We start from the raw sequence: 288,358 nt of genomic DNA on the forward strand, positions 1-288,358 counted from the left end.
CAGCTTGAAGTCTGAGGCATGAGAGAAAGCCTTGCTTGTCTTGAGGCTCTCATCACTGTAATTGTTGAAACTATAAATTTCTATGAAACTACATAATTTCATATGGACAAAAACCCTAGGAATTTCAAGCTGGAAATTTTCCTATCTGAGAAATGCTATTGAAGATTGTTGCCTTAAGACAATTGCTGCATAGAGTCATCTCATCATGCTAACTCCTATTGTTTTAACATTTTTGGATGGGGATTAAAAAAATAATAATTTTCACAGAGAGGCTCTCAAAGGAAGCTTATACTGTTGATAGTTGATGTGACTACATAGTCCCTTGGTTGGACCATTGTTAGGAGTCCAGCCTAGTGGTGGCTTAGCAGTAGTGACGAATAACTGTCTCTGTTTTTCCCAAACTAGCTGACTCTGGACCTGTCCAGGTATCCAGAGGCAGCTTGCCTACTGCTGTCTGGACATACATGCTCTCCCAATAAATTAGAATAATGGCACAAAGGGAACGAGGCAGTGACCCAGCTCTTCCCTTTCTACTTGCTGTTGTGTCCTGGGAGAACAGGGAATAACCAGGTTTCTTTCTTGCACTTTTCTAGTTCTAAATACCCCTTTCCAGATGCTATAGAAACATAGAATCATGGAATTGTTTGCACTGGAAGGGACCTTTAACATCATTTAGTCCAGCCCCCCTGTAGAGTGCAGGGACAGGATTAGCTAGATCAGGTGGCTCAGAGACCTGCCTAACCTGACCTTGAATGTTTCCAGTGATGGGGTTCTACCACCTCTCCAGGAAACCTGTTCCAGTGTTTCACCATCCTCATCATAAAAAACTTCTTTGTTATATCTAGTCTAAATCTGCCCTCTTTTAGTTTAAAACCATTACTAACTGTCCTATCACAACAGGCCCTGCTAAAAAGATTGCCCCCATCTTTCTTATAGGTCCCTTTTACTGTAATGCTGCAATAAGGTCTTCCTGAAGCCTTCTCTTCTCCAGGCTGAACAGTACCAACTCACTCAGCCTGTTCTCACAGGAGAGGTGTTCCAGCCTCCTGATCGTTGTTGTGGCCTTCATCTGGACCAGCTCTAACAGGTCCATATCTGTCTTCTGCTGAGGACTCCAGAGCTGGATGCAGCACTGCAGGTGGGGTCTCACCAGAGCAAGGTAGAGGGGGAGGATCCCCTCCCTCGACCTGCTGGCCACATTTCTTTTGATGCAGCCCAGGATACAGTCAACCTTCTGGGCTGTAAGCGCACATTGCCTTTCATCCACCAGCACCCTCAAGTCCTTCTCTGCAGGGCTGCTCTCAATCCCTTCATCCGCCAGCCTGTACTGATGCGAAGACCATCTGTTTTCACAGAATTATGACAGAAGCCCTAAGATAACACATGATGCACTGAAGTATTGTCAAAACTGAGGTTTTGTTTTGTGGTTTTTAATGGCATTAAAACAGGTACAGTGATTAGCTTTCACCAGGTCTCTTGTGAATATTGCAGTTCTCCTCCACAATTCCTACACTATCTTGAAGAAGGAATTTGCTATGCAGCTAAGTTCCTATTCCACAATGTTTTAGACTTTGGCACATTTACCTGTTTACTAACTCCCGGTTGAGTCAATTTCAGATATTGCTGGAGAGGGTCCCTTCTGTCTTCCACGACCAACATGCCTGTGTTTGTTTTGGTTTTCTTGAAAATATATTTGCTGAATCAAAATTGTTAAGCAAAATTGCCAGTTCAGTTTTTTATTGGAAACCAGTGTTTCCGTATGGTTGCAAAATTTGCCTTTTGACATAAAAAATAATATTTTTTGCAAAAAATGAATTCTTCAAATATCTTATTGAAACTAATTTCAGTAATCTAAACAAAACATAGGTAACTTCTCTGGTTTCTTTTCTGAATTAATGAATGTTGATGTCAAGGAGCACTTTGAAGATTTTTTTAACGTCTCCCACCAATTTAAGATGAGAATAATTTTCAGAATTTTCTTTCCTCCTTTTTTTTACACTCCATTAAAAATCAGTGCCAAGTTCTGTCTTTGGAATAAATCCTGTGAAATTATGAAAACTAAACCAAACATGCTAAGATAACTACTTTGTATCAAAATTATCCTTTTAAATTAATTGTTTGTTTAGATTCATGTTCTGTAAATGTGTAAGTCATGCATGCTGAGTGTACATTTTTCTCTCTCCAGGTTTGCTGAATTTCTTGCTGTGATCTTCTTCGTTATTCAGCACCTTTTCAAGTGGAGTTGACCAGGTTATTGCTGGGACAAGCTGATTAATCCCTGAAGGAACACAGTGCATCCCAGCAGTCAGCTCAATAACTGCAGACTGAAGGTTAGCTGGTAGATGGGATTAGGTCTTCTGATATGGGGCTGTAGATCTACACACCTCTAAGATGTTAGTTTTCTCAGCATCTTTCCCTTAGAAAGCCTACTCATACTAGCAGAGTAAATGAGTCCTGCTTCTTCTGTAAAGAATAATTGATAGCTACATTCTTCAGATTAAGTACATGACCCTGGGATATTAGTTAAGCAAACATCTAATTATGTTCGTCTAAAGTGTTAGTAGTAAAATGAATAATGATTGGTTTAAATGGCAACTAGAACTGAATGAAAGCTTTCTTTGCGGATACAAGCTTCAATCTACAGAAGGCAAATACCAATATTTTTATCTTCTACTTTTTCAAATTACTATAGATCTTGCTTAAGATCTATTCTTTTAAATAATAGGATAGTTTACCTGGAACTATGTTTGAAAAACAATAACAGGAATCTGGGGACAAGGGAGAAAAATTCCTGTTGTTCTTCAAGCTTACTTTCACGTGGCACAGTCACTATTATAAATTTTAGAACACCCCCAAAGGCAAGCTTTATCATCCACCAGATAGCTCCACAGGCTCTACAAACATATTGGTGAAATGTGGGAGAGAAATTCCTACGTATTCTTTACTGAAATTACAGTCCCCAAACACACACTGGGGAAAGACAGGGCATTGCTTTGTAAAACTCAAGAAAAACATCATTAAGAATAGAAGAACTTCAAAAGATTGTCCTGAATGTAGGCTGGCAGCTGGCTCAAACGAAAAGTGGCATGAAGAATGATGCTAGAAAGTAATACATTTAAAAAATGTGTTGGCTTAATTTGTCTGTAATTCTCAAATAAGCAAATCATAAAGCATATGTTAATCATGGTGGGAACACCCCAAATGCATATTTCTTTCTTCAGTAACGTTTAAAAAAAAAAAAAAAAGTGTTTAGCAATAGTACTACTTTAAGACCTTTATAAGATTTTTCCAAGTGGCTGAGGGACAGAGTAAGCAAATCACTAGACGACTCTTCTACACCCAAAGATTCCAGGCTTGCTGATTTTTGCTGTTATTTTGATTATGATGGTTATTTCATGACATCAGCAGTTAATATTGCTAGTGCTATCTACATGCCATACAACGATACTTGTTGGAGAAATTACTTTAACCCCTTTTGATGTTTCATAGCTGTGTGTTAGCTAAGGATGTGATCATGTTTCCACGTAGCATCTTGTTGAACTGTAACTATCAGACTGCTATTTGCTAGAAACTTATTAATTCTCAGCACAAACCTTAGGTACTGTGATTTCCAAATAAGTATTTCATAGTGATTAGTGACCACAAGTAGTGGACATATTTATCTCTGCTGCTTTTGAAACCTGACATGCCGAGAGGAAGAGGAACTGTTTAAAACAGAACAAAACCATCCAGAAAATTTCTTCACGCATGAATCTGCCTATAGGCGATTATTTGTGTTGCGCTCATAAGCCACATCAGCCTTCTCATGGAGCTCTGATACAGGGATGTATACAGTATCTCCTCCTCAACATGCTGTCTAGCCAACTTCTTCAGTTTGCCTTTTAGGAAAGCACCGCATAATATCATAACAACCACCCACCACCACCCCCCCAAAAAAAACCCCACAAACAAACAACAACAAAAAAGCCTGAGAAACAACCAGCCCAGACAGAGTGAAGTCTAACTATGCTGTGGGTAGAGCGGGTTTACACTCTGAAGACTGTGTCGTTGCATCTATAACATGTACGTAACAGTAATGGTGACTGGGGAAGAAGAGAACTAATAAATATATACCTGTTTAATAAGCTGGTAGGTGTATTGATGCAATTTCTTGAATTAAATGAGAATTTACAATCCTGCCTTATAAAGATACACTGTTAAAAAATTACAACACATGATGCTTTGTTTAAGACCTGCTATCATCAAGATCAGAAAGTAAAATACAGGATGGGGTTTTAAATCACCATATAAGACTTTAGGGACCTAATGTGGCAATATTAACATTTTCTGAAGTGTTCTTTCTTAATGCCTACCTAACTGAGGCCTGCATGATCAGTGAGGTTTGGAAGCATTATTACAACTTTGACATTATTACTCATTTTTTTTCTGTTAGCCAAATGGAAAAAGAAATGATCCTCTGCAACCATTGAGGAAGAAACAACTCCTTAAATAATGATGCAATTCTGACATACTGAATCACAGAGAATCACAGAAGGTTAGGGGTTGGAAGGGACCTCAAATGATCATCTAGTCCAACCCCCCTGCCAGAGCAGGACCACCTAGGTTTGGTCACACGGGAATGCGTCCAGGCGGGCAGCCTGTTCCAGTGCTCTGTCACACTTTTGGTGAAAAAACTTTTCCTTATATGGAAAATATTTCCTTAATGTGGAACCGCCTATGCTCCAGCTTGCACCTTTTGACCCTTGTATGGATTTCATATAAAATAAATCATGTCAAACCATGCTTTAAATGAAGACAGTTCATATGCATGTGAGAACAGAACATGACCCACAATTTTAAATGTGATAGCTTCCTCTAACTTAAAAAAAATAAAAATAGTCATTGTAATAGATGTCTATGTACCTCTGGGCATTTTTAATAAATACTTCTGTCTGATTGTTCCTTTCGTGTTTGAAAGAACTTACTATGGTGATTTAGGTCTGATTCCACAGAACATGGTACCTTCTTAAGACTGCTGGAATTAGTTTTGCTAAATGGGAAATCAGGTTAAGCAAAAAAAAAAAAAAAAAAAAATTGATATTTACTGAATTGTCTGTTTATTTTCATAGCAATTTAATAATGGATTTTCATTTTAATATTCATAGTGGTAGTTCAGTACATCTAAAGTTGTGCTACTCCATGGGACATGATTACCCCAACTGCACCCATAAATACTATTTGTCATGTGTGCAAATTTTCAAGTATAAAACTAGCTAATGAAAATTAAGACAGAGTGGCTCTTTCAAAGTGTATAATAGTTTCTTGTTGAATTTCTGTTAGTATTGAACATAAACCAGGAACAGTTCATAAGGAAGTACTATATCTTTTGGCAACTTAAGCCTGATATAATAAACTATAGCAAAATGGTTAAAGTATGAGAATATAGGTGTGAGATCGGGGAAAAAGAAATAACCAGTGTATAGAAGCTGAATATTGTAGTGGGACTTGGCATTAAGACTAGACCAAGCCTCCTAAAGAAGAGTTATAGAAGAGATGAGATATTGTATTTGACACTTAACCACTTTTATAAATAACAGTATAATAGTAAGATAATACAATACCAATAGCATACAAGAGTATAATAGTGACAGAATGGTGAAGGAAGACTGAAAGTGATGCAAGGTATAAGGAAAGTTAAGTGAGAAGAGCATCATAAAAGCTTGAGTAATTAAGATACCTAAGACATGGGACTGGCTACTTTTTCTCTGAAGCTGATTATTTTCCAGTGAACATATCTTATTAACTATGAAAATTTTCTGGAAAGGGAAAATTTTAAGTAAATGTCTATCCACTTTTTTTTTTTTTTCTAACTCACAAACAGACAGTGTTGTTGTAGTTGATTTTTTGTGTCCCCTCATCAGCCCACTCCATCCCAATCCTGCTGCTGGTTACATACTTTTTTAAAAGCTTTTGGGTTGTGTTTGTCAAAATAGAAGAAATCCTTAATGATCCTAATAGATAAATTGACAAAGGGACAAAAAAAGAACATTTTTCACTAGAACTATTTTTCATGTAGCTAGAGGGAACCAGAACTAAACCAAAACGGAGCACGAGTGTATTGCCTTTAATTAGTTTGGTGAATACATCTATCAGTGTTGAGTAAGAGAGATAGGAAAGCAGTATGAGAAAAAGCAGATGTGAATGTTAACAGCAAAGTGTACTACTCAGAAGAGGAAATACTACTAAAGCAGTGCACCAAAGGAAAACTTTCCATATTCTGCATCTTATGAATAAAGGAGAAGAGTTTGGGGGTTTAGCCCGTGATTCATTTCCTCTTATCCACAGCTTGGAGAAAACAGGCTTTACCAATCTGGTTTGGGACTGCAAATCGGTGTTGGAAATGCCTATTGAAAGCCATTTAACCTTATTCATGGCAAGAGAGTCCCATCAAGCACATACCATCAAGGGTTTATCCAGTTATTTCTAAAAGAATGCAGTGTTGGACTTTCTATCGTCACTGGCAGGACCGTTCTAAAATTTAGCTGGGAATAGAAAAAATGAAGTGGAAAAATCAAAAAGCCACTCTGACATGGTCAGTTTTGTCAGTGGCTCCCGCAACCCTCTCTTGGAGTTTGGATCTTTGCTGCCCTCATGTGGCTTGTAGATTTTATAGTCCTCTCAAGCTAGGAAAGGGACCTTGGTGTGCTCAAACGCTGGACAGGTATACTTTTGTTACAGTACACTCAAATTTTGCAGTATCCGACGGGGTTTAATTACACTTAGAAACAGTAAGCACTCCTTAAGAAACAAATAATAACAGGTAGTATTAGGGATTTCTATCTGACTTATTTCTGGTTTTAAAGATAAGTATTTCCTTGATATAATATGCATGCTTGCTAATTGTTTCATGGCTGTAGGAGATGTTGTGCCTGGCTTGTGTGGAAAAAACTTGGTGATAGATTTCTTTGTAGTTCTAATAGAGGCTTTAAACCAGCAGAAGCTTTGAAGCCTTTCCAAATTCCTTCCTATTAACTTTCACCTGATTTTCAAAGGGGAGCATAGTTATATTTTGAGCAGAGGTTGTGTCCATTACAAAAACATTGATTTTGCACCATTTTAGCAAAGCAAGCAAACTCAATCTGAGTCTTATACTGGAATGGTTCAGCCTAATAAAATCACCAGATTAATAATGAAATAATTTCCTTAAGTTCCTTCAGATGCTTAGAAATCTATGTATTTAAATGTATTGATCATTTTAAAAAAATCACTTCAGTCAATTTTCAATATTTATTAAAATACTCAGCATTTGGTTTTAAAACTTAATAATTAAAGAAGAAAATGTTACCTAATTTGATTAAATACATGTTTAAGATAACTTTTTGATGACTGGGAGAAAGAAAAATAAACAAACTGTTTAAATACAATGTGATAAAGCAAATTAGATGCCACCACATCCAAATTAGTAAAATTATTTTCTATGTAGTCCTAAATGTACCTGACTGCAAAGTGGAAAAAAAAAAAGCCCATAGTTTTAATATACGAAACCTTCGGTTAGAAAAAGGATTTTTATTGTCTAGATAGGCAATGTTCTTTATAATTTGCATTAGCTTTATCTTTTTTTAAATGGAATTCAATTTGAAAAATGTTGACTGGTACTTAAAAAAAAAAAAAATGCTGTTAATTTTTTCTAACATGCTGTACCTAATTTATTTTGGTGGCTTCTCTTTACTTCTGTTTGTCCTCTGAATCATACTAAAACTTTCTGAAATGCTTTAAAGCCACGCTAAAGTTCATGTATTTGTTTTAAACACATTTTGTGTTGAAAGTGTATTTCCTGTTCCAGTGCTTAGAGATGCCAAAGTAGACTGCTGTATTTGTGCATAATTTTAAAATAAAATCTCATAAATAATAATTAACATAATAAAATATATGTTTTTCAATGAAAAATTGTGTGGAAAAGAAAAAAAAGAACAGACTTTATAACTCAAAATAACTACTATTAACATATACAATGCTTGTGTCAGTGTAAACCAGGAGTGTCTCTAGTAGAGTTCATGGTGTTACATTATGTAAAATATGTATGACATGCAGAGTTAAGCATTCAAAAAACATCATATGATAAAACTATGCAAGTAAAAAAAAAAAGATTGTTCAGTTTTATTAAAAAAATATTTGTATCTCTTAAGTAATTGACTAGCGTATCTAGATGCCCTATCATACACAGGGAAAACTGTGTTCTGGTATCTCATTAGAAACTGGTTACTGTTTTCCCATGGATTTTTCGTAAAGACATGGGTTTTTTTCTCCCAAATTTTACTTCTCAAGATCTTAGTGTCTAAGCATAGCAGCACAAAGGCAGAAAACAGTTTCCTTTGTGTATTTTTAAAAACAGTTAACTGCAGTAGGTTCTTTTACAAGTGCTTCTCATGCTATAAATAGAACAAAATTCTTCAGTTGTATTAAATATTGCTGATTCATCATGTACAACCATGGAAAAAACTAGCAGCTATTGAGCACTTAGAAAAAAGTTACTTTCTTTTGATTTCTTTTATTGGATGGCTACAGAAAGTAACTTTAGGCCAGAAAAAAATCAAAATTGTACTTCAAGGTTAGCTGTAGGACTAGGTATCTAGGTTTTCTGTATGCTTCAGAAAGGTGAGTCAGAGCAGTGAATTTATTAGCCAAACACTGAGATGGAATCACTATGTATCTGACTAGATCTAGTTAGAGCATCTTCAGTCCCTGTCCCAAGAAGCATTTAAAGACCTTCCTGTATTTGTGCTTGGTTAAGCAAGCACAATCTTCTTGTAAAGTATATATTTCGGTCTTCCTATCGAAAGAAAGAAGTTCCTGGAAGGGATACATGAATTAAGGTTTGTTCTTTCTTGGAGCAAGGAAGAGGAGTTTACCAGGGACTTTTTAGAGCCTGTAAAAGGCGCAGGAGAGAAGAACCCAGACAGCAGAGTGCCTTGCTTGTGAGCCTAACCTTTCTGATGGAGCGTGTTTACATAGCTTCAGCATGTGGTGTAAGGAACACAATAGCGGCCTCTATGCTCTTGGGAAAAGCTAGATGCTTATTTGCTGTAACTTTTGGTGAGCATTAAAAGTAGGGCTCTTAAATTTTGTGTGCGTGCTTTAACTGCTGAGCTATTGCATAGGAAGGAGTGAGTTTCTTGCCATTTGGCAAGGTTGTTTTTTCTTTTGTTTTGATTGATTTCTGCAAGTGACTTTTGCAGCCTGTGTGACATGCTAGGCTGTTATAGATGGGATAGCTTTTGACGATTTAGAAGAGGGAGGACTTCCTTTGGCATTCCAGCAGGACATACATGTGTTACTGAGCACTGTCAAGGCTAAGGCCGTTTGGCAAATGTAAACAGGAAGAGGCATGAAGTGAGAGAGGATTTTCAGGACCACACTAATTCCTGATTTGTTCTGCTGCTGGTTTTCTACCTTAACCAAAAATTCTCCATATAAATGTTATCTTGGTTAGTAAAGAAAACTTATGGACAACTTCTCCAAGAATCTGGCACACTGTATTGGGAGGAAAAGTACTCTTCAGAGCACGTTTTCAATTGTGCACATATGAGGCCATTTGTGGTATATAGGTGTCTGTGAGAACGTTTCAGTTTACTTGTTCTTCATCACACCTTTGGAAGCTGTACTGGGTCTCACTGGCTGGGATGGAGTTAGCTTTTTTTGATAGCAACTCTTTGTATCTTTGATAACGCCAACATTGATAACACACCAACGTTTTTTCTATTGCTGAGCATCAAGGCTTTATTTTTTCCCACTCTGACAATCCAGCGAGTATGCGGGAGGTACAAAAGACATTGGGAGGGGGCGCAGCCAGGAGAGCTGACTCCAGATGACCAAAGAGATATGCCACACCATATGATTTCATGCTCAGTGATAAAACTGGGGGGAAGATTTTTCTTGGGTGGTACTCATTGCTTGGAGACTGGCTGAGCATTGGTCTACTTGTAGGAGGTGGTAAGTCCATCATTTGGTTTTTGTTTTTTTTTCCCTTCCACTTTCTGTCACTTATTAAACTGTCTTTATCTTCACCCATGAGTTACCTGACTTTCACTCTTCCTATTCTGTCCCCATCCCCCTTCCCGTTGGGGTGGGGAGTAAGCAAGTAGCTGTATGGTGCTTAGCTGCTGTCTCTGGCCAACCCACCACAGAGGCTGTCACATGCAAAAAATAAGGCATATTTCTGAATTCCTGAAGACAGAGAAAATAATAAGCATGATGGAGCCTGGTTCAGCTCAGAGGCTTCTTACAAAATGAGAACAGTCATGTCTCACAAAATTTTTTCTGTTTCATATTATGCTGTATCATTTAATCCTGCAATCCTTTAGTACAAATGCATAAATGGTCTCTGAATTACAGATCAGAAGTGGTGTGCTATTTCTAGGGAGGCCATTGTGCCCTACGGTCCTTTACAGACCATTTCAATGGCAAGAATGGTTCCATGTAGCTTTTCCCATGTATTTAAGTTTCCTCTGCTGCTACATGTTGGAAATAGGGGGTTTACTCTACTCATGACAACAGCTTTCTAGAGCTATTACCTTGGTGACTAGTCAAATTAATATGCTGTTTCATAAAATCTGAGCCCTGGCAGGGAACTTGCCTCTCCACAACCATCAAGAGAGAACTCAAGCACCTCTGTCAGCTTGGGCTGAAGAGCACTGTCTTCCAGATAGGCAAAAATTAAGACAAATCCCTGTGCTCAGCATCTGTATTTGAATATCTCTAGTCAGAAGATAGTTTCATTAAATCACTTCTTGAGTTTGCTTTCCAGGCTTTCTTGATGACATATGATATTAGGTAATTTCAGTCATATCGTCTCAACCAAGCTCAACAACGAAAGTGTGTGATCTAAAATAATTTAAGTCACTACAATTGCAATTATAAAAATTAGTCCTAAAAAGTAAAATAAAACACTTACCTGTTGTGGAACAGCATTACTAAGAGCATTGGTGAGGTAAATTCAGCAAACCTGGAAAAGATAAACTGAATTTCTGTCATCAAATTTCTCATTTTAAGATTTTAAGAGTAATATATTGCTGTACTGCATTTGAAACATTTGTATGTCTTTCATTTCTCACTGCCACATCTCCTTTCATTTCTCATTGCCTTCCTTTCACAGAAAGCAGGTGAGTTACATACTGTAGAAGAAGGAAAGAAAATATACGAAAAGTTTTGGGATTGTGGTTATTTTTTCCCTTGTTGAATTCATAGCCTGGTTTCTGATGATGTCAGTTTGCTGAATGTTAAGTTGATGTTTGTTAATTCTGATATATCTTCTGTAAAACCAAAGTACAATTCTGTGCCTGTACTGCTGTGTCATCTATATTTGGTCCAACATTTCTACAATGAAAGTTCAGCTCTAATCAGATATGCAATAAGACACATAAGTGGAAGAGTAATGAACGCACAGGGGGATAAAGATCAAACTTCAAAGTAACCCAGAGACGCTAAAGCGGCAGGAGTTGAAGGCAACAGGAGCATTTATAATACTATTAAATGTACTGCCCTGACTTCACTGACTACAGAGACAATGTAACTACTTACTGCAGGCACGTGTCCAAATAATGTAAGACACACTGTTAAGGCTTTTTTTTTATTATTATTCCTAATACGACTCCATTTCCTCCCAATACACCTTGATAGCTTCAGAGAAAGAAGGGGATTAATTTATTTTTCTTGAATTATCCTTTCTGACAGAGGCATATAATAGAAAAGTATGCATTTAACTAGCGAATGCATAATATTCAACATGTGAGAACAACAAATCACATCTAACATTACAACACAGGCAGCACTCCTGAATAGTGGACTAATATTGGCCACTTGTCTAGATAGACAGTGAGTACATTCTCCCTTCTCTTTCTTCATGTGTTCTCAGGCACAGGACAGGACAGCTAATGAAGAGGACTGCACTCAAAAGATGAAGTGTGTTGTAGAAGTTATCACTTTTAAGCGGTAATGATGTATTTTTTTTTTTTTTAATACAGTAAGCCAAACTGTGTCATCATCACTGGCAGCAGTGTTAGTGTCTCAATATGTAAGCACTATATAAAGATGTGCAGAATTGAAGGAAATACGACAATTACAATAATTAAAAATATGAGGAAAATCATAAAGTATGCATGCATATATGCATGTTGTATGTAATAAAAAAAGAAGGAACTCATTTTATGCAATTTGGAAAATTAGATCTGAGGGAATGGTGATTTGAGGATCAATTAAATTTACCGTAAAATAATAACAATAAGATAATATTGGTCAAATTGCGGTAGTAACCTTTTCCAGAAGTGGCATAAGCTGATATCCCAGTAAAATATCTAGGAACAGACCAGGTTATGTGACTCCCTCAGATGCCAATTAAGCAAAATTCAAGGACTACATGAGCCAGACATTTCTCTGTATTAACAAATCCACAAATTATTAGTTTTTTTCATTAATTTATCCAGCCTCTTTTTCAACCCATGTAAACTCTGAGCATCCATGACTCTCTCAGCTAGTCATTGTTTAAAGAATCACATCCATTTTTTAATCTTCATTCTGACTCCTGCTAGTTTCACCTGATGCCCCTTACTTCTTATACTGGAGTAATAACATCTTATTGGATGGTAAATAATTTATCCCTCTCCAAACTATGCAAATTGCTACTCATTTTATAGATTGCTGTCCCATTCCTCCATTCCTACCTGAGCTGTGTCTTTAAAACAAGTCAGTTACTATGCATATATAGTTAGGTCCCTAACGCCATTCAGTTTACTAAAGGTTAGGAGCCCAGAGTTGTTTTAGCATAAGTCACAGAATAGCTAAGGTTGGAAAGCACCTCTGGAGATAATCTAGTCCAACTTCCCTGCTTACAGCAGGGTCAGTTAAAGCAGGTTGCTCAGGGACAAATCCAGTTGTGTTTTGAATATCTCCAAGGGTGGATACTCCACAAATTCTCCAGCCGACTTGATCCAATGCTGATAGTAAAGAAGCTTTTTTCTTACTCTTTAATGGAATTTCCTGCATTTCAATTTGTGCCCATTGCCTCTTGTCCACTTACAGCAGCACTAAGAAAAGTCTTGTCTGCATCATCTTTACTTACATCCATCATGTATTTACACACATTGATAAGATCCCACTGAGTCCTGAGAAGTAATTTGACTGGGACCACAGAAATGAAAGTAAGATAGAAAAAAATATCTTGGGATTTTAGTTGCAAAGTAAAGTTGGATAAAGGAAGTTTATCTATTAAATTAGAATATTAAAAAAAAAAAGACAAACCGAAACCCACAGGAACTTATCTTAGTTTTGCGCAAAATAACAGCTGTTGCTCGTGTTCTGACAATTTGTCAGGTCCTTCATTTAAATAAGAAGAGAAATAAAGAGATTTGCCATTAAGAGAAGGTTGTGAACGAGTGTAATATAAACTTGATTTTCATTCACTCTTAAATATCGCGTCAGCAGAATTCTTATTGCGGTCATTTCATTATTTGTTTTCATGAAGTTCTGTAAAGATCAAAAATATTTCTATACACACAGGATTTGAATGTCTATGTTAATAATAAAAATAAAAGCAATAAAATAACTGCAAAGAATTTACAAATTCAAATCTCAGCAATTAAAATCCAGTCACTAATGTGATATGGAATGCCTCTAAGCCAGTGGATTTTTATTTTTTCTTCCTCTATTCATTTAATAGAGTTTTGTTATTCCGTAACAACAGTCTTAAGAACTCTTTCTTAAAAATAATAGAGGTAAATCTAAAATGGATATAACATATGCAGAACCAAATTTTTTACTAGTGTGAATGATCATTTGTGTTTATGTGGATATGGACATGTTATTCTTAAGACAAGGACATTTTCCAGGTAGTCTCTAAAATAATATTGTCAGTAATCTGTTGTTTTGAGTCATTTATTGCTCTCTACTCCGTAATGAACTCTGCTTCCATAACCTAGAGTAAATATCAGTAACTGTGATTTTATTTTGAACAGCAAAATTTAGAGCAAATTTATAAAATAAGTAAAAATCCTGAAAGTATAAAATATTCGCACATATCTTTGTGCAAGAGATATCATATACTGTCACCGTTGTTAAATACTTGCTGTTCGACTCACCGACAATATTACAAATCTACATTTCAAGAATAGCAGCAATTTCAGATTTGTGTGGTAGCATTCTTAAATCCAAATATTAGCAATTTTTTCTGTTCTTAACCCACAAGAGAAATTGTCTAAAATTTCCTAAGTAGTGGCATTTTTGGCTTTCTTCGAAGTGCAGGGAAGACTTTTGTCTTCTTCCCTGAAATTCCTTTCAAATATTCTATTACAAATTTATCTTTAGTTCTGTAAGTTCCCAATGTAAGCTTATTAGGTAGATTTCCTTAGATACTTTCTTTCTTAGCCAGATGCTTTACATTTAGACTTCTATTTCAACACAACTAGTGCATGTCATAACTATGTAACTTAAAACATGGATCTGTTTGTGCCAGTGAAGTGTCTCAAAGCCTTCATGTGCAGAAAGTGTTTTACAGAGTGTCTTGTGATTTGCTGGGGGTGGGTTGCTGTTGAGACATTTAAGACGATGATAGATGTTTGTGCACCAGTATCTTACACTTGGATATTTAAACAGAAGTATTTCTCTCAATTCAATCCCTTCAGTGCCTTTTATGCATTGTCTTATCTTCCTGTCACTCTGATAGAATTTGAAGTTTATGGTACTTTCCACAGTCGTGAGAAAGACACATATCTACTTTAAAATCTTGATGGTATAAGGGTTTGTAGAGCCTCTTTGAAGATGCAGTGCTTAAAAACTGAAGTAGTTATCTGATACAATTTACAAATGCACTGGGGTTCCTTAATCACATTGACTTCATGTCATCTCAGATGCCTTGACACATTTTTCATCTTGTAAACTTTATATTTTTCTAATTAATTGTTTAAAAACAAGGTGTTAAAACCTGAAACGTGTCCTTTAGAAAGAGAATGGGACAACATGGAATTGAACACAAGTTTCCTGGATCCCAGGTCATGCATAAATGAAAACAGATTCTTTTCCTTAGTTCTATAGAGCTGTTTACAAAAAACACCCCTGATAAATTAAAATTGTTTGATCATTCTTTAAAAAAAAGTCTTAAAGATTTTATTTCTGATTTTATAGGACAATTGCATTAGTAATTACATACGAAATTTTTTTTTTTTAAATCTTCATGGATGTTTATTAATTATGTGATAGAAACATTTCAGTTACAAACTGCTTAAATGTCGAAAATATGCATTTGATATTCAGTTTTATATTGATTTAACATACAACAACTCACTCTCAAATATGGATTGGGTGTAGCAGCATGTTTAAGACCACATTTTCAGTCTATTCATTTTGGAAGTCAGGCTCCCATACAGACTGGCCTGCCTAAAGCAAATGCAAACCTATTCAAGCCACCTAATGTTCACCCAGTATCTGCTACAAATACAAATTTCTCAGGAGCAAGCATGCCACTTGATGTCAAAATGTCAAACACTGCTCTCATTTATGTTGACTTTAATCGTGAAATACATATAAAGGACTAACACGTTACTAAGAGCAGAGTTTGGCTGTAGGATTGCAAGTCTGTAAATGAACAATGTTAGATGCTTATTTTAGCTGTGCAAGCACGGTAGGAAGCATTGCAATGCGTGTGTTACTTGAGGAAGCATTGCTAAATCCTTCCATAAATGTGAATTTTGAATGAATCATATGTGTGTTGTTACTAGTAGGTTTTTTTCTTTTCCGATCCCTGTTTCAGCACACTCTGCAGTATCAAGTTGCCTTTGCTGTATTGTCATGATGTGCAAAAATTAAAAACATCAGCTTCCACATGAAAATTGCTATGTTGGCAAATGGGGGCCCACCACTCCATCTACTTTCCTGTCCTGTGAGAACAGAGCTTTTTTTGGCTTAGTCTATCTTTCAGGGAACATAGGATGACTTTGCTGATAATGAAAAAACCACAAAGCTTTCTTGTTACCATATGCTCTGTCTCTTCCTCAGAACTCTGCTGGAAGAAGCTGTAACAATCATGTTTTTAATGCAGCCCTGTCCAATTGTAATGAACAATATAGATCTTATTTAAACAAAACACCTTTTAAAGTCTCATTGTGAGATTAATCTACACAACTTCAAAATACCATTAAGTTTCCCCAAGAGAGTAAAGGGAACTTTGTGTATGTTAATATCATAGTTGTGAACTAACTACATCTGATAGTTATTAATTCTTCTGTAATACAAAAGTAAGCTGTAGACCTGAGGTGAATAAAAGACTTCCGATTTATGAAAGACTCAGGCTGACCTTGCCAATGCCATTAACCGTGAGTAGTGCTCAAGCAGATTTTATAGCATTGAGGGGATTTTAGAAGGAGAATATAAGGATATATATGCACTTCGAGGGGCATAAACCATTATCTTACAAAATGTCTAGGCCTTAGATCATCAGAATAAGTCACATGAAACAGTTTTACAAGAGATCCTCTATGGCATAATGCCTTGCGCATATCTGTACTTCTATTACGTGCATAGCTACATTTATGCATGGGTATGTACATATAGTGTGGACCAATGTACTGTTTTATATTCTTATTCTGCCTCTGTTAGTATTTTGGCAAGAAGAAAAATAAGTTTTCCATCCTCAAAAGACTTTCTAAAATGTTTGACGTGGGTCTGACAGTGAAATACAATATGCTGAACTATAGTAGATGGTCAGTTGAAAAATAGCTATATCTATAACATGTATACCTATCATACCTACCGAGTAACAATCTAATTGCAAAGAAAAGTGATAAGGAGTTCTTTATATGTGCTTTAGTGATACTTACAAGGGAAAAAATGTCTTGATACTAAAACCACAATAATACTCTTAAAATACCCTCTTCATTTTACATTCTAATAACATTCTCATTTTAAAAGAAGAGGGGGAGCCAAGGGAAATTTCCTTCACATAAAGGAATAGCTGCTTTCTTCTTTTTTATTATATTGGAAAAATGTAATTGTTGCATGAATATTTTAGCATTGCTGTGTGCAAGGCTCTTTTCCTTTTTAATTTGGGCTTTACATCTTCGAAGTGAGCAATAGCAATTTAAATTTAAAATTTCAATGAAATTTTAGAAAAAGAAATATGATGTCTTGACATACTGTTTTCTTCTTTTGAAAAAACATACATAATCCCCAAACGCAATGTACCCCCCCCTTAGTATTAATCTTTAAATATACCCCAGGAAGTGATCTGCATTTTTGTTCTAAAAGAAGTCAGCATGTTGCTATTGCTTCTTGTCTTAAAGTTCTCGTCCAATTTACTGTTCAGTTTTGTAACACCATCACAGCAGACTCTTTACCACTTAAATGATAAAAGTTTCAAATAGGCACTTTAGTGGAATTACGAAAAAGCTACCACTCTTCCACTGTGATGCCAGAAAGCAATCTTCTTTCTAAGTCAGGTCAGTAAACTGTACCTTGTAGGCCTGAACTTGTCTCAGTGTAATTCAGGACTAACAAAATAAAAACAACAAAAACCTGTGTATATTACAGGATTTATCTTTTCTTCGCAGATCAGCCAAACCTGACAGTATGATAAATGTAGTAACTTGCTGGAAACAGTTACTCTCTTTTATAATCAAAGGAATCCTGTCCTGTATAAAGCTTGGGTTTATCTTCTAAATTTGTTATTGGTTTACTTTTCTTTTTATTTCACTGTCGTAGTTTTACTTAAGTGACTTTGTCAGGGTTATAACTTTCTTCTTCTCCAAACATGTCTGCCAAGATCTTAAAGCGAGGTCCCCAGTCACTCAGATAGTCATAGTCCTGGTCTGCCTCTGTAGTAAAAGAGTCTATAGAGCTGAGAGACTCTGCAACAGATCCAATTCCTTCGTAAGCATACGTTGCCAAGGAGTCATAAGGGGGCGCAGTTGGATCTACATCATTTTCCTGCAGCCTTTGATTAATGAAATCTCTTATGTCTGTGTTATCTTCCACTGGTGGTCTCTGATGCGGAAAACGCAATGTGTCTGGTTTTATGTCCCTGCGAATTTTGGTATTTTCAATCACTTTGGGATTCCTCAGGGCACCTATGTCAAAAGCCTGGGTGTCCTCTTCTCCACCTCCTTCATCATCATAATGGATAACATTATCTCTGATGTCTTCTTTAGAGGTCATCAGGGTGTCCTTTTTCTTCTGCCTCCGTAGTGCTACATACAGTACCACAATGACTGTAACGAGAGAAAACTGAAGTTAAGACATGCACAGAAATAATTTGGTACTCTGATGACATATCGTTATATCTTCCTTCGAAAGCTGCAAGCAATCAAAGGGACTTTTTTCCTTAGTAGATATGCTTTTACTATTCTTTTAAAAATGGCAATGCTCCAGCCAATGAAAAGTCATCCATTGTTTAATATATGAGTCTAACTTTCCTCAGTGTTTGCTGAGCTGCTGAAGGAAGTAGCAAATAATTTTCCTACTGACATGTTTTGCAAATAGAATTGGACAGGACTTCGAATTTTTAGTTCAGAGAGACAGAGGGATGGAGTTCATTTTTAAATGTCTCCATAGCAAAATAGAGAAAAATTCCCAAATTTCCACAATGCAAAAAAAAAAAAAAACAAACCAACCCTCTGTTCAGACCTGGTCAGACACGCTTGGACTTCTGGGTCCAATTCTGGGTTCCTCAGTACAAGACAGACATGGACTTCCTGGAGTGAGTCCAGTAAAGAGCCACAAAGATAATTAAGGGATTGGAACGTCTGCCGTACAAGGAGAGGCTGAAGGAGGTGGTTCTGTTAAGTCTGGAGAAGGGAAGTCTCAGGGGGATATTATCAATGTGTGTAAATACTGATGGCTGGAAACAAAGAAGATGCAACAAGACTTTTCTTAGTGCCATGACTGGACAAGAGGCAATGGGCACAAATTGAAATGCAGGAAATTCCATTAAAGAGTAAGAAGAAAGCTTCTTTACTATCAGGATGTCAAGCATTGGATCAAGTTGCCTGCAGAAGTTGTGGTGTATCCACCCTTGGAGATATTCAAAACACAACTGGATTTGTCCCTGAGCAACCTGCTTTAACGTATCCTGCTGTAAGCAGGGAGGTTGGACTACATGATCTCCAGACATGCTTTCCAACTGTGATTTTTATGATTCTGTATAATATAAAATGTTACAAATTGGGTTTATTCCAAATGGCAACCACCTTGTGGGTTTTTTGCCAATAGTTTGGTTTTGGAGATATATTTCTTTGAGTGCAAAATCTGCTTGTAGCAAACTGGCCTTTGATATTTTTAGTTCTCTAACTGCCTTTGGTAACACAACAATGAATACAGGCGTTGCAATGATTCTTGGTCAGGGTTGTGTGGTGTGAAATAACTCCTGATTCTGGTTATATGTTGACTGTCTTTTGTTTAGAAATGAGTTTGACAATAATGACTTCAACTACAATTTTAATGACTCTGTGTCAGGCCAGGTTCACAGCAAGAAATGAAAATCCACAAGTTTTTTTTACACGTCATTCTCTTAGGTTGCATACAGCACAGGAGATCTCATTATTTATACATTAGTTTTTCTGGGTAATTTTGCCAGGCTGACTAGAATGAACGGCGTTATTAAAGGACCAAAACCTCTTTTCCAAACATAAGCTCACTAATTGAGTCTGGCATTCTATGCAAAGCGGTAACTAAAATATCTTCATTAGTTTTGTATATACCAAGTGCATTAATCAGCAACAGAGCTGGTATAGAGTTCTTAGATATATTTATTTTGATTGAATATAGTAATTTTTTAAAATAAAAATTTTATTTATTTGAACAAATTGGGGAAGCATAAATACAGTTCTGTTGAAGGCCTCCATGATCACCTAGAAAATTTAAGGGAAATCCAGACTTCAGGTATTCCTGCTTCCCCAGATTTTCTGCTATAGTAAATGATCTCTGTATGAAGAGTACCACACTCTCTGCTGTGTAGTTCACACTGTCTAGATCATGGGACACAAAAGCGGCAACTTGAAAAGCTTTGCTACAGCTATATGTATAGGGCTTCTAGCACTTTGCTCTGTAACAGAGACGTTAGGTATCCTGGGAGTCATGCCTTAAGACAGAGCTCTGATTGACTTCATGTGAAAATAAGTTAAAGGTTTTTTTTCATAATGGAATTTCTTTGATGCTGAGGCTCACCCCTGACACCCTGGCTGCTTTTACCCAGGAAAAAACCCTAAAAGTTACAAAATAGTCCCAAGGAATTACGATAGAGGAGACAGCATTCTTCTTGCTTCCTAGAAAAACTCACCTAAGGCTGTTTTGTTTTCATTGCTTTTTAAATTCTTCAGAATGAGTGTATTGTGATTAATTCCTGTTCCATGGGAAATACGAGAGTTTGCGATTCTTGTTTTGATTTGAAACAACATTTTTCTTACAATTTTTTCACAGAACAGAAATTTTGAAAGTCTGCACCTATTTTTTTTCCAATGGATTAGACCTACATTAGGAGTAGCATGAGATCTAGGAAGCCCCCTAGTATCAAGAAAAGGCATACACTAGCATCTATAGGAATCAGTCTGCTTTCTGAAGCCCACATTGTGCTGTGTAAGCTACAAAGTTGGGTTTATTTTGTTATCAGTTCATTAACGCCGTATTATAAATAGGATGCACATGAGTATTGACTGCTTTGGACATGCTGTAAATAAGGTAATATTAAGATCAAATGGTAATGCCACCTTATGGAATCCATGCCTGCCTGAAATTAAAATGTTCCTGTGAAGTTTTACATGGATCTAGCCAGTCCCAGTCTACACTATAAGTATTTTCTCCTTTCTCATTTTTTTTTCTTTTGTTCAAGTTGGGACGAAGAATTGAATAAATGCCCTTATTAAGTCCTTACTGCTCTTAGTGCCCGTATGATTTGTCTACTTCGTAATAAACTAAAAATATTAATCCTTCAAGACAGGTATTCAAACAAAACTGTTTCAGAGAAAAAATTATGGTTTAGGTTCCACTGAAAGCTGGTTCTCTTCAAGCAATAGGAAATATTTAGGTGTTAGAAAGTTCATGGTCATGTTCAGTGCTTTGGGATGCTTTTCTAGAAATATAGAAACATAAAAGTTCTCATTAACAGACACACATTTTCAATGGCTTTTGTTAAACAAGACGTGAAGATAATAACAAAAATCAATTCACAGGTGAATATCAGAGTAATGCACTTCTCATGGTTTAGTGAGAACTAACCTAGAAGTATAACAATACACAACAAGATTGCAATCAGAGCTCCTGTGCTGAGGCCTACTGGTAAGAAGATCGCTTCCACGTTGCAGGACAGGATGGTACCATCAGTATCACATCTGCAAACACGGATAGTCATTGTGTTTGTGCTGGTCTGGACAGGGTAACTGCTGTCTTCTATAACTACTGGAAGAAAGTACAGCTCTTGTTGCCTTCTGCTGTAACCATTTCTCCTGGTTTCAATCCCAGCCGTGTTGTCTGTAAAACATGACACAGTCATTACAGGATTTTTATTGTGTACTTCAGTTCACCACTGCAGTTTGTATCACCTTTAGTGACAGGCAGCTATTACATTTTTGAAACTCGATGAATGACGTGATTTCTGTAATTGCCTTGTTTTATCATTAAAGAAGGTATTGTATTCTGACTGGCATTTTTTGCAGAGCATTAAATAATCCTCCATTTCCTGTAAAGTTGTTAACTTGACAGCTGAAATGTCAAAGACGACATGAATAATAATTTAAAAAAGCGTTACAGGTATTAGATAAGGAAGGATTTTCAGTTTTTCTTCTCTCCTTATGTCCTTATATTCCAAGCCTGTGGTCCAACGGGCTTTGATTGCACATAGATTTAGAATGACGTACCTATTCATTAATTAATTTCCCTTGAAAATTGAAAGCAATATAACTGGACACATGCAAAACCCCTTCAATTTTCCTGCCCGATTAAAAAGAAGTACAGAAATTAACTGAGTACTTTAAAATCAGTAGATTTTACATCAGTTACTAATGAATGTGTTCAGAACTCCTGGAAGATATGTTTTGTTCTTTCTTGCTGGTAGATACTCAGTTGCCGGTGCTTTTCTTGAATCAAACAGAGTAGCAAGAAAAAGATGTGCAGACTAAAATACTTAAAATTGAAAGCAAAACCAAAATAAAATTAGCAGGGAATTAATTAGCTGACAGATTTGAATGAAGGTAGCGTGCAGGAGTCATATTTTGCCATCTCAACCATGTGCTTTAATATATATTTAGAAGAAGTGACTTGCAGTCCGTGTTATGACTCCCTTGGAGTTTTTTTTCACTAGGTAGGATTAAGGGCTCTGATTTCCACACTGAAATACTTTGCAGTTCTGATTAACGACAACAAGAAGGAACCCTAAATATCCAACATCAGATAAGTTATGATCAGACACCCTTGAGGAAGCACATGACTGGCAAAATGCTTATTTCAAATTCCACTATTTAGCAAACTCAGACATAGCAAATGGACATATGTTCAGTGGCATTCACTTTTGAAAAAGAAAGATGTCTCAAAATTGTTTGAATCGAACCAACTTCCATCTTCAGCTTGTTCTTTCACTCTACAATTAATCACCTGCACCATATAAAGAGTTTTAGGTCTAACTTGAAGTCATCCAGCTTAATCTTTCTATTTCTATCAATAAAAATATTTCAATTATTTTTGTTTTTTTCTTCTGATTGTAATGTTGAAGATCACTTTTATGCATGTTACAATGCAACCAAATGGCTTTCCAATTCTCCTTTGAGAAGACTCAAACAGATCGAGCTCTTAAGGCTTTGACTTTGTAAAATTTGTTGCTCTTCTACAACCCCGTTCAATTGTTTAAGATCCTTTTGAAAATATTGACACAGGCATGTTTTTTAACTCTACACAGAGCAGTCAGGAGCTGCAGCCTGAAACTGAGACAGCTTCTGGTGCTTCTGTCTGTAAGAAATAAATTCATTTTCAGGATGTATGTGACAGTCTGGAGAGAAGGAAAAGTCTCTTCCGTGAGCAACTGAGTGTGCTCAGCAGGGAAGCGGCTAACTAGAGAGAAGAGTGATACCAGCAAAAGGTGGGCAGTTCGGCTGGAAGCACTCCAGCTCTGCCAGGTCCTCTTCTATTCACAGCTGGTGGCTTGGTCTCAGGACTGTTGAAGGTATAGTCTAGAAATGTAACGTTTCCCTATGTTTGTATTTATTGAGAATCCAAATGGCAACCTTGAGCTTCTGTCTTGCTTCTGGCCTCATTAAGTTATAGTCTGAAGAAGTATGGAACCTAGAAAAGTATGTCCTCTTGGGTGCATTGCAAACATATTACACCTTACCCACGATTTTTTAGCTGTAAAGAATAGCACTGGTTATTTCGCTTCTTGATGTGTTCAAAAATGTTAAACAACGCCTTTACTCGTAAACCCATTAATGGCAACACAGTGAACAAGATTGTTTATTCAGAGAAAATCAAAATAGCTTTTACACTACCTGCTTGGTACTAAAGCAATTGCTAACTCAAAAGATAATGGTATTTATGTTTTTAAATTTTTCAGTATGGAAAATAACATTGCGTTACTATACCTCTAGATTGTTCATAAAGCAGACCTTCCTGCCTTTTGGGAAACAGGCAGAAGATATGGAAAATATTGTACAGAGTTTCTGTGTGGACAGATTCTTCTAATAGCTCGGTAAATCATCAAAAATGAAAAAGTCTTTTATGGCTGGAAAATATTCCTCAAAAACTATTTTCTGTCTTCCTAATATTACAATAAGCAGTGTACTTCTTTTTCAGTAAGTTGTTAAGAAATGCTTTTAAGATTGTGTGTAAGTACGTACACACACAAATATTTATGTGTGAAAAATGTTGTGCCCAGCTGGTTTCTAATTTCATTTTTTAATGGGAATATAATATTTGGTTTTATATAGTAGAGAAAGTTTGTTAACAGACTACTGACATCCAAAGTCATCGCGGTGTCAACACTGCTGGTTTAAACAGGGAAATTTAATTACCTAATAATATTTTAGCAATTTCCTCACCAAACTCATATGCTGAGCACACTTCACAAAAGCTGTAAAGGTCATTGAGTTTAATCACTGTATACTCTTTTTGAGTTTAAAGATTCTTTTGACCTGAGAATAACTTGAAGACTTGTATTTAAAACAGTGGGGTTTAATTATTTGAAAAAATTAAATATTATTGAAATTATTAAGATATTTTAGGAAATGGACAGAAAGAAAGACATTAAAGCTCTTTAAAGGAATCTTGACTGAAAGAGAAAAGGTATTTAGAAATACATAAAACTCATGTTATAAGACTACATAATTATAAAGATACTACCCATATGTGCCTTCAAATGCGTTGGAAAGGTGAAAGCAATTCGTGTAAAATATGAGGAAGCTCTAAAGAAGTATTTTTTCCTTCTTCCGTTAAGATATAGAGAACATTTTTTTTCTTTTTTAATTATGATCATTAGCAAAGTTCATCATGCTGAGTTTTCCAAGGAAATACTACCTACAACTAAGTAGGGGACAGAAAATAACAGAAATTGCAGTGCAGCACTAAGGGGAAGCAAACTTAAGAATTATGCAAAATTCTACGTCCAATGGGCACAGATTTAAAGCATTTAAATCTTGCTTGGCATAATTATAGTTAGATAATGAAAAGCCACAACATTTTAAAATACTAGTAGCTGTTTACAATCAAACTGTTTAAACTAAGCAGATCTGGAGTAATGACCTAGTCTTCCAAAAATAGAAGTAAGCTGACTTGAATCCATTGTAAGGTTGTCTTTCATTTTCATTGAGCTGTCTGTCCCAAGAAAACTATTTGAATGGCCTCTGATAAAGTGATGATCTACATATTTTTGATTTTATAAGGCTCATGTCTGCAATATTATGGATTATTATGGTTTCATTATATGCTGTATTCACAATTCATTAAGTGAAATTCTTTGCCCATCTGTAAAATGTTTTTGGCTATCTATGACATACTAAGGCAAAAGTCACTAAGTTTTGGAATAAACAATTTTTGTTTTGTCAACTTCAGAGAGGAGCTATATAAAAAGTTAAAATAAGGACAGTTTATTCTACTGCTGTTTGAAATTTATTTCTTCCTAAACTTACTTAATGATAAAGGTCTTCATGATTAATAGTTCTGCTTATTTTATTGGCTTTCATTTTGTATCACCTAACATACAGTGATACATTTTGTATCACCTAACATACAGACAAAAGTGCATGGCTTCAAAAATAATGTGGGTCATATATTCACATTATTTTAAAAAAGGATAAACAAGTGGCCTCTGCAATTTTTTTCATTCTGTATTATCCATTTCCAGCCCTTTTTAAGGCTCAGGTTACATAATTCTCAAGAAAGGAACATTTACTTCATAGTCAATATCATCTCAAAATTAAATTAAAAATAATAACAAATTTAATTCATAATTTAAAAAAAATATGAATTATATACTTTTTCTTAACAGTCCTGCTTGCAGCCTACATAGTTAAATCGCCAAAGGAACATTACTGAAGTTTATTGGATGACTTTAGGTGTTCTTTCTTCGCACAGTAACGTAAACCCTTTTTTATGAAAAGATTATCATATCACAGATCTTTACAGATCACTTAATAGCTGATTAAACTCATTAATTTTTTCCCTTATTTGATTAATTAACAGTGAAAATTTACTAGAGTTTATTATGATGTTTTAGCTATGTGTGTTCAAAAGATCAGATGCTCGCAAAAGTTTTCAATAGAAATAAAGATCAATTTTTTTCATTTTGGGTTGTTCTTCGCTATTTATTAAAAGCATTCAATCGAAAGAAGAAAAAAAGATGATCAGTTATGACAAAAAAAAATGAGGGAAAAATCAGAGATGATAGTTATATAAACAAACAAATTATTAAGACTGCTGTGGATGTTACACTGCAGCAGCACTGTCCGTATTTAGAAATAATTCTTCCGCAGGACAACACATCCTCCAGAAAGCACAGTAGCTGGGTACTCTGAAAACAGTTAGCAAAGTAACAGTATTTAAACAAGGCACCAACAGTGCCTTGTTTAAAGTTATACCTGCATTGGCATATGAGTTCTTCCTGAGATATTGACTCATAAAAGGAAGAAAATACAACAGGAAGCAGTTTTGCAGGTTTGTAGGGAAATCTCAGCCTTTGGTGTTCTGACAATTCCTGTCTCCTAAAAATGAGAAAAGTTTCAAGTCCTGAATTTATATTAATATATGTCCTAGATATTCTAACAATTAGAAATGTCAAATTAAAAAGTTAAGCCTGTAGACATGACTGTGTGTCCTAGGTTACAGTGTAAAATGTGCCAAAAGGAAAAAAAAAAGTATTCTATTACCATCTTCAGGAGCTGTTGAGACCAGGTGGGGCGGTGCTCCCTGCCTCCCCCCCCTCTGGACTATCTCCTGTTAATGGGCACAACAATGCCTTATCGCCTGACCCATGGATAACTCGCTCCTGGACCATCTCCTGTTAATGGACCATCAAGGAACTGCCTCACGACTCGCCATCCCATTGTGAGATGCTCCGCCCGGGGGGAAGGAGCCAAGCAGTCCATGCCAAATAAAAACGGAGATTTCGAACACACTAGCAGCCTTCTTCCACTGGATTCCCAGAGGAGTTTTTCCCCCACTGGAGTTCCAGAGGACAAGAGCTACCTACCTACCACTGGACCTTCGGAGGAAGACCAGACTCTTTTACCTGATTGCTGCTTCCACAGAACTACATCCATCGCTTCAGGAGGACTGCAGCCAGCATCTTATCGGACTGCTACTGCCACCCTAACAGGGTGTCAGGTTGTATTTCTGACTCTGTCAGTGTAAACCAGTGGGTTGTTTGTTTTTTCCCTGCCTTGTGTTATATATATATATATTAGTAAAGAACTGTTATTCCTGTTCCCCATATCTTTGCCTGAAGGCCCGTTAATTTCAAAATTATAATAATTTGGAGGGAAGGGGGTTGCACTTTCCATTTCAAGGGAGGCTCCTGCCTTCCTCCACAGACACCTGTCTTTCAAACCAAGACACTGTGATAATCGTATATGTCATTATAATGATAGGCTGCTGCTCTGAAAGAAAGATATGGGTAAGTAACTTACTTCTGTAGTCATGGACTGTGAAATTTGGTTTACTGGAAGCCTCAGGTGACAATCTGAAGGAAAACCTTTGCCCAGCTGTTGACAAATCTTTGTCTGCTGCAGTGACAGTCTGTATCACCTGAAACCAGATTAAAATTAATTCTGAAGTCAATTCACTCTTCTAAAAGAATCAGTTTTGTAGAAGTGCAAAGTGAACATCAAATGAAACAATTAAAGTGAAATCCTGCTGGATTACTTTCATTTCCCTAGTGTACTGGACAGTACAGGTAAGTAGTCTCAATACTATAGCCTGCAGAGAACTCATAATGTCTCAGATTGGCTCGCTTCAACGTATCTGAAGGAAATCAGAAAGAATTAACCTATACTGATATCAGAAGTAGTAAATATTTGTCTTTTGTTTCAAAATATTAGTGATTTCTTTCAGGTGAGTGATCAGTTAAAGACAGTTCACTTTATTTGTTACTATTACTATCACTGTTATGACCAGCACACGTTGTAGTAATTCACAAAGATGCACCCTAATTTTACAACTTGAAATGAAGTAGAGAGTTTTGAAAGGTCTGCACCATTCAGACATGAAGGAGCTTTTGGGTCCCAGAGTCCTATCTAGTAAATTTCAAGTAAGCACAGTGCAGTTAAAACGTTTCATAGTAACATTGACACTGATCTTTTAAAAAGGAACATTTTTATTTTTTTTTATGTAACAAAGGTCTAAATATTTATCATTTTTGACAGGTCAATGCCTCTGTCAGTCTTCCCTGTAAAAGGTTCCCCTTTCTACTGTTAATTCCTGTATATTTTAGTTAGCTGAAACATATTAAAAAAAAAAAAAAAAAAAAGACATGAGATAGGAATATGATATGAAGCCATGGACAAATTATAATAAAGGCAATGAAAATCCCATGGACTGATTACATATTACATATATATGTATAAAGAGAAGTCACTGATTATCCAGTAGGCTGAATATGTTCCTTCCATGGCTGACAGTCTCAAAGTTGAACAGTTGAAGTTACAAGTTTTGTCTTAGAAACAGTATTAACTGTTAATATCTATGCAGCACTGTGTTTAATTTCACAAATTTTGTGCAGAAGGAGCACATACCCACAGCTTCTGGGGTCAGGTCTATTAATACTGACATCACTCATGGTATGAGGTGATACTCTCAGTCTGAAATAGTTTCAGCATGCTATGTATATAGTTGACACCGTTATAAAAACAAGATTTCAGGAGGATTGTCTTTGGGGCTGTGGGTTCTTTTTTTTTAGAATAGGACGCAGAAATATATATAATCCATATGACCCCATTTATTCATTGCACTTTTACCCGTATATGTAAGTGTCTTTAATGAACGGATTCTTTCTCCTGTCATAGATATTAAATGCAGTAAAGGTGGCTCAGGCCCATATAATCAGAGCTAATAGACCATAAAGGTCAACAAACAGAATTCTAAAAGGCATTTCCAACAGACACATTTTATTTGTAACAGAATTCTAATGAATTCTAATGTCATTTTTAAACCCAGAAATTTCCGTTGCTATAAATAATAACAAAAGAATAAGCAAAATTAGAAGCATTACAAATTTGAAATACCTGTCCTGGCTTGGCGTTTTCACATACAGATGTCTCATATGGAACTGAAATTTCAGGAGGAAACTCGTTGACATCCAGGACATTTATTATAACGATGACTTTGCTGGTTAATTGTGGGTTGCCTATAAATGATTTTTAGGAGAAAAGCATTAAGGTATACTGTTTATGTTTGATGTCATCACCAGTGTCTATGAATAGTCATAAAATGTTTTGATCCCAGTACTGTGACTTCTAAAAGCCCTTGACTTCCATTTATTTCTGATTTGTGCTAAGGAGAAAACAGAAGCAATCTTTGATCCATTACTCTTCATGGGGTAAGGAATCAATGCACATGATTATGTTTATCAGAGCATAAATTAAAGAAATTTAAGTTGTACCTGTAACTAAAGATGCAAACTTTTTTCTCAGATAACTTTTCACGGACTCTGTGGAAAATACTTCCAATGATTAAAACTGAATACTGTTTTCCATAATGGAATGTAAAAAAATCAGTATTTATTACTTAGCCATTGTTTACAACGTCAAGATATTAAGGCGGTAAGTTGAGCATACCCAATTAAAAGATGCAGAAAAGTAAGAGAGAAAGATATAAACAAAAATCTTGCTGAAAGCAAGTCAGTGGTAAATTTAACAGTGAAACTTGAGAGCTAGCATTCAACTTGTGGTTAAACCATTAGGGTACGTTGTAACCTATTTAAGTGCAGAAATATTTGCAGCAGCAAATAATTGTGTGCAAAAGAAATGCTAAAAACCAGTATGTATTATGTTTCTTTCCTTTGTCCTAGCACTGCAGATAATCTTCATCAGTCACTAGATGCATTTTATAAACAAGTTCATCTGCAAATGCAATCTGTGATAGAAAGCAGTCCAAAATTTAATACAAAGCAGACAATATTCTCTTTTACTTTATGCTGAGACCTCTCTCAAGATAGCAGATACAGAAAACCTGTTTAGCTGGTGATTCAAATGGATAATTATTTTATCCTTTTACATTTAAGAGTGGCAGCCGCTAGACAGACACAGCTAACTATTCAAGAAGTCTATGCTATGAATCAGGGCAGTGTAGGAGTGACAGCATGGGCTCATGGTTAAGTACAAGAACAGTTTTCTCGAATCTCCAGACGTAAACAGACCCTTCAAATTGTTTGCATTAGCTGCTTTTTTTTTTTTGTAGTTTGTAGAAACCTTTGCACTTCTGTTGTTTATAAATAACACAACAAGGAGCAAAATCTCTTCATGGTGGCACTGTAGAAATTTTACGCGATTTCTTTTTTATTCTTAGGAACTAGTAAATGCAGTGTTTTCAAGAGGCCTCTGTCAATGCCAAAATGTATATCCATAAGATTTCCTAGTTAAGTAGGACCAGCTGCAAGTAGAAGTGTGCTTTACCTCTTTACAAGTAATGGATAAACTGACCATCCTACAAACTGAGCTTAGAATCGAAAAAGAAAAAAAAACACAAAAAACCAACAGAAAAATCCCACGTCCAAATCACACAATATTTGTAGCACCTTCCTATGAACATATCTAACTCATAGTGAACGTATGTATTAACATCTCTTTGAATCCTCATTAATTTCTGTCCTGGTTTGGCTGGGACAGAATCACAGCCCAGCCATGCCAGGCAGGCCGTTAGCAGTTTGGAGTCAGCCAGGGCAGCTGAGCTGAGTGAGCTACAGGTGTAGCTCATCCCATAATGTCATGGGCATTGTAAAAGGGGAAGGTTTGCTGGGCTTCTTGCTGGTGTTCCTTCTGCTCCTTTTCTGGATTTTCCTGAGGTCTGCTCTCTGGTTGATTGTGAGGACTGGGTATTCGTTTGTGTGAGTATAACTGTGTATCTCCGTTCGTATTGGCGGTGTTTCATTAAATCTGTCCTCACTTCCACTCGCAAATCTGCTCTCCTTTTTCCCTGTTCTCCTCCCTGGCTCGTAAGGGGTTCTTGGGTGATAGAGTGACTGTTATAGTTTAGCCCTGAATACAGGTTAAATGTAGGCAATTTCCAATTCAGCACCATCCCTACTTGCAGAATGTCTCTGTGGAGAAAGGCATGGTGCTGTATAAATGAAGACAGTTTGGTCTAGCAGTTAGGGATTAGGCAGTTATTCTTTAGATGCCTAAAGAGCCAGAAGAAGTCTAAATTGCTTGCTCACAGTTGAATTGGTTCATTTATAAAATAGGAAACAAAAAAAGTACAAGAATTTATTTTAGTCAATAGAGGACAGTACCCCAACTCTGAATATATGTGGAGATCAGAAAAGATCTGAGTAGGTCAAGTTCACACAGTTACTTGCAGAAACAACTGAACTTAAAACTTACTATCTAGCAGTACTTGCTGCAAAGAATACAGCAACTCATACGGAGTAACTCAGGTTTTCATTTGGTTTCTGTGTGTTTATTTTAAGGTACAACACTGGACACAAGAGTTTGGGATATATTCTGCAAACACGACAGAGGTTAATGTGTTTCCATGAAAGGACACGGACAGATATTGGCTTGTTTCCATTTAGAAATATGTTAAAAATGCCCTTCTAATAAAAGAATGTATGTAAAATTTATGCATCATTACATGGGAGATATTAGCTAATTTTGATGACGTCTATTTAAACATATCAGTTTCTACGAAAAGGCTATTTAGGCTATATTTTTTGAAGTATCTGACATCATAAACTTTTTCCAGCTTTCTGGAACAGTGTAGATATTAATGCGACTGCATATTTTTAAAATACACAAAGGGATTTGATGTTTTGTTTTCCCTCAAAATCATGATGGGATAGCATGCTTTGGCAATATACATGAACATGAGTGTAATTTTTACATTTATTTCTCACTGATGGGCTGTGACTAATTTTCTATGATTCTTTGAAAGATATATTACAGGTTGAAATATTATCTTCCTAAGTGGTTTACCAAGGTACACTTTTTCCTTGCATAAAAAGTCAGCAAAAATCAAACATGAAAGAAATGGAATTACTACAATGTAAGATCGAACTTCTGGATTTCACTTTATTTATGTGATTTTCGTTCTGGTTTGTGTCTATCAGTTTAACTACTCATGTATGTAAAGGAAGACTGTACACAGAAGACTGTACAGCTTTGAATTCATACATAATTACAAAGACCTGTAATACTTGATATGAATGAGGATGAGGGATTGCATTTCAAATAACACTTTGCAGGCCTGAGTTCTGTTTTTCCTCTTTTCATTTTGTTTGCTGTTTGTCTCACAATCAAATCTTTTTGAGCCCTGTGAGCACAGTACTGATGCGCATGCTGGTGACAGTGAAAACATCCTCTCGTGCCTTTTAAACTCAGATTACACAGATGACAAGACAAGTTGGTTAAATTATATAGCCTAGAAATTAAGAAACAGATTTCAGATTGCAATTCTGCCTGTCAGACACAATCAAATTAATTACTGTTTTCCTGTCTACAAGACTGTGATGACCCTGCTTTCTTCTTTTGCTGAAGTACCATCATCTGTTAACATCTTTATGGTTCAAGTATATTACAGTAGTAGAAATATATGTCAAATAATTTGACTAATGAACACATGAAAAGCCAAGACATCTGAGAAAAGATACTGACATTTGAGGAGAAGTGATGGTTCCTTATTCCCGGATATGGTATGCAGGAGAAGACAAATCCCAATTTGAGATTTAAACTGAGGTTTTCTTAGCACTCACAAAATAGCCTACCTGCTGTAGCACTACATAAACATGATATGTGCCAGGAAGGTGCACAGACAAGTAAACTTGGAGGGTTTAGGTAGCTTTAATTACTCTTGGGGAAAAATAAACAGATTCACATTGGGTTTACAAAAAATGCTCCCTTACTACTGAAAAACTATACAAATCTCAAATATTCTTTGTCCACGAATAAATATAAATAGTTAAGCTTTACTGAAATTTAGACCATTAGAAGATCTCCCCTTTAAATCTACCAGCCTTTCAGCTTCTCTGGAAGCAAGATACAGTTCTGCTGGACTTCATCAATGCATGTATGCACATATATCTCCACGTTTTCCATCATTCATGATAGTTTATTTTCCTCTGTTAGTGTATTCCTTTTCCAAGCTACAGATAAAATTCAAGTGTCCATTTGACTGGTGTCCTTATTATATTTTCAGGTTCCAGGGGGTGATCCTGTGGCTCTTTTTGAGGTAATTACAACTAAGAAATTATTTTTTTCATTTTAAATAATGTATACCTTCCCTGTTTCCAAAATCTTCCTCTTGCTGTTAGTAGCATGTATTACTTTTTGAAGACTCACTGCCAAGCAATACATTGACGAAAATGTGTTCTTTGCTTTAGAAACTTGGATTTCTGGACACATAAATAATAGAGAATAAATAAGAAATGCAGAAGAGATCCCCTTCTACAGCTTGTTGATGTCACCAGAAAGACTTCTATGGCCTTTTACACAAGCACTATGAGACAAAAAGACTTGTTTTCAAAGCACGGTGTATCCCTATGAGACAGTTTGACAGGATTGTGAAAGAGAAATGCTACAGAGAAGGATAACTAGAAGAAGCTGGAGCTACATAACACAGTGGAAGAAAGGAATTTTGTTTAAAAAAATAAAAGCTATGTAGGAGAAGACACAAAGACAAGAAACAAAAAAAAAACCCCACAACAACCACCACAAATCATATTGGAAAAGAAAGCAAGTGGTTAGGCATAAAGCCTTGGGCAGAGAGAAAAACCAAAAGTAGAGATGCAGCACACAGATTAATTTTAATTTGAGGCCTTAAATCTTGACTTGCTTTTATTCGTCTTTTCTGATAATCAAATGAGTATTTAATTTTTTTACTTCAATAAGCAGATTGACAGGCCTGTTATTTTACTAACATAATTTCATATGGAGTGAATTACAAAATCAGAAATAAGAATCAGAAGGCCTCCATACAGATCCTCATGCTCTTGGTGCTGACAAAATATTTTTCAGCTTCCAAGGGAACTGCCTACATGAGGCCTAATAGAAAAGCCTTATCATACAGGGCTGTTTGAACATTACACTTAGCCTCACAGTGAGCCTGGCAAAATGATATTTATTGAGCCTTCTTAAATAATCTCTTGGCAGTAAATACACTCTTCACAGTATATGCACGCCTGAGCACTACAGTCTGACAAAAATGCCACATTAACATATTAACTTAGCTTGTATCATACTTACTAACTTTACTTCCAATTATAGAGAGATTGTACTGAGCTGTGCTTTCTCTGTCCAGTAATTCATTAGTAACAATTGTTCCTTCAGTAGCATCTATTGTAAAGTAGCTGTCCCCATCCTTTGTCCAGTCTATGAAGTATCTGCATGTGAAAAATATTAAACAAAGTAGGTTGAAATGTGCAAAGACTACTTATTTATCATAGCAGCAGTCTATCTAGCTCAAGTTTTGTTACTTTTCTCTTCCCAACTATTACCATCCTCGTAGAAAGAAGACAATAAAGAATATTTGGTTTGGGTTGTTTTTTTTGCAGAGTTGGAATGCTCAAAAGAAAAATGGGATATAGTAAAAGATGTAGCACTTCTGGTGTTCAGATTATTTCAGAACTTTGAGGTCCCAAGAAGTTGATGCACAGCTTCTGTGACACTGATCACTTATACCGGACGGCTTGGAAAGTACTACATAGGCTTAAAGGGAAAACCAGAAAAGATACGTAAAATACTACTTTAAGTATGAATAGCAATGAAAGACGCATCAGATCTGGTCTCTTTACAGCCATTTGTAGCTGCAGTAGGCTGGAAGTAGCCTCACTGAGCTTGCAAAGAGGTGCCGTAGTGGATATACACAGGTTGTCGGCACAGTCTACTGCAAGGTACCTCACCTAAGAGATGTTGGCAGAGTCACAGCGTGGGAGATGGAGAAGAGAATGCTTATTCCCCCCGCATATATAGGAGCGATAAAAGGCTCTTTCCTTTGGGAAGAATAGGCAGCTTTTATTTTCACTGAAGCTGTGAGGAACAGGGCAATAACTTTGTTGGGTTTTCCCCCCCCCCCCCCGAGCCTTTATTTGTCAAGAAGTATGAACACAGATTCAAAAGTCTAAATGTGTACTTACTTATTTTTTTCCCTAGCAAGGAATTAATAGAAAGCAAGATGCACTTGTTAACACAGGTACTTAAAAGCAATCTGATAATTATTCCAAACCCTTTTTCATTAAATGCTAAATAATTTGAAAATCTATTTTCACATTTGATGTTACTGTTTGTAGTCATAACAGAATAATAATTTTTCTGAGGCACTGCTGCCAGGTACTAATTTCCTTTTCATTGTTAGTCTTTTCATACCTTGATGGTTTTTCTCAAAAACTAGGCAGGATGAAATTGAGAAAGCCACTTGTGAGCAACAGGGAATAAGAACAAAACGGCACTCAACAAGAAGTACATTTAGAAGACATAAAGCCCAGAAGACTGTTCCTATGAAACCTCATATATAAAAATAAAAGCTTGTATTTTCTTCTCTCATGATATAATGAAAGAATATATAGGGAATGTGATGATAAACACTGTAGTTACTGCTGTAGAAGGAAGAAATGGTAGAAAGTTGTATACGGCATATGTCCGAAGAAAATACCTCAGATTAGGACTCAAGAATTTAATAGCTTGGGAAAACTTGAATACTAAAAAAAAAATCACAAATAAGGTACCATGCTGCTTTGGAAATATTTTGTTTAATCAAAATCACAAGAAAAGCCTATCTGTAAATTAAATAGGTTATTTCATCAATTGACAGGCGTCGTTACCAGTTCACTGCTTTATTTTAAAAGCCTCATAAATGATTTGCTAAAGGCAGCATGTATCCTTTCACACAGCTGAGTACGTATATTTTCTAGACTATGATAACATTTTCTACCCACATTTGTAATGTCAATCTCATTATTCAAAATTTGGTTGACATAAGAATTATGAAAAATATATAAGCCATTTACTAGAAATGTTGTTACACTGCGATATTCTTTCAGTAACAGTAAAATTACTCTTTCAGGCTTTGCGTGTTTAACAGGTTGTAATTTCTTCCAAAATTAAACGTGCAGCCACACACACCAGATTTAACATAGTATCAAAATTAGGTACACTGGGGTAATATTCCAAAACAGTTTCAAAGCCAGTCACCCTTGCAGGTGTTGAGTACCTGTGGCCCTTTTTCTCCTTGTGCTTAATTTCCTGTTTCTTACTGAATCTGTGCTCTGTGCCCTTTCATTTCACCTGCTCTAACAAATATCATCCTACATATCAAATCTCTTAAAACCCAATTCCAGTAACAGGAGAAAAGAGAAAAAAATAGTATAAACCTCACCATTTTCAATAGCTTCCAGCAAAATATTTTTTTTTTCCTAACAGTTGAATCCAGTCTTCATTCTTAGCTGTTATCTCCCCCTTCCTGATGTGTCTAGGATAAAGTTTTTGTCTGATAACATGGATTTAGTTGCTGTGACTAGGGCTGCTTCCTTTCATGTGAGCTGTTCTAGCCTGCTTTGTTTTCCAGAGTTTTGCGTTCTGTTGTATACAGTGCAGATTGGTTTTTCATCCCAGACCGACTGTTCGGCAGATTGTTGATTTTGTTGTCATTATAATGGACATCTTAATGACCAAACTGCTCTAGGAAAATATTTCAGAGAAAATGAATTAATTTGGAGAGAAACTACCACCCAGAAAATTGTATGGTCTGTACCGTCAAAGAATATGACCTGCTTTTCTGTATTTAAGAGGGTGTATTTCTCAGAAGATCTTGGACTCCTTTTTTTTAAAATATGGTTAAATTGATGGAGCTATTCTTTTCATCTGTGACATGATCTAGATTTTAAACTGCTGTAAGAGCATAATTGGTTAAGATACAGCAAGAAGTAGTAATCACAAACAACTTTCAAACTAATTTATGCTTTTCTTACCTGTTCATGTCCGTTTTTTTTTTTTTTACTTAGAGGATATAAAACTTAGGGACTATCGAACACTGATAAAGCAGTATCAAACAATTGCATAAAATTTCTTTTTCTGCTTGGACTAGCCAGCTTTTGGATAAGGTAGGTTCTTCCAGAGCGTAACAGCATCATCAGATGTCCAATAAAAAAGTAAGAATCTTATAATTAAATTCAAAGAGCTGGAGATCAAGCTGAATACAGAAAATCAAATATATCCCTAAGTAATTGGGAGCCAAAGAAGAGATTTCAGGACTGAAACGTGAGAATTGAAACAAATAAGTGCTCTTACAAAGCCAGAAAAAAGTTGCATGGAGAGGTTTCCAGCTCCATCTTCTTAGAATATCAAGTTTTACTGGAACACATCCCTCTCCTTAAAGCAAAGTATCTTCCTCCAAAGTCCATAGAATTCAATTCATGGCTTACTTCTTGGTCGGAATGGGTCCTTATGAGAAATTGATAATGTTTGGACATAGTTTGTTTTTTTTCCCCCCCTGGCCATAAACCACCAGAATTTGTTCATAAAAAAGTGACCCTGGGAGCACTTCCATAATTTTTCAATGTAAGGGCTCAGTAAGTGGAGCAGTGAAAATAAATATAAGGGCATTATACAATATTCTTGATCTTTTAACTGTAGATGGGCATTTGGACACTGAAGTAATGATTTCAGCATTAAAAAATCTAGACATGGATACCTTAAAATAGCTTACGATTTAATATTACAGTGAGCACAGTGTATGGAGGAAACCACCAAGAGACTGATTGTTCTTGGGCAGTTTCAAAGGTACGATCAGTAGGTAATGGACTTGAGCCTCCTGAGGGGTTTGTGAAATAAAAAACTCTCAGTGAGGAGTGGTTATACATTCAAATGGCTCTGCTGTCATATGAAAAACTGCTTAACAATATGATTAAAGGCTTGTTATCTGCAAGAGAGTATGGTTTTCAACAGAATATTGAGTTAAGTGGGGCTATTTTCACAGGCTACCACCAGGGAAAAAATTCCTACTTCACGCTTTGTTAGTGAAGGTTTTGAAACTCTGTCAGGGAAGGAAAGTGTCACAGATTCATGACCAAATACATTTCTGTATTAGAAAAGAATGAAGCATGTATTTTAAAAAAAAACAGTAGTGAAACAAACAACATTAGGCATAGTTTTAAGCAATAATTAAAAGTGAATTCGTGAAGCAGGTGCTAAACAGTCACTATTACATTTTAATTTTTGCATGATTACAACATATCATCTGGCATATCATTTATTGTACGTTTTGAGAATATAAGTCCAGAGCCAAAATACACAGTTAATAAACATGGACCGAAAACTCCAGGTTAATTTTGTAGTCAAATATGCACAATTGTATATGCACTTGTTAGACACCAGTGGCATATTCCTGTTCCATCGTAGCCCCATTTGATACACATTAATATTTAAAGACTGATAACTTCCATTACGTCTGTAATATTTCTCATGAAATTTTGAGAATAAAAATGTTTGCTGAAGTCAGGCAGTTCCAACATGAATTAGTACTGGAAGTATGTGTAATGACTACCTACATCTTGACCATGTGTGCACAGGAGCTTACTTATTGGCAAATGAGTCTGGTTCATTTCATAGTTTTTAATGTGGCTGGAAATACATCAGCAAAATCAATATATTACATTTGTAAATAGTTCCCCTTTCCCCTATTTCAGGAAAATCAGCTATACCAGTAAATGAAAGGTTTTGCTGGCAGGGGTTCACCCGTGCTGAACAAAGCCCTGTTGGTCAGTAGTCATGTCCCCACAACCTTAACCAAGAGAGATGTAGTAATTAGTTGTTTTTTGCCAGACGTAGAGAGTAAGTGGTTCTTATGAAAGGGGTAGTGCTTATGGTCACCAGTTGAGGTATAACACAGAAGGAGCATGTGCAACCTGCTTTTTCACTACTGTACTTCAGAGACAGTTTTGTAGAAGCCCCAGGCAAAACTATGTTTTTACTTCCTCAGTCTGAGCACACCAGTTATGAAGTCATGTTAGTACGTGGTAACTTACTTACATGATCTGTATAAGAAACTGTCAACACTTAATTTATTTTTTCCAGACAGCCCACCCAAACTAGCATCTCTTTTCAACATTTTTCAGAGCATCAGTTATCTGTTACAGTGACAGACTGGGAATATTTTGTATCTTCTTACTAAGCTCTTTGCCACCAAGTCTTGCTGTCAGCGGCATTTTGTATTGTCTGAGAATTATTGAAGAAGGAAAAGCTTTCTTACCTAACTGAGCTGCTGCCAGCATCGAGGTCTTGTGCTGTCACTGCACCTATAATGGTCCCCACAGGCGTATCCTCATAAACCTCCATTGTGTACACAGGCTTGCTGAAAACTGGAGGTTCATCCATGTCCAACACATTTATCTTCACAGTGGCAGTATCTTTGAATGGACCAACGGAGTGAAATCGATGGTCAAGATGGAGGTTGGAGGCCTCGACTTTAAAGGTGTATGCCTTTTTTGTTTCAAAGTCTAATGGCTGTAGAAAGAACAAAAGCAAAACATCATATTTAACTAAAAATCAATCATTACAAAATCACTTTGGTAGATTAATCTGACATAATTTGAGATGCCTTCAGTGTAAACTTCAGCTCGTCAGCTAATCATCCAAGCATGGCTTGCAGTTTATCTCATGCTAAGGTGGTTTGTGAAATAGGCCAGATAAATCATAGCAGGAAATGGCTGTTTCTCCACATCAAAAAAATTCAGGATGACCGGCATAGATGTAAACAGTTGCACTGTAGATGTCTGAAGTTAAAGGACTGAGATTAATTTCTTGCAAATGTGCTGTGTACAGGTTAGCCAGAGATTTGCATTCACAACTCCCGTGCACAGACAATCAGCTGTGTCTAGGTGATCCCATTCCTTAAACAGAAGATTTCAACTAATTTTAATAGGGTAAGCTTTCAGAGGACCGTGACAATGAATGGAAATGAGCCTAAATGAAAAATCTGATATATACCAATGTATCAAACCAAACTTAAAGTACGGCTTGGAAGATGAATTCAAATTTGATCTCAATCAAGTTTTTCCTGAAAAATGTCTATCTTAGCAGTGAACTCCTATTCATGCTGTGTATTACAGCTGCATGAACTTTGAAAAATGTAGACCTGCCTTATTATCCTAGGTGTAAGCCACAAGGTCTTGAACACAGCATAGTAGCTTTTGTGTACCTATCTATCTGGTACAATTTCCATTTCTGATGGAAATGAACCCGGCAATCAGATTGTTTTGGTGTGGGTTTCTGTCCAAGTACATCAATTTATTGCTTTTAACTTTAGAAAAGTAATTATCTCAAAAGCCTTAATGTAGTCTTATTTAGTCGAAAAGACACAAAAGCTTTATTTTCAGTTAAAGGGTTCAGCTGCATTGGCTTTCGTGTTGTTTTTAATGTTACCGAGTCTTTTCCTGATGTCTGGGTAACACTGACACCTAGTGGTTTTCGCCTGTAGTTGTGAAGTTGGAAGTTTTCTAACAGAAAAGGATATGCTATCTGGAAAAGAGAGAAGGATCGCAAGTGTATGAGCAAGAATATTTCCATGTCTGTTGGGGTTGGTTTGTTTGTTTGTTTGTTTGTTTGTTTTTTCCCCAGCTATCATTACTGCAGTACTTCCACTGACTTGTCACAGCCAGGATAGCTTTAAATTCTGCCATTTTCTGTCCTTATCACAACAGGACATAATCGGCCAGATGACTGGCTGGTGTAAACTGACGAAGCTCCGTTAAAATCAGTCGAGTTACCTTGACTTACATTAGCTGAATAGCTAGCATAATGATTTTAAATCCTTATGAAAGACTTTGTAATTTTAATAGACAAAATGGTCAGTCTTTTCTGAGTTGAGGATTTAAAATTAGCCATCCAAATCTATATATGCCATAGGAAAAAAAAAATCAGGCTTGAAAGCCAAGTACTACTAATCAATCCACTACCGCATGCAAGCATCCTTCTACAGACAAAATTCCAAGCAAAAGCCTGTACGAGTTGAGCCTTCATGAATAGCCTGACAGAAAGAAGAAGAAACTAAGGCTAAGAAGAAACAAAAATCAAGTGTGGAAGACCTTTTGCCCAGTGGTTAAACTCTAACCTGCTGCTTCATTAGCAATATCATTGTCACACTGTCTTTTGAGTTTCTATATTACTCATGTTCACTGTTATGCTTTGCCAAAAATCCCCGCCCCAAACAAACAGGAAAAGCACCAACAAACTCTAGTCCAGATAAGTACATAAATTGTTAACAAGTTTTTTTAAGAAAAAGTATTAAATGGAGAAAACCTGGAGTTTAAAGAAGCAGTCTGGAGTGACGAAAGTCTAAGTATGGGGAGCTTAAGCTAGAGATAAATGATTAAAACGGAGAAAGAAAGAAATCTAAGCTCTCAAGTAGTAATTCTAACTGCTGCCTTGTATGTATCTATCATCGTCTAAAAATTAAAACTGGTCAGACTGGCTCCTGTGATACATGAGAATGTTTGTAGATAGGTGTAGTAATGGAAAGATCCATAATCCACGTGGGCCTTGCAGGCTGTCTTTCAATGAGTTATTCTTCAAGGCAGCAGTTCAGATCATGGTCCTTTGCCGGTGCCCAGTCACAGCTTTCATGATGCAAGGGGAGCAGAGTGCTTGTTTGGAGGATGGACAAAAAGGAGTATGCTCTCAAGCAATTCTGTGTATTGGTGTGCTCATTTTTTTACCGCATAGCTACCCAGATGGTGGATTAAAGTGGCTGCATTACTTCTCCCAGCATTCTGGGGCAACAATAAGGTATATTTCGGAAAATATAGTTTGACCGCAAGAAAGGAAAATGCTTTCCCACTGTAACCTCAAAGAAAGCCATTCTCTCTTTCTGTCTTTCGATGGGTCTGATGATAAACACAGTTTGAGGTTAAACAACATGAGGCCAATGCAAAGCACAGATGGTACTCAGAATAAGAAGAGACAGGCTGAAAGTGCTGAGCCACTGTTGGAGAAAGAAATCAGTGACAAAATCCCACAAAATAGCAGAATTTAGCCTTTTAATATAAGTGAGGCTGAACTGCAACTGAAACGACTGTGGAAAGATGGGAAACACTGCAAATGGTAAACCTAGGATTTACTTTCAAAAATTAAAAGGATTTGTACAACATAAATCATGTAGCAAAACAGTGTGGTTTTAATGAATCCTGTTTATGGGGAGTCAATGCTACAATCTCCTGATCAGTACTAGTCTTCGCAGTTTTGGACAGTTGAGCGATGTAGATAGCTACTGACAGTCTCAAATTTTGGCATTTGTCTGATATGAACGAAGCCTGCCTGAATACAAAAGAATTGAATGTCTGCCTAGCTCTCAGACAAAACGTTTTGGATTTTTAGTTTAAATATGCTAAAACGGCATTTCCTTGTACTCCTATTTTAGTTTTTTAGTAGGTACCACTGAAATCTGTGAAGGAAATGAGTTGTCCACACAATATTTTAACTGCTTTTTTTTTTTTCTTAAAACGTATTTGCTGTTATGTAATAAATGTCTGACAGTTCTCAGTCCTACTTTCACTTAAAATCTGGTACGCTGGTAAGGTTACAAACAGAATGTTTGAATCTTATGGAAAAGACTGTAAGATTATTGAAACATCTTTCGATTAATCAGAATTTAATGGAATGACTTAACAGAGGTGGGCTTTTTTGTAAATAACCAAAAGAAATATATATTGCTCTATAAAAATAATTACATTCAGAAAGATAATTTTGAATAAGGCTTTTATTTGACAAAAGTTATGAGTTTTTCCACAGTAAACAGCATTTTTGCTAATATTAAGGCAATGTCTTATTAACTGTGAACTATTCAACAATTAGAGGAGTAGTTCCAATTGACATTCTAAGTACTAGTGACAGAATAGATGTATTTGCCCCCCCCCCCCCCCCAGTTCTTATCTGCCTTTTTCTATGTTGCGGTTACAAGCTGCTCTATATAGTTGCATAGTAAAGCACTATCAGCATATACACAGCTGTGTGCAGCGAAGGCATTCTACAGATCCCAAAATCAAATAACACATACTGACAAATCACTCTGGAAGTACTATAAGTGGACTTATTTAGTATGACTAGTAAAGAACATATACAGCTCTGTGTTAGAAATAAATATATTTTGAAATATTGCTGTTTCCCATATTCAAGGTGGAATTTAAGAAATGCTATTATATTCCTGTATCTGTGTGTAAATTTATTTATTAGATAGATAAATGGATAACAGCTTAGATGATATATATAGAAAAAAAAATATGCTGAGATATATAATGAATTCTGATGAGAAGCACTGCACGGGTGGCAAAAGAACTATCCTGTCAGTTTGCTATGATTCACAAAGAGGCAGGATTGGATACTCCAGAATTCTTTTTATCCACACATAATCTATACAACAGTATTGTTTGTGATACAGGCTCTCTCAATCCACACCCACAATGATGAAAAGCTGTATTTTGGGATGAGACTGTAAGCCCCACAACATCTGGGTAGTTACAGACAGTAGCACTGGGTTGAGAGGAGGTGCGTATTAACTTAGGCTTGTCTTCATACTAGTATTGTATAATTGTAGAACAACTCTGTGTAATATGTGCCCATCTCAAAAACCTGGTAACACTTTTCCTTTGAAGACAGGTTGAGTTTCTACACATTTTGTGAAATAGTGCCATCAGACTATTCGCTGTGCATAGACACATTTCAGTAACTGCACTTCTGCACTGGATTTTAAATAGCATAAAGAAATAACTGGTATTATAGGGCAGGTCAGTTTTATTAAAGCAAGATCAGTCAACCAGGAACATTCATTAATTAGAGAGATATGAATGCACAGCACAAAATAAGATCTGTAGGCCAAATCTATAGCAAGTGCTGTATATTTGACCAAATCTGGAGTGTTTCAAGATTTGACGGGAAATGGGCAATATATATATATATATATGTTCTGTATCTGGAGAAGGGGAGAAGCTGACCAGTGTCAAGGGTTCAGCTGTTGGCGGCTCTCACGCATCTTACCCGTTTGTGCAGGTGCCTTTCACTGTTCCAGGAACAAACCAACCCAACAGCTTTATCCACAAATTGCAGAGACTGAATATCTCACCTTCCTCTCTGTTCTTGCCATTCTTCTCTGTAGCTGCTGTGGTCTTTATAATTGTGTTTCACCCGGGTCACCACTCCTCTGCCTGCACTGAAGGATTTAATGTTGCCTGCTCTTCCTCCTCAAAATGTAAAACCACTATTCCAGCTCACGCAGACTCGTGAGTTATGATTACAGTCAGACAGTGCCTATGTAGACACTCGCAGAGAGTATTCTCTGCCTCTGGAGAATGTAGGGGTGGAGGTGAGAGGTCTGTACAGTCTTGCTAGTAAAGCAAGTTGTAGCTGTAATGCAGTTCTGGCTGAGGGATGTGGAGTCTGCCTTATGCACGCTGTTGTAGTGTGGAGATGCTATAGGACTGCTTTTACATTATAGTGGTGTCCCAGTACTACATGTATGGGCTGTCCAATAAGCAAGGCAACTCTGCTTAGTCAGCAGTCAAACTTCTACCTGCTGACTCCAATTAAAGGCTTTTTAAAAGTGGTCTCTGAAGTTACAAGGAAGCATACACCCCAAATACCTCCCCGCAGTCTGGGTTTGTTCGTCGTCTCCCCCCAGTTTCTGATATTTTATTATCACTAAAGTTACTGTTTCTCATCATGCAGTGCTATGTCCTCCCTGACATGCTGTGATTTCATGGATACAGCTTTGTCACCTGATCAGTTAGGAGCGGTTCGCAGTTTACAAAAAATAAAATGAAGATGTTCCCTGAGATTCCACTTACCTACATGGAGAAGCTCACCCAGTATAGTGCAGCAGTGTAGGATCAGGCAAGGTGAAGCCTAGAAACATTTTTTTTCCTAGGTTTTAATGACACTCTGCACAAATTAGTAAGGTAATGTCTGAGCCAGACTTAGTGCTTGAACATTTCTTAATTTCTGGATTAGCTCATGCTGAGCCAATTAAGAGGCTTCTGCACACAATGGGCTTTTATCCTATAAAATGATCCTTAGTTTAATAAATTTAGTGCCAATTGTTCAGAGAAGATTGGATCCTTCTGTTTGTCTTTTCTGTCGGATGCGATCATTAAAGATTTCTCATCAGTTTCAATAACATCAGGAGTTTGCCTGGGACTGACACATTTTCCCTCCATACCTGGAACCACTACACCATGCCCTTCCTGAGACTACTACACTCCAGTACAAATGAGATGGACCCTTCTGTCACCCTGCTTCTTGTAGCTTGCACTCACTGTAGTTTGCTGAAGCATTCAGGTAGGATGACAGATACTAGATAAATATAAAACCCAATAAACACTGTATTAAGTGGCACCAGACAAGGGAAGGAATTAGTCATTCTATTTATAATACAGTAATATTTCTTGCGCTTATAAAGAACTGTATTGAGCACTATCCTAAAGCCAGACATTCTCCTCTCTTTTTACTGATACGATTTTCTTTTTTTTTTCTTTTTTTTTTCTTTTTTTTTTTGTGGAAGTTATTACGGTACTTACCACATGGTGTTGCTAAACGGCATTTGAATAATTTCTTTAGCAGAATATAAGAAAAGCTCTTCCATGTTTGATACATGTAAATTACACAAGAATAGTAGTTATCAAGCTTATATTGGATCATTGAAAATAAATTAGCAACCCAAACAGGTGATGTAAGTTGTGCACTTTGTCCATCTGTAGCTTTTTTATGCTCATTTAGTGTCAGAAAAGAAGAGAATGGCCTTTTGCTTCCACCAATCCGCTTAGCATGCTGAAAAGAACAGTTTGGCTTCTTCAGTTTTTTACCATTTAGTGTATTATCCACCAAAAATAAATTTAGTTCAGGAAAGCTTCATTTCTCGTAATTTTGATATAGAAATGTCACCATGTTTTTTTGCATGACAACAGACAAAAAAAAAAATCTATGCAGTGACTGACAGTTTCTGGCTGCAAGAAATTTTCCAGGAAAAACAAAAGAAAACTTTACAAATGGTTTTGAAATAGCTCAGCACTGAATTACCGCAGCACTTACAGCATCAGAATTTACTATGATACAGAAAAAAGTTCAAACCTCTTTTTAAAGCACATGGCAATTTTATTATTGACTTTGACTGTTTATTATTTATAAGTCATAATTGAAAGTGTTGGTCCTGATTTAAAGAAGGACTTAAACGCACACCTAACTTAAATATTTGCATAATCCAACAAGGTCACATCAATATTTTGATCACCATGCAATGTGAACTTGCTTCCATGCAGGTAAATAAATAGTGCTGTTGCAGGCTTGTACAGAACGGGTAGCATATATTTTAATAGGTGTCTACAGAATTGTGAATGTCCAGCATTTCTGAAAATCTGAAAACTGCAACCCATGAAAAAACATTTTTATTATTAAAAACAGAGGATATGAAAGGCAACTGAGTAGACATTGTCTTTAAAAATCTGGATTGCTCTTATTTAACCTGGGATCCAGCACGGAACTTAAGTGGATGGATTTTAGATGATTCCAAAATATCTTAAAACACTTGGATCATTTAAAGCTTAGTGAATGGGACCTTTTCTCTGAGAAAAGTTTTGTGAAGGTCAATGTGGAGGTTTCGTGTAACGGCATTCTTTGCTGGAGGACCTGGGTGTTTGGTTTATCTTCTTTCCACACTTCTGCTGGTATTCCCTGACTTTCACAGCCTGTCACTGTCCCCAGGCTTACTATGATGAAGATTAAGAAGGGATTAGGATTATATTTTTTCCCTCCTATTCAGTGAGAGAGATCTATCATTTACATTAGGCAACATTGCCAGATGTTCTGCTATTGTGAAAGTGCTCTAAACTTCCAGATATGCCCTGTCTTGTTACTGAAAAGATTGAATAAATGCAGAGAAATACAATGACCAACTGTAAAGTATATGGCTATAGAATTAATTGTGTTGAATTTTAATTTATTTATTTTAAATAGTGGTTCTATTAGATATTATGTAATTCCCCACACAACAGTCAGGCATTTTGCCTATCCTGGTCCCAAGGTAACTGTATCTGACAAACTCATATGTGAACGCTCTTCATCTGTAAGAAGTATTATATGCATGTTTTTTGAATGTACATTTCCAATTTAAATATTTTGCCTATACATTCTAATGTATATACTTAACCATAATTATGGAAATATTCTGTTGCTGTGTATAAAAACAAGCTGAGGCTTAGGACTAATTCAGGGAGAGCTGAATCCTTTTAAAAAATCTGCTCCTGATGCTCAAACATTCATTTTTCAATGGTTTCCACTCATTGCTGTTTCCGACTGGCAGTGCATATGGAGGGGCACGCAGCTGCTCAGCCTGACAGTTCCAGATGGAGCTGTTTTTGAGTCTCCTGCATAGAGGGATGTCCTAGGTTACAGTGTAAAATGTGCCAAAAAGTAAAAAAAGTATTCTATTATCATCTTCAGGAGCTGTTGAGACCAGGTGGGGCGGTGCTCCCTGCCTCCCCCTCTGGACTATCTCCTGTTAATGGGCACAACAATGCCTTATCGCCTGACCCATGGATAACTCGCTCCTGGACCATCTCCTGTTAATGGACCATCTCCTGTTAATGGCCCATCAAGGAACTGCCTCACGACTCGCCATCCCATTGTGAGATGCTCCGCCCGGGGGGAAGGAGCCAAGCAGTCCATGCCAAATAAAAACGGAGATTTCGAACACACTAGCAGCCTTCTTCCACTGGATTCCCAGAGGAGTTTTTCCCCCACTGGAGTTCCAGAGGACAAGAGCTACCTACCTACCACTGGACCTTCGGAGGAAGACCAGACTCTTTTACCTGATCGCTGCTTCAACAGAACTACATCCATCGCTTCAGGAGGACTGCAGCCAGCATCTTATCGGACTGCTACTGCCACCCTAACAGGGTGTCAGGTTGTATTTCTGACTCTGTCAGTGTAAACCAGTGGGTTGTTTGTTTTTCCCTGCCTTGAGTTATATATATATATATATATATTAGTAAAGAACTGTTATTCCTATTCCCCATATCTTTGTCTGAAGGCCTGTTAATTTCAAAATTATAATAATTTGGAGGGAAGGGGGTTGCACTTTCCATTTCAAGGGAGGCTCCTGCCTTCCTTCACAGACACCTGTCTTTCAAACCAAGACAAGGGAAAAAGGTGATCAGAACAAATTTTAAAAAATGAAGCAAAGTTTACAAATTCACATAAGGAGGAAGAAATATGTTCAAACTTTCAGTCAGAAAAGAAAGGGGTGTGTGAAGAGGGCAAAGAGTTTGTGTCTTCCTGTGAGATTCGTAGCTTCCATTTTATGTCACTAAAACTAGCAGAAGAGTAAGTGACTTGACATCATCCTTTAATGCACTATGGATAATTTACTATTTCTTATGTCAAGAGGCTGAAGCTAGGACTTTAACTGTTGGAATGAGTAAAATGCATATATGGATCCATGTTAGAGCTGGGGAAAATTTAAGTACCTAAACTCTAAATTCACTTGGAACTAGAAGTTTTATTTTCCTAAAGCTTGTCTTAATACACATATCCAGAATTCTTCCCAGACCTTTGTGAAATATTCAGCTCATGGCTGTGTTTTCAAAAATTACATGTACAAGCATGAGCTGTCTGTAAAACATAACCTAGCCTTTCAAAATGAGCTGCTGCTTCAGATTTCTTTCATGTACATGCCCAGACTCAGACGATGACCATTGGTTAAAACGTGACAGTCCCTAGTTTGGAACTCTCCTATGGAGAGATTCAATCACTAAATTCCAAATAACACTTATCCTTTCCATGTTCAAAATTCATGAATTCAGTAATCTTGAACTTATTCTAATATACTAAAGCAATATCAACAGCTGAGATGCAGTGTGCTCTCTTGCATAAATATCTGATAACCAGTTATTTGGAGGTTATTTAGCTCCTATTATTAGGAGACTGGAAGTAGGACATATCAATTTGCAATCATTTGGGACTCCTCTACGCTGAGTAAAAACTCTGTTCACCACAGTACTGTACAACTACTTCATTACTTAAAATTACAAACCTTAAGTCAAAATTTTCAAAATAAAATGCTTGTAAGTGAAAATGAAATACATTATCTCAGTCCTAAAGTATAGCTCTTTCATTCGATGTTCTGACCTGGAGCATTTTTCATATGGTTTTATGTGGAAAACTTCCCATACAAGAGAACTTATACTTTCTAGACAAAGAATTACTTCTCTGCCATTAAAACTGACATTATGTATGAAAAGTCATACCTGAGAGTAAAAGAAATGAGCCACTAAACTCCAGTTTCTAAGATAGCAACTAAAGATTTTAGTAAAGATACAAACTACTGTGAGTTACTTATGAGGTATAATAGCACAACATTTAATTATCTGACCTAGTTTCTCAACTAAGCCACAGCTACGTAGACCCCATCAGTGCCACATACCTTTTTCAGTTTGATGACTCCTTCCTGGGTGTTCTCATCTGTTGTGATGTCAAACAAGTTTCCTCCATCTCCTGGAACTATGTTGTACTCAATTTCTGCATTTTTCCCAGAGTCAGGGTCCACAGCTCTGATCCTTCCGATAGCAGAACCAACGTGAGAGGATTCAGGTACTTTTAAATGGAAGATACCTGCGACAAAGTGGTAGACAGTCATTCTTGGGATTTCTTGGTAATTAACATACTATATCTGATAAAAACCATGGAGCCTGTGAAAAACAAACAACCTTAGATCATCCAATTAAAATTATGGGTTCAAAACAACAAAGGGTTAGAAAAAGATATGCATCTTTTACCCACTCATTTTCCCTAGTTTCTAGATTTGGTCCAGTGCAGCTGTAATAGTTTCTTTATCTCTTGAGATATCTATCTATATTTCTATCTTGAATTTTACCCATATGGTTGACTCTTTCAAATTAAATTCTACTTGTAGACAGTACACATTCCTCAGCCCTTTCCTCCTTCTCTGTTTAACAGTTTTTAGTATATGAATTTTCATTTTATTTGAGAAAAGACATCTGTGCATTTCACAGTAGATAAAGGAAAAAGAAAAATCAGTGGAAAAAAGGATTTCCCCCCATTTCTGTATTATGATTACATGTACAACTCCTCCGGGGCAGCGGCGGGGGGGGGGGGGGGGGGAGATGCTAAGAATATTGCTTACACATACGCCACCAGAGGGTGCTCTTACTAACCGTTCAGCGCTAAACAATTTTTAGCTCTGCGTGCATTTTTTTTTATTTACTGTTACTGGTAGTAAAAGTTAAAAAAAAAAAAACCTCTCAAAAAATACACACTTTTAAAACAAGCATTTTCTACTGATGCGTGAGGACAAAATGATTTCATTGGGGGAAGAGCTTGTTGTTGAAAAAAATGCTAGACGTAACAGTTAAAATAGCTAGAAGAAAAACTCCAAAGTACTTTGATTCAGCCTTGAGTTTAATGTCAGCAGTAGCAGCAGGCCTCGGTTTTTAACACCGTGCCCTGCCTTGTCACACTGCTGCTGAAGCACCTGCCTTTCCTCTTCAGCTGCACTCTCGTTGGAGCTGTGACTTCACACAGCTGCCAGTGAACAACACCATGACCAGTGGTGGTGGGCAGGTAGTGCTTGCCTTTCTTCATGCAGCAGCCCTTGATGTCAAAACTGCCAGCAGCTTTTGGAGCTGATTTCAGCAGGCCTGGGATGTTTGATTTGCTTCATCCTGGTTCTCCAAAAAGCTAGCATGTCCTTGTCCCATCATTTTGTTTTCCTGGGTCATCCTCCAACAGCTCTTGCAGAGCAGCCCCTTCCATGCAGAAAAACACGTGCAAGGGCCTTCTTTTTTCCTCTACATGTGAACACTTAGTTTACATTTACATTTACACCTTTTTTCCAGTAGTATAGCACGACAGGCATTTGTAACTAGTGGGAGGCATATTAGGGGGGTGTCTCAGAGATTTCTGCCTTGTAGTGTTTCACTCACACTTCACAAAAATAGGGCTCTAAAAAGTTGTATATCACGTAGCAGCAGGATAAATGTCTTTCGCATCCAGCTGCAGAATTAAACAGCAGACACCCTTCCCTGTCATTATCTCCTTATAATGCATATGGTGTCAGCTTTTTCACCTTTACAATATTTCCAGGTGAGGAAAAAAAACGACATTCACACTGCTGGATTAGGACCAAACCTACTCTTTTGCGAGCTAGTAGTTTTGGCTATGGTACCTATATAATTGTGTTTGATTGCCTCTGAAAAAAATGTGTTTTTTCTGCTTTCTCCCTCTGACCATCAGCATGCACAGTATACTGAAGGCAAAAATTTGCTTTGTTTGAGAAAAAGTCTGCTTGTGTCAGCATTCACATGTGGACATTACCATGCATAGCTTTGTAATCCTCAGTGACTGAGCTACTAAAAGTTGTACAATTGTGATTTAACTTTCTTTTTAAAGTTTTTTTAAAACAAAGGAAACACACTAAAGGACCCTTCCTTCTTTTTCCAAGGGAATGTACTCAAGGAATTTTTACCTTTTCTTCTTGTTTTAACAGCTGCAAAGGAGCAATGTGATGCAAAAGTATTATCAAGACAAAAGTAGCCTCAGCTATTTCTTTGTTGTATTTCAATGGCTCTGAGTAAAGAATAAAATTATAGCATGAAATGCAGGAGACAATCACAAATCCTATTATCTAATGTCTCTTACAAATAACTGTATTACTGAGTTTCTGCTATGCAAATTATTCAGAAGAGGTATAAGAAAAGGGATCTAAAAGAGGGCTTTGCCTGCACTTGAATGTTTCCACAACATGGTTCTAGCCCTGATACCCAGGTCTTTTACAGGCACTTACTTACACTGAATGACAGAAATAATTTCTGCAGTGTTTGCTCTTTACAGCCACAATTTTGGTGAACATAAAATGTAAAAGTGTGTGCTAATGTATTTTTCCTTCTTTGCCTGGTTGATCTATTCTTAGAGAACTAAAGAGCACTCAGATTCATTAAAACAAACATTTCTCTATAAAATATTTTACCTGGCTATAAAACCTATGAGACTTAAATGAAGTCAAAGAAACACTCCATTACTCATTTCAGATTGTTTAGGCTTTTTCAGTTATTGTCAATGACGTGGCATTTCATCACTTCAGAAATTCAACAGCAATAAAGATGAGATCATTCAGATTAATTTGAAACACTGAAGTAATCTTCAACTCTGCCAGAGTTAGATCTCTGAAGATGTAGTATGTAATTACACTGCCATCATTCTCCTGTAATATTATCTACACAGCATATGGAAGCTGTTAATGGTGCTACTGTGACAGCATACTTTCAGAATAAAATAGATGAAAACAAATAATATATATTGTTGCCAGCTCAGATAAAAACTTCAAGAGAATATAAAGTATAGCATGAAAACCTTTGTAATGGGTAACTACTGATAGTTTGTTGATCAAAGACAGTTGAGCAAGAAGAATAAACTCTTTGTATGTAGAGGAAGATACCGTGAAACGTTAAACCTCAATGTTATGTCCCTATGTTATCGTAAGAGTATAGCTAACTGCAAGTTTGAACAAGCCTGGAGGGGTCACGTAGACAGAAGAAGCTGGAGGTTTCGATAAGCCTGGAGAATCAGCCGCCACGAAGATAAAAGGGGCCACTCAGCTCGAATGAATTGGCGAGCCGTAGGTGAAGCTGCGACATCCCTCGGCCGCCCAGCGCTGCTTTGCTTTCCTACCTTAATAAATTGGAAATGAATAAATTATTCCTGTATCGATTGACTCTTAATTTGACTATAACAAATTTGGTGCTGTGACTCGGATCCAGACTGCTAACTTGGAACTCAACTCTGGGAAGGCGCCCCATCCCATTTTCGGATGGTCCCAGGGGGAGATCCGACTTATCTCACCTGGATTTTCTGAACTGAGATAGGAAAGTAAGAGAAAAAGAAAACTGCAGTTCCCCGCCCCTTAACCCCGTAATTTTTGTGCACAAAGAGCCGGGCGAAGACCCCAGGAGAGGGTAAGTATATTGTGGATTCCATTCGGTCGGGGATTTTGTGTACCCGGGGTGCGAGTGATTGAGACGTCCTTCGGATGAAGCGAGTGTGGACCTCCTAGTAGTGCGGTTCTCATTGTCTGCGAGGGCGTGAGCCACGAACGGAGGGAGTGACTGAATTTGTGAGAAAGAAGGCACCTTCGGAAGATGGGGCAGAAGAAGAGTAAGGCTTCTGCTACCATGCAGGGTAGTAAGGGTGGGCTAGCCTGGATACCTCCAGACAGTCCCCTAGGATCAATGATCAGGTATTGGGATGATTTCCCTTTCCGAAAAGGGAAATCCAGAGAAAAGATGGTCCACTATTGCATGGAAGTCTGGGGAGGAAAACAAATTAGAAAGGATCTATATTGGCCCATTTATGGATCCTCTGAGGATTGGATATGTCAGCAATTAAACATATATGTAAACAATAAGCAACCATTCAATAAGGGAGAGAGTGAGTACGCCTTTTTGTGGATCCTAATGACCACTCAGGCAGCTAATTTATACCCTTTGAAAGAAAAGAAGAAGGATAAGAGGATTAAAGGAGGATCGGAGGAACCTCCTGTGTCCCCTCCACCTTATGTCCCACTCCCGCAACCACAGAACCCTGTACCATATCAAGTCCCTCCTCCCTCTGCTCCAACAGAGCCCGAGAACAACAAGCCCCCTGAGACTCATGTCCCTGGTAGGAGGGTAACCAGGAGCCAGACTAGGGAAAAAAGGGAGGAAGGCCTATTATACCCGCGAAGGGAAATTGCAATGGGGGGGCCACAACCCGGAGTTGGATTCGTAGCGGTCCTTCTCAGCACTGGGGATGTGAGAGAATTTAAAAAAGAAATGGGACACTTGCTAGAAGATCCCCTTGGAGTGGCTGAATGTTTTGACCAGTTCCTCGGCCCCAATATTTACACCTGGGACGAGATGGACTCCATTCTTCAAATTTTGTTTACGGCCGAGGAACGGGGCATGATAAGGACTGCGGGGATGAGACATTGGGACCAGAGGCACCAACAAGGCCCCGCAGGGGACATGAAATGGCCTCTACAGAGGCCCAATTGAGATAATCAGAATCCTGCCCATTGGAATAATATGATTGATCTTCAAGATATAATAGTGCAGGGTATTAGAGACTCTGTATCCCGAGGGCAGAATATTAATAAAGCATTTAACTAACATCAGAAAAAGAATGAAACCCCCACTGAATGGTTAGAGAGGTTACGAAAAAGTTTACAACTATATTCAGGATTAGATCCTGACAGTCAAGTGGGACAGACATTGTTAAAAACACAATTCGTGGCCAAGTCATGGGTGGATATAAGGAAGAAACTGGAAAAAATAGAGGATTGGCAAGAGAGAGGATTGGATTAGTTATTGCGGGAAGCACAGAAGGTATATGTAAGACGGGAAGAATAGAATCAGAAGAAACAAGCCAAAATCTTTGTAGCTGCCATTTGGGAGGGACAAAATGAAGGAAGGAGGAAAGAGAACCCCAGGAGGGGTCCGATGGGCCTGAGGAAAAGGAGGGATAGCCCATCGGGAATAGAGTGTTTCTATTGTCATAAGAAAGGCCACATGCAGAGAAACTGTCGAAAACGGATGCAAGATGAAGGGATTTTTAAGGAAGATTAGGGGGGTCAGGGGCTCTATTTGCTGGGGACCCCTAAAATTGCCGAGCTCTTGATAAGATTGAAACTGGGTCCTCAGCATGAGGTGTTACAATTCCTTGTGGATTTGGGTGCTGAAAGATCAACCATCTGAAAGTTACCATAGGGATGTGTTGAATCAAGTGATAAACTCCAAGTAATTGGTGCAAAAGGGGAGCCTTTCAAGGTGCCTCTGATAAAAGATGTAATAATAGAAACTCCAAACAAATATGGATTAGGAACATTCTTATTGTTACCAGAAGCCAAGTATAACCTTTTGGGGAGGGATCTGATGGTGAAATTAGGGATTAGTTTGGGGATAGAACAAGAAAAACTGCAAGTGAAATTATGCCTATTAACTGCAGAGGATGAGGCTGAAATTAATCCAGAGATACGGTATAGCCCAGAGTCAGTGGGGAGATTGAATATCAAGCCCATCACAATTTCCATAAAAAATACGGACCGACCAATTAGAATTAAACAATACCCTATATCCAGAGAAGGGAAAGAAGGATTGCAACCGATAGTGGAGAGACTTCTAACCCAGGGACTTTTAGAACCTTGTATGTCCCCTCATAATACTCCCATATTACCTGTGAAGAAATCAGATGGATCATACCGATTAGTACAAGATTTGAGAGCAGTAAATGAATGCACTATTACCCGGTTCCCTGTGGTGGCTAACCCACACACTATACTTAACCGATTGAGCCCAGATTACAAGTGCTATAGTGTTATAGATTTAAAAGATGCCTTTTGGGCCTGTCCTTTGGAGGAGGGGTGCAGGGACTATTTCGCTTTTGAGTGGGAAGACCCCCGTACCCATAGGAAACAACAATTGCGATGGACTGTGTTGCCTCAGGGATTCACTGAGTCCCCAAATTTGTTCGGAGAGGCTTTGGAGCAATTGCTGGAATCTTATGAATTGGACCCAGGATTAATTTTTATACAATATGTAGATGATTTGTTGATTGCTGGAAAAACCCAGGAAGAAGTTAGGAAAGAGAGCATCAAATTACTCAACTTTCTGGGCCTCAAGGGATTAAAAGTTTCTAAGTCCAAATTGCAATTCACGGAGGAGGAGGTAAAGTATTTAGGTCATTGGCTCACGAAAGGACACAAGAAATTAGACCCAGAAAGGGTGAAGGGAATCTTGTCTCTAACAGCACCCACCAATAAAAGACAGATAAGGCAACTATTTGGATTATTAGGACATTGTTGGCAATGGATAGAAAATTATAGTAGCAAAGTAAAATTTTTATATGAGAAATTAACCAAAAATGGATTGGCAAAATGGACCCCTGAGGATGAAAAACATTGGGAGGAATTGAAAAGAAATTTGACAGAAGAACCTGTCCTCAGTTTACCTGATATCCGCAAACCCTTTCAACTTTTTGTTAATGTGGATAATGGAACAGCTTATGGGGTTCTGATTCAAGGGTGGGCAGGGCAGAGAAAGCCTGTAGGATATCATTCTAAAATACTGGACCCTGTAAGCCGCGGATGGCCCACTTGCCTGCAGGCGATAGTGGCCACTGCGTTACTAGCAGAAGAAGTTGAGAAAGTCACCTTGGGAGGGGAGCTAAAGGTGTACACCCCCCATAACATTCGAGGGGTGTTGCAACAACGAGCTGATAAGTGGCTTACAGCTAGTCGATTACTAAAATATGAGGGAATTCTAGTTAACTCCCCGAGATTAGAAATGAAAACTACGTCAATTCAGAATCCTGCTCAACTTTTATATGGGGAACCTAAAGAGGACCTAACACATGATTGCCTCCAGTTAATAAACTTACAAACTAAATTAAGAGAGGATTTAGAAGAGGAGGAATTGGACGAAGGGGAAAGATTATTTGTGGATGGTTCCTCACGGGTTGTGGAGGGACAACAGAAATCGGGGTATGCTGTCGTGAATGGACATACCTTCCAGATAAGAGAATCAGGACTGCTAAATAAAGCCTGGTCCGCACAAGCATGTGAATTATATGCCATGTTGAGGGCATTAACACTTCTAGAAGACAGAATTGGAACTATTTATACAGATTCAAAATACGCCTTTGGGGTGGTGCATACATTTGGAAAAATCTGGGAAGAAAGGGGTCTAATCAACACCCAGGGGAAGGGACTAGTCCATGAAAAATTAATTCAGGAAGTTTTAAAGGCTTTAAGGGGTCCTAAAAGGATAGCTATAGTCCGTGTGAAAGGACATCAAAAGGTTCTAATTCCTGCAGTAAGGGGAAATAATTTAGCTGATGCAGAGGCAAAACCGAGCTGCACTATTGATGGTCCAAACTTTGGAGGAAGAGCCAGGGAGACTCAAAATAGACAAAACTTTTACTCTCCAGGAACTAGAGAAGCTCAGGTGGATTGGAGCGAGAAGAGAAGGTAATAGGTGGCTGTTACCCGATGGCAGGGAAATCCTTCCAAAAGGATTGGCTAGGGGAATACTGAATAAACTGCACCACACAACTCTTTGGGGAATTCAGGCTTTAGTGGATCAGTTTGAGCTAAAATACACTTGCGTTGGAGTATATGGTTTAGCTAAAAGAATTTTGGAAGGTTGCTTAACCTGTCAAAAGGTAAACAAGCGGCAACTTAGTGAAAAGGTTCGAGGAGGTCGCAAATTGGCCAAGCGACCCTTTGAAAGAATACAGGTGGATTTTACTGAATTACCAGAAGTGGGAGATATCAGTATTTATTAGTCCTGGTTGACCACCTTACACACTTTGTGGAGGCTTTTCCGGTAGTAAGGGCTACTGCAAAAACAGTCATTAAAATTCTCTTGGAAGAAATTATTCCCAGATATGGGGCTATTGCAGTAATAGACTCAGACCGAGGCCCACATTTCACATCTAAAATAACCAAAGGAAAGCTGAGTTATTTGGCACGAAGTGGGAATACCACACTCCCTGGCACCCGCAGAGCTCCGGGAAAGTAGAAAGAATGAATGGGGAAATAAAGAAACATCTAACTAAACTTATGGTAGAGACTAGGATGAATTGGGTTAAGTGTCTACCATTGGCTTTGCTTTACATTAGAACTCAACCACGGACAGATACTGGTATATCCCCCTTTGAAATGTTGTACGGGATGCCGTACAACTTTGGAGTATTAATAGAACATCCAAAGGTTGAAGATAAAATCTTAACAGAATACATTTTAGAACTCACCAAGAGGAGACAAGAGCTAAGGAAAAAGGGCTTGGTGGTACAGAGACCTCCCTTGGATCTTTCTATACACCGAATCCAGCCTGGAGACCAGGTACTAGTCAAAACCTGGAAGGCAGCCTCCCTGACACCTCATTGGGAAGGACCCTTTGTTGTTTTACTCACCACAGATACTGCTGTACAGACAGCGGAGAAAGGATGGACTCATGCCAGCAGAATTAAGGGACCTATCTTTCCTAAAGAGTGGACTGTGACGTCAGAACCGGGAGACTTACGGATAATGATAAGTAAAACAAGACCAGTAGATGAGTCACTCCAGAAGGGAAGTAAGGAGTAGCCTATATCAATGGTTTGAGATCCCACCTGGGAATACTCTGCGAAAGGTATATTTTGCATCCTGGAAAGAAGAAAGGATACCTGACCAGACTGGGGAAGTGGACTATATAAACTAACTGGGACCCCTCAAGTTTTCCCCTTTTTTGCTGTAAAACAGAGACTGAAATACCGGAAACACCCGGGATAGAACATTTGTGGGGATTTCCTTGTATAAAACACCCTACTTCTGGACATTTAGGATGGGTTGTTTGCCAATGTCTAAATTGTAGCACAGAATGGTCCTGTGTCTCATTTAAGAGACAGCCCTATTGCATGAGATGTCACGATAATTTGGTATATCCTGGGGAATCAAGGGACCAAGTGAAAATTCGCAAATTGTTCTGTGGGTGGGAATTACTAGTACCTGAGACCTGGGAAATATATGAAAAAGATTGGCATAGGGTTCTAAGGCAGTGTGCTGTGAAATTTGCTTGGAAACAGGCCCAACAACAAAATAGGGGGAAACACATGTAACTGCTGGCAATAAGACTCCCCTGAAGACTACCTACTGCTGCTGAGAAGATACCCATATCCCGTTGCTCTCCACAAAAAAGTAGACGTGGAAGGCAGAGAGGTACCAATGGTGGGGAAGAATGAAGGCTGCAGCCCCTTTGATGGCATTATCGACTGACTTATTGATTCCCATAAGCTTGGGGAATCCACATCAACCCTTTAATTGGACACTAACTCATTGGGAGGGCCCAACTCTACTCAAGTTCCATGTAACTGCAGGAGCACCCAGGTTTGTGACATCTCTATGCGAGGTTGTCCCTATAACTCCTTGTCTAAACCAACTAGGCTATTATCTTTGTCCAAATTCCAATCCCGGAAAAGGCTACTGTAACTACCCTGGTCATTACTATTGCGCTTATTTGGGCTGTGAAACCATAGCATCATCATGGCGAGTCCAAATCCCGGATAAGTTTTTAAAATCAACATGGGGTCCTGAGGGTTGCGGACCACCACCTCAACACGATAGGGCGGGGGGGGGTGGGGTGGGTGGTAAGGGGAGGCTTATGTCATAACATAATTTTAGAAGTTCTTCAACCTGAAGACTTGGGGTGGTTCACTGGTAGAACCTGGGGTGTAAGATATTGGGAACCAGGAAAAGACGTGGGAGAACATATACTAATTAAGAAGCAGGAAATAAGACCATCACAAACAATAGGGCCTAACCGAATTATGAAGAACAAAGAGGGGACTAACCAAATTATGAAAAACAGAGAGGGGAAATCAAGACGGCTAAAGCAAAAGAATAATACTACTTCACTCCCTGTTACTTCTGGGGTGTACCCAATGCCGAAAAAGGGGACAGAAGGGTTACAGGAGAAAGGTGAGCCTTTGTGGACAGTAATGCAAGAAGCATACAAGGCCTTGACCAACACAAACCCAAATTTTACTGCCTCTTGCTGGCTATGCTATGATATAAAACCTCCCTTCTATGAGGGCATAGCCTTACCTTCCCCTTTTAATACCTCAAATGAGAGCAGCCCCTCCCAGTGTAACTGGGGTCAACGAAAGACAGGGATAACCCTCCAACAGGTACAGGGACACGGGCAATGTATAGGAAATATCTCAGGACGGAGGAGAGACTTGTGCAGTAATCAGACATGGAAAATCACCGAGAAATGGGTCATACCTAGCCCAGGGGCATGGTGGATATGCGAAAAAACAGGGCTGATACCATGTCTATCTGCCGCTGTTTTGAAAGATGGCTCTGAGTTCTGTGTGCAAGTGTCTGTGGTACCTAGGATTCTTTTACATAAGGAAGAAATTATGTACCTGCATTGGTACAACCAGGAGCATAGCCACAAGAAAAGAGAGCTCCTAACTGCCATTACTCTTGCAACTTTGATGGGTTTGGGGGGTTGCAGGAACGGCAACTGGGGCAGTCTCTCTAGTGAGCCAACAACAGGGCCTGACATCACTCAGGGCAGCGGTGGATGAGGACTTAGAGATGATAGAGAAATCCAGTTCCTACTTAGAAAAATCTTTAGCCTCCCTGTCCGAGGTAGTGTTACAAAACAGAAGAGGATTGGATCTCCTATTTTTACAACAAGGGGGATTATGCGCAGCTTTGGGAGAGGAATGCTGTTTTTATGTGGACAGTACAGGGGTCGTGAGGGACTCTTTGGCCAAAGTCAGGGAGGGATTGGAAAAAAGAAAACGGGAGTGTGAGGCCCAACAGTCATGGTATGAGAACTAGTTTAATCAATCACCCTGGTTAACAACATTAATATCAACACTAGCGGGTCCGCTTGTAATGCTCTTGTTGGCATTGACCATAGGACCTTGTATCATCAATAAATTTGTGGCTTTTGTTAAAAATAGGGTGGAGAAGGTACAACTGATGGTAGTAAGACAACCAGACCTGGAAATGGAAATAATACCTAGAGAACACCCGGATTTGGATGCGGCTCGGGAAGTGTTGACACGCTTTGATCAGCAAACTATCTACGAATAAAAGAAAAGGGGGGAATTGTAATGGGTAACTACTGATAGTTTGTTGATCAAAGACGGTTGAGCGAGAAGAACAAACTCTTTGTATGTAGAGGAAGATATTGTGAAACGTTAAACCTCAATGTTATGTCCCTATGTTATCGTAAGAGTACAGCTAACTGCAAGTTTGAACAAGCCTGGAGGGGTCACGTAGACAGAAGAAGCTGGAGGTTTCGATAAGCCTGGAGAATCAGCCGCCACGAAGATAAAAGGGGCCACTCAGCTCGAATGAATTGGCGAGCCGTAGGTGAAGCTGCGACATCCCTCGGCCGCCCAGCGCTGCTTTGCTTTCCTACCTTAATAAATTGGAAATGAATAAATTATTCCTGTATCGATTGACTCTTAATTTGACTATAACACCTTTGTTTTTATTTTTTTTTCTCCCAGAAAACAGTCATTCTACAGATGACATTTGAAATGAGCAATACATGGCTGCACATGAAATGTAACAGAAAGACACTTTTCTAGATTTTTATTTTTCTGTTTCTATAAGACATTGCTTATAGTTGTGGACTTGCTGTGACAGTTTAGCATTATTCTGTTTTTATTGTCCATTATGCGTATATACACTACTACTTCCATTTGCTACAAAGATATATTAAAACAGGCCTGAGTAATAGCTTTTTACTCCCAAAGGTCCTGAAAACCTTGTTCTCTGCAGCTTCTGAGGAATGATAGAACAAGCAACTGAGACAAACTTATGCAGCAGGTTGTTCCACTGTTAGGAAAACTTTTCTGTCAAATTTTGTAGGTTGTCTGATGTAACTTCTCTGCCTACAAAAATCTTTCTTCTACTTGCATAAATCTCTTTTAAATGTGTTTTCTAGGTGTGATGCTGGCTTTTGTAAAGGATGAGTGGTACGGGATGTACCAAGGAGCAAGCCCTTATTTCCCTCAGACTGCACTGCGAAACTGAATTCTGCAACTAGTTAATCTTTTGAGTATTTCAGTCATGCATATTGCATCCAAGTCAGAATATTTTCACATGTAAGAAAGCTAATAGCAATGCATATTGCCTGGTCAAGAGTTCGCTCTGTTGTAAATGGATTTTCAAGGAAAAAAAAAAGAATTAAACATTATTTTTCAGGCCGAAAGACTTGTGCCAGTTGACATGCTTAACTTATGCAACACTTCACAATTAAATTACACTTAAAACTCGACCCAGAAGCCAAAATGAGAAAAAACTCAGTGATTATGTAGCTTAGCATAAGGATTCAGATGTTCCATTATAAAGCCTGTGTAATCTCTATGTGACTCAAGGTGTGAAACTTGCTTGGAGTTTCAGGTTGAGCAACATCAAGGAGGATGATAAAAATACATGAGTGATGATGCTGTTGGAGGTTTTAGGCTGAAATGACTGATACGACTTATTACTCAGCCCCAAAAGCATTCAGGAAACGGAGGTGGAGGTGAACTAACAACTCACACATGCTGCCTCTGAGTTTCTAAAACAAAGATGATTCCAAAGTGCACAGCAGGAAGAAATCAGAGCTGAGTAAGTGACAGGTAATCAGTTATATTGACTGAAATTCAGCACACATTTACATTTCTTTTGACATGATTAGATTAGTTTTAGTTTTTAAGGCTCAAAAGATGTTCTGGGCTTTGACTTTTATTTACAAAGAGGGTATTTTTTGTTTTGTTTCTCCACACGTGCATTTTATGGGTACACCATCATTTACCAAAATGGTTTTCAGTTCTGATGAGAATAACAAACGAAAACCGTCATTATATCTCATCAGCAAAACAACCATTAAGAAATAATACAGGTTAGCATCTAAAGATCTGAGCTAAATGCATAATGGCCTTCAACCAAACAGCTGTAAATGCTTTTTTTGTAATCTGTCACCATATATGTACTGTATATATGCAAAATTATCCTCTCCTGTTTTTCTTTGTCTATATTTTTTCAGCTGCCGAAGTATTGCATTGGAGTTAGTCATGATAGCATGAATCTTACAGGCAACATCATTGAAATAAAGTAATTTCTCTCTCTATGATGTAAATCTTTAATGTTTTCTCAGGCAAAAAAAACCCAACCCAGATTATATATATATTATAATATGTTTTTTACCTTAAATTATCAAGGCATTTCAATTTTTATCCTGGCAAGCTTATAAGGGCACGGATATCTGTCTGTTTAGGAAGAATCCAAAGACATATTCACTTGCTGGTGTTTTAACAATAGTGTAATAGGCAAAAGAAGGATACTGTAAATAAAAGCAGATACTTGGAATACTAAACCTCTTACATCAGCTACAGCTAATCAGCCTAATAATTAGCATCTGATGTACACGCTTCTAAAACTGGGAAGATGAGGTTTAGCACAGCAGCAAGATATCTTTTTGCTTCCCCTGGCTGCAGCTCTGTGCCCTGCAGAGGTCCGGGATCTTGCATAGGGAAGAGAAAGGCCAGGCTTTGTCACCATGTGTGCCAATACAGGTCATGCACAACCTGGCATAGACTGCTAAATCTTCAGTTATGGCAAGGCTTCTATCCTCAAACCCACTGTTCTAAGATGGGGTCTATGGCCTCATTAGATATAGCATAAACATTCTAAAAATTCCCGGTTCTCTACTGTGTATCCCAAAGAACACACCTAGCAAGAGCTAAAGCAGAGCAGTCTGCAGAGATCCTGCATGTCCAAGTGTTCCCAGTTCTTCCATGGAAAAATGAGCAGAAGGAAAACCCGTTTTGAGTTTGATCCTGCCTAAGTTTAGGGTAATCCACATGATCCCCACAGCTGGCAGCTGCTGAGTCAGGCCTCTATCAGCCCCTCAGGTGAGCTAGCAGACCAAGTTTTTGAGGCCATCCTCCTTCTTCCTTCCCTAAAGAGAACAAAAGTTCATAATACCTGGTATAAATTTTGTACACTGAAAGATTTCAGTTTAACCATTTGCTTTTTTTTCTACTGATAAACTGTTGTCAGAAAGTTTTCTAAAAATAAACCTCCCCATTGCATGTCAGAGAATAATTCCACAAAGCATAATATCACTCTTATTGGACCAAGTGTTCAGGAAATGGGAAATGCCTGTTCATTTCCTCGGCTGAAGATATTCAGACCCACAGTTTCTGTCTCCAAAGAGTGCTCGGTGTAGCAAAGACAATAGAGACTATTCTGTTTAACAGCACAATGTAGAAATCATTCTAGAAGCAGTTGTTTGGAGCCACGGACATTCAGATGAGTGTGTCCTAATACCTAGGCAAGAATAATACTTGGTCTTTGAAGAATCTTAAGCTTTCTTTTTTATGGTGGCACAGCTCTACTAGGAGGGAAGGAAATGCTCATTTCTAGAATTTCCTCAGATTTATAATTAAGATTTCTGCTCCATGATATGGAGTTGAATTCTGACAGGCTGAGGAAACCAAATCAAGTTCCTAAGTAACTGCTTTAATCATGCTGTTATTACTGTATAGGAAAGAACCCTCCATTATTACTTCCCCTTCCATTGGTCTTGCTATATGGAAAAGAGGTAGCTAAAAGGTCATCTGTGCAGTCTGACTTTGTCAATGCGTTCATGTCTTAGGCAACATGTTTCCTGGATCTATGAGGGCTTGTGTGGAAAACCAGTTCTAGATGACCGGCTTCATTATATACCCCAACTAACAAAGACCTGTTCTGTTAATATCCAGTCTATTGATTAAGAACTTATTACCAAACAAAAAAAGTCAGTAAAAAAAAGTCCAAAATTATATGAGAAAAAATAATTTTTGGGCGGGGTATAGTCTAAAAGTTTCAGTCAAATGTTTTTATGTAAGTAATACAATGGTTATAAAGAATTATCAAGGTGTAGCATGCCTTACAGATAGAAAAAGGATAGTTGCAGGGGAAAATATCTTTCCTTTTTCAGAATCTCAGGAAGCATGTAATTGGCATTTATCATGTAGGTCTATTGGTAATATTCTGGTGATCACACCGTCACCATGAAATAAATCAATACACTTATTCCCTCTGTAAAATTTAAATTGCATGATATATGTGAAATGCTAACATGATAAAAAGTGTATTGTCTAGGATGGGACACAGAGTTTGTAACGCTCTGCTAAACATCTCTGCTTCTTAAATATCTTGTTGGAGCTTTTTAATATTATCTTTATTACTCTGGCACAAAATATAATAACACAATTTTACTACAATTCATTCATTCTTAAGAATGTGGTCAAACCATTTACTTTAGGATCTAAGCCAAGTGCTCTAAATCATCTGTGTTGGAAGAATCATTTTTCTCTCCATTGACTAACGATATTAGGTCCCTATCTTTAGTCCTCCGAGTCACACCTAAGATGCATGTCTAAAAATCACCTAAACAAAAGATGCTCAACATCTGTATTACTCAGAACACTTCCAGTGAAGCTTTGATTTTCACATTCTCATTGAGCACATCTTATGTAGTTTTCCTTAAAATATATATTACTTTTCTTCACCATATTGGAAGAGTCTAAAGAAGAAAATTATTATTTTTAAAGATAAAAATGTGAAATCATGAAGTAGAAGATCATAATAGTTTACCGTTTTTTTGTTTCAAGTTTTGGTTTCTGTATGCAGTTTCCTTAAAGTACTTGTGATTTAGTGTGCGATATAGACCAAAAAATAAAGATACAACAGGTTGGTAATTTGCCTCACGTTTATAGTCTCTTATATGTTACTGCAATTATGATCAACTTATCAAAAGTGATGTTTTATGTCTCCCAACTTCAGTGTTTAAAGGTGCAATCTCTATATAAATACGTCTTCTTTTGCAATGAAATCTTTGTGTACTGAATGCTTAATTATAGATCCTTCTCTTGAGAGCATTGGTGATCACATTTATAAGACCAACAAATCTGCTGTCGAAGCCCCTGAGAAAAAAATAATTGTCAGGAATTAGAGAGAAAACTTGAAAGATTTCCTCTAGAATATTTCTGTCCTTTTTATTTTATATCTTGCTTTATGCAAAAAGTCAACTAAACACGTATTTTGGACTCAGAGAAGACAGTTTCAAAACTGCTGGGTATCTGCAGCTCCTATTGCTGTTAGTAGGAACCTTTGGATTGTTGCAAGCACTTTTTGGACACCCCGTTTAATGCTTTTTACGAGGAGTGAAGCACTCCTGAAAATCTGACTACAATCGTGGTTGTTAGGTATTTCTGAAAAATCACAAGCCTAACTATTGTGATTAAAATGAAATAATTATATACAGCCTGTTTCACTTCATGTTGCACTGCAGCCTCTAAATTTTCAGAAAGCAGGCCCACCACGGTTAGAAGCAGAAAGGCTGTGCTGATTTCTTACTGGGACAGAAGGCCTCAGAGAAAAATGGAGATGCTGCCAGAAATTATAGTGACGCAGTAACTGACACTGTAGTCTCTGAGTCACTTTGCAACCAATTCTCACTGCAAGGGAACCCCATGCTGTTAAATCTGTAGTCCTAGCTACTCCTCAGTATCAGAGAGCAGGTGGAGATGCACGGTGCTTTTAAACCTTCCCAAGGTTACCATGGATAATTTCATGCATCTAACCTAAGTTCTCTGTGTTTTGAATGAATAGCTTTTTCACTTCTCCCCACAGAAAACACATTGGGGTGGAATAAATGTCATGATTCCTGTCGAAAGTTGTTGAATTTCCATGAACTGTATTTGTTTAAACCTTCTATACAGAAGGTAGCAAATGTAAAATACAATCATTAATGATAATAATCTACTATGATGATAATGATGTGTATAAAAATAATTGACCTACAAATCTTGCTGTTAATGATCAGCTACCACTTAAACCTGATGATAGGGGGAAAATGTATTGGGTAAGTGCAGACTAAAACCAGAATTTTAGGACCAATAGATAATACTTAACTTCTAACCACTGTTGTGTTCACTTCTATCTCTTGGACTATTGCTTACAGTGCAATCAGGGCATTACATTTTACCTAGTGACAAACTTTTCATTGGTTAAGGAATAGTACCAAGAAATAGCTACATATGTTTTCATGCTCTGCTTTGCAGGTGAGGATTCTCTCAGTTTAGAGATTTAAAGACATATTTGTTCCATTCAATCACTACTCCAAACAGCCCTCTAAGAATAGCCTTTGCTAGTTACGCATTCGTGAGAAAGTTAAAAAAAAAATAGAAGTGTAGCAGACACAAAATTTACTAAATATTTAGTGTTTTGATACTCTATGGTAACCGAATAATTTTCCCTCCAGTTTATTTCTCATGTTTTTTTCAAAACATTGTGCTTTAGTTGGTCTATCTGTTGTTATTCAGTCTGTATCAAAAGTTTATTTTCAAGATGCTGCATGATCAAGATCATACAAGGGTGACAGATACCAAAGAAAAAAAAAGTTTCTAGGGAGCTTCTGCTAAGACTATATCCATTTCTGGGGGTAAATCAGCTCTTACTGAAAGTGCTGGAAGAATTCTGATGTGGAAAGGAATAAGAAAAAAGTAGTAGAAATTTGGTGTAAGTATAAATAGAAATCTGTATAGATGTTGAATTTTCTGTTAACTCCTTTATGTTGCAAACACAGAAACAGTAACAGAAGCCTTGACTGTCAGGTGCTGTGACCCAAGGTGGGCTGCATGGCCTGGATTGCAAAGCACTGGTTGAAAAAAGCTACAGTTGTACAAAGAAATTTCATGTAACAGCTGTACTCTGCAGCCCAGAAGCTAGCCAGTATAGAATGGCCTATTTTCTTGTTATTAAATTCTTTTACCCGCACCAAAATAGGTCAGCTTCATGAACACTGACTGCAGAGAATAGTTCCTGATCTGTACCAATTTTCCCAAACGCCCTGAATTTGTCTGAGAAACTTTCACTTGGAGTTGGTCAAAACTGTGCCCAGTGACTGTGCTAAGGCTAACAGTAGAGATGCTTTAAATGTCCAGGAACTTTCCTTGATGCTCCTGTACCCCTCTTTAACTCTTCGAAGGAAAACAAAATGAGCTGTTGTATACCTTATTTCAATTTACGTTAAAATGTCTATAATTTCACTGATTAAGTGTTGTTGCAGGAAAAAAAGTACAAAGGCTTTTTTTTCTGACTAGCTGTGAAATGTAGCTAATTCAGGTGGGTCAAATATAAACAGCAGGCAAGGCTGACCGAGCTATGTGACAGTGTAGTGGCCAAATCAAGCAAGATGGAGCTGTAAAGAGCTTATCTGGTGTGGTGAAGACTCATGATCTCAGTATGGCAAAATGTGGAGAGACTCAGAGCTGGAAGTAAACCAACGAAGGATGAATTATCTTAGCAGTGTTATTATTAGGGAAAAAAAAAACAACACTTGGGGAGTAGGAGGAGATGGCCACACTGTAGTTACAACGTGAAAAGGAGATTAAGGATAAATTAGTTTCTCTTTTAGAAGGGAGACAAGAGTGCATATTGAATGTAAGGATAGGCAGGCTGAGGAGGAAATAGGCAGTCAGAGGTGGAGGAGACAGAGATGCAGAGAGTACAGAGCTGTGAGACTTGGAAGGAACGCAGATTAAAAAGGAGTTATTCTGAGTCCGCCTCTGATACCTGTAAGAGCACTGTGCAAATTCTAGTCTTCTAGTATTTATTCACATACTGATTTGACTACTGTTTTCCTGCTGTTAAAGCAGTGGTTAAGTGACTCACTGGTATGACAAACCAAAATTATAATGACCTGGCTGCTGGTTTCATGATTGACTTACAATTCCATGGGCCCATTTCTGGAGTCTTTTTATTCCTGTCTTCCACTGCTTCTTGAAATGGTTGGTTAAAATATACATTCAACTCAAAAAAAAAAAAACACCCCAGTTTTAGTTTACCCAAAACTCATATGTAAATGGAAATCAGACTTAAGATTTTCTGACATCAAAAGATTTAAGCTTTGTTTACAAAGTTTTTCCATTTATGTCTTATGGCATAGTGGTTAGAAAATTAACAAAGATGCAGTAGACCAGTATTCAACCTTCCCTCCCTGTTTCAAAGCAAGCTCTAACTTGGTTTCCCACCTAATCACTGCCTGCAGGCTAGTCTGCGATGAATCTGTCCACCTGTACTGTGTAAGCACCTCTCATTTGGTATCAAGTAAGTAATTAGTTGCTGTAACTGAATTAGGGTATGTTGTCTGCCAGGCAAATTATTTAGTCAATGAAGGATAGACTCATTTTCATTCCGAGAGCCAATGAAGATACAAGTGCAGTATACAAAGCACAACTTTTAACAGGGGGACCAAGAGAAGCCATACTTCCCTATTTACTGTCTAAATTGCAGTGGGTAGAATAACTTCCCAGAAAGTTGAACAGATTTGTTAAAATCCTTAATTAGGCAGATTGGAGCTCTGAACTTTAATCCCAAGTAAGATTTCTAGAAAATTGTCCAAACAAGGAGGGACTAAATCTTCCTCTTTCTTTTCCTTTTCTTTTTTTTTTTTTTTTTTAACCAAGCATCTGCTTTCATTATTTTTTTTTTTTTTTAGGTTAGTGAACAGAATAATTTCTTAATCACACAGTCCTTTTCTGTAAATGTCTAATTTACTACTGGGTAGGATCTGTGTTGTATTCTGAAGGAACTTCTCTCTCATAGGTCACTCATCCAAAGAAGTGGGTTAAAAGATTATTTTTCTGTCTCATGTGGACCAGAAGACCTTTTACTTGCACTCCGCATCTGAACCCAATTTTGCAATAAAATCTTAGCAATACTGGTTCAAAGCCACATGAATGAAATCAGCTACATTTAGTTTACTGAGTGCAGAAAATTGACCTGATTTTATACAGTAAAACCTGTGCTAAACAGTATGTGTGCAATTCCTGTGATGTACTAAGCTTCACAGAACATACAAAAAATAACTATGATAAGTTTTCAATCCACAGAGTGTGTATCCATAAGTATGTATAGGCAGGGTATTCCACGTTCAGCACTTGGTGTCTTTTCTTTCAAAATATTTCTACACATTTTTGTACTTGAAAGTAAATCTGTTAAAATATGCTATAAATCAATAAACAATCACTGGAAATAGATGCTATCCAAAGGGTAATAATATGCAAACTCTATTCCTAATATCATAACTTTTGAAATAGATAATAGATCAACATAATAGATCGTCTAGATAATAGCTCATTCAAGTAGCATGCAAACGTTATATACTAAGAGAAAAAATGGCGCTCTCTCTTTTATAAAGGTCTTTTTTACTTGCACTAAAGTTCCTGAAATTGTATCTATGAAAGATATTTTTTTCCAGTTTCTGTATTTTCTGTTTTGTTGACTTTTCTGTTAAAGATTGTTATTTCCTCTGCTGTTTCCAGTGGAGAATTTAATACATCCTGTGAAATGCATTGTAGCGGCCACTCAAAATCCAAATCCAATTAGCTGCAAACTTTTACAGTATGGACAGGCAGATGATGTGCAAGGTCCTAGGAACAATCCTTCAACCTTGCCTTATTTAAGTTGACGTTATCAGAAAGATGAATAGTTGGATTTCTGTTTCCAAGCATGTTAGCATTTCTGGAAATTTGCCATACTTTTTTATGCAAACTAACTTGCTGGATTTCACTGGGATGCTTCCAGAAAGATCAACGACAGCAAAAAAATGGCCCTTGTGATATCTAAGCATTGCTCTATAGCCGTCTGAACATTTTAAATGTGGTTGCAAAACAACCCTGAGATAATGGTTTCTGACCATCAGAGAGCTGTTGTTTGTTTTTTTTTTTTTTTAAAGCAAAGACATGCACAAGTAGACAAAATTCGAGTATTTGGTCCAAACTTAAATTAATTTTTCTTCTATTAAAACCAATTTTCAATCATTCCCCTACAATAGAACTTAAATTAATTTTTCTTCTGTTAAAACCAATTTTCAATCATTCCCCTACAATAGTGACTTCTCCTGTAAGCTGGAAATATGTCAAAACCATAACTTTATCCAAATAGTTCTTTTGAATAAAAAAAGTAAATTCAGGCAGCATCACCTTAAAAATAAACCAAAGTTACTGCTGACTTCATAAGGCACTTGAGAATGGTCTTTTATTTACTAATATCAGAATAAAAACTGTATAAATTTTAAAATTCAATTGCATTTCTCCTATGTCGGGGCCTTACCCTTTAAAAGTGTATTTATGTCATATTAAAATAAAAAGACATACTAGTCCTTTGACTAAAATGATTTGCATGTGCTTTTATTGCTCAGCATATAAGAATTTATTTCTCTAAATTGCTTTCACAGTCACTCTGTCATCAGTGAACAAAAGAAAGAGACAGGAAAACTGAAGCACAATAACCTTACAAAATACAAATCAACCACTTCACTCAATTGGTTTAAGTCCATAAAGTATAATTTATACCAACTAATTATATAGGTTTTGTCATTTAAATGTTGAAGTAAATATAACCCATCCATCCTTTCTTGAAGCTTATTTTAAGAGTTGGAAACAAGCCATAACTGTCCTTGCAGCTAGCTCTGGTCTAATGCCTGATGCATTAAGGCCTAGCCCATTAGTTTCTAGGAAGGCTGTGCTGAACTGTCTTTTTACTTAACCAGCTATTGTGTACGTGAACAGCTGAGAGAGAAAGGCCATCATTTCCCTTCCGGACTAGGATGCATGCCTAGAGATGAACAGCTTTTATCCACTCTTCTCTGTTCAAAGGAATGTCGTGTTATTCTAAATTTTCATTTAATTGCTATGATACAAAAAGTACTTTCCCTTTCAGTCTTTGCCTTGTTTTTTCTAATTTTGGCAAGAATCAAACTTTGGTATGAAACTTTTATTTTAATATTTATGAAAAAAGTTCTATCTTTGATGATGAAACATGCAAAGTAATGCAGAAAGTCAGTGTGTTAATGAAGAGTCAGGAAAGACACATAAAACACTTTTGGAAATAAATTTCTAGTAATACAATCATTCAGATGCATTTTTCCTTCTAGTTATAAAGAAAATATCAGTTTTCTGAAGTGTCAGTTTTCTGAAATATGGGCCAATAGATACCTGCAGGTCAAACAATTCTGACAGAAATATATAATGTTTAGAGGTTTCCCTTTTGTTACACTCCTCATTACTGAGAGACATGCAAGGTGGGAGTTCCCCACTGAATACGTTCAAAAGCACAGGTTCTAAATAAAAAATTCCACATTCAGCAGGATAGTCAGTGGTTTTTCATCACTGGATGCTGATATCCCATCCGAACGTGCCTGTCTCCTTAAAGGACCCTCGATGAGATGAAGGTGTTCTGTGACATTTCTTTTGGAAAGCTTGTAATGTATTATTTAACAATGTAGCTTCTTCCAAGTATTAATAATATATGTTCTCCCATTTCTGCTGTGAAATCTTTTTTCTTTTTTTCAGTTTAACTGAGTTCAGAAAATAAATTTACACTTTATTCTCTGATAATTAATATATTCATATTTGATAAGGTAATCTATAGCATGGCATTTTTGGTATAAGCCCTTTGAAAAACTGTGGTCCTCATCATGTCATGCAGAAACATTTACCCTGCAGCAGCTAAAGTTAAAGGAAAACTTAAAATTAAGTAAAACTTAATGCAATATTTCTGTGTTCAGTGTAGAATAGCTGTGGAACTTTTCTATCCTGGAACCCTTCTTTATGGGGGACTCCTCATGAGAAGGTTAAATTAGTTGTGGAACAAACAGACAAAACAGTAACAAATCATTGGCATTAGCTGTTACATTCCCAAGAGCCTGAAGGATGAAATAAGTGAACTATTATGATATGTAATATTTTGCTTCAAACCAGTGTCACAAGAAGGCTTGGAGGTGCCCATATAACACTGATTCTTTTCCCCCAGAGATTTCCACGGAGTTCAGGGGAGCTAAGGACAGATATGACTGACATGCACAGAGTAAAACAGTAGAAGTAGGATTAATGGCCTCATGGAAACTATCCCATGCTGAAAAAAACCCCTTAAGACAGCTTTTCTAAATAAAGGTCATATTTTGCAATGCTTCCTGAGCTCTTTAAAGAGGTCAACATGCAGGTAAATATGTGGAGGTCAACATGCACAGATGGATTCAAAACAAATGAGAGGACACTGTTTGTTATGCTTTGTTGTGATTAATCTGGGCATCTCACTGACATCGGATGTTGTGGACTCTGAAATATTACAAGCTTTAAAGCAACAGGGCAACTTGCTGTAAGAGAAATCCGTTGAGGGTTATTAACTAGAAAGACACTATCTGGGTTAAAAACCATTAGAAACTGAGGAAATATTCTAGAGTATTTTTTGGCCTGTTCTTATATATACCCTCTAGATGTCAGTGTAAGAGACAGAAGGCAGGGCCTGATGGATCTTTGTCTTAACATGGTCATTCCTACATGCTCACAGAAATGCAATATATTTTCATACTGAGGAAAAGAAGAATGATTTTTATAAAGTGAAAACTGTAAAAGTTTCAGGTGTGGTTTAGTACTTAAGGAGCATTTACAGTAAATAAAGTGGGATTACAATTCATGTGCAATAAGAGATACAAAGTAAAAAGCTGCCACGATGTTACTGAAAATTCACAAGGATGTTCTAATACGAAATTGCCTTTAATAACAACTTTTAGCAGCTAATTGTTTTGGCATAGTTATCAAGGTTTATACTTGATTAGTTTCTGCAATTCAAAGGTACGGAATACAAAAAACTTCAGTAAATTTAAGGAGAGCAGTGACAATCCTGCTAAACATACACAGTCTATGAAACCCTCTAAATTAGCACACTTCTGAAAAGCCTCATTTAAACTATTTGATATGAAAGAGTTATAAATTCTCAATGGATGATCGCTATTTTGAGGCTGTAAGGTTTTTCAAGGATAGGTATCTTCTGGGCCCAGATGTATAAAAGAAAAATCTGTTCTTGATTATCATAACAACAACGCTTCACGTGAGCCAGTTTTGTCTTCGGTTATATCCTTTTGTCATTTGAAGGGGATCATCCAGTTTCCCTTGACAAAACAATATTTCCCAAATAATTTTTGAAGTGTAAAATGACATGAACTCTCAGGCTTATGCTGGTCCTGTAGACTGATGATATATTTCCTATTAAACATTCAAAACTCATACTTTTAAATTAAGCTTTACATTATTTAAAAAAAAAGATTAGTATATTCTAATTTTCTCCATCATGTACTACTCTTCTTCCTGGATCTCTATTCCTTATCTAAAGGATTTTTCACATTAATACTTTTAGTCAATCTTATTTGGAAATTAGTGCATTTGGAATACAACATACTCTTAGGAAATCTGGGTGGGTTGTCATTGACATCCGTGAGAGTAATGTTCACAGTGGTAGTGCCAGCTAGTCCTCCCAGCTGTCCTCCCATGTCCTTGGCTTGGATTAGAACTTGATACTGTTCTTTCACTTCTCTGTCCATATTTGGCAAAGCTGTTCTTATTACACCTATGAGAATAAGTGGGAAAGAGAAAGAACAAGTAAACAATGGGCTGTGATTGTCTACTATTATATTTTAATACTGGATCTCTTGGAAGAGGAATGGAACTCTTCCTAAAGGGTTGGCAAGAGGGGAGTTCACACAGAAACATGCAAATCACCCAGGCATTTCAGAAGTGTGCTCTTCAGCTATTCAACCATTCAAAACGACTGCTGTGTTTTCAAACAGGACATGAATAGCTAAAAGAGAACAGTGCATTTTCATTGGGGATGTGGACAGCATGAGCATAGGTTTGCCACATTGGGACTGAAGAACCATGCATTGTGCAGAGTAGGGCAACGTCAGAAGATGTGGCAATGCATTTCAGAGCCTGCATCTTCAGTTTTTCCAACCAATCACTTGCCATCACCATTAAGCTACTCTAGGCCAAGAGAATACTCCTTCTGTACAAAAGGAGGTCTTTATTATAAGACTCTCCTTTGCTTGAGAAAGTTTTCCTGGTACAGCAGATAGATGCAGTGAAAACTTTCAGAACTTCTTGTCTACATTTAACCTGTACCCAGGGCTAAACTATAACAGCTGCCCTATCACCCAAGAACCCCTCACCAGCCAGGGAGGGAAATCAGGGAAAAGGAGAGCAGACCTAGGGGTGGGAGTGAAACAAAGTTAATGAACCACCAATACCAGCAGAGACATACAGTTATACTCAGCCAAATGAATATCCAGTCATCACAACTGGAAGAAGACAGAGGAGCAGTAGGAATTCCAGCAGGAACCCCACAGGAGCTCTCCCTCCTCAGCCAACCTTCCCCCTTTACAATGATCATGACATTTTGGTATGGGCCACACCTGTAGCTAACTCCAGTAAGCTGCCCTGCCTCACTAGACCCTACCTAGCATGGCTGGCCTATGATTCTATCCCATACAAACCAGGACACTTCTTTAAAGCAATGTAATTAAAATACTATGGTAAGACATTACCCAAATGATTCTTAATCTTCAGTGATTTTGGATAGCTGACATCTAAATAGGTATGCCATAATCTCCTATCTGATATGTTAAAAATGTGTATGATAAAAGGAAGACTTGGAGAGATAGAAATACTACTGATTTTAGGATTAGCTGATAAGGTTGTAAAGAGTTTCGGGCAACCAAGCCTCTCTCTTAAAACCTAATGTATAGGAGGAAATGCATTTCTTTGTCAAAATTTCACAAGTGCATAATACATTGCAAAAAGCTATATATTTAGCAATAGTTTTCAAAAAATGCCTAGGTGCAGATTGGTGCAGGTAGCAGGCACAATTGAAAAATAAACCAATTGGAAGCATGTTCCTCCTCTAAGTTGTTATTGTCGCAGAAAATATAATTTTCTAGTATTAAACCTTTTGGGTTTAAAAGCAGCCTTTTTCACCTGGTGTTATAATGGGTTTGGAATAATAAGAAACAAAGTTTAAGGGTCATTCTTATCTTTGTAGCAACCAACTGCTGCTGTGTTAACAAGTAAGAACAGGTACCACTAGCTTATAGTACTTGTTCAGAGTCTAGAAATAACTTTGACCTAAATCTGCTATTTCTGGAACCTATTAATAATTCCCACTGAATTGAATTCCTTTCTCTCTAACACTGACAGTGATAATGACAACAGCAATAACAACCACTATGTTCTATCTCAGCATGGCATATACTATACTGCATAGATCTGGAATATGACTAGCAAATACTTAGGAACATTTAGACACTGCAACACTATCCTTTTGAGCTTTTGAAAACAACCAGTACTGGTCAATGTTTGATTTGTTCCAGGAAGAAATCTTGAACTGTAAAACTGAAAAAAAAAAATTGTTCGTATTCATGTGATGTTCATGAAAAAAAGAAGTATTTTTGTAAATAGGATGAATACCACCATGAGTGATGGCAGATGAAAAGCTGGACATGAGCCAGCAACACGCGCCTGAAAGCAAATCATACCCTGGGCTGCATCAAGAGGACTGTGGCCAGCCAGTCAATGGAGGTGATTCTGTCCCCTCTACTCCACCCTTGTGAGACCCCACCTGGAATACTGCATCCAGCTATGGAGTCCTCAACAAAGTAAAGACATTGAGCTGTTGGAGTGAGTCCAGAGGAGTGCTACCAAGATGGTTAGAGGGTTGGAACACCCTTCCCATGAGGACAGGCTAAGAGTTGGACTTGTTCATCCTGAAGAGAAGGCTCTGGGGGACCTCATAGAGGCCCTCCAGTACCCAAAGGGGGCCTACAAGAAGGCTGGGGAAGGACTTTTTAGAAGGGCTTGCAGTGATAGGATGAGGGGTAATTGTTGGAAACTGGGAGAGGGCAGGTTTAGACTAGATACAAGGAAGAAGTTCTTCACCCTGAGGGTGGTGAGACACTGGAACAGGTTTGCCCAGAGCAGTTGTGGCTGCCCCCCTCCCTGGCAGTGTTCAAGGCCAGGTTGGATGGAGCCTTGAGAAACCTGGTCTGGTGGGAGGTGTCCTTGCCATGGCAGAGGGGTTGGAACTAGATGATCTTTGAGGTCCCTTCCAACCCAAACCATTCTATGATTCTATGATTACTAGGTTTCCTATTCAATCTTTTAAAACGTATTTTTGCATTGTGGTGTGAAGACTATGTTCCACAATATTTTACAATAACCTTGGTATGTTCATTCTAAGGAGAAGAGCAATTAGAATTAAAGACTTCCCTTGTTATACTAGCAAAACAAAATAGCGATAAGCAGGAAGATATGAGCAGATAGTAAGTTGTGAGCAGGAGATTCAATTCATCTGATAGTTACGCCTGCTTTATGTAAAACTGAGTGGCTTTCCCGGTTAGAAATATTCCAGATGGTCTTCAGAAAATGAAGAATTTGCTGTTACTCTAGTAGTAAAGTTCCCAGTCACACATTGTTTATTCCTGTCTGGAAGTATAAGGAAATTCTATACATTTTTCAGAGAAAAACCTTTATGTCCAGCAAAAAAAAAAAAAAAAAATGAGAAAAATTTTCATGTCTAGCAGTTCATAGGCAATTTTCCCTTTTCTACTTGCTCTATTTCAAAAGCATAGAAGAAATCCTGAAAAATGCTATTTCTACCAAAATCATCAGTTCTTATGGACAGGACAAAGACGATTTAAGGTTATTTAACCAGCAACATAGAAAAATAAAATGGAGATTAAAATCCATGGAAAAGGACAGACTACAGATTTTTGTATTCTAGCTTCAGCTTCACACTGAACATCCAAATCTTAATGAAAGTCATATTATAATGTAAAGGGCTTATGTGCATGTATTGTTGTTCTGAGTGTTTTTTAAATCCTTCTAAAGATTTTTTACAATAAAGATTGTTCAGTTCCAGAAGTGAATAACTGATTTTTTTTTTCTTTGCAAATGTCATCAATATGAGATGTGCAGAAAAGTATGGTCACAATGAGGCTGCTGAAAACAGAAAATAGTATGTACAAGACCTGGGCCACAAGATACAGTCTTCAAAGTTAAAGCCATAATTCAATAGGAAATGATCCACTGGTGTGGAAGAGAAAATCCAGGTTTCATGAAAAACGTTCTGAATAAGTATTAACATCAATACTCCTGCTGACACCAGTTTGTATTTCAAGAATATAACTGAGGTCAGAATATGGACTAGAATACTGAGCTTAAGAAAAAATTGGTGACATCTAGCCATAAATAAGAATATTGACCTCAAACACCAGAAATTTGAGTGGAAAGAACTGCTCTATGTTAAAGAAAACTCACATTAAAGTCAGAAGAGCAATTTCATAGCATCAAAAAGTAGACCCCCTAGCATAATATCAAGGCCTATTGCCAGTTCAACAGCTGCTCTCCAGCAGGGACTGTAATGCCTTTAACGTTCTTGCAAGAGCAATAAAGGCTAACTCTCCCACTTTCACATGGTTTGCTTACCTTCAGCAAAGCACTGCAAAAAAATTAGGAGGTCAGTAAAGAAGAGGAGTCAAGGGGCAGCTGTGACATTCAGACTCATAAAGGTTAGAAACTCTTTGAGTGTACTAGATTCATATCAAAGTAAATGTTTATCACCTATCAGGAATAATTTGAGAAAGGACTATGTGTAAAGTCATGTGCATGCCAAAGACAATCCTTATTTCACATATAAAGTTATGGTCAGTGGTTTTGCCATTACTGTTCTGAGATGAGATCTTGAGGTAGTAATAGAAATTTGCACAAACATATCAGCTTTAATGTGGTAGAAGCTAAAAAGTAACAGAATGTTTTAATCTGTTTGGAAAGGAATAAAGAACAAAAATCTTAAGATTAAACCATTTCACTCATCCATATGAGCTGCCTTCTTGAATACTGTGTGCACTTTCTCATCCCAAGAAAGATAAGGATGAGTGCTATGGAATGTCTTCTGTTTAAAGAAGCCTTCAATCTAGAGAAAAGGCAACTGGGGGAGAATATAGGTCTATTAGGTCACAGGGAACTAATGAAAAGGAATTAGCTGTTCAATCTCTTCTGCAATGTAAGTGTGAGGTACAAAATAAAGTTGTAGCTTTTCAAAGCAGCAAGAGGAGCTGGTTTTTCACCCACCCTCCCCAAAAAAAAACTTTTAGTGGGGAATTTCTAGTCACCGGATGTGCTGTTACTGTGCTTCTGGACAAGTCAGCTGTACTGGGAAGTAGACAAGTTACAGAGGAGAAATCCTTTCAGAGTTTTAGTTACATGGACACTGCTAATCATCCAGGAACTTCATAAAAAGTTGTTCAAGAATAGAAAAAAAATCAGGGGATGCATAACTAAACATCTAATCCTTCACTAGATGTGAGCAGGCCATCACTTTTGGAAACATAATACAGGGCAGCATGGGCTGTTGGTCTGACCTAGTATGGACATTCTTAAGTTCTTTAAATAACTATGAGGGAATGTCTCTAAATTGTCACTAGAATGCAAGAGACAGCAAAAAAAAGCCAAGAACAGCAACTCAAAAAATGCTTATCCATCTGCCAGCAGTTCCAAGTTTGTCTGTCATTTTGTACCCAAATGGCTTTCTTTGACTTTCCTGTGAAAAACACTCAAGACAGGTATGTCAGTAAAACACTGCAGTGAAAGACTACTGTATCATTTACACAGTTGTACAATAAAGAACTGGAAATGCCAGAAGATCTGTAGTGTTGCCCAAGACTTTTGGATTTTAGAGCAAATCATTAAGCAGCATCCTGTGCACTATAATTCACAGTTTATTTCTACAGTCATTGTCAGACCCACAGGTAACTCCTATTGTGACCTTTCTTGTGCAAGACAGGTTACAGCATATTGTTGTTGTTCATAGAAGCATGAGTGATTTTTTCTGTTATAGGATTTAAGCAATGCTGGGCTTAGCTTTTTCATCAATCTTCCTTTACAGCTAGTAAGTGTATTTGTAATATAATATATAGTATATAGCTAGTAAGTGTAATTATAATATGTAATTACAGCTAGTGTCCATTCTTTTACCTCCAAGGTCCACCCAAGTAACTCACTAAAGGTATTAACAGACAGATGTAGAGTCACTGGGTTTGTATGATGTTCCAGGACTAGTAGGGTGCAGGCCATCACCTATGGTCCATTCACTACTGAGTAACAGATGACAGCATGATACAGCAATGCAAAGTGCCACAGGAAAAAAAAACACACCACCACCAACAAAAAAAAGAGTTCTTAAAGTACTAATGATTAATTTTTTTTCCTCAAGAAACTTGTACTAGAACTGCAGCTGTGGCTCCAGTAAAGTTTTTTCTTGCTATTGAATTTTACCTCATTCTTTACAAGAATGAAACAAAAAGTAAGTATAAAAGGTAAACATGTTTTTTTTTCCCCTCAGACACTTGAAGTCCCATTTCAGTTTGAAAAGTAAAATTGAAATATGATCTCCTACTAAATGGAGCATGTGACAAAGGAATGTGCCCATTGGAGATAGTCACTAACTGCCTTGTGAGGCTCTCAGCACCAAATTGTTGATTGATCAAGGATAAAGGCTCTTCAACACAATCTGACATTCAAGTACAGCTTCACTGGAAGAAGAAACTATTTGCTGAAAGGGGCATATGGACAAGTAGCCCTATAATACATTCAGGATAACACAATGCATGGCATTCACCATGTAGGTTATTGGCTCCTTAACTGAATGTCACATGTTAGGGCTGGGCCAGCCACTACCAAATAACAGATACTTTCTATTACTAAACATAGAAACAAGAAAGACATTTGGAAATACAGGATAAGCTGCCTAATTAACATGTCTACCAGCTTCTCAAATACTTTAGTCTCTTTAAGCATATTATCCTTTTTTACTGAAACATCCAGTAACCCCAGACAAACACACTATGCCGCAGGAAAAGCGAAGGGCAGGAGATGATTAGCTGTTCCACAGTTTCAAACTAGCTCTATATAGCAAAACAATCATTGGTAGAGAATTTCTGACTAAGTTCAGCAAGTAAAAAACGCTGCAAAAAAAAAAAAAAGTAGTCCTAATATACAAAACAATCATCTGGAAAAAAACCCCAAAAACAGAATACATGTAACAGATAAAGCTTTAGGTACAGAGAAATGGGAAAGCATAAAAAAATTAGTTGCTCAATGTATACGTATTTCAGATATTCCAGGACTGTTTGTAAAAGCATGTTTCTTCTGTTTTTTACAACAGATTGTAATTAATTCAAGAACTAATCAATACTCTAAATTGAATCATGTGCAAAGTTATTCTACTGGCTTTTGGCCACATCAGCCCAGTCTATACTTATTCATTGATACTGCCGACATGAATCAAAATCCAAAGTTTAAATCTTGCACTGTTGCTGATAAACTGTTTACCTGTCTTTGGATCAATGGAGAAATATGGTTGCCCCTGAAGAATGCTGTAAACCACTCTAGCACTGTTTCCATACGTTGGATCATCAGCATCCGTTGCCTTTACTTGAAGCACATATGCCCCTGCAAGGAAACAAAGGTAATCACATGTTCAGTATAGAGCAGTGTTCAGGGATATTTCAGACACAATAGTCCTCTTGCCAGTGAATTCTGTTGTAACTCTCGTTCCACTGGAAATCGGGCAAGAATAAAACAGTCAATTCTTCAGCTCTATGCTAGCAATCATCTAGTTAACAGCTGAGGCATAATGGGAAGGAAAGAGATAGCAGCACACTATCAGAAGATATTCATAAACAATTTATGACATATCCATTATTTACAAAACCTTTTTTACCCACACATAGGATGGCGACCTGGGGAAGTGCAATACTGGATTTTGAAAAAAGGAGAATACCCCACAATATGCACACGAAAACAGAAAACTCACTGAAAATGACACTAGTCTTGCCAAAACAGCTGGTCTATCCTACTGGTTGCTAAGCCATTTACCTGCATTTCCCCACTGCCCCATAATGAAAATAGTGTTCAAACTACAGTCTTCAGCAAAACAAATGGCAACATATTTAGATTTTTCTATTAGCTTTGAGGAATTAATAGTTTCCTCAAGATTTCCTGTGCAAATGAATGTTGGAATATACAATGTTGATTTGGAGTGAGCAAGGGTTAAAGCAACAATGTCTACATTTAGCCTGTACCTAGGGCTAAACTATAACAGTCATTATCACCCAAGAACTCCTCACCAGCCAGGGAAGGGAATCAGAAAAAGGAGAAGAGAGCAGAAAAAAAAAGGAGTGAGAGGGGAGGGCGAGGGGAGGAAGCGAGGGGGGGTGGGGAAGCAAGAGAGTCCCAGCAGAAACCCCTCAGGAGGTCCCCTCCCTCAGTAAACCTTCCCCCGTTATAATGCCCATGACATGATGGGATGGGCTACACCTGTAACTCACCAGGTCAGCTGCCCTGGCTGACTCCAAACTGCTAACGGCCTGTCTGGCATGGCTGGGCTGGGATTCTGTCCCAGCCAAACCAGGGCAAGAACCGACATGAGAAATTGCACAGAGAGGAGGGTTATCCCCACTGTTTTTGTTTTTAGAAATGTTCTGCATTTCAAAGTCATGTGACATTTTTTCAAGTATGAAACATTTGTCCCACAGAGCACTGGCTATCGCCTCAAGAGGGCGAATCACATACTTTACTACTGACTGTTCATGTTGACTAACTTTGGACAGCACATGTAGACAGTTAAAAGGCTCCTAAAGTCAGGCAGTGAGGAAAATGTCATGTTACCTAATCAATACTTCTGCAGTACTTTTGGACTTTAGGATATAACATCTTTATGAATTTTGCTTCACTGCATCTCACTTGCAAATTGAAAACAACATGTAAGTCTATATGCTAGGCCTTTTATAAAAGAAGAATTCTTAAACCTAATATTGTACTGATCTTGAGATTTGAGATCGATATGAACTGATATATTGAAGCTGCAATGACACACAATAAATCATGATGTGATTCAATTTTAAGGAAATTACTTAAGAAAGCATTGTGCCTCATAAGCGCTTAAGCTGTTAGTTAAATAGCAATGCTTATTTTCTATCCATTTCAGTTACAATTCTGCACCTGTATTTATCATTATCAAAGCTTTTATTTTAATCCTTAGAAGCTCACTTCAGGAAAAAAAAATTACAGTGTACTTTGAAAAGGACTGTAAGATGTGCTAGTTTCCTATGCTAGGTCACATAGAGAAGGCACATTTAGTTCTGGTAAAGTTTCTGCATAGATGCTGCAGATTTTTCCTCATGGAAAACTTACATATAGCTCAAGAACTTTTTACCTTTGTATGAACAGTGCGATTTAGTCATTTATTTGTAGAATTATAGATAAAATACCAACTCATTTATTTACTATTTTACTCTATCAAACCAATACCTAAAATAAATCTGGTTTTGACTCCTTACTGTTAAATGACATTTCATTATTTTTGTTATAAAAGACATCAAGAAGGAAAGATGATCTGCATTTAATAAATAAAAAATTATTTATATTTTATATCATTACGCTTATCTTTTTAAGCACAGGGTAGAGTATTTAAGTTCTATTCTGATCTGCAATAAAACATTACCCACAAGAAATAGTCATATGCAATGAATAAGACACATCAGCATGACGCTACCTGCTAGCATAAGTGAAATTCATAATGTATATTTCCTCCAGGGGAAATAAAATAGAAAAACCACACCAAATCCAACAATTGATTATGATACTGTCCCTCAAAACAACCTGATTTCTAAAATGCAGAGACATAGATCTGCTGAGTGGGCCACTCAGTGGATAAGGAATTGGCTGGATGGTTGCACTCAAAGAGTCACGGTTAACAGTTCAATGTCCAAGTGGAGACCAGTGATGAGTGGCGCTGCTCAAGGGTTGGTATTGGGACCAGTGGGGTTTAACAGCTTTGTCAGGGCCATGGACAGTGAGATTGAGTGCACCCTCAGCAAGTTTGTGGATGACACCAAGCTGAGTGGTGTGGTTCATATTCTAGAGGGAAGGGATGCCATCCAGAGGGACCTTGACAGGCTTGAAAGGTGGGCACATGCAAACCTCATGAAGCTCAACAAGGCCAAGTGCAACTTCCTGCACATGGGTCGGGGCAATCCCAAGCACAGATACAGGCTGGGTGATGAGTAGATCGAGAGCAGCTCTGAAGAGAAGGACTTGGGGTATCGGTGGTTGAAAACCTGAATGCGAGCCAGCAGCGTGAACTTGCATCCCAGAAACCAAATTACATCCTGGGCTGCATCAAGAGCAGCGTGGCCAGTAGGTCGAGGGAGGTGATTCTCCCCCTCAACTCCACTTTGGTAAGACACCACCTGCAGTGCTGCATCCAGCTCTGGGGCCCCCAGCACAAGAAAGACAGGGACCTGCTCGAGCTGGTCCAGAGGATGGCCACGAAGATGATCAGGGGGCTGGAGCACCTCCCCTGTGAGGACAGGCTGAGAGAATTTGGGTTATTCATCCTGGACAAGAGAAGGCTCCACGGAGACCTTACAGTAGCTTTCCAGTACTTAAAGGGGCCTGCAGGAAAGGTGGGGAGGGACTCTTTATCAGGGAGTGTTGCAATAGGATGAGGGGTAATGGTTTCAAACTGAATGAGGGGAGATTTAGATTAGCTATTAGGAAGAAATTCAGATTGCCCAGAGAAGCTGTGGCTGCCCCCTCCCTGGCAGTGTTCAAGGCCAGGCTGGATGGGGCTTTGAGCAACCTGGTCTGGTGGGAGGTGTCTCTGCCCATGGCAGGGGGGTTGAACTAGATGGTCTTTAAGGTACATTCCAACCCAAACCATTCTAAGATTCTGTGATTTACGAGTGAATGCATGGATTGGTAACACTTCAGAATAAGAGAAACTTTACAAAGCATATTAAATTAACACAAATCAAGAACTACTGACTCAGTATATTCATCAGCTTCTCTGATGCAGTTCAAACAGATCCAAGTAAGAAATGCTAAATTAAGATATTCAAGCAACTTTACTTTTTCTTGTTGCAATGTAAATATTCACATATATTTAAGACGTTGTCACGTGAAGTATTGAATGTGTTAGTGGGGGGGATTTTTAATTTAAAAAGTTGGTAATTTTTCATAAATGTAACCCATACAGTGTCTCAAGAGACTGAAACAAAAGATACAGCAGTAAATGCCGTTATCTGTTTTTGCATATTGAGAGCAAAGCTACTGTGGCTGGGAATGGATTTTGGAGCTCATCCGCTATTCCATCATTTGTTTCCTAACAACTAGCAACAGCAGCTTAAAACCAATCAATATCCTTTTTACAGAGCAGTGACCAGCTCACCTTCTTTACAGAACCACTATGACTAGGAAGTGGCTTCTGCTACATCATCAGCAGCAGCTTCCTCCAAACCAGAAATTATTTAGCAAAACAAAGGTTTGCTGACAGAGAGCCAGAGTGAGTGCTTTCATGGCGATAGTTACAGTGGAGTTCATGTCACCTATTACTAGCCTTCCACCATGTAGGCATCCACATTCATGGCAGGCACCTGCAGCTTGCTTTGCAGTCAGGGGCTGGGTGTAGGGAGCCTGGTAGCACTGGTCTGCATGTACTGGTGATGCACAGGTAGGCATGTGAAACACTACGGCTGAATCCATACCTATGTCTAAGATCTCACACAAAAACGTGACATTGCAGAGTGAAGGAAGCAGACAGCGACCATCAGCCTGCCTGAACATTCTGCTGCCGACCCTGGTGCCTGATGATCCCTGCACATACTGATTCTTAGTTGCCTAAAAATATTAGTTTACATATTCTTAGGTACATGCTCCAGGTAACTCAACCTTATTACACCAAAGAAGGAAGGAATGCTGAGCAGACATTCAAAATCATGTTTTAGCCTGATAAATAGCAGGCACTGAATATGAAAAATAATCCATATCACAGTGACAGCAGTTTCAACTGTATTAATTAATCTGCCAGATCTTTTACAACAAGCAGATAATACATAAAGCTTATATTTTTACGAGAGGTAGGCACATTTTTTTTAATGTGCCTCCAGTCATTTACTAACTTAAATACATACCTTATGTTCTAAATAGGTTTTCTGAAATTGGTTTCTAATCCTTTCAGTAATATCAAGCATTGCTCTTTGTATCTAACAAGCTTTTTATTTGATTGCAAGAGCATAGAACCAATATATTTTTAAAAGTACACTCTAAAATCTAATTATTTTTTCTAGGCAATAATACAGGGCACTACAGCTGTAAATCTTTAATCCACAAAGGTAGTGATAGAGGATCACATTTACTATCGCTCACGACATTTTAATTAAAATATGTACTTACATTACTACATGGAGTAATCAAATGAACAAAGAAAATAAAATAAGTTTTTTTTTTTTTTTTGGTTTGGAAATACCTTATATGATAGTCAGCATTTAAAAAGATACATTTTTAATTTTTGACGTGCAACCAACAAATATTTGATATAAAACATTACGAGATACAAGATATAAGACATAAATATTTGATATAAAGCAGAATAATTGAATGATGTGCTTAAGTAGTTATTTATGTTTTGAAAGAAAAGAAAAATAATGCTAAACCATTCACCAGCTCAGGAAAATGGTACAGAATTTTAATGAAGATTATGTTTTCTTTAAAATAATACAGCCAATATTGAGGACTAACATATTGTAAATAGTTATTTTAATCACAGCAAGCATACTGGCCTGAATTTTACTCTGGTTGAAGTCCAAAGGTAATCCAGCACTAACTGCAACTAGAAGGGGGCCCAAGATCTCTAACTTGTTGGTCACACTGACTAAAAAAATCACTAAAAAAGCCTCATCGTTCATATTAGAATGACTGGAGGGAACTACAGGAAGCCTGAGTTCATACCATAACATGAATGTTTATGAAATAAGGACTTGACTTCTAGAACTATTACCATCTTTTCTGACAATCTTGCATTAGTAAAAATGCTACTTTGCCAAAATCAAAAGAATCTCTGAAAGAAAAGCAGTATTGATTAAACCTCTTCCCATCCATAGAGTAGTAGAAAGAAATTTCAAAATTTTACACCCAGTTTGATGTTTTCAAATTGCCTATGAATGACCAGTCAAAATTGGTTAAAAAAAAAAAAAAATAACCCTCCAAAATTTAGACCTTCCCCAATTTCACATCAGAACATTTAATTTATTGATTCTTCTGTTACCTTTTTCTTATAAAAGACAAAAATATTGACCTTTTGTACTCTTTCAACCTGGAAATAAGTTTTGCCATCACCAAAATGTAGGTGGGGTATCTTGCTGGCTGTAGAGCAATTGTTAGCTTCCAGAAGAAAACAAGCAGAAAATCTTACTTTCTTATGTTTAGTTAGTTGATCTGAAGGGTGTGACTAAGAATTCACAAACCTCAACCGGAACTGGATAAATTGTTTTGGTTTTTCTTTCACTCTAAAGGAAAATGAGAGGATTCAAGGCTAAGAGAATAAGACAATAGACTTATTTAGTCATGATTCCTGAAAAATAATTATAGTCAATAGAATTGCAAAGATGAAGAAAAAAAGGAGATGGTGTTATGTCAAGACTCTTCTCATTAAGATCAGCTTTCACTAAGCCTGTAAATCCCATTGAGTTTGGTAATAAATCCCAAAATTCATTTAAGTAGTGGCAGTGCATTGTTTTCCATAGAAAATGAAGGGGACCTGCTTTGAGGCTTTGAAGAGGCAAGAGAGGGCTGGATGGGAGCAGTAAGGTTTGGGGGTAAATGAGAAGAGGATGAATACTGCGAGAGCTGGACTTCAGCATGTTATGAGTGTTCCATAGGCTCTGGCTGGAGCCTCTCTCCACTCCTCATAGGTCAGAAGTTCAGTCAGAGCAGGTTGCTCAGGCCCTTGTCCAGTCAAATTGTGAGTATCTCCAGTGACAGAGATCCCATACTCTCTTTGGATGTTCCTATGGGATGCTACCAAGCAGATTCCTGAACAAGCTCAAGTCTCCTCTTCTGAAGTCCAGGGCTGTGATTTTACCATTTATCTTGTTCACCTTTTTTTTCCTGTCTCTTGTTAGTAGGAAATAAGTATGAGACACTGTATGTGAATTTTCATAGAATTTACTTTCTGTAATGGACTTTCAAGGTAGTTGCGCTTACTCATGGTGAGTAAAGATCGAACAGCAGATGTTCTGCCATAAGCTTTCATTTTTGTTTGTATTTTGTTCCTCAACATGGCCATTAGGTAGAGTTAGAAGAGCTGTCATCATCTTACTGTACAACCTCTCCCTATGATTTTGTGGTTTTGTCACTCTGCTGGGAGTTATTGGTGCCTAGTACTTCTGAAAGAAAGCAGATGTTTCTGCAAACATTTTTTATACGGGCAGGAGGAAGGAGGGGCGTAGCTGCTGGCATAGAAACTCACTACTTTGCACAACATTCTTCCTAAACAATTCCAAGAATAGCACCTTGATAATCTGAACGACATCCATCCTCTTTTCAGAATTCAAGTAAAAACCTAATCAACATCTACCTTTCTTGTGTTTTCTTTTAGGGGAGGGGGGGGGGGAAAGACAAGAAAAGTGAATTTATGACTCACTGCAGCACTGCATTGCAATTCAGATCAGGAGATCCCCTGTCTCAATAAATATTCCCCTGACCTGGCACCAGCAGTTTTAGCAAAGCTCCAACACTGGGAGAACATGTGCATCTCAAAAGAGAGATGCTGACATTGCCCTTTTGAGACTTATCTTTTATAGAAGAAATTACCTATGTTTTGGAGATATACTCCTGAAGCTGACTCCCAGAAAAGTAATGCTAGGAAGGCATATTTTACTTGGAAAAGCCAGTTTCCAGTTTATGTATTCATGGCTGTGCAGCCCTGATAATAACACAAACTTGCCAGCTCCATCAGTATCTTGAATACTAGACACAATCAGGGAAGCATCCTTTTCTCCCATTTTGCATTCCAGCCATCACATTGAACATATATATACTTTTCCCTCAGCTGTCAGAAACAGCCATGTCCACAAAAGCAATACTGCCATTCCCTGTTGTAACTGATGAAGAATGGCAGCTTTTTGCTGATACTTCTTCTGTGCTGGTAGCTAAAAGCAGCTGTGGCAAGTCTCAGCATTTAGTGCACAATCAAACATATTTCTAGTATCTCTAGAATAACATTGGATTTACAGCGGCAACAATCCAGGGAGTATGGAAGCTGGCTTTGTTAAGCTGAACCACATACACACTCTGATTTCATCTGGAAAACAGTGCTTTAAGCATTGAGGGTTTTTTTCTGGCAAATTGGAAGACATGGCATCGTGAAGGAGAAAGATCTTTTTGTTTCTTGTTCCTTATGCTGTAAATGCTTTATAAAGTAGAACTAAGGTTTCAGAAAGAGTCAGCACATTTTATTGCCCACAACGGTTTTGTCTCTCAAAGTCTTTCTTGCAAATTAATTAAGAAGTCCCTTTCTCCTGGCCATCCCTGTCTCCCTCATGGATGATGAGGATAAACAGGGGAAACCTACAGCTGTGGGTTTTCTAGATAATTATTTAGCTTGGAAATCAGCAAAGCAATTATTTTCTTTTCCTTTTTTTTTTTTTTATCTTGCCCTCATCTGTCAGGGTTGGCCAGAGTTAAACCACTAAAGGGTATACAATCTGGCTAAGCTAATAATGACTCTGTTAGCACTGAATATTTATTTAATTTACTTCTTTTTATTAATTCAGGCTATTTATTTATTTATAAAGACATCCAGCTGCTTACACAGTCCCAAGGCTGTGATAATGTTTACAGAGGTTGAACTTCTGAAGAAAATGAGGAGCTTGAAATAACAGCTAATAGTCTATACCCAATACGCACATAAAGGAGTAGCCTGGTAAAGTAACTGCTGGAAATAATGCACAAGAGCAGCACAAAAACCAATTAGCAAATATTAAGCTTAACATCCATCTATTTGAGAAATACATCTCTTGAGAGTGATTTTTGCTTTTTTGTTTTCAAGTCTGTGGATCGTTTTCCTCTTACCAATATGACGGAAGTTCCTCTCACATATATGAAATTTAGCAAATAGAAAAACATATTTGGATTTTGCTTTTATCATCTTGACAACCTGATAACTTTTCAGGCCATGACAGGTATTTAATTTTGCCAGTATACCCATCATGTCAGGATGTGGGAGACACAAATAACAAGTACATCCTCTAATCATGATAGCTATGGTGGAAAAAAACCCTACTGTAAATGTCTCTATGCTGATAAAAGCATGTTTTTATTGGTTTAGCTTATGTTTTGCAGAGAGGTGGTAGAAGTTTTAATAGAAGAATGAACCATTCTGATATCAAATGCTATGTCTGGACTAGAGAACTTTGCCGCAAACAGTGTGAAATTACATGTGCCCTGGGAAGTAAATATTTTCTTCAATGTAATTGTGAAACAATAGATGTTAGCCGTACCTGATGCACTGAAATCTTAGGGGTTTGAGGAAAATAGTCAACACTAGAATAAGAGCACAAAGAGTTGCTATTCATTTATTAACCTGTGAAGTGGTTTCAGTGTGATCAACATATTTTTCAGCTGTAAATGTTCAAAGAAATGTCTAAGCATTAAGCTCAGTTTGAGTGAGGAAAGTGATATACTGGAACTGATTCCTAGCTTTTGAATGCTAATGCAACTTGATGGTTGTCATAATGTTTAGCTGTACAGCATTTGTTAATATCAGCTGTGTGCCTTTCAACAACATACCATCCTTCTAGTGCCAGATGAAAGAGTACCAGGAAAAAAAGCATTTTTAGGCAATCCAGGAAACGACATTCACTTTTCTTGTGGAAGAGCTCCTGAAGATTCTTGGGGTGTGGCAAAGGTCGTGAACTTGTGATGCTCCCCCCTCCACCAAAAAAGAAAAAAAAAGTACACCAAAAATGGTGGTCATCACACAAAGAATTCGGGAGAAAGCACGTCATAGTGTACTTCCATTATTTTACTCTCTTAAGTTTTAATGAGCTGGAGTTTCACACATAAATTCTTCCAATGTCAAATGATTTATTCAGAATGTATTAATATGAAAACTTGAGCTTTACACAGGACACAAGAAAAAAATAGTGTGAAATAAATGTCATTCATACTGAAAGTTAAAGAGACTTTGTTTTGAGTCTCAGTAGATGTTCGGATGGTATATGGAGGCTGGTTTATTTCATTTATTTTTACTTTTGTCCAGTTACATTTTAATAGAGTCATGCACTTAGGATTAAATTTTGATAATCAAATTTCATACTAATCTGGTGACGTTTCAAGGAAAAGAGATTTGGAGAGGTTGAAGACTGAGCAGTTTTAAAGTTTGTTTTACCTGCATCACATCTCTCCCTACCTTCTTAAACTGTTGTGGCTAAATCTCTCAAGAAGGATGCAGAGCAGTCTTCATGAACATTTTCTTCCTTCACGGTTTTTTTGTATTTACCTTTAGATCTTTTCTCCTACTTAAAATTTACTAATCTCCTAAGGGCAAACTTGGATTAGGTAGAGACATGATAACATGCAAAAATAACCTCAGAACACAACAATGACTTCTACACAATCTAGTATGCAATGTAATATTCCGTGAAAGGTGCTGATTTTTCTTTAACTATTTAATCAGAATATTGCTTTGAAGACAATCCTGTTACTTCAAGACCAAAGCACTGAAGAATCCATAGAATTTTACTCTATACATTTGCATTAACATTTAAAATGTCATCTGATCCATCCAGTGACTTAATTCATAATGTCTATAGTATTCTACGTAGCCTCCGACATCAACATCCAACTACACTAACCTTCAGCGGTGATAGGGAACAGTAACCCCACATACCCATGATAGGGGGTCTGACCATACGGGCTTTAGACCTTGGAATGGAATGGATGTCCTCAGGCCCAATAAAAGGTTCCCCTTGTGCAAACTCATTTGGAAGAATAAGAAAAATGGTAAAAGAGGCATTGTTACTTCAGGTGACATCAGGCTCAGCCTTCATCGCAAACAGTATTCCAGAAAAAATGTAGGAGAAATCCATCATTTGAAAACACTAGGATAACACGGCCCTGTGTAAGCCCTGGTCTGATCCCTAGCAGCGATTGATTTAAACCCTGAAACACAGGTCATCATAGCCTTTCCAAACATTTCTTACCTTTCACCACAATAGTTGGGCCTACCTAAAACAAAGCTAATGAACTAATTTCCCTTTCTACAGGAACAGGGTAAGGAGTAATGAACTGACAATACAGCAAGGGAGACAGAGGTTTTTGATGGATGAACAGGGATAGCTTGCACAGGGCTGACGGTGGTAACTCTTCCCCTCAGCTGGGTTTTCTGTTCCCTCTCAGAAATCCCACCCCTGTTGCAGAAATGACCCAGCCACTTACAAAGTACAAACTGAGGTCAACTTCAAGATTTCCTTAATAATTCACAGCAGTGGACTTTGCACAAGCAGCTGAATCATCGTTGCAGCAGAAACTCCTGAGAGAGAGCTGGAACAAACAGCTGGTAACAGAAAACAGTGCAGGCATTCAGGTTAAGAGTGGTCAGAATTCAAACAGTGTCCTGATGCTAATGGTAAGCATACAATTGATTTTATTATTTTACTAGAGGGATTGCGGTGCCAACTTTGGAAGTTCTTGAGAACAGGTTAGACATTCATTAGGAATTACATGTATGTGGTTCATCCTTATGGAAATGCATTAAGTGAATTCAAGATCCCTTCTAACCCTAGCTTTGTGATTCTGTATAAACAGCCATCCCTCCGCTTGGAGTATTACTATGTCCTTGCTCTTGTGGCTATGACAGAATTGCCTCTGTGTTAACGCTTTAATTCGGTTCATGACTGCACTTTTGAAACAAGTCTTTCAATTGTCCTCACTTACTATGCTCTGGTTAATCTGTGAAGCACTTTTTAAGAGTTCAAACTGGATTATTTTGTGGTGACACTAAGCTGGAAGGTATGCTGCAGGTGTACACTTCATGCAACACAGCTGTTGAAGAGGTAGGTGTTCAGTCCAAGGGATCAGATGAGAGTTTATCTGAAACCATGAGAGTAGACACACTCTGGATGCTAGGTTCTTAGCACTCACTGTTTCATCACACAGATCTGTTTCTATTGCCTCATGCTTCTGTCTGGTATGACTTAGGGTAGCACTCTTTCTTTGTACAGCATCAGGAGTAATACTTCTCCAATCCTTTTCAGAGCCTTTAGATACTATCATAACGATACATAGGTATTAGTATTATTTCACATAAGGAACAATTGAAAACTAATTAGCAAAAATCTATAAAGTTTCAACTGAAGGCAGGAAATGTTATAGTAATGCTACTATACATATCTAGGCAATTTCATAGCACTGAAGATAGAATATATTAGTGATCAGGGGAGAAGAAATTCAAACCACAAGGTCACATTAAACATATGGAAATTTAAAATATACCCACTTAAAATTAAGTGTAAGCATGACTCTCCTGTCTCAAATATCTTACATTAGTGTGACAACTCCCTTCTTTTCATCTGCCTGCATACAGTTTTTTTTTTTTCTAAAATCATATACAAGCCTCCAGTGTACCAGTCTGATTTGTTATTGATCTGAACAGTAAATCCAATTTTGTATTTACTTCATAATTTGGATCAGTATAATGCTCTGACAATACAATATTATTAAACAAAACCTCAAATGTCCTTCACAGCAGGCACATTTCTCAACTGTGTGCTGCCAGACTAGGGACTTAAAACCAGTTTTCTTAAGAAAAGCCCAGTGAGTCAAAGAAAATGTCAGTGTTTCACTGGAGGAATGCACTTCCCGGGCACAACTAGGAGGATGTTCTTTGCCAAGAGGTCATTGAAACATGCTTTTCACTCTTTTCTGCCTTACTGAGCTCTTCTCTGTTTCAAGACACTGCAGGCAGAGTTTTTCTTAGCATCAGGAAAGAGTGACTGAAGCAGACGACTGGAACAGGGAGATCTTGTCCTGTTCTTACTTTTATACCAGCCTGTAGGTCAACAAAGTATTTCACTATTTCTTAGATTCTCCATGATAAAATGGAAACATGAGTCTTTACACTTACAGTGGTAGATGCTGTTCTAAGACAGTTTAATGTGTGTTGATAATAGAGAGGTCTTCTATTATATCACTGGTCATGACGTAATAATGTACATAATTTGTAAATGTAGCATTGGGCAGAACAACAGAGTATCCAAATCTAAGATACATAAAGCAGTATATATTGCTTAAAGTCATATCTCTGAAAGAATTACAGACTACAGTCAAGAAGCAGTCAAATGACAATATCAACAACTGACAATTACAAAATATTGCGTATTTGGGCCAATACTTTATGATATTTTAGAAGGTGTCTTGTAACTTATGGCTGTGCAAATAGCTGATTTTCTTTTTGTTTGTTTGCTTTGTTAAATACTGAAAGATAAAGTGTGGCTTTTGGAACGAACAAATAAAAACCTCAAGCAAAAAAAAAAAAATTAAGTTAATTTCAAGCATTCCAATACATGCAAAACATTTCAGTTTTAAGCACAGTAAACAGGCAACAACAAGAAAGTCTTTATTTCCAGGATGGCATGAGGAAGAGACACTCACGTATGCTGTGGGAGTTCTCAATTCAGCTGCTTTTTTTTTGGCCTGGTGAAGTTCCAATTTATACTGCCCATTTTCTGGAAAATTTCATATGTGTGACTGCTTATAAAATTTTGTATTTTATTTACCTAATTATCCACAAGGTTATATGCCTGTTTTCCAAGACAGCTTCTTGACTCTCATGCAATGTCACTTTTTCTTTCACTCTTTCTCTCTGCATGAGCACTCCTAATCAATGAAATCTAAGTTTTTTCAGCGACATAGAGCAATAGTAACAATTGAGCCTGAAAGGCAGCCATCTGCCTGCAATACGTGCAGTAAGACCAATACTAGCAGAGAAACAGAAGTTGTATCTTCTATATAAATTGGACTATCGCATTAAAACCTTTTCTAGAACATTTTTGTGTGTATAATCAGCTAACTGGCAAACAGTTTCAAGACATGTAGAATTAAGCTTTTAAATGAACGGACTCTTCACTAACAAAAAAAAAACCAACAAAACAAACCTTTAGTAACACTCTTGTCCTTTGTGACTCAGTTTTAATCTCCTAAGAGAGATTCAAAGCAGTGCTGTGATTCCAGCATGAACTGCTACTGTGGCAAGTAAGAAACGTGATGAAGGATATGGGGAGGAGGGAGGTTTCAAGTGGGGGACAAAACCCCCTCCTCCTCTGCTTGGAGAAGACTATTACTCTAAGATTACTCTATTTTAAAACTAGTATTGTTTTCATCAGTGTGTTCTAATTGTGAGTGCTTAAGTTTTACTATTTAACTTCAGGCACTCACGGTTTCAACCTCAACACTCTAAAAGTTAATGTACCTGCCCACCCGAAAATGCAGGCAGTGTTCATTTATCAATTAAATCTTCATTCATCCTGTATCTAAAAACAAATGCCTGAAACCTCATGGGATAGTCTGCATTATTGACTGTATGGGTTGTGGCTGCAAAACTTCAAACTGGAATTATGTCAGCTCTGGTGACAAGTTAGCTAGCGGTCCCGGGGTTGTTCATTAAAGGTTGTATTCACATATGTGCCACTCTTCCCTATGTGTCAGAGGTAAATCAAAAGCCCAGACACCCACTTTCAAAACTCCTTCTTTTAGCCATGACTGGCAAACAAAACTGTTCTGATAGCTAGTCAAAAAGTCTTATCTTCTGGTAAAATGTAATTACACTCTTTTTCCCAATTCAGCGTATTTCAGTTAATGTTGTTCTGCACTTCCCATTGTAAAGCCTGTTTGGGAAGGATGACACCCTGTTCATCCTAAAATTAGCAACAAATCTCTCATGACCTTGGATAGAGAAGGACCATACATTTAGATATCCCTGTTGTTTTGAAATTTGAAATCCATCTAGCTCTATCACTCTAGATAAATCAGATGTTCCCCATCATGTTGATACTTATCCACAGAAAAGAGATTAAAATTAAAATTTTCAAACCTGATTTCATGAGCTGATAATTGATTTTTAGCAGCTTTTCTGGTGGAAATCCTGACTCAAAACATTGCTTTAATGATTCTGCAAACATTCTTTTCTTCAAATCACAACTATGCAGTCAAGGCATTCTGTATCCAGAATACGTGATTGAACTCTGTGGGAATTCTTAAAATATAAAACCTCCCATCACCTGTCACAGATACATCTCATTATTAATGCATATAAGAAATCCAATTTCAAAATATTTAGGTCCCTTCTGCAAAGTGCTATGCCTTTGAGAAGTAACATTAAACGTCTTTAAAAAAAGATCTCTTTAGATTATAAAGCATTTAAGAAGAGTTTATGTGTTTTCTTTTTACAGGAATCATTTCTCCAACTTATTAGGTCAGCTTGAAGATTTTTAGCACTTTCAAAAACATGGTAGTCAGAGTTCTTTTACTAAATTCAGTTGAAACCGACTCAGACAACTGCCAAAAGTTTTCAGAAATGTACCTCAACCTGTAAGTGTATCACAGATGCCAGAGGGACAAAAAAACACAATCCTTTAATAAATTATTGTTTATGAGCTAAGTCTAAACATTTTGGACATCATTTTCTTCCCCAAGAACCACGGTCACATTTGTCAATTTAACTGATCCCTGAAATAAGATCCAAATTATTCAACAGGGTGATAAAGTTAGTAACAAGCCTCAGGCATAAGACAGAAGTTGTTTTTAGCATTCATTTTTGTTTTATCAACTACTAGAGACCAATAGCAAAAGAGATCTGAATATTACATAGGATGATACCATAGTGTTGAACAGTCCCTTATTCCTACATTCAAAGAATAACTTTGTCTTTTTTTTTTTTTTTTTTTTTTAATGACTCTGGAACCCTTTAGATGAAGTGGAGCATGTGCATTTGCAAGCACACATTGCAGCTGTAGGAAGAGGTCCTAAAACTTGTAGCATCTGAAAGCTTTAAGCTCTCAGTTTTCCTCTCGAACTTATTAAGGCTCCTGGTCATAGGACAAGTTACTGTCTAATAGCAAAACCAAACCCAAAACAATAAAAATGCTGTCTTCCATTCAGCTGCATAAAGTATTCTCTCTCTTTTAGAGAACAGTGATACTTTACCTAGACTGACTGCAGGTCTTCCTGGCTGCTGAGAAGACTCATAACTTTTGTGATTTCCAGAGGCCTAAATCTTTGACTACCATATTCCTACTCCCATGCCCATTCCCATAGGCTCCAGCTGGCGAGCCACACAGAGCTAAGTGGGTTTCTGCTCCAAATTCAGCCAATCATCTGATGCACACTCTCCCATGTTTACTTAATACATTTGCTTATCCTTCTCATTTCTCCTGCCACGTGCCCTATTGTGCTAGTTCTTCTGAAACCATCTCCCTTTTCCACCTGCCTCTTTCTCCTCTGGGACTTCCACTCTCAAACCTTGACCAGATTGATAAAATGTCCCTGAAGCAGCTCTTGCTTTCTCTAGATTTCTCTCTACATACAAAAGAAAAGCTATTTTACGACCCGTCTCCTTCCCAGAAGGCAATGCTTCTGGATGCAGCTGACATTCAGCTGCTTAGTAATTTTTCAGCCTTCAACTCTAACCAGCCTACGTCTCTTGTTTTCATCTTATTTTTAATTTCATTTTATAGTGATATTCAAAATAACTATTCTTGGCACATTTAAATCTTTTTAATCAATTATGGGATGAATAAAACTGAGATTGTATTTTCTGAAAATGTATTACATATCAAATGATTGACACTGCTCCACAACTGCTTTTTTCCTGGCCCCATTGCATCTAGTGCCAACAAAAGGCTTCATGTCAAGAGGCTGGCAAAAATGAGCATATGTCACAAGCAGCTAAACAATATGGAATTTTAATGAGAAATCTAAGCAGTGTCAGGCCACTTCTAATTGTCTGGGTTTTAATTTACTCATTTCACTTTCTCTATGGGCTTCTATGCTTTTTTGTCATTGAAAGTAAACAAAGAGAAAGGAAATTAATAATAATTCATGTGAATGGGGGCTAGTTGAGAAGAAATTTATAGGAAGACAGTGGAGAAAACAGGCTAATTAATTTCTTTATTATTGCAGCTAAATATAATGCAGAATACAGTCTGATTTTCTTAAAATTCAGTAGGCATGTGAAGGCTGCACTGACTGAGGGAATGCACTCTTTGACCATTATGTAAAAATGTCTAATTAATTTTCCTTTGTTGCTTTCAATATGTTTCTATTACATGCTTGGGACTATTGGGGTTCCCAATGGTAACTGAATTTTGCAGCTGCAAATTACTGTCCTTAAGTAATTCTAATTATTTTCTCACTGAAAAACTCATAAGCACACATCAGTCTCTGGTTGTGGTCACACAAGGAAAAATCCTACTTGGCTATACTTATTTTTTTACATTGCCTTGAATATAATTTGTTTATTTAGGATAAACACAAATTTTTGGAAAAGTCATCTGGAATATTTTCCTCTACAGTATAACGCAAATGCTATGGATGTTAATTTTCACAAAGTAATGGTTCCCAAAATTTCTTCTCATGGACCACCATGCAGTAGCAAGGTAACACAGGGACTGCATGCTGTTTAGGCAGAAATAAGCTCTGGGAGTATACCCAGTTCATCCAGCTACCTGATAAGTTACAGATAGTGCAATGTAGTAGAGCAAGTACGATGGGCAGAAGGTGCCAGAACATGCTGTCTTCAAAGACACCTGTGGATACGGTCACCCGTGTTATCTGCAGGGGAGCTACTGACTGATTAACCAAGACTTCCCTGGCATCGAAAACCTACAGAATGCATTTAGCAATTACTGTCATCATATTTGAAAATCAAAAATTACTACAACAGAAGTCCCCAAATCAACTGAGATGTGCTGTAATGAAAGAGTGAATGAGGGCACTTTTATATAAAACAAAACAAAACAAAACAAACAAATAAAATTTTTGTACCATTTTGAATTCCTGTATTTCATTACTGTGTTCAGAAAACTTTATTTCACAGAATTATAGAAAAATTTCTTTACTTGGTGCTCATAACTCTGAACAGATAGTTCAAATAAACACTTAATAAGCTGGTGTAGTTTCTGAGTAATTTTCTTTTTCTCTTAAATATTCAGAGGGCATTGTGCAAGAAATAATTGTAAGCTTCCATAATGGTCAATCGTGACAATTATGTTAGTCACAATGTTCTCTCCTCGTATTTAATTTTTAGCACTTCTTACAAAATATTCAGTTCTATGATAGAGGAACAGCCTCCAAATTGATTGCAATTTCCATTAGAAAATTTCCGAAGGGAAGAACCACCAGATGGTGCCATTCTTCTAGCAGGACAGAGAATCTGGTCTATGAAAGCTCTCAAATTCTTATTCATAGATACCGTTTAATAATCAATATCTGCTTGTTCACCATTTTATCTACATTCTATGCATTTATTCTGACTTTTAATTAAAGTCCTAAATTTGTCAGGGCATCTATTTCTTAAGGAGGAGTAGATGGGCAGATAACCCAGCATGTTACACAGTAACACAGTTGTCTTTCGTCATCATTTGCTCATAACTTCCTACCTTTTTCCTGCTGAGGAAAACACCCTCATGTTCTAATGTAAAACCTGCATGCAATCAATGAAAAAAAAATAGTAAAAAGAAAAGCAAAACCTCGTACCTTAGTCCCTTACTTCTTCCATCAGTATCATTAGACGTTGTCTTCCATAATTGCTCAGAATGTCTTATCATTGGCTAGTATATTTCTAATTTTTTTAAAAATTTTGATCTTAGATTTGACACAAGCTTGAGCTGGACCTACCCATTAAATAAATTAAAAGAAATCACAGGCTTATTCTGATTTACCTTACATGATCACTTCAAATTAGTTATACTTCTCAGAGAAGAATCATTTTACGTCTACTGTTCCATTATCAGTCCCTTAGGACTGAAATAGCTAATACAAGTCCAGATTCTCATTTGAGCAAGAGCTTTACCCTCTTTTTATCTTCATACTATATCTTGATATGACTTCAAGTATTATCCATGGGTTTGCCTGATCCTTCTTTTGAATACACTATTGCACAGGTGTATTGCACAGGGTACTACACCCTTACCTGGTCTTGGCTTAATGAAAGCACATGATTTCTTTCCTCAGCCTTAATGCAGAATTTGTCAGAGAGGGGGTCTTTGTCTGCCTTCATTCCCCAGAAGTGACTCCCACAACGGGCCACCTGTCCTTACAATTCCCAGTCCAGGAGTGTCAGTAGACCAAACGTACCTGGAGCTGATAGCAAGAAAGTTTGAGGTGCCTGAGGAACAAGGCACATATGTAGGCATAAACACTGCACTTACTGAGAAAGCACAGGCAAAACAGATTAAACAGAAAACACAGACTAAATGGTTTGGTGCTAATTCTGTGCTCTCTCCTATACAGCTATGAGCCAACACAGGGCTAAAAGCCACACAGGCTACCCCCACGAGATACAGGATATGTTAGTCTCTGCACAAATGTGCGCTAATGAGCATCAATAGCCTTTGGGATCAAAGCTGCTTCTCACACTGTGTGAACGGGGGGAGGTGGTGACTTTGCACTACTACTATACACACACAAACTCTGAGTGGATCCAAACCAAACATTTCTCTACTTACCTCAATAAATTTATACATTGAGATGAAAAAACAAGCAACTTTAGATAATGCTTAGTTTCAGTTTCTTCACAACTCTTGGAAATCCCAGTAAGCAGAGTCCTCTTAGGAACTGAAGTGCCCTCTTTCTCAAAATTACTTTCTCATTTAAACTTGGAGTCTCTCACACTTTGCTCAGGACAACGCTAATGGATTTTGGCATGACTCTCATCTTAATAAGTGTGCTCTCTGCCTGATGCATTCTTAGAACACCTTAGCTTTTACTTTCTCGCAACCAGTTCTCAGTTTTATGTTCTATGGATTTTTCCTTAAACTAAATATCCTTTCTACAGACAAATGTAGTCAAACCTGTTTCCAGACTTAGACATCCTACTTTTGCATCTATAAGTGCATACAAATTGGGTTGGTGGCATGAGTATAGCATATGTATATGTGTGTATGTATGTCTTCTGCCACTGACCTGAAAAAGTTAAATCTTGTCACAGTTATAATTTGTAGGATTTTATATTATATCAAGTTTCTTGGGGTTTTGGGGCTTTGCTTTTTTTTAAAAACTGATGATGGTAGTAACAGGTGCCCATATGCAAACGACACAGCATCAAGACTGTACATGGTGAATTACACAATTGTTAGAAAAGTATCCTGTAACCGTTTCTCGGCTTTTTCAGACTAATGATTTCCTAGTCAGAAAAGGGAAGATTGATCATCACTTCAGATTTTAAATTTAAAAAAAGTAAAACTAGCAAGAAAGATAAGTCATGCTAGTTCTTAGGTATATGGGGATTAAGCCAAATCTGCTGAACCTGACTAATTTTTTTCAGCCCAGTGCTGGCTTCTGCAGCGGACTGTATATTGTATTAGCACACTTCTAGAATAATTCTTGTCTTCCGAAATTGAACTAAAATGACAGAAGCCACAATGATGTTGAAAAATTGATACAGGTATCATGGCACTAATCCAAAATTTGACAGAATCTGATGTCTGCCTCCAGCATGCTTGTTCTTACTGACCGTGGTTCTTCATATCTCAGATTGCGGGAAGAATGAATGTATTCAAAGAATATTTTTTCTTTTAGATTTGCCTTCAATGGAATTAAGTGCTGCTTCTAGACCATGATGCAAGGGATGACTTAGGCATTCATTATTCCTCCTTTTCACTGGGGGAATGCATTTAATTAAAGAACAGTGGCAGTGCAAGAAAGGTTAAGCAGGAGCACCCTTGAAGTAAGTCCTTTGGCAACACACAAGGAACAAAAGGTATCCGCAACCTTGGAGTATACTTTGTTTTATTTATACTGATGCCCTTGTGTCAAGAGAACCAACTCTTTATTTAGAGTTCTTTAAATAAGCAAAAGAAAAATTTGTGGTTTAGACCAAAATAAAGCTATTTTTGCTTTTTTTTCGACTGCATAACTGTTATTGGCTATGATTAATGAGTGATATTTATAGGGATTGTGGCACAAACCAAGGAATTCTGACAGCACAGCACACCACATGTAGTAAGGACTCCATATAGGTGTTACTGATGATCTGGGGCAGGACTTACTTAAAGGGATATATCCTTCAACAGCATTGCAAACAGATATCTGAAATTATATGTTTATTTAATCTCTTTTTTTTTCCCCCCAGTATTTGTACATCTTATGTTCTTACCTGGCTTCAGCAATGAGTGACCATTAGAACGATGTCTTTCTATATGATGCCTCATTTTTCCTCCCTTTCACTTCCTGATTATAATGTACTAAAAGAAGCATTTGTATTCCTATCATTATAAGGAAATACTGAAAAAAGTATGGAATAATTTCTCCTTTTTGTTCTCTCATCACCTTGTAATAAGAAATTTGTGCCCTTTTGTATAAGAAGCTATGAAACAGATTTTTTTTTTTTTTTTTTTTTGGTGTACCAAGAAAGAAAGCTGCCCATTTGGCCTGCAGGTTCCACCCTCTGCTGTTTCTGTGTGTGCTTTCTTGGGTGACACCCACACTGGCCTCCCAAGCAATACAGGAATTCAATCTGCAGGGCATTTAAAGCAGCTGGCTACCTGAAAAACAGCTAATTAAATAAACCCCCCTCAGATGTTTTCTAGGAACTAAATGGGCAGGTTTTTTCTGTTTTCCCAGCTCTCTCCAGTCACTAACCAATAAAGAAGGTGCTGTACAACTTAAACATTGCATTAAGAATAGTTATATATTGAATGTGTTTTAAGGTTTAATTCAAAATGAACAAAGCAATTTAGGAGTATGAGTCTAATTTCATACTAAAATTAAACACACTTTGCTTCACTCCTTTCACTTTCTCTTTAATCTGTGCATATCTGAATTTTAACAAATTTAAAGTAAATATGAAAGGACAATCTACCAAAAATTATATGTGCTGTGCCCTTTTCTCTGCTTACTTCATATGCTGAGAAAGGATTTTGTTCCAGAAAGCTTGTTTTCAATTCCTTGGATTTTTAGGTCATTATATTAAAAACCAAACTCCACTTCAGCTTCCTTTTTATTATTACACATTTGATTTTAAAAATTCTTTAGGCAAAATTCTGTTCTCAGTTACACATATGCAACCCCACTGAAGTCACTAATTACCATTTAATCAGATAAACAACTTATTATTAGGGAAAGAAGATAAGAATGAGAGCAAAGGCAGGAAAAGAAAGGACTCAGAGCACAAAATAATAGGCAGACTAGCAGAGATAATTTAATAATATAGACATAACTGAGGCTGAATGTGAATATTCTCTTCTCCTTCCTCTGATTTTGTGAGTTAACATTCGTTCAAGATCAGTGACATGTACATGTTTTGTCAGTTTCATTTAAAAGATAAAGGGAAAATTGTGTTTAGTTATAACTATGTTTATAAAGACCATGCTGGCTTTCAAGTTTTCACTATTGCTATTTGTGGAAGGTACCGAACACTCTCAGAACAGAGGGATGGAAGGTCAGTTAAAACACTAAAAAGGCTAAATCATCAAACTCTAGGACTATAATCCCCACCAACAGTAGAAGTAACAGTGGAAGCAGTGATGCAGATAGATTTTATGATTTGTTACCACAGACTCATCTACATCAAACTAAGCTATCTAAAATTATTTAGTTAGGCTTATACAGCTTAATGTCATGCTGTGTTGAGATGAACGAGAGCTTGGTTAGGTTGTAAAAGCAAAAAAAGCCACAATGTCAACATAAACTACCCCAGGCAGAGAGCACACTGTTTTGTTAAACTACTTTCAATGTCCATACTGGTTTCTTAATGTTGTCTTATACCATGGTCAAACCACCCCTGTGCCACCCTGCAGATGTTCACTAGCAGGGCTAACAGCAGGTACAATGTGAGTGTCACGGGCTGCACAGCTGTTGCACCCTGTAATCAGGAGACATAGAGCCTTTAGCTGCTCCCAGCCATCTACTTCCATATCCGGCATTTATCACCTTCTCTAGGTCAGACCTTGCACAGCCGATTTGCCAGAACATTTCCTGTAAGCTCTCTGCACCTGAACCCAGTGCAATGTTCTCCAGCCTAGCTTGAGCAACCTTCAGCAGATGCTCAAGCCAAGACAGATGATCACCCCTAAAACAGATGAGGAGCATTGATGTCGTTCTTTCTGCTTGCTCAAATGTGAGCACGGCACTACTGAGGCACAGCAACACTTTAAATTACCATAATTATTTCTGCAGCAATTGCCTGATTATGGCCTTTAAAAAACATTTCAAAAAATGCTATTAGAAGCACAACTGCATTGGCTGTCCAGAATACATTAAAACACTGCCAATTTACATAAAATTTACTAAACCATATTTTCAGTGGTTAGCATCATGCACCTGGGTTCAGTGGACATTAAGACTAAAAACTTTAAAAGCTTTTTGTCATACATACTGTAAGTGTACAGTAATACATTTTCACTAGCCATGGGTGAATTTCAAGAATTTCAGAGTTCTGATTTCAATCAGATAAAAGCTTAGGAGTCTGAAAGTTAATTCAAACATTTTTTTTTCTAGATCTGTTGAGTCTGTAAAACTGAATCTGAAAACCTATGAGAAGAGACTATTTCAAGTAGGTTTCTAATACTTTGTGTGCAGTTGGCCAGGAAAAACTGCGAAACACTTTTCCTAATTTCTCAGAATCTTTGACACAATTTTCCATTAGAAAATGAGATGAAGTTACATACGAAAATGACGAAATAATGGAAAATAAAGATTAATGACAGAGCATCTCTGAATTTTCAAACTTGGATTGATTCTAGAAATGTTTTAGAAGAACACTTATTCTTCACTGAATAGGTTTGTTTTTACTTAATTTTAAAGTATATCTAAATACAACGTAGTAACTGATAAAATTGCTTTTAAAGTGGCTGCATATATCTTGTCAGATGGTCTCAACAACTCCATTATGGTCAAATGATGACAAAGTGGAAACAGTTCTCCTCATTTAGCTTATAAAAACTAATACTTGTAAATGATTTTGTGGGTTTGGGTTTTTGTTTGTTTGTTTGTTTGTTTGTTTTTCTTTTTTTTTTTCTTCTTTAAAGCATGAGATAGAAATAGCATTACCCTGCCATAGATCTCTGCTACTTCCTTGCTTTTCAGCTGGCTGCAGCATGACTAAGCAAAAGCTTAGTGGACAACCTACATATTCACCAATTAACAATCACTGTAATTGTCTCTCATACAGGATTTTTAAAGATAACACAGTCTGAAAGACTTCCAAGGAATGCCAAAACAGAGAGCATTGTACAAGAAGGAACACAGTCAGCCTCACACGGATTGTGAAAATCTATTAGCATTCAAGCATCACACAAATAATGACTTAATCATGATTTAGTCATGTTTCTTGATAGTGAGGTTGTAATGATGTATTCAAAACCTCCTCAAGAAACGCATTCTGATTCACAAAGGCTGACTTCAAAGTTTCAAATATATCTTCAGTTACCAAGTTATATGCTTTACAAATTTTTACATCATACACTAAGTCTGGTGCACAGCCATTTTGTGAACACTGTTTTTAAATAAATTAAATCATTGTATTCAAAAACTAAAAATACACTAGAAAGATGAAAACTGAAGATCAACTTTGTTAAATGTCCTTGGAACATAAGTGATTATAGGACACTGTACTGCAAATCCTAGAGGTTTCACATGAGCTTTGATTATATTGGGTTTTTTAATTTTGTGTGAGATCAGGCTTAGAAAGATGGAGGAGTAATACAGGAACTTTTTAATTAAAATTGTCATTGTCTTGAATATTGTGAAAAATACATCACTGAACATGATGGTCGAATTGCTGGGTAAGGAAGTATTCTGCCTCAAAATCTTTTCAGTGTCAGATGTAGCTAAGCATTTAAAGCACAGTTCTACACTGAAAAGGATCTGTCAGAAAATAAGTGTTTCTTACTCTGGAGATCTGCTTCTTGTGTTTACTTATGCGACTGAAAACATCAGACTCTATTCCAGCTAGTTACATTTGTTTGATCTGCAAGGCTGGCTACACAGACATGATTGAATGTGCTTACTTATGTCTCTGGCAGCATGAACATAATTGTTAATTAGTTTCCAAGAACAAAATCTTAATTGCTGATAAAGATTCTGTATCAAAGCACAAGTGAGCAGCTTTATTCCTGACAGAATTTGGGTAACACGAGTTCAATATGTCTAGGCTTTAGACTACACCAAGCACTGTGAACATTTAGTATCTTAGATCACAGCCACAATAAAAATTATAGCGCCCAAGTTTGCTTCATATTTTAGAAATTATGAACAAACATTTAATATGCTCACTGTGAAGAAAAATTGAGAAAAACATTACAAAGACAAACTATGGGGAGCCAAAAGAAAACTTTCTTCCATATCCACCTCAAGCTGGCAGGACATCTGCTCTGTGCCCACCATCTGGGTGTGTCTAATTAGATACTACCTGGAATAGGCTCTCAGAGAGCTTTTACAGAAACAGCTCCACAGCAGATGCAGCTTCAGTCCCTAAGGGCTGAAAGATAAGGCTGCAAGAACAAGGGGACCACTGAGCGATGAGAATATCGTATCATCTCATGTGGTACTTCTGTACAGCGAAACGCTTCCAGAAGAGCTAAATATTGCTTGCACTTGGAATTTACATGAAAACCAACAGGGAGTGATGATTATACAGACCAGCAAGTACAAACACAGTGAAGCAACACACTGGGACATAATAAACACATGCAGTCCCATACTGATACTTCTGATGCATCACTGTTTAGACTGATGTGGTATGGATTTCTTTTCTTCTTTTTATTTTTTCTATTTCCCCCCCCCCTTTCTTTTCTGGAGAGGGCCTTTTTTTTTTTTTTTTTTTTTTTCATTTTTAAACTATTATTTTAAGGTTTTAATATCTCCTCCATTTCAAATCTTATTCAGCTGAAATTTAACACAGAACTTACCTGTTTAGTTTCCCACACTCTGGCCAAAAAACTCTTTTAAAGATAATTTTCAAAGGATAAACAAGTGACAGTACAGCATCAGGGGGAAAAAAAAAGTTATTTTTTTCTTTTTCTGTATTTTCTTTCCTACAAAAGTATCACACTTGCCTAGCAAAGCACATCATGCTTTCCACAGACTGAAACACAACACTCAGCATCTTTAGAGAACTCATACTGCTCAAAACCAGAAGCAACTTCAGTTTTACTAGAGATGCACTCATGTAAAACTGCTCTATGCCAGAAAGGTTGATTCCTTTTTTTATCTTTTGATATTGACACTGATCCTAAAACTCCTTCACTTTGTAGGGCTTGCAATAGCAAAGAGGGTCTGCTGGAGCCCCGTTTGGGCCAGCCATGTACATGGCATGGGTTGGCTCATGGCACAGTGCCAGCCACAGATCTGTCTGGTCACCTTCACTGCTGTGCTCAGAAGCGTCACCATCAGAGCTGCCATCTTGTTAAAATATGGCCATGCTTTTTAAAACACAAACAATAACACATATAACGTGGCAAATTTTATACCTGCTCCCTGAGCTATTTCAGTTATGTTTTCCTTACAAAATACCTGTCATAGCCTGGGTCTTTCAGGCTACGTTGTGTGTCTCAGGCTCCTTACTCTGGCTTGGCTCCCCTTTGCACAGTAGAAGGAACAATGCCTGAAGGGTGGTGACTGCGAGGTCCTTCGCAGCCTGGCTCCCAAACACTGCTGCTTCTTGGCCTCCGGGCCTCCACAACAGCCTGTCTAGTGCCTGGAGCCAGCTGTGAATAGACACTTCCAAATACTCACCTTTTTGGCTGACACCAGATATGGACTGCTGAATAAGGTCTTCTGTAAACACCTGGAGGAGCTGTGGCCAGCTGCAGTTCCTTTGGCCAGAGAATCACTCACTTCGTTGTATTTGAATCTGCATTCAAGCATTATAATTTTCCTGCATAAAAGGTGATCTGAGTACAGTATAATATAATCCATTATGAAATTGTAAATATTAATGATGTTTTTACCTACAGCGATGGCAATATTAACTATATTCTGAGAAAGAAAAATATATTCCTCCTTCAGGTTAGGCTAATTTCAATTAGAATTCAATGCAGCTTCTCAGTATTATCACCTGTCTTTTCCAGGCTCAGTGGGGTTTTCAAGCATAGAAAGGTGATTTGTCAGGTTCTTACTGGTAGCTTAATAAAACTGTGAAGTAGTGAAAGCCACTGTAGTGAGTGCATTTGAAGACAGTTGGAGACCAGTAGCCTCAGCTTTGACCGTACAGTGCATCCCTCCACCGTCATCAGGGAGATCGGAGCTCAGCAGTCTAATGACTAGCACAGGAACGCATTAAGCCAGTGAGAACTGGAGGCACAAAGACAAAATAGTGAGTGGCTCGCAAACCACTTAGTTATGCTCATACTTTTAAAATACTCAGAGTGGAAAAAAGGGTGTAATTTTAAGCCTCTTCTAGAGGAAAAGAAACTCTACTTTCTCCGCTGATATTTGTCATATGAGAGAGGCTAAAAATACTGTGAGATGTCTATGTACACACACCACCCTCCCCAAATCCTAGAAAAATTTACTATTTATGAACATTTTAACTATGTTTACAGATCCGCAATTAGCTACCTCTTGCACACTAACATCTGGGATAAAAGGCAGTTTACTCTTCTGCTGAGAACTCCACTGTTAAAAACATCTTGATACGCACAACAGATATCATGCAGTCCCCAAGCCAATCTCAGATCTAGTTCTTAGCACACAAGAATCTATGCAGAAGCTTGCAATAGCCACTTTACAAAAGAGAAAAGACTTCAGCTAAGATTTTCATTATAAAATGTTCAAATGTTAAAAAGTCTCTACAAGGCTTTGCAATGGTTTTTGACCCTGAAATCACAATTCTGAACACAATTTGAATTTTGGAACGTAGAAAAAACACTGAAAACCTGAAGTTCAGCTTAATCAAAGATATTTCCAAATTTGTGCTGAGCTTCACCACAAAACTCTCTGAAATGATACTTAGAAAAGTGAAAGCATTTTGTTTTGAAACTTTCATGCTTTGATTCCAAAATGAGTAATTTTTTTTCAGGAGACCCTGATCTTCCAGGTCAGAGAACCAAGAAGAAGCAGTAACTTGTCCAGACCTACTTGTATGCCATAACTTTTTATTTGCACAACATACAAAAAAAAATAAAAGAAAGGTAAATAGTTTTCCCATACGACTGTGACTCCCCAATAAGATTAGGTCCTGATGATTTTCCAGGGCAAAGCATAGGTATTTCAAAACATAAGCATAGATTTGTGAAACAAGAAAATACAATATCAGAGTGTGGTCTGCACATGAAAAATGGACAAGAGAGGGAAAAGAAATTTCTGCTCACAAGTTAAAGATCTGCTTTAGGAAAGGCACCAATGGCAAAAGCAAATATATTGTACATTACCAAAGTGTGACATGCCATTTCTTATTGTACAAATGTAACAGAAAGGCACAGTGAATGTCTTCTCAGAAAAACAAGTGTATGAAAAAAAAAGCATCTTTAAAGGTCATCAGCCTTTCATATGGCCTGTGGCAAAAAAAAACCCCAAAGCACTGAATGTTGTATGTCACCATAATGTGTAATTTTAAACTGCATTGTACTAAAATACAGGTGAGAAAATATCCCTTAAGACAAAGAGCTCTGACAGCAGATGCCCAATATGCTTATATTATTTCCCTCTTATCTTAAATGTTACTAGCAGAATTTCAGTCAGTATTCTTAGTTTAATAAGCACACAATCAGTGTGGGTCACCTGCTATTCTACATATAGTATGAATATTTTAGAGAAGCAGTAGTTTAAAATGAAAAGCTGTATGCTTTAAATCTATTTTAAAGAAGTATTTCAATATGCTTGAAATTAACACTAAGATTAAACATTACATTGCTCTGCAGAATTCAGGCATAAGATCTGTAGGAATACTTGGGAATTTGCTGAAATGTAGAAGTAATTTACAAAGTGGAAAAATTGTTCAGAACTCATGAGAACATCTGTAAAAATAAAAATTCGTGGGAATTCATCATCCTAGTGGAATATATGCTCTTGGTAACTATTCCAATTGTATTTTCAGAATATACTGCTACATACAGTACTGCTCTTGGTTTTATAACATCTAGTCTCACAAAATTCTCTGGATTGGAAGAATCCTGTTCCTTTTGAAAATATGATGACCTTTTTCAGAAAATGAGATTTTTGTTTGTTTGTTTGTTTCCCACAGGTAAATAAGAACCAAAAAAAAAGTATATTTACTAATATACACAGATAAGATCATACATCTTACGTGAAATTGCAGAAACAAAATATGGAGCAGCAAAAAAAAATAAGTAAACAAAATTAATATGGGCAGAACTCCATTTCTCCTATTGCAGTACTACTTCATTGTTAGAAAGGAGTCCCTAAATGTGGATGGGAGATTAGGGGGAAAAGTAGCCAAGGAGAAGGATGAGGCTCCAAGTTGCTCAGATTAATAAATCTATCCAAGAGCTTGAGTTCATCTATTTTGACATGTGGGAACACAGTTACAGTTCTGCAAATCTGACACTGTTTTACTTCAAAACTGAAATCCTGTCAGATTCTGTTTTGCTTGAAAAATTTGAAAATTGCCATGGAAAATATTAGTTCATCACAGTAGACTTTCAGTAGGTAATATTTGGTGTTGTGCAAATTGGAATACAGTGTCAGACTGCATGTAGTTCAAGTATCTATGAAAAAACTAAAAAAAAAAATCAAACTACTAGAAGCCCCATTTTTTTTCCCCAGATGTTAGGAAGCAAACACATATCCAGGTATCAAACAGTTAAGATTAAATACTGGTACCAAGAGAAATAATTCAATATGGCCTTTTATTTGTCTAGTTTGGATGAGACAGTACAGTATTGATGAGCATATAGTACAAATCAGATTTTAAAGGCATGCCTACGGTTTATCTTCCTGATGATAAAAATGAAGGTATTTCTAACAGCAAAACCAGTATTTGTTATTCTCTATCAGATAAACTTTATGACAGGGATTAAATATTTGCTAGCACAATGTGTGAAGGGAAAAAGCCAAGTGTGTGTGAGCTATGAAACTTATGCCAGTCACCAAGGAGGGTCCTGTACGTACACCCGCTTGTTACGACTTGAGAGGGCTGAAATGTGCCAAGACAGATGCGCGCACAATATCGGAAATACAGGGGCACATCAGCTCTAGGTTATGTCAAAGAAAACACCCACATTTGTGAATTTCTGACTTATTATCCAAGTTATTTAAATGCTAGTGTTGAAAAACACCTCTCAGAAAGCCTATGCGATATTTTCACTTCACACCTACATGGTCCTCACAAATGTGGCACTCCAGCCATTTTGGTACACAAATAATATATATCCAAAAAAAAAATCTCACTTCCGCAGGTGTTTTGTCAGAAGATGTCTGAACAGTTTCAGCAGGAGCTCTGCACCAAACCTCACCTGCATGAGGGCTTCAGGGTGTCCTTTTCTGGGTCTTCCTTCCTGCCCCGAGTTCCCCCTGCCACCTCCACAGTGGCTCTCCCCCCTCCCTTCCCTGCTGCTTGAGTATTGTCAAAAGCTTACACTGATGAAACAGCAGCAGTAGAAGTTATTCCCTCTTCATGGATAGTTATCCCTAGGTAAAATGATATATAACAGGCCAGGTCAGGATTTCAACTCATGAATCCTGTTATGTTGCTCCATGGCCCAAATATTTTGGGTAAGCACATCCTTGGACCCAACTAAAATATGAATGAAAGTCTGGCTTCAAGTAAAACCTTTAAGAACATAACTATTCAGCAAATCACTTAGGCATATGGTTAATTTAAAGAATCCTTTTAAAAGTTCTGAAGCCAATGAGACAAAAATACATAAAAGAAGGTAATTGGGATTTATTATTGGAGTGACTGAAGGACATATGGTAATACAGTAGGCAGTTTCATTTCCTTCATGCATGGTCTTCATCATCTTCTTCTGTTGCTTATCTGTAACCAAAAATTTAGGGGCATAGCTGGTAGCCAGAAAACTCTGAGGAAAAAAAGAAAGTCTAAGCTGTAACAGTAGCTGTAAAATTTAAGCAGAAAACATTTATTTGCCTTTCCCTGCTGTCACTACACTATGTACAAGCAAATCTTTATTACAATATTTAAAAAAATTCTTCAAGAACAATTTCTCTTATTTGAGAATTCTGTGGCATCACCTCACTTAGCTAACACCAGTGACTACAGCACAGCCTTCTCTTGATGTCAGTCAAGGTATACATATATATGTACACTTGCCAAATATTCACTTACAATCTGGGTTTTTTTTAAAAAAAAAAGAAACGCTGTCTACATTTAGTCTTTACCCAGGGCTAAACTATAACAGTCACTCTATCACCTGACAACCCCCCCACAGCCAGGGAGGAGAATTAGGAAAAAAGAGAGCAGACCTGTAGAAAACAGATTTTAATGAAAACACCAACAATACCAACAGAGTTATACAGAGCCAAATGAATATCCAACCACCACAATCAAACAGAGCACAGCCCTCAGGATGAACCCCAGCAGGAACCCCCCAGGAGGTCGCCTTCCTCAGCAAACCTTCCCCCTTTATAATGCCCATGACATGATGGGATGGGCTACACCTGTAGCTCACTCAGGTCAGTTGCCCTGGCTGACTCCAAACTGCTAACGGCCTGCCTGGGCTGGGATTCTGTCCCAGCCAAACCAGGACAAACATGTTGAATAATTATTTCCTTAATTAAAATACCTGAACCTTGAAAAAAAAAAAAGAGTAAAATCAGGCTCTGACCCCATATTCTTTCTCTAGAAAGGCTGCAGCATTATTTTTTTTTTTATTTTAATCTTTTGGAGCTTATTTGAGGGCTTTTTTAATATCTTGGTTTTATTGCAAAGCATTATGTTGTTTAAACAAGACAAAAGACAAAAAAAGACCAGTGCAACATGCAAATGAATTATGACCATACATACATGCAGACATACAGGTATTTCAGTATTTGTATGGCACAGCTACGATATAGAAAATTCTAGTTCATGATGATATAAAATGACTAACTCTGTACTTCATGCTGTTGAAACAACCAAGGTAGAAACTCCACGATTCTTACCAGATAGGAGTTTGAATCATTTACGCTTTAGAGTTATTCTCAGCCTGCTCTAGGATTTTTTTCCCCTGATTTGCATTTCTCTATTTTGATGATCAAAATAACTTGTCTCTGGAGACCAGATAAAAAGCAAGCCTCAAGTTGGCACCACTGGCCAAAAAGAAAGAAGAAGAAAAAGAAAAAGAAAAATAATAGAACAAAAAGCAGACTAAGGAAAGGCAAAATTCAAATGCTAAAGACAGAACATATTTGTTTGTTATCCAGGCTGAAGTGCAGTTGCACACTTCTTTAACTGTAGTGAGGATTCTTTTCTAGAAATCTGCCTTTCTGTGCCAGCCCCCCCACCCCCCCTTATTTAAGTTTATTTATAAATTCTACAACCTGTGAGATAAGGAAGCCTTGATACATATAAAATTCTGAACTTGTGAAATACCAAAGCTAAAATTAAATGCACCTAAATATGGCCTAGATATCTTGCAACTTATTGCAGTGTTCATAAAATGTGAGTTTTACATTTCTTAGGAAAATATTTGCTTAACATTTGTTGTGTTACTGTTTTACAGATGAATTTATGTCTGTTAAAATCCAAATCCAGGTTTACATATCAACTATCTAAAATCTGGATGCATTCAGTATTCAAGGACTCTTGTCTTCCCCCTGAAATTTCTAAATAATTTACAATCCAAGGTATTGATTTTGCCCAAAGACCAAGAGCGGGAAGATCTGCAAAACCAAATCCTATCCTAATCCCGAACAAAATAAAATACATTAAAAGGTGGAAAAAAAATTAAGCAGCAGCTGTGGGCTATAAATTCATTATCAGACAGCTGGACCTTTATTTTAATCACAGAAATGATCTGGGGTCTTTTTATAGCTAAAGTTGAATCACACCAGTAGAATTCTACCTGTAGTTGCTCAAAATATTCAATCTTCAACCTTATTTCAAAATTAAAATAGAGGAAAATAATGGAACACATTATGTTGCTGACTTTCTATAGCTTGATTGTTTCCTCAGTGGTTGCTCAGGACATAGCTACAGGAAACAAGTACGTCGTTCATCCTGCAAAATGTCAATAAGATGATAATAATAATAATAAAACAACCAGACCCTAAATGCCACCTATTTTGACACACATACACATAATTAACAGTAGGAGGAGATTTTCCACACATCACAGCTCATCAGGCTTTCAGTACTACATCGGTTGGAGACTGGATACAGATCACTATTTACTGGATGACAACGAGGCACTTTCCAGCCATTGTAATCCAGGTCTGAGAGTCAGACAGAGAACAGCCACACAACTACAAAGTTTTGTTAAAAACGCTGTCAAGTGGATTTTAATAATCCACACACAGTCCTTCCCCCACACATGAAGACAGACAACATGGTTATCATCTAAACTCAGTAAAACAATCATGCTCAGATTTTTGTAATGTGCATTAAACTCTTATACTATTATTCACCTATCAGCTGCTTCCTAGCTTTTTAGTCCAGATTTTTTCTATTCCTCAACTTAATTTTTTTCCTGACTCCTTCACAAACATATTAAAAAAAAACATTATTTGCACATACTCTCATCTGTGGTTTGTCAGTTCTGGTAAAATACATGCATTAAGAAACAACCTCTGTAACTAATATTCCTTCTCAGTTTTCACCATCTTCAAGACTACAGCTGTAAATCAGAGAAGTAGCATTACATTGTGCTTTTATACACAACAACTACAGCACAGAGATACTGAGGGCATGAAATCATAAAAAGAGCTGCTGAAAAATGCAAGCAGCCCAGATGCAGCTTTTTTCTACTTGGTGTTATTTAGGTGCCTAACAACAAGATCCATATAAGTGAGCTTATTAGTGAAAAGGTGCTGTGGCCTGGATGAAACACTGATGAGAAAAGTTGTATCCTAGATATACCCTCTTTCTCAGAAATTATTTACCGGGAAAAACCAATTTTGAACTCTTTTCTGTGTTAACAGCTTAAACCAACCTTACTCTGACAAAATGCAGAAACAGATGATGTTCACTCCAGAATGCCCAGTAGATGCATGAGATACAGATTATTTTAAGTCACTCTTCTGTTATATGGTGGTTGAACGCTTATTTCCTACCTCTTAAGTGAATGCTCAGACCATCATCCTCTTGAAAAAGGAGGAAGCTGATCTGTTTTTTATAGGATCACTAAATATTCATCAGTCCAAAAAAAGGGAGAAGAGAGAAAGACTGAGAAAGGCTCTGTGGCCTCTGGTGGTGAAAACTTGAGGACAGAGTATCCAAAAAAGGAAAGGAATAAAGCTGCATCTGCATCATCTTGTGTGAGTTTTCTACCTGCCCCACTGCAAAACTAAAAATACGTAACCTCTCCTCCAGCCACATTTTGCATGGGATGTAACTCTGAACTCTCATAATGTCACTGACTGTCTTCTGAAAAAGAATTAAGTGTATCTACTTTATGATTTCTGACCGTGCTTAGGCATTAATTGGCATCTAGCTGCTCAGCAGTGTAAAGTTCAGATGGTTCTGTGCACAAGCAGATTGGGGACAGGCTTAGGTGACATTTAAGGCACCCATGTAACAATTTTATAGAAATGTGCTTTTTTCCAGGTTCAGGCAGGTACTAAGATACTTCATTTGGTATCAGACAAATAAATCCATGTGGACATCTAAACCTGCATGCCATATCCACGTAGGCAGTCTAGGTAACAGTAGCACTGGAAATGAACCATTAAGGACATCTCTGCAAGGTAGCCATTGAGTTAGTATGCTGAAGTCCCTTGTACAATGCTGCTATAAAACCTATCCTGTTGTCACTGTTACTGTCCCCTTGTGGTACCCAAATTGATAAAGGTGGCTAAAGTATAAAGCATCCATATTGCAGTATAGGTATTCCTGAACTGCCACAACTTCAGCTCTACAGTAAATCTATAGGATGTGCTGATGCAGTTCTTATCCCGTATCTTTCCTTTAAATCAGCAGTTCAGACATCTTACTGCTGTGCAGTGGCCCAAAGAAAGGAGTCCTTCTTTACAACTTGCCAGTTCAATTACCAGCTTCATATAGATTTCGGAATGTAAGGAGCTGATGCCTTGTTGCCATCTTTTGATGCAGGCAGGCAGTCTGACACATTGGCACCATTCAGGTCATTTATGAAAGATTTTTTTCAGAAGGAAAGGCTAGAATTTGGTTTTGTTTATTTGTTACAAAGAAAAGCTGATGTAGGAACTGATAACCCAATGTTTTATGTTGGAGTAGTTCCGAGTACACTAGTGTTTGAATCTGGATTGTGGCAACTAAAAGCAGCAATTTACATATGTTCAGCCACTGTCTCCTCCTCCACAAATGTTAACAGTTCCCTTCTTTATTCCCCCACCAGTATTGCAAATAAAACTACCAAACATAGTTCTTTCATATATCATGATAAAGCTATTTTTGCTACTCAGCCAGGTAAAGATTACACACACACACACAGACACACACACACACCCCCCCGATTAGCAACAGCATGATCTTGCGAAGGCACACAGGAGCATCCACTGTTTGAACAGCAAGGCGCTATGTCTCACTGGATTATGCTCACTGATTAATATTGGTTTAGGACTTAAAATCTGTGAACAGAGGATTCATTCAGAACCACATGCAAGAGCCATGAAAGAATCCCAGGACTATCAAACATCTGCTGAAAAATGTCTGACAGGGTTTGGTTTGTGTTCAGGCATGAGGTGATACGGAGTGAAAACAGCAAGAAAAAGTGGATGAATTTGGAGCTACTGAACCAGAGAAGTAGGAAGTGGGGCTCATAATTTGAGCATCTGTGTCTGTGTAATCTCTTGCAAGACTACAATTTGCAGGCTTGAGCATTTGAATCTGCCCTTCAGGCATCTTTCTCATCTGAATTCTCTCAAGATTGTTGAAAATACTGCTTAGCGTTGCCCTATCACTAAAAGGACAGCAGAAATAAAGTGGGGTCAGAGGCAAGCACAGAAAGTAATTGATACAGGAAAAGTTTGCCACACAGAACTTTAAAGATTTCATGTATTTAATTTATAAATGTGACAAAAAGACATGGTGTGGTAGAGATGCATACAGTAGCCCCTAGTCATCTTTTATCTTCCAGATTGAAAGTCAAAAATATTAAAAATAAGAAAAGGAAATGCCTTGTAGTATGACATGATCAATTTAGGGAATGTACAATCACTAGACCTAACAAAATGGGGATAAGAGAAGTATTTGACATAGGTGACACATCAACCACCTTTTTTAACAGAAAATAAATAAGCAAATTGTGCTTGGATAAAACCTATTCCCAAATAGACTGTGACATGATAATCTGACTAAATGTGTGTTTAACTTTCTCCTAATCTCTATTTCTGTCCATTTACAGAGACAGGAGGATAGATAGGCTTCTAAGGTCATGTTCCCAGAAATATGGGAATCCTAGCTACATAATTATCTTACATTTCTGGAAGTTGCAATACTCCTTTAGATCAGAATAAATGGTGAAACTGTTACTTGCTGTCCTAATAGCAATAAACATAGGTGGAAGATGAAGGATACAATTGAGGATGTACTCTCCAGATGTAGATTTTCTGAGCTGGTTATTATTGGATTGGCTGATGGGATTCATGTTATCCTTTACCAGTTAGAATCTCTATCCCAAAACACCGTGCCAATCTCAGTGGGATAACTAGCAGAGCACAAGTTATTTCCAGTGAAAATCATCAGTTGTGAATGATTGTGTACCAAGATGCAAATGGTTAGTTGAAATTACACCTCTGAGAGTATCTGCAACAACATTCTCTGTCAGTGACTGGTGCAGCTTGGTGCGTCAGGCAGTCCTTGCTGGAGGTCCCCTTGCCTGCTGCATGCTGTTTCCCTGCTCCCTCAAGACTGCTCCACAGGAATACTCATACCTTTAGTGTCATGTATTTATACATTAATATCCTTTAAACTTCTTCTGAAAATAAAAGGATAGTCCTCAGGTTTGTTAACAGAAATGACAGCTGTCTCTTTAGCAGTGCCAATGTGAATCAAGTCCAAGGCAGCATTAAAGTTGTTACATTTCTCTCCAGTAGCTCCTGAAATGAAATCTGAAGAGTCCTCTTCCTCTGCTGTCATTCTTTACTTTCACAAGTGCCTGAAATGAGGACCCCCCTCTATTTCCTGTCATTGCCTCTCTAACCCTCAATGATTTCACTTCTACTGCTGGCTTCTGCACAAAAGATCCTCAGACATTAACTGGCAAGTAACAATATCTGGACAGCGGAATTTTGCTTTACTGGGATATTTCAGATAGTTTTGGCCTTTCACTTCATCCTGCTTTACTCAGAAAAAAAAAAAAAATCTGCATACTCCAGAAAACAATATTGGCACTGCTGAGTTTTTAGCAAAGAGGACAGTTTGTTTTATTTCCATTTGTCCTCTTCCTACCTAGTTATGACCTATTTAGCTTACAGGCTGACTAGCTTCTCTGGGAAGCATGGCAACCTGCCTTGTCATCAACTGCATGGCAGGGAAATCAGGAAACAGACAAACCTGCCAGGTTCCTAGCTCCAGAGAAGACTGCCTGGCCCACAGGTTCCCAGCCAGCCAGTGTTTGGCTTGTCAGGTTGATATAAAGAATGCTTCTCTACTAATTTGGGAACCACCTGTTTAAATTGCCAGTCACCAGCTAACCTGGGGCCGACTCACCAGGCAGCCATCTGGTTTTTCATAAAACATTTTGACAGAATTATACATTTGCAGCTTTCAATTCTACAGAAACTTAGAAAAAATGGCTCTTGTGGAAAGGTTTCAACCAGCTCTGTCGGGACCCTTGTTGATCCAAGACTGGAGGAACGTCAAGCTCATATTCCCCTAAGATCTTTAATGGTTCCTTAGTTAGGAAAAACCTAAGGTGGATGGGTAGACATCGGGCTGGATTGCCCATCTATGCTGATCCTTACTACAAATAAGGAGAAACATTTCTAGGATTCATTAAATACAAGGTTGACAGACAGGTACACTTACTAATTGGCTGCCATGCCATTTAAAGGTACTCTAGTATGTGCTGTTCCTCATTCTGCAGACATTTTTAGACCTCTGTTTTAAGTAGATTTTCTTTTCCTAAGGTATTATTTTTATCTGCAGTGTCTTTGCTGTAGACTTTAAGCCTTACGGAATTCTCTAAACAGAGAATAATTTGTCCTTAACAGAATATTTATGATCAGTGATTTTTTTTCTCTTTGCTCTTGTTAAGCCAGATTCTCACAAACACTTTTCTTATCTCTCCAGGCCTTCCTAGGATTACATCTAATTTGCCACATGGAGTTATTTCTGCACACAGAATTAAAGCCCTTAATCATATTTGGTTTAGTGACTCCCATTTGCTTAGCAATCTTGAGACTGTTTTTCCTTCTGTTTTGTTCTCCTCTAGGGCTGATGATGACTTGATTGATTTGCACAATCCATCAGTGACTGATTTCTTAGACCAGTTAACTTAGTACAGAACATCATTCATGTCTGCTTTTATTATTTTGATTTACTGCAGAGTTATACACAAAAATGAGGGAGAAGAACACCAGAAATGTACACACTGTCGATGCAAAATATCCACAAAAATACATTAAATTTTGGCTTGTTGTCATTACCTGCAGTGTCTTTATGAGAAGATAGCTAGGACACGATTACTTGTCATAAATGAAAAGCTGCCTTGTGCCAGCGAAACCTTGCACTTGTTTCTTCGGTGAAAAATTATAAATAGAATTGAGCTTATATGAAAAAAAAATAGCTCAGTGGCTGGAAAGAACTTTAAAGAAAAATTACGTTCATAGCCATGCAGTCAGTAGCTTGAAATGCAGCTTTTATAAAACATATTTAAAGTTTACAGTCACTCAGAGGCTAAGAACAGTAATACTTTTAAAATTTGTTTAAAATCACTTGGTGGACAAAAAACCAGCTCTTGCTGAAAAGATATTTAATGTTCAGAGTCATTTTGTGGAAAGGAAAAAGCAACTTCTTGTTAATTTTTAACATTTACAGCTGATCAGTGGCTACTAAAACAACCATCAATACAACATGTTTTATGTTTAGAGTCATTACGCGTCTGTATAAAAACAATTCCTACATCTCTCAATACTACATTAAAACATGCCAATACCTTTTCCTCAGCAACAGTATCATTGACAAAACCCCCCCCACATAATCCCAGCAACTCTAATGCAATTACCTCGAAGCTAAAGATGATTATGCAAACAAGACTGTACCAATAATTACAAAGTTTCTTATATACTAAAAGAACTAATATTCAGCATCATTAAAATGATTAACATACACATTTACAGCATAACCAAACAGCTTAATTTTAATAATGAAAGTGTTGGTTGGTTAACCTAACAGAGGGGTGTGCATCAAAGACTTGGGTGTGATGAAATATAAAACGTTATTTGATTTACACTACTGAGCTGGAGTAAAGTCAATGCGTGGATAGGCTTTATCTGCTGGCACATGAGTTTTTAACTTTGTCCACTTCCAGTTAAACACAAATAAAGTAGGCCTGGATATACATGAAGTAAGACTCAAACGCTTTGCATGAATTCGGCACTAATACTGACATTTTGTGACTGTGAAACCAGCTAACAGAAAACATTTATCCAGCATCTCACCTTTTTAATAGCAAAAACTTCTCAGGCATTTTGCTGTGTGCATGTTTGTAGGGTCCTGTCTGTTATAGCTTTCATTTCTGATATATTCTCCCAGCTAACTGTATTTGCCAAATTTCCTTGTTTTGCTGACAATTTCCAACAGCCAAGGCGTATGAAATGAAACTCACAGTATGACAATAGCCACACTCCTTTAGTTGAGCAAGCCTTGATTCTCTGCATTGTTTTCTTCCTCCCTTTTGATCTAAAAGGGTTTTGTCTGTAAGGTTTTTCACAGTAGTTGACGCTGCCTAGGTTGCCTAGTGATCTATCATAATGTCAAGAAGCACTTTTGTTTCAAAAGCTTTTACTGCCTACTTGTACTTTTCTCTCAACAACTCAGTATTAGGCTTTTTTTTTTTTTTTTTTTTTTGTATTTTTGTGCAATGCCCCTTATACATGGAAAAAAACTCTTTGCCAAAAGGCTAAGCAGCCATAACTTGCTTTTCCTTCTGCTCCTTCCTTAAAACTCACCTTTCTCTACAGTTGCTATAAAACTTAGTCTGATGATCAGTGCATTAGCTGTGTCTTTTCACAATTAAAAAAATTAATCAAAAAGACAAGATCTGTAATTAACGAAGCAGTTCTAAGTGAGAAACCACTGAAACACCATCTGTGGTAGATAAACTGCCACCTGACACAGCCCCAGGATGAACTGAAAGACAGCGATGGGACATTAACTTTTCTGAAAAGTGGTCTGTATGACCTAGGGCACAAGGTCCAGCCCAGGTGACAGACAGATTTGTACACTGTGTAATAAAGTACCAAATTAGAGGACATGTGGATACGAACCTGTAAGCGGAGTCAGTACAGTTTTGTGAAAGGAAGCTGTGTTCACAAAACCTGTTAAAACTATTGGGTGATTCAGTGAATACATAGCTCTAGATTACTTGCATAGGTAAACAGTATCTAAATTTCCAAAAAGTTTTCAGCAAGGTTGTTAGGCAAAGACTCTCTCTCTCAAAAAAAAAAAAAAAAAAAAAAAAAGAGAACAGCCTTTTCTAAGACAATATCCAAAGAAAAATAGAAATCTAATCGTAGGAATAAATTGCCAGTCTTTATATGAAAGTGGGGTTGCCACTGGCGTCTCACTTGGATATGAACTCATAGGTTGCTCGTAAAAGAGAATATATAAGCAGGTGACAGCTTGATGAAATGAAAGCTTGACTGCAAAGTGTTATAGAGGAATCTTAACGCACCATGTAATAACAAGTAACTGAGGATAGGGGTTTTCACACAGAGAAATACAAAGTAAGAGGCATGGGAAAAAAATACCTTAACAGTACTTTCACAGAGGTGGGTGGTATCTCAGTTACCTATTAACTCTTTATCTTGGGATTACTGTGGAAAATCCTGCAAAGTTTTCATCTTAATGAGCAACAGCGGACAAAAAAAGGAAAATCATTTGCAGCCCAAAAAGCCAATTGCATCCTCGGCTACATCAAAAGAAGTGTGACCAGTAGGTTGAGGGAGGTGATTCTGCCCCTCTACTCCACTCTGATGAGACCCCACCTGCAGTGCTGTGTTCAGCTTTGGGGCCTCCAGCACAAGAAGGACATGGACTTGTTGGATTGAGTCCAGAGGAGGGCCATGAAGATGATCAGGGGGCTGGAGCACCTCCCCTGTGAGGACAGGCTGAGAGAGTTGGGGTTGTCCAGCCTGGACAAGAGAAGGCTCTAGGGAGACCTTACAGCGGCCTTCCAGTACTTAAAGGGGGCCTACAGGAAAGGTGGGGAGGGACTCTTGATCAGGGAAGGTAGTGATAGGATGAGGGATAATGGTTTCAAACTGAAAGAAGGTACATTGTGATTAGATTCTTCACTGTGAGGGTGGTGAGACACTAGAACAGGTTTGCCCAGAGCAGTTGTGGCTGCCCCCTCCCTGGCAGTGTTCAAGGCCAGGTTGGATGGGTCTTTGAGCAACCTGGTCTAGTGTAAGGTGTCCCTGCCCATGGCAGGGGGGTTGGAACTAGATGGCCTTTAAGGTCCATTCAACCCAAACTATTCTATGATTGATGGGGATTATTAGACAAGAAAAAGAGAACAAACAAAAGAATAAAAAAGAATATTCAAGATATTTGTATTTCAAGTATGACATCCAATTCCCATCATTGTCTCTAAAGAGTTGGTAACACCAGAAAAAAGCATGGAGGCGAGGGTGGAGCTGGAGGAACTGCAGACAGGGGCTGACAGATTATACTATCAGTTATCTCATCACGAGTGTGTGTAATACCATTCAAAAATATCTCTGACCTCTACAGATTACAGTAATACCTTCTGCAACAGCCTGGGTACTCTTTTGGAAGCCCTTAAAAATATATGGCCAGAAGCTAGGCATCTATATCAAAGGGAGGATCACTCAGTATTTGCTCCAGTGCCTTATAGTCCTTCCTTCTCCAGCCTCTGCTCAGTGTAAGCTTCAGGCTAAACTCAGGCACATAGCACTAAGCTATGCCCAACCAGAGTGCAGGTTCCTACCCAGTAGTTCATCAGGTTAGTTTTCCACACATTGTAATCCTTTCAAATGAAACTACATAGATAGATACATTAAGCATATGTTCCATTTGTAAATGTACATACAAACCTTTGCCAATGTTTAAATATAAGCCAGTGTTTAAATACAAGATAATTAAGTACTCACTTCAAAAGGAAAACTACCAGAAAATTTATAGAGACTGTTTTTTAAGCCATCAGTATCATGGGAAGCAAATCCATAACACTCTTCAAGTAGCTGCCTTGCACCACAGAGGATACCCAGTAAAAACAACCTGATATCAACTAATATTTTAGTGTTACAACACAGTGTTATAATTGAGGCAGTTTCAAATAGAATATTCAAGCCTAATCAGTAATACAGCTATTTAATCGGAATGTATTCCATTACTCATTAATTAATAACCAAAAAGGCAGAATAATTGCCACGGTGCTCTGGAGTTTGTAGAGCCCCTCTAAGCCTTAAAGAATTAATCTAGTGGAAAGGTATGAAACGAAATTGCCTAGGAAAGAATGTATGGAATCTATATGTTATGGAATTGATGGGTTTAGTACTTGCCTAGCTGATCCATGTATAAGAACAGAGGAATAAAGGAAAGACTTTAGAAAACAATTAGGAGACTGACTGTAGAAGTTACAAATTTGTCACATGTAATACATACGATCAATTAAAATCAGCATAGGCAGTGAAAGAAATGCATGAGAAATTCAGATGTATTTCTGTGCACAATTTATGTATAAATATATAAACATATATAATAAGATCTTTCCTTGAATGTGTGTTTAACACTGGTATGCCCCTACTCTCAGTCATCTGGACTGATAGTCTTAATAAGGGGATAACGTTGGTTTAAACTCGCTATATATTTGCATGCTTACGTGAGCTATACTGCAAGAGAAGCTGGCACAGCTGCCAGAAGCAACAACACAGTTGATTAAACTGTACTTAAAGACTACATATTTTGCCAATACTAACTTACAAATGGGTAAATTACAGCCCACTTTTCAGTCCTCATACATCAATCTCCATTTCTGGTTTGTTCTACATTTTGGTATTCTTATAAAATCAAGACAATATTTTCAAATAAAGATATTGATAAAACCAATCCAATATCAGTAAAAAAAATATTAGGAGGCCAGCCCTTAAGCTTTAGGACAACAGCATAGCAATCTATTCTTAAAATATTAGTTCTGGGTTGTAATCTGAATCCATCTGCTGAGTTTCTCTGCAGGGAACTTCACATCATTATCCTTTCAAAAATAAATTCTTCACCATAAATTATTCTGCACCTCATTTATTATGTGAGCAACACACTGTCAACTTTGGAGGTACCAATATCCTTCCGCAATGACACAGAAACTCTGCACACTTAGAAAGTATCAGAAATAATAGAAGTCATAGAAGGGTACAGTAGCCTGCATGTTATGACAGTTGGTAACCAACGGGCTTTTCTAGAGTTCTTTTTTGTTTACATCTGTGATTGACTGTCCTCTCCATCATATATGAATGAGCAGATTACAGTGCATGTACTGAAGGAGCGAGGCTACCTGGCCATTCAAGCCTTTGGCATAAAACAGATAGGCATCCTAGTTATTAGTGGGTTTAAATTAAGTGTTTTAGAACACAGTAAACACCCTGCTAACATTTTTTTTTCTCAGTGAAAAGCATATGATGTAATTTGGCTCCCAGTAAGGCGTGCACCACTAAGTAAAAATGGCAATCCTAAAATTAGCTCTTCTTCAGAAAAAACTAAAAATATGCACTATCGTAAAATTTTTTAAGGAGTGGTATTGATTAGAGGGAAAAACAAACACAACCCAGTGTACAGAAACTGTAGAAGAAACTTTAATATGTGAATTTGAAGGTGAAAAGAAATTCTATCAAAAACATGCATGGAAAATAACATAATAAATTTTTTAGAAAAACTTGGATATGGCAGATACGCCTAAAACTTTTATATGTGCAGAAAACCAGATACTGAGGATCCTATGAATTTACATCTTTTTGTACCTTTTCCAGTAAAATATCACCAAGATCCAGGATAAATCTGACGTGCAACTTTATTATAACTCTGCGACTGGACCTCTGAATCTGAGGATGAATGCTACGGCGCTTTTTCAGCAACAAAAGCTTTAGCAACACCAGTTAGTGTGAAGGCCAGAGATGTTACAAAACTGAGAACAGTGCAGCCATGAATATTTCTAAAATGCATGTAAAGGGTCTGAAGGATGCTTTTCTTCCCAAGATTTCCCAGCCCCACACAATCCTCTCCTATGGCTGCAGACTGTGGTACCTCAAGGGCATTTTATATAGTTCGCTTTATTTCACTGTCAAAATGGAATATACACTGTATGTTTACATTGAGTGTTAAGTCTTAAGGATTTTATTAGCTTCTTCTCTGCACCCTCTATTCCCCTTTCAACATGGACTCTGGCATCCATATTTTGCTCCTTATTACCAATTACCTTAGGATAAACTATCAAATGGAGTAAACCTTTGCATGCGAGTGTCATGCAACAATAAAAAACCAGCAATTCACTAGTCACAAAAGCTTGTCAGGGTCATAGAAACGACTAGTAAGGGAGGAAAAAAAGTCATGCTGTAGTGTATTTCCCACAATGGAAACAGCGTGCATAAGTGCAGTTCATAATAAATACTGTTGCAAAATATAGTAAGTGAAGTCTAGGAAATTTGGGAATTGAAAACTGGCAACTAGAAAATGAAAATGACAAAAAATAGATGAGAGGAAGAGTTTATCAGGGTTTTTGCCTAAGCCAAGAAAACCATATGCTGCACCACCTAAAAATCAAAGTGATTTTCAATGTCAGCCTCAGGCAGTGGTAGGTCTAGGCATCTCTATAGGTCCAACTAAATGGTACTGATGATAGGGAGCAGTAGTTTTAGATCCTCTGAGAAATCTCTGCTTGCATAAGGTAGCAAAAGCATAGATAAGAGAGAGCAAGAGAATATAGAGACCTACATCGAAGGAGGCACAATCTCCTGGCACATCGCAGGCAACAGAAAGCATTTCTGGATATTTTTGCTTCAAGACTACCCAGCAGCAAAAATTGTTATCTGCTTTAGTAACCACTAATTGGAGTCTGGGCCTCCATTTAGGGCACTACTTCCTTGCCTTGACTTTTCTGATCAATTTTCATCTATCTTTTATTTTTCTTATAGAGGAAAATAAAAACTCTTATGAATAAATCTTCTAGAGGTAGTGGATGTGACTGAATACAGTGAAGATCAAGAGGATGCTTTTTTCCCATCTAATGCTGTTTTTCTGAAGGAGAATAAATTGAAAAGCAGTTCTTTTAGAATGCTACATGCATGACACAGCATACTCAGTTGCATCTCATTCAGTCATGCAACTCCCATTCAATGCAAAAACCACAATGCATGGCACACCTTGAAGTCAGTTTCTCATGAAATAAAACCACTGTTAGCATTTTGTCTGCTACTGCACACACATATTTAAGAAAGTAAGAAAGGAAGATGGAGGGAGAGCAACAATGAATTCATGCACTGCATTCCACTGTGTAAACAGCATTATTCATTATTATTTTGTTCAATTCTCTCTGATCAAGTCTTAAAAACAATGCAACAACCAACAATACATTCACCAGTGAGAAAATTTTATTCTGAACTTGCCACAGAAATAAACTCAAAACCATATACAAATGATTTCCATTTATATATAATATAACTAAGTAATATTACTAAGCATCTCTGTAGGGGCAATAACAATAGTGCACCTATATAGTGAATCTATAGATGCATCTCTGTGGACGACTATAGTGAACTCATCTCTATACTTGTATGAGATTAACATGACCATCTCTACATGTCAACTCATATCGCATTTTATCACATTCTACCGCTCTTCATCACAAAATTTGAAATACTACCTCAATAATTCCATATAGCAACTTGTGTAGATAGCTAGTTGCCTCCCAGATTGTCTTTCAAAACATCACCATCTGAGCTGAAGGGGCAACAGGAGGCCTGTGCACATTTCAGAGTTAGAAAACTTCCAAAACCACTAGCAACTACAGGGTGCATTAAATGACTAGCACTGGATTGTGAAGTACTGGGAAAAGACAGCTTAGGAGAGAAAATGGTAATAGCACTGGGAAGTTAAAGACCCCCCCAGCCCAGAATGAATTAATTTCTGGTGCCTGCAGGGAAGCCCGAAGTGCCATCTGGTAGCAGGACATGAGCAGCATGCTTGTGTTGCAAACACGCTGCTCAGGACCACTGCAGAATCACTCATCAGGCAGAGACCCGAAGGGCCCATTTAGTCTATTCTCCTGCTCCAATGCAGGACCAGTGATCTTTATGTTTTTCCCAGCAAATGTGTACCGTGTTGTGAAATTTTTTTAAAGAAAAAGCCTATTCCAGTCCTTCAATATCCTTTCTTTGGAGAGAAAATTATTCGCTCCCTTGTACACTAGCTTTTTGAAAACTTACCATGCTTCCAGTCAGTCTTTTTTTTTTTTTTTTTTTGACTTAAGAATCCAATGTGCTCAGTATTTGCTCGAACATTAGCTTTTTAAGACTTTGAGCCAGTCTTGCTGAGCCTCTCTGACACCCATTCTTACATTGTGGAGAGCCAGCTAAAGACAATAGTTACTTTCAGCACAGATAGTGTAGCAGGACTTGGATAAAGATTTGTCCCCTATTTCTTAATTAGGGGATCATGTAAGTGCTGTAGGAGTTTAACAGCCACAAAGACAGGAACAGTAAATGGCAAGATGCTGTTGTACCATCTAATTCTGTACAGCAAACAGTTAACATAAACTAGGAAGATAAGGGAAAGCAGTTCATCATGTGAAATAACAGGTTTGGGGGTACACAGAACATCTGGACTGTAGTATATCTGCCTTGAACACATTTTTTTCCCCCTCCTCCTGTCCTCAGAGACTTATGTCACAGGCACTTATTTTGGAGGATAATAAGTTTCTAAGTAAGCAAATAAAGCTAAAACAGAACTGTAATCGGTATATTTCTATGCACAGAATGAGACATTTCTAGTAAGTTTTAGAATTTATATTTTTATTTCAGCCTTCTCCTTCTTTCCTCAGCAGGATATGCACGTTGAGACAATAAAGTAACATGCAATTAGGTATCAAGTGTTTAAAGCTTCCTACTCACCCACTGGAGACATTTCTGGAACACTGGCAACATAAGGCCCATCCAGGAACTTCGGCTCATTATCATTAATGTCCTGCACTTTGATGATGAACTCTGATTCAGGCTCTAGCGGTTTCTTGGTGTCAACATCCACAGCCTGAGCTCGGAGTGTGTAGAAAGGTTTTTCTTCTCGATCTAGGCTCCTTATAGCATGAATGTCTCCTGTGGTCTCATCAATGGTAAAAACCGTGCCAGCACCATCTCCTGAAAGCGTATACTTAACAGTGCCCACTCCCTTGTCCAAGTCAGAATGAAGCTTGAGAACAAAAAGAAAAAAAAAAAAAGGGGGGGGGGGGGGAGGGAGAACATTAATGGCTTTTTTTCTTTAGGATAGAAAGCACAATTATTATTTTTATTTTATGTAATAAAAGGTATTAGAGGAACAAATTTCATAAGTCCTTAACTGCTTCTAAGTGCATGGAAAAAATGTGTGTAGCATGTTATCTAATATTTTTACCCCCACCTAGTACCAGCACAGACAATTTCAAAACTCTTCCTGCTTTCCCCCATAAATACTGTTCACTGCTAAATCTGCAATGAAGCAAGGCTTCATATTTGTTATAAACTGAAATTTAAGACCAATGATGGAAAACCAACAACATCCTCATCGAAAAAATACAAGATGACATAAAAGAGTATCAAAAGCACTTGCAGGCATTTGGCTTTCAGAGAAGTAGAAGAGAAGTATCCGATTTTTGTTTTACACACAAGAGCTTGACAGAATCCTAAACTTAAACTCAAAGTCAAACCTGGATTAAAAAAGGCAATATACACCTCTTAATTACTATAAATGCTAAACAGAACTAAAAATACTACCTGCCACACAAATATTTGCTTGATTTTTTTCTGTCCTTTATGAGACAGTCACATTGCAGTGTGAAGTTAGAAGTTCTCTTGCTTGTTGCAAGAATACAGTAGTCAGTCATTTCTGCCTAAACTCACTTATTTCTGTCTTAAATATCAATATACACATTTTCCAGGCTATTAGTATGTTAGATACCTAATTTGAAAATAAATACTTGAATACAAGTTCTTGTATGTTTTTCTTCATTTCATCAGTGTCTATACTACTATAACATGGCCTTAAACACTATTTCAAATGCAGGAATTTTTGAAATCAAAATACAGTATGATGAACTTCTTTTTCAGATGCCTTTATCTTTTTCATGCTCATCCTTTAAATACATCTAAAAGTTTTGAATAGATACTCAAGGTTACATCACTGACGCTGAAATAGCTTTTAAAATATTCGCCTGCTTGTCCCATTTAATGAGGACTAAAGAGATCTAATATAATGGACACAGGTTGGAATGGAATTTTCAAGAGTGAATTCCCTTAAGCAGTATAGTAAAGCGATTATGGATATAGGCTTTATTTACATGATGTACTGCCCAAGGTGAAACACAATAGAGGAAACATGGGACATGAAAGGAGATTATGTAGAAAATGAATTACTGAGAAACTAAATGGTTTTGGTAATGGGGCAAGAAGCTAAGCTACAGAGAAACAGGTAAAGGCAATTATTAACATTTATAGCTATTGCCTTGAAATTGAAAATAGGTCCTTGTGACTGTAGAAGAGGTCATGGTTTGTGGGACAGAGCGAACATGAATATAGTCACTTCTTCGTCTATTTTTTCATCTCATCATTCCTGCTCAGTGAATATACTAGATTCTGATGTTTCATCTAGCTGCCCCCTGCATGCAGTTTTAAATTATCTCTCCAGTATGAAGTAAAGTATTTTGCTTCTTGAGCACTGGTTCACTGTGGAAAGATTCAAAGGAAGTTAATTCTTTTCCTCCTGGGGTGTTAAATATTTCCTTGCTTGTGAAATGAAAAGATAATGCAGCCTGAGATAATTAATGTCTATTTCTTCCTCATCAGTTTAATTTAAGTGGCTCACAAGATTCCTGCTGTTCCATTATACCTTGTTCTTTTAAAACTTAGTATTTTCCTTCCTTTATCATATAGAGGCTTACAGACATACATTGAGTGAAAAAAAAAAGTCAAAATGATGATAAGAAATCTCAAAGAAAAAATGTTAGAACTTTACAAAGGGAACAACACCATTTTCTTACCCGTGTCCCTGTATTAAATAAAATATGACTGAACTTTATTGTGAAGTCTACCTTGTTCTATGTTCCTGGAAGTAAGAATATCACAGAGTAAAAGAATGTGGTTTCAAAGCAGGGATTTGTAAATAGGGAAGCATGCCAAGAATATTGTCTCTACTCCCATCGCCTGTCATCAGATCTGGCACTAAAGCTGAGATGGTTGTGTGTCTTTCAAATTGCCAGCTGAAGGGTTTATGTTCAACTAGTAACAAATCAGGCTGCATTGCATGTGTTATCTGAGCACTTGAATTATACCAGAGAAAAATAATTATACTTGCTTTCCCTAGTTGGGGAAAAAGGTAAAAAGTATAACAAGAAAAAAAGCAATGCAAGTGCTCCTAAGAGAAAGACAAGCAGAAGCATAGATTTTTTTTTTCAATTGTATTGGAGAAGAAAGCTTTGTAACTGGCAGCATTAGCGGTTCTACAGTTATAGATGTGTTTACTTTGCTTCACAAATATCACTCAGCTAGTATAACCTAGGAACCATTCCACTAATTTCAGCAGAGTTGTATTGCTTTGCATTAGCTGGGATATGTCATATTGTATTGATTGACCAAATCACGCTAATCTGCTGATTTCAATATAGGCTTCTCAGATGCCACTGCTGGACAATGAGCAAACACATGTAACCCACACTGAGCTATGCAATTCGCGGGGCAATTCAACATTACAAAATGTCTAATTACTGTAGCTGATTGAGTTACTTTAAAATGAATTAAATTTTCCAACAGCAAAGGGCACGCAATACTGACATTCAGATGCAAGGACAGAGAAAAAGGAACTAGCATTGGTTGGACTTGCACACCAGAAATAATCCCGACTTCAACGTCTGAAATTTTCCAGAGAGCAGTTTAGGTTAAAGAATAAGTGCTTGCTAGTGTGTCTCTGATCTATGTGTCACAAGCTGTATTGCACTGGAAGAAAAGACACATGAAAAACATACAGAAGATTTGCGAGAGACTAGTTTTTCTGACACTGTGTCCAGAAGTAGTTTTGGTTTTGTAATCCATTTCTCCTGGCATTTACTTTCTAATTCTTGATCTTCTGTTATTTCAGCAAAACTACAGGGCAAGAGAACAAGTGCTCAAATCTTACCTAACTCTGCTCCACCATGCATTTGTATTTCAGAATTACTTGAATTTACTGCAACAGGGTGTTACAAACAATTGTATTCACATGGATTTTTCTTACTGTTTTTCTCTGTAAATCCTGAACATTAAAAATGCCACAAAGGTCTGGAAATGTGAGTGATTCATTTCTACTTGTGCTCAAATATGTGCTGTTATTCTCACTACCTACGTAACACAGAGTTTAGTGTCAGATCTTTGGGTAAATCTTCCCCAAGTGTAAAATTAATGATTTCTTGCAGTAAACTTAGTTAGTGCAGAAAATCATGAATATTTTTCTGTGATGGCAGATAAAGACATAACATCCCGTAATTCTCGCTAATGTGTGCAAACAATAACATGTATGGCAAAGGAAATGACCGATAAAAAAATGAAGTATGAATAATAAGATGGAGACTATTGTGAAATACATTGCATAATCTATGCAGAAACTATGACAGAGATCTTAAATCATATCCAACACCAGATGCCAGACTGAGTCAGTCTACAAAGCCACATGATCTAGCAATCTGCTTCAGCCTATAACTAGCTAAAAATTCGTTTGCTTCAGAGAGGATGAAAAATTTCATAACAACTTGATACAAGCACATCTGGGACAAATAATTTATTCTGTTCTTCAGGCAGTTATGTCCAACTCTTAACAAGCAGTGTGATTGATTTTATTTTAGCAATAAATTAGGACCTTACCTTACTGCTTCAACAACTCAGTGTTATACACTCTGTGTAACTTCAAAAATATATACACTTGCACAAATTATTTCATATTACATATGAAAACACATGAAAGATTAAGAAAAACATTAGTTAAGGTACTTCAAGAACTGCTGTATCCTCCTGGCTAAATTCAACGTGGCAGTAACATGGATCAGAAGTATTTGTTCCTTGGTGCTGATTTGCTCCTCAGTATCCTACACATCTGATTCTCATCTGTTCATCTTCTCTTTTCTTAAACACTTCAATGACTTCCATCAATAAACTTACAATGATTTGGAAAGTCAAATGTGCAAATTCACAGACATAGGTAAAGAAATCAGAAGTAAAAGAAACATAATGATTTCCAAGATAGTCTAGCCTTAAAAAGAAGTAAAGGTTATGCCCTCACAGAGGATGAAAGAACAAGAGCTATGACATTCACGAAGATTGCTGTGATCTTAATTTCACAGCAGTACAGACATTGAAAAGATGGATTATGAATTGACTGGTTCCCTTTCTGAATTTCCCATCCATATACAATAAAAAAAAAAGTTGATAAAAAAAAGGGGAAGAAGTAAAGTTTTAAATGTCAAGGAATGTTTAGCATCCTGAAATTGATATATTCATCTTGTGACATACGCCGAGATTCTAGGTCTTATTCCACTGCCAATTTCACAGGCTGAGAAAAATTTCACTGTTCAATTTATTTATTGCTAGCAGATCAATTTAAATGCTATATTGCAGAGCATACCTGGATGGAAAACATTGCTAAATGTTCCAAGATATTAACTCTTCCTTGCATGCACAACAGTACTAGTTATCCACCCCACATCTGCATCTTTATATCATTTTTCATTATGCAATATATTTTAGGACCTTAATCCACTATTTCCTCTGCCTGTATCTACTTCCAAGTCTGTTTTGCTGTGTAGTCACCAGCTCCTCCCTCTGCCCTTTCTTGGGTAAGATGAACAATGAATACAGTTTGAGAAGTCAAAATAGTCAGTCAACTCTGGTATTACCTAAGACTGAAAACACAGAATGACATCCTGAACTGAGGAAAGGAAAAAGGTCATTCAGTATGAAAAGCATAGATTCAAACAGGGCTATTTTGGCAATTCTCTACTGTAAAAGTCTGTGGGTTGTAACAGGGATGCCCACTACAGGAGATGAGGGTTGGGAGAGAAACCTTTGATAATAATTGCCTAAGAAGACTTGCTATTTGGAACATTGCCCTTTTAAAAGATACTTATTCTATACGTATTTTCTATTGGCAAGAACTCCATGATCTACACAGATTGCATAGTTCCTTTCAAAAACTGACAATTAGATTCTAATGTACTGCTTTTATACAAACATTTTTTTTTCTTCCCTCTAAAAATATATAAAAGTTGAAAATTTTCCATAGATTAAAAAGGGAGGAGAGGGGGTGTCAGGGACTTTATTTCAGGAAACAGAGTAATAAAAACAACAATGCAATTGCTGCTTATCAAATCAAATCAAATATTTTTTGTTTCCTCCCCTCTCCCATCACACAAACACCCCCCACACATACCCCATCAGAAGACCTTTAAGGGTAAGGCAAAATCTGCCCACAACACACTCAGTGCAAATGTTTCTTGATCTTAAAAATGTGGATTACCTAGGGCATCTTCTGAATAGTCAGTTAACAGGCATTAAGCAGGCAAGACTACAGACTAAAGCTTGTGTGGGGACAAGTTAGGGAACTACTACAAAACGGGTCAGATGAACAACAATCTGCAAAATAGGCATATGGAAAGAATTAGCAACTGAAATCACAGAATCATTTAGGGTGGAAAAGACCTTTAAGACCATCAAGTCCAACTGCAAAATGATGAGGTAAAAGAAAGTTGAACAAAAAAAGAAAAGAATGATTTGTTTTGAGGGTCATTTGGAAAAGATGGTTTGTGTCCTTTTTAAGACTGAAAATTATTTGCAATAGGAAGGGGTGTACTAAATTTGTACGGGGCTTTTACAAGAGACTCCCTTCCCTGACTAGGCTTTGTTAGTGCTACAAGAATTTTAAACAATAATTAAAAATGACAATTAAAGGATTATATAGAGAGAAAAAGAAATACATATATTAAAAAACATGCCAAGGACAAAACAATAATTATTGGAACTAGCAAGAAGTGCATATCTTATCACCATGGCTAATTTTCTTAGGGATGTATTGCTATGGATTCTTTTCCTGTGTTTAGTAAAATATCTCCTTCCGAGAATTGGCATTCTTCTGTCTAATTTTTATAAAAATGTTAATAGACAACATGGTTCTGCATTTTGAAGTATCTTTTGTACACTGTCCAAATTAGATTAGAATACTTTCTTATTCAAGAGGAATAAGAATTTGGCAAATAAAGCTGAGCTTTACTTAAATTAAAACACCGATTATCCAATTAAATAAAACATTATCTTCTTCTGTCATGGGCATTCAGCTTAAGCATACTAAGTCAGACCACACTTTTCCAATAATGAGTGTGGTCGCCAGTTAGTAATATGATGGCAAGTAAGTCATTAGCAAGAAATAAAAACAGTAAATGAACTTGTCAGTTCAAATGCATCCTCATCCCTGTCAACATCACTGACTTGAAGGGTCAGGGATTGTTATTTTGTAATTCTGCTCTACAAGAGCGCTTTTGTTACATTATATGGAATTCAATAATATCACTTGCAAAATCACGTTCCAAAATAAATATATTTTTCTTTCAATGCAATGCAATTGCCTATAGACAGAAAAAATATTGCTAAATGAAAAAAATATGCACTGCTAAAATATTGACAGAATAAAAATCTGTCAATAATATCTCATAACTTGATTATACAAGTAATTATATATAAAGTTACAAGTTGCATATATTTCTGATGATGACTTTTACATCAGCATTTCAGCTGGAGTTGACGCATATAGAAATACAGTGTCCTGGTCCTCTCTCCTAAACTTTAATATAAGAATCGCTATGGGAAGTATTTGTTTTTATCAAATTATTCTCATGGAATTCATAAAACTCCATGTTACAATGTGCTCTACATATGTATGTCGACAAATTTAAGTCCAAAGTCACGTTGAATTCCATCTGAGAAATGTTCTGCAAAATAGTAACAGCTGATGGGACCGTTAATCTGCTGAGGCCTCTAAGTATTAAGACAGTAAAGTAACAACATAATCATATGTTCCAACAACAAATGCCAGTATTGGCCTTTAGACAACAACAGAAGACAAAATTTGAGGAAATTTAGCAACTTCCAATGTCTTCTTTCTCCAATGCAATTTTATACATCCTGCTGAAGTAATATGAGCTACAATGAAGCGTGCAGCTGCTGGAGACAGTTCAATAGAAAATGATTTAACCACTGCATTAATTTTTTATAATTTCAGATTTTTCAAAATATTTAACAGGAGCAGAGCAGGGGATTGAATCTAAATCCCTTGCAGTCCAAAGACCTTAATGCATCAGATGGGAAAGGTGAGGTTGTGCCATGTATCCTCACACACGGCCTTTTCCTTTCTTTTCAGTATTGTGCACTTGAAAACTATGGTAAAATATCTTCTGGTTCAAAGGAGTCTGTGCAAGACATCACCTGTTACAAATGAATGCATTTCAGAAGGCAACAGTGAAGCTGGTTTGATTTACACCTGTGAAAACACTAGTGCTCCCTTTGTACCAGTGCCTGGCTGGAGTCTCAGTCATTGAGGGGGAGCAAAATGTTGATGCCTGAAACTGAGAAAGGAGGGAAAGGAATTTGCCACAAAGAGCGGTCTGGGGAAAAATCATCACAGCTTTCAGCAACAGATACTTCTAGTCCTTTTCAAGGCAAAATTAAATGAAGAAAACACAACATTACAATCAAATTCTACATTCCTGCTACATGCAAGATCTGCAAAACACCTAATAGCATTGCTGTAATTAATTACAATGGTAAGTATAGAGGGGTGGTGATCTTTTTAGGTACTATATACTATTGTAGTATTTCTGTTTTGAAACAGGAATCACTGTAAGAATAGCAAAAAACACCTGCATCTCTCTGCACACCACATGCTGACAGTAATACATTATTTTGCATTATGTTCCCTGCTGTATCCCTTCTACAACATATATAAAAAATCAATGCATGAAAATACGAATTATGCTGTAGTAATAAATATAACAAAAATAGATACTAGACACTTAGGAAGCATTTACATGAAACATGATATATCTACACCAAAATTTGTAAAACACCTATCAGAGGAGTGTTTATAATTTCTAATAACTGCCTAATCACATTTATGAAGATAGTCCCTCTGAAGATCACATGATAACCACTGTTCAAAAAGTTGAGAACAAGTAGGTACTTTATATTGCAAAGTGCCACTGAAATTAAGCTGTTGGCCAGGTTTGGTATTTTCAGTCTAAAATGAGGTGTTTATGCTTGTGAAATGAAAAGACAAAATCTATTTTCTTGAAAGGGTGTGTGAATGTGATCCATTTTCTGTAGAACCACACTCCATAGTTATCTTAAGCTATAAGGTATAAAATCATGGTTTATTTTCCTTATTCCTTATATGTTAATTACTTGGGCTTTACATGGAAAGTACCATTAGCATCAGAGGACACATGCTTGAATACCAAACCCAACTTGATTAATATATAAGATAAGATTCCTCATCTCATCTAATAATGGGTCATGACACTATGGACTTCTTTTTTCTTGAGATTTAATTTCCCATGGAAGCTATAGCTACAGCTGCTTAGTTACATGACTGTTTTTCCTCTCAGAGGAATTGCCCTACTGAGGCCAGTGAGAATGTCTTTGTGTAGGCTGTAGGATTAGCTATGAATATGTCATAGTGAAGACAGTGTACTGTATACCATTCTTCTTCTGAAGTGACAGACAAAAAAGATAGCTGCCTGTTGACAGCCACTACTGTGAAGAGGAACTATGGAATGACATCTACTGCTGGAAGAGATCATGGCTCTGAGCAGCTTACCACTCCCATCCCTTGGTGGCATTCACTTCTCTACCCCAAACATCTGGAGCTAACTGAATTCCCTTGAACTTCTTTATATCATGCTGTACCATCTAATTAAAGCAGTTGTTGAATAAAGTTGAATAGCTGGCTTTTGTAAGCCTGGCTCTTCCGAAGTCAATTATGGAGAACTCAAACTTCCTGCTGGAGTTGCTTTTCTGAGGAGGCAGCAACCTGTATGAAGGATAGTAGCTGTGGAGCAGCATATATTTCCACACCACAACTGTAACTAGGAGAAGAAATACATCTCCACCTATGTAGTCATAAGCATCTAAAGGCATAGTAGTCATGAAGCCAGTTATGTCATCCTGTTAATCAGTCCCTAAAACAGAAAACTGGTTAGGGGTTAGCTGATCTTTGTAGCTGTAGAAATGGTGCACCTGACTACACACAAAGTGAATTTCAAGCCTGACTTTGGCTCCCTGACTCAGCTCTGCAAAATATCAAGATAGCTTCCCCAGAGTCAAAGGCTCAGTGTACTTCTTAGAAGCATACCCTCCATAAGACTCCCTAAATCAGGTTTCCCTACTTTAGGAAGCCACAATTCTCTGACATGCGGAGACATGAAAGGAAGGACACGACCACCATACAGACTCCTGTTGCATTACCCAGTGGTCTACCTATGCTGACATATTTTCTGTGTGTACATCCCAAATATTATAACAATAATAATTTTTAGAAAAAACACTGATAAATACACAACTTTTAAGTACTTTTAATGGGAGCACTGTCATAAATCAGAAAGAACAGGTTCCTGTAGTTAAAACATGAAAAGAAAGACTAGAGCTGTAGGGTCTCCTCATTTAGAGTAAACACATTGTTAGAAAGATAAGCTGAAAGACTATCTGTTTAAATCCATTGCATTTGGAGAGGTCAAAGATTCTAAACTGATTATAAAAGCTTATGCTTAATTTGACATTGATTGGAACTTTAAGTAGCAAGTAAATCTGCTGTTTCATTTTTTATTTATATCAGTATGCTGTTCAATTGCAGTCTGATCTTGGTGGGTTTTAGACCAAAGGCCTATTAAATTCTGTTGGTGCTGATTAAACTTTCTTCATTTTGATCTTTCCCTTAATACATTTTTTTCATTATTTCAGATATATATTCTGACTGTATTGCAAATGAATATAAAAACTGTTTTCCTCATTCCAGTATTTAAATTTAATGTTATGTTAAATACAAAAAACTTGTTCTGTAAATCACACTTGCTGTAAAGCACTGTCAGTTAAGGTGTCTCTTTTTGTTTGATAATGACATACAAGAACAGGTAGGGAATGACAGAGTAGAAAGATTGTGCCTCAACCTGTCTATCACTGTGACAAGACATACTATCATAAACTATTTGACCATTTCTCTTTTCTAAATAGAAAAAAAAAAATTAGTATTCATCGTAGAGGTGAAAGTTTTAACACATATATTAATCTTAAAGCATTTACAGGCACAGAATTTTACAAGTGAAACAGATTATCTTCCGAATTTTTAATCGCTTTGTCTTAAATTGGCTCAAAAAATACAGGCAAACAATCACACCGCAACACAAATAAAATTCAAAATTATCTAGCAGTCATGAATCAATAATGTTTAATGTGTATGAGATACAGAAAGAAGGTACAGCAGAGAAGCTGAAAGGCTTCTGTGCCCAGATGTCTCAATTCCAAGACAGCGCAATCGTGTGAGTCGTGTTCTGGATGCAAGATTTCCTCAGAGAAATATTTTTAAAGGCTGTATTAATGAAATCGCCTTTTCACACAGCAACTGTTGATTTTCCTCAGGTTCCAGAAGAATAATAGGAAAGGTTTGTGTTTTATGTATTTCTTTCATTTTGCTGAAACATTAAAAATTATTTCAGGTTAAATATTCTTTGGGTATGAAACTGTAGCTTGCTTTGCATTTGCTACAGTGTCAAGACAAACTTCCTGCAACACTGATTGAGGTCTAGGTATAATTCAAACAATAATGCAATAAACAGAAGTCTCTCCACTTTTTAAAACTACTTGCTCAAGCTGGTTTCTGCTCTGTTCAACTTTCTTTGTCTCAAGGACCAGTGAGAAACTGGTAAAATACAAGCAGTGATTACTTAACAGCAGAGTAGCAAGTTATGAAATTTTGTGGCTTCAATGTAAGTAGGTTCAACAAATTAAAAAGAGAATAAGATTAATGAAGAGCTACTACAGAAAGAGGAGCAGAAACATGTTTTTGAGGTGGCTGAGTAAATGCAGCCACTCCGGAGGAAGAGGAATGGAAGTGCTTAAGGATCGTATGCTTTGCAGGCCTGCTTGTGCATCACCTCCTGCATCGTGATGTCTGTACCACAACATGACATCATTTCATATTCAGAATAACAACTAAAATCAGTGGTGGAAGCCAGGGCATACTGGTACAGAGCTCCCTTAGAAACACAAAAACTTTATTGATATATCTGGCAGGGAGATGAATTTTATCTCCAATTTCAGAGTTTTAGAAATAATAACAAAGGAACAATATCTACAGTTTTTTACTAAATCAAATACAATTAGAATCTTCAGGCATAGTACCAGTCATTTCAATAGAATGTATATGAAGAGGTATTCATGGTATTAAAACTTTATGAGTCAGAATATAATAAATAAAAAAGTAAACTGGTACAAATGCAGATAAGTGACACACCGCATAGTCTGCATTTTCTTCTAGCTTGACACACACAAAAATTTTTTTTGGAAGTTTTGCAAAAATAAGAAAATTTCTCTTTCAGTGGTTCTTTTAATTAACCAAGCTTTGGATGAGAGAAAAATAGGTTCTTAAGACAAAGGTAAAGTGTCAGATAGAATTTGTTCTCCAGGCTTTGATTATTTAAAACAAGCCGCATTTATATGGCACTATGCAGAACTGAATCAAATCACAGAAATCTTGCACATGGATAGTGCATAAGTCATGGATACATGCATATTTCACATATCATTAAGCTGCACTGTGCAAGAACATTGGTATGCCTTCTTTTTAATAAAAATGTCACACCTATATACTAACAAACAAAATAAAAATATCTTCCACAGCTCAAGCCTAAATAGTTTCTGCTGAAATGGAGCAATTTAAGTACAAACCTGAATGGTGACTGTCTCTGCTGGATTGTCCCAATGCAATTTTTATAAAAATGTGTTGCATTTACATGAAGTTACATTCAAGCTATACCATTTGCTTGCAAGATTTACTCATGTTTTTAATGGATACAGAAAAATGTTCTTAAGAATCAGTGGAGAATACAGTATAATAAATAAATTCAAGAGCTTTATGATTTGGAACAGAAATGATTGTACAGCTGCAGTAAGATCTCAGTTTTCTATAGCTACGGCTGTACTTAAGTTTTACACTGACAAGATGAAAGAACAGCCACCTCTGCTGCAGCTATTGCAGATGGAGAAGGAAGAGAAGAACATAGAGTCATTTTACCCCAGAGACAGAGGGTGGCAAGGTTATTGCTACATAGACCTGGGAAGAAGGAAGAAGCGGAAGCGATGTAGAAGAGCCAAGTCTGGGTGAGTTTATAATCCATCCCATTTCTGATAGAGCTGCTCAATGAAACAACAAAGGTGTTAATTTGTTCCTAATCCTTCTGCATATGGTTTTTCCAGAAGTCCTGGGGAAAATAATTTGTAAGGGCAAAATCTCTCCAGGCTCCAGGGGAGCCTAATTGTGTCCGTAAAGCTTAAATCCTGGTCTCAAGAAAGTCAATGGCAAAACTCCCATTGTCTCCAATTTTATTCAACAATAATTAGGGCCTTGCAAGTATTAGCAGAGTACTCCCCCGCAGTGTGAGAGTAAACATTTTCTTTTGTTTAAATTCACACACTTAGGTAGATTTTCTTTTCACTTTTAAGTTTTAACAAACTGAAGATCTCTAAATGGAAAAAACAAAAGTCTTTTCTTTTCTTGTGTGGAAATAATTCACCATCTCTCTCTCCCTCTCTGATTTTCCAGAACCTAAAAAAATACTGATTGATTCAAGATTCAAGAGATGGGTTAAATTTGATTAAATAACGCTTTTTGCATTTTTAAAAATAAATCTTCAGTTAGACAGAAATTACTCTGAAACCCTTTCGCTTACATGCATGTGTGGTTTTATTTATTTATTAACATTCACAGAAGTAAGGCTTCTTTCACTGACAAATGTTGCAGCTATTGATAGCTAAATTCACCTGGATTTGCAGTAGCTGCTAATTATGATCAAGGAAGTCATAAAGAGAAGAATTTTTCAGCAGTTTTCCTAAAAAAATATTCCTTTATGTTGATAGATGATTTACACATGCACTTTTTCAACATAAGAATAGACTTAGCTATTAAATAATAATAAATTCATTGTCTGGAGACCATCTAAGCATCAAACATCATCTACTTCCTTTGCTGTCTGCCTTTAAGTTTTCATCAATTTGTAATACAATTCTCAAGTTCATCATCTTAAGACACTTGCTCCAAATATAGAAGCCAGATTGAGAAACATGTTTGTTCCCCTCTAAAAAGACAATGTAAATGTAACTTACGATAAAGAACAAATTTCTGCTTTGTTCTGAAAAATATTTTTACTCACTGAATAATAGAGAATCTCTACTGTGAATAAGAAAACATACAATCTAGTGATAGATGAACTTTAACTATACCTGAAGGACGTATGTATAGAAACTACATATTTGTTAAGGAGATCACAGAACTCTGGTACCTATTTAGAATTAGATGAGTTATTCCTAAACTAATTAGCATCTCTTTGTTAATTAAACTCTTACTTTAGCAATATTTGCTCCATAAATTGAACTAAATTTAACAATAAAGGATAACGTAGTCTAATTTACATAGGACAGTAAGTCAATTACTGCAAGAACCCAATTCATTCAGGAAGGTAACATACAAACACACTGCTTTTGCTTAAAGCAAATCAAAGAATGAACAGGTAATTACACTTAATGACTAATTAATTTGTCAAAAATAAGTGAGCCAGAAAACAGTAGCTATTTCTGTTTTCATCTTTGTTGAAGGGGAAATAATCTAGATACAAAAATTACTGAGTCTGTGGAAAGATAGGGTTTCTAATTCTATTAACAAACCAATTATTAAAATGTTTCTTTCCAGTGCAAAGTTATTTGTTAGAAAATCTCATTTCTTTCAAGGATATCTGACAGTGATTTATCTTCTGCAGAATTGTATAGACTCAATGCAGTAAAAACTGCCTTACAAGAGCATTCTCTTGTAAGCACTGCTTACAGTAATCAAAGAGTATTGCTCTCTAGCATAGAGGCAAGCTATATTTTCCTATCTCATTCAGGAGGCAAGACCTAGCTTCTGGACAATGACCATAGTGTGTGACTGTACAAACATAGCAGGTGCAGCTTCTGAAAACAGTGAGCAAGCCACCCATGGAAAGACACGCAAGGCTGTACTCTATAGTGCTGCACTTTATTTATGTATAGGGAATAACACGTACCTGCCAAAACCCATATCCACAGCACGGCACAGGTCTATTTGTACCAGCCATGTGCCCCGTAAAGCTTGTTCTTTTAAATGAACAGTGGGGAGTTTGACTCACTAAGAACCGAAAAAGACTTTATGCATAGAGCTTCCCATTCTTACCCTCACCTTCCACACCTGCATGGGGAAATAGCCATTCTTGTTGAGCTACTATGAGATCAAATTTAGAGCTACATCTTTTACTCTAAAAGTAAGTCTTTTGAGAGGCTGGCTTAGGCATATGAAAAGAATACAGCACTCACTTGTAGTGGGCCTTTTTAAGCTTTCGGAATAGAGTCATCCCTCACTGGCATCCAGCTGGTCTTGTTTTGAGCGCTGCAAAATACGCTCTGAAAAATCATCTAGCACAGACAAAAGAAAATATTTAAGCAAAAACGAGCTTTTGATTTACTATATGTGTGTCTTAAAAGTGCATATTTTTCATTTTAACAACACATTTACAAGAAGCATGAATTGGTGTTGTGGGATGCCAAACACCTGTCACAAGGAAATTACATGCTGTGAAATCATGAATAAACTATGTCCCAGCATACTTATCCCAGCTTTATCAGGATGACATTCTTCTGTAAGAATTCAACTGAATACTAAATTTTCTACAAATATTCTTTTAAAATGGATAAAATTAGTGAGACACCCCTGCTAAAGATTTTGAAATTCATAAATATATCAAGATTTCTTTGCTAATTTGTTCATTAACTTAATGACCTAGTTAGATTGGGTTTAGCCAGCATGATTAACATGCCATTATAACACCAATCTCCCATAAGATGAAAATAATCTTAAAATCAGTTTGTTTTAAACAGTACTTTAAGTAGTGGAGTTTTCATTACTGGAAGAGTTGGTACCTGGAGCAAGAGTAATTTATTTTCTTCCTAATTTGATATACCAGCTGCAGCTAGAAGCAGTGTAGCACTTCTGACTTCCTGAAGCATCTATTTTGTAATCATCTGTGTTAGTACTGCAGACCTCGGCGACAATTCTGGGGCTTGTGTGACTCCTTTATTATCAGCAGCATGGAACTGACCATGAAATATGAGATTCCTCAGGATTTTTCTTTTTCAGTAGAAGCTCCAATCTTTACCCTTGTAGAGATATACCTACAAAAATTCATTCTTAAGTGTGAGATGAATGTGAAATGGAATCTGCATTTTAGATGAGAAAACAATGGAAGAATCTGAAGACCTCTTTTCATTCCACAAATAAAAATATTTTTTTAAAAAATTGTTTTGTTCATACACATGAAAGAACCTCAGAAATGCTGATCAACCTCCTCAAAAAAAAAAATCAGATAACATGCCCTCTCTACTAAAGCAGGTCTGCCCTTGAAGGGCACTGTTTAACAGCAACAAGAAACTTTTTCAGAAGACGTTAAAAAATTATACAGAGTGGCTTTCCTACTTGCCCATGATCTGTGAATGTCTCAGCTTTGATAGAAAGATAAATAGCTGTTTCAGCCAGGCTAGGCTGTACAAAGTACAGCTAGGAAGAGTTACATGCCTATCTATAAAGAGGTTATAAAAGAGCAGTTACATAGGTCAGCTGGAGGATAGTTCTCCCCATGACTGCAGCACAGCGTTCTAACATACATCCCTCCTCAGCACAGCAACACAGATGCACCAGAACCACTAAGGGAGGGTTGTAAGGTGGTTCCAGATGACTTCCCAAAAGTGCAAATAAACCTTTGTTCTCTCAGTATTACTGACCACGTTTTGTGGGCCCATCCTGCTGCTATACCTACCTCTCTTCCACAGAAGTATCTGTGTCGTGCTATGCCAGGGCAGCAGATACCAGCTCTTTCTCTACTTAATCCATAACAAATCTTATGTTTCCTTGCTGAGCAGTGCTGCCTGTTGTGAAAAGGATGGAAAAGCACTTTTCCCTGTGGACAGGTAAAGTAATAAACCAGTCATGGCAACAGCAAATTAGCAGCAGCACTGCAGGGTGTATATAGGATTTGAGTAGGAACACACTGTCAAAGTCCTGGAGGTATTATGGACTTTGATGCAGGAGAGTTAATGATGTTTAGGTTCTACAATGCCACGTTCATGTAAGAGCTATGGCTAACAACTGTACATCAATTTGCAGAGGGCATTATCAACCCTACGTAGAGGAAGGGAAACAGACAAAGAAATAGAAGGGTAAAGTAGCTCAATGGTACAATTTGTAAATAGAATTCAGTGAAAATTTAGTGACTTTAATGTCAGTACTCTATCTTTTAGCTGCCTTCCAGAACAATAGCAGCTGTAGATGAGTATTAAGTTTGCTTTTCTTTCAAGCCCCAGAACCCCAAACAAAGATCAGAGAAGTGAAGCAGAATAATCGTAACTTTATTCAATTTCAGCTGGGAATGCCTAGGAGATGATCAATCTCAGAAACTCCAGCTAATTCTGAAGAGCAGAGATGATCTCAACAGAGAATACCAACTAAAGCAAACTTGCCCTCCTTCCATATGAAACAGGGTCAGTGCAATGATGGTTTAAGGATGAAAACACTAAAGTTAAAGACAGTGGCACCAGAGTGCCTATGAGAAGAAAATTTGGATCATTTATCAGCAGAAAAGTAAATAATCAAATGAAGTTTCTCCAGCTGCTGGTTTTACACACACAAACATACAGCCATATGTTTTCCACATGCTTATTTTAGAGTAATTTTTTCCTGGTGAGACATAGGAGAGAAAAAAGAAAAAAAAAAAAAAGATAAAAAGAAGAAGAAGAAGAAGAAAAAAAAAGCATATGATCAAACATGTAAATCATATGCATTACTAATGGATGTTGCAAAACAGCTAGGAAATATTTCCAAAAGAAAGGCCAAATTAATCTTACATAGCCAAATATTTTAAAAATATGCATTTTGTAAGAATCTTGAAGGAAAAAACAGATGGCATTTTAGACTTCATTCCACATACAAGATTTCTCTATCACAGATTGTGAATAATATATGCATCCTTTCTCATCTCTTTCTTATATAAAAAGTTTTGAAATATTAATTTTTGAAGTTTAGAAAAAATTACAGTGAATATTTTCATGAGCACATATTCAGGAGAAAGTAATGGCCTTCACAGGAATAAATTTACTGTTAAGAGCATAAACCAACATTTGGAAAATTAATTCTGTCCTTCATAACTCTTTTTACCCTTTCTTCACACCAAAATTTTTCTCTTGAAAAATTCAGTGTCGCTTTGGACTATTCTAATCTTCTTTCCATTAAAAAAAATAATTGACTAGACTTCACATTATCCTTCATTATTGCAGTATAGACTATATTTCCTAAACAAAATACATGAGCAAATAATTCTTCCTTTCTCTGTCATGATTCTTATAACTTTGCATTGCCTGTTTCATTCATTCTTTTATCAATTAGGATCAAGTCAAAATTTATTAAAATGGAAAACTGACTTCAACATAAATTTGATCTGTCTTACCATTTCTACTGTTCTTTGTATGTTTTTTTCACATTGAAAAAAGCAATGGCTGAACATACTTTAACACAAATAAGACAGAGAATTAACCAAAAAAGAAGGCATAAATATAACTTTTACTCAGGTTTTATTTTGTACCTGTAGTCCCCCTGTAGACCTCACACGCAGATCATAGACATTTTTGTGAATATATACATGTATACATACATACATACACTTGCATATATACTAGACTCCATGAACATGACTTGGAGGTTGCTTGTTTAAAAAGTGATTCAATAGCACAGCAGGATATACACATGAGCAAGACATGGAAATTTTTGCCCAGGCACTTCTCTTGCCTCTGTAGCTCATTTCTTCTAACTCAAGAGCTTGTCTCTGCTCTGATTTTGTGCAAACCGTGTAGACTTATTTTCTAGTACCTAGACTTTTCAGGGATTGTAGGCTATGAGAGGTGTACATTACAAGCATGAAAGCATGACATATTTATGCATATAAATTGTATAAATGTAAATATCACAAAGAGCTACTCCAAAACTGAGATCATACTCTCCTATTTTCTACTACTGTTCTGCATAATTTCTTCCTCACCTTTGGACACTTAACTGTATAAATCACTTTTGTTCACTAGCTCTTCTTAAAAGGACTGGAAAATTTAACTAAAGATTATGGAAAGAGGGCTGACTAAACATGTCAGCATTCACTTAGCCTTGGGTAGTTTCTTCATATCTATTTTTTGTTAGACATCAGCTGTACCTATGTTAGCAAGTAATGTGAATCAGTAAGAGTGGATCTGTAGAACGAAGCAGCTGATGCTGAATAACAGTGACCACCATAAATGAACCTCAGGGTTCTTTTTTGCTGTGGACGAGATCTCATCTATTTCAATGGTCTAAGTGCCAAATCATGTAGTGCATCCTCTCGACTTATTTTTAGTCAGAAGTAATCTAGTTTGTACTCTCCAAGACCTCTTCTGATGTGAACAAAAGTACAGTAAGTCTGAATGATCAAGACATTTGCCTCAAAAGTTCACTTTAGATCGGAACGAAAGCCCTTATGGTGATTTGCCAGCTGGTAATGCACAAATACCACAATTCTGAAACACTATCAGGACTCCAATATTTATTTTAAGAGAATTGAAAAGAATTTTTTAGGAAAAGTCCAATTTATTTTTTGGACACAGCTCAAAATGGAAGTGGGCTTTAGTTTATGCTCACACTGTAAACAAAGGCAATTTAAGTAAAGATATATAGTTCTCATCATCTGGTTATAATATTAGTGGTGGCATAATGTGAACTGGAATTTAACAGAAAAAAAAAAATGAAAATTTACTTTAAAATCCCTGATCTGAAGATCAATTTTCTGAAAAGGGTTTTTGTTAATAAACCCTGTCAAAATGGGAGTGGTATTGACAGCATTTAGACAAATATCATCATTACCTTTTTAGGCATTGTTTTAGGCCCTTGTTTACCTTGTCCTTTAGTTTATGACACCCGTGAATATAAAGGACTTTCAGTTATTTATATACGTGATACTGATACAATATCAATGGCTTTGCAAACTCCTGTATTTATTTTTGTAACTTACTTTTTTTCCTGCAGTTTGAGCTGGAAAGTAACACTGGAGATAAACTACTGAGGCAAATAACATCTGCCTATTTATCTAACTTATACCATACCAACTGTCCATAATTAACAAACATGGCAATAGAACGCACACAAACACACAGAATGACAGAATCTTTGGTTCCTCTCTTGTGGATATTAGGTAAAGGAGTTGCAGCCTTTTTTTCCCCCCAAACCACACAAAATTATCTGTATAATGCATAAAATGTGATCAAACTCAGTACACATTTCTTACGATCTTGTACAGCCTATAGAAAAAGTAATGCCAATAGGCTAATAGCTTATACCATTATTTTTTACAAGTTTTTAACCACTGATACTTGGAGATAATTAAAGAAAATGAGCAGCCTGTCAGAATTATTTAATACATCGAGGAAGCCATTACTTCAGAATCAGTCTCTGGGGCTGGGCTCCCCAAAGAAACATGTTAATAACGAGCGAAGAAGCATAAAACACAACACAGCTAGATTATTACAAGCACAATATTTTTCATTGCCTGTTTTTTCTGTTATTTTAATAATTTTGTCATCTAGTCTGATGATCCATGAACACAGTGGGCTAGCAAGGAATTGACAGCATTGTCCTCTTCTCCCCTTCCCTCTTTCCCTTAAGCTTACTTCACCTTGCACTTACAAATTTGACATAGTTAATGTCAAGACTAGGAATGGACTTGGAAGCTAACTATTTAATCTAAACAGCATTGCAGTGGCTGGATGTAGAGAAATTTAATCAGCAATCCTTTATTTCATTTCCAGGTAAGCAGATCTGCCCAGCTCTCAGTTACTGTGTTCTTCAGCACAGACAGAACTCCCTACTTATCAATTCAGACAATATCTAACTGTAGACCACTATTTATATTAAAAAAACACATGTAAAAATAATAAAAAAATCAGAAGAATGGACTTTCTAATCTCTAGGGTTTCAATACAATTTTGATTATTACTTTGACAAGTAATTCAGTCTTTCCTGTGCTTCAACGCCCTACTTACAGAAGAGAGCTAATACTTTGTTGCCTCACAGAGCCACTGCAAGGATAATCATTGCAATGTTCAGATGCCTTAGTGACAAGGCCCATAAGAGCACCTCTCTGAATCACAGTACTTTATAGAGATGGTAGTAAGTTTAGAGGACAGAACAATTCATTTTTTTGTAGGTTCAATTACAATTCCTTAAAAAAAAAAAAAGTTCCTACAAAACAAAAGAATAGGTTGCACATTCATTATTTTTTTTTAATTGACAACATATCTAATTTTACTACCCTAGGTAATAAAATTGTGCTATAGTTGCCAACAGGCTCATCTGGCAGAATTTTACACTCAGCTTGCCGAAGAAGGAATGATGCCACTCGTCAGAACCAGGCCTTACAATAGTTTTCAGATGTGACAAATGAAGCATTGCAATGAACATGTCAAAATGGTAATACAGTAAAACAAACTTGTTTGTATTCCACATGAAAGAAGAACTTATTTTTGGTTCTGTGTTTTGCTATACAAAAAAGCCAAAATTATTGTTTCTAACATAGATAACAAGCGCATAATTGCCCTTTAACTTTTCAATAATACTGAACTAGTCTATCAGCATAGAAATTACTCAAAAGCAGTAAGTACTGTACTTTTAAAAAATACCACAGTAAGACATACCTTTACTGAAAAGAAATTCTCAGTAAAACTGGTCAGTGTGTCAAGTTTTCAGCATCTTTATTACAGTTCTTAAACTGTATAAATACTGTCTGCCAGAATTCATCAAGCTTACGTGGGAATCTCCTGATTCCGCAAACACTCATTGATTTTTTTTTTCTTGGACTCTACTACTGGCATCAATTAGGGTTAAACTAGAAGCAGTTACCTGCTGTTGGGCTGATATAGCCGTATTTGACAAGCAGGAGCTATCAACTGGCTTATATGATGGTGCTGAAAAAGTGCTCTCAGATTCTAGAAGATAAACGTTGCACTAACAAGTTCAATAAGGGTTTTTTTTTTCTTGGCTTGCTGCTTGACACTTTATGCTTCAGTTCTCACAACAGAAAAAACATATTGTTAGAGTAAATAGACTGCCCTGCAACACTTAAAAATGTAATCCTTAATTCACATACACCATAATACATAAATATCTATAGGCTGATGTTTTTTGACACAATAACTCTTCTCAACTATCCAAACTTGTATTTTGACACCCTGAAGAAAATGTCTTTGGTTCCTGCATTATGAAACAGTAAAAAAATGTACTCTATTCAACAGAGTAATTCTACATCAACACCAAGAGCTATGATCAACATCTTGCTTGGATATCACTTCTGAAAAGCAATGACACCAGAAAAGTTTGAATAGAACAACCTCTGCTGAATGGCGTCAACAGGCACTATGGTTTGCTCACTGACATAGTCACAGGGAAAAAAGGCTTTACTAATTAAAACACATTTATTGACGTTATCTTCTAAGGTATTGGAACAGAAAATTCTCTCTCATCTTGCTTCACCTTAACCTTCTTTAAAGGGCAAGTGGAACTAAGCACCAGAAGAGCACTTTTGAAGATCCAGAGAAGTAAAGAGAAATCAAAAGGCTGGTGTACACATTCTTGACAGGCCTAAATTCTTATTCAACTGGCACATAAACCATCTACTCTGCTTCAATTTATTTGGTATTTATTTTGCATATAAAGACTGTATGGAAACATATAAAGAACTTTGAAAGTTTTTGAGTTTGCACGACAAACAAGAACTTCCACAGAAGTAAAGCAGAACGTATAACAAAAGCTTCCTTTCTCTTACCTTTTGCTTTTCAGCTTATCAGGCAGTCAGAGTAACATGACATGATTTCAACTCATCCACTTTAAGAGGTTATTTCATTTTCATGAAGCATATTGCAAAGTATGTTTTAAATGATCTACTGCATTTTCTAAGAATGGTGTAAGATTTGTATAAAAAGATAAAAACATCACAGCAAAAAGACATATAGGAAATTTGCACTTTGTATCTGTCTGTCTTTTGCAGCCATGTTTGAGTTTGCACTTGAGTGCAGGTACCACTGCAGTTCAAAGGCTGTCACCTTCGTGCTGCATGTAGATGATGAGCTTGCTTGGGTGGTTTCATTGCAATTGATCGAGTCCCCTACCATTCCCAAGTTGGCCAGAGCACAGATTGCACTGGTTCCCTCTTGCCTGGAGGCAGAGAGAGAATCACCCAGGCATCGTGGAAAACCGAGTGTGCAGGCTGCAGTACAAGCTCAGGAGAGCTAGTATAGCCACAGCCACACATGTAGGTGTTCAGCTCTTAGGCCAACTTTAGAGTTAAGGGATGCTCTGAGAGGGGCTTGTAGGGGGCCTGAGCAGGCTCAGCGCTATTTAAGGAAGATCCTCTGCCAGCTACATGGACTAGAAAACTAAAGAAACAGTGTGAAATAGTAGATAGTACAAGATCTTGAAAGGCACGGAAAATTGCAACAATATCACAAAGTGGATGTTTTTCTCACCATTACATTAGGAAGCTGACCTGCAGTACTGCAAACTTGAATTTAATATTATAGGTGCATTCACTAAACAATTAGTCCATGAAATGCTACAGATGTTCGCATTTTACATATAAGTAGTAATGTTTATAATTTCACTAGGAGAAAAAAAATTTAAGGAGATATTTTTTTCTGTTTAGAACTCAATTGTTTCTTGATCATGTTCCTGCCCATCAAACAGTCCAAACAACTCTCAACAAAGTTAAATGAGTCACTTTTGGGGACAAGACCAATATAAACACTTCTCATTATTCTCTCTTTGGTGGAGGAGAACACCTCTTACAATCAACAGTCCCCACAGAAGAACGGTGTGCTGCATTGTGTAAAAGTGGCCTCCAACCCAGAACTCTGTCTCTGGAAAAGGCCAAAAGTGAGTACCTGGAGAAAAGCACGAGGTTAGAGAAAGCATAGCTCACCACATAATTTCCAAGCCTCCAGTAATTTGTGACTCTAGTTACTAGCCTTCAGTTAAAAGAATCACTTCCTTTCCTTTGCTCTGAATGTGCCACCTGTTGGCTTCATTTGATGGCCCTCATCTTGAATTGGTGAAGGAGGGATTTCTCCCCCTTCAGCCTCACCGATCTGTTCTAGATATTATGGAGACTTACCATATCTCCTCCTATTTGTCTCTTCTCCAGGCTGCAGAAACCCATTTTACTCAGCCATTCCTCACCAAGGAGTCAGTCCAAAGATACTGATTTGCCTTCATATCCTTCTCTGTGTTTTTCCCAGTTCTTTCGGATACAAGTCCTCTTTGAGACCAGAGATAAATAATACACAGCATGGAAGATATAGGCTCACCAGAAATTTAGATACAAAGCTGTGTTAATGACATTTATTTTCTTCTGCTGCTGCTAAGAATTTTTAAAATCCCATTTGCTTTTTTGGCACTCACCGCACACTGAGCAAGTATGTGCACAGCTATTATAAAACAAGATGTCATTTGAGAGAGATTATGCTTTCCTCAGAGCACAACATCCTATTAATGAAGTTAGAATTATTCCCCTCCTCTCCCAGTATGTATCACTTCATATTAAATTTAGTCTCTTACTTTCTGTTTCATAAGGTCCTTTCCCCATTTTTCCCATTCAGCCTTTGTCTTTATGAACTTGAATAGTTTAGTACAAACAGCAAACTGTCACCTGGATATTCACACCCTTTCCCAGATCATTTATGATCATGTTAAACAACATAGGCCCCAGCCTAAACACTTACTGCTACTGAATATAGCACAATAGTGCCCAGGATGCAACATAGTAATATTTTTTTCAGTGATCAGTGAAGTATTTTCATGACACTAGGAGTGAATAATCCATCTGTTACTGACCATCTATTTTATTGGCAAGCAGTAGCAAGGTCATAATGGCACTGGTTCAACGCTATCAATAATAACTCCAGCTTACATGTTTAGGGACTGACAGTTAAAATACAATGTACACAAGGAAATAATCTCTGTAATTAAAGTGGGTGCTAGAAGACAGGAGGTTTTTCCTGGCTTTGTTCTCTACACACACTATTTTCTCTTGTAAATACAACTACTGCACACAGCTGCTTAGATAAAACTCATTGTACTTCTGAAGCATTTTTTACTGTTTAAGCTAACAGTGTTCATGGCTCAATCCATTACATCTGGCTACCATCACCGGAGCCAATAATTTCAGAATACAATGAAGTACAGGTATGTGAACCTAGAGGAAGAAAAATGCCATCGTTTAACAAGCTGATGGAAAATGTTAGTGCAGCATACTGTGATGTCATGCATGACGCATCCTTTGCAATCCTGCTTCCCTGCTGCAGTGGCAGGAGTCTAAAAGGATCAGGATCCTGCCTCCATTACTGTCTAGCTACACCTCTATTGCTACAATTTCTCTCTCTCACCATCTTCTTGAGTATTTATCTAAATTTTATTCCATCTGTTCTATTTTAACCTGTTTTTCTCCTAGCCTTTTTATATTTCATAGTGCAGCAAGAATCAACAGGGTGGGTTTTTTTCTTACAGGTATTTATGAAACAAAACGTTCTCTAGAAGAAAATTAAATTTAAGGTAGTAACTAAAAATTAAAAAATATATTAGGTTTACTTTCAGCCTGTGTCAATGCTCCTGGACATTTTCTTCACTCATTGTTATGTCTTTCAGCTCTTCTCCTCCCTTTTTCACCTTCCATGAGATATTAGCCTCCAGCCTGGGTGGAGGAGGGAAATGCCAACCCCAAGTGTTGACTTAAGTGCCTTCCTCCTTAGTCATCCTCTCTTTCCTGTACAGCACTGTAACATATATATCACTGCCTGCAGTGGCCATAGAACACATGCTTCTGGTACCACAGAGTGAACTAAACCAAGGAATTTATCAGAGTTTAAAAATAATCCTGGAAAGAAAAGGGCAATTTTCAACTAGATTGTTTTTATGCTTCGGATCATCTTCTACCCTTAGAAAAAGCATAATGTCTGGTTTGCAAATGACTCTACAACATGATTGGATTATTTGGGATTTTATGATCTATATTTAGTTTGAATAAATGTTCAGGAACAAATGGCAACAGAGAGAAAACTAGGCTATAGTGTTCCTATAACAAAAATATTTTCCACTATTGGGACACCTGAAAAATATTTGATTTTTGTTATGTAATATTATTTCCTCAGTTTTAGTCTTGTCACATTGCACTTCTCTTTAAGACCTTTTCTGACCTTTCATTCATGTTGGGGTTTTTTCCAGATGGAAAAAATGTAATCTAATCTGTTTTACATACAAACTACTAGTAGCAAATACAACGACCACTTACAAAAAACAGTTCCTTTCATTAGACTTCCACCAATACACGCATAAAATGTAAGAAAGTTTTTGTGTACACAAGGTCTATTTCAAATCAGAAGAGAAGCTGCGGAGTTCAAAGTTAACTCTAAGCTGAGTCCGCTGTTCAGAATTTAATTGGCTATGTAACAAACCCTCTGTAAGGAGCACAGCAGTTGTAGCTTTTGCAGCAGAGTGGATGTCAGTACATTCTTTCCATATCAGATAAGTTACAAATCGTGGTTTGATAGATATATATACTTCAGAAGCACAGTGGGTCTTGCACCTTAAGACATCTGCTGTGAAGAGACTCTCAGGGCCCTGACTCACAAACGCTGCTTGATGTAACTGAAGCAACTAACAAGACTTCATTTCTGTTTATGACTTACATACAAGGATATTAACTGCAGTGGCTGAAAATGGGATAATCTTCTAACTCTTTAGCTTTTCCTATAGGTTGCTGCTGGACACTTGATTGGAAAATTTTCTATCTTTTTCTTGAAGAGCATGCTTAATTAATAGTTGACTGATTCTTGCTAGGAAAATGTTTTTGTTTCAGGATATGTAGTCTTTTATTTGAAAAAAAAATTCAGTTTGAATTTTGTTAACAAAATTTGTTTTATACTCATACATTGTTTTTGAATTTCAGTGGTGATTTTTCCTGTTATGTTTTCATCAACTGTAAATAATTCTGTGCATTTTATTAAAACAATTAATTTAAATGATGTAAATATTCACATTTTAACATCAATTTTTTAAATTTTAAGTGGATTTATGAAACAAATTTTACAAAATTAATTTCTGAAACTTGTTGTCCTAACTTTTTTTTGCAAATAGTGTTTTTATACCAAATCAGCTTCCCTCCAAAATGAGGAAAAGAAACGAAGAAAGTCCAGATTTTGAAAAAAACAACCTGCCTCACAGATATGAAATACTGAGCTTTAAACTAGTCTCCTATAGAGATACTTAGCAATTCTTTCATTAATATTTCTATAACTTGACTTTTCCTACTGAGATTTTATATTTTTGTAGTGTGTTTAAGTGAGGTATTATGCTATCACCTTGTTTTTGAACACTTCACATCTTGCAGCAACCACAACTTTTATTCCATTTCCAAATCTCCTTGTTACTTTGGTTTACACATTGTCACCCAGAAACACGAATGGCTACAGGTATTTAATACTTTTCCACATGTTGCTGTCTGGTGAATTCCATTTAATTTCTTACTTGGCATTCTGATGCTGTTCCGGAAAGGAGATCTCATGATCTCAACTCGTTTCTCCTTCAGTTCAATTGTACAAGATGATCTAATGTTTCACTACGTATAAATTCAGTTTTGAGTTGCTAACATACATAATACATGCATGTGTCTGATCTGAGTATCAGAAATACTATATCCAAGGCTGCCAAGTGAGTCAGCTGTCCTCAGCCAAACTCCAGATTTAGATTAAACAAATTTAAATTCTTCAAATTCACTGGGATTAAAAAAGGAGATTGTTTTGGTTCATCCATCCACTCCAAGTCCTTCAAAACATTTTATAAATCTTTTTTTTTAAACTGTCCTTTCATGTGTGTCCTGATTCAAATTAGTTTCCTGCCCAGGTGAAGCCATTTATACAAAAACATTCCAGATAAAACTACAATAGATATAAGGCTTTTCCTTAGCAGTTTCATTTCTACAAGCTCATTTGTATTTCTCTATCTGTTTTGACAACATAAGCTTCAGACACATGCTAGCACCATCAGCACTATCCACTCAGCTGCGTTCAGAGGTTGTGAGAGCCAGAGACTTCGTGCTAACAGGACCATCTCTACAGGCTTTCAGACTCCTACTCTCACCACTGAATTCTCAGGCAATTCAGCCTGCTGAGTTTTAGAGCTTTAACTGTTTCAATTTGTGATCTCCTTAGCAGCCCAGAACAATGACCACAACTTTTTACACACCCTAAAATGGGGGTTATAGCTCAAGAACCTGACATTTCCTTTTCATTTTGATCTCTCTTCATCCTGAGCTCACTCTTTCTCGTCCCTCATTGAATCAATGAAAATACAGTTCTCACCTTTGTTTCATCTCCAAATACCTCATATAATTTTCATGAATGCAAGGACCACAGGCAAATGGTCTTGCTACTATCAGTATTTTCCTTCTAATTTTTCTGCTATGAGCTACCTAAGTAAATCAATAAACAAGTGAAGCCACTTGATCAATAAGAAACGTTCTGTTCTAAGTTGCTCATCTCTACCACGTGATGATAAAACTTGGTCTTTATACACCTTGTAAAAAGATAAGCTTGCAAAAATAAACATTAAATGCAAGTCTGACTTGCTCACAGGGGTTTTGTGTTTCCATGGTTCCACCTCCTTGACATATTTTCACATGCAGCTGTAAAAATTCCTTTGTGTCTTACATACTTTTTGCAATATACAGGATGCAAAGCTTTTAAAGTCATCACTTTTTTCACCAGCCAGACATAATCAAGAGAGACAAAGGTCCCAGCCTAACAAAGCAAGATAAGAAGTCTGGAGTTCTGCCCCCAGTTCTGATTCCTCTTACACTTTTTTTTACTATTTCATTTCTCCTCATCATTTTCTCATCTGTTATAAATTGTGACAATGCAATGCGCATGGTATAAACTCAGCCAGTCAGTTCAGTAAGCCAGGCTAATGTGATCATGCCTGATCACACTTTAAATTATCGTCTAAGGACCCTAAGCCCCAACAAGAATTTCATTGTGATGTTTGCAGACAGAGGTGGGTATATGAATTCCTGTGTGTTAAAGATTTACTGAACAAGCTCATTCTTGTAAATACTATTTGGAAGATCTTTCATATTAAAACCCTCCAGAAATCAGTAACTGTGATGTCCTGCATCATAGGACTCAATTAACACATTACTAGCAGCGGTCCCTGAAACAACTCTCATCTCCTTGAAGATGGCAGTGTGCAAGTGTCTCATGGAAATATATACAGGTCTCTCTCTAATATTGTTACTTCAGTTGTGGGCATAGAGTTTGAAAAGCTAGGAAAACCCCTTATGACTGTTTTAAATTAAATGCTATTGTGACCCTCTCAGCAGAAATTTAGTAGAAACATAATATTTTTAAAAATTCAGATTACTCAGGGTACAGTTATGAAGAGACTGAAGCTTTTTCTTTTTCTTCAAAGGGCAGTTAGCTTTTTCACCAGCAATTCACTACATGCATTTTTTTTCTTTCAATTTTTTCTTTCAAGTTAACTCAGTTCTTGTTAATAACACCAAAATGATAGCCACAGCACTGTAAGTTTGTTTGTCTGAGAACAGATTCTGCACAAGCGGTGCAAAATTTCCTTCACAGACTGCCCTGTCATCCAGACACTCACCTGAGGGAAAATAACTGTAAAATCTGAGTGTGCATTCAGAAAGAGGTGCTGGTTTAAGCCTGACGGAAGGTGGTCAACATTAATTTCATTATATTAAAAACTATCCACTATCAAATGTATAAATGAATTCTATGCTCATATTTCAGGCACAGAGGATAAATTATGAGGTTTCAGAAAAGCACGCTGTTCTGGCCACAGACACAGAGCTCTGCTTCCTCCAAATCAGCACTGTTTCTGCCTTGATATGTGTAGAAACCTCTGAAGATGATAAGGCTTTCTCAGGACTGAGTCAGATGAAAAATACTATATAGTTCCATGCACCCTGTGCTGCCAATAGGGCAGTTGTTACTATTACATTTTTCAGCTGGTCAAGTTCATAACAAAACATATAGGTAGTAGTTTGCAAGGAGGACCCAAGTAACTACTAACCGGTCAGCCTCACCTCCATCCCTGGAAAAGTGATGGAACAACTTATTCTCGGTGCTGTCTCTGGGCATATCAAGGATAAGAGGGTCATTAGGAGCAGTAAACATGGCTTCACCAAGGGGAAGTCATGTTTGACCAACCTGATATCCTTTTATGAAAACATAACCTGGTGGATAGATGATGGCAGTGCAGTGGATGTGGTTTGTGGTTTATCTCGATTTCAGTAAAGCATTTGACACCGTCTCCCACAGCATCATCACAGCTAAATTGAGGAAGAGTGGTCTAGATAATCGGGTAGTGAGGTGGATTGTGAATTGGTTGAAGGAAAGAAGTCAGAGAGTTGTCAGTGAGACAGAGTCTAGTTGGAGGCCTGTACCCAGTGGAGTCCCTCAGGGGTCAGTACTGGGATCAGTACTATTCAGTATATTCATCAATGACCTGGATGAGGCAACAGAGTGCACTGTCAGCAAGTTTGCTGATAACACAAAACTGGGAGGAGTGGCTGACACACCAGAAGGCTGTGCTGCCATTCAGAGAGGCATGGACAGACTGGAGAGTTGGGCGGGGAGAAATTTAAGGAAAACAAGGGCAAGTGTAGAGTCTTGCATCTGGGAAAGAAAAACCCCATGTACTGGTATAGATTGGGGACTGAGCTGTTAGAGAGTAGCGTAGGGGAAAGGGACCTGGGGGTCCTGGTGGGCAGCAGGATGACCATGAGCCAGCAATGTGCCCTTGTGGCCAAGAAGGCCAATGGCATCCTGGGGTGTATTAGAAGGGGTGTGGTCAGCAGGTCGAGGGAGGTTCTCCTCCGCTTCTACTCTGCCCTGGTGAGACCACATCTGGAATAGTGTGTCCCACTCTGGGCCCCTCAGTTCAAGAAGGACAGGGAACTGCTTGAAAGAGTCCAGCGCAGAGCCACAGAGATGGATCACAGGGGGTGGAACATCTCCCTTATGATGAAAGGCTGAGGGATCTGGGTCTCTTGAGCTTGGAGAAGAGGAGACTGAGGGGTGACCTTATTAATGTTTATAAATACGTAAAGGGCGAGTGTTAGGAGGATGGAGCTGGGCTCTTCTCAGTGATGTCCAATGACAGGACAAGCGGCCACAGGTGCAAGCTGGAGCTTAGGAGGTTCCACATTAACATAAGAAAAAACTTTTTCACTGTGAGAGTGACAGAGCACTGGAACAGGCTGCCCAGAGAGGCTGTGGAGTCTCCTTCTCTGGAGACATTCAAAACCCTCCTGGACACGTTCCTGTGTGTTCTGCTCTAGGTGGTCCTGCTCTGGCAGGGGGGTTGGACTAGATGATCTTTTGAGGTCCCTTCCAAGCCCTAACGTTCTGTGATTCTGTGTGTGTAAGCATGTATAATGTTACAGGGGTTTAAAGAGCAAAATGTTGCAAAACATATAGGTTATTAGCAATATTGTATCTGGCAAGCTGATAATATTATTCTGGAAAACAGCAGAGAAACTGTCGTTACCTCAAAGAGGACTTTGCAATCTTTTTCCATGAACCCAGTCTGTGTTCAGTAAAAGTTGCCACATGCCTGTCTCTGCAAGCTTCAGGACAGCCAGCAGAAACCCTTACACTAAGAGCAACTGTGCAGGCATACAACACAAGAAAGATGTGATGCATTTACAAACCAGCAATGCAAGGATACACATATATATATGGAAGCCTGCTACGCGTATAACAACTAAAGTCTTTTGTTAGTATCAACTTGATAATGAAGAACCTATACTGTTCTCACCTATTTTGTTCTCTCGAACTTTCATTTCATTATGCTGTCTCTGCATGTAACTATTGAAATTCAACGGCAACGAAAGGTTACAGCAAGATTTACCATGTTCTGGAGGGATTGCACCCCTTGAGCTATCCCTGCATAAGGGCAATTATGACCGCTACCTTAGTTAGTGGTTATAAACTGTGCTGGGACATGGCCATGCTTGAGGATCTGATACTCTGATGATTTCTGTCACCATTCAGTGAGGACTGAGCTTTGGCACAAAAAAGAATCATGAACTTTTTTATCTTAATCCACAGACGTACTGTTTTGCCTGACCTTCTGGAGCTTCACAGTATCAGGAAAAAAAACATAAAAGACAGCAAAGTAAGTACATGGGCAAGACTTATTTTACAGCAAGACTTCCAACATCCATTCAATTTTCACAGGTCACATGTCAACACCATATTCCAATTTTGCTTTTTAGCCTGGGTCTGCTTACATATATCTCTACTGAGGGGGGCTGTCTTTTGTTTGGTAATCTGAGGGATTTTTACGGCTTTTCCATATTATGCAAGCAGAGGATTTCCAAACTTTGATTTAATATTCAGATTAAATGCATTTAATGTGTCAACATGAAGCGCTATTTCAAGATCTCTAACTGTGAGCTAGACTTATCCCCATCAGTTTCTAAACTATACTTTGATTTGCAACCTGACACTTCTTGAGATAGTCTTCTAAAAACAGACATAAAAGGAATTAAGTGTGTTGGCCAATAACAGCTGACATTATTGCTGTAAATCTGTGTTATCTTGCAGGTGGATTCCAAAATTAACTAGTCACCCCTAACTATTTTGTGAAATTGTCAGATGATTTAATAGGCACATTAAACTGCTATTTATAAATTACTGTGACATTATTAGTGCAGCAGTTCTATAACAAGTAATATAAATGCCAATGCACACGTCACTGTATTGTGTCTGGCTATCATGGATGGAAGAAGATAAAAAACCCTGTGATTTTAGGTCACACAAAATATTCTGCACTTTATCATATACTTAATATCACTTTAAAATATAGCACAGTAGTAGTATAAAAATAATTACTTTGAAAATATTTGATTTTGGAATAAAGCTAAATTGTGGTAGATATAAATCAGATTTATTTCTGAAATCAATCAATCATTCAATTAATTTCATACCTTAAAAATTTTCTGTGATTTTAAAAAATTACATAAAATTTAAAGTTATTGATTAGCCACTGTTGACTGTATTTCAGTATGTTGACACGGGTCTGAATTTGTATTAAGCACGGCTTTCACTATCTGGACTTAAAAACACAATTTCTCTAAAGAACTTCTCCCATTCAGTGCTCTACCTTCTTTGAGAGCTTTATGGAAAATAAGGGAAAACCACTAACATCTCCTTCCTCCTTCTTGGTTTTTTGTGGGGGTTTTTTGTTGGGTTTTTTTTATTATTATTATTATTATTATTTTTTTAAGAGATTAGGCAAAGAACTTCCCCAAAAACTAGCAGGTTCTTTTTTCAAGTGCTTTGAAGCAAACAGTTAATATAGATAAAGTAAGTTGTAAGAAACATCAAAAGGACACTTAGCAAGTAAGTTGAAAAAACCGATCATTTGGAATGAACTGCATTATTCTGGAAGCAGATTTTTAGATTTCATGTTACTGGTGTACTAATTAAACACTCTAATTTATTTTGTCTTTCACCACCAAGATCATTCCTTGTTTTATTTATTAGGTAACAGTGGTATAGATATCCTACCAAGAAACATCACTATTACGTGTGCTTCACCGCAATTAGATCTTTCATCACTTTTGAAAAGTCTTTTCTGTAACTTGTAACAGTTCAAAAAATTCTTAAGTTAAAAACATACCAGATAAAACTGTGATGTGATAAGTGTTATTCAATGTAAATATCCCAATAGTTCTGAAGTTGCTGACAAGCTCAAACTCAAATGTATTGATAATAGCCATTTTATTGCAAAATTAATATTATTTTGGCAGATTAGTTCTGACTACCCAGACTATCTTACATAAAGGAATAAAGACTAATGATTTACAGTAGTGCAGCAATAACATCTCTGTCTTCTGAAGTAAAAAGCACAACAATCACATTGCCTGTGCTACAGCATCAAATGTGACTAGAGTCCTCATTTGCATCTTTAGTGAGCAGCTAGAATAAAGATATATGTTAGGGAAAGTGTAATTTGTATCAATCGGACATTAAAAAAATGCAATTTTTCATTATGTGACCCCCTTCTCTTCAGAGTGTAAACCAAACTCATTATTTTATCTTTGTGATGTAAACATACCGATTTGTAAATTGTTTTGACTAATATGGTTTAGTGCTTAAAAAAAGTAAAAATGTGGTATTAAAGTAGAAACTGATGCAGGATGTTTCATTTTTATGGTAGGTGAATTCGAACCTCATTGTCTAGGAGAGCTGCATTTGGCGAACTAGGAAATGAATCCCTGACCTATTATTTTCATTGAGTAAGGGCCTTTACTTAAACAGAAAATTATACATAGCATCCAATCATATACTGTGCTACTATTTTTTCAGGTCTCGTTTTCATGTTTTCTTTCTGAAAACGCTATTATCTAAATTCACCCACACAGACACACTCCTCGAACAGTTGGTTATCAAGGTACTTATGCCTTATTACAGAATCAGTGGTCATATAATGAGATAATCACATAAATTCTCTGCATGTGTGAGTGTATATGTCTGCGCATAGAGTATAAAAGCTATAATGCAAGAGTTTGAATTATGAAGCAATTAGAAATACTTGAAAACATTCTGAATAATCACAAATAAAAGAAAATTATATTGAGCCATAAGATAATAGAGCAAAAAACAGGTACCTTTGTTAGATGAAAACTGTCTTGCAGCAACAACCATACTGATCACAGAAATGACTGCATAATCTGGGCTAGAGATTTCTAGTTTAAATCTTTTCTCTGACATGAGTCTGATAGTCATTGCTAAAAATCAAGTATGCTGTTACAGTAGGTTCAATTAAAGTTAGTTGTGCACTTATCTCAGAACTCCCATTTTTTTTTTCATTTTATTCCAAAACCAAGGATAAGGACATAAGACAAACATACAAAATTAGAAAGTAAAAGTTATAAACTTATGCACTAAAAATCATAATGTCAAAAGAGGCTATATGAGAGGCTGAATGGTGAAGAGGGTGAACAGAGAGAACTACTGTCAGTTGAAGAAGATTTGCCCCTCCAGAAACAGGTAAACATTTATGGCATATTTTACTATTTGTCTGTGTCATTTCAACTCCTAAAGAAAGAGTAAAAAATTACCTTTCCCACATACTGAGGTTCAGAGCCCATGTACTCCTCCAGCACAAAAAACTGATTCCACACCCAGCCTCGTCTGACGCGCTGGGCAGATGACCTCCTCCCTGGCCCCGGGACAACATTTTCTCTTGGCTCTGCTTCTAAAGTCTGTTGTGGTTGTGGATGCAGTGGCGTTAGAAGACCTCCATCAAACAGGACCCAGAGAAGCAGGGATAAGCAGTTCCTTGTAAGCATTGGCAATGGCTTCCCTACAGCAAGTAATAAAAACTCCAGCACTTAATGCAGAGCAGAGGAATCCAGGTTTGAGGTGTCTGTGGCCTCCACCACTTAGCTTCTGATTTTATTGCGGAAATGCTAATGCAGGCATTAATCCTTCTGATGACAAGGTTTTTGCCGCATTAAATTCCATCTAAAGGGACCTATAAAAGAGATTTACATGGCAACATCAAATTACACAAAATTACATTGAAGCGTTCATCAAAATTCTCACACCTAGTTAGTTTCTAGAGACAGAGATAAAGATTAGGGATCACAGTGTTAAAACAGATTGCTATTTTGATTGTAGCACTGAGCTGCTCTAGAACATTGTACAGTTATTACAGGAATAGCTCATTCTTGCTCTGCTTAGCATTACCTTTGTGTCTGTCAGAGGACAGGCCCATAGCCTTTGATTTATGACCCAGTTATCAGACAAAACTGCTACCCATCAGTGATGTCAAAAATATTTATTCTGGATTTACACAGAAAATACCAGAGAAGAGAGGACCCACTCTTCCATCTTACTGTCCAAAGCAGGAATCCTTTGCTTATTGTCTCTGCCAGAAGCATCCCCTTCTGTCTGTGGGTGGACTTGGACAAGGTATGAATTCCATAAAAAAAAAAAAAAAAAAAGGAATACATACAGCTAAATACCACAAAGCTGCCAACACACAATATGAAGTCTATGACTGACATTCACTTCTCATGACAAGCCTTGTATCAAAATGATAGCTGTGTTGTTCTTCAGGACTACTGTGAATTACATTAAAAAATGCAGTCCTGATACATGGAGAAAATGGTATAACTCCAGTCAGTGTAGAAAATGAAACACCACCAAAGTCAGTAAGATAAGACAGTGATACTCATTTATACTGACAAATGCCAGGTACACGGATTAAAAATAAATCAGTGCTAACTAACTACAGAGCTGAGACAGAACTATCACATCAAGGTGACAATTAAAACTGTGGTGATCCTTGTAGCAGCCAAATGCCATCAGCAAAGAAAAAAAAAGCCCATCAAAACCCATAATGGATTTGTTATGTTCCCACATTGCTCTGTTTATACCAGCACAGACCATTTTAACAGAAAGACAGATAAGCAAATATACAGCATTTTCTAGCCACAGTATAATTAACAGAGGTGCTTTCTTTTTGTATTTATGATATGTACTGACTCATTGTCTGCACCTAAAAAACTGACATTGCTAAAGGATGTAAATATTTAAAATTAGGGATGTAAATATTTAAATATTATGGAATATGAAGCAAGTTCAATAAAATGTATCTCTAGCTGTTATTTGCAACTTTGCACCAAATTCAGCAGCAATAAAAACTGGTGAAAATGAGTACTCACACCACCTAAAAATGCTGTGACCCAGCCCCTGATATAAAGATAGGGTGAAGACTGCTAAATCTATGGAATCCATACTACAACAAATGGAGCTATCCTAGAATTTAGAACTGGACAATAAACAATAACACCACAACTACATTCATTTTCAGGCGGGCAGCTGGGTAAGTACTGAGGCAACATGAAGACTTTAGTGTTTATTTTTCTCTGCTCTTCCAAGCTATTGATCTTTTTTTAAATAGAGGGAATGGCTTAATGGCTTTCATGAAGCTATTGCCTATGCTAGCCCTGATTCAGGTGTTAAAACTGAACCCTCACGCTTTCATAATGCTCAGGACAGCTGTTTAAGGAATACACTTTCCCTTCCATGGCTCTTCTTCATTAAGGGTGGATGACCGGCAGGCTGCATGTTACACTAACTTGAATAGAAGTGAATCAAAGTTGTTTTCTGACAACTAACATTTCCATAAAACACAGTTCCATGCTAATAAATTTTAAATCCCACTGTGGATTGAAGACTTAAGAATAAATTAATAATCTTGTCTCATTAAGACCTACAATCAAGGAATGAATTGCCAGCCTGCTTTATGGTCTGCTGGTTGCCAGGTACAAGAAATACTGCTTGCAGGATTTAAGATGGATGCATTTCACATTTTAAAAACAAAAATACAATTTATATCACTATGAAATTCACCACTTTGTTAGGGCCATATTGTGTCATTGATTTTTAAGCAGAAGTTTCTACCAAATCAATAAAGAGTTCTGCTTAAAAATCAATGACATGATATGGACCTCAGAAAAGGAGAAACAATAAAGTACCTAACCACATATATTTTTCATTTTCAAACACTGCCAAGGGTTATATTTTTCTTATGAATAATATTATTACTATCCATAACAATAAATAACATAGAAATTCTTATTTGTTAGGTACATGCTCAAGTATCTAAATAGAAAGGATTTATACCTGGGAGCCCAGAAAACCTAACAAGTTTTGAAGAAGGAAAAAAACCCCACTGTATAAAAATAACTACACTTCTTATCCTAAATTTAGGGCAAGATTTTCTGTTCTGATTAGAAAGTCTATGTTTCAGGTCTTAATAATAAAGAAAGTAAAAAAATGTGGTGAAATGGTATCTAGCGTGAGTGTTTTAATTCTACCTTCAGAAAGGATTAAAAATGAGGGAAGAACTACCTGTTCAGGATCCTTTCTAAAATAAAGAAAAAAGTTTTTCTAAGTTGTGCTCAAGACATGTCAATTTTTTTCATCTAAAGCAAAATATTCTTAGGTACAATGGGTACAAACTTTCCACTTGCATCATCATTTGTATTCTATGGATTTTATTCCAGCAAAGAAACTTTAAGACAGGACCCTACCACACTAGAGAACTGCACTCAATACTAATATATTTGGTATGTATTTCTATTAGCAGCTTTTTTTTTTTAACAGTTCAACATGATTTTTTTGTCCTTCTCTCTTCAACGCATTCAATGGTATATAACATCAGGTTCAGACTGTGTTCATCCATAATTCAGTTCCAAGACTTCCAAACTCCTGTGCCTCTCTTGATCCACAAAGTGCACACCTCGTTTTTATGGCAAAATCACAGTAACCATGAAACACAGTAAATCAACCCTGAAAACCAAAGAACTCAAAGTATCCTTTTGAATTGCCCAGCCATAGATGGGAGCTAGAAATAAGCAACATAAAAAAGTGGTGGGATAGTCTGTACTGCTTCATCAACCCCCAAATCACACTGTATTCAATTTAACTGCTATACCACTGCTCTTTGCTGAGGAGGCTCTGTACACTACAGTTCTCCCAGCAGAGCTCTGCCTCCGGCCATGTCTGTCAGTCAGGGTGCTTTTAAAATGTTATACAGCACCAAAAGTAATGCAAAGAGATTGAAGGGCTTCAGTGAAAGGAGAACAACCCCCCTTGGCTGGAAGGTTAGTAGCCAAGCACAAAACACAGAGCACTTTAACCCCTTCTCTGTCAGTCTCCTGTGCTGCCTTCCAGAATGCAGACTGCAGAATCCAGAAAGAGCAATGCCAGTGCTTGCTTCATTCCCTACACCTTCCAAAAGCTGATGAATGGAAGGGTCAGAGATAAATGGGAGGCTAATAGGTGTTGCAGTACAGGAGTGCAGCACAGATACCCTGATCAGCTGCAAAAGAGTTCACCATGAAGGATTTTCTTTTTTTTTTAAATTTAAAGCTCGGCAATTAGAAGGCAAATAGTCCAGTACTTTGGCCCTCAAGGGAACCACTCCAGCTTGCTGCTGTGTAACACCTGAGCACTAGGAAACTGAGGCAGAGGTTCTCTCCTGCCACCTCTTCTTCCTCAGCATTTCAGTGGTGGCTTTGAAGGAAGCCTGGTGGAAGTGGCCTGATAGAATATATTTAATAACACAGCTAGAAGTTCTACAGCAATTCAAAGGCTAAGACTGATATTTCTTTTAGTGTGTGTTTATAGTTTTGCATTTTCGTTTTAAGTTATGTGTTAGTCTTCCAGCCAGGATGTCTAAACCTGTCTTGGTGCTTTTATGCCACATATGCTCATTAGACATTTAAATCTAGCACCCTTATATACCTCTGCCCTGAAAACAGCTATGGTGCTAGGAGATAAGGATTTAGTAAACCAATCAGAACATTCAGCCATAAGGAAAGTACTGCATTTCCTATTTTTTTAAAAGGAATTATTTCCTCTGATGCTCATAAAGAGATACTTTTCTAGCAAGAGTTGTGCACAGACAGGCACCCTCAGTGCATCTCTTCCCCATACTATATGAAAGTACAGAAGGCCAGATTTTTCTTAGATCTTGCTTTTTCAATACTAGCTGTTGCTAGTAATTCCTTTAGAATATCTTGTACGGATTTAAGTACCGTTATGCGTGACTTAATTAACCCATAGAGAGCTACAGAGGGAAAGCCTGGAACTTACACACACACATGCTTTTATACACTGAGATTACATTTATTCATTTCCCCAGTTTGAAAAAAAATTAAGTGACTTAGCAGCAAGCATGGACAATCTGTTAAAACATGATAATTAAGAAATCTTGTTCCTATTTACTCTGTCCCCAAAACTGCAGGTTTAGAAACTCACGAAATGCAAATGAAGAATTAAATATCACTACTAAGATTATTTATTGAGAATAACAAAATACAGTATAAATGGTGCTCCTGCAAGAATTTTGATACTGACCTGGAATATACTGCCATTAATCTAAACAGCCTGAGCAAAGGAATGTTTTTGGGATAGCAAAACTGATGCATGCCATTACTGCAGCTATAACCATTAATCAAAGTGAGCCATGGCACTGTGGACACAAATCTCCTCACCGATCTTAGCAAAGGTTATCCCTTCTGCAGAAGACAGTCATACATCCTCTGAAATCACTAGCATGCACAGAAGGCTTGATTTAGAGAAGTCTTTGAAAAGAAACTCTGATCTTTGATCTTGTTGTTAACTGTAACCCCAGCCTGCAGCTCAGCCCCACCAGCCGCTTGCTCACTCCCCCTGCGGTGGGATGGGGAAGAGAATCAGAAGGGTAAAAGTGAGAAAACTCATGTATTGAGATAAAGACATTTTAATAGGGAAAGCAAAAGCCACGTGCACAAGCAAAGCAAAACAAAGAATTCATTCACCCCTCCCCATCGGCAGGCAGGTGTTCAGCCATCTTCAGGAAAGCAGGGCTCCGTCACACGTAACAGTTAACTTGGGAAGACAAATGCCGTAACTATAAACATTCGCCCTTTCCTCCTTCTCCCTCCCCAGCTTTATACGCTGCACATGACATCATATGGTGTGGGATATCCCTTGGTCAGTTGGGGTCAGCTGTCCTGGCTGTGTCCCCTCCCAACTTCTTGTGCATCCCCAGCCTCCTCGCTGGTGGGGTGAGAAGCAGCAAAAGCCTTGGCTCTGTGTCAGCACTGCTCAGCAATGGCTGAAACATCCTCCTGTTATCGACACCATTTCTATCACAAATAGAAAACACAGCACCATAAAAGCTACTATGAAGAAAATTAACTCTATCCCAGCCAAAACTAGTGCAGATTTGTATGAAGCATCTACTTGGATCAGGCTGCAGATGCGCTATCACATGCAGACAAACAAGAAACACTAAAGCTCCATGAAGCGCTCAAAAGTGTCTTCAGTCTAGCAAAGCTGATAATTGCACCTTTGTGAATGGAGGCAAATTGCTTACTGACAATGTATCCATTATGCACTAATGGTGGGAACATTTCTGCAGCCACTATAATCATAAATCTATCAGCATAGAGAACGCTTTTGCTTATGTAAAACAACAGCTAATGTAGAGCAACCATCTTCCTACCCATAAAGAGGTTTGAAAAAACTTGGCAGTACTGTAAAACGGTTTATCCATGTCAGACGGAAAGACAGCTAAGATCTATAACTGTGGATATGCTGTAATAGCTGACCATCTAAGATTGCTTCTCTGCAGTATCTTGAAATAAGAAAATACAACAGCAGAAAAAAAATGTCTATGCTATCAGTATCTATTCAAATTAACTGCTAAAGCATTTGAGAGAATATATCTTGTGGTTAAAGGAATAGTAAAAGGATATGGAAAACCTCAGTTCATTTCTCACCTTGATATGTTTTCTTTCTCTGACCTTAGGCAAATCAGTTAGGCTGATATTCTCAAAGGTATTTAGTTAAAGAATTACTGTTTGATTAGACTCTAGCTGTCCATATCTCTTGGTGAGTTTGACTTTCTTGAGCTTCACAACCTATCTATACACTCTGGAAATAATTCTTCCTCTTTCCACCTTGTCTTTTTTAGTTAGGGTATGAACTACTTGGTAACATCAAAATACGGGTTAGGAGGGAGTTTACAAGTGAACAGATTAGAAATCTCAAACTACCAAGGAGAGTAATTCTCAATCTCTCCATTCTGCAAGTCAGAAGAGTTTCAGTAGAGTGACTGACCAAGTCCCACCTCTGCAGCCATAAAACCCATTTGGCAAGTGTAACATCTGGAATCCATGCCAGGTAACTTTCATGGGATGGAAAAAAAAATAAAATAAAAAATCAGTGTTTCTGCCTGCTAGGAAAACATCCAACTTACTGGAGTCTTAACATGATCCAAAACAGTTACTCCTTTATCTCCCTTTCTGTGAGATAAAATAAGCTGTAGAAACTGTCACGGTTTAACCCCAGCCGGCAACTAAGCACCACACAGCTGCTTGCTTATTCCCCGCCACTGCCGCACAATGGGGGGAAAAGAATTGGAAGTGTAAAGTGAGAAAACTCACAGGTTGAGATAAGAATGATTTAATAATTAAAATATGATAATAATAATAAATTTGTAATGAAAAGGAAAATAATAAAGAAAGATAAATAAAACCCGAGACAGACAATTGATGCAAATTAAAACAATTGCTCACCCCCAACCAACCAATGCCCAGCCAGCCCCTGAGCAGCGGTTCCCAGCCAACCTTCTGCCTAGCTTACTGCTGAGCATGACATCATATGTTACGGGATATCCTTTCGGTCAGCTGGGGTCAGCTGTCCCGGCTGTGTCCCCTCCCAACTTGTTGTGCACCCCCAGCCCACTCGCTGGTGGGGCTGTGTGAGGAGCAGCAAAGGCCTTGGCTCTGTGTCAGCACTGCTCAGCAATGGCTGAAACATCCCTGTGTTATGCACACCATTTCCATCACAAATCCAAAACGTAGCCCCGTACAACCTGCCATGAAGACAACTAACTCTACACCAGCACAGAAAACTAGAATAGCTCTCTAGCTATACAGATTGACCCCTCATGAGGTTAAACATCTGAATCTCAGTCCCAACTTCAGTGCCTGTTTATATGAAGTTGATGATGAACAGGAGGAACAGAAATCCAATACCCTATGCCAATGCCAAATACTCTGTAGCTTAGTGTTGTGAGCACTCTTACAAAATATGAGAAACATGGGTAGAAAACACAGAAATGGAAGATGAAACTTAGTATTTCTGGAAGCTATTGTCACCAGCTGAAGGAGAACTGTACTGACTGAACTACTAGACAGCAAGCAGATGACGGCCTTTCTCCTGCAATAAGGTGACTTTAGCTCTCCTTTTGTTAAATTCTGTTATTGAATTCTACTACAGAAGCCCTGAAATCCTAATATTTCATGTCAAATATTTTGCTTGATATAAAGTTACTAATTATTCAACTTGGCAAGAAAAATATGAGTTTAATTAAGGCTATGATCTTTGTATTTGACTGTCAAAGACACCCCCTCTCTCTATTCAATGGTTATTTGCAAAGTTGTATGTTCTGCACTGAGTTGGGAGTTCATATATGCCTGTAGATATCAGGAGTGATACTAATATGAACCTGGAATACTCTATTGAGTTTTTACTGGCAAAAAACCAAAGTGAAATGAGAATGATGTCCCTCATCTTTGAGTATGACTGCCATTGTAGCACATTCATAGGAAGGTTGTCACAAAGATGTATCACAGCAGAAAAAGCATGTGATATACTATACCAGTATCCAATAAACATATTTATGAAGTGCCTAAAATTGGAGAGGAGTCTAATTATATTTGGCATTTCTAAGCATTACAGTAATGAAACTATTATAGCTCCACAGACATACTTTAATAATTAGCTTTCTAGCATATAAAAAAGTGATTACTTAAGAGAGTTTGGTAACAACAACATCAAATGATACACACTTCCAAAAAAAGTGTAGCTGTACAATGACGAGGGTTATAGAAAAAGTAATGAAAAAAGCAACATAAAAACAATTTGTGTGAGTGCAAAACAACAAACTGGTTCTATATGTAATTATTTATACATATTGCATCAGCTTTGTCATCATTAGCAATACTTACAGGACATCACTTATGATTTAAATATAAGCCACTGAGACATCATCCTCTACATGGGAAATTACAATGCGTAACTCACATGCATAAGAATAACACGGAGATAACTGTTAAAAACAAAAACCAAAAAACTTTCATTATAGAAATGAAAATATATCAGTCAATGCACAAGGCTCCACAGTTCATTGAACTCTTGAAAGTTAACTCAGGTAAAACGAAATTTTCACTACAATTTAAAAATTAATGTTTATTTCGGTGAGATTCAAATCCAGGTCAGTACTACTCTGTAAATACATAACACAGCTCTACAATTTAATCATCAGTTAAACTTAAGAAAAAAAATAAAATCTCTCAGAATAGCACAAAATTTCCTTTACTTTAGGAGGTTGGTCAGATGGTGAAGTAACATCATCCGTTTTATTTTTATTTTGTCTTGTATCATGTTACGTTGGTCTTGTCTCAGAAAAGTACTATGGTGAACCTATGTCAATGATCAAGAGTCTTTATTTTTGATAAATGTATGGTTTTTCAATTCTGGTAGGAATCTGTCAACGTCAATAATGCTAAACCATTCTTCATTCTACTATCCTATGGTTTTTTGAAAGGATACATGGGATGGGGAAAGGAGAGAAAGGCAAAAAAATCAAAACGTATATTGCTAATGTGTGGAAAGGTAAGGGAGGAATTGACAAATCTCAGACTGCAACTCAAATATATTTCTAGTTTGTAAGTAATATGGGATACTGAAATGAAAGTAAGCACATTTTAATGTGCTCTGTAACATACAATTTTGTTTTACCTTAGGGTATCTCTGTTTTTCCCAACCTGTCAAGAATTATATCAATTACTTCAGACTGCAAACATACATTTAGTTAAGATGGCATTATTAAAAGACTGTCTTTTATTGGTCAGACTCTGATTATAATAAATTTGATACAATCCATTATAGTTTCTTGTGTTAGAAGGAGTACATGAATACACTAAATTATAAAACTAACCCAAGGTTAGATATTTTAAAATGAGTCCTTGCAGGCATTTGTTTGTTTACTGTGTATATAATGGCACAACTGTTGCTTAATACAATTTGGTGTACAACCTTAGACACTTAAAATTGTTATGGGTCTCCTATGGCAAAATATTGGAATTTGCATAAAATAAATTTAAATGTCTCTGTCTCTCTCACCATAGTATTAAGAAGCATCTAATCCTTATTTTTCCTTTCCATAATAGATTATGGAAATCCATAGCTTAACTTGTACTTTCAGCCCAACTCTTACATTTTCAGTTTTCTGAGAGATTAATAGTTAATAGCAGAAATAGATTTATGCTAACAGTATTGAATTATATCATTTCAGAGCATGGTGTCCTCCTCAGGAAAAAATAACAGCCAGCAGTTTGCCCAACAAGTCTCAAGCCATTAATCCTGTGAATATTAACAGGTAGTCCCAGAGACAATAGGAATCAGAGATAACTCAATATTCTTAACTGTAAGAACATTCAGCTCACTCCTCTCAATATTCTGGAATCACCTATTTTACACTGGGATTACTCCAATGCTCAACAATAAACAACTCTTCTGCTTAGTAAGAGCTCTTATGCTTTTTTACAACTTGTTTTGACTTGTTATCACTCTACCTACATATGCTGTTAGGACTGGCAGTTGTAATGAGCCTATGACTCTTTTCTGATCATTGATGAACTAACAAAAAAAATCCTTCATGGGTTTTAAAACATTGGAAATAGCAGCTCTAGGGCTTCTATCTCTATTCTTTAAAACAGCTTTCCTTTGCCCAGCATTACAGCATGGGAATATAAGGTCATCACAGCAACTGAGGTAGGCTCTGGTTAGACTGACAACAGCTATTCTAGAGAGTACAGCCATCTATAAATAACTTCAGCCAAAGTAATCCTCATTTGTTTTTTGTTGTTCAGAACCAGATGTGTTTAATGAAAACTCACCAAGTATCAGAGCTGCCTGTGAGTAGCTAGTCTCTCTCAAGTAACCTTTCACTCAAGTAAAACCTTCCACTCTCCAGTCAATGTTGAAGTGCTCCTAACCTCAGTCAGCGGTTAAACTCTGAGATGTTAAAAGCATCCATGAGGCATTTTGAGTAGTCTCCAAAGAAGAAAAAAAATATATTCTTGCCTGGCTTTCATGTTTATAAATCCTCATGTCTCCTGTGTGCAACTGTTCATTTCCCAAATTCAAGACTAATGAATTAAGTAATTTTATAACAGATGCCTGCTGTGAATTTCAGCAATTATGGGCTAATGCAGACAATAGATGAGGTGGTGCAGGAAGAAATAGAGGGCTCATTTTGGTGATTCTTACTACTGCAGCCTTATCTGTCTTGTCCAGAGAAATAAATGCAAATCTTATTTGTGAAAATAATTTTCCTTTCAGATTCTTTCCTGCCCTTCTAAATTTTAGATTAAAAGGACAAGAAAATAATACATTGGAATAGAGACAGGTCTGGACTTCCGTATAACACTCACACTCAGCAACATAAATTTCTGGAGGCTTCCTCCCACTGACCCCTTTTTTCCCTCCCATATGGTACACAAATGGGCCTCTATTAACTGGTGTGAACATATTTTCATAATTTCAGTAATTTATCTGTTTTAATTTAATTAAGGCAAGTATTCTTTTGTCTGTACTTTGTTGTTCATACACACATTCCCTGTCTCCCACCATCATAAAAAATAGAGGACATGAACAACTTTAAATGTGAAATACAAAACCTCACCAATTTTTGAAATCTTATTTAAAATTTCAAAACCACTTTTTTTTTGGAAATGTCCTGGTTTTGGCTGGGATAGAGTTAATTTTCTTCCTAGTAGCTCGTTCTGGATTTAATGAGAAGAATGTTTATAACACAGGGATGGTTTAGTTGTTGCTAAGTAGTGCTTATCCTAAGGCAAGGACTTTTCAGTTTCCCCTGCTCTGCCAGTAAGCAGGTGCACAAGAAGCTGGGAGGGAACATGGCCAGGACAGCTGACCCGAACTAGCCAAAGGGATATTCCACACCATAGGAGCCATGCTCGGTATATAAACCAGGGGGGAGTTGGCCAGGAGGTTGGACTGCTGCTCAGGCATCAGTCAGTGAGTGGTGAGTAATTGTACTGTGCATCATGTGTCTTTTCTTGGGCTTTATTTCTCTCTCATTTTGCTATGTTCCTTTTCACTGAAATTACTATTGATAGCATTATACTTTATTATTTTTATTATTATATTTCATTGTAGTTATTAAACTGTTCTTATCTCAACCCACAAGTTTTACTTTTTTTTTTCCCCTGCTTCTCCTCCCCATCCCACTGGGAGGAGGAAGAAGTGAGCAAGCAGCTGCCTAGTGCTTAGTAGCCAGCTGGGGTTAAACCACAACAGGGAACAAAAATGTCCATAGAGAGTCATAAACCATTTTCAGTTAGCACTGATTTAACTTAGAATAGAAACCATATCATCTTATGTTTTTCCCATAACATCCTGCTTTAAATTATTTTAAAAGTCAGATAAAACATTATTAATTAAAAATAAAGCATGTATTTTCAAAAACTATTACACCTAATATCCTCAAGTCTTCATAAAAGGCAGTGTTTTGGTTTTCTTTTGTGTTTGCAATTTAAGCAAAGATTTTCCCTTACTTTTGTCTGAGCTCCCTCCATGCTACATTAAAAATGCAACTGTACAGTGGATAGGTGGTTTATGATTTATATAACTTAGTTCAAGACATGTAATGAGCAGCTTGTTTATTGTTTATATTTTTTATAATAAGCATAAATTTGTCTAGTTACTGCAGTTTGCAAAACTGTGGTTTAGGTAGGAAATCAATAATGCCTTTTTAAGGTTAAGCTCAGTGAAACAAAGTGCTGAAATAGTCCCTGATGAAATTGCACCTCAGCTGAACTCACAAAGAACAGCATTATGGAGAGAAGATAATGTCATACCTGCAGTATTATAGATTGCAGTCAATCAGATACGTTATAATTGCTAAGGCCACAGTCCCACTGTACTAAAAAAATACCTTCAGGCCTCAAGGTAGAAAGATCAACACATTTCATCTGGAGCAATCAAATACTTCCCTCAAATGAGTGAATTAGCCTTACTAGAGGACACAGCCCAAAGATATACACACATTTTGTCCAGGTAGAAATGGAGTACTGGGCCAAAGACTAAGATGGAAGGAAGGCTAATACTCTGCACTGAAAAACCACAGAGGGAGCTACTGCTTCTGCGGAAATAAACATGTATTTCCCCCCAGTGTAATTGCTGACATGTGGTCAAGTGTGACCCACTGTGTGGTTCTGCTTGTCACAGAATTACAGAATGTCAAAGTTGGAAGGGACTTCTGGAATCCATCTAGTCCAAACTCCCAGCTCAACCAGGGTCAGCTACAGGACCATGCCCAGGACCATGTCCAGCTGGGTTTTGAATTTCTCCACAGACAAAGACTCTATAACCTCTCTGGGCAATCTGTTCCAGTGGCCTGGCCATTCTGCAATTATTTGACCACTGTCCACTTATCTAATCAATATTTCATCAGCACCTCTATGAGGATGTTTGCTAGACAGTGTGAAAAGACATTTTATATTCAAGGTAAACAACATTCACTACTCTATCCTCATCCACCAAGCTAGTCACTTCATTATAGAAGGCTACCAGGTTGCTTAAGCATGATTTCTCCTTTGTAAATCCATACTGACTACTCTCATCCACAGTCTTGTCCTTCATGTGTTTGGAAATAGTTTCCAGGGCTTCGTTACTTTCCCTGGGACTTAGGTGAGGCTGACTGGCCTATAGTTAGCCAGGTCTTTCTTCTTGCTCTTCTTGAAGATACAGGTGACTTTACCTATGTTCCAGTCCTTAGGAACCTCTCCTGATTTTTATAATCTTGCAAGTGGCTTTGCAATGACATCAGCCAGCTCTAAATGCAACCCATCAAGCCCCATGGACTTGTGTACATCTAGACTGTTAAAGTGCTTCCAACCTCATCCTCCTCCACTGAGGGTACATCTTCCTTGCTCTATGCATTAAGAGCAGGTACTTCCTGGTTTTCTGGAGTTTCAAAGCCACACCCACAAGCACTATGACCAAGTTTCTTCATGAAGGTAGCTTTCATTGTCCACGCCAAGACAGTAGGTGAGCCAAAATAAACTCTCTCACTTGTCAAACCCTCTTCTCTTCCTCCTACAAACGGAATCCTTGAAAGTCCCAAGCAATTTTAGATATGGTTACAGTTCACTTTTCAATCAATTTCCCAATTACTTCTTTATAAATGTATTACCTTCTATTCATTATTACTAGTAATTTGGTTCATTAGCATGGGACCCCAAAATACAGGTGTTTGTTCTGTACTTCTAAATAAAGTAATCTGATTTTTCAGAGTCACTATAGACTTCAAGTGCCTGGTGAAATCCTTAGAAGGCTTTCAAGGAACAAGATATGCTCTGTACTCTAAAGACTTAGAAATTAATGAGAATAAACATGCAGATACTTAATTGATACTAAATGCATTAAATAAATGCCATTTGGAAGACAGCATTTTGATCTAGTGAACAAAAAGATTAGCTCACCTTTTATAATTAAAATATTTATATGAAAAACTTTTTTTTATGTAAAATTCTAAGTTTTAATGCTTTTGGACCATACTTAATCATAAACATAATAAATAAAATTTGTTTGGTGACAATTGTTATCTGGATTATCTTCATATGTAAGTAAATAAAGCTCAGTTTGCACACTGAGCTTTATAAAAGATATCTGTAAATTGATTCATTTATATCTCTAATATTCTTTAAAAAGGTACTCAGCTTCCTACTTTAACAGAGATGGTAAAATTATTTCTCATAATTTTATGACAGATTATTCAGAAATATAAAGTGAAAAATTAATTCACCATAAAATCAAGTATTTGCTTTGCTGGGTGTAGTAAATGTCAAAAGCAATTGATGATATGAAAGACAGTAAAAGCTTATCGCTTAGAGAAATTCTAACTGAACTGCTTTTATGACTTTGCCTCACTTTAGCTAAAATTTTCTCTGATGTTACAGCTTTTGAAATTCCTGGGAGGGTTCTACCCCCAGGAAGAGTCTTACTTACCATTTCAAAAAGAACTAAAACAATTCTTTGCTTTTACCCCTTTTGATACGCATACAGATTTTTATGTTATTTGTGGCATTAAAGAGAATTAAAACTCAAACCTTACAACTTAAAAATTGAGTATAGTTTTACTTTTGAGATTATGTCAACCATTATTGGCTTTATTCTCCTTTGGTTTTGCAGACAAAACATAAGGCAACAAACTCACATGATCAACGAGAATTTTTCACTGATTCAGCATTTACAACCCTGTATACCTCAGCATCCGCTAAACTGTTAGATGTGTTTCCACCTATTTCCCTGCTAGTTTCATTCAGACAGAGACAGAAAGGAATTTCTAGTGACAACCAAAGGAAGAGAGAGACCACACAGGAGACCACCAAAGGAAGAGAGAGACCACACAGGAGACCAGCAGACGCACCCCTTGCCCGACACGTGTGAAACAGAATCCCTTTGAGCAGCAAAAAAACTGGACCAGCACTAAGGTCATCCATTTGAGACCTCTAACTATATTTTGGTAATACTGGGGAGCTATCCCTGTATTTTTCCTTTCTGTTTTGCCAAACATTTGGAAAGTAAGTCCCATTTTCTACCTCGGAATGACTGAAATCTCACATATCTTCATATGAGTATTTATCATGTTTCTGCTATAGTTGTTTGCGTAATGATGAAGATCAGAAACAAATCTATCATCACCAAAGGAAACAAAAAAGAAAAAACAAGGTTTCAAGACTCAGGTTTGCCATTAGCGTGGAGTAAGCAATTCATCCTCCAGGATACATATCCCTCAATTACAGAAAGAACTTCTGAAGGCCCTTCCCAGCTCAGCAAAAAAGGCTCTACTTCTCTGTTACCTGTGGTAGCCATCATTATGGTATTCAAGCATCACTAATGATAATTAAATATTTAAGTAGTTAGCATCTGGGGTAATAGTTGGCAGCCTAGCTGGGCAGTAGCTCCTGTGAGTAGCAGACAATCAGAGCAGAAAGAATTATTGTGATTATTTCTTAATAAGGTGGCTAAAATGTCTTTCAGCTAATCAATGAAAGACACCTACTCAGCCCATGTTCAGAAACAACCTGAATACCGTTATGCAAATAAGAGCTTTCAGCCAGATTACAGACTTTCATATTTTACTATTACTGAGAAATAACCTCACCACAATTATGCAAGTGAACCTGCACACAAGGTACAGGGAACTGCTAATTGCACCATAAATACACAGATGAGTGTCAGCAACTGTACAGCATCCCAGTGGTCTAACTGGCTCAAGTCACATAAATTAAGAACAAAATACAGCACCGGCATTCCAGCTTGTCAACACATTGATCAGCTTGCCACTTTACTGCCCTCTTATCTGCCACAGCAAATTTTAGAACTAGTATTTGGAGGACAGCAAAGAAAAGTGAGAGGAAATGGGTCTTGTTTATTAACAACAGAGATTGTGTGTGCAGAGTACTTTGGAAAATCAGGACAAGTTTTTAGATACATATTAGACAATATATCTTTTCATGATCAGTTTGTATAGGAGGCTGGACTATATGCCATGTTAAAATGTAGGGTTTGTTTACTCGTGTGAGTACTGGAAAATTTTACAGCATCCTCAGTGATGCTTTAGTTCACATGCTTGCTGTCTGAAGGGATCTTTGAAACAGAGACACCAAACTGTGATCAATTTGATTCTGAAGAACCTAGTCTTTTCAAGTATTTGCAGTAAAACTAAGACTTTTATTTTTTTTTAACTAGACTTTTTTTAACTAGACTTTTAGAGTTGATGTCCCTCTCAGCCTAAGGGAGGTAGCAAAGTTTTATGTCCCCAATGTCCCTTTTGTTCTGCAAAGACTAAGCATTCACCCTCCTAAAAAAAAAAAAAAAAAAAAAAGGAAATAAGTCTGGTTTTCTCAGAGCAAAGCCAAAGCCAAGCATTACGAATTCTCCTACAAAGCACTTACTGATTTCCCCTCCTCCCCCTCCTAGGAAATCGCAGCAAAACCCTCAGGTCTCTAATTTTCTTAAATTTATTTCAAAAAATCAAATAATTCTCAGTCATTTGTATGATACAATCTCCTCATTAAGTGGGACAAAGCTTTCACGACAGCTACATTTGCTTTGGTCTTTAGGCCGTAAATTTTATGACAACAAGTTTTCCTTTATTTTGTGTTGTTTCTGTGTGTATATTCACACATAAATACTAACACACACATATATACAAATATTTGTATATATGCTTCATACAAAAAATGAAAGTGTATTCCCTACAAGCATGCCTAAGAGTGGTAAATTGTCAGAAAAAATCCCAAATATATTGACTGCTGAATAACATAAATTAACCTACCCAAAATAGTGCAAAAATCCTTTCCACTTCCAAATTTATATAAAGGGTAAGCATTTCTGAAGGATAACATCAACGATATGACTTCCTCAGATATTTTTCTTTAAGGTGCAAGTTTCCTCTCCCATAACATATACACTTCAAAAAGACATTCAACAACAGAGTTGCTGTTCTCCAATGGAAAAAAAAACACACCCAAAGGAGCCACTTTGTACATCTTCAACTTTCCACAAATCAAACAGCAAGGTCCAGGCCTTGATGCAGAAATAAGAAAATGAAGTGTATTCTTCCACTGAAAGAAATTCTGAATGTAATGCATTATTCCAAAGAGTACAATCTCCCCATACAAAACTCACATGCACTTTCCATTATTTTGACTGTGTGCCAGTAACATTTATTTTGAAATTTAAAGCACTTACTGTAGGACTTTTACATTCCATGCTTTATTTTTTACATTTTTCTCTTGTCAAAATTGAAACAGTACACTTAATTTTAACACGGAAAAGAACAAAATGAATCCTAATGTGGCCCACAACCTTCTTGAGGTTACAGAGGGCAGGAAGAATGATGTAATGAAAACTTAAGATTGTATAGATAAATTGCACACACTCACAATAGATGCTAATACACATTCTGCACTCTTGCAAAGTAAGCTATTAATGGAAGAAATAGTCCTTGCTTATAAAATTCTTACTGCAGTACTCAAAAAGTACAGCACAACTAAGAAGTTCAGAAAACTTTAAAGCTGTGAAAAGTAGAATTGGAAGCTTACTAAGATTTAAAGAAGATGGGAAATTTCAAAAGAAAACCTGACAGAAGTAGAAAAGATGAGTAACAATTTTAAATGACCAATCTTTTCATGCACTCTTCTGTGATATTTTTTCTTTTCTTCTGATACTGCTTTAGTAAGGCTATTATATTACTGCAATGAGAAAGAAAATTTAAAAAAAAAAATCTACCTCTTTTAAAGGCAAGTTTGGTATATCTCCTTCATTGTACAAGAACGAGATGAAATTTGTCTTTTAACACCCAAGTGGTGATGTAGTATTCAGTGGTGACACGGTAGAGAATATTACTTTTTTTAGCCATACGGATGTGTCAGCTGCTGCTGCATGCCACGAGATTCACATCCGCTGTTTGCGCGAACAGTAGCTGGCCAGATAGCCCAAGAGAGCTGTAACAAGCTGACATGCACCCTGGAGTCAGAAAAGAAACCCTCTGCCCATAACAAAAACCTTCAACCCTGAAAACAGCCTACCAGCGGCTATAGTGGTGTCAGCCTGGATTCCAGAAGACGGTTATTCCCAGGGAAATTTTAGCAGAAGAATATCTGCTTTGATTTCTGGTCACAGCAGAGAAGCTTAAGGCTAACCACTGTGGTGGATTCTCAATTAACCCAATGGAAGTCCTCTTACATGTAAAATTTAATCACTAGCATCAGGATTTCAGGGCGGTGGGTAGGGTGGAGAGGCTATGTCCATCTGTGGGATTCTGGGAGTCAATGGAAGAGTTAATCTGGTCAGTCTTCACAGGAAAATCCCCAAATGTAACAAAGTTTTTCTTTTTTAGTTTGCAGAAAATAGAGGCAAAGAAAGAAGAGAGGCATGCATACACTAGTAAAAATAATGCAATTTAATTTACTGTAAAATATACTCTACTAGGATTACAAGCAGTAGGAGACTTCATAAGGTGGAAAGCCCTCTCTTTTAGAACTTCCAGATCTGAAATGTCCTTCAGTTGTTGAAAAGTAAATATGACTGACAATGTACTGCAAAGCTTCCTATGAGAAAGAGCATTATTGGTTAAACTAAACTAAACTAAATAATAATAAATAAAACTAAAGAAAAAATATTTTAGAAAAAAAAAATAGAAACTGAGGAATTATTTTTAAAAACCCTGTTCCCTTTCTGAGTTCAAAATAGATTTTTCTCAGACATAAAATACCTTTTAAAACCAAAACATTCTGAAACGAAAATAGATATATTTTTTCAGTATTGACCTCAAATCTCAAAACTTAAAAAAAAAATTACATTTTCATTTCATATAGCATTTTGAAATGCCATCTTTTCTTTGTAAATTGTGTTTTATTCAAAAAAAAAAAAAAAACAAAACCCCAAAATGGAATATTCCTTCCCTTTTAGCTTTATCAGCTTTTTAGATCAACCCCAAGTTGAAATCAAGAACATCCGTAAAACAAAGTTTGTTTCCATAGGGACTTTTAAACAGAAAAGAGAAAAAAACAAACCACCCCTATTTTTTAGCACAATAGGCATTCTAGGGTAAGGTGTCTCGTAAAAACAGTACAGCACAGTGTCACATAACAATTATTTTCCACTGTCTTTCAGTAGCAGAAACTCTGCAAAACATTATGAAGAAAAACACCACCAAAAAAAAAAAAAAAAGGAAATAAAACCAAGGACACCAGCAGCCCTATATCCTGGAGTCACTGCTATCATAAAACAAATGGAGCACAGTCCAATTGGAGTTATCAGTTGTGGGAGGTAAAAGCAAAAGAGGAAGAAAGATTACAAGATGCCATCCACAAAGCAAAGGCAGAAAATGATAAAAGTAATTTTCAATACAGAACACAAGCTGAAACTCTACCCAGATGGTTTAACATGTCGTATTAGCAGAGATATAAAATCTATGTCCCCATGATGGTCTTATAAGTTAGAGACTCCAGAAATTCAGCTGCTACAAAAGACTCAGCAGCAGAACGAGTTAAGTAAAGGAGGCTACAGCATTCCTGGAACCCATCAGATAGAGTAAGGACTCAGAGGGAAAGATTTTTAAGCCAGCCTGTATTTATGTTCACATGATTGAATACTATAACGCAGCAGCTCTAAATATTTTTCTCCATAAAATGACAGTTTAATTTCATAAAATCAGCATAATTTTCATGTACCAAATGCTGAGTTGTGACATGAAACACTTATTTGCATGAATTTCCATCATGCTGTCAACACAAAGTTTCTTGACAAACCTGTGTGCTTACACCTGCTCTAGCTATTGAGGCTTCCTTCTGCGACCCATAAGCTAGACTTTGCTTTCTTCATCCACTTTCGTCACTTGTATTCTCCTCTCATCTTTCCCCATTACATACAGTAACAGAATGTCCTTGCTTTGAGAAAAAGGCCACTAAGTCAATTCAGACTTCTGTCTTACAAAATCATTGCCATCCAAAATCTGGTGCTTGTGATTTAAGAAATGAAAGCAATAAATATAATTGGGTTAAACAGATTACACTCATTTCATACCGAAAGAACACTAAAAAAATGCCTAACAATTTAATATTTATTGCATTTGACCTTGTTTTTTAAAATAAAGCATATGGGTAAAATATTTTTTTTTTATTATTTGAATTAGGAATATCATTCTGTATTTCATTCTTTACCCACTAAAGTAATCAGCAACTACATTAACTAAAAAATATAAAGACCTGAAAGATGTCAGTTTCTAATGCCAGTTTTGTGATGCAAAAAATCAGTCACGTCATTCTGCATTTAATATAGTCTTAGTGGAGATTAGAATCTGGCTCTATAGTCTTATTCTATATTTTTATTATGTTCTGTAGTCATTCACAAGACTTTTGAAGCCTAAATAATACCTCCACAGTCTCACAGCTACTAACCAACAACTCTGAAGAATAATGAATAAAGGGCCAACTTCACACACCAAAATAATTTAGTTCAATACTTGTGGAGTTGTACAAAATTATTTTTTTTACAATGTTAAATGAATTCTGAATTTGGCCCCAAATGTTTATTTACCAGCTAGCAATTTTATAAAGAACTAGAGTCTTGTGAAGAATACTGTTGACGGTTTTGAAATAAAAAAGGGAAGAAAAGATATTTTGTATTTACATTAGCAACTCAAACAGCTGAAAAGATTTTAAAATCCATTATGCCTATTCGTATAATTTTGTAATTGTTCTTTACAATATGGTGATGCAGTCAAGTTTTAAACATTAACTGTCTTAGCAGATTGCTTTCCACTTCCATCAAGAGACAATTCACAAGTTCACAGATCCCGCTATATCCCTGTATTTTCCTGTTTATTCAATTAAGCATTATCTCTTTGTAGATAATGATACCGCTTAAGGATCTGGGTGCCTAATTCAGACTTAAAAGATTTTACGTTGGAATGGATAAAACTGACTGTTGCAGAACACAGTACATAAACATAGTATAGGGATGATTTTGATCCTAAGCTTTACTTTTTGTTCCTGACAGACTTACATGACCAAATAATTGCGGTGCAGGGTTTTTTCATAGCTTTTTTGATTTTGTTTTGGTTTGTGGTTTTGTGTTTGCCTGTAGGAGTAAGTCAGAGGCCTTTGGAAGCTGTCCAGGCTCTGTTGCATTGAGGAGGAACGAGTAGAAAAGGGATGGAAAGAGTTAATAGGATTCAGGCGGTTTCTGCCCTGAACCTTGAACAAGAGTAAAGAAAGAAAACAGGGAAGAAAACAGGTGCAGACCATTAGATATGAGAGGAACATGGGCCTCCTAAATAGCGGCCAATAGGGTCAGTAGTAGTGGCACGTGGACAATGGTTGTATACCCATCACAGCTTACTTAGTGGCGCGTGTACACTTTAGCAAAACTATATAAATGCAGCTTTCTGATAATTAAGGGTCTTCGATCCATCAGATCGGAGTCCACGCGTCAATCCCCTCGTCATTTGCCTTTTTTTTTTTTTTAAATATAATCGCCAAAGTAGTAACATTCCTTTAAGTATGTTCAGCATTTTAGGGCTGCATAAATTAAATATTCCTTACCAAGGACTGCTCTTGGCCTCATTCAGATTCCACAAACTGAAGTTTGGCAAGATGCTTGCACATTATTGTATTAAGACTAATATTTTTTTTGCTGTCTACATAAACATGCATGAGAATTATAGTACCTATTCATACCTGCAAGAACTCATACATAAATGTTTTACAAATTTAATATAAAATAATTATTGCTCTGTAATACTGTTGGTACACCAAATCATTTAAGTCAGTCAGAAAAGTATTAAAATAAATTTTTCACAATGTGTCATCCATGCCTTATTTAATTCTGAGAGCATCCTTCAGCATCTGTATGCCTACTGGGATTCAGAAATCTTCTGTAAGATCATTTTACTACAAAAAAGACTTGCTTGGATACAAACAGCCTGCCACTAAGCTGACAGCAGACTTTTCATCAGTCACAATTCTCTTGCCTCTCTCCAACTTTTTCAGAAGTGAAAATTTCACTATTTAATGGGTTGTGTGAGAACAATTACTATTTTGAGTGTCCATATGAGATGCCAGCTCTTTGCCTTAGGAGGAGGGGTACCTGTGACTACCATATGTCACTCCAGAGAGCTGGCCTGAAAGGGCTGACCTTGTGCCTCCTTCCAATTCCATGAGCAGAAGCCTGACAGGACACTTACCCATCACCATTAATAATCACAGAAAGCCAGGTTGTTGGAGCACTGGCCTGGATAAAGAATGAGATTAAAGATGGTTACAGAGTTCCACATGAGTTATTAGCAGTTAGCTTGATGTAAACATGACTAACGGATAATGGAATCAGTTTGGCTGAGCAGAAATCACCCAGAGGAGCCTACGTGTCTCTTCCATCATGAAATATTTCATAGAGAAGGAAGAAGGGTAGAAGAAAGTCTTGCATGTCACTTTGAGAGCCTGGGTAGGTTACGACATTGCTGGAAACAGGATCCTCTTGAGGAGGCGGATGTGCTTTTTGTCTTTGCACAGGCACTTTGGGGCTCAGAGGAAAATATAATTTATGTGAGGAATAGGACTCTGTTTCTGATCTCAAATCACTTTCTTACAGTCCTAACTTCTTAAGTAAATATACATCAGCAAATAACTAAGTATTTTTTTCATTATAGAATCAATATAGAATATATGCATTTGTTTTCTTACTAAATTTGTAGGCACTTAGAAGTCAATGATGTGGGTCTTTTTGTTTTGCTGCGTTTTGTGTGGGGTTTATTTTTAATTTTTTTTTTTTTTTTGGTAACACCATTTAACTCAGTAAACAGCAACAGACATGACACTTCATTGTTAAGAGTAGGCACTAAGCAAACTGAAATTGAGATCTAGCAAGCTTGCCTGCAGGAGGCAACAAGCAATTTTCTGCTGAACAATCAGTGATCAGATCTTAAAAACAAAAGATAAAATATTCTGGATTTCAGGTACACAGATAGACATCCAGACAAGCACCAAGGACAAGCAAGGTATTGTTACAGATTTTTATCAATGTAACTGACATAAAAATTTCTTTAGGCTTATTAAAGAGGCTAGAAACATACAGTTGAAAAGTATTACATTCACACAGCCTGCAACAACACCACACACAAAAAAAAGGGGAAAAAAATAGAAAGAATAATAATCATGGGCTAAACTGTAACTCCACCTTCCACCGTCATTTTTTCTCATGAAGAACAAAGAAAGAGGATTAGCAAACATCAGGGAAAAGAAGCATAGGGAGGACTGGGTGCTAGTGAAAAATCTTAATTTCTTCTGCATCCACATAAGTCATGAAGTCAATGGCGTGTCAGTTTGTAATTCATCTCTCTGAGGTCACTAGCTCCCTTTTGTTTTGTCTTGGTTTAGCCTATACCTGGGGCTAAACTATTAACAGTTGCTCTATCAGCCCAATGACCCCTCCCCAGCCAAGAAAAAGAATCAGGAAAAGGAGAGAAGACCCAGAGGTTGAAATGAAAAGAGATTTAATGAAACAGCTGTAGAGAGAGCGCAAAGTTAATCCCAAAGTCTAAGTCACCTACAACATGTAGCTGCACGCCTGGAAGCATGAAATTCAGCACTGAGCGAAGTGGCAAGCACTGGGCAGGGGCAACCATCTCTAGATTGATATCTGGTGTTATGTGGATGCCCAGAGGAGTGTGAGACGGGGCGGAGGCCTCGTGGTCCCATTTGCCCATTCTCTTTGCACTGAACAAAAGGAGCCACTACCTCCATCCCCATGCAGGTGTAAATTGACAGACTTTGTGGCATTAGCATAAGCGATTAAGATTGTCTATAGTCATCCCCACCCACACGTATACCAGGGTGATGTAATGTAAAAATTCGAGTATAAATATCACCCCAATTTCGGCCCAAAATTCGGGACAGGATCAACTCGGAACCATACCGACGACTGGACGGATTGACGAGTTCACTCCTTCTCCATCCCCCCCACTTGGGATGCCGTGTGGGTAATATTATTTACCTCAGCTAACGCTGAGAGATACACTTTTCCTCCCTGGGTGTATTTAACATTTTCTCTTCAGGTGCATTTCTATGCTTCCCTGAGTGTATCCTTGATCCTTGTTTGTCATGACTTTACTGACTCTTGTTCCACTGTATCCCTGTTATACAGGCTTGTCTATTTGCCAAGCAGCCGGGCCTACAGCGGGCAAGTTGTTATTGTTGTTAGTGTGTATGTGTGTGTATGGTGTGTGTTGTTGTTATTATATTAGTGATAAACCTTGTGTTATACCTGTAGCTTTTAATTTATCACCGGCAATCCAAAAGAACCTGTAAATGTTGCTGTAAATAAATGATTACTATTTGTCTCCTGATTTGTGTCTGTGGCATATTTGGTCCTGGCTCCACAAGACCGGATTGACTTCCCTGTTTTCGCAACAACAGCAAAACTAATATTAACACTAATGCAAATATAAGGTATACTAAATTATTCTCAGCCCAGTGAACGTAGAGCAGTCACAATAGACTGGAGAGCTGTCCTTGGGAGCAGAATGAATAATGAACTCTACCAGAGATAGCAACCCACAAGAAGAGGAGAAGCAGAAGGAACGCCCCCTCAGCAAACTTCCCCATTTCATAATGAGCATGAAGTTTATGGTAGGGATAGACCTGTTAGTCTGCTTGAGTCAGCTGCCCTGGTTTTTGCCTCTCCTAGCCGAGCACCCGGCTGGCTTGAAACTGCTAACAGCCTGCATACCACAGCTGGCCTAAGATTCTATCTCAGTGAAACCAGGATATTTGCTAAAGTTGATCAGGAAAAAGGAAAAGGAAAAGTGAAACTTTTGTGAAAACAATGCTGAAAAAAGCCCAACAAAGAATTTACAATAAATAAGCTTTCTTTCCACTGTTGTTGAATGCACTTTAAAGCAATGATACGAACAACAAAACAAACATTTGTGATCACAGGATAAAATGGCATTTCAGAAGAAGAAAAAGTAGCTTGCAGGGAAAAAAAAAAAGAATCGGTATACACCAGCTTCACCTGAAATGAACTCCTCAGGTCCCTAATATCCTGAAAAACTGATACTTGAGCTTTCTCATTCTTATAATAGAAAGACTGAAAAACATTATACTCAGTGCTGCAAATTTCAGTAATTAAATCAAGTACTTGGGACAAATTTGCTTCAAGGATATAGTGCAATTGCAATTCTGTGAATGCTTCTTATAAAGTCCATAAATTTCCTACGGATCCTTTTTATGTATACAGTCACTGTAGATAACATGTTCTAGGACATCTAGTACTTCTATTCAGCTCAGCTGCAAAGCACAGTGGGATGTGAGTATGCAGTACCCTGGGTAGACAGCATGATGTTCCTTTGGTGATTATGGACCATTTTTCCTGATGATCCTCTTGGTTCTGGTCATTTCTCAGCTCAAAAGCATGTGCTCACTCATTCCACAAACTCCTTTCTCAGCTCAGAAGCCACAACACCAGAAACAGTCTTTTCCAAGCACTACATTCAACCAGGGAAAGACAAGCAAAATGGAAAGAGAGGAAAAATGTAAAAATATCCTTTTTTAAAAAAAATCTGTAAATCACAAGGCAACTAAGACTTCATTCTTTTACTTTTATACTTAGTCTTTTCAATCCACCACATACATCAAAGGAGAATTTTTCTGCTATCCTTTCAGTTGAGGAAACAAAAAATGGATAATACTCCATTTGGTTTTGCAGTGGAAGATGATGTATGTAGAATTTTTTCATGTTCCACATATGGAGATTAAATTAAACTTTCTTTTCTGTGTGATATAATGTCCTTTCCTGGACCTCCTCAATACACCGTTCATTAAAAGCAGGTTCATAACATTCACCACATAAGTTTTTGACAGAGCTTCCATTATAAAGGAACGGAGTTTGTGTCCCCTGCACACTTAGTATGCACCTTCTGAAAATACTGACACGAGTGAAATTCTGCTGTAAGCTTTACAGCTACAATGTTGATAGATATCCTACTACTGTTATCCTGAACTCTATTCCCGAGCTTTTCAGGGAAAAAAAACCCCTAACATAGCATGGTAACTGTAAAGGGGCAAACCAATATAATATACATGACAATGAAACAAAAATTGTTTTTCAATTTTTTCTGTCCTCTTTGGGAAGAAAAAACCAAACATTTTTGTGGAACTAATGACTAATATAAAGAAAACACAAATAAAAGATGTTTATAATAGAGCAGTATGGTTATTTACAGCACAGTTTGCTGTATGAAGCATATCAAACTTTTTAAATATTAAAGAAAATATATATTTACTACATTAAAAGTTGCTTTCATAATCTTCCAAAGACAAAAATCTAATCAGAGATACAAATAATACTAAGCAGTGTATGTAGTAGGACTGTTCATTTAGATGCCTATATACACCATATTAATAAATATGCTTCAGTGTGTAGCACATGACTTTCTAAGCATTAATGAATAAAACATCTTGACAGATCCTCACAGAATATGAATAACAGCAACTATATTTCACAAAGAGAGACTTGAAGGTAGACAGAAGTGAACTGAAAAAAACCCCCAGTGCAAGCAACAGAATATACTAGAACTAGGATCTGAACTAAATCCAACCCTGTATCTTCAACATTGACTTAGTCCTTCTTGGCTTTAAGTGAAGGATTAAAAAACCAAAAAGGTTCATATCTAAAAGGTTATGTAATTTTTAAAAGCTGCATCCTGAGAATACAAAATTGGATTAATAGTTGACAATGTTACTTAAAAACTACCTGACTTGGCTCAGCAAGTGGTTTCCTCAGCTTCTGAGATTTCGGTTCTAAGATTGTCTTGTTGATGCCTTCATGCTGCAGGAAGTCACACGCACAGACCATGCAACATGCTTGTGGTTTTATGATCTATCACACACGTAACCTTGAAATGCCCACATTTAATTAAAAAGAAATCAGCCAAAACACCACCATTTTTTTTAACAGTTGAGAAGCTCCATGACAGCACAAACCAATGAGTTTTTTTGGAGAAGAAAAGCCATCCCGGGAAAAAAAGGAAAAGAAAAATAGAAAAAGAAAAAAGCTACATTTCTTTCCAATTTTCCAGGCTGATTGTAACCTATACAAAATGAACTGCAATTTATTTGTTGAGTTATAATTTGTGGCTAGTCTAAATTGTGTGTTGTGTTCAAAGAGAAGTCATTCTGTGTAGAAAAGAATAAGAAGTTTGATTATTCAGGTGCACTGTGTCATGAATATTATTGAACTCTTCTCCCCCCTACAGAGACCAGGCGACTATCCTCCATAAAACCTCTGTTTCTAACAATTATATTTTAATAGCATCGTGTGTAATTTGCTGCTCTTGTTTAATATGTGCTGCTCTTTTGTATCCTACAGAAGCTTGTTGAAATGCACCGTGATTTTCAAGATATATTTTTTTATTATTACTTATTGATGATAGTACAGCATTATCTCCAATTTGATTTCTACACATTGATCAAAAATTGGTTTTCTTATTAAATTCACAATCTACATATTTAAGATGTTTGAGCTGATCTTAAACTCTTCATATTTTAACTACCAATACCATGATAACCTCTAGGAAGTACATACAGCTAAAAGAAAAAAACCAAATCGTTTGTAGGCATCAAAGTAAATTTCTTGTATGAGAAGTTCACACCTGCTCTTCTGATCTTTATGGTGCCTGACCTATGCAGATGAAATGGGGACTTACTCTATTATCTTCTGGATGCCCCAAACACTGCGTTGGAGAGATAAGGCTGAGGTTCATCTTATCCTTATGTTCATAATATCTTAGTGGTAAGCAGTTATGCATTTAAAAGTCACTTTAACTGAATCCAAGTTAAAGTCAAATGCATATTACCCCCCTCCAGCTTTCAAAATAATCCTTTTTTTTCCTCTCTCTTCAACCCTACTACTTACAAATGTGTTCAAGAGACAGATTTGCTCTACTCCGCTAAGGTTAAACCAGAATGTTCTTTTTCCCCCTCTCAAAACCAGGTATACCTGCTATGCTCTTGCAGGGAAGACGGCAGTAGGGCATTCACAATCTTTTCCTTACTTTACACCCCAGACAGCAGTCTTGCAGACAACCTCTGCTTCACCACCTCCATCAAAAATCATTACATTTTGGTAAAATGTTACATTCCTATAGCTGTGCTCCCCCAGCAAGTCTCCCAATGCGCCAAGGCAGAATCAGTCTTATTATTAAAATTAAAATATTACTATATTTGCTACCTATACAGGGAATTAGCTGACTGTGCTTTTCAAATAGAACAGGTACTTTTCTGCTTCCTTAGAAATATGTGGTTTTTATACCTTGTGCTTGACTGACCAATTAACAACTTCTTACTTGATCAGAGAGAAATTTTATCCCCTCTATTCGTCTGGTGAACCACTGATACATTTCATTGTGATATACAATCAATAAAAACTACTCATTTTGTGTCTTTTTTCTTCTATATTAACAAACATACTTGACAAATATTTCAATGTTATACAGATACGAAGCTCACTGTTATTATTAAGATAAAATATGGTAGTAAGGAGTCATTCTAGATGACTGGTCTCTAACATCTTTTTCTAAGCCACTGTCAACTTCTTCTCATGACCCGATCTAGCTTTTACCTGTACAATGGTAGGCAGACCTAGATATTTCGCCTTCATTAGTGCATACTGAAGATCCCTATCACTTTATTTTTTGCGTGAATTATGTGGATTACTGACTCCCACAGAAGCCTACCGTCAATTTCCAGGGTTTTTTTACACAAGACCTCCAGTATTTCCTGCATGAAATCTCAGACTGAAGTGTCAAAATAATTTTTTCATTTCCGTATTACTAAATAAAAAATACCATAGCAATATAGGACTGTGTGCTTGTTTTGGCTGATGTAGAGTTAATTTTCTTCATAGTAAATAGTATGGGGCTATGTTTAGGAATTGTGATGGAAACAGAGTTGAAACACAGGGATGTTTCAGTCATTGCTGAGCAGTGCTGACACAGAGTCAAGGCCTTTGCTGCTCCCCACACTGTTTTGCCAGCGAGTAACTGGGGGTACACAAGAAGTTGGGAGGGGGGACAGCGAGGAGTGCTGACCCCAGCTGACCAAAGGGATATTCCAGACCATATGATGTTATGCACAGCAATAAACTAGGGGGAAGGATGGCCAGGGGCCACTGGCTGACTGGCTGGGCATCATCACCATCAGTTGGTGGTGAGTAATTGTTTTAATTTGCATCATTTGTCTTTCTTGGGTTTTATTTCTCTTTGTTATTTTCCTTTTCATTACAATTATTTTTATTATTATTATTATATTTTATTTCAGTTATTAAACTGTTCTTATCTCAACCCATGAGTTTTCTCACTTTTAGCCTTCCAATTCTCTTTCCCCTATCGTGCTGGGGGCATGTCTGTGAGTGAGTGGCTGTGTGGTCTTTAGTTGCCAACTGGGGTTAAACCACAACAGAGTGTGAGAGTAGTTTTTTCAGATGGAGAAGGTGGTGATTAAAATCCTACTTTTTGAGCATTACTTCTCTTGTCTGCTTCCTATAAGCCTTTCAAAGGACTCAGGTTTGTATAATGTCTTCTTAGCTAACTGGGCATGCCCAGCACAGACACTAAATTAAGGTCATATTATCATGAAATGTAACTTGCTAGTTTTTTTGGTTTTTTTTTGTTTGTTTTTTTTTTTCCTACAACTAGGAGTCAGCTAGCTACACACTTTCCATTACCAGCAGAAGCCATAGCCCAACAAATGGATTACACCTTTCCTCATATCGCTCATGCTGTCCTAGAATGTGATTTTTTCAGTTTTATTGGCAATATGTCATTTTACTAATTCAGTCTATGACAGTACAGGACAGCAGCTGAAATCTCTGCACGACTCTCCTTCCTTGCAGGTTGCTGGATTTCTTTTTACACCTCTGTGATTCTCTGATTGTGAATGCACTAAAGCAAAAAACTGTATCTTGTCTTTTATGAGATCTCATTTCCGAGTGATTCTTCCATACTCTGAATGAAAGTGCAAAGGTTCCTAGGCAGTTTGCAAGAAAAGGTTTTTACAACTTTAAGATAGTCAACATTCCTTTGGAAGCAAGGAGTGTTACAATTGCTGAGTAAGAGGTATTATTTAGTTTACTAACCACCGGTTTAGGCTCTGTAATCTATAGCCTGCACTGTTGACCTATTCAATGGGCTTTCACAGCTTCTTCTATTTACCTGTGCAGCTAAGGTTCCTATAAATAGGTCAAACCTTTTTTTTTTTTTTTTTTTTAATTCAAATAAGCTTCACGCACTGTTATGACAATACATTTTTCTGCAGTGTCACAGAGTCACAAATCTGCTGTCTTTGTTTAAAATCCTAGTTTGTAGTAACAGCGACATATGGGTAACTTTGAAAATGAATATATATAAAGTCCCAGGGTCTAATGACTTAACTACAACCTGCAGTGTCTCATACTTACTTGCTGCTGGACTGCACTGTCCTGAATGATAGGTTTGTAATCAAGTCCCTTTCTTTGCACCATGAGCATCTGAAATGTTTTAAAGAGTGGTCTCTGATTTGTGCAAAATCTCACACTCTGAAACATCTTTTCACCAAGGTACTAGTGGAAAGATCAGTAACAGTCAGCTTCAGCAATCCTTAATATTCTTTTATAAAAATATATATTTATACATTCTCACGGATCATGGCTGAAATCCCTTTCTCATTTTGAAAAAAATTTTTTTCGGCTTTTGTTCTCATTTTAATTACCAAAGCAGAGGCTTCCCTTTGATGTTATTACTGCAAAATGTTATTACCAAACCTGTGCCAAAATTGTACTTGAAAGAATAAGCAGACAACCTGAATGTTTACTTCCTATATAAATATTTTGCGACAAGACCTCTAACAGAAACTCCTTCAATTTCTCAAAATCTGTACTGAAGGTAACATTTTGTGTCCCAAGTATCTTCCAGAATAAAAAACCTGTTTTTTTCCTGTATTTAACAACCCATGGATGTATTGTACCAATATACTGCTAAAGCACGTATTCCAAAGATGGACATAAACATCGTGATATATTTGTACATTTGTTTTATTTACTATTTTCCTTATTACTTTTTTCCTCCACTTCCCCTACTCATTATTTTGGTATTTAGTATTTTCGCTATTTTCTCTGTTTATGTTTCATATGGTGTAAATTTTTAGATCTTCCCAGTGCTGGTCACAATCTCTGGTCATCCTCCTCCATTTGTTTCTTACTCTGAAGTATTTCACATCTCCTAAAATGTAATAAAAACAATCTCTTGACTATTCCAGGTCTTTTACCAAGACATTATTACAAGGTTTTAAAAAATATTTATTATTAATATTTATCATTAAGTAATAATAAATATTATTATTTATTATTACAACTCTTCCTCCAGTTTATTAACTTACACATGTAGTTCGGATACTTTAATAACACGGGTAAAATTACCACTCTATACAATGAATTTTACCTTCCTAATCCCTTGTCACCTGCTTGGGAACTATTTCACTATTAGTGATGTAGAAGTGCCTAATCTGAAATAATTAGTTTTTTGCCTATGCAGATAATCTATTCCTTTTCAGTTGTAATACTCATCATTGCGTCTCAGCAGAATTTTTCTTTTGTGAAAGTATTCCCCTTTTTCCAGCCTCTAAACACCACTGTATCTTGCAAAGCACTAGTCTATTAGAGTGCTTACATCTTTTCCCAGGTAGGCTTGTATTTACTCACAGCTGTAGACTAAATGCTAGGGTTTTATGGTTTCCAGTTCTGAACTGTGTGCGTACTTCTGCCTCAAGTATTTTGTGTAGGGTTGTTGGTAGTATTTTGAATTCTGTTTGCTGGTTTCTTAGCCAGAATTTTCACCTTTTGAGAGAAATATAACTCATGGCGAGGTGCATATAATGTCATTATGTGCAAAATAGCCTGTAGGAACGAGGAAGGAACCAATGATTGGAATGTTTTTGAAATCCAAGCAGAGCACTCTGGCACATGTATTTAATGAGTCTAGATAGCGTCTCTTGCTTATTCTTTTGTATCTCTTCCATATGCTTATGGATTAATTTCATTTGGCATTAATCCATTCCAGCCCCTCGGGGCTTGCAGTCATATATCTGAGGACAGAACTAAGCATGGCATTTTTCAAGTTCTGCAGTAGATCTGGTGACGTCAGACTGACACAAGGACACTGAAAAGCAACTTCTAGTAAAAGTGCTTTTCTAGCTCAGAAACACTCAGGCCATTAATGTTTCTAGCTATCTTTGGTGTACTGAGATGCAGCAATGAAGAACTGATCATAAGTAGTTTCTACTTTTAATTCTGTTTTAAATTTCTAGTTAAAACTACCAGCCCAAAGTCAGATACAGACGGAGTAGATCACAGACTTCCACATGTTCCTTTTTTATCTCATTTCTCTGTTGTAAGATTCTACTTTGTGATTTTTGAGCAGTCAGTACCAAAACGAGGCATCTCTCTATTTTTTCAGTTTTGCACACAATACTATACATACTTAAAAGTGACCCAGGTTTGTATCTGTCCATAAAGTTACAGATCGTAAATGAGATGACTTATTACTAGCTAGACTATGCCTAAAAATGTTTGTGAATGCACCTTGATAGGAAAGTGGCATTAAAACAAAAAGAAGCAGCTCTGGATTTAACTACAGATGGATGAAATAAGAAGGTTCAAATTTCAATTCAACATGTACAATTTCTTTGATATACACTACTGAACTATACAGTCATAAACTGGATTATTCTTTCAGCCATTTTTTTCACGTCTTCTGATGTTATCCCCATCATTCATGTTAGATTCAGCTGCAAAATTTCTATACACAGACCTTCCTATGGCTTGGGAAGCCACACAGCCTCTTATGCTAATATTCAAGGAAATATTTCCTGACCTTTTATTTGACCAGAGGACCAACTTCATGTGACCAAAAATCAGGTTGCCCTGTCCCTCACATGATGGATATACAGATGGTGTATCTGTTTATGTCCCTGTATGCATAGAATTTGCACATTTTTTTTGTAATTGCATCTATATGATGCTGTCGCAGAACCAAATGTGAGCCTGCCACATGACGGACATACTGCTAGTCATATGAGAGGCAAGAGGCAAAAGAAGGCAAAAGATGACATAGGAGAAAAGGCCATAAGGAGCAGACCACCACGACAATGAAATCAACACTGCTTACATCTAAGGGGCCACTGAGTGTTCTTAATCAGTCATCACGGTGCTATGCACCTCCAACCTTGTACACTTTGGACCCTGACTGTGATGGAAACTGATCTCAGAATAGACTTCATAAAAACACCATCCAAATGAAAATCATTGTCTTCCATGATTTTTTGCTTACTCAGCTGTAATTGCCAGAATAACGTCCTATTTCACCTTTTTATTTTTTCATAAAGGAGTACTAGTGGCTTCTGATGTTCTCTCAACACACTCGCTTTGCTGATAAATGAAATGGACAATAGAAAATAACCATCTATGCTATTGAACATTTTAGTGACTAAAAAGGGAATAACAGTTTATACACAATTTGCTTCACCTCTTTTACAAGAAGCCTCAAAAATTTACATTCAGCTCTTGAAACATAGGAAGTTTCCATCAACCTCGCTGCATTTTGGAGAGGCAGGGGGTGGGGGCACATTCAGAGCACTTCAAAGTAGCCTGTATCTGCTGCACTGCAACTGGTCTGCTTCACATATACAGGGTACCTTTGTAATGCTTTCTAGTTCACCAAAATCACAATCTAAACCTCATAGGATATGAAGGTTGTGTACATATTTAATGATGTACACACATATACTACATGTATTGTTACATGATAAAAACACATTCAATAATAACGAAAACGAAATGCACCTAACCTATGTAGCCTAATGGTTAGCTTCACTCATGTGAGACATGTAACTTCAAGAGACAAAGAGAAAATGCTGTGGTGAAGTTGAATTGTTGGCAGCAGTGACTCTAATTAGGTTTCACTTCAGTTCATGTCATCACCACTGCTCTTTCTGGCTGTATACAGCTCTCTCAAAAGAACTATAGAGAACTGTCTAGCCAGTCTTAAAACCTAAAGTCAACTGTCATTCATTCTTCCCAGAGTCATGGATCTCTGGATTGCATTTGACACATATTTCTGTATCGAGGCTGTCATTATTGATAAGAAAAGTGCTGATAACTTCTTTTTCATAAAAAGTGCCCTGGTGGAACACCCATTCTTCAGCATATCATAAAAGAACCTTCTGAGAAAGACAAAAGACTTTGTTATCAGAGACAGAAAAAGACTCAACACAGAAAACAATTCATGCAGCACTAACCAATGGAACAATATGGAAATCAGTATTAAGAATTCAAATTTATCATCAATAAAAATTGGTTTAAACTCATGGGACTGCCTATTCACCTTCAAATCACAATAGTCCCTCCTTGAAAAACTTAAGTGCAAAAGCATCTTAGTAGTTTTCTGGGGTTTTTTTCTGCTTTATGGTGTTTTTTTCCTTTAGAGCTGAGTCTTTGTACATTGTGTCAAACAACACAGTGCCCTTCTGTACCTGACTCAGTCCCTTCTGTAATTATATATTTCATAACTATTGCTAACTTTATATTTTCATGCTATTTTAACTTCCAAGTTTAGTTTTATTGTGTGCATTGGAATAGTCCAACAGTACTATCTAGGGCTAATTAATCACCAATGCTCATTCTAAAAATGATTTACTTTTTCTGTATCAGACTGTACCATTCAAAGACTCTACCTCCCCTTATTACTAAGCTTTGTTGGTGAAACAGACTTTGCTTTTAACCAAAGGTTTGCATGCCTTTTTCTATCGCTTCATTACAAAACAAAACAAAACCCCCCTTCTGTCTTAAACTTCTGAAATATAAACAAATTTTAAAAATCCTACAAAAATCCCCCCTTTTGTAGGGATTAGATTTGTGCTCTTGTATTATGCAACCATTTGACTGCCTGATTGTTGGAACAATCTAACTTGGAATCCTGCTGGAGTATTTGGAGTTGAAAACAGAGACATAAGTCACTGAAAATTTAATTTCCCCTAGATTTACAGTGAAAGCTCAGATTTGATCTGTGACATCTATGTCACACAAACTGGCCATTCTTAATGTTATCATCTTCAGACACATACTTTCATCACTGAAATATAAGGTATAAGGAATATTTGGATCACTGGTACAGGAATACAAAAATGAATTAATAAACCGAAAGTGACAGAGAATGTTTTGAAGAATGCAGGTATGATGAACGGACATCAATCAGCGTGCTAACCTCTGAGTCAGCAATGTGCTTCTGTCCTAGCCCTAACGTCAAACATGCGAGCAGTCCTGCTAATCTGAGCCAGCCTCAGACCTGGCACAGTGGGGTGCACTGTGGGTGCAGAGCATTGCTTCAAAAGCACTAGCCTGCCACAGCTTTGTTCCCATGAGGCACAAGCCAGATCTGTGTGGTGGCAGTGGCAGCAGCAGATGACCAGGGCACAGCTGGCCTGGAGAGTGAAGGTTTGCAGAGAGGTGATGACTGGGTTTCCCGATGCTTTCAAAACCACAGAGGCCTTGCCCTTGTGAACATCCTGTGGAGCTGAATGGTCACTCTCCCTCACCACTCTTCCCTATTCGAATCTCACAGGGTTTTGTTTGGTTGGTTGTTGCGGTTTTTGCTGTGCCCATAAAAGGCAACTTCAGAAATGCACAGGGACATCGATGAGTCCATCACGTGCATAGCTAATAGATCTGCTGCTCAGCTCATAGTTGCTCACGTATTAAATTCTACAAAGTCTATGAAATCTCTGTGTCCTGAACAAGTCACTAGGGTAGCTGTAGTTACAAAACAGAAAACAAAGAAACAAAAGTTTTACAGGGCCATAGCCAATTCTGGGGCACTGAAAGCAAGGCTCCTGTATTTTAGACATACAAAAACTATGAAAGATGCAGCAAAACGAGGAATCAAAATTAAGCCTCAGCACATAAATAAGGGAGCAGGGTATGGGAAAATATATTACAAAAACGGAAAAAAAAAGTGTGAGAAGGAGGGGAAGAAAGAGGAGGAGAGCAAAAGAGAGAGAAAGAAGAGAGGAAGGGAGGGAAGAAATACACATGAACACACACACACCCCCCAAGCAATGCAGCTTGAATCTTCTAACAGAATGGGAAATGCCATTTTGTCTCATGATTGGGAAGACCAGATCTACAAAGAAGACTAAACCTAGAGTTTCTACTGCCCTGACTACAAGCCTGATCTTGGACCAGGAGTTGTGCCAAGACAGGGCTTTTGCCAACTCCAGTCCAAAAGGTGGCATTCAGCTTACCAATGAAACCACTCTCTTCAGGCAAATTCCAGCTGTCCCTCTCAACTAAGGCCTGCAGCAAGACACTGAGAGAATTTTATGTATTTCAAACCCTTCAAAAAAGCCCTATGAATTCTTCGCCAAAATTTCTAGACTTCCACTGCTTTTGACCCATTATTATTTCAGAATAAAGCAGCCTGCTTTAATTTACTTTTCTTTTCAAATGTCTGGTCTCCATCCCTGATATATCTATGACCATAACTCACTGTACTGCTGGGAGATTCCCAACTTCTCATACAGCAAGCAATTTAGCTTAACCTATGAAGAATCATTACCAAAAAAAAAAAAAATCATTCAAGCATCACAGTACTTCAAATAAGTCATACAATCTATTAAATCAAAACAACACTGTCCTGGTTTGGCTGGGATAGGATCATATATAGCTTTGAACTTTGTCTGAAGGCTTCACATTCCCTTTCAAACTTTATATAACATTCTGGTATACAAAACTTGTCTTGTCCACCTTTTTTTCAAATGGCATACCAAAGAATAAAATGATGAAGTACTTCATTTATAAATACTTAAGTACCTAAATGTAGGCAGTCTAAATTATATTACTTAAAAAGAACCGAGTATTAAAAATGACGTTCTCACAATGAAGTGTCTTTCAGACTGAGGAAAAGATATATTGTCTCCTACACTGTGTGCCAATCACAAGCCAAATTATCCTGTTCAGTGTTATTTCTGTAGGATTTTTTTTGTATATAAAGAGCTAAAGGAATAATGCTGAATGAAAAATAACTGTACCATTTGAAAAGCTCACCTTATTGCCACTACTGAAGCAGCAGGAAACTCAGCTGCTAATGAATACCTCTAACCTTAACTACACCTATGAAAAAATCTGCTTTGCTTGACTAAGTATAACTGAGAGGAAGAAGCAGGCTTACAGTGTAAGAAAAATTACATCTTCAAAAATATTATAACCAAATGATCTAATTCCACATAAGACACTTGCAGGAACGTATTTTTATACTATCTAGAAGAAGACTGAAACTTATCTGCTTTGATGTGAGCAGAAGGGATTCATGGATCTGATTGCAGAATGGTAATTAAAGCATTAGTGTAAGATTAGTAAATGACAAAATTTCCATTGAATCTAAACCAGTATATATTACATACTCCAAAAAAAAAAACCCACCAAAACCCAAAAAACAAACTAAAAAAATTCTGAAAACACTCTCTCCTGCCTTTCTAAGGGTTACTCTCAATTTAAAATTATAACTCATTATTAAGCCTGTCACAAGTCTTCATAGTAACATAAATATCCATCTTTATTTTAACACAACCAACCATAAATGTTATATTCTTGAATTTATCATATTCTTCCATGACATCTTACATTACTATGGATGCATAAGAATGACTACAAAACATTCTGTAACTCACCTTGTAAGCAGCATGTTCTTCTTGTACCAGTACAAATACTTAAATGAGCCAGCATTGAACAGAAATGCAACCCTCATGTTCAATCTCAAAAAAAATCAATTTACAATCTCCCACATGAACCTCTCTCATTCTGTTTTTGTTTGCCCTTGTTTTCTCCTTATTAAAGAAAAATTACAAAAGCTACATTTTTGCCTCTGATTTATTTTGGGCAGTTAATGAAGCATGCATGTTAGTTTTAACACATAAGATTAAGAGATGTAGTTTAATAAATTATATGAGTAGGAACTGTGTTTCTCTAGAATCTGTAGCATGTCTGCAGTTTTGTATGACTTAAATTCCTGGAAGAAGACAGGTTTCCACAGTATATAGACAATTGTTTAAGAAGAGAATTAGAATATGAGAAACAGACTACATAATCAAAAGGAAAAATAAAATGTTATACTCTAGATACATGGAAAGAGGTTTTGGCTTGTTTGTTGGTTTTTTTTTGTTTGGTTGTTTGTTTTTTTTTTTTCAGCAAGGCAGCAGAAAAAGGACTTATATATGCCTAACTTCAGTTTAAATCTCTTCTGCCCTGTAATTCCCAGACAAAACCAGCTCCATCATAGCCTTCCTGTAATTATAAATTAAAATTTAAAGTGGCTATGGGCAGCCTTCAGGAATACAATATCTGGGGCAGGAGGTGTCACACCTGGAGGTTCAGCAGCACAGAACAAGTGTCATGCACAAAGCAAATGGAAATACCTCATGTCTCTTTGTCATATTAAATAATTCCTCTTTCTTTTTAATTTCTATGCCTTAATTACTTTGGTAACCTCCTTCCTCTGCCCCAAAAGTCAGTGACCTCCTGACCTTGTACAACAAAACTCTGTCACTCCTCTTTCTCTGTGTCGTTCTAGTTCTTGGTAATCCTGAATTGCTTTAAAGATCTATGCTTTAAGCCACAACCTGGTCTGACACATTCACAGGAAATACACACTACAAAAGCTGCAATTTTAATCAGTGTCTTTTTCTAACTAAAGATAAACTCCTCAACATGGTATTTACATCCCATCATGTGAGCACTTTCCAAAGCACTGAACTTTTTAATGAGCTCCACTCTTCTTCTGGCTGTACATACGGAACTGTCTTCCACTACACCACTAGCAGTAACTGGCTAGAAGATTCTTTATTCATTTTAGTTAGCCACGAAAATATTCTGTTATGTGTGTAAATAAAAATTACTCAAATGAAAAGTAATTTCTATATGGGACATTATTTGTTAAGACTTATTGTTGTATGTACTTGTAAAGTGTGATACCATTTTAACTTTTCTGATGCTTTACAACACAGGTCTGATTTAAAAATAATAATAATTTTTAAAGTACCTGCTTTTAACACACATCTGACTGCTTGTACTTTTAAAAACATAAAGAAAAAGCCCTAGTCATCTTCTATTTTAAGCCTATTTCATACAAGGTTTCCTTTTTTTGTCTTTCCTCTAGCAGAACACATTCTAAACTTCTCTAGAAAAGGAACTGATTCATTTTCGGGTCATGCACTGTCAAAGCAATTATTGTCTATGTTTCAAATTCATATTATTCACCTCTTACTGCACAAAGGTGTTAACTTCAGTTTTTTAAGTGATTAAGATTGACAGTGACCTCCTTGAGTGACCATGAAGCGTTGCACAGAACAGAACTCTGTTTCAAAGGCTCTGTTATTACTTTTGTTAATTTGTGGGAGTTGGTACGTTTGTAGGCTAATGCAAGACAAACAAAATAACTCTGTCCTTAACTTTAATGAAGAACTCAAGACCCCAAACTTTTCAAAAAATGACTAGATGACTCTGGTGATGCTATTTAACAAATTGTATCTTTTCAAGTTACGAGCGGGACTAAGTTAAAGGAAACAGGAAAGCGAAGAGGTATCACTTCATTGTACATCCTTCTAATTCGAAACACACGAAAGACCTCCCTCCCTCATTAGCAAGTTCAGAGTATGTTCCCAAAGTATGGGAATTGCCAAAGGGTAAATCCTACCTGAAAGCATCACTGAAGTAATCGAGACCTTGACTGCATTTGCTCAATGCCCAGCCTGAATTGTTACATGACTCTGGTACGTGCTATGAAAACAAACCAAGCACAGATTGTTATGAAGGGGCTTACCTCAAAGCTCTGGACTACACCTGACCTGCTCTAATGACTAGGTGTGCACAGAAAAAAAAACAGAGAAGCACAGATGACCTCACAACAAATTTTTGCCCGGGTAACATATTTGGATCAGGAAGCTAGGAGGTGATAGTAACCCAAGCATCAATGTCCAGATGGCTTCAGCTATGGAGAAAGTAAAAGAAAGTGACCTGTGATCAATGAAGCCATTGATGGCCTATATGAACCAGCTATGTTAGAAAGCAATAAACAGAGAAAACAACAGCCCCTCATGGAGAACATCCTTGCACAGAGATCTCGTTCTACTTATAAATATATGCCACTAAGCAGTGCAGTCCTGTCCCTCTGGCTACCTCATTCACGACAACTTATCTGAAATATTCAGTTCTGTAAGCCCCCACCATATCCTGTGGTTTAGTTGTCCACTAGGATCCTAGGCTTAGGTGGCAAGCAGCTTACCCAGAGACCCTTCACATTGTGCCTAGGAGAAGAATAAAGACACACATGACCATATTTTGCAGCCATACATCAAGGAATGTCTAGTCCAGAACAGATCCTGAGCTTTCCAAGGTTTTCACTGCACCTAGAGCAGCCTCCTAGGCACCAGCATTGCCAAAAATCTGTGACTGGTGTGTCTCAGTACTCGTGAATCAATCCGTTCTTAGCAATTCTTGCAATTCAAACAATCCAAACCAGCCTCTCCTAGTGGTGCTTGTTTTAAAGACCTTGTACCAGGAGAACAAACTTCCCTTGAGGCATCAGTCCTTGTACTGTGCACCAATCTCCCTATCCCAGTGTAGCTCAGACTGTTAAGAATGCTAATGAAGCTCCTACTGTCTAATAACATACGCATAACACTTTTTCCAGTATTATACAAATATTTAAAATGTTTTGACAGACTGTGTTCTGAGAACAGTTAACTGAATATCAAATGACTAAATCACAGGAGTTCTTTAGATGACATTACAGCTGATATGCTGTATGTAGCAGAGGCACATGCTCAAATGAAGTAAATGGTATTTATAGTTTGTAAAAACGAAAGATGGCATTAAGAGATTCAATATAAATCAACGTTTCACTGTTTTGGGAGAATGAAGCTTTGTAGCAGTATTGCTTTTGGTGTTTTCCTTATTTTTGTCTGAAAACACAGGCATATAAATCTGAATTTGTTAGTAGATACTATAAAAAAAACAGTAGCAGGTAAAAAATACTACTTACCTCCCAGCTTGCCCAAGATAGGATATGCTGTTTTATCTATGTACCACAGTAAGGTACAAGAAAAGGTGCATTATTGACCCTTCTCCCCTTTGATCTTTCTCTAAATTATTGAAACACTTAACACTGAATGGTTTTTTGCCACTGTAGAAAATAAACCAAACTGAAACTGAAGAGTCAGCCTCAGAGGTCTGTTCTCCCATCCATGTATGCACATATCCTCTATTAGCACTAACGAGACTTATCCATGCATATGGATGAGAGATCAGAGCCCTTAATTTGTTTAGATGAGACCAATTTTAATCAGTGTGAGCTAGTGCATAATTTTGTAGCACGCTTGTGTGGTTGGTGAGTCAACATGTTTGAGTTTTTGACTTTACGTTCCAGGATCGCCTGTGTAGGCTGAGAATTTTGAAACAGAAGAATGTCAAAATATTAATCAGGAATATTATTCTCAGGGTACTTGTTCCCTGGTGAGGAGAAGAGGAGCCTGAAGTGACATTGAGTGACCTCGCAAAAGCAAACCAAGACAGAGAGCAACTGTTGAATGCCAGAAGCATGATTTTGCATTGAATCCCTACCACTAAAAAAAAGTCCTACAGCCAGCACTGAGGTCTGCTGTAATAAATCATTCCTCTTGTTTATTAAACGCAGGTCAGTAAACTTATATTCCTATTGAAGCTTCAAAATTTGCATTACCTCCTAACCCCACAGCAACCTCACACTAAGCTTAGTAAACAAGTTTATTCAAACAAAACAAGCATCAAGAAAAATTATTTAAATGCATTACACAAGTAAAACCAAAACACGCCGTACAAGGTGAAACCAAAGACCTGTGCAGGGAAAAGCTTATGATACTCTGACCTCCATTTGAAAACGAGTTTCAGTCTCAAAAACAAAAGCCCTCTTTTATGTCAGATATATTATCTTTCCACTGCTTCGGTTTTTACTGGTAATCATTTTCCTAACTCGTGTCCATCAATCCCGCTCCACGGAGATCACACTTTATTTTGAGATGTATAACTGTGAAGACATTGCCTGTTTTTACAAATAAAAAGAACGTACAGACAAATACACGGGGATTTTTTTTTTTCCAAGAGAAAATACTCAAGACATCTCCCAAAACGGGAGACATATATCTGCAGGTAAAGGACAAGAATTTGCACTTGTAAAAATGTATCTATAAAAGAGACCAGTAGTGCAGACCCATTTGGAAGATGTTGATCCATATCTGTGACTAGGCTTTTTTGTTACTTTCCTTCGAAGTTTCACATTATTGGAGGTTCAAACCATCTGACAGAGTTTTTAAAACAGATTTCAGCTATTCTGTGGTGCTTTCCGAGGTTCTGTGTAAGGTGATGAGTAACTTGTACAGATCATCTTAAATAAAGGTCTGTGTAACCTTGCACTACATCCCACAATTAGCCAGTCTGAAACATACACTGGCAACTAAAAATATATAAAAGGTTTAAAGAGTTCTAAAAATATCCTTGTGCTATGGGTTTTCTGCCTTGTTCCCACAAAGAACAAAGACCTTTTCCTACTGAATTCTGCAGTATCCAACCAGTAACTGACACAGATACACAATGCTTCAGTTTCAAAAGATATTTTTAGTCCATCAAAAAGTGAGCCATCCACCTGGAAAACTGGATTCTTCCATTCCACTATGTTGCATCACTCTCAATAGCTCAGTGGAGAAGGGGAGAGAGAGAGAGATGGTATTAACAGACATGTAGGCATACACTCTATGCTGTCTATGTATAAAACGCCATACGCTTTTGCAATTTAAGATGCAGTCTGAGGAGAATTTATGAAAGGAATCATAAGCATGTGGCAAAAGGCACAGGCATTAACACATGGATTTCACAGGAGGGTGCATTTTCTTCTTATATATACATACTTTTATTCCAAACGTACTATTCCACCAAAACCATAATAAGCAAAATAAGAAAGAGAAGTACAGTATTGAGGTGTCTTTTTCATCCCAGTAAAGACTGAATGTTTTTTAAGGCAGACAACACACTGCACCACTGATTGCTTCATGTGAAAACACTTTTTGTCAATACTGAGATTCATGTTAAAGCTTAAATATAAGTGAAAATCCTCTGAGATACCTGCTTGGACTAACTTATTTAAAAACACATTGCAGAGTGTGGATAGAAAAGAGAACAATTAAATATTAAGGAGTATAAACAATTAAGGAGTTAAGTATTTCCATCAGAGATGATACTTGTTAAATTATTAGCACGTTATTGTTATTGTTACAGATATTTTCCCAAATTTACAAAAGTATTAAAATAAAAGATTATTAAACAAGTTTTCTAAGCAGATTATATTTTACTGCCATGTAAATTCATATAATATTTATGAAATAAGAACTTATTTACATGAGTCTGAGGACAAATGAGCTGCAGTGCGCAGTTACTAAAAGGACTCCATAGCTTATCTTAATTGAGGATAAAGAACTCAAATTGTCAAATCTTAACAAACTGATCCCAGGTGGATAGCATGTTATATATTTGGGAAGACAAATAAACTCTATCTCTGATAATCCTCAAATAAAATCTATGAACAAATAAATTAATCTCATGGTCTCAAAGTAGTCTCTAATATGGTTTTATTCCCTTCCCAAGGCCAGTCTATGTTCCAGATCCAATTCAGCACATCTGCGCAACATCCCAGCAACTTTCTTGAGCTAGAAATATAGTATCCAAGATATACACTGATGTATCCAAGCTCTACTTTTGAATTGCATCTATTTACACAGTACCTCTATAATCAGTGAGAGGACTCACATCATGTTTAGTTCTCTGGACAATTAAAACAGAGCTCCAATAAAACATATCAAGATTAAACTTTTTTGGAGTGAAAGGCTCACTGCCAGCAACAACTCCTAAATTAAATAACCTAATCTTTACAGTACCTCAGTAACTCACAGGACTGGACTCCATTATCTTTCAGTTGCTATTGGAGGATTTAGCACTACTGAAAGGTAAAAACTAAGTTCCTATTCTGTTCTGCAGAAATAGAAGCAGAGAAAAACAGCCAAGAGAACTTTTACTGGCCAGGTTTGTAATCACAGACCCATTAAGCAGAAAATTCCACACACAGAACTGTAGTTTCTTTCCAATGTGCTCCTGTATAATGTAGAACTGTTAAGAGAGAGGTATGTCACTAAAACTCCCTTCTCCAGCATTATATATTTGCTACAGAATAAATCTTAAAAATGGTTCACTATTGTAGAGGGGGCAATTTGAATGAAACCCAACAGTCATTGCTACAAAAAGTAATTTTAAAAAAAGTCACTTTCTGAACAACTTAGTTTGGATTGTGCTCTATTACTTCAAATAAAGTACAATGTATTTTTCCTTTTTATACCCTTAGAAAGTTACCGTCAATAAGGCCTTCATTGGGTCAGTAAATTATTTTTTCTAAATCTTTAAGAACCTTTTTAGGGTGCATTAACTTTTCTGTGAATTCCTATTGTAATAAAGACTTTAAAATATTTTTACAAAAACACACACTGGTAATAATCTATGGAATTTTAATTATAGTTTCATTTCCATCTGTTTTATTTACACTACTCTGTAAATGACTTAGGGTTGTGACCATCCCAGTCTAATTTAATTTAGCTGTAATCGCATAACAATTATTAAGACAGTAAAAGTCGCACCGTTACCTGATGAAAATAAAAATAAAAACTAAAAACAAGCAATCAAAAAAGTGAAAAGGTTACAATCCAAGTGTACAGATATATCTTAAACTTAACAAACAACCCAATGCTGGAAACAATGAGAAAAAACTATTCACTGAACAGAAAACATAAACTACCAAAAAAGTTCATAAACATTGCAGCTTCTCCACAGAGAATTCACATCAGGGCAAAAATAATGATTATATTTTTGCAAATTCCGTGAAGAGACTTACTCCTTTCCCATCAATTTCTATAAATACCTTAATCAACATGGCTTAAGTAGATCAATTAAATATTCTCACACATGGAAGGAATCAACTGAGCAGCTCTCACACTTGATGCTAGGAACCCTGTCCCACACAACTTTATCACCATTTGAAAAACTTTATCTGTACTTGTAAATTAAGTTAAATTAAGGACTTTGCCTTCAAGAAGCTGGATGCACCTCCACAAATCAATTTCTCATGAAGTTTTAAGGAGGGCATGAGGGCCTGGGAAAGACTTCAGAGTCAGAGAGCCACTATCACATGGCACTGAGCCACAACACCACCTGCCAACAGTCATGGGAAAAAAAGAGGTTAAAACCTTCTGGATCTTGGGTCTTTTTCCACCCTCTCCAGAAACCTATTACTGAGTAACTAATATGCTCCTCAGAAATTACAGATATACGAATTCATGCCCCCAGTATACAGTGAAAACCACAATTGCTCACACATCCTGGAAATACAGTTGGGTACATAGATATACAATGGTCTTAAGTAAATTGAGCTAAATTCAGTCAGACTAGCAAAAAATAACTGTCTGAATTCTTAGCCAAAATTTTACCTTGATATTCTGCATATTCATTTTCTTTTCTAGCTACTCCATTCTATGGCAAATAATGTAAAATTTCAAGAAATCAGAGGGCCCTTTAATTTTACAACTTTGGTCATTTTTGTCTTCAATTTTACAGCTGTTTTATACAGGCTAATGTTATACCTTTTGTGAAGAAAAAGACAAAAAACAGCAAATAAAAAAAAAGCACTAATGCAAAGAGGTATTTAGTGCTTAGAGTTATGAAACAGGCTTTAGAGAAAGGTGCAGCTGCTAACAATTGAAGTCGTGCTGTGATGGTACAACACAGAAAAGGAAATCTGTTTAGACCTTTTCTTACTCTTTCAACAGAAAACGTGCTCTTTTGAGTCCTGCTTCAATTCAAAACAGTGAATCAGAAAACTATCCATCTCCATATCCTCCTGTGACTTCTCACCAGCAAATCACTTATGTGAGGCTTTAAATTAAGCATGTCAGACTCATCACCATTAGTCATGCTTAAATATGCTTTTAGAAATTTTTTTGGTTAACATTCCTAACTATCTAACACCAACAGCAGAAGTAGTAGTTTATGAACAATTATATATCTATTAATCATGAAAACTAAACTCATGAATTTGAAATATGAAAATTTCTGCACCAATTTCAGTTAAAGTTATTATGGATAAAATAATGTAATAAAAAAATTCCTGATGTCAATAATTTTCTAAATAACTTTATACATTTACATTTGAACACAGCTTCACATTTAAGCAACCTATTATTTCTCAGTTCTTATGCAGTACTACCTTCTAATCTATACACCAGCAGATCTTCTGAATTGCATTTGCTAATCAAACATATTTACACACAAGCATACACGCACAAAGATCTGTTGATACTAATCAAAAAAAAATCAGAACCTTCGATCACAACTTAATAAAGCTTGGTAGTGAACTGTAACTTAATTGCTACCAATACCTATCATACCTCTGACAGAAACTGCTGATTGCCCAGTAACTTAATTGCTACCAATACCTACCATACCTCTGACAGAAACTGCTGATTGCCCAGTAACTGTTTACCATGGTTCTTGATTATCTGTGTGTGAACACGCATAATTTCTAGGGTTATGAACTCTGAAAAAAGAAGCAGGCAACTCAGGAGGACTACAAAGATGTTGTGAGATTATGCAGGGAAAACATTAGAAAGGCCAAAGCTCAGCTAGGACTTAATCTGTCTACTACTGTAAAAGGCAATAAAAAATGTTTCTATAAATACATTAGAAACAAAAGGAGGGCTCAGGAGAATCTCCATCCTTTACTTACTATATGCAGGGGGAAACACACTGACAAAGGATGAAGAAAAGGCTGAGTACTATCTTCTTTGACTCAGTCTTTAAGAGTAATACCAGTTGTTCTTGGGGTATCCAGCCCCGCTAAGCAGAACAAAGCCCCCATAATCCAAGGGGAAAAGATTAGGGACTTGCTACACCACTTAGACACACACAGGTCTATGGGGCTGGATGGGATTCACCCAAGGGTATACTGAGGGAGCTGGCAGAAGTGCTTACCAAGCCACTTTCCATCATTCACCATCAGTCTTGGATAACCAGGGAGGTCCCAGTTTACTGGAGGTTAGCCAATGCTATGCCCATCTACAAGAAGGGCCAGAAAGAGGATCCAGGGAACTACAGTCTTGTTGGTCTGACCTTGGTGCCAGGGAAGGTTGTAGAGCAGATCATCCTGAGTGCTGTCATGTTGCATGTACTGGACAACTCTGGTGATCAGGTCCAGCCAGCATCAGTTTATGAAAGGCAGGTCCTACTTGACTAACCTGATCTCCTTCTACGACCAGGTGACCCACCTAGTGGATGAGAGAAAGGCTGTGGACATTGTCTACCGTGACTTTGACACAGTTTCTCACAGCATTCTACTGGAGAAACTGGCTGCTCATGGCTTGGATGGGTGTACTCTTCACTTCGTAAAAAACTGTCTGGATGGCCAGGCCCAAAGAGCGGTGGTCAATCCAGCTGGCTGCCGGTCACAAGTGGTGTTCCCCAGGGCTCAGTGTTGAAGCCAACTCTATTCAATATCTTTATCAGTGATCCGGATGAGGGGATTGAGGCACTCTCAGTAACTTTGCAGATGACACCACATTGGGTGGAATTATTGCTCTGCTCAAGGGTAGGAATGCTTTGCAGAGGGATCTGGACAGGCTGGATCAATGGGCTGAGGCCAAGAGTATGAAGTTTAACAAGGCCAAGTGCCGGGTCCTGCACTTGGGTCACAACAACCCCATGCAGTACTACATACTTAGGGATGAGAGACTGGAAAGCTGCCCAACAGAAAAGGACCTGGGGGTGCTGGACCATAGCCGGCTGAACACGAGCCAGCAGTGTGCCCAGGTGGCCAAGAAGGCCAACAGCATCCTGGCCTGCATCAGCAATAGTGTGGCCAGCAGGAGTAGGGAGGTGATCATGACCCTGTACTCGGCCCTGGTGAGGCCGCACCTCAAATACCACATTCAGTTTTGGGCCCCTCATTACAAGACAGACATTAAGGTGCTGGAGTGTGTTCACAGAAGCTGGTGAAGGGTCTAAAGCACAAATGCTGTGGGAAGCGCCTGAGAGAACTGAGGTTGTTTAGCCTAGAGAAAAGAAGGCTGAGGGGAGACCTTATTGTTCTCTACAATTACCTGAAGCGAGGTTGTAGTGAGGTAAGTGTCGGTCTCTTTTCCCAAGTAACAAATGACAGGATGAGAGGTGTAATGGGTTTGCATGTGCGTGGCAAGGTTTTGGCAGCAGGGGGGTTAGAGGGGTGGCTTCTGTACGAAGCTGCTAGAAGTTTCCCCTATGTCAGATACAGCCAATGCCAGCTGGCTTTAAGACAGACCCTTCGCTGGCCAAGGCCGAGCCAATCAGTGACAGTGGTTTCGCCTCTGTGATAACGTATTTAAGAAAGGGAAAAAGTTGTTGCGCAGCAGTAATTGCAGCGAGTGAGAGGAGTGAGAATATGTGAGAGAAACATCCTGCAGACACCAAAGTCACTGAAGAAGGAGGGGGAGGAGATGCTCCAGGCACCAGAGCAGCAATTCCCCTGCGGCCTGTGGTGAAGACCATGGTGAGGCAGGCTGTGCCCCTGCAGCCCATGGGCGGTGGAGCAGATGACTGCCTACACCCCGTGGAGGACCCCATGCCAGAGTGGGTGGATACCTGACGGAAGCTGTGACCCCATGGGAAGACTGCACCAGACCAGGCTCCTGGCAGGACCCGTGGCCCGAGGAGAGAGAGAAGCCCACGCCGGAGCAGGTTTGCTGCTAGTGACACCATGGGGAGGTCCACGCTGGGGCAGTCGGTTCCTGAAGGACTGCACACCATGGAGGAGACCCACGCTGGAGCAGTTCATGAAGAACTGTAGCCCGTGGGAGGACTCATGCTGCAGAAGTCATGGAGGACTTTCTCCCATGAGAGGGACCCCTCATTGGAGCAGGGGAAATGCATGACAAGTCTCCTCCTGAGGGGGAAGAAGAGGCAGGAACAACAGAGTGATGAACTGACCACAACCCCCATTCCTTGTTCCCCCCCTTCACAGCACGGGGGGAGGCGGGGAGGAGGGAGAGAAATTGGGATCAAAGTTAAGCCTGGGAAAGAAGGGAGGGGTGGGGGGGGAGGTGCTTGAAGATTTGGTTTTATTTCTCATTACTTCTCTCTCAGTTAATTGGTAACAAATTACATGTTTCTGAAGTTGAGTCTGTTTTGCCTGTGACGGTAAATGCTGAGTGATCTCCCTGTCCTTATCTCAACCCCACAACCCTCGTTTGTTTGGGGTTTTTTGGATTTTTTGTTTGTTTGTTTGTTTTTTTCTCCTCTCCCCTGTCCAGTTGAGGAGGGAGAGTGATAGAGTGACTTTGGTGGGCACCTGGCCAGGGTCAACTCACCTCAAGAGGAAATGACCTCAAGTTGCACCAGGGGAGGTTTGGATTGCAGATTGGATATTAGGAAAAATTTCGTCACTGAAAGGGTTGTCAACCATTGGAACAGGCTGCCCAGGGAAGTGGTTGAGTCACCATCCCTGGAGGTATTTAAAAGATGCGGTGCTTAGAGATATGGTTTAGTGGTGGACTTGGCAAGTGCAAGGTTATAAAAGATGCGGTGCTTAGAGATATGGTTTAGTGGTGGACTTGGCAAGTGCAAGGTTATAAAAGATGCGGTGCTTAGAGATATGGTTTAGTGGTGGACTTGGCAAGTGCAAGGTTAAGGGTTGGACTTCATGATCTTAGAGGTCTTTTCCAATCTAAATAATTCTATGATTTCCTCTGGCTTCAGTTCTTGATGCTTGCCAGATGATGGATAGCATCAGAGTTCTGCTACTTATTTCCACTAGAGTTTTGGAAAAAAATTTCGTTCGGAGTCTCAATTCTATAGCTTTCACCATGATATTTTAATGTTTTTTTAAAGCCTGAAACACAAATTAAATGCAAAATGAAACTCCAGGAAATATTTCAGGCAAACTGAAATTAAACAATTGTTGGTCTTTTTTATGAATGTTTTCATTAAACATTTTGTCTACTTGATTATATTTTGTCTCTTGACAGAAGTATTTGTTTGGACACAGTACCTTGCACAATCATCATTTTAAAATTAAGTTACAGAGTTGATCTATAGACAATCCATAGATATTCAAAAGCTTACAAAAATGTAACAGCAGCAATCTTTTTGTTGGTTAGTTGTCTCAACTTATTTCAGAAAGCCCTGTATTTTGTGGATTTCCCTGCGCGCTTCAAAGAACAAAAATGAGCTCCATTTAGGGTACATATGTAAATGTTGCTCCTTTTCTTACAAGCTCATGCATTTTGTCTTGCTTTGGAAAGGCATGGATATGTTCTTCACTACCTCTTTCATGCAGCTACACTTCTACACACAAAAAAAAAAATCTTCCAAATTCAGGAATCCAAAAAGTCAAACAAAAAATTCTGAAATATATTGGCCAGCCAAAAAATTTGGCTTCTATTCAGAGCTGGTCTCAGAGAGTCTGCTTGGACTCCAAATGCTTAACATTATCTCCAGGGAGAGACAGCTATGCAGTCTGCACTTTTCACAGCAGCACCTCCTCTCTTGACATCTCAGCTGTCCTGCCTTTCCCGTTTTGAGATACTTTTAACACAAGTTCCCTATAAAAGTCTGGAAAGCTCTAAGTTCCTGAATTTTTAATCCAAGCCAGTTGGAAGAAATGATATGGCATCTCTCACGCAGGACAAACTTTTTCTTTCCTTTCTAGTCTCTTTTTCAGATGAAGTGTTCCAAAACTATACAGGCAATTGGTACAAGAAGTTTCAGAGAGCACCCCAATTTTGTCTCTTAAGTTTTTGCTTCTGAAAACTTACAGTTCTCCAAATAAGTTTTGGGATGTGGGTCTGATCCTCCTTCTGCTTCATTGAGATCATGTGGGAAGTTAATTAATGCATCCAGCTGAGCATAACACTTAACTGAATAAAAGAAAAACAATGATTTCTGGTTTCTTTTGTATATTCCTAGAAGAAAGAAGATATGGGAATACAGTAGATGCCTTGAGTAAAGCCACAGAGGTATTGGGGGGGCGGTTCATAGAACTTTGTCTTTCTAAATCTGAGCTGAATCATTGCCGCTTTCATAGGATAAGATTCAGCTTTCAGTAGTCTCATTTTGGTAATGGCTTTGAAAATGTAAGTGCATTATAAGTAATGAATTCTGTTGCCAGACTAAGTGATTCAGGCTTCCCATGAAAATCCTGTCATATTGCACTTCAAATACATCTCTTTAACATATACAAAGATCATTTAAACTCCATTGCTACTGTCTGAAACAGGCAGCTACTGAACTAGTTGCTTCATAGTCTTTTATATTGCTTAAGGATGGGTGATGCATAGTGGTAACTTAGACTTGAAATTCTAAAGTTAAAATGCACTAAGGAAATTCACATTTGCTTACTGCTAAAAATGACAACCAGCATATTATCCTACTTTTTGTATTTTTTTTCTTTTCAACTACGTATTTCTCACAGCATTCTGCTCTTGTAGTTAAGTGGGAATCATTTTCTGGCTATCTGCAAGAGAGAGTTTGAACAGTATGTGTGGAAGTGACATACACAGCCACTTCATTAAGAACCTTACTCATCTCTTTCCGAGTCTCATCAAGCAAAAAAGAACATCAGTACTGGCAGAAATTATTAGGATGACAGGAAGTTTCTGTTACATCAAAAGAAGGGAACATTGTGGGATTTCAAGTTTAGCAGGTCTAAAATTCAGAAAAATACTTAAAGGTGAGTAGTATAAAGGAGTACGGATTTGTACCTTGATTACTTCTATTATTATGACTGCTATTTTAATTTATAAAATTTCATACACAATTAGTGGAAGAATAAGTCTAGATTATTTGCCAGTTTTATTCATACAGAATTTTTTTCATTTTCATTATGAAAGGGGGAACCATGAGCTGTAATTACTATCTCCTCCCTCTTCAGTGATACATTTGCAGTTACTCCCACTGTGTATTGTTAAAATGGTTAATAACTGAGATATGCTTTAATTCTTCCTAGTTGCTGCACTAGTGGCTAGACAACCAGAGTTAGAAGGACTGCATAAGGGCTCAATCCACCTCACAGGGAAGTCAATAAGGAAAACTCTGATTTAGATCACTGGGACTTGAATTAGTCTTAAATACACAGAAGTAAATCTAGCTGGTAATATAGCTCTTATGTTCAGTTTATTCAAACAGAATCCTTATGAGTATGGACAAATTAGAACTAGCAATAGGAATTTTCTGTAATTTATGCTGAAGTTACTCTAAGCAAGTAGGAGGAGAAGCTAGAAACTGAAGAGATACTATGAATAATGGGGACTTGTATTAGTAACAACGCAGAGAAAGTTATCACCAACTATTACCACAAGCACTATATACAGCGTTTGACTTGTAGTATCAGTAAATTATTTCTTTAGTTTAAGTTAGAAAAATGAATGTTATAGGAACTGTGGAATAAACAGATTTATGTCCAGTATGTTATTTTTATAAGACTCCTTGAAAGAAGGTAAAAAGGTCTGTTGCAATAACAGCTTCACATAATGAAATCAAATCAAGTTATTAAAGTCAGTGCAGGTACGAGGGAAAGTCTTGACTTCATGCATAGAAAATTACAGGAGTATAAAAAGAACCATCAGTGCCCTTCATACTATGTTCAGAACAACTGTTATCCCCGATTTTTGTAAATGCAAGAATAGGGCCTATATTCCAGAAGACATGAGGAAGCAAAGTGTCTCAGAGAGAGTAAGGACCGTACTTCTCTTCCTCTGCAAAACTGAACTGATGGTATCTCATGTCTGACTTGTTCCTGTCCTGAGGAGACTGGAGAAAAAAATTTCAACTCACCAAAACAAAACTCCAAAGAGAATCTTTACTGAGGTATGGCATACTAGGTGACTGGTCTATATTGTTTTTCACCCTAGCCTACTGGCTAAATCTCTACTCGACCTCTGCTTTAAGTTTTCTGTTCACCTCCTATATTTTGATAAAGGTTACATGAGAATTACACGGCTACTGAACTTCAGTACAGGACACCACAAAATCAGTTCATTCTTCGTGATCACACATTGTAGAAGTTGAAGTTAATTGACATAAAAGAGTCTACACTGATCAACATAGCAGCATATTGCTCTGCCATGGTTAGTGTCATTTTGTTTTTCCCTGGAAAATGTTCTTTTACATTAAAAGCTTCATGCTGTCTTTAACTATGCTTTCTGCATCAGTGTGCTTATGACTCAAGGTTATTAGTGGAAAAATTCAACTACAGAGCAATACAACAAGACAATTGTCATAAACAAAAAGTGCATACAGCCTCCTGATACCTTCATATTTTCAAAAATCCACAGCTGTTCTGATTGCTTTTGCTTCAAAGGAATGATTGTGACACTGATGAACATAACATTGAGTGAGATGCTGTCAAGACATATTGCAAAGACAGGTTCTCTGTTCTTTAAGACTTTGTTCTGTTTTCTTTCCCTTTTGAAAAAACAGATTATTGGATCTTGATCCAGTACCACTGAAATCAATATGACAGACGTTTCACAGGATCAAGATTTTTTTTTTTTTTGCGCTATTGTGGAAAATTGAATAGTTGCTCTAAAGTCAGTACAGTTGATAAAACTTATTTAAGGAATTGTCCCAGCAAATGTGTCATTAACCTCAGTGTGAATAGCTTTTAGTAATATACAAAGATATATAAACAACAACATGTCTAGACACCTAGGCATACAACCTGTCATAATTTCTTTCACTTACATGACAATAGCAATTCAACCTGAAATACCAGAAAATGGTGATGTGATTCCAAGACAGATACTGCCAGCATGTGTTCTTATGGAAACTAATAACGTTCTGGAATAACCTCCCTGAAGTCATTTGATTTAGTTGGTGCATTTGAGATATGATATACAATATTTACTTGAGACAACTTTCAAACTGCAACTAATTAATGTGACCTAAGTGGTCTTCATAGAGAAACTCTTGAAAGAAATTACAATTAGAACTTAACAGAGTAAAATCACGAAAGCGCAATCCTTTGGTTTTGAAACAAACAATTTAAAGAAACGCTACGTTACTTGCATGAGGTAGTCAGATTAAATACTCTATCTAGTTTATTTTGGCTCATTAGTTTTAGGTGAACACCAGCCTTTTATTGCTAAGAAAAACATAAAATAGTTGAACCACATTGAACATAAAGTGTTTGATTTTGAGACAAGCTCTAACTTGGCAAAATTTTCACCCACAAATGTGGTAACATTATTTTTTACACATATGTGTCACAGGAAGTTGTACAGGGAGGGGAGTTAGATAAAGAGTTATTCTTGTCTTGTTTACATGTGACTGAGACATCACCAATGCTCTAGCATGTAGGATGGAACAGCAGCAAAGGAAACATTATCTCTTTGTGACCAGAGGAGCACAGGTTTGCTTCTTTCAGGCCTCGAGAGAGAGGTTCAAAATGATGAACTAGCCTTACAGACACTGTACAGGCAGTCACCTGCATGATTATGGATTAGACATTCCAAAAATTTCACAGAATCACAGGTGTTGGAAGGGACCTCAAAAGATCATATAGTCCAACCCCCCTGCCAGAGCAGGACCACCCAGAGTAGATCACACAGGAACGCATTCAGGAGGGTTTTGAATGTCTCCAGAGAAGGAGACTCCACAGCCTCTCTGGGCAGCCTGTTTCAGTGCTCTGCCACCCTACAGAGAAAAAGTTTTTCCTTAGGTTAATGTGGAACCTCCTAAGCTCCAGCTTGCACCTGTTGTCGCTTGTCCTGTCATTGGACATCACTGAGAAGAGCCCAGCTCCATCCTCCTAACACTCGCCCTTTACGTATTTATAAACATTGATGAGGTCACCCCTCAGTTTCCTCTTCTCCAAGCTCAAGAGACCCAGATCCCTCAGCCTTTCATCATAAGGGAGATGTTCCACCCCGTGTTCCATCTCTGTGGCTCTGCGCTGGACTCTTTCAAGCAGTTCCCTGTCCTTCTTGAACTGAGGGGCCCAGAGTGGGACACACTATTCCAGATGTGGTCTCACCAGGGCAGAGTAGAAGGGGAGGAGAACCTCCCTCGACCTGCTGACCACACCCCTTCTAATACACCCCAGGATGCCATTGGCCTTCTTGGCCACAAGGGCACATTGCTGGCTCATGGTCATCCTGCTGCCCACCAGGACCCCCAGGTCCCTTTCCCCTACGCTACTCTCTAACAGCTCAGTCCCCAATCTATACCAGTACATGGGGTTTTTCTTTCCCAGATGCAAGACTCTACACTTGCCCTTGTTTTTCATTAAATTTCTCCTCGCCTAACTCTCCAGTCTGTCCAGGTCTCTCTGAATGGCAGCACAGCCTTCTGGTGTGTCAGCCACTCCTCCCAGTTTTGTGTTATCAGCAAACTTGCTGACGGTGCACTCTGTTGCCTCATCCAGGTCATTGATGAATATACTGAATAGTACTGGTCCCAGTACTGACCCCTGAGGGACTCCATTAGACATAGGCCTCCAACTATTTTTTCTTACCATAGGCAAATATCAAGCCATCTTCAAAAATATCATTGCTACTCAACTGTATTTTGTTCCATGCATTAGCAAAGAACAGGACTGGAAATGAACAAAAAGAATTGTATTATTTCTAGTGCTTATTGCCTGAATACTTCTGCTATTTTAAAGGTGCCTGCAGACCTAATAAAAGAGAATCAGTTCTCAGGCATAACTTATAATCATTATTCTAACATCACAACAACAGCTTCCACTCCCCTTTAATTCCATGCAATCAAAGGAGTTAAAGGAGAGGGAAAGTATTTCCTTTACTTACTGATAGACTGAAGTATTTACTTTCAAAATCATTCATAATGAGCCCCTGGTAAAGATCTGCAGTCTGATCATCTGACATTCAGTCACTGTTTACCTTTATGAGGTGACTGTGAACACCATTTCTCAGGTGCCGTTTCCCTACATGCAGGAGTCCATTTTGACCCCAAAAGCATTAATCCAGCCAGCTTGCATTTCTTCCTGTACTGTCACGTAAGATGTACTCTACACAAAATAAGGAACATCGACCTTGAAAGGAAGGGGGGGGCAGGGGGAATAATAAATTCCACAACAAAACCCATTTAACAGCCCAGACCAAGATCTAAGCTCTGTCAAAATGATTTCTTATTCCATTTTACTGAAGCAGTGCCATGCTTTATCACTCCTGAGTTCATGTCTTACAGCTGAGGCAGCCCACTTGAATTTGTAAGTTGTTTAGTTAAAGTATACATGTGCTATTCATATTGTCAGTATGATTTAAAAGGAAAGAATGTTTTGCAGGTGAAATAACACCACTACTTCAACAGGAAGCTGAAATCCAAAAAACTAAAGCACCTGTAACTAATTGCTACATATTTGACTATGCTCCTTCTCTTCCCCATTTACAGAAATACTATAGTCAGGCTTGTGACTCAGTGGTGGAGGTGGCAACTTTAGATCTTCCAGGAGCTTCTGCTAAAGTCTCACAATCATACACAAAATTGGTTAGGTAATCTTAGCTAAACCTAATGTACTACTACTGTCTGTATCATTGCCCCACTACACGCACATTTATACACAAACTGCAATATAATGTGGAGAAATGCTGAATTTGCCTTGGGATTATGAAATGTGAAGATGTTGAAACATCTAAATAAATTGTGACTATAAAAAAGGTACTTTCCAAGTCACCAAAGTTCTTAGTTTAAACCATTAAAGTTTACACTTCATTACACCTGCTCAGAAGTAGTTGTGTTCATTTATAGATATTTTTATAGAGGTGGGTTGAGTTGCTTAGCTTCTTTGGTCCAGTGAGGGTGCTGCTTTAATAGGATAGATCAAGCATTGCCAGACAATTTTTTTAAAGCAAAAGGCTCTGTATTAAAGTGCAAACCATACTTTACAAAGGGCTATTTGCTCAAACAGTAAAGGAAATCAAAGGCTTTCTCTTCTTGTAATATACAAATAAGGAAACGTGGATCCAGAATGCTAGAAATGCCCTGTAACTCTGTTTAATTTTAATGTAATCGAAAAATCTTGTGAAGGCAGTGTTGAAAGTTGAGTGCATTTTCTATTACACTGCAATATGTACCAAACTCTATGCATTTCATGTAAATTAACAACATTATCAGCCAACAATGAATCTAAACACTCCTTCATCTGTACTTTGTGAAATGTGAATAAACAAAAACTTGAAAGTAATGCAAATGAAGTCACCAACAAAAGATCCATAAAATTCAGAACTAGGTCAAAAAGTGAATGCATTAGTGTTCAATGTAATTCCGTCTCAGATTTTAATGTTCACCTTCTTTTCTTCTTGCTGCCAAATGATTATCTTTCAGTAAAGTTTACACGTTGCCATTAAATGTTAATGCATAAATATTCAACACACCATTGTAAAGTTAGAAACGCTATTAATATCCTCAATCTCCACAGGCCAGATCAGAAATTACTAAGATCAATAACAATAGTCAGAATCATAAAAACCCTATATTTCTGGAATTGAAATGATGGACAAGGTAAAACTGGTATTTAAGACAGCCATCTGTTCCTACAGAACTGTAGAAAATGGGGAAACTGGTTTAGGAAAGAAAAGCCAAGACTTTAAAATATGACATTCCTCTTAATATTTCACTATTTTCTATCCTTTTGTCTGCATGTAATGCTTATAAAATGCTGTAACCACCTTAAGACATTGAATATTCTGAACAACTTCATAATATTTTGTTCTCTGCTGAAAAAAAAACCAAAACAACAAAAACAACCCTCTGCAGCACTGATGGGCAGAAGTGTCTCTGTCAGACTCCCCACTGCAGATCCCTGTCAAGCAGGGCATTGTCAGAAAAGCAGGCAAAAACTTAAATATGCATAGTTGCTCTAGATTTCAGTCCCACTAGCTGACAACAGCTAGCTAAAGTATACATGTGCAATAAGCTTTACACTCCCCCAAGTGTGCTAAATCATTGTGTTGGCTCAAATTTGTTTTTTAAGAGCTTTGTTGACTTCACAGCTGGTGAGTTGACACTTTCCATCATTCCACCACTTGGCAACAGATGCCTCTTACTTATGCACAGATGCTGAGTATCCACCCAACCCTAACATTAGCCTTGTGTTTTGAACTAATTGGGCCAACACAGCTGTAATTAAGATTTGAATAATTAGAAAACTAACATGATTACTTTCACAATTAATCCTTATATTGTACCATTACATTTCTTTTTTTGGACTATCCTGCATAACTCATTTCTTTCGGTCCTATGAATGCATCAGCCTTCTAAACAGTGGAAAACCCCCCATATTTTGCCAACAACATTAATGACAATTTAAAGGGCCGGTTTCACTCATTTTAAAGAGTTACAATGTATGATTGGACTGATATTTCCTTTAATTCCACTTGGCCATTATGTAGATCTCTTTACAACCACCATACAGGAAAAAAACCATACACAAGAATGAAAAAAGATTTTTAAAAACAGTATGTAAATATATGTGGACCCAGTGTAATATAAAAGGTCTTTAAGACAAGCTGATCTAACACATCTTGTTTTATTCCTTTGACTTGGTGTCTGTCTTAAAATTATGGGTGCTGGGGAGTAACTGTCAAGCAACGGAATATAGCCAAGCGGAAAGGAAGAGTCTCTTAAGTGGGGAGCCCGTCCTGAGGAAATGGCAACTGTAGTACCACTGTAGTACCTGCAAACAATAGCAGATAGTCTGACTTTAGAGAAGGTGTAATTAAGAGAAGAAATAGCAGGAAATAAACAATTAAAAATTGAATGTGATTAGGAAATTTCCATTCAAAAAATAAGGGGTGTATGGCTTTCATTATCCAAAGTATGTAAGGACTGGATGAATATGTAAACAGCTCGTGCTTTGGGTATTAATAAAAAATGCTCAGGATTTATTTGCTAGTAATATACAAAATTAAGGTGTTCATATATGTGTATGGTCACTGAAATACCACTTTATTTTTTCTCAGATGCATTTATGATAGGAACTAGATTACACAATAGGAACTCTTATCTGTCAGTAAAAATCACCACTAGTTAAATTTTTATTCTTTGGCATTAGAAAGACTGAGAACAATAGAGAAGAAACATTATAGCTGTACTGGAATATTAATAAGAAGCATAATTTAGGAAATTTATATTTTGTTTATAGAAAGTAAAAGTAAAAGCTTTTTTCTGTGGCATTCTAGATAATCTACACAGTTGCTGGCACAATGCAGGAAGCCTGATATTTTTGAGTTAAAGAGATCACTCTTAAAGGTAAGAATATTGTTTCGTATGACATATTTAAGAAATAGCTGTAATCATGTGTTAGAAAAAAAAGGAAAATATATATATATATTATCTGCAGGTGTAATTAAACTGCATCCAGTTACAAGAAGGAGGGGGAATTTGTTGCAGATAGACTCTCTTGAACTATATTTGCTAGTCTCCTCCGGGTGTTCAAACCATATTATTTGCACAGATATCTAAACTTGCTTTAAAGGGCATTTCAGGAACATGTTTAGCAGGGAAAGTGAAGAAATAGCAACAGGGAAGGAAAAGTAGTTCACGAACAGGTTCAAAGGAGAATAGTAAATGTTAAATGGCAGCAGCCAGTAGCAGCTCAGCCTCCCCCAAGATAGCAGCAGTTCAGTTCCCCTGAGGCAGGAGAATGAGAAAAGGCTGTAATTACTGTCTACCATTGTTAGTGAAAATAAATATACTGCTTCCATATTCAAGAAGAAACATAGCCTCAATCCCTCTTCTCTCACCAATTCCTTAATCCAAACTACAAATGCTTCTGCTTATGGCTATGGTAATCCCCAGGGTTAATACCTGACATTAGGGCAATTTGTGACCATAAGCCAATCTCAGTACAAAAGTTTGAGTTAGATGTTGTTGAGACAGTGACTCATTATTTCCTCAGGCACAGAAAAGGGAACATGATGATCAGAAGCTGTGGAGGGAAACATGACTCCCAGAAAGCAGTTATATTAGCCCACTATCCTTGGTTTGCTAAGTGGGGACAAAATAAAAGAAGGAAACAATCTCTTGACCTTTATGTTGAGCAGATAGAGCCTTTTCCAAATGTTGGGAAGAGAAACCTCTCTGTGGGCAATGTCGGGGGGAAAGGAGACAAACCAAGTCAAATATTAAATAGCAAAGGAATAATGGCAGAAAGCAAAGATAATTTCAGTACTGATAAACTTCAATTTGCCCAGGAGAAAAAGCTGAACAAGTGCTTATAGCATCACACTAGTGATCACATCCTCGCCTAGTGTCAAATGGACAGAGCTGCTGTACTGTCCAGCACATGACACTTCTTTGGCTTAATGAAGGAAAGAAGGAACTTGTCCATTACTCAACAACCTGGCCACTGAACCACACTTTAACCCCAGACATCACAGTACAGTACAAATCAAGATGTAATAGCTCTGAGACTTTGGCTTTGTTAGACAATCCATGAAACTTCAAAGCTCCCATGAGTGCTTATCAAACCTACCTGCTCAGTTAGATTTTCTGATTCTATCAGTCATATCCAGTGTATCTCACAGCCATACACTGATCCAGCTCCTGTTGAAGCCAGAGAAGGTTAAATTGATTCTTCACCTATGTTTTTTTTACTAATCTCAATTATTTTTTGTCTTTTCTGTAAAACACATTTTGGCAGTTACTTCTGTGGCTGTAGATTTTTTAACTGTGAGCAAATATAGTGAGCAGACTCCACAACTTCTTTCCATTGTGTGGCTGGTAAACATGAAATCCATTTTAAAGAAATTAAAGCTAGGTTATATATAGCTTTACTGCAGTAGGACTGCTTTCACAATACCTTCCATAAAACATAGTGTATTGTCTCAAAGAGGGATGAGTGAGATTATCTGATTATAAATTTCTTGTCAATGATTATCAAATAATATTTGGTTTCACAGACAGCTTGAGAATTTTTACAATTTCAAGTACCAACATACATGTGATCATATTCTCATATAGAATTATAAATTCGTACTTCAAATGATTGCTTAGAATTAGTTTTCTTTTCCGCGGCTGTGTTTTGCTTCAGTATCTGAGCTATATTTTTTTGCATAATAAAGAAAATAAGTATTAATATTTTAATTTGTATTCCTAATTATTTTCAGAATAAAAATAAAGATTTAACAATGTTTTAAAAGTAGTTACAGGGAAAGATTTATTATCGGAAAAGCCCAATGCCTCATTAGATACTTGCAAATAAAATGAAAACTAGAACAGTAATTTTGATTACTAATACTTTCTTTTTTTGACAGGAGCTATTTCTCTATTTTCTTGTATTTTGTTTTGCCTTATATCCTACTCACAACATTTATCTTGGTGTTATGGCACACTGCCTTTTCAAATGTTTGCCTTAAGGGGTATTGATGCTACTAAAGAACATTATATTTGGTAGATCTGCATTAAAAATCACTTATTTTTCCTGACAAGCTATTTAAAACATCACAGTTATGCCTTATGAATTGCACTTTTAAAAACACATCTATAGATCTCATGAAACCTAGACCCATCTGACCCTAGTTTGTTTCTTTGCAAGGAGTGCAATTTCTATTTGGGGACATTATTGCTACAGAGGGAGATGTTTTCCAATACAAATACTATTCTTTACATCTACTGGGGAGGGGAAAAAACCCCTTTCAAAAATTTAGAAGAACGACTCCTAAAATGGCTAGTTCAACCACGGACATCAGTAATATCAGACCATTATTCTTCAAAATAGAAATCTGAAAAGAAGAAGGGCAGGAAAACCATACAACACCAACAGATATAATCTTCAGCACTTGTATGTTTCATAATTTTGGATAGGACAAGACCTCTAGTTCTGTTTCCTTAATTAATCATTTTTGCACAAGACATACAGAGACAGAGAGTCAAAGAATGACATATGCTAAAGTATGCTTTGAAATGATAATAAACTATTTCTCCACCATGGTATCTGTCGAAAGAAAACCTAAAGAACAGCTGGTAGAAAGAGAAATCCCTGATGCACCTAAACATTGCTTTCAAAAATTTTTAGTTGGATCAGTTTGTGTTTTGCCTGGTAGAGGCTGCACTGACAGAAACAACTGAAGTAGGCTGCATGGTGACCCATTCCACCTGTTCTTTATCAAATCAGTAAAGTTCTATCAAGTTAGATCTATTAAATCTCAGCTTTTTGTTAAAATCCTCATCTGTCACTAAGTATCCGAACAATATGAACCCAGTTCTTACCTAGACTAGGCAGAAGACATGCATATATTTAAAAATAGTTGTGAGAACTTCAAGAGAAAATTAAAACATAGCACCTTTCCGTTTTTACCTGAACTAGTATCCCTAGGCACGTATCACAAAGAGAGATACATAGCCACCAGGCAATGAGAAATGGATGGTAATTCTGGATGTTCAGCATCTCCCTTTCAACACCTCCACAGAATTGTAACAGCAACATTTAGAAAGATAGTTAAGTGTGTGAGTTTTCTATTTAAAATAGTCATGCTCGTTGATCACAAACAGGACAAAAAATGTCATACAGTTATTACAGAAAAAGCGAGTTGATTGAAAAGAGTGACCTTTAGAAACATTTCCAAAAAATGCCCATTGTTCATTGGAAGATAATGCCTCGTGGAGTTGCAGGCAGAATAATAATAATAATTAAAAACAAACAAACAAACAAAAAAAAAATTGTTACATTCTTGGCTGTTGGAACTCAACTATGTCCTTGACTGACACATTTTGGCTCTCAGGGTGAGAAAGAGTGACAGGTAATTGCTATGTGCTACACCTGACAGGTAATTCAAGAGTGGGATTGAAGTCCATTGATGGACCTGAATTTAGTTGCTTACGCGTTCTGTGCACCAGACAAAGGACATTTCCACTCCAAACATTACTAAGGGGGGTGGGGGGGTGGGGGTGGGGAAGGAGATGAGGAGACACAAGGACAAATGCAGAAGAAAGGGACGACACCTGAAAATTTCAATCGATTTTATATGCAGTGAGGACCGAAAAATGGGATAGAAGTCTTTACACTGAATCACAAAACCACCAAAGAGAAGTGATCCTCTTCAAAAAGCATTTTAATTGGCAAGTTCATTTGAGTATTTTCCTTATCAGCACTCACCTTCTCAACATCACCTCTTAATCTCTGTATTTATTCTGACACACACACTCTTTCAAGACGCAGGCATATCACATTTTATCTCTTAATTTGACATGCATGTTCCTTCAAGTTCAGAGGTAGAAGGGCCAAATTACCAAAATATCTGTTTTACAGAAAACCTGAATCCCACTCTCTAGGAGGTCAGATTAAAAAGAACCTATTTAAAGAATACAAAACACAGCTGTATCCTGAGAGGATTGCTCATCACATAGTGATAGAAAGAAAGGGATCTTCATTGAAAGGCACAGGGCATTTTTTTCTTCTTTTTCTTCTACCAGTGTAAATCAGGACTTCTGTAACATCTGTTTAGAGCTACAGTGGGGTAGATCTACACTAGATAGGTTTACTTATGTGCTAAATAAGTACTATGTACCCAGAAAAAGTATAAGTAGTGTTACTTGTGACAGGGAATGCAATGAATTTATATTCTATTTACCATTTTCAAGAGATATAGTTAAATACTTAAAAAGATGGTAAACAACTACCAATATTACTATTAATATTTTAGGGAGAAATGAAAAGACAGTCAACAAGCAAAGATTCAAGTTTCCTAAATGAAATGGCTTTTCATTTTCTTGTATCATTAAAACTCCAGTTTAATGACTGAAATATTACTTGAACTCAAAGAGCTTTTACAGAAAGCCTATTACAACTAAATTTGAGTGAACTCAGACTTGGCAGAATGGTTTCATCATCAAATCTCTAGCAAAAGTATTGACTAAGTCTTCTCAGACTGCTCAAGATGATGGAAATCTAGTCAAGAAACACCAGTGTTTAGCTTTTCTTCATGCTACAAATATTCTTAGCAAACTGTCATTAAATTTTACTATCTGGTATATTTGTTACATTTAACAATATTGGTTTTATTTGCAGTATTTTCTTAAACAGGAAGAATAAACTATGGAATGAGGCCTTTTTTCCCCCCCTTTTACATTATATATTGAACTAAATATAAAGCAGATATATGAAACTGTGTCACATGCACACACAGAGTCAGTACGCCTGAAGACAGAATGCCAAGGTTATTCTTAATAAATGTAGTTTGTGATCTTCTTATAGGCTTTTAAGAGTTACTTAAACTGCCATCTCAACTCCATATACAGAAACTGTGTCCTATATATGTATGTAAAGGGTCCAAGGGGACTGAAGAACACAAGGGAGTGGTAATGGAACTCAGAACCTAGGTCACCGGTTCAAACAAAGCCCTGTGGGTAGTGGTTGAACTGCATAACAAACCAAAATCTTTGCGAAATGAAAAGACAGCCGCAGACAAGTGTTTAGCAAATGTGTTTGCATTTAAAAATACATTTAGCACTTGCTGGCAGCCTTCAGTGAACAGCAGCCAAGGACCTACCTAATGCTTATAGACTGTAAATGATCTAGGTCAAAAAGCTGGATTTTGGGATCAGTGCTGGAGTACATTGTTGATCAAGAAAGGTCAAAAGTCTCATCTGTTTTCTGGAAAAGGAGTGGGTTTGCATCCTTATCACCTTCACTGGAAAAAAAAAAAAAATCAAATGTTTTTCTAACCAAGTCAGCCACAACCGTATTTTGTAAGTATATTTGGTGTGCTGGACATAGTACTAATGCGGTCAGTGAGTAAATGTGTGCATGAAAAGAATAATAAATCTGATCTAAATTTGGAAACAAAACCTACTCATCCAAGTCATTTAACAGAGTTTATCATCTGCTTTGGAGACTGTTCTGAATATACTGTACTCTGAAAGTTGAAGTGCAACGTAATTTTGGCACCTAAATATACAGCTTTTAAACTCAAGAGGGAGGGAGCACTTTATTGCAATTTAGGTGCTTAGATACTTTCTTATTTTGAATCTCAGACCTACATATTTCTTATGAATGTCTCCATAAAGGTTTCCAGTCTGAGCTGTGATTACAGGTCTGGGTCATTCAGCACAACAGCAGAGAGACTTCAGCACCCACAGACCCAAATCACACTCTGCTGGGACACAGGACAATAAACATAGCTTACATCATACATATGTCAACCAATGCAGACATTGCCTTAAAAAATATTGACAGCTAAGACATCTGCAGCAGACAGATGCCCCTACAGCCCCAGAACAGTCTGCTGTACATTAACAAGTCTGATCTTTACAGGAAGACTCTCTTCACCCTCAAAACTGAAATGATACATTTGACAGAAACTGAACCACAGCTGCTCCTAAAGTAATCTGACCAAGTCTCATGATGCAATATCTTAGCTCCCATCTGGCTGGGAAAAAAAGAAACCTCTTTAAATGATCCATTGCACTATTAGCATTGTAAACATGTGTCTTTGACTTTTGCTAAATACCAAGTCCGGTAATAATCCTGGCAATGTAGGTTTGTATTTTACTTTGATACAGAAATTATCTACATGAAAGAATTTTTTCTCCTTCAAACTAACAGGTTTGAAGGTTCAACAAGAAAGTAGACTGAAGCTTTGTCCCTCTCAAAACACCACTGCAGCTTCAAAGCTTTGTTACAAAATTATTGCCTCAACAAATACCCATCCAGCGACACATGCCAAATCCAATGCCTTCAATGAGGTACATCTCTGCAAAACACGTGGACCTTAGTGAAAGTTTCTATTAATACAAAGAATGGTAAGGTTTGAAACTCATTCTTTAATATGGTGCATCTATGACAGAGCAATAAAAAGAGAAGCCAGGAAAAAGTAGTAGCGAACACTACATTTGCCTCTAAATCAATTAATTATGAGTCTGAGAAGTCATTCAGGAGGTGGAACTTTCACAGTGGCTTGAAAATAACAGCCCCTTAAAATATGCTGAAAACTTACATATTTGCACGCATATATATAAATACCTACACTGCAATACATGTTTCTTTTTAACTGTAAGGTAGGCTGTTGCAAGAACAGTGACATCCTGAGGTATCTGGGTTAAACCTTCAGAGTTTTCTTTCCACGAATCAGTTAAGAGCATGTGACTCCGCAGTGTAGACACACATATAGACTCCAAAGCTGGAAACAGAACTGGCTCTTACTGTGCTAGCTATTTACTGTACACTGAGACACAGCCCTTGACACAGTGTAGAATTGAAAACAATTAAAAATACAAAATAAGAGGATAATGTGATGGTAGAGTGTTGGAGCACATACATCCCATTCATGTGAGCACTGAAGTGTTTTCAGAGAGGTTTTCTCTTCCGATTAAAAAGAAAAATCTACACAGGTGGACCAAGTAGGAAAAGTGATGCCCTCACAGCATCAAAGAAAGGAAGAGAATGGATGTGAAAGTGATGAAGCATTAAATTGTAGTAGATGAATAAAAGGAAAGGAAAGAAAGAGGGAGAATGTTAAGAGAAACAGAATGAAAAGAAACATAAATCATTAGGAAGAAAAAGAAGCTATACAAAGAGGAAGGTGCAACCCAGATGTGCAAGGATAAGTGCCCAGGAAATAGACTATGAAAATAACAGAAAGAGGAGGGATAACAAGAGTCTGGTGAGACACAATGGTCTTGCTAGGAAAGCTGATGTAAGTTCTCCAAAGCATGTTAATAACATGGGGCTTGAAAAGCCTCCCTTCCTGATAAAGCAAATTCCCATACATCTTTGAGAAAGGAAACGGGGGAAACTCACTCCTAAAGCTCATTCTGCTTCACTCTCACCCTATTCTCTTGAAATGACATAATACATCTCTTTACCTTACCTTATCTGGATTATTAGCTATACTCATTAACAGCTGACTTCTTTTTCATATATCTACTAACACTATCACTGTTTTAGCAGGACTGGTCCTTGCTGATCTATGGTTGGTTTTACGCCAGCTTTCAGAGAGCTCCCTTTGCTTTACTTCTTTCCAAACCTCAATTTAATGAATTTCCTTAAAAAACTCCTAAAACATTAAAACATTAGCATCAAATGCTAATTTTCAGTGGAGTTGGGGCAGATAGCAATTGCACTCTTCTGTCAGCAATAAGGAGACCTAGCTTGAGGCAAAAAAATTTAACACTGGCCTTATTCAAAGAACTTGAAATATCTGAAATAAAGCTGAACTCTGCATACAGCTATATATTTAATACTATTGGATATGGTCTTCGAGTAAAAAAAAAAAAAAAAAAGGTCAAAGAGAGGGAGCTAGGCTATACTGACATGTCTTCCACTGCCTTCCTGTGTAACCTATGTTCCTATGTTTACCAACTCTGAAAAGCTTCAGTGAGTTAGATGCTGCAAATTATTTGTTTAATGAGGAATGATATTTCCCGTATTGCTGCAGTCACTTGTAGATCATCACTACATATGAAGAAGCCCACAATCCACCAATGGAAAAGATCAGAAAATAATTATAGCATGTTGTCTATTTTTATCAACACACGAGGAAAACCAGCATTTCCCTGTGTTTGGTCAACTGTCATCTCATACAATCTCTGAGGCTAGCATACTGGAAAGTAAGTGCTCTTCACTTAGAAGCAGATAGAACATCTGATCTTGTAAAATAACAACAGAGATGTCAGTGCATTTGTAAGACGTGTTTAGAAACCCACAGACACACTGCCATGGAAGCATGATTTATTTATTTTTTACTTACAGCAACAGCTTTGTGAGACAAAAGGGGAACAAAGCCATCATGTCAAACAACGTTTGTAGTTAGTCCTTGTGAAAGACTGGAACGGAAGTTCCTGCTGTTTTTATGTAACCTGGATGTCTGCGACTGCATAGGAGTTGTTTACACTAGAAATTTTTTCACGACGTGCGTTATTATTACTATTATTACCACCTTTTGATTTTTTAATGAATAGTCTGATGTATATTAATGAATACTAATTATGCCAGGAAACAATTGATTATTCATGAAAGAAAAAAGTGAAGACAGGTATAATGGAAGATGATTTGTGCATTCAAATATTTCTACCCTGGTCAAGATTTGCATCCCTCAGTGGAAGAAGCACAAAACTCTAAATGAAAAAAGAAGTGAGCTATAAGCTACACCAAAATGAGGATCAGCACCTGTAACTACTTCCAAAACCAATTATCCTTTCCAAGAAAGCAGTTTTGAGTCACCATTATAAAAAGCATTTCTTTCAGAAATCATTTTCAAGAAGGAGAATATACTGACAGACAGCTAAAACTGTCAATATTGTTGGTACATTTCCCCAAAACCTCAGGTCATTTCCCCATATGCTTATTTTTTGTGAGAAAGAGAACTTGGTATTTCTCACTGTAAAAGCTAATGGAACAAGTAACAAACCTGCAGGTAACCAACATGTCCCTGGATTGTTGTTGCTTCTTTTTTTATTTTGGGGGAGCGGTGAGGAAGTGTGGAGGGGAGGAGTGGAGTGGGACAGGGGCTTGGGAGGTATTTTTGGATTAAAAAAAAATATATATATCTCCATATTGAGTAGGTGAACTTTTAATGAAAGATATAGTGCTATGAGTATTACCAACATTGGGTGATAACAAATAATACAGATATTTAATGATAGTAAACAGTATTGGCTGAAAACAACAGTGCAATTAATTCACACTTTTATGAACTGCCTAGAAGTTATACATCTGTTTAAAACAGCAAGATCTGAAATCAGTTAACTTTCCATTGATCTTTTCTCTCTATTATGACAGATTTTTAAACTCAATGTCTTAATTTTTGTGGGCAACAGAAAGAACACGGACATGTTTAATGCAACAGATCTTAATTTGTTCCCTTACAGTATTAAAAAGCCGGGGCTGTTTACTAGCTCCTTAATTACGTTCCCTGACAGCATAGTTATTAAGTATGGACTTGACTGAAACTATCAAATTCAGTTCACTTTAGACATTTTAGGGTGGATGCGCCACAGGAACACTGGGTCACCTAACTAACTCCAGGCTGAGTAAGCATTTCTGACTATTTTTTATTAATCATTTAATCTTTCAAGACAGCCTCCCTCATCTACTCTCTCCTTTTCTTTCCAGATAAAGATCTTCAATCATTAATCTATTTCTTTTGATATGCTACACTTTCTATCACCCCATGAAAAATACATCCTCTCCCACTTTAATCAAACACTACTTCCACCACCCCCCCCCCAGGAACTACCAATTTAAATTTCTGGCCACTCCTATTGAACCAGCACCCCCACTCACCCATTTCCCCCCACAGAACTGCTAATCCTGGGAAAGTAACTATCCAAACCCCACCAGCCTCCGAGTATAATGTGACACATGCCAGTCACAGCCCTCTGTTTGACAGTAACCCGGAAAGCTGCATGCATATTCTTCACTCACATTTCAAAAATCCCTTTCTGTCTCGTTTAAATGCCATGGGACTTCAAAGCCTTGTGTCTACGAGTTCCTGCTTGCAAACAAATGACGCTCCTTATTCAGAATGAAGTTTTACCATAACAGACTTCTGCTTTCCAGCTGCTGTGCTTTCTCAAATAAATGTACTAAGCACAAAGGGGGAAAGTACGCTTGCCTTTCCTCCTCCCTTCTCACACCACTGCACGTTTCCAATTTTTTTTTTTTTTTTTTTTTTTTTTCAAGCTTCAGACAACCACCGAATCAGAAATAACTGCAGCCATTCATAAGAAGCTGCTTAAAAGCTGAATCCCTCCAGAGAGGAGTTCCAGGCTGGGACACTTGCCTCTGCCCCCAGCCCTCTCGTGACAGGCAGCGTGGGCTCCCTTGCTGCAGTGCAGGCTGTCAGTTTACTCAGTTTGGACTTTCAATGCAGAAATTCGGCATGATGCAGTCAGCCAGATAAAGCAGCACTTACCTTAATTGAAATCTTTTCTCTGGTAAAGCTGGAATATCAGTCAAATCAACAGTGATTTGGGGGTAATCTAAGTTTCAATCAACACCCTCAGGGTAGCTACATACTGCTCTGCCTTTTTTTCGTTGATGTTGAACTCTTCACTGTCTAAAGGAGAGAGAGAGAGAAAGATAAGCTGAAATCCTCAGAGGCTCCTAGGGAGTGAGAGAAGAGGCACCAAAGCAATGTTTCTTAACATGAGATTCTCAGCAAGTGTGCTCAGGTCTGGAAGATCGTGTAACTGCTGTGATAGGCTCCTGTCATGTCCCCTGAGCTGTGAGATGATCATTGACCTGATTAGCTCTGAACACTCCCTACATGCAGAGAAAGCACTGAGAGGATTGGTGAGTCGCAAGGGAATTGGGAAAGGCACCAGGGCCGCTTGGGAATCTTCATTCTTCCAGACTAATGGATGTGCCGCAGCTGAGGCTGTAATTTGTGAGGAGGTTATACACAACATTAACCATCTGAGGACTTAAACAAATGTGCTTTTGCATGCTGTTTCTCAAGGTGCACCAGCGTTCAACGCAGGGTAGAGCTGAGTAATTAGAGGCTGATGTAGCCGTTTCATAATACAAGGCTCACTCTATGAGATGTTCTGTAAACTGAGAGATAAAGTGGATTCATACATTTGTCTCTGACCCTGGAGACAGTAGCAGCTAATGGGAAGAAAAAGTGAAATTAGCATGGTGGGTTCGTGTTAGCCCCCAGATGGCAATCAATCACCATAGAAAGAAAAAGAACAACAAAACCCAAACAGACTAGAATTATTTAACAAGTGTACGCAGCAATTTAAATAAAACGTAGAGAAAGAATGCCAAATTCGTACAGTACAGACTCTTCAACAGAGAGATTAAATCAGCAGCAAAGCAAAACAATACAAGTTCTCTTCTATCCTTGCAGTAGAGGGGAAAAAAAACAACAAGGAATGCATTTAAAGGACCTAATTTGCCTTTCACTTATACTAATACAAATAAATCTATTAAAGACAACATTACAAGTTTAGATGGGGAAAAAAAAAAAAAAAGCAGAGTGACAGAAGAATGAGGTGTATTTGTTACCCGGTTTTGGTTCCAGGGTATTACAGAACTAGATTTTTGTGTACCGAGTATTCAGGCTTATGTGGTCAAATGAGTTCAGCCAAAGTATATCAACTTTTATGACTATCCTCATCTGCTGTTTTCCTGCTTCTTGGACAACAATTATGGCACTAGCCAGTTAACTCAATTTTCCATTCAGATTTATTCATGGAAATACAGGTTTGTGACTAAGAGGACCTCACAGAGTAACATATTTAGTAATGGTGGTCTGATGCTCAAATATAAAATGGATAAAATTCTATTTTGATAGCAACTAAAGAAGATTTGGAACCAATAGTAGCAATGTTAGTTCATATGTAGTTATCATTACTCTATGAATGCTGAAACAACAATCATCACAAACACATACTGAAATTCGTAATCACATTTATTTACTTTGGATCTGTTTTTTCAATTTTTCAGGTAAATTAGTATAATTGTATTTTAGTAGGATAAGCAGTCAAGAAAGCAATTTTTAAGTTGTTAAGCGGACGGCAGAGGAAATGGATTACATATTTACTTTCCGAAGGCATTCACATGAGAAATATTATTACAGAAGAAACAGTATCATGTGACGTAGATCACTCAGAAGATACCAGTAAACTTTGAATCTCCAGTTTATTGAGCAAGACACGGAACTCGATTTCTCACCCTAACTGTAATGCCTGAGAAACAGGCAATAAATCTAAGTGCCCCATGTTCCCACTACACAGTCAGTAGGAAGAGACCAACTTTTCTCCCCCAACAGTGGTAGCTATATAATTTTCATGATCTTCCTCTGGAAGTGCCTCTCTCTTCCCACCAATCAAAAGCTGCTCCATGTGCAAAATTTGGATAATAAGATTGTCATTGGCGATATTTCGTACTCAGAGAGCAAATTTTTTAAAGCATAGGTTATCTTTTAATATGATTTACAGAATGCCTATCACCCAGGGATTCCCATTTCACCTGGGACTAAAGGTAATAAAATAATAATTAATCAACTAAGAAGGCTTTTACATGCATTAAGATGAAATATAAACACATTCTTGAGCTTGACTAAATAGGTTTCATTTGTCAAGACGATGGCAATTTGCTGCCACAACCTTCACCAAAAGAGGTTGGTTTCCTTACCCATAAATTTGTACCACAGAAGGGGCAGCAAGTCATCCCAACACTTATGATCTTATCTGTTCTGACATGGCATCCTTCATGAAACAAGTAATCCACAGACACACACTGTATTATTTATGATTTAAAATACAATGAAAGAAATTAAATATGAAAAAGACCTTATTAAGACGATTTCTTTGCCACTCCTGAAAGCTTCCAATTTCAGGTTGCTTTCTGTTTTATTTAGTTGAGTTCTAACTCTCACCAGCCCTGGAATTTTCAACACTTCTCTTAAACTACTGTTCTACAACCATGAGATGTCCATGTCAGGAATACTTTTCCTCTTACTACCCCCCCTTTTCAAATCTCTTTCAGTAGTTTTATAATAAAAATTCCACTCATAATATAAACTGTAATCTTTCTCACTTAATGTTCTGGTTGTCTTTTTAAGGTTTAAAAGTCATCGTTTGTCAGAAGTTCATACTACATAACTGAATTATTTTAACTGTTTCCCATTGTAAGTAAAGGTCTGAAAAAGAAAGCAGCAGGTCCAGACAAGGGACTGAAGCATGAAGGGACAACGTGATTTAACTTTGTGCAGAAACAACTGGGACTAACTGTTGACTTGGACAATTGGGTAAGAAACTGGCATTTTAAATTTAGTGTTAATAAAAAAGAAACAATAAAATGTGAATCACTCGTAAATCTTGCTACAGTCTAAATAACAGAAGTAAAGTCAGTTGTCTTGGGTCCTATTCCCAATCCTAAATATAACTTAAAATTTTGAATTGAGCTCCTATCAGTCATCTAAATAAATAGACAGAAGCTGTTCAGAGCAAAGAGATCAGAAAAGCAATATGTCTTCAACAGGAGATAATATAATCACTGATATAGATAAAAAAAATTATATGCCCTTCTCAGCTCATCATTCTTATATAAAAGGGACAGTATATTAAACCAGTAAAAAATAAAAGGGGGGGAAGGAATAATTTTCTATACAATCCCTAAATAACCTTTTGAATTCACTGCCACTAGTCATGACTGTAGAAAAGAATTAAAAAAATAAATGTGTGAGAATAGGATTTAAAATATATATATTAGAAAAATTTCTGCGTTTCAGGACTGTTCCTCAATGAGAAGTAAAAATATTACTCTATGGGCAAGACAAGACACTAATCATGGGAAAAAGCCGCTAATATAATTTAGTAGTAAAATTTAGAACACCTTTACAGTATCATTGCACAAGCCACGGCATTTTTACCATCAAAGGTCATTAGACGCTCATGTTTCATTAAAAGAATGATTTAGTTGGCTTTGGGTGTATTGTAACAGATGAACAGCATTTTTTTTTTAAAGAGCTGTATTTCCTGAACTGGTCATTTGAATATACTGAATGCCAAAATAAATACGGAAAACCAGACTAGTGTAAGTTTCTTAATATTCACATAAAGATCTTCCATTCAGAGGCATGACCTACTGCAGCAAAATACTTCAGCATGCATCAATGAAAATTCAATACAGAATAAAAGGCCACAGAAAAACAGTAAAAAAAGCAATGGAACCGCCTATATGCTAACATATTCTCAACTTTTCCGCTGGCCCAAATCACACATACAGTTGGTTGCTTCAGCTCTGCTGATGCTCAGGAACTCAATGAACTAGAAGTGAATCATGTCTGTTCCCATAGCTTCAATGTACAGATTTATTATTTTTCTACAGTTAAAGTGATCTATTGGTATGAAAAAGAGCTACTGTACAAGATGTATTAAGAATGTCAATTTTCTCAATAATTTCTTCTTTTTTTAATAAGTAATTAACAAAAAGAGATATTGTCTGATTCATTTTGGCTGGAAAAACAGTAACTAGAAATCAGATGTGGGAATACTCCAGAATAGCAGCAAAACCAGCAGAATAAAAGACCTTGTAGAAGAGATCGAGTAAACCTGTCTTTTTCCTTCATCTCTCCAGAGAAAAACATATAAATAATAAACCATTTAAAGATACTAAAAATGCTTTGATGAAAAAGAAAACCATTTTTTGAATGGTTTGAACCATTTGAACTTTCAAAACCATCAGATTTTCCACATTCTGTCACCCATTTTTTCCCCCATAGCAGCCAGGGACAACCAGACTAGGAAACTCTCAGTAGTACCTGACAATTGCCATGCATTTTAGTAATGAAATTTTACTCTCATGCTCATTAATTTCAAAAGCACAAGTTGATAAGATTCAACTCCAAATTCATCTGACTTACATCAGCATAGCTGCATTGATTTAAGTGGAACTATACAGCAGATTTATAAATCAGTGAGATCTCATGTAAAAGCAATACAATTTATCATCGATGAATATTACAGCAGATTTCAAAGATCAGCCTTCCTGCAACATCATCCAACATTTTTATTTTTGATATGGATAATTTTTTTTCCAAAACTTTCTGGCCACAGTGAGTACAGACAACACAGGAAACTTATTTGCAAAAAGCGTAATCTGAACATTCAGTGCTTTAGTTCAGCACCTTGTTCAATAGCTGCTTGATGATAAGCTAAATATGTGATCAGGATTGAAGGAAATAACTGAATCCTACCCATACTCAGTGGAAAACTGCTCACTTCATCAATCAGGCTTCTCCTTCTGTGTCTAAGGGTTCCTGAGCTGCAGAGGCTCAGACAAATCCAAAGCACTCTTGCTCTTATCTGATCACATTTTTCATTCCCAGTTTCGCAATAATAATCGGTACCATTCCTTTTATTTAGGCCAAATTTCCAAAAATAAGGAAAGTAGTACAGCATTCTGCTTTAAGAAAATTCTCATTGTGTTATGCAATGTACAGTTTGAACTTCATTGTACCCTTTGATTAAGCTAGGGTGGTAGACTGAGACGTTTCAGTGTTAATGCTCTCTATTTCCTTGGAGGCATCCCCACAATTAGGTGGCATAGGTAATCCTGGATTTAAGTAAAGGTCCACAAAATGCATAGAGGAAAAAAAGAAAGTTTTGGAACATCCAAATACCACAGTGGAACAATTCCAAAAGCATAATGATAGTGGGAAGGCTGGTAGTGACTAAATACTCCACAATTCAGTTATTCAGTTGTGGAAGTTACTAAAGAACTCTTCCCAAGAGTAGGGAACTTACAGGTAGAGAAGGTACAGAGCCCTTTAAGTGAAAGGAAACATGGAAAGGATGTATTCAGATCTGGTAAAGATAAAAGGGAAATAAAATAGAAAGAAGATGTGAAATATAAACAAGCCACCACTGTTTTGATTATGCCTCTTCAGTTTTACTACTATCTGAGAAAAACATACTTTGTATCACAGAGGAATATAGTTCACGTTAAAGCACCAGGTGAATTATGTTTGTCCATAATTGTAAAGAAAGAAACAGAATGGACAATTATTTGAATGTGATATGTGCCTGTAATACTATATATTTACAGATATGTATTATAAAGGCAGTTTTGTTAAAACATGGAATCCAAATTCTGTTCAGTCTGTTTGGTATGTCTTTCTGTATGAACTGAGAACTTCTAGACTACTAGAACGTACTCTACAGGGCAGAGGAAATTTTATATCTGAAGTCAGTTTATCTCTGCTGAACAATTCTGTCAGCCAGACCTATACAGTTCAATTGAAAACATGTAACACAGCTGCAACCAAGGGCATGGTGTTGTAGCAAAGTGTGATATGTAATTTTTGGTCTGGGTTTCATTTTTCTGGGGGCTATAGACCTCCTTTAGGCATAACAACAAACACGGGAGCACCCCGTTGCACCACAGGAACAGTGTGGGAGACAGAATGACTCAGGCACATACTTTCTAAAGTACAATTCCTCCCTCACATTCTTCTTGTTCAGCTGAAGGGAACAGTGTGATTTGTAGTATGACCTGTCTCAGCGGCAATTTACAACAACTTCCCAGTGAAATCTGTCTGCTCACTCCCTTTTGCCATCCACTTGCTTTAGCACACAGGGATAGTGGGGAGAGGAGAGTACAGAAGGTAGTGTGCAGGGATGCAATATACTGCTTGTAACCACATAAATATCTTATACCTATCCATTAGCCTCCATGTTCCGGTCTGTCTGAATAAGGAGGGGTTGCTTATCCCCTTGAAGGGGACAAAAGTGAACTACAATTTAGTCTTGGGATTTTCCCTGGCATTTTATAGCTGAAGCCTGCTCTGCTACTTACTCAGACTAATACCATAAATCTAACACACTTTAAGGGCCACATTTTCAGCATTATAAACCATCACATCTGTCCATTTTTCAGGGGGACCACAGAGCTTTCATAATACCTAGAGAAAATCAGATCTTAGGAGGTGACAACATCTCTGCCTGAGATTGTTCAGACATTAATGGTTTCTGCAAAAGCTCAAAAAAAAATAGTATCAGATATAAACATGAATTAAACCAAACTTTCCAGCAATTCTAACTTGCATGTCTCTGTCTAGTTTTTAGTCTTCTAACTTTGGGGAATTTGGTTTTGTTTCTTCTGTTTTGTTGTTTATTTTTAATTTTACCCTTGACTTTCTCCTTACATGATGCCGCTCTTCTCTTTTTTAGTTTGTCTGTTTCAGAGTCATCTTTTAATCTGTTTTTAAAATTCTGCTTTTTCTCTTCAGATGAGTTTAATACACTTGTTCTCTAGGCATAGGAAACATCCTGTTTCTTACCTTAATCTGCTCTCTTTCCACTTACTCATTCCTTATTAATGTTTCTTCCTATACAAGTCCAGTACTGCAAGCACTCACTATCTTTCTTCTCCAAGGATGATCTTCCCTATCTCTCTTAATATTCCTCCTTCCTTCTTTTCTTGCTCTCTTTTTTTGTCAGTCTTAGAAGGAAAGTTATCCTTTTGCCTTTTCTGGCAGTGTTAGAATGGATAAGTATAGAAGGTGAAAATAGGAGAATAACAGCTGCATTTTTTCCATATACACATAAAAATCTCTTATGTAGGAAAACGAATAAAGTGCTGACAAAACTGCTTTTAGCGTCACGTTCCCTCAACTGCTGTTCAGGAGGAGCTGGAAATGCTGTAAAGGAGCATGACTGGAAAGGTTTTAGTTCCTAGTTCTCTCTCATTCTTCATGGTCTGAAGTAAGTTTTCCCTCAGATAATAGACAACAGTCCCTTGGCTGTAAAGAATGACTTCCTGCTGTACAGCAGACAGGGAACTGGACTGTACTATACAGAGAGGACTGGACTGTATATAGAGGGCCCCTGCAACATTATTTTGATGCCAAGCCCTGAAAGAATAGGCTGATGGGAACAGTGGCCAGTAAGACAAGCTCTCATTCAGGGTCAACGCTCTCCCTTCACGTGTGACTGTGCTGATTAGCACTTAAGCCAGATTCTGTTGTGGGAATACTCAAGCTACACCACAACAAGCTGATAGTGGACAAGAGGGTAAGGCAGTCCCTCATCCCAGTCTTCTGAGCAGAACTTTCAGAGCCTTTCAGGAATGTAAGTAATTTAGTTCCTTTCACGTGCGTAATGGCGAGGCCATTACTTCCAAAAGCACTGTATTGCATCCAAGTGTCTAACAAGTTAAATGGCTTTCATGACAAAGTTGAGCTGTGTAAAGTACATATATAGACCTCATCTCTGGATACTAAAGAACATGAAGATTTCAAGCTAGTATACAGACGCTGACACTGATTAGCAGGGCCTAACCCTGTAGAGTTTTCTTTCTGTTTGTACCACTCACATCATTAACCCTTCCAATGCCCTCCTATTACAGACAGCACGCTACATATTACTATCCCATCAGTTTGATTATCTATAGTCCGTAACAAAATTCTGAACAAAGTTATTGCTTCCTTCTGCAGAGTTGCATGTTATTCCTCGTCTCCCTGTTTTTGACTTTGCCCTGCACTTCAAGAACATCAGTCTCGTGGGACTTTGTGATTATCAGGTGTCCTAAGATTTCCCTTAGACGATCAGCAGAGATAGAAGAATGACAAGGCAACAACATACAAAACTGTCATCTTAATTGTTCCATCCTGTAGTCATTATTTCCAATGACATTTATCAATGCCAACATTTTAAAAGCTTAGAAGACACAGAAACAGATCATAACATGAAATGTGATACTCAGCTCTAGCCATCAGGAAACTGAAGGGGCAGGAGGAGAACAAAGCAAAAAAAAACAGCCTCCTTAGCTCAGGTAGATCAAGCAAAAGCCATGTCTCAGCTGCAGCCCCTTCACTTGGGGAAGCAAAAACAATGGTCTGGCAACATAAACTTGGATATCATATCCTACAGAGGGACTAAAGAAGTAGCATCTTAAATTCTACTTCACCGCAGTTTGCTGCCAAAAGCCAGTACAGAGCATGCTAGAACAAGAGTTTCTTTAATACTGTCTTGCTGCAAAAATGTGTTGGAAGAGAACATGCTTCCATGAAGCACAGCCACCCTTTATCTTTCTTGAAGATGACATGGTTTGAGACACTTGGCCAAGTAATAAAATTAGGTCTCCAGTGGTTAAACTGAATAGAATTCTCTAGCCACAGAAGACAGATAAATCATACAATACATCAAAAAAAAAATTGTTCAGGTTAATTTTATCTTTTCTGGACAGGAAGTATCATTATGTGGTCATGCTCATTTTGTGCCATTAGCCTACCTTTCGCCTTTTTCTGAATAAGGAGGATGAAAGATGGCTTAATTATAGCACTAGGAAATTACCTCACTTATGGAGGGGTGGTGGTGAATATGGTCTTATAATCACAATACAAAGTTGAGACTGTAAGATATCACCTTAAAGTATTTATTCTCAGTAACTCTCTCAGTTCCATTTGCATCTGTAATAAGTAGCATGTTTAAATAGCACATATACGGAAGGAGAGTAGAAGAATTTGGAAACAGGAAGGTACAGGCCTCGCTTCCAAACTTCACAAAGTTGCAAGTTGTGATTCATGACTGACATGAAAATATGTAATGGTGGGTAAGAAATATAAATACCACATGTTCATTCGTGTTAATTTGTCTCTTTATAAGCATAGCCAACTAGCCTGTGTTCAGCTATCCCTAGAACCATCTATACTGATTATTAATCAGAGTTTGCAGAAACCCTGTATCTTTTTTTTCCCCCTATTCATGAAGACACTTCTGAGAATAATAATTACACTACTTAGACTTTATCTAGGGCTTCTCATCTTTCAAGTGCTTCACAAATATTAATTCACTAATTAATCTTCCCAACAACTCAAACTACTCCCATTTTACACATGGAGAAGCATTAGCAGAGGGGGCAAGTGACCTGCCTAAGGCCATAGAGAGAAGAGAAAGGGGAGAGGATTAAGGAGAAAGATGCTTATAACTAGAAGGAAATGGAGGCAGATGGGACAATTATGGTGATGGTTCAGCAAATAGTCATAAGATTCCAGTGAAGAATTTAACATACTACCAGAGGGCAGGCAGTGCTAGCCTTACTGTATATTATACAGTCTCTCAATATCCCAAAGGATGTACAAATAAAAAAACCTGAACCGACAAATAAAGCATACTGTGCACGCTCAATTTTTTTTAAAAAAAACAGAACACAGTCTGTTCTCAGACACTGGCAAAATCTTAAAAGCAATAATGAGCACAAAACTAAGGTCAGGAAACTAGAAAATTGTAATTTATTAGGTATCTCATTTGATGTAGGGCTACCTATTCTCAAAATTGGATCAACTAAATGCCTAGACTGCCCCAAAACTAGCGGCACAAATTCAGTTAGGATTTTTATGCCTGGTTTATTTTGCATCTAGGGAGGCTGATAGAAAGCATACTGTCTGTAAGACTAGATCTAGATCTCAGATTTATTTCAAGATGTGTGTAACAAAATAAACTTACCTCTTAAACCTTGCCTTTCTCCTTTCCAAATAACCTGTTTAATCCCCCAGGTATCCCACTTTTTTTTTTTTAAGTTTTATAATAAAAATTTCCTTTTATTCCAGATCTCCCAAATGATTGCAGGAAAACAGACATTTCTACATTAGGACTACAGGAGAACATGGGTTAATATTATTCTAAGGGATTCCTGGTAGGAAGACTTTTTCATTAAGACTGTAAAAGATATAACATTGCCCGGAATTTAGGACAGCAACTGGGCATGTGAGATATTCAGACTAAATCCATGAACTGAATGACTGAGTGATCTAAGAGCAAAAACTGTTCTCTATGTTGCAGCTGATAGGAACTTGGGGATTGGTTTTGGATTGCAGTAGAATCCTAACCAGTACACTACACATACCTGCCCAAATCAAAAAGCTCCAAATGATTACAAAAATATTCAAAGTACTTTATGCTCCATGCAGACTGGGAACAAACTAAAAAAACATTGAGACCTGTACAAAATCTAACAGATGTACAATCAGGTCAAGTTGAGATCACTTTTGCTCCTCTGAGAAGATTTGCTTTTGCTCCATTGATATGGGAAACGTTTATTCCAGTTGCACTTTATGCAGACATTGATATTTTACGTATAACACTGAATTTTGCTGATCAGTGACGACAGAAGCAAGGTAATGAACAATCCACATATTCTCATATTCAAGACTGTCACACTACACTGACATCCAAGAGTACAGGATGACCCAGTAAGAATGAAGAGGAGAGAGGAAGAACACAAAGAGTCCTTGTTAATGTCAACCATTACAGTAAGAAATGTGCTGCAAGGTTCCGTGCTAACAGGGGAGCTCCCACTCCTCTACCCTGCACATTTATCTCTGAACCCACTTGTCTGGAGATGCCCTTAGAATGAAACATATTTACCTACAGAACAGATACACCTGTTCTGTATCTTGGAAAATTATCTGCTTCCCAAGCTCGATGAACCTGAGAGAAAGCTATTATTCCAAAAAAAAGAATAATCAAAATATATCTTTCTTTGCTTCTGTAAGATGTTGAAAGTAAAGATCATAGTTTTCTGTCTTTCTGAGTTCTACATCCTCTTAAAATTAGTTCTCCCTATAAAATTTATTTAAGACACATATTTAGGAAAAGCTTTCTTGTAAATGACAAGGTGGAATAAAACCTTTAACGGCACTATTTTGACGTTGCTAAACCAACTTTATCACGGCTTCAGCATTCGTAAGCTTTGCAGCCACTACATGTGCTTACCAATCCAACTACTGACATCAGCAAGCAACTTACCTATGATCTCAAATTTTGTAGAGGTGAGAAACAAACTGGGAGGAGCTTCTGCAGCACTCTGTAATCAGGACAACACTATTAAACTTGTGATCTCATCCAGTGATTAAATTTGTACTTAGCTCTTGTGATACAATGGGGTTTATGTTGTTACAAGAGTAATGATTACAAAATTTTCATAACAGATCACATACATAGGTGCAGGGCTGAGGAGAAGGATGCTCGATAATGACATGAGAGTATCACACCATAAACAAATACTGCATTTTGTCTGTGAAGTTTAGTTAGTTTTGCTTTGCTTAGGCCAGCCTGTTGGAGGTCTGGGTAAGGCCACAGACCAGTCTTGCTGAAATTCAGAGCACTGTGCAGAAAGGACTCCAGCCAGCAGGAAAAGTGGCAAAGAAAACAAAGAGCCTGGCTCAGCTGTGATGTGGCTCAGCATGGAGGAGAAAAACCTTGTTTATGCAATAGACATAAAAACGTCAAGGATATGAACCAGAAGCCCTGAGTTTCTTCCCAGGTGAGTGTTATAGCTGCCAGGTTACACATCAGCTGTTGCTGAAACACCTTGTGTTTCCTTTCTTCAACATATTTCAACTCTAAAATGGAGGTATAGACTTTATTTACCTGTTTCTAGAATTATATTTGGAGGTTGTTGAGCAAGCACAGAGCTCCAAAGCACTGGTTATAGAAACTTATGTACTGTTTAAGGAACCAAGTTCTTTCAAAAAATGTTGTGTTTTTTTTTTTTTTTTTTTTTAACCTAAATCTGTGTCTAAAACTAGGCAGTGTTATGTAGTTCAATGCTGTACTAAATGAGTAGTTATCGAGGTAAGGCATATACTGGTTCTTAGATGTTGGGACCTACAAGCAAGCTAGCTTTACATATCAGCTCATCTTTAATTAGAATTTGTTAATACAATCTGAATGTTGCTGATGCTAATATTTTGAAGTATTTCAGGTTATTCTAGGTTAAGCAGGAAAATGTCAGTTTTCTTTGTCTAGCACTCTTTATGTTTGCATAGGCTTTAGCTTTGTATTCTTCAACCAGGAAATGGTATGTAATTATTTTGGATGTCGTCTTTTATTGTTTAATTAAAACTATGGAAAATAGCATAAAGTAAACTCTATCACACTGACATTTGCACTGCAACACATTTGCAATCAACCGAAAGCATATTTGTCCTATGTCATTAATGATATAAAAGATACAAATTACTTATTTATGATGATACTAATAATAAAATATTAATTTGTTGAAGAAACCACTGTATTAATAATAAATAATCCTGGTCTCCATCAACATGATACCAAGATGAAATTGCTTTAATTTGATTTAGAAAATAATTAAATACAGACTTACACTCATAGAAAAGAACTCTACTGCCTTGTAAACAGTGGTAAAATACATGTCTCGGAACAACCTCTAAGTAAGCACCTGCATAAGAAGTGTTTTGCAATAATGGATTCATTTACTGTGCTGTATCATTAAGCATTAATTCTGAAAGTGTTAGTTTTCAGAGAAAAAGTTCTGTATTAATAAAAGACATGCAAAGTCTAGAATTCAAAACCAATACCTAAAAACAAAATAGAAGAAAGCATCTGTACTTTGCGTCATTTATTTTCTAATATGGGAAAATATATGTGTGAGATTAACAATAAATCCACACACATCAATTCTTCAAAACAGGGAAACAAAGAATAATGAAATAATAGCTAGGATGGGTCAGAAAAAAATCCTGTAACTGAGTATAACTATGGATCTAACACAGTAGAGATTCCTAGGCAATCTTGGCTGCAACTGAGAATTTCTAAAACTAAGTATACTTTGTTGCTCTTACAACAGGTTTTTAGAGTGTTTCACTCAGTCTCCCAATAAGTAAAATTCTTATGAAAGTGGCCGTTCTAAACAGTTGTACTGCTTTTCAAGTGTTTGGGGCTTTCCTATTTTTTATCTCTACCTTCGCCTCAACTTTTCATCCTTTACATTGAAACTTGCTCAGATGGTAGTTTATCTTCCTTTTTGTGTACATCTTTTTCCAAACTGTTTTTTGAAGTATACAGGAAAGCTACGGCAACAGTGGTGACATCTATACCCTTTAATTTGTAGTACAATGCTGTCTGTTTCCATGCCTCATTCTCAATACTAATAGGCATATTTCCAGTCACTTCACTTCCACTTGGTATTATATACATTAGCAATCTTTTCATGCAGGTCCCATACCACAAAACTCAAGAGTATCACGTTTTGTAAAACATTGGACACAAATAATCATCTTCCAGAACTTACAAGTGATTTTATCCTCAACAGCAAGCAGACTGGCAATGGTCTCACACAGACATATCTGAGTTAGTCCTAATTAGCTCAAACACCAGTAACAGCATAGCAGGGCACAAAGAGCTAACTGCAAGCTAGCTACGCAAATACATGCTTTACAATATCACACCCAGCAAACTGTAAGTTTGAGACCAAAGGAACAATGCAAGACCTATTCCTCACATGCCATGAAAAAAATCCACCCCATGCTTCGACTTGTTTCACTATGGTCTCAAAGAATGTCATTCCAGTGAATTAAGCAAGATTATTTACATTAAATTTGTAGGCCAACAGACTGTGGGCAAGACCTTGCATACATTTCTTCAAGACATTATCCTTGTTTGCGCAGATAAGAGACAAAAAATTTCAATGGACTAATTAAATTGCATTTTAACGTTTCCAGGACTGACTTCTAATGTCCTAATTGTGTTCATAACCATAGTTTACTCAAGTTATTAATGAATCATAAATCCTGAACAAGTGAAAAAGGCACTGGTTTTAAATATATATGCATACTTATAAATAAAATGAGAAACTTGTTAATAACTCATTACTAAAATATGTGAGACATATACACGTACACGTAGATGGAATTATTCATAAGAAGAAAAGGTGGTATACAACATCCTAACCAAATCCAAAGCATTCAGAAGTTTTCAGAAAGTTTGCTTTGGTGCAATGTATTAATTTTCACAACCAAGAGTCCCATTATAGAGAATGCTGCAACATTCCTGTATGCAGTATCATTAAAACTGCTCAAGGCTCTCATAAGTGATTTATTTAATTAAGTTTGCACCATCATAATTAATCACCTAATTTAAGCTAGTCATTTAGGCTACTGATAGTCCTTTATTAGAGAATAATGTCAGTAAGTTTTCTTCCACCTGAACACAGGCATCTTTCTCAAAATGAGATTTATCATTCTTGGCTGGCGTTTAGCTCTTCCCCCTTTGATTATGAAAAGATCATAGACAATTTACTACAAGCAGATAACAAAATTTTAGACAGTTAATATTAAGTGAGTAGAATTCCACCATGACTTGTCACAAGCGCTCTTTACTAGAAGTGTATAGAAAAAAAACTTATTTTTTGAAAAGATACATTCTGGTCAAGCGCTTTGTCTTTCCCTATCAAGGTTTTACAGCTAAATTCCTTAGCTTATTGAATAGACAGTCCCCACAGACTTTTTATGAGTTACATTATGCAATGTCACTTTACTACAATAATGATCAGGTATCTACAGGGCGAACTAAATTCAGCTAACCAAAACAATACCTAGTAAAAAAATTTTTTAAAATGAAAAGCATAAGTATTCTTCTCTAAGATCCCAAATGCAAGTTGCAAACTATCAACGTACTCAGAACACACCGTTTAGTTAGACAGATGTAAATCTTTTACAGAGCGGAACTTCAGCAATAGGTTTCTTAACTTAGTCAATGCTATCAAAGTATATGATCAAACTTTTAAGTAAAAGATCTCCTCATATTTACTCTTTAAAGAATTTCCTTGGTTTTGACTCTTACACAGATTTTGATCATTTTGTAAATATTTTTCCTCTCTAATCCAAACTGGGGGAAGGAGCAGATGAAGATGAGGAATAAAATTGCATAAATTTACTTTCATATCTGAGATATGTTATCCTACTAGTCATTAAATCCTTTCTCATAGGTATGCTTTTGTTACAGGGTACATTTTCAATGTAAGAAATTAGCCACTCAGTCCCTACTATTTCTGCCTCTAAATAGCCATGAAGTCCTGCTATGCATGAGGTAAATTGAAAGGCGGGGCTGATATCAGCGGGAAGAGATGAGACACAGCCTAGGTGAGTTGCTGTGCTCCTTAACAAAAAGAGGCTTATGCTGCAATATCATCATTGATAAATCTGTTTATTTCATAAATGAGAGAAGAGCTGTGAAAGATAGCTACTCTAATTTCACAGCTAAAAGTTCATGTCAGTGAGATGTTATGATAGCTGTTCCTGTAAACAATACGGGTGTTCCATGTTCATGTTTAAAATCACACTGTAAACACCTTATCCCCAATTTGGTACACAGTGCAACTCCATTAATTTAGCATTTAACACAGCTGCCATGCAACAAGCAATTTCCTTCCAAGATCATGGTATTTACATATTCCACTTTCAAGGAACTGCTACATGTTATTAGATCGCATTCTCTTATTGGCAAAGCAAAGAAACCAGACCTTTCCACTGAACACAGTGTCTTTTTCTGCCGAAAAAAATTGAGATCTATTCTATATCACAAAAATATCCATGACATAGTGAAACACAGAGGTCTCCTACAAAGCAAATACTTCCATTAATTACAACACCTTTGCACATAAGACTCAAATTTTCCAAGTAACAGTAACTCACCAATTAAAAATAGAAAGGTACCTTCACTACAATACACACAAACATGTCTACATTCATACGCTGTACAGTTCCCATAATTAATACACTGTCCACAGCTAGCTTTGACTTCACGTGTACTTCCCTATCAATGTACAAGGAGACTTCTTCCCAAAGACATTATGGAGGAAATGTGAACAGAACTCTTCCTTTAGAGAACGGTGCAGAAAGCCACATACTGGGATATGAACCCTCATTATTACATCTTGCATGTGAAGATGTAATTCTGTCAAAAACTAAAATTAAAACTAGTTCAAACTTAATTTTTTTTTCCTTCAGACAAAACTGAAAAAATGCGCTGGAAATTCTGAAATTAATTATTTTAAAATATTTTTTCATTTTTTTCCTGATAGATAACAGATTGATACAAAGATGAGACACTTTCAGGTTGAAACAGAATCTAATTTTGAAATCTTGAAAAAACCTGAATTTGTCTTGCATGCCAATGTACTGCCAATTAAAATGAATAAATAAATAATTCCCCACAATCTGTCAAATAAATATGCAGTAGCTACCTAAATGAAAATTATATTATACACAGAGTTTCTAAGCATCTCTAAAGTTTAGTTTTAAACTAAAGGAGGGTAGATTTAGACTTGATATAAGGAAGAAAATTTTTACAATGAGGGTAGTGAAACACTGGAACAGCCTGCCGAGAGAAGTGGTAAATCCCCCTCTCCCTGGAAACGTTCAAGACCAGGTTGGATGGTGCTCTGAGCAATCTAATCTAGTAGAAGGTGTGCCTGCCCATGGCAGGGGGGTTGGAACTAGATGACCTTTAAGGTCCCTTCTAGCCCAAACTATTCTATGGTTCTATGATACTATAAATTGATCTAAAACACAGAATGGTAATTTGAATTTAAACCACTTTAAGGTGTAGACTGCGGACCTTAACTTTATACAGTCAAGAGGAAAAAGTCTCGTCCATAACTTCATTATTTTCTGTTGCCAATATAGGATTTATAAATAGAGGAAAGAAATATCGCAGTTTTGAGATCTTTTTTGTTTTTATAAGGCAAGTAATGGCCCTTAAATATTTCAATGAACATTTCAATTAATATTTCAGCAAAGCAGCAATGCGAAGCCTCTGTGTGAGATAACTGAGACACACGGCATATTTCTTTACTACCCAAGAGTTGAGAAAGATGGACAAAGCAACGTAGCAAAGGCAGGGGAAGAGCTGTTTAAACAATATCTTGTCAATATCTTATTTTCAGAGCAAATTATGCATACTGGCTATGTGAAAAAGCAGATACAGAAAATAAGTGGCATGCCTGGCTTGTCAATGTGTCAGCTGCTACCTTTTCTGAAATGAATGTAATTCTATTTTTATGCCATAAAGTAAATATTGTCATGCCAGGGAATTAAGGTTATATGTGAATTTTTAAGAAATACATTAATAAGAGCTTTTCGTCAGAATACATATGCCTAAATAATAATGTTCTGAAATTTGGTTTTCTTATACTTTATTCTGACGAGTTAAAAGTGTACCTGAACCTCCAATATTCTCATCTTAATATTCTTAAATGTTTTTATATTTCATGTTTTATTCCATATTGTATTTTAATTGCAATTATAAACAATTTAAGATACTGAAATCAAAGTAAGAGGGTTTAGGGTTTGGGGCTTTTTTAGTTTGTTGTAAAATAATTTCAAAGTTTGGCTGATTAATTTATTCCTAAGTAGGCATAATACAAATTCGAAAGAGTTTTCAGCTTGATTCCCTGTTAAGATTTTTCTCTTCGTATCTGCATTTTCCTGAAATAACAGAAGCAATTTTAACTACAAAGACACCCATGGCTAAATTCCCATTCACTTAAATAAGGTCAGACTTTTGCCTTCTGATACTTATGCTATTTTATCTTTTTATGCCCTTCACTGTAAGCATTAGGCACCAGGCAAATGAAGTCAGCAGGATTATACAGTGATGGAATTGGCATTAACATGGTTTGCTATTGTTTACCCCAACAAAACAGTATGGTTATGTGGAAATAAAAAGGTTATAATGAGAGCAGAGTATGGAACAACATGAATTCATTCTCATAACAGTAATGTTAACAGGACATTGTGCAGACAGAACCCACCCCATAATTTAAGGAATTTAATTGTATGTCCATTTCCAGTTGCAATTTACTTTTCTTCTTACTTTAATAAATAAATACACATATTATGTGTAAATTAAAAAAAGAAAACACTTCTCATCACTATCTCTAATCTCCCCATCTGTCACTGTGCAATATGTGAAGCAGCACATATATAATATCATCTGTCTTTATAACCCTAGGTCAATACCAATAACTGTTTCAATTCCCGATGCTCCATTTCCAGGCACACAAAGGACAAGAAGGCGATTAGGAACAGTCAGCATGGATTCAACAAGACGATGCTCGATCAACTTGATCAATGTCTGTGGTGAAATGACTGGCTTGACAGATAAGAGGAGAGCAGTGGATATTGTCTACCTTTACTTCCACAAAGATCCCATAAGATCTTCACAGTGAAGCTGTTTAACTAAGGGTTGGATAAGCAGTCAAGGAGGTGAATCAAAAACTTGCAGAACAGCCAGGCCCAAAGGCTGGTAATCAGTGGCATGAAGTCTAGTTGAAGGCCAGTAACTATCAGTGTATTCCAGGGGCCAATACTGGGTCCAAACCTGATCAACACCTTAATTCACAATCTGTATGACCAGGCAGAGCATACTCTCAGCAAGTTTGTAGATGACAGGAAAATGGGAGGAGTGGCTGATACACCACAGGGCCGGGCTGCCATTCAGAAGGATCTAAACAGGCAGGAAGGAACCTTGCAAGGGTCAACAAACAGAAGTGCAAGTTCTGCAGCTGGGGAGGAACAACCACACGCACCAGAACATGCTCGTGACCAACCAGCTTTGCAGAAAGGACAGCTGGGGAAAGCACCTTTGCAGAAAAGGACCTGCGGATCCTGGTGGGCAGCAAGTGAAACATGAGCCAGCAATATGCTCTTTGCAGCCAGGATGAATAATGGTATCCTGTGATGCACTAGACAAAGAATTGCTAGCAGGTAAAGGGAGGTGACCCTTACCCTCTACTTAGACTTACATATGGAGTGCTGTGTCCAGTTCTGGGCTCCCCGGCACAGAAGAAATATGGAGCTATTAGAGAGAGTTCAGCATCTTTCGTATAAAGAGAGGCTAAGAGAACTGGGACTGAAGGCTCAGGGGGATCTTATCTATGTGTATAAATACCTTAAGGGAGGGTGTAAATAAGATGGAGCAAGGCTCTTTTCAGTGATGCCGAGTGACAGGACCAGAGGTAATGGACAGCAGCACAGAAGGTTACTTCTGAATGAAAAAAAAAAAAAAAAAAAAAAAGCGCTTTATCACTGTGGGAGTGACAGCACTGGCAAGGGTTGTCCAGAGAGGTTGTTGAGTCTCCATAGTTGGGAGATATTCAAAAGCCATCTGGACATAGTGCTGGAAACAGGCCAGGTGGCACTGCCTGAGCAGGGCGTTAGACCAGATGACCTCCAGAGGTTCCTTCCAATCTCAACGATTCTATAGTTCTATGAATTTTAGGTATTGATGACAATCTCTCCATAGGTGTGACCTAAGAAAATAAGAGGATGAGAATGCCAAAATTCTTCCACTTTGCTGACACACATCAAAAAAAAAATCACGTTCCATTTGCTTCATTTGCTGTTGATTTTGGCAAAATGAATGACCTCAGGTTTTGGTCCCTACAAAGACTGAGCTTTAACACGAGTATTTCATACCAATATGATCAGTTCCAGCAAAGGGATATAGTAATTACCAAAAATAATACTGCAAGGACGATTGCCAGAAAGCACACAGAAAATGTACATTTATAAATACTGTTAGAAATAATAACAAAACCCCCATTGTTTACATATCCATAAAGCAGGGATACCTGAAAGCAGGGATTTCTTAAAATACAGCAATGTTAAAATAATAGAAACTGGATGAAGAAGATTAATCTAAATTTGATGATCCTCCCAATTGTGGCCCAGGAACAATACCTGAATTACATCAATCAGTTTTGTGATTTTCTGCAGCAGCAAGAGACAGCAACATGACGTTTTTTAATAACACTGCAAAAGTGGCAAGCATAAAGCATTCAAATGCAGGAATGGTTTAGTCTTGAAGCAGCAACATAACTGAAAGCAAGGACAAGATGCTGTTTCAACACATATTCAATGTACTCCTGAACCATTATTTCTTAAAGCAAATAGTCTGTTCCAGTCTCCTGCAGTTTTATTGTGTCATTTTGTTATTCGATGTTTCAAAAATTGTTGTGCAGTAATCAAAACCCCAAAAACCTATGTGTACCCTGCAAAGTCTATCCATGTATAATACAAATATATTTGACTTGATACAGTCTTTATTTGCTACAATACTCAATAATCTGTCAAATAATCAGCATTAAACCTTTCTTTTGCTTTTTGGACTTAAGAGAAATCCACAGGGCAGCTGAACAGAGGGGCTGGCCAAACTGAGCTCTGTAGTTACATCACTATCAGCATCAGAGACATTGGGTTCAGAGCTAGCTTTGGTTTATTTGTGAAGATATGCATTTACATCTCCAAGCTGAAAAGGTACTAATGCTCAGCTTTCCATAGGCAGACTTGCATTATCTTCTGTATTCCATTTAGGTGGCAAGCAGTAGCTTTTCCTTACTAGGCATCATTTTAATTGTCTTACACTTCACCTTCAGTGGATTCAACTGACTTGATGCTACTCCTAGCATTAACATTGCAGTTGATTTCAGTGAGAGACAGGTGAGAACTATCATGTTACACCTGAAGTTGGGGTCCACTGACGATCCAGACAGGGAAGTGTCCTGACACTGGTTTCCAACCTGTATATTAAGAGGGATCCTATAATTTAAAAATATAGCTAGCACTTGAAATAAACTTCAAACCTTTCAGCAGCCTCAAAAGATATGTCTACGCTACTGAATTAACCAGTATTTGTGAATGTTCCTGGGCAGTCATTCACACCACAAAATTATTAGAATACTTTCTGGCACACTTGTGGCCTCAGTGTTTTCTTGCAAGCTATTCCTCTGCATGGCTTAGGAGGCAACAAAGAACAGCAAGTTTGCATGAAACCATCTTGTTTTGGAAGCTAAGGGAGTTTACTTACACTGCTGCTCCCTGGTTTTTAGCCTCAGTGCCACAGAATCATAGAATATTTGGGTTGATGGGACCTTTAAAGGCCATTTAGTGCAATCCACCTGCAGTGAGCAGGGACACCTTTAGCCGGATCAGGTTTCTCAAAGCCCCGTCCAACCTGACCTTGAATGCTTCCAGGGATGGGGCTTCTACCACCTCTCTCTCTGGGCAGCCTGTTCCAGTGTTTCACCACCCTCATTGTAATGATCCTAGTGTATTTCATTAGTTGATACAGACACAGCCAAAGTGACTAAGACCTGTAAGGAAGACTTCTCCTAATAATGTCCAATCAGGATTGCAAGTTAGGCAAAAGGAAGCTATCATGGAAAATGTGTTATCCTTGCTGTATAAACTTAGAAGAAAATGTAAAAAACCTCTGCCTTTCAGGGCTCTCAGTCAGGCACATATCTAAATCCCTAGTATTACTCACGAAGACAGAGAGACACAATCAAAAGAAATTCTTAGCAGTCCTGAGCATATAAGTAATCACCACTAGACACAGATGCAAGACATCACAATTGAAAAACTAATACTTGTACTAAGTAGCAAATTTCCATAGTATTTAAGAAATCCACCAGATAATGGAAGACTGACATTTAAAATACAAAGGAGAAACAAGTGTTTTCTCTCTTTCACATCATATATCTTGCATGTATTCTCAGGCTGCTGAAGAGCCCTTTACAGGGTTCAGGCACTTTTTGCGCTAATGATCTCCAGTTCTCACTTGTCTTTCAGGAAGAAGACATCCTCATATACAATGGCTCAGGGCTGTCAAGCCTGCATTTGTCTTCCATATAAACAAGTGCAGAGGTACCATTTAGTCTTAAGTTCAGTTCGGAATAGTCATTTCCACAGTGGAACAAGGTGGGTTTGGGTTTGGTTTTTTTCGTCTCCTGATTCACCAGAAATCTATTTTTATAGACAGCAATCCCTGTGTCTTAGTTATCTAGAGAAAAATAACTAAAAAGATCAATTCTCTCTGGAGTTCTTGTTGTTGTTATGTGTTTTGACATCTTCAGAGAATGTTACTTACTTGCTAACTGCTATTATTACTGATTTCCATCCCATTACTCAAGAGGTGCCATGTCTTATAATGAAACAGAGAAAAGCACAAAACTCTGCAACCGTTTACTGTTTCAGTGTGGCAGACAGTATTATGGAAAATGATAGAACATTTTTAGGTAAGAGTCAGATCCAACTCTCCTTAACATAGATCAGAAAACTACCATTGATAACAATTGATTTTGAATCTGATTCAAAGCAAGTTAAAAATACAATGGAGCGTCCAGCTGTATCCACTATTTGCACATGTTAATTATTTGGGCACATCGCTTTCTGTAAAAAAGACATTACTTATAGTTTGTTGATTACAGCCATGTCCTTAACATCAGTAAGTACTTAACTAAGTACTAGATTAAAGCTGAAAAAATGCTGGTAGAGCTGATAATTTCCATAATCTACGTTGAAAACATTTCAGTGCCAAACAATTTGAGGGACTAATACTTCCCGATGAAAATGTTTTTTAATACACACTTTCACCTCAGTTACAAATTGCTTGGGCCTTCATGGTGGGATAAATATTGACTACTTTCACAAAAGGCTTTTTACCTTCTAGAGTAATAGACATACTAGAATTAGAATTATGCAAAACTTATTATTTCTGTTGCATAGGAGACAGGATTTTTCAGCATTTATTTTTTTCTGCGAAGACAGAGAAAGAAATTGAAAGTTCCATTTTGTGAAAAACTAAGAAAAAAATTTCCACATGTAACAAACTACAACATTCTGAAGTTCCTTAAACCTAAAAACTTCAGTCTGATTCAAGTATACCTGAAGAACTTCATTTTGAATCTGTTCCTTAGTAAAGTTAATCTCCCTTGGTACTATATTTTTTTTCCAAAGGAAATAAAGTTTAGGAGTTTAATACCCTTACCTTTTTAAAAGGTAACCAAGATCAAATGATCAGGTGCACCCATAAAGAGAGAACAGAATTAAATAATCTTGTTTAAATGCTTAGAATGCAATATTTAATTTAGATTTTTCTGATATATGCTGGTGTCAAAATGAAAAGCAGTATGTATGTGGAAAATCTTCAGTGACAATTTTATTCCAACAGAAAATTTGCTCTGCAAAAAGTGAATTCTTTTTGATTCCTAACTGTGATGCTAAATTATAAAATATATTTTTCAGTACTAGGTTTCTAGAACAAGATGCTGGAAAGATTCTATCCTGGACCTCCCATTGGCTTCTTAGATAATTTAGGTGGGCTATTTTTCTATTTCTGACTCAGTTTCTTTACCATACATAATGAATATTTTGTATAAGAATTACATATAATTTCAAAAGTAAAATAATTGTGTTAAAACTGACGTGGTGTTATCTAGTTAGGCCTGTGTGATATATAGAAATAGTTTTATATTACGGTCTTTATTAGTAATCTTATTAAGATACAGATTATTGCTCATGAGAATATAAGAAAAACAACTCTTCAAGCAGTTTTGTTTAAACATTTGACAAGAATCTTCTAACTATAAGAAAAGTTTGCTTAAAAAAAAAGAAATACTAGTATAAGTGACTGCTATCACCATTTGGATTCTCTACTGAAAGTATCATCTTCCCTGTCTAAAAGTAACATCTCTAACTGTAGACTGCTGCTTTGGAGTCAGGCTGCACTTTCAACAGCTGACTCTCTGTTTAGGTTCACTGCCTACCAAAATAGCCAATCTTCTGTGGGAAACACTATCAACACCCTGTTGATTATTTTCAGGAAATTCATGAGAGCATCACACTACCATTTTATAGAGAAAAATTCCTCCTTGTATGCCCCTGGGGATATAGGTATATAGTAGTAGTTTCACAGCAACAGCTTTATTTCCAAACCACATCATCTCCATAATGTCAGCCAAATCGGTCCTCTTAGACTTCTGAAATACTTTTCTTTGACAATATTCCCCTCCCAACTAATAACTTAGATTAAAATACTTATCAAGACACAGAAAAAAACCTTAACTTTTCCAGTGTAAAAGAAATAGGAATACTTATAAAATGTGAACTTTACAAATACACTGCCCTCTGTTATACGATTACAACTTTATTCTACTTTATGCTAAATCTCAATGGTCAGTATCGCAAATTTTCCTGCCACATAATTTTCAACTGCACAGCTTCGCATAATCACTATTACACACAACACAAAAATAATACAACTGCAAAAAATGATATATAAATATAAAACCACTTAGATATATATTTCTTGAATGAACATATCTTAAATGGAGCAGATATGGAAAAAGGTTAAATAAAAGAAGTATGTTTCCAATCTACATAGGTGCATACCCTATTCAGAGACCAGTTCCTAACCAAAGTCTGTTCCAGAAGCTTTAAAAATTCATTTGTATAGTGTTTGCCTTGAAGCAAGACAAGGAGAGTCTAGAGCTGATGCAGAGTCATGAGGACTGTGGTAATTCTGAGTGCTACAGATCGCTCAAACCCTTTCTGCTCTGAAAGGAAAGGTAAACATGAAATTCAGAAACTAAACAAGTAACATAAACTGTAAATTTATTCTCATGGATAGTTCTTATCCTTCTGCTCTTGGCAAAACTCTGTCTTGAAATAAATGTGAACACCGAATTTTACTCACAATTTGCACGTTCACTACTCCAGATAGAGGAAAGACATTTCTGTTCTATCTCAGAGACTTACAGACCTGTGATTCAGGAAAGGACTGCATTACATGCTTGCATTTCTCTTGTCCTGGATGAGTTGAAAAACATTTTTCAAGGAGATATTTGTCAATCAAAAACAAATATTTGCTTCAAAAAATTTTAATAAAATCCCTGATAAATTAATAACTTGAAAGTAATCTTTCAAATAAAAGTAGACCTAGAAGCATCATAAACCAGTAGCAAGTAATGATTTTCGGCGACCAACCAGACTTCTTACTGTGATCAAAATTTCCCTCAAAGGGTAGAATTTTGTTCTGGAATTTAGTGCTCCTAAAAGCATCCAAAATTAGAAAAAGAAAAAACAAACAAACAAACCCCACCAAAAGACAAACAGTAAAGCCTTAAAAATGTCCATGTATATAAAAACTTCCCCTTTGGGATGCAAATACAAGACTGAGACTCACTGAAAACAAAGCTTACCCAATAAAAGGAAGTGGATTATTTCATTTTACCACAGATGTCAGTCAGCCTGACTAGTTATATTATGAAAATTATGGGATCATGTTAACCTCCTCAATGAAGTACAATCTTATTTTCACTTTTCTAGTAAATCCATAAAAGTTTCAAACTAACCATTCAAAATCTTACCCAACATGCCTTTGAAACAAACCTACAACAGTATAAGGAAAGTCTTACAAGAATGGTGGTATGGAGAGATGAAAATATTAGCACTATGATCAATTGGATTTGACAAAACACAAGATGTAGGATTATCTTTGATAGTTCAGAGCATCTTAAAAGGATTCAATAGAAAGACATATTAGGCTAACAGAGCTATGGAAAAGCAGAGGATAAAAGCAAACCCTTAAATAAATACAGTAGCTCCTTTTGCTTTTATAGGCTTTTATCCTAAAAGTATTTGTAAAGTCTAGAGAATGAAGTGCATGGTCACTGTACTCAAGCACCGATAAGAAGAAAATGTGCAAGTCTGAAAAGCAGTAAGGACAGCAGCCCTCGAGAAATCACAGCTTTCAATACTGCCAAAGGTGTGCAGCCCTTAAAAGGATACAGTCCTGGATATTTGCTGTGAACAAAAATCAAATGAAAACTACTTCAAAACCCTGAAAAGGAAAAAATTAGGTAGATACACAAACAGTCCAAGTTCAAATAGCAAACTGGGATATTCAAGGACTATTCTTGGCATGCAGATAATGCATTCCTCTGTAGGTTTTTTTGGGATTCACATCTGATAAGAGAAGAAATAAGTCCATACATCCTGTGCAAATATCTGTTTCCCTCCTTGGTCTTGCAGCATTCACGCTGACTGGTATTACCTATTTTTATTTTTTTAACTTTTTTTAAAAAAGCCTCTATCTGCTCACAGGAGAGCCATTCATGGAAGATGATCAAAAGTCAAGTTGTGGAATGTGGAATGTGGTTACTTAACAAAAGTGAACTCATTATTCACAAAATTTATGGAACTTAAAATGTTACATTATGTATCTGGCTAAAAGAAGAATACAACTGCATTCAATGCAGTGATTGAAGAGTTGGATCCATCCATGCATGACAACAAAAGAGCAAATTCAGAGATTTGTAGAAATTCAAATAGATTTAAAGTTCACATAAGTTGCACTCCTTGCTTTCCCCCAACTCACAGACTGTATCAGAATGACACTAACAGAACTCCAGCTAAGAGAATATTCTGAAGCCAAGCAAAGATGACATTGATCATACAACACAAGATGTATACCAGCCCTCACAGTGCGAGCAGGCCAAGTAAAGCTACCTTAGCTCTCCAGTAAATCAATTCAAGATGGTACATTCTTTAGATTTAACCTGTGTCTGCACGTCAGTCTGTGCATTCCTCTAGGAGGTCATATGAAAAACAACTGAAAGATACAAAGAAATATTATCATAAAATGTGATATTTAATGTATTTTTTTTTGTATTCTGTACCCACTTAGTTTGCTATGTGCATCAATTTTGACACCTTACATTTCACTTCAGGTAGGCAAAAAGTTCTAAAAAAAAAAATAATCAAAGAATGTAAGGGAGTGTGAAAACACAACTTTCAGTTTACAGATCTTCTCTGAGTTTTTTAGATAGTGTGCTGTATTGAGGATGTATTTGGTAGTTAAAGGAAGTTTCCTGATAATGTTAAAATCTCCTTGAACTCAAAGGCATAGGCTTAAATGAGAGCAAAGGGATTATCTGCTGGGTTCCACAATCCAATCCAGTGTCTTAGAAAAATTGTCATTGTATTCTCCTCTGTGCAATTAATTGTAAAGGAGCAAAGGTGGAGGGGAGGCATTTCTTGCTAGTCCAAATGTATGGAGCACTTCAACCTGGAATGTTCAGAAAATACCATCCACAACAGAGGTAAATGGATTGGACTCCTTGCATTCTGAGATCTAAGTAGCCCACAAAGTGACCCACCGAGTTTCTACATATAACTAAAACATGGATCAGATTTTCAGCTGAATTCACACAAAGTGAAAGTATGATCTACTGTGCTTTCAGAGTGATTTGTGCTGTCCCACACTAACAGTCTGATGATAATCTAGGTAAAATTGTCTCTACAGTCAGAGAGGATGGAGGTCAAGGCATCCATCTCCGGGTTGTTACATTCAAAGTAGCGTTATGGGGAAAAGAACATGCTATATATAGGGAAACTAACAAATATATATTAGTCTAGTTACAGTAACACTTCTAATCCAAATTCACATAGAAAAAAACTCCACACTTTAAACTGTGCCTGTGTTCTCTTTTTATCTAGGTGCATATTTTTCTTATGTTTTTAACTTCAACTATGGCAACTGACCTCAAGAGAAAAGAATTCTAAGCTTTTGGTTTTCCCATATTGAGGTATGGTAATAAAAAAAAAAAAAACACACCAAAAAAACCCCAAAAAATACCCCACAAAATCCAAACAGAGCAAAGCTATGCATTACACAGCTAACAATACCCATAGGAGTGAAATAGATTATTCATCCTTCTGCTCTATCTATGGGGAACAAAAAAAAACAAAAAACCAAAAAAACCCCAAAAAAACCCACAAAAAAAACCTCGCCCACAAAAAACCTGCAGCCGAGGCTGCTATGAATTGCTATCTTTGTCAGCCCAAGTAATTGTAGGGTTGGAGTACAAAGAATTAATGTAAAAAGAAAGTCTTTGCTAAATGCCAGCAGCTGCATTTTTCTTATTGCAACACCACTGTTGTTCTTTGGATATATTAATACACTGAAAATTTGGTAATGCATTATGAAATACACTGGAATTAATAATTGCTACACTGTTTACAGTTCCAGCATTCTCCATCTCAGAATGTTTCTAATAAGAAGAAACCATTGCAGCATTTTGCTAGTAATAGAAATTTCCATTGGAAATCCTGTGGAAAGACAGTCTCATCATGTGAAAGGTGGCCGACATCTTACAATCCTTATTTTTCTAATTTTCCCAGGGTTTTTGGAGAAGGTGAGGAGAGATGGAATTTTTTTTTTTTTTTTTCCTCTGCTAGACTAACAGGATTCTAAAGCTTTCATTCCCTTCTTCGGCATTATGGAAACCTAGTACGTCTAGAAACTTATTACTGCACAAAATACAGGAATGCTTTCTCATCAAGTCTGCCTGATGGTCAGTGTACACAAAGAGTAAAGACCCAGCAAGAGAATGATTAACCCCAGGTTGACATGGAGAAAGAGGAATCTTAAGCTTCCATCATTCCTTTGTATTTTACATCTTTTTATCCTCTTCAAGGAGGAGGACCAAAGGATTGAAATAGGAACAAGGTCCTACATAAGAATCTAAAGATAATTTAATAAATAGATATTTGTGCATGACGTGGAATATTGCTCTGGCACCAGTAATTTGTCTTTTCTGAGGTTAAATAATTTCACAGAATCATAGAATAGTTTGGGCTGGAAGGGACCTTTAAAGGTCATCTTCCAATTCCCCTGCAGTGAGCAGGGGCATATTCAACCAGATCAGGTTGCTCAGAGCCCCGTCCAACCTGACCTTGAATGTTGCCAGGGATAGGGCTTCTACCACCTCTCTGAGCAGCCTGTTCCAAGATTTCTCCTTGACTTCGAAAAGTTGTAGACTGTTGCCTAAATCCATCTCTTGATTTGTTTTTAATAACTTGTTGCTTCTGATTCATGTTAATTTCTGTCACAATGAACTTTTAAAAAGCTCTCTCCTTTTTTTAAAAGCCCTTTTAAAAGTTCTCTTTCTGAGAACTAGCAGCACATAAAATTTCAAAGAATTCTCAGTCTCAATTTATTTTGATGATAAACAAGAAATAATTGTTCTTCCTTTTCCTAGATTAAGAAGAATAAACCACTTTATCTGAGAAGCAACTTTAATGTTGAATAAAATATTACAATTATTAGTGTTTAGTGGTTTTTTGCTCTGAATTTGTGACACTTTTGGTCAGTTCAAGGAACACTATTTAGCAAGAAGGCCAAGAAATAAGGTATTACAGAATTTGAACAAGAACATCATAATCCAGTTTTAGTTTAGCAACAGGCCAATCTGCCTGTTTTCACATCTTGGAAATTTCTTACTGTTAAGGTAACTCAGGTTTGATTAATGAATTATTACTATTTTAAACATGCTATGCAAAAGCAGATCAAATCGTCTCAGTTAATAAATTCAGAACTACCTCAGACACATGGCAGGACTACCATTTCACACAAAATCCCTTTAACAGATTAATGAAAGACACTGAGCTGAAAAAAATCTACCTTTGTATTGAAACTTTATTTTTCAAAAGAACCTCAATGCTGATCAAAGCACTTTAAAGGAAAAAGCTATCAGTAGAAAATAGGAAGGAAAAAAGTCAATGGAAGATTTTAAGTTTTTGCTGAACTGACACCAAGTTTAAAAACCAAACCAATAATGTGTATGGGGTTTTTTGGTTTTTAAAGGTGTAAGTTAATCTAACTCAAGTGTACATAAAAAAAAAACCCCTTTTTTTGGTGAGCAAATAGACCAGTTGAAACCAGAAAGGCTATCATGTGTGTAGGAAATTATTTTATTGTACGGTATTGAATGTTTTCTATTTTAGAATAATATTTTCACTGAGCTAACTTTTTTGTTTCTGGACTTGGGCACAAAGGCATGTCCAAATGCTTCAAGTTAATGTACAGCTTTCTTAAAAAAGATATGAAACTCATTTCAAATCAGAAATACAATTATCCCTGTTCCAAAGTCAATGAACATTAGGACATGCAATGCCATTACTTTAGTTTAGTTCTTACAGTAAACAGTACTGTGAAGAACTGTGGGATGAGTAAGACTTAGTGTGATCAGAAACAAATTATGTATGGAAATAATGTCAAAATGAGTTAGAAAGTTAACGAAAATAAAAAGCCATTGATTGCTGCTATCTGCTGTTGTGCTTTATGCAGCCTTGGTGATCCACACATAGAGACTACAGCACATTAGAGCAGGATCAGATTGACTATATGAGATGCTGTTGATCCTGGTTAAGAGGTTGCTATCCCACTGTTTGGTACTACTGTCTCAGTTCTGCTGGTTTTATTATTTATGTGACCACTCTCCATCTCAATTCATGAAATGATCTAAGATAAGGACAAAACAATCAAGCAAAAAAAAGAAGCACCCTTTGTGCTGAGTGCAATATGAATACGTGCAAATAATACACGTCTGTTTTAGCTAACAAAGGTAAATATAATCTATTCAAAATTATCATAAAAACAACCCTTTTACAGTCAATTTTCTGACCATATCTGCCCCTTAGGGTTCAAAGAGTTTCAAATAGTTTTTTTTTTCTTTTTTCTTTTTTTGCTTTTGGTTAATCAATAAAGATACATTACTAAGAAGAAAATGCATCTTTGAGAGGTTTGCACATGGTTTCCAGCTTAAATGGAAAAATACAATTTTTTTAATGACATCAATTCAAAGTGTAAATTTATGTTTATAAATTAATATGCTTAATATTTTTTTTACGAAATGCCTAATCTGTGTGTCAAGATTAAATCAAATTCACTATTTTTAAGTTTCATACATGCAGCTGACTATCATATATTCTTCTCTGTACTTTTTAAAAGGGGAATATAGCCTGAAGAACTTATTGTCCTCTAAGCCTTTCAAATAAGGCTGTTCGTGTGGATGACTTGCTTTGAAGGGAATTTTTTTCTGCACATTGATGTGTGCTGGTTACTGTTAGATCGTGAAAGGGTGGAAAAAAGCAGAGTTGCAGAGCACAACAGCATGTTATGTAAGTGGAATTTGTTTCACCAGGGAATGCTGCAATTATTCACAAGTCAGTCTTGCAAGACAAATTACATTATTTGTACACTTCAAACAAGATTTATCTCTTTACTACTATATGTAAAAAGCCTACTTTATTTGTTCATTTTTTAATTCTTCATGTTTCATTCCAGATCCATACACCAACCAGATGGATATAAAATGTAATTCATTCTGTAGCCAGTCAGGCTCCTTCAACCAGAAATATCAAATTTAAAGTACTTATGAACCATGAACCCTTTTGTAATAATATGTAAACAACCTATTGTCTACTTTGGTGACTGGCTACTATAAAGAAATTAACTTTATTCCAGCCAAAACCAGCACATCTGGCAACCGACAGAAAATGCTTCACATTAAACTGAAACAAAATTGATGCTAAAATAGGATTTCTTAGAAAATTGGTAAGAAACAGGCTTTGAATTATGTAGTTAAATCAGCTTATTTTATTTTTTTCTGATACTTTTATATTTTTGTTCAAACAGAGTATCATATTTGATTCATATCCTTGTTTCAAACAGGCTTAATTTTAATTATTTTCCATTAAATTAACTACTGGAGTCTTTATCAGTGCTAATTTCATACTATTATTTGCATGTAGGTGTGACTTTTGCTTTCTTCATTCTCTGAGAATCGTACCCTAATGAGGTCTGCATTTCTGAGCAGCACAGTCAAAAAGTAAGGAATAATTCATGCATTCACACACAGAAACTACATTCCTAGCAGAGACTCAGACCCTCCTGGTTTCCACAGAATCCTACTGTCTGTTCCACATGATTTTCACTGCAGATTGTTCCCAAGACATTCAGTACAGGCATCCACATCACACCAATTTAAGCAAAACTCATTTACCAGTGAAAAATTAGGTTAGATAGTTACCAGGTCTATATACACATAGCACCAAATTATCAGATGCTTTCTTGAGCTGCTCCTAAAAAATTTCAAGAATTAATAAAAGGGACAAACTGCTTCTTGTCCTTTCCTATAGATCAACCCACGTCCATAAAACTTTATTCGGGAAAGTCCTTCAAGTCTCAGCAACTGAGTAACCACCCCAAACTAGGAATACTGATCACATAGTCTAAGCAGAAAATGTAGGCAATATTATTCTTATATCTCTTTTCCATTGCTTGTAAGCAGACCCGTCTGCTTGCTTTCTTAAGTAAATCATGGCAAGCAATTCAGTAAAATGGAACTTCACAAACGAAAGTGACAATAGCGAGATGTAAAAGCACTCAGAACAACTCGCACCATCTATAGTCTTCTCTCAGATCATCTAGACTGAGATTAGAAATTAGATTTACATCTTCACATCTCTAAACAGAGTTTATCTGTGAACAAAGATGGGACCTTAACTAACCAGAAAATGGCCTAGCCAAGCTGTGTCATACAGCAGAGAAACATACTGTAGATGATCCTAGTCTCATAAATATGATGTGCCATGGATTGCCACCCATCAACTGAAGAACTAAAATGTAGTTCAGACAATTGTTTAATATCCTTTCTCACAACAAGGAAAATTTTAGTCTTTGTCTTTGTTTGATTCAGAGACAGCTTCCCTTGCAAGATGAACGACAGAATGGCAGGGGTTGGAAGGAACCTCTGGAGATCATCTAGTCCAACACCCCTGCTAAAGCAGGTTCACCTACAGCAGGTCACACAGGATCGTGTACAGCTGGGCTTTGAGTATCTCCAGAGAAGACTCCACAACCTCCCTGGGCAGCCTGTTCCAGTACTCCGTCACCCTTAATGTAAGGAAGTTTTTCCTCATGTTCAGGCGAACTTCCTGCACTTCAGTTTGTGCCCGTTGCCCCTTGTCCTGTCACTGGGCACCACTGAGAAGAGCCTGGCCCCATCCTCTTGACACCCACCCTTTAGATATTTATAAGTGTTGATAAGGTCCCCTTTCAGCCTTTCCTCACAAAAGAGATGCTCCAATCATCTTCGTAGCCCTCCGCTGGACTCTCTCCAGCAGTTCTCTGTCCCTCTTGAGCTGAGGGGCCCAGAACTGTACACAGTACTCCAGATTTTAAAGCATCTGAATCTTTCTTTGTAACACAGCTCTTCCTGAAGTATCAAGAATAGGAAATATTTGCTAAAATGAAACTAAAAGACTTTTATATGACTTTCTAGGAAAAAAAAAAAAAGACAGGGAGAGAGAAAAGAATGAAAGAGAGTCAGAGGGATGTTCACCACAGACAAGGTGAGAATACTAACCTAGTACATGGCAAGTGTCAACTTCAGGTCCGTTAATCTATTTGTCTTTCACATCCTAAACGAGAGCTCCCTTACAGCCACTCTGGAATATTTTGGGGTTAGTACCTCTCAGTTGCCCTCGCTGAAGCTGTTCAGATCATTCTAGTCATATAGCAACTTTTCAGTCACTTAAAATTTGATGAATCATTATAAAAATGGTTCTTTTAAAATGCAAATATTTAATTACAACTGAGAAAAGAATTGATTTCGCATCATTACGTTTAATAAGAATTGAGAGAGAATCTGATCTTGCATGTCCCAAAGAGTCAGGGAGCGAAGCTGTTCTCTTTTTTTTATCAAAATATTAGAACCTGGACTTCAGAAAAATTCTCAAAATTGATATGCTGACATGAAAAGGATTTTGCTTTGATATTTTCACTTTCCAAGAAGATAAAGCATGCAAAACTCACAAATGTGTATTTATCTTAAAAAAAAAAAAGAGAAAGAAAAAAAGGAGAGACCAGCTCTTTAACTGATTCAACAAATACTTATAAACTGCTATGTTAGATGTTTCAGCTCATAAAATAAGGAACCTATGCTTCAGAAACAGTTACAGTGTTTCATACTGCCTTAAAAATTGTCAATACTTCAGATTACACAACTGAATATGATGGATAAACATAGCAGTAGTATTTTAATGTAACATGCCTAGAAAGCATTCTGAACTAATGTCTGTCTATCCATCTCCTTCATGTCAGAGTAGACACTTTTAACATAATTTACCATAGGTAAAGCAAAAATAAATACTATAAATATCTTCATAAAATAGTTTCACTTCAGCAAGCATTAAACTAGATTAAGAGCACAGATTTGTCCTCTACATTGAAAAAACTTCCATTTCTACAGGCTTCTGATATCATTTGACATATTATGATCTGTGGTGAACTTTTGGGGATGATATCTGAAAAATCAGTGGCAAAAAACCTTCATTAACTAAAATCTTCTAACTGAGAAGTTGCACAATAATAAGTGTTTATAATTAGAGTACTGCAATGAAAGAAGGGATTGTAATCCAACCTTATTTTATCAGTGCAATGCTTGTATGAGATCAGATTTGACTTTAGAGAAGGTTGGTCCTGTTTTACGCTAAACAATTAAACCTTCCTGAATTCAGATATCAGAATTGGGGTCTTTTTCATACTATAAAAGGGGGTCTTTTTCATACTATGTCATGTGTGATTTCAGTTTCTTTGAGGAGATTCATCTGCACCAACACAATTAGTACAGAGCATCTACACAAGTAGTAACAACTGAACTTGAGAGTTAAAAATGAATTCCAGCTTTCTAAATTAAAGATGGATAGTCTATACTGGGGTAGGAGGGAGGATAACACTGTAGAGTTTGCTGTCCACTTGGGATATTGAGCTAAAAATAAGGAGTCTGGAATTACATTCCTAGTAAAGAGCTCCTACAAAAGTCAAAGGCGGCACCTTAATGTATTCTGGATTAGAAGAATAAGCTTCTCTCCTCACTCAAATGGAAACAAAATTATTTTAATGCATTTTTCCCCAACAAAATATTCCCTGAAAACATTTTTCAGTAAAATCTTTCTCTTGGCTTCATGCTTCTGTGAAAATGATAAGAAGCAAACCTTCCAAGTCTTCTAACTGATTATATACATGCAATTTACAGAACTGCAGAAAAGAGGGACAGTCTACTAACTGTGAACAGTGAGTGACTGCACTGTTGCATCCCAGGCAGAAAATTTGACAGAATTTCTAAGTGCACTAGGTATTAGAAAGACATAAAAAGTGTCTTCACACTTAGCAAGGTCTTTTTTGTCCTGTAATGCTGGGAGTAGGCACTTCTTAGTGAATTGGCTGAGACATTAAGACAAACCCAAGCTGAAGCACTTTCCTCAGCATTCTAGTGAGCTGCTCAGAGTTGAAGTAGAGTCAACAAGCCCCTGAGTGCTCTTGAGTTTGCTCCCATTAATCCCCATTAGATTTGCACTGAAGAGCAAGTCAAACAATATGCTGCTGAGCTGACAGAACATATCAAACTGCCTCAAGCAAAGAATTCAGTGGAGCTGATGATACTATAAAGATTCTACTTAAATGTTTCAGTATGCTCACTTCCCAGACCAATGGAACCTCAAAGATGCTATTTAAGATATTTGTTAGTTTGCTGTGTTATCAACACTGGCTGTTAGGAAGTAAGAACGGTTCTCTTTTTAACATTTAGTGGTCACTAAGGACAAGAAAAGCTCAAGAATTCTCCTTGTGTTCTGCTGTACAAGGTCAACAGCAAGGCCAGAATACAATGGAAACAGAAAAGAAAAAGGAAATGATTAAAGAGAAAGAAGGCATGCTGGTGAGAAGGTGTCAGGGAGGCTATGAAAACAGTTTTGCTGAGCTGCTATGCGACACCACAAAAAGAATGTAAGATGTTAGAGTAGAACTTGATATGGTCTAAAGGCTAAATAGGCCAGAATTTGCTGAAGCGTGTGCAGAAATATAAATACAGTGAGATCCTCACCATGGAAAACCCTCCAATTTCACTCCTGACTACAATCAAGAAAGTGCAAATACAGGGAAAGAGCAGAGAAACAGCAATTAAGAGGGCATCTTGTAAATGTTAGCTGCTTGTGGCTATTCACAGAGTAGTTCATCCACAATGCTTCTTGTTTATATACACCCTCAGAAGTCCATATACTTCAAATGTACAGAGTTGCCAGACCATCAGATTTAGATACAAAAATTAATCGACTTTGGATAAAAATGGTTTAGAAGAAAACCTAGACCCAAGTTGAAACACAAAGCAGTTTAACCAGATTTTCATATTAATTACTGTATTTCTGGAAAAAATATGGAGCCTATCCTCAAGACAAGCCTGTGATTACACAGTAGATAAGGGTGTGGTTAATACAGAAAGTTGTCACCATAGCCACATCTGCTGCTTGTCCTTTATCCTTCATAATCTTCTAGTGCTTTTGAAGAGGTGAAAAAAAAAAAAAAATCACAAAATATTTTAATTTATTTTCGTCTTACATTTCCAGGAATAGAAAGTTTGCCTCTAAAACACTGTCCTTCTATTTTCAGGTAACAAATATCACTCAATAAATCATGACCTTGGAATGCTTACCAACTTATCAATCTGAATAAAGAAAACAATCTCAATGCAGATGCTTGTTTCTGTCCTAGGTTCTTAAAGAATCTCATCCTTTCATATTTCTTTTAAAATGTAGGCCCACTGAAATAAGGCATAATTTAACCATGTTCTTTTTATGTCAACATAAGATCAAACTGACACTAGCTTTTGTGAATGTTTGTGGCAAATTTATCTGATTATCACAAAGGTACATCATAATTAATTATGTGCATTTGCTAGGAACTTTAGTCTAAATTATTTTTAATTAAGTTTAAAACGAATTAAAGTTATTGAATGAAAGCATGAATGCAGCACATCTCAGCTGTTCTCAGTGTGTTTAAATTTGAACTAAATGACATCCGATAAAATCTGTGAATCTTAAAAGAGAGTATTTTCCCTAAGAAAATAATTCAGATCAGACATCTTTGTATCTTTACGCTACAAGAAATAACCAGCACTTCCCACATTTCCTCCAAAAAAGGCAGAAGAGGTATTTTTCAAGCATAGATACTGCGTAGAACATAGTAAAATTGCACTCAAATTCTATTTTAAGTCATGTGGCTGTTAACCACAATAATTGCTTTTATTGCCTTTATAATCTTATATATGACAAAATTAGAGTGCTGTTGTATTCGCTTAATAAAACTGAGCCTTGAAATACACATGTATGCCATAAACATTCATGTATGATTGTCTCCACATATACTATTAACAATTTCAGCTCTCCAAATAATTTTCAACCTGCACCACTGCTAAAGTAGCTTTTTGCCCTTTTATTAATTCTTCACATCCATTACTTACTGTTTTTTACCACTTAAGCTTTTTCTTTGGCTTCTCTGTTCAACGTCTACTATTTGAGAAATACAAGTTAACAGCTAGCAATACACATACCTACTGTTTAACAAAATTATAGCCACACCATTATAGTTACAGCTATGTCAATACTTCTCCAATAAAAACTGCTTTTACAAGATTTATAACTCAAACATAAAAGAAAAAAGTACTTCTGGGATGAAGCTCAGCACGTAAGGTCATAGCCCACAACAAATTTGTTTTATCAATTTTCAAACAAATTGATCCTGCCATTTTGAGTGCTTCAAGTGTAAATCAAAACAGAGATTTACTTGTCTGAAGCTAAACACGGTTAGCTATATACTTATGGCTACTTGGTACTGTGGCAGCGTCAAGATTTCTACGGCCTTTCACTAGGAACAAACTTAACCTTCAACCTCAAGTTCATATTACTGATTTTATATATAATTATATATGCATACATATTCAATAAATAATAGAAGGCTTTGTGATCCCTACAGCTGACATCTCCCTTTGAAGACTAATTCCATTATAGAACAACTCCACTGATGCACACTGGCCTATATGAATTACAGACATGACCCATATTTTATGTCTGTCCTGCTGTGAAACATCAATTTTCCAACTGAATCTTAAGCACAAAATGCTCCACCACCTTTCCTCCATCACACACCTATGGCCAGTCTGCCCTTGAGTGTCAGCGTGCTACCTGGCTGAAAATCTCTGGGCCTGCTTGGCTTTGTATGCTCAGGAAACTATAAATGGGCTCATCCTTCAGGCTGTAATTGCAGACTCTGCATGCACGACAGGTCCATTAGGATCTCCATGAGGACTCTTACTTATCTTGAACACATCTAAAAAACTAAAAGCAGATATTTATAATCAGTCTAGCTTACTTCTGTCAACACATAGCATTAAGTTATACAAATGTAAATGTCAAATAAACACTTGTCCCAAATATAATTTTCTCGTTTTCTAAACTGATACATATTAATAATCCATAAGTGCTGGGAAGATGAACCCTTGTACTACTGCAATGGGTTTAATAATATCCTTGACCTAATTCAGCAGTTGCCACTGACAGCAAGGCTAACTGTTTCTTGTCTTTATTTCAACTGAGAAAATTCTCATCTTGAAAAAAAGAGTTGACCCATATTATTAATTTCTAGTCTTGAAGGAAGATTTGTCAAGAGTCCTTCAAGGGGTCAACTTTCCCTCTAGCAGAAACTCGCATAGAATGGCTTGCCAGTAATGGCATGTCTTTGGAGAACTTTGCGCATCAGACTGAAAATGAAAAGGCATTTTAAGCTCCTTAAGACAGTGCAATCTCCTATGATATCATTTAAGACGTAAAAATCACCTCTGTGTTACCTCAGAGACATAATGACGGTGTCATCAGACACAAAGTGCACCTGTCCAGATGAAAATATAACACGTGTACTAAGCAGTATGCTCTGGAAACAGCTTTTTCAAGTCACTCTGTCTTGAAAGAAAGACAAAAAGAGCGTTACAGTGGCTAAGTCTTCAGTGATTCAATTGATCTATTTTACTACAATATTTTTTTCATCCCTGTTTCAACTCAATAGTTGCATATAGTAATTTTCATCTCCAAGCCACCTTCCACTTACCAGTCCATAATTAAGTTTCCCCTTCATCTTCACTTTTTATATGATTCTGCAATTCTCTTTCCCCCCAATCTCTTTTTACATTAATAATTTGAGACAAAATACTTGTGATGTCATCTGGTTTGGAGAAGTTTTATTTGTTTTAGAGATTTATTTCCTCTTTTTCCTTTTTCTAAAAAAAGCTTTATTTCATTTCCTCTTTTAAAACTTCCTTGGAAACTAACCTCACTGGGTTAAAGAAATATCAATAGACGGAATCTGATAGAAACAGCATGTTTCCCCTCATCACAAGTCAAAAAACCTGAATGATATTGGCTGATATGGTGGGTGAATTATCACCTATCTTGGCCTCTGTCAGTTTGGTCACTTATAAAGCTACTGTATCGTGATGAAAATCCTAATCAAGACAGGAAAAAAACACACAAACTTTTGTATCACATTAGAGATTATAACCTTGATTCTGTCTTTTCATCATTTTACGAACTTCTAGGTCTTTCTGATTAGCACTACCTTAACAGTATTTCCCCTCTTGCTCTTCTTCTAATTTCATTTTTCTCTATCCTGGTCTTCAGCCAGTTCTTTGTGGGGTTTTTTGTTTTTTGTTGTTTTTTTTTGTTGTTGTTGTTGTTGTTTTTTGTGGGTTTTTTTTTGGTTTTGTTTTTTTTGGTTTTTTTTGGTTTACACCCCCCCCCCCCATGCAACAGTGTATTGAAGCATTTCAACAACTGCTGAAACTGTAGGGTTATTATATATCTTGTGATATTCTGGAACACTGGCATAAAAGCCTACAAAAATTAGCAGTGGAAAGATATATGTATGATGGTCCTGAATGATGAGATGTATGAATGTATTTGTATTCGTATTTCTTGGAATTTCACAAGCTCATCAATAGTATATTCATAGGAATTCACTGATTTTCAGCTTCTGAGTCACTCATTTCTCTCATCTTTTGTCTTTTAATTTGTCCAAGCCTTTTTAGGTCACCATTCTTCACTTGGAGAAATGGTTGTGCTTTGCTTTCCGTATATTTTTATTTGTCTCGATTTACTTAGATGAAAAGTGTGGTTACCATGTTTATTAAGTACACTGGATGTAACAAAGCTGGAAGCAGCATTATTATTTTTATGGTAAGCAAGCAGACAGACTAAATAGCTTCCTAGTTGGGTTTAGATATGTACAGAAGTTTAGACGCTTTTTCAAGAGCATCAAAAATGATAGGTCAACAGGAACTAGGCTTTGCCCAGCCTTCTAGGCTGGTACATCCTTTTTAATATAGGAATCGCAAATAGTGCAGCAATTACACATTAACTGTTCAACAGGCTCTTTTATTCCAAAACACTAAGCTATAGTATACTTCTCAATAAGAGGCAACATACTCCACTAGCAGGGATAGAATTTTGTCATCATATACTCACAAATAACAAACTCCTATGATCTCTGTTTTTATTTTACTATAGGCAGAAGGTACAGACTCAGTGTAAAACTGTCACTGAGAGGCCTGAAAAATTAATGAATTTAAGTTAATAATGAATTAAATATCTAAGAACACATTTATTGAAAATTGTAAAGAGAATTAGGAAACTGAAATCTTGTAGACTCTCCCTCCTTTGCAAGAGGAAGGAGAAAATTTACATTATCTCTTTCTTTCTGGAACTACATTTTCTATTATTTCAGAAAACGGTATTGTTTTCAAAACCATTTAAACAGTCATTTGGGGTAAGATTGTTACATTTGAGACAGCAAAGGCAGCAAGCACACCTGAAAGCAGTGAATGCTGCTCTAATCCAGGCTGGCAAAATGTGTGTTTCTACTGGAAAACCTAGTTGTTAAAATTAGCAAAACATTAAAGTTTACTTGACAGAATGACTGGACACTTCCACAGTTACAACAGGGCCTACATAAATGAAATATTTAAGAGAATAGAAAACTTCATCAAGAGAAAAATAAATAAATAAATAGTTAAGCACTTTCAGAGTAGGAAAATAATTTGAGTTATACCCTTCACCTAAAATAAGATCTGACAGAATCAATCTTGTCTCCAGTGCACTTAAAACCAAATGGAATTATTTCAAATTCAACACTATAGCACTTGGGTTCAACAGGGTCTCAGGAACATATGAAGGCTGAATGAAAATTTTGTTCTGATAGCCATGTTTTGAGGACAATGTTCCAGATTAATGTAAAGATTTCAAGATGCCATAAGTATTATATATTTCAGGAAATTATTATCTAATCTGATATGGATATAAGAGTTGTCATTTATCATTATACTTTTCTGAAAATAACCCTTGGAGTAGTGGTTGCTTGACATACTATTGATGAGCTTGTGAAGTTCCAAGAAATACGAAGGAGCACATCTATTTGTTAATAAGAAATAGATTATGCTCTCCATCCCTTTTGTTTTTCTTTTTTTTTTCCTGCTTCATTTTTCCACAAAATGAGATCCGCTATAAGAGATACAGGGAACACCCTGAAAAGCCACAAGGCCACACATCCAGTTAATTAAAAAACAAAGAGAACACTCTTCTACAAAAAATGTCTGCTTGTGAAGCTAGAGTAATCACAGCGATAAACTCTGCTTCTGTTTCTATAAACTGGAGTAGCTCTAGTAAAACCAATCATATAAACAAACCTTTAAAAAAAAATTACATATAAACACACAAACTTGCAGGGAGAGTCTCATAGTGCCATTGCATTAAAGAATTCTGACTCTTCCCTTAGCGATCCTAGTGTAATGCCTTAAAGCTTATGAAATTTGTTAATCCCGTGTCAAAGCAAGCAAGAGAAAAATGCAGCCCACTAGAGCTGGGAGGGATGCTGAAACATTAATATATTATCAAATGCTTATTCATATGTCTACAAAGTGTCTGTACCGAATAAAGTCCCAGTCAGGAAGCGAAACAAATGTCAGAAAGAGTGTGTGTGCGTGCAGGTGTTTGACATCATCCCATCCAGCATTAAGCAGGAACGACTGCCTAATTGAATAACCTTCTGTTGGCAGAAAGGCATTGTTCAGGAACAGGTGCTCCCACCCTCTTGCCCTGGCAGCAGGTGGCATTCAGTCAGATGGACAAATACAAACATCAATGTAAAGAGCAGGACAGACACCAGCTGTAACTTCCATCTATCCAGACACCTGAGGAGCGAATTTTGACAATGCTGCTTGAGGAACAGAAAATGAGAAGTTTTTTAATAGGCTAAAGATTGAATGGGGATTTTAATGTTTAGCTCCCATGAGCAGAGCCATTCCAGATTTTCCAATTACAGGAAATCTGACAGAGGATGTCAAAGACAAGTCTCTTCTTCCTGAAAGGGACTTGTTACCTTTTATCTGACTGTTAATTAAAGAAAAAGGAACATACTGGTTTTCAGGGACATGATAGCAGTGAGGGAAAATGAATGGATGGTTGGGAGCTGAAGATTATGAAGACAAGTGATCATTTCTATTGCTATGTATGCTTCCTCTGTCATTTGCACAGGTTGCCAAAATTCTCTGGATGGCAGTTTCCCAATAGTACACTACAGATAACACTATTTTTCCTACTCCTTTTTTTTTGTTCTATCAGAGATGCCCAGAGTGGGGCAGAAACTCTTTTCTTCTGTTTAGAAGCAGTTAACCCAACCAAACCATGATCAGTTTGGGTTTTCAAAACATTATACTGTTATTAATAACTGAAGTCCCCTACCAGAATCCAAGCCTGTACTTTAAAAATTAAAATATTAATTAACCAAAGCACTTGAAAAAATCCTTAACCCTAATGCGTCCCTAAATGAATGCAATTCAGGCATGCGCTTAATGGTTTGGCTAAATGATGGGACAGCTCAAATGCTTCTCTAAATTGCAGCAATACTCACATACTTGAAAACATAACGATCCATTTCCTTACAAACATTCAACAAATTCATAAATGCAGGTCTTAACAGACCGAAAAAACAACAACAAAAAAGGCTTTAATTACAAATGCCTAACACAGATGTGCAATTGATATTATAATATAGTGTAAGCAGAGATTAATTTCAAAGGAACGATGGGGAAAATAAACAAGAATCCTTAAAATGGAAACTAGCATGCTTGCTTCCTCAACTCCAAGGCCAAAACACTCAGTCACCAGGTCCCAACTCTTCCTTCATGGACTGATAGTTTTGCATGAGTTTACAACTATAGTAAATGGGTCTGACATGGAGTGATTTGGGGTGAATTATAAGCACTCTGCTGAAAGCGAGTGAAACTGAATATCCAGACTGAATTTTAAAAGTCACGAAGAGGGTATTCCCAAAGATATGGTTCAGGTGCCAAACAACGTAATTCATAAAGCTGCTCTTGGGAAACAATCCATAGTAATCTACTCCTGCAGGCCAAACGCCAGCTTTACTGCTGGGAATTATGCCCAGGCAGTAGACTTGTCTAGTGGCAGTATACTCCCCTGAACTAGTCAGTCTGCACAGGGCAGGATTAATGACATAAAGAAGCTACTACTTTTTAAACTGCTACTTTTTAAACAAACAAACAAAAAGGACCATGTGCAAACTTCCAGGATGGTAACTGGGGTTTCATTATATCCCTCTGGGATTACAGAGAGGGATGAGGCAAATTGATGATCTAACTATACCATTTTCTAGCTCTTTTCCTCTTCTAGTACCTTTTAGGTCCCTTTGTAAAGAAAATAGGGGGAAAAAAAACAACCTTTGAAGAGCATCTTTCCTAAAGGAACTCATGGTAGGTTTCTAGATGTAGAGTCCCTTACACAACAAAAAATTTGAAAGTACACAAATAACAGAAAAGAGCGACTGAGGCAAACTTGCTAGAAAGGAACTCCCCTCCCCCCAAGAACTGGCAGACCTAAAGGATGTAAGAAGAAACCAATCAATCCTATAGATGTAAGAAGAAACCAACCAATTCTATAGAAGTGGTCACAAATGCAGTTGTTCATAACACAGTTTCTCTTTGGGAGCAAACTTCTTGATTGTTTTAACACAGTCAAAACCATACTGATGCCCTCACTGACTCGCTCTCGATCTTGAAGCCAAATTTAGGTACCATGGAAAACAAAACATTTATAAGACTTAGCATGGCAATCTGATGATGACACTTCCGTTTCCAAGAGATAATTAAAAACCTTAATCCCTTCATCCTATTAACACCAAAATACACTGGGGAAATCCATATTTTGGCACAGCTGACTTATCAGTGCAGGATTGATACGCATAAGGTGGAGGCTCAGGGATACTTTGGACTATATTCACAACTAAACACTCTGACAAAAAAAAACAAAACAAAACAAAAAACCAGAGGCATTCATTTTTTACAATTTAGGGTTCATCTTTGAATAAAGTCTAACTCGGAAATACTTTCAAAATATTTCAATACAACTAATTGAGTATCAGCCTTCCTCTCTACCCCCACCTCCAATGCATCAAATTCTACAGCAACACTTAACTTTACCTTCCAAATAACAATTTTTGGTCTAGATTCCCAAAGCAGAGTTACAAGTATGTTCCAAAACAGGTCCCTTCAATCCATTTGTATCAGTTAAAATAAACTTATTATGATTTTAAAGGTCTTTTCCAACAGAAATGATTCTATAATTCTATGATTTTATAACTTAAATTGCACTATAACTACATATATGAGATTTTTATGAATAGCTTATAGGAACAGATAGTTTCCTCACTGATCATCAAACTAGCTATATTTGGGAAAAACACTGTGTTTGTTACAGAGACGACCACTCATTTCATGGCATTATCAGGACAAACAATCTGGTCAGTCTTTTTTCTTTTCAGGTAAGAAAAATGCAATGAATCACCCAGACTAGGCTGCAGTTAGCAGAGTGAGCCACTCTTCAGCAGGTTACCCCTCTCCTCTCTTGTAAGAGGTGCCAAGGAGTCTTTTATGACCACAAGTGCTCAAGGCCTAATTTTACATCTCAGAGTACAGCTAAAAATCTCAGTAAGGCTACACCATATTGCTATGCAGATCACAGACAGTATAGTAATTGCAAGGAGAAATAAATTCCGAATACAGGATAATGACTTTTCAAAAAAAGTAAGCGGTGTGTCAAAACAAAACCACCTGATGTGCTAGAATATCTATACTGACACTTCCTCTTCCTTAGTTCACCCTTTGTGCCTGCAAGAATTATCCCTATTTATAATATCACATAGGAAACAGTACTAGGGTCACATACTGTAGCTGCTCTGTTTGTGGCTGGATAAATATCTATACAATAAGTCTACAACCCAGGAGATATTATTTCAGTACTTTTCTTAGGCTTTTCCATTGGAGTAGGAGGAAGTATGCATAGACTTGCATGAGCTATCTGTTTACTTAATCTCTGACCTCGAGTCTTTATGTTTTGTACTTATGCTCTAGATTCTTGCAACACAAGGCAATATGACAACAAGGGTCATTAAAGAAACTGTTTTTTTTCACACTTCGTAGACTATTGCTCAGTAGTACTATGTACTATGTTATTAATATTAATTAAATGTGTGTATGAGTAAATCAATGACATTCCATTGTGAATACATATTATGAATTTATTACATATAAACTACATATATTCCATTCAGTTTTAGGATGTTTTCAGCGAGGAATAGGTGAGGATCACGTTCCTCCAAAATGTCAGGTTCCACTCTAAAGGACATAAAGGCATAAAAGCAAACTTATTTCTGAAATAATATGCTTTGAAACCTTGAGCCTATTAATAAAGAAAAAAAAAAGTCATTGATAAGATGACAACATCCTGCATGATAACAGTCAGCTCAATGTAGTGTGCAATAATCTATTAAAAATCAAAGTTTATGATGCAGCAATTGAACCTGTTCAATTGTGGTGACATGAATTGTTCTGAGCGAATAGCATACGATATTATTATTTCAGTTAAAATTCCTGTGCTGTATGGTTAGTTAATAAGGTGCAGTTCAGGTTGAGAATATGTGGCTGTTCAATATAACTGGGTTATGAGTAATCCTGCTTATTACAGAAAAAGCAGCCTCCTCTGAGATTCAGAGCAGACATGTCAATGGAGCAGAGGGAGTTACATTATTAATCTTCCCATGTTCAAATGTACATCAGCAACCAACAGAGGTCAGTACATATCCCACAACAATATGCAAATGTATGCATTATTAAGAATTTTTGATACTTCTTGAACACTTAATATTAATCACGATGTTAACCACAATAAGCTACCGGTGTATCTTAAGAATGCCTAAAAAAAAATCGTAAAAATAAAAATCTCTTATTGCTTTGTATCTGGATTAATGACTGACTTCAGGAAGAAACAGAAGTGGCTCTTGAATATAAAGGTAGTACTAATGATACTATTTCACAGGAATCTATGTTTGATTAGCCAAACAAAAATGACTACCTACGGAGTTATATAAAAGGTTCAAGATTAAAAAAAAATAGGTGGAGAGGACTCTTATGAGATTCTGTTCCTTGTTTGCTTGCCTAGCTACCTAAGGTTTTAAAATGCTGATATGCACTAGGATAGTGAATCATATGATTGCTTCACACCCAGTTTTTAGTCTTACTACACTTAGAAGTGCTCCTGCACACTAAACCTTCCTGGGAATGACTGGGATTTGAAGACTTTCAAAATGAGAGTAATTTTCACTTGAAGAACTGTAAAGGAATACAGTTCTTTAAAAACTCTAGATGTCACAGACAAGCAATCATTTCTGTATTAAAAATGAAAAAAAAAAAACCCAAAACCAAAACAAACCCAAAGTTACTGTTTTGATGCCTACTCTTGTCGTATGTTTCATGGCGAGATGTGTGTAGGCTTTAATGAAATCAGTAATCAACTAGAGAAAAGCAGTTGTAATCACACTGTTCATCAGCCCTCATTCAAATTCCAGCAAAACAAAGTTAGCAGTTTCGGGAAATGAAACACTTAAATGTCTTAGTCCAAGTCCTGGCAGTGAAGACCATCCACAGTGTGTTGGGTTTGTGTCTGGCAGGGTTTTGATAGAGGGGAGGGGGCTACAGAGGTGGCTCCCGTAAGAGGCTTCAAGAAGCTCCCCTGGCTCAAATCCACACCCGCCTCTGGCCAAGGCCAGGCCAATTGGTGCCTCTGAACAACCCTATTTTAGAGTTAAAGAACCTAGGAGAGAGGAGGGAGATGTGAGAGAGACAGCCCTGCGGACACCCAGGTCGGTGAGGCAGGAGAGGGGGAGCTGTGCCGGAGCAGAGGTCCCCCTGCGGCCCGCGGTGAGGTGGCGGCTGAGCCCCTGCAGCCCCTGGAGCCCAGCGGTGGCCCAGAGGTCGCCCTGCACCCGCGGAGGGCCCCGGGCCGGAGGAGCAGGGCCCGGGCCCGAAGCAGCCGTGGCTCCGAGGCAGCCCGCGCTGGAGCCGCCCGTCGGTGGGAGGGCGGCAGCCCCGGGAGGGACCCGCGCTGGGGGGGTTCTGGGGAGCTGCGGCCCCGCGGGAAGAACTCGCGTTGGGGCAGTGGGTGGAGGGCTGTCTACCGTGAGAGGGACCCCGCGGTGGGGCAGGGGAGGGCTGCTAAGGCCCCTCTCCCCGAGGAGGAAGCAGCAGCGGAGACACCTTGTGATGGACGGGCTGTGACCCCCAGTCCCTGCCCCTGCACTGTTTCCATTTGCAAGGAAAAAATACTATTGTAGTTTTCAGACAGCACTGTTATAAGCACAGAGAACAAAAAATCCAAGAAGCAGAGCTAATGTTGCTAACTAGGAGAAACACAAATAGTTGTATCTCTAAATTTATTTTTGTTGCAATGAGTTTAACAAAAATCAAGTATAGTTAAAGCAATAGCATATTAATCACCTAAAACAGATACAGAAGTGACAAATGTTATGCCTACACAAAGTGCACACAAGCTCTCTCCTTCATACGTGAAGGATGTAATATGAAATAAGTCCAGAACTATGTTAAGTCCCACATTAATATAGCGCTGTATGACTTAATAGGGATTACTATTTCCAAACCACTTCTGCCCTGTGACCCAACAGCTCAGAAATTTGCTCAGGATTGTCAAAAATCTATCTCAGTAGACATGCTAGAATATACTGGTATAGAAGCATTGTGTTGAGCTGTTGGAAAAAGATTGGATTTAAATAACATGTTTAGTGCATTCTCCTCCATATGTATCTTTTTATCACCCTGGTTGCAGAGTTTCAAGCACGTGCAGTGAAGCAGCCACTGACCTCTATGCAGTTATGTGGCAAGGCCAAATATTGACAGTATTCAGGAGATGTTCTGTAACCATCTGGATATCATAAAACAGAAACTAAGGAAATTAAACTGGAGATAACTTGCCAAATAATTTGATCAGTTCAAAGCTAAGAGTAGCACTGTGGTCTTTCCAAGAAGTGATATAGATCTGCGATAGAAATTGTATTTTCCAGTACTATGGTACAGCATTGGGTTAAACCCATATTCCACAATGAAATAGTGGATAGCTCCTAACTACTATGGTTATGACTGTACTACTTGCTTTTGAGCAGCTCCCTAATAAGTACTGTGGCATTTGAATTGGCTTCACTTTACTTTAAAATATCACTAATGTAAGTATACTATCAAACTTCATTTTCATTCTAGATTTTTAACAGGTGAATCTGGTATTATTCTTCTTAAAATGAAAAAGTCATGCATATAAAAATTTGCCACCACTTTTAGTTATTCCAAGTGTGTTTTGTCCTAGAAACAAAAAAATAATCAATTCAGTAATAAAAAGCCTTCTCCAAATAAGATGTTTACTTTTTTAATTAAAAAGATTTTTGTACGTTTTAAAAAGATGAACTCTATAGAAAGTATTTGGATTTGAGTAAAGAGACATTTTATTTGATTTATAGTTGTTTGACATTTCAATTTATGAAGAATTTTGGCTTCTTTATACTGTCTAGGTTTCTTCATATTTTTCCAGTGTTTAGAAAACAGTGAGGCTCAGATGATCAGTTATTTGTACAGCTTTCACTGGTCATATTTAGATTAAGTGTCCCAGACAGAATAAGTATATCTTTTGCTCATATTTTTTATCAATATTTCCTATGACATACCACTTCTGTTCATACAAAACCGCAACCTTGACAGACTGTTACATTTTTACTTCTTCAATGCGCTTATCTGTTCATAACCCCACCAAAACAAACTAATTCAGCAAGCATCTAATAATACTACCTTTGTATTCTCTCATCTACATACTTCTCAGCTAAACTTGAGCTGATGGAAGGGTGGTATTTGACCTCAGATTTGGATTCTGGATGCAAGGTTCATTCATGCTTGGAAAAAGATTTATCTGCAGACATAAGACCACATATAAGATAGCTATCGTTTAGGATTAGTAACATGTAAATTAGGATTAGTCCCATGTAAATGAATGTGTAGTATTTTCAACTTCCCTTTCTTTTAAAAATTGCAAAATATCTAAAGACTTGTGGAGTCTTCTTGCTTGCTAGGCTGGGAATATTCTTTAATAATGTAACTAATAATAAATAATAATAAAAAACCCAAATCTTTCTCCATACTACAAAGATGATGAATTTGATTCAAAGAATAAAGAGGAAAAGTCTAAAAATCATACATGATATACTTTCATTTTGGGTAAAATAGGGTGACAGATATTCAGATTCTTAACATGTGTAATAAAAAAAAAAAGAGCTAACCTTGCACAGACTGGCAAATGGCTGAAAAGAGAAGGTTTTGAATGTCTGAAAAATTATATAGTTTGAGATTTTAAATCATGCTTTTGTGCTATATTTTCAGTGCTACAATGTTTGCTACATTCCCATTTCCATTTATCTGTGTACTGGCATTTATCTGTATACTGGAGACAATAAGCATCCATGTAAACTACAGGATTTAAAACCTTAGGTAAAACTGAAAAGCAATTAAGTGTGAACATTTGGTATAGCAGTTAGCTCACATTTTTACTCATCATGTTACCACTAGTGAGTACCTGCTCCAAAAGAATACTTTATTCACATGCCACTTACTATGCTTTTATATATTGTTTCTGTAACCATTACCAGGGCAAACTTATTCATTTGGTTAAAGGAGAGAATGACTCTTTCTCCACATTATGCTTCCATAAACATTTCACACTGTGACAAGTCCTTCCCAGGCCTGAGCAGCAGTGCTCACACAGCTGTGCAGCACCTCTATGCACAGCACACTCGACACTAGCCCTAGACTCCGCTGTAGGAACATTTTCTTGATATGCAGTATGGTACAAGTTAAGTATCTGCTTTTCTGCTTAAACACAATCAAAGCCAAATTCTAGACATGGTGACTGAAATCCCTGAATTTGTACTATTGGAACTGTATTGCCCCACCCCCACCCAGCCCTGCCGATTTCTTCTTCCTTAGCTTTCAAACAAAGCACTATTATAAAGGCCTTCCTGTCTTCTCTTAGGTGAATAGTGAATGTTAGAGACCAAAAGTGATTATATCAATTGTGTGTAGAGTAGTGACTCAAAAGGTGCAAAAATCAATCACAAAAGAATTTACAACAGCCTAAAGTTAATAATGCTTCATTTGCTGTTTTTTGAAAGTCAAACCCTTGCCAGTCTGGAGAGTAAGAAAAACAAAGAATCAATGCAGACAGGAAGGTAACATTTAACCAACAATTATGTGCCTTAGCTGGACACACTGTAATAGTAGATTTTTCTACACCTTAATCTTATTGAGATTAAAGTATAATACATGACTAGCATATATTATCTGGAAAAAAACCCAAGAACATTACACAGTCTTGGCTTTAGCTTTTTCTTTTGTTATGAAGGCAACAGGAAAAAAATAGTTGCTTTCAGACCTTGTTCAAGAATTTTCACCAGTTTAAGCAAAATTTATTTTTACAGTATGTGCTATGGAAAAAAACCCCACAGAACACCACATCAAAAAATGTCCAAAACCCAATGCCAGCAGCAGTCAGAGCAAAGGGGAAGCCACTCAGCAGAGAAAGAATTTTACTGAATCAGTTTTGGGCCCATGAAGCTGCAGAGGCAAGGCAGAGGCCTAGCTGGAATGACCATCTGACTGCCCCAGTCCTTCTCTTCACTGTGAATTGGGCAGTGCTGCCATGGCCTAGAATCAGTTTCCAATATTTTTATCATCCCATGCAACTGCCAGCTTAGCCTACATCTATGAAGAGCCCTGCAGAGTTTGTCTGTAGGACTTCCTCATGTCTGGATCTTGTATAGGTGCGTAGCATTATAAGACGACAAAAAACCTACCCTTCACACAAAATATTTTTAAATTATTATTCTAAAGGAAGTAAAATCTCTTTCCATTCACTACTTAGTCTCAGATAAGTGGAAGGAGGAATTAAATACAGATGTGAGTTCAAGCCCTGCTCAGAGGATGACAACAGCAGGCTCCCATCTCCTAGTCCTATAGGGAGTGAAGAACCACTTTAAATTGTGACCTAGCATTCCTTTGCATTCATCAACATAATGTTTTTCTTCTTTCGCTTGCTATTACCTCTGTAAATTGGCAACAAGAAGACTCCAAGACAGAGTACACCATGCCCATCTCTCCCTTTATAAAATTTTGCCTGATACTGTACCACAGATACATTTTTGAAGTTTCAGCAAGAGGTATGAAGACCATTTCTCCACAATTCTGATGCTGTAAAGGACTCTCACGTTTTTACTCAGTTTGTTTTCTTTAACTATATCTCTGCACTGTTTTGGTTGCATAGCCAAAGCTGCACAAAGAAAACAGTGCTAGGATATCAGAACAAAACCTCATAAACCAGTCCACAGTGTCCGAGAAGATAGTTCCGTTAGTATGTCGTGGTAAATGCCATTTGTCTCTGCAAAAGTTAAAATAAAGAAAAGAATTATGTAATTCTTATAGCCCCTTAGTTCTGTTTAGGGGCCTATGGAGAGACAAATTCAATCCTGACTGTAAATGAGCCCAATAGTCTCAGCTTTACCGCTAGAGCTGGCTAGTTAACATGTCACTGTTCAATGCTAAAATGATTATTTTTGCTGACATCAACAGCAAGCTGATTTTATATGGCACATCTGAAAAACAAGGGATAATTAAGTCTTGCAAAGCAGTGAACCCTTAGTTTTCAATTCAGTGAATTTTAGAAGTAAGTAGTCTAATTTTTCAAGCCTGCGAGTGATCCTACTGACTTCAGCTTAGAAGCTTGAGCACAACTACAGATGTTTTACAGGTCTGGGAATACAACAACTAGCACTTTCAGGATGAGGTTGACTGTGAATACACAGATGAGGACAAAGATACAGATTGTTCTGGCATCTAATTCTAAACTTGTTCTTTTAGATCGTGCTCTCTCTGTTAGTCACCCAAAAGACAGCTTGCCAATTCATTACCTTCCCTTTATTATCTCTACTTTACTGGGCATAAAGGCAGAAGGCATGTATTTGAGCCATGCACAGAACCATAGCCACACACCTTGTTTTACACACTGCATGTGCCAGCAACTCTTAAAACCTGATGGTGCTGAAAGGCTGTGAACATTATATATCTAGTAATGCACTCATCACTGCAGTGCTGTCTGAGTGTGTGGCTGCTATATACTTACTGGTTCCAGAAGAAACATAGAGGACTCCTGCCTCAAACCTGCTGCTTTTATACATGAACTAGAACAAAGAATCAGCCCAGTGAATCAATATGCAAGTGAATCTTTTCTTGGAATGCTTCTTAGAAAGCTTCTTTGTATAAGATGGGAAAAATTATAAATTAATATACAATAATCCTCAGACACAGATACCCATAAGTAAACATCCTTCTTGAAATTAACATCTTTTCTGTCTTATTTACTTTTCTTCCAAAACAAGGTATGATGGCTAAGAGTTTTCCCTTGGCTTAACTCAAGCTCATCATTCTGTCAAATTCTCACGCCTGTCTTTCTGCTGCATTATAGCTGTAGAAATACACATAAGCCAGACTGGCAGCTGTGTGTAAGGAATGACAGATCTGCTTACCCTCATTAAACCTCAGTTAGGTATACTCATCCTGGCATTTCTGGAAGAATAATGTAGTGATGGAGGACTATTTAATTTAAAAAAAAAAAAAAAAAAAAGACAAAAAAGAGACAGAGTGTCTGGGGTTCATTTCCATAGCCTTTAGTGAGAACCCCTAGCTGAACACCCCTTTACTGGACAGGCTCTAGGTGTTTAGTAGCCCTTCTGCTCATAGACTGCAGCTTGCAACTATAGAACCCTCTAGACTTCCCAAGAAGCCAAGTACACCTCAGACCTCCATCCAGAGGATAATCTACTTTACAGTTTAACCTGCTATTAAATGTGAAAGCTGAAGCCAGTAAATCAAAAGCTATGCAGATTCATATTTTATATTCATTCTTCATAGATTTTTTATAAATTAGACTCTTACACAGAATTACAGTACGAGGAAGCTTTATGGAAAAGCTAGAGCGCTCATTAAACAAAAATAAAGACTATGATTATTTGAGCTCTAATTCAGAAATCCCCACATGAGGAAACACTAGAGATGACAAATCTGTTAGGGAGAATTCCTTGAATATATAAATAATATTTTTCCTCTGTGTCTGATACACCTCTGGTACAGATTCAATTTCATAAGTTTCACTGCAATTTTCAGTCCCTAATACATTGCAGGTCAGGTGAAGAAATCTTCTATGCCTAAAATAACATCGGTTATTTTAAAATAATCAATGCATCAGGCAGATCAACCACAGCATGCTGGACCTTGAAGAAAAGACGCTAGCCTAATGTTCTATAGCCCAAGGGAAGGACAGAAGATATTTATATTACCCCTGAATATAAATAAGAACACTAAAGGTTATAGGGTTATTCCATTAACTGGATCCATCACCGGACAGCATGAAAATTGTATTATGTTTCCGGAGAAGGTCTTCGGAGAATTGTAACAGGTCCATTGATGTTATTTTTGATTCTGCCTAAATTAAGTGAAGGCTTTACATTTAAAAGATTTTTATTTGGCCATAGATCAATATTCAACTGCACGTTTCAATTTATCCTGTCCTGTGTACTGTAAAATTTTCTTGGTGTGATTTATGGGAATATTTAATTAGCAAATGCTATATAAGTAACTTACAAATGTTTGTCTTATAAAAAACAACTGCAAGTCATATACAAGTACAAATTATTAAGAAGTCTTTGGATTGAAAATTCTAATTTCAAGATACATTAGTTTGGGATGTTATCTCCTGAAAGATGCTCACAGTCTGTGTCCTCCAGCCTCCTCCCATCCAAAACTAACTCAAGGTATGACTGACAATTATATGACTCACGGAGAAGAATTAGGAAGATAGTGGTGACATAGTTGTGTTATGATCTGGCTTCGTTTAAATGTCAGTCTATGGCTTCTGGAAATTCATTACTTCATCCACAGAAACCTTGATTGCTTAACCATCAGCTTTAACTAGCAAGAATAAGAAGGTACAGTCTGTCCATGAAAGTGTTCCAGTCACGTTTTCTGGGGACCAAAGTGAAGGTGGAAATCTCCTTCTTCTCTAGCTGTCTGCTCACTTGTGGTGTACAGGATGTTTTGTTCCAAAGCTAACTCTCCTATTCTCCCACACAATCTCCTGTGCAAGTCTACACTGTGCATAGGCAAGGGGGAGGGTCTGAAACCACACATCCCATAAGGAGAGAAATGGGAAAGCTTTGCTGGCAAGACTGTGATGGAAAATTTAGGCAGGAGACAATACACTGCTTCTAGATGATGAGAGCAGTAACTCTCATTACTGCTCATTAGTGGTAGTGGAAAGCCTTACTCCTCCTCCTTCCTTCAGCAGTAACTGTCCTCCATCCTTTCTATTCCAAACCCACTGTCCAGCATGAGCACTGCTCCAAACTGCCACATCACTTGAAAAGCACATTCCTCCAGGAGGTACATGGTCAGAGTAGGCAGCATGGCCACTGCTACTAAGGCAGTTCTATTGCTTCAGAGTCCACTTACCTGGAAAATTGTGTATGCAAAAAAAAAAAGTTTAGAGAAGGCATATTCTAATCCATATAAAGATGACTAAATAAATAAATCTTATCACTGGCAACCAGAAATAATCTGTGTTATCATATAGATTGAACAGTTACAGGAAACCTATTAATTCTTTAAAATATTTGAAAGATCCTCAATTCTAACAATAACCAGGCACCCAGAAGTTAAGCACCATGCACAGATTCACACCTATTATCCATCGAGAAGTAGAATTAAACTCAGAGTATGACACGCAATACCTACATGCTTTGTGGGCCAGGCAAGGTAATTCCAAAATTATCACAAAGAACCAACATATAGAAGTCAGGATGGGAAATATTCATTCTTAGTAACCTTATCTCCCCTGTGATGAGAAAAGATGAGTTGCTCACTTTGCAACTAAACTAGGTAAAATCCTAGTGAAGAGAAGGCAGCTTTGTAGTTGCTGTGGGAGTAATATATAAATTTTATTTTAATTCATGAAATTGGCTGTTAATGCTATATAGTCTGAATGTCGGATCTGCTGCAATATGTTTAATATGGGACCCTAATACTCACAACTATCCGAAAAGATTCGTGAAGAAATATGTAAGACGTTTATGGATGGACTAAGACACCTACTGAGAATTTCCTGAAGGAAAGTAGCCTTAAGATATCTCTGTTTTCTCTGACCCTTTCTGTACCCCTAGTCCAGGCACACCTTGGTGGAACAGCAAAAATGAGAGGCTATTGTCTTCGTCGATAATACTAAATTCTGCCAGTTACCATTTGGCTTCCAAGAATCATATCAATTAAGATTAAAACTCCCCAAATTATGCTTTCTTTTCTTTCTGATACGTGGGACAAATACTGTTTTACCATAGCTGATTGTGCAGTTTTTAAACTGTTCACCACTTCATCAGTTTAACTGTCCATGTTAATTACTGACTCTCTCTCCTATTTTCCCTTGGAACCCATTCCCCAATCTCCCCATACACCTCCACTGCTTTTCAAAATATCAATGCTCCAGTCTTCTTAAATTTAGAAAATG

The 288,358-nt window shown here is 37.2% G+C and overlaps 1 protein-coding gene across 2 annotated transcripts; it reads right to left on the reverse strand.

Moving 5' to 3' along the window:
- Positions 1-17,727: 17,727 nt before the first annotated feature.
- On the reverse strand, positions 17,728-162,508 carry CDH12 (cadherin 12). Of its 2 annotated transcripts, XM_086469071.1 has the most exons (11): positions 162,278-162,508; positions 127,593-127,887; positions 80,481-80,600; positions 73,501-73,668; positions 49,093-49,280; positions 38,881-39,134; positions 33,882-34,018; positions 28,710-28,831; positions 27,117-27,234; positions 21,229-21,480; positions 17,728-18,227 (listed from the first exon to the last, which is right to left on the reverse strand). In XM_086469071.1, the coding sequence occupies exons 1-11, from the start codon at positions 162,506-162,508 to the stop codon at positions 17,728-17,730; spliced, it is 2,385 nt and encodes a 794-aa protein (XP_086325197.1). The 2 variants fall into 2 exon arrangements, with proteins under 2 accessions (XP_086325197.1, XP_086325199.1); XM_086469073.1 differs by lacking the exon at positions 80,481-80,600.
- Positions 162,509-288,358: the final 125,850 nt, after the last annotated feature.

This window comes from Leptosomus discolor, chromosome 8 (assembly GCF_034619465.1).
Source record: "Leptosomus discolor isolate bLepDis1 chromosome 8, bLepDis1.hap2, whole genome shotgun sequence".
NCBI classification, from domain to species: Eukaryota; Metazoa; Chordata; class Aves; order Leptosomiformes; family Leptosomidae; genus Leptosomus; species Leptosomus discolor.

Excerpts from the sequence above, each read along its gene's own strand:
- CDH12 (XM_086469071.1), bottom strand. The coding sequence starts at position 162,508 with ATGCTTACAAGGAACTGCTTATCCCTGCTTCTCTGGGTCCTGTTTGAT. Across the intron at positions 39,135-49,092 it reads GAGTCATCAAACTGAAAAAG|CCATTAGACTTTGAAACAAA; the intron begins GTATGTGGCACT and ends TTCTTTCTACAG. Across the intron at positions 21,481-27,116 it reads CACAGTCCATGACTACAGAA|ACAACACGGCTGGGATTGAA; the intron begins GTAAGTTACTTA and ends CATGTTTTACAG.